This window comes from Coregonus clupeaformis, chromosome 20, assembly GCF_020615455.1.
Source record: "Coregonus clupeaformis isolate EN_2021a chromosome 20, ASM2061545v1, whole genome shotgun sequence".
Taxonomy (NCBI): domain Eukaryota; kingdom Metazoa; phylum Chordata; class Actinopteri; order Salmoniformes; family Salmonidae; genus Coregonus; species Coregonus clupeaformis.
Window position 1 is genome coordinate 40,651,403 of NC_059211.1, and position 229,094 is coordinate 40,880,496.

The window sequence follows — 229,094 nt, forward strand, 5'->3', positions numbered from 1 at the left end:
TCAGAGCAGTTGACGGATCCATGTGCACTCAGTGGCGTTCTCTCTCATCAGACCCCAACAGAATTATGTTTACATGTGAGTTGAGTCCAGCATTTGTACATTTCCACTTTTCAACATCCTTTTGAACAGTGATTGTTCCCAAAAAAAGAGCTTATATTATATCATGTGCCGTGTTGTAATTTGTTTTGTTGACATGTTTCTGAAATGTGAATAGGACGTATTTGGTCCAATGTTCTGCTGGCCTATATGGGCCCACTGCTCTGTGAAACATGATGAGTTTTATGTTGCTTCTGAATTTCTGGTATAGAAAAGCGTTCTGGTATATATGTAGTATATATAAATAAATACATGTCTAATTTAATGGACTGTTTATACCATATTTCAATCTAGATGCCTGTCTATGACTTTGACAAAAAACAATTTGCATATCTGTGTAAAGAACCATTAAAAAGGATGAATCCTCTTCAATTAAATTTCAACTAAGCTGTGGTAACAAATCGTCTTTTGAAAATCAATTTATGGCTTAATTTTTATGCTCAGCGAAAACGTTGAAGTATTCACACAGAATTTTGACTCCAGCGAAATGAGGAGAAGAGAGATTTATTTTTGAGCAGGTGTTTTGGTCTCATCTTTGATGATTACATTTTTAATTAAACCTATATCATGTATAAATCACACAGCTCACTGCTTTAGATGTAGCAGATATATTTATGATGATGTGGAGAGCTGTGTCTCTTCTCGCTTGGCTGCTTGGCTTTGTCTCGGTATGCTAAAGATAAACCACATGTGGTTTGATATGGGCGTGTATGTACCCACATAACTCAGGTGAGAGTGGTCCAGTGGAGCGGTAGACAGGCAGTGGCAGAGATCTCTACAGTGTGTGAGAGGAGAACACAGTCATGACAACGCTGATACAGTGAGTCATTGTGATTGTGTCCTCAGATCCTCCTCACTGGTCCCCCCTACCGGGATATGATGGGCACCAGAAGGGCACCTGGAGGGGTTGGCATGGCAGAGACCTTGCTGCTTCTCTGGGCAGGACTAAGTCTGTTTGGGGCTCTGGGAGAGGGAGCTTCTCAGGATGGTTCCTCACATGGGCTGTGCCCTGTCCAACCAGGACCAGGCAGGGGAGACCTAACACCAGCCCTGGCTAAAGGTGAGTAAGGCATCCCAGGATAAAAGGGATCTGGTCATGGCAGCAATATATTGTACGTATGTTTGGTGTATTTACAGTAATTGATATTGAAGGTACTGAGATCATTTTTGATACTGTGGTAATCCCAGAATTGTGATAATTTATTTAAGAAAATCTGTAACAAACATGTGTTTAGTAGGAAGGTGTTGTTTTGTGTAATGTGTTCCTTCTTCGTTACTATAACCATGCCAACTTCACCAAAGCCATATATCTTTATGGTTCTGGCTTTCGCCACACAGTGCTGTCATAGAGCCCCTTAAAATAGGCAGAGAGTTGGTCCATGTCAAACATGGGGGTTGCTCTCATGCTTGGGGGGATTCCACCCAGACATTCCATACTGGCAGCAGGTGAGGCTCCAGTCTTTGATCTCACAGAGAGGGCAGCCAAGTTCTCTCTTCTCTAGGTAGACACAGCAACCTGTTCCAATTATCAGCGGCTGGTATCTCACCTTGTCCTCACATTGGCTGGCCAAACAGATGTGGGAGAACATGATCACATCCAGCTTGTTTTTAAACTAACTGATGAACTCTTACTTACATCAAAGTCCTGCCCAGATCAGTTTGTTTCAATTCCATAGATTGAGGTGATGGCTGATGAATTCCTAACATTCATTTCAATCAAAGTTGGGTATTTCCACAGCTATCACATTATACCCTTCAGTCCCACAATCCTGTCTCTGAGATGCATGTTTTGTTCGCTTTTCTAGAAGTGGATCTGTTGGACCTCTTGGACATGCTTTCCCCAGACCACTACAATGTCTCTACAGCAGAGGATGACAGGGGCTGCTTGGCCTACGAGATCGGACAGTACGCCACTTTGTTCCTCCCCACACACACAGCGTTTGGCCCTCAGTAAGTCATATAGATAAACAGCTTGTGGAAATGATAACCAGCAAGCTGATGTAACGAGAAAATCAAATAATATTGAGTTTTTTTATTTAACCTTTATTTTGAAGAGTTTCAAAGCATTGACGAAATGCCTTAATTTATTGGGTAGATGAGGAAGTTCTCTTTCGATGAAGTGTCTTGCTCTCAAGGTTAACATTATGCTTTGGTGCTGAACCTGAAGTTGAATGTTGACATGTCAGGCACTAAAGCTGAATTAATTTGCCAGCGTTGTGGTAAACTTTGCATTGGCGTGTGAAACTGGTCTGGATGGACCCACTCGTCACAGTGCTTCTATGTGTTTAAAGGAACAGTATATCACTTACCCTGTCTGAAACATAACCTAAATTCAACTTCACTCCACTTGGAATGCAAAATAGCCTTATTTGGCTTGCTAATTTGCGTCAGTCATGATTGCATAGACAAGACTGTCAAGCGTGTGAGTGCTTGATGATGCAGTGGGAGCCTGACGTGTGAGACGTGTGTATGTGTCAGGTTTTCAGATGAGTTGAGCATCGTGATGAGGCTGAGGCTGGGGGGGCCGTGGATGGAGGAGAGGAGCCTGCTAGCGGTACTGTCAGAGGAAGGGGAGGAGTTGCTACAGCTGAGACTGGGACCTGGACTACTCACCTTCATCAGTACCTGGAGCCGCCACTACGAGTGAGACAGCACCAACATATACAGTACATGTGCCATGCACATATACACACATACACGCACACAGTCACCAAGTTATCTTTACTCATTGTGTATTTATTCCTCGTGTTATTATCTTTCTATTATTTTCTCTTTATCTCTCTGCATTGTTGGAAAGGGCCCGTAAGTAAGCATGTCACTGTTAGTCTACACCTGTTGTTTATGAAACTTGTGACAAATAAAATGTTATTTGATTTCAAATTTGATTTGATTATCCTCACCGCCACGGGCTATGGCTGATGATGTTGTAATGCATGGCATTAGAATGGTTGATGTACAATATACTGTATGTCTCCGATTACAATGTTATGAAAGACCTTTGAGCGTATCATTTATTTTGCCCTCAAGAAAAAGCTAAATGACTAATTCCACCTGACATAGACACTGTAGCACAGGGGTCAGCAACAGGCAGCCAAGTAATTTTTTGGGGGCCCCAAAGTTTTTAGTAAAATTGCAATGTACAAATTATTAGAATTATTTTCCAGCCCCCCGACCATTCGCTCCAACAAAACTCGGCCCGTGGGTGATTCCAGTTGCCTACTCCTGCTGTAGCTCATAGGCACAATGTCCTCTACAGTGGAGTGGCTCTATACCAATTGTCTATACTGATCCACCACACCTCTCCCTCTGTGTCCCCCTCCTCTGGGCAGGTTCCCAGCAGGCCTCCTGTGGGATGGAGAGTGGCACTGGCTGGCCCTGTCTGTCTCTCTGTCCAGACTGGAGGTGTATGCTGACTGCAGCCTGCTGGAGAGTATACCCTGGAGGAACTACCCCGGCTTGGAGGTCTCCACCCAGGGTCTCACTCTGCTGGGAGGGGCCACCCAGCCCTACCACACACCCTTTACCGTAAGCCCATTGCTTTTCTGACCCCCGTGCTACATTCCTCACATCGGCCCCAGTCCTCCTCCCACCCCAGGGGAAAAGAGGGGGATGCACCAGGGAGGAGGGTTGGCTCAATATGAAGTTCAATGGCACAAAAAAATGTTTGGCTTGATTGGACTAATCAGTACCCACTGGGCACACACTGGTTGAATCAATGTTGTTTCCACGTTATTTCAATGAAATTACGTTGAACCAATGTGGAATAGACGTTGAATTGACGTCTGTGCCCAGTGGGTAGACAGGTCAAATTGACCCGGTGATCTATGCTGATTAATCATATCTTCTGGTGGAGTTAGTTATGCTATTTTACTAATTAATTAACTTGTCTTATTTGAACTGATATTGCTCTTGATGATTAAACAGTTTTACGATGCATTCAATGCATAATTTGAATTTTGTCCATTTGAATCAAATGAATATTATTAACATTTGAAGCTGTTCAGAGCTTTGTTTTTGAGTTTCATATTGGCGCTTTGGGTAGTTCTACACAGTTAGAGCGCTGCCTGATAACATATTAAAATCAATGGAGAACCATCATCATATTGCATTTGGTGGTCCTGTATGGCTTGTCTAAGCCAACCAAGGTGTGTGTGGACACAGGCAGGCGTGTGGTGTGGATGGTCTCTGAGTCTAGCCATCTCAAGAGACATCCCTCATCCTGGTCCACGTCAGTGACAAGGTCTCCATGGATGACACTGCTGCTGCTGCCTCACTGATGCCCCGCCTGTATAAAACCTCACGTCTCCCCTCACTCTGTCCTTCCCTGCAGATGAACAAAGCAGGACTAACACATACCACACACACCAACAACTAGCACTCCCATCTGAAAATAAGTGACCAGTGCATATGGAATATACTGATGTTTACGCGTAAGAAGTTCCCTGGTGGATACTGATCTGACTGTCTGGAGCTACACACTGTACATAGGAAGTGGACCTGTCACCTTGTGAATTTGTGTGTGGCAATTGTCTGCTGTGGTTGAGGGCTATTTTCCTGGTCATTCTGTCACTGCTATGGCCTGTGTCTGTGTCTGTGGGAGCCAGCCTAGCACTGGCCCTTCTCCAGGGAGGGGTCTGTTCTAGCACTGTGCTGGGTGAAGTGTGTGTGTGAGTGAGACAGGGAGACCTGTTCTTACTGCAGTCAGAGGGATCAACCGTCTGTCAGCTCTGCAGCGATGCACGGCCCTGCTGTGGTTCTGCTGCTACTCAGCTATGTAAGTCCTCCTCTACTATCAGCTCTATGGGGTATATTCTGGGGTAAGGGAAGAGCAGGGGATTGTGTTGTATTGAAATGTAGTTGTTATGGATTCTGCTTGAATTCTGGTTCTTCTGTGCTCGATTTTTCATTGACAGTAGTACCTCACATGTAAAGTAAGCAACAAGTGCTGTAAGAATTACAATGCAAGACTTTAGAAGGATGATTGGACAAGATTGTTGTGTTTTGCTTTCTTTTGTTGTGTTAGGAAGATTGTTCCTGGTCACATGCAACATAGGATGAAGGCCCAATACTAACAATTTACTAAACCCTTTTGATTGAGTTATTTCATTTTTATCAGCCTTCTCCCAGTACAACATTGCTTGGTTCTTTTATGGTTTTCTGTAAATGCAACTGTTAGTAACTACTTGCCCCTGCATCTTCATGTGGTGGGTACGCAGTGTACAGCCTGTGACTGGAATATGCCCTGGATCTGTGGATCAAGCCTGAGGCCTTTTTACATGTGCATGCGAGCAGATGAGGGACAGAGAAGATTTTCACATTCGCAAGACAACTCTCATAAATCATTGGGTAAAAACTGGCCTCTTTGCAGTGGCAAACCCAAGACCACAGTAATATCTCAGTACTTTATGTAATAGTTGCGTATGCAACAAGTAATATTATACAGAATGAGTGTAATATTATGATGTCTGACCCTGTCTTTGGCCTTGGCCTTGACATTAAAGTGACAACAGGGAAAAACTGAGAGGCCTGAATATGATTGAGTACTTTGTTCAGTGAAAAGTGGTATCTCCAAGGCAACCTAATGCATTCGATAGTAGAAACTTCAGTTGTTTTGGAGGTTTTTTGCATGTATTTCCCCATTACTTATTTGCTCTATGATTTGAAGTTTCAATCACTGCTATAGCTGTTTGACATGTGAAGGCTCAGAGAGTGGTGTCCCTGACAAGGCCTCTCCTCCACATCAATGGGACTTGTTTTGTTTTCAGCCGTTCCCGTTGGAGACTCGGTTTACCTAAATCACTGCCCTGGTCTAATTATAGACCGTTTTAGGTTTGGGAGGGATGACATCATTCTGTTAACTCACCTTTTTAAAAACGTTGTCCCTAGTTTGACTGTGTTTAATCAGAGACTGACATATATGAGAACGGCCTGCGCTCTCAGAAAAAAGGGTACCATTAGGCTACAGTATTGATCCCTGGGGTACAAAAATATCAATATACACATAATGTACCTTCAGAGGGATACATATGATCTCACATGGTACAGTTCGTGTGCGGATAATCTAGTATAATGGTACATTTTTGTATAATTCTTTTTTTATATAAAGGTACAATCATCACACACTCACAAAGAAAGTGAAGGTACATTTCTGTTTCCCAGGTTGGAGGCGTGGATTAAAAGGGGTGTAGCTTTCAGTTAGTTATATTTGGCCACCCGTGAGTGGAAGTGTTGTACCAGTTCATGTGGTCTATGGTTATGTTAATTAAAGTTTGAGCATGTCTGCTGCCAGTTATGAAGTCTTTATAAACTCTTACATAAGAGCATGCGACAATAAAGAGCTGTAATTAATATGGTACAGTGGGGAAAAAAAGTATTTAGTCAGCCACCAATTGTGCAAGTTCTCCCACTTAAAAAGATGAGAGAGGCCTGTAATTTTCATCATAGGTACACGTCAACTATGACAGACAAAATGAGATTTTTTTTTCAGAAAATCACATTGTAGGATCTTTAATGAATTTATTTGCAAATTATGGTGGAAAATAAGTATTTGGTCAATAACAAAAGTTTCTCAATACTTTGTTATATACCCTTTGTTGGCAATGAAACAGGTCAAACGTTTTCTATAAGTCTTCACAAGGTTTTCACACACTGTTGCTGGTATTTTGGCCCATTCCTCCATGCAGATCTCCTCTAGAGCAGTGATGTTTTGGGGCTGTCGCTGGGCAACACGGACTTTCAACTCCCTCCAAAGATTTTCTATGGGGATGAGATCTGGAGACTGGCTAGGCCACTCCATGACCTTGAAATGCTTCTTACGAAGCCACTCCTTCGTTGCCCGGGCAGTGTGTTTGGGATCATTGTCATGCTGAAAGACCCAGCCACGTTTCATCTTCAATGCCCTTGGTGATGGAAGGAGGTTTTCACTCAAAATCTCACGATACATGGCCCCATTCATTCTTTCCTTTACACGGATCAGTCGTCCTGGTCCCTTTGCAGAAAAACAGCCCCAAAGCATGATGTTTCCACCCCCATGCTTCACAGTAGGTATGGTGTTCTTTGGATGCAACTCAGCATTCTTTGTCCTCCAAACACGACGAGTTGAGTTTTTACCAAAAAGTTCTATTTTGGTTTCATCTGACCATATGACATTCTCCCAATCCTCTTCTGGATCATCCAAATGCACTCTAGCAAACTTCAGACGGGCCTGGACATGTACTGGCTTAAGCAGGGGGACACGTCTGGCACTGCAGGATTTGAGTCCCTGGCGGCGTAGTGTGTTGCTGATGGTAGGCTTTGTTACTTTGGTCCCAGCTCTCTGCAGGTCATTCACTAGGTCCCCCTGTGTGGTTCTGGGATTTTTGCTCACCGTTCTTGTGATCATTTTGACCCCACGGGGTGAGATCTTGCGTGGAGCCCCAGATCGAGGGGAGATTATCAGTGGTCTTGTATGTCTTCCATTTCCTAATAATTGCTCCCACAGTTGATTTCTTCAAACCAAGCTGCTTACCTATTGCAGATTCAGTCTTCCCAGCCTGGTGCAGGTCTACAATTTTGTTTCTGGTGTCCTTTGACAGCTCTTTGGTCTTGGCCATAGTGGAGTTTGGAGTGTGACTGTTTGAGGTTGTGGACAGGTGTCTTTTATACTGATAACAAGTTCAAACAGGTGCCATTAATACAGGTAATGAGTGGAGGACAGAGGAGCCTCTTAAAGAAGAAGTTACAGGTCTGTGAGAGCCAGAAATCTTGCTTGTTTGTAGGTGACCAAATACTTATTTTCCACCATAATTTGCAAATAAATTCATTAAAAATCCTACAATGTGATTTTCTGGATTTTTTTTCCTCAATTTGTCTGTCATAGTTGACGTGTACCTATGATGAAAATTACAGGCCTCTCTCATCTTTTTAAGTGGGAGAACTTGCACAATTGGTGGCTGACTAAATACTTTTTTCCCCCACTGTAGCAACCTTAACACAACACTGAGCGGCCTTGTCTAGAGGTGCAGACCTCTTGGCGTAATGGTTAAGGTGTTGACAATCGCTGGACCCAGGTTCGAGTCCTGGTTGGGGCTACCCCTCCAATTCGCTACATTGTTATCAAAAGTGGGATGGCGGAGAGGTGTGTATACGTGAGGGACCTGATACAGAGAAGAGGTACATTTTTGCCACTTAAAAGGAACAAACGGCTTTGTCACTGTGGTGGTACCCTAAAAAGCCAAACGTGTACCTTTTCTGAAAGTACGGTTTTGTACCTGTGGTACACTATTGGCTCCTTTTAAGGTACAATCTGCAAGGGTACAACTATGTACCTATAAGTAATGGTACAATGGACGTACCTTACAGGGTACCACTACAGTGACAAGCATTTGTACCCCTTTAAGTACAATTCAGTGCCTTTTTTCTGAGTGTGGGATGGGATGGAGCCTGTCTGAGCAAGGCAAACATGTGACTAGTGAAAGCTGCCACAGTTTCATGGCGAGGCTCTACTTCCCAGCTGCCTGACAGTCGGCCTCTTACACAGGGTCACAGTGCCCAGGCATCGGGGTCAATGCTACTTGACCCTAGGTGGACCCATGGAATAACACTGTCATTGTATGACATCCTCAAACAAAGACCGCCAGTCTGACCGCAGTGTCAACACTGTCTGAGACCTGTCCTGTCCTCCCTGGCTAGGTCATTGATCCAAAAGTTCTCACTCAACTTTGTTTGAATACATGCCACGATGTGATTGATGAGGGAGTAAGGTTGTCTGTTATCTGCTCAGATAAAAAAGATAGGACAGCTAAAAGCTTCTTTTTTTTCAAATGAACACATAATTTAATAAGGTAGACTTAATTTATTGATCATATCAAATGTTTTATGTTTAATGATGCAAATATTATCATTCCCAAGTTATCTTGGTTCAGGAATTGAGCTGCTTGGATTGCTGTTTTTGCCTGTTATTTTTGTATTTTGGGTAATATTATTCATACCAATTGATTTCCCTTATTGAGAAGATTACATTTAGAAATTGACTTTTTATTGAGTAGCGATAGCTTCATGGGCCATAGATTTTGCCCAAAACTCTCATGCACTCCCTCTACTGTATAGATGATTTTCCATCTGTTGTTTTATAGCCAAGCATTTCCCATCCTCATCATTGTTTGTGTCACAAGGGACACCAATAGATCTCTACATTGGGATCAATAGACAATGTGAATACATTATTTTTGCAAAGACATGAATGACAGCTTTGAAATTATATGAAAAAATATTACACAGACAAAATGAGCTACAAAGTATTGCTCCAATGCTGATGATTTGAAAAAGGCATTGATAGCATGTTTTATTGTTTGGTTGATCCATGTCCAGGGCACCATACAACAGATGACCTTCATAATGGGTGATCCTACAGCAGCCAGACAGCACTGTCAAGGCTACAACACCTGCATCCCTCACACAGACAAACAGGTATGGTCCACAAAGGTCTATAGCAGGTGTAGGGCTTAAATTGACAACCAATAATGCTATATGTGACTGATAAAAATAAAGTTTTGTTTGTGTGGCACTAATGCTTGGAATTTTAACTGCGCCACAATTCCATGTCTGTCTGTTGGTTGGCTCCATCGGGTCATGAAAACAGTCTGCGTGAGAGTGCAAGGTTTATGAGAGAATAAAATCTGATTTGTTTTGGACCCAAACTAGACAATCTGGACCATAACTGTTCCTCCGCAGCTTGTGTGATCTCTCTGGGAAAAAATGTATTTTAGGGCGGTCTTCTTTTAAGTCCCTTTCAAATTGAAGCGTACTCCAAGCACACTCTTTTCTTTACAGGCATATAACAATCCTGATTAGATTCTTATTTTTAAGATGAATATGAGAATTAACATCTTATATTTGTTTTTATTTCAACTTATTTTCCAGGAGCAAGTGGTTTCAGCTGCTGAGAAGGTGCTTGCTCAAGTTGCGACCAGGGCATCATTCAGAGAAGAAGATTCCTCAGGGAGGGAGTCTCATGGACCCAGGCTGAGAGATCAGAGTGCAGAACAGGACACAGCCAAGAGCACTAACCTATCAGCACAGTCATTTCCATCAGTAAGAGCTCAGTCAGAGCCAGAGACACAGAGAAAGACAAGGATAACACCTGAAACAGACAAGTCAAAGATCACTCATAAGACAGGATGGCTGAATGAAACTTCCACACTGCAGGATGATAAAGTAGCAAAGATCACTAGAAATAGTACTATAGTAAAATATGTAGGGCTTGATACTGGCACAGTAGCAGAGTCCCCCCTCTCCGCTCCTGATAGGCCATCCGAGAGTGACAGATCCAGTGAACTGGCTGCCTCCTCTGAACCCATTTCATCTATCAAAATAAAGGAGCCACAGGGTCCAGGAGGCGTCAGAAACAGAACAGTATCTTCACAAACCTCTGGACCTCTTCATCGGCCAAACCAAACCAATACAGCCAGAGATGTCTCTGGGATGAAAGGTGTAGTAGTACCGTCTCAGACAGTGGAGACAGCCATTCTCAGTCCCACTGCATGGTCAGAAAACCCCACTGAACCAGCCCTGCTGATCCAGGAGTCAGACAGGGATGGAGAATCAATAGGCTCAGGGAGAAAAGCATCAGTTAGGTTAGATGATTTACAGATCCCACCTGAATCCAAACAGGCCTTTGGACCTACAAGACCAACAGGGTCCTTAGAACCCACCATACAACCCAACCTTGAATTCAAGAAAATAGATGCGGAGGAGCTACTGAGGCAGGCTGTGATTCCTCTACCTCCAGTGCTACCTCCAGAGAATAGCACTGTCACATGGAGAAAGACTGTCCCAGAGGCTCCTCTGCCTAACAGTGTGGCTACAGGAGCAGAGGTGCCCTTGGAGAAACCTGAGGGAGCAACACCTCAAAATACCACTGATATCACTTCCACATCAACAGGTGACAAAGCTTCAAACAAGAAACAAAAGGGCAGAAAGACTGTGACAAAGACTTTGACAGATGCTGGACAAGTCATGGAGAAGGGGGATAAAGTTTTATCCCAGGAGCCACCCGCAGAGGATCTAGAGACCAACACAAAAACAAAGACAGAGTCAGAGTCAGCAGAAGAGATGGACACAGAAACAGAAATGGAAGAAGTTGATGAGGACAATGATAAGAAATCAGAGACAGAGGAAACAGATGTAGGCGACAGCAAGTTGGCACACAACATCACTCAAGTCAACACAAGGCAGTTCAAAAAGAATGGGGGAGCCGTCAAAATTGATGTCCTAACTGAGCTCATGTCCCCGGAGCCGAGAGGATCAGAGTGGGAACTGCCCCCTACCCCTCTACCTCCTGCCAGTGTGCCAGGTAAAGTACACAGCATGTGTCCTTTGACACAGTACCCTCATAGCATGCACCCCTCAGACTCTCTGTGGCCCGAGTTTTACTTCTGTTTCCTCAGAGACACTGAGCAGAGAGGTCAAAGGGTCATCACCATGGCAGCAGGGGCGAGACCTCAACCTCTGACACAGGGTCTGTCTCTGAAAGCTCAGAGGATACTCTACGAGTCCAGGATGAACAACCTGTCCGTTCCTGTCATTTCAGCCAATCACCAACCAAGACACGCACTCAGAGAGCGAGGGACAGCCAATAAACCGGGTCTTCGAATGCAACAGGTATAAAGTTCCACTCATACTCACAGAGATGCACATTTTACATTTTACATTTTAGTCATTTAGCAGACGCTCTTATCCAGAGTGACTTACAGTTAGTGAGTGCATACATTTTTCATAATTTTTTTTCATTTTTCACATCACACTAAAGCAGAGGCATGAACACTTTAACTGGCTAAAGAAAATATTTGTGATGGTTTTTATAGCATATTTTGGGGGGGTATCGACACACATTTGAGCATTACTTTGGAGCACATTTGAGCATATTTTCCTGTATATCTCTTCTAATTCTGTTTGAATGAGCAGAGAAACATTTAACATGCACACATGTATCCTTGAACATACAAACACCATTATTTGCATATTGTTCAAGAACATCCTCCAAGCAATGAGACTATGGTGTTATGAAGGGACATGCATTCTCAGCGCTCTGGTCTACAGTCAGGCTGCATAGCTGTCTGAAGACCTTCAAACGAAATTGAGTTTGCATTGAGCTTATTGAATTAAGCCTAGGGTGGTGGAGGAATGGGGTCATTTAAGTGTACTAGCATGGCCCTACAGATCGGATTTGGTCCATTATGCGGCATATATATAGAAATTACCCATATTGAAAGAGGGTGGGGATGCTGTTGATCGATCAGTGTGGCCTGTGGGAGTCTTTTGCCAAAAAATGTAAGCTAGACACACATGCCTCCTCCAGTGGTAGGTTTTGGAATTGCAGCATCTAAGCACTTGTCAATACCAGTACATTAGCAGTGGGCATGCAGTCCTTGCAAACAACTTTAATAGTAATGGAATTAAATTATTCATTGTAATTGATTAACAAAAGCAGAACAATATTATATTATTTTATTTTAAAACCAAATAGTATTTTCTATGCAAACCCAAATAACAGTTTTACTTCTTGTATCAAGACGTCATACATGAAAACAGACACTAATGGAAATGGATTGTTTTATCTGTTTTCCCAGGGACTTCAGGGCCCACCTGGTTTGACAGGGCCACCTGGACCAAAAGGGGATAAAGTATATGTTAACTTTTTAACACAATATCTACTGAATCTAAACTATTCATAGTGACACATACAGTGAGGGAAAAAAGTATTTGATCCCCTGCTGATTTTGTACGTTTGCCCACTGACAAAGACATGATCAGTTTATAATTTTAATGGTAGGTTTATTTGAACAGTGAGAGACAGAATAACAACAACAAAAATCCAGAAAAACGCATGTAAAAAATGTTATAAATTGATTTCCATTTTAATGAGGGAAATAAGTATTTGACCCCTCTGCAAAACATGACTTAGTACTTGGTGGCAAAACCCTTGTTGGCAAGGGACGTTTCTTGTAGTTGGCCACCAGGTTGGCACACATCTCAGGATGGATTTTGTTCCACTCCTCTTTGCAGATCTTCTCCAAGTCATTAAGGTTTTGAGGCTGATGTTTGGCAACTCGAACCTTCAGCTCCCTCCACAGATTTTCTATGGGATTAAGGTCTGGAGACTGGCTAGGCCACTCCAGGACCTTAATGTGCCTCTTCTTGAGCCACTACTTTGTTGCCTTGGCCGTGTGTTTTGGGTAATTGTTATGCTGGAATACCCATCCACGACCCATTTTCAATGCCCTGGCTGAGGGAAGGAGGTTCTCACCCAAGATTTGACGGTACATGGCCCCGTCCATCGTCCCTTTGATGCGGTGAAGTTGTCCTGTCCCCTTAGCAGAAAAACACCCCCAAAGCATAATGTTTCCACCTCCATGTTTGACGGTGGAGATGGTGTTCTTGGGGTCATAGGCAGCATTCCTCCTCCTCCAAACACGGCGAGTTGAGTTGATGCCAAAGAGCTCGATTTTGGTCTCAACTGACCACAACACTTTCACCCAGTTCTCCTCTGAATCATTCGGATGTTAATTGGTAAACTTCAGACGGGCCTGTATATGTGCTTTCTTGAGCAGGGGACCTTGCGGGCGCTGCAGGATTTCAGTCCTTCACGGCGTAGTGTGTTACCAATTGTTTTCTTGGTGACTATGGTCCCAGCTGCCTTGAGATCATTGACAAGATCCTCCCGTGTAGTTCTGGGCTGATTCCTCACCGTTCTCATGATCATTGCAACTCCACGAGGTGAGATCTTGCATGGAGCCCCAGGCCGAGGGAGTTTGACAGTTATTTTGTGTTTCTTCCATTTGCGAACAATCGCACCAACTGTTGTCACCTTCTCACCAAGCTGCTTGGCGATGGTCTTGTAGCCCATTCCAGCCTTGTGTAGGTCTACAATCTTGTCCCTGACATCCTTGGAGAACTCTTTGGTCTTGGCCATGGTGGAGAGTTTGGAATCTGATTGATTGATTGCTTCTGTGGACAGGTGTCTTTTATACAGGTAACAAACTGAGATTAGGAGCACTCCCTTTAAGAGTGTGCTCCTAATCTCAGCTCATTACCTGTATAAAATACACCTGGGAGCCAGAAATCTTTCTGATTGAGAGTGGGTCAAATACTTATTTCCCACATTAAAATGCAAATCAATTTATAACATTTTTGACATGCGTTTTTCTGGATTTTGTTGTTGTTCTTCTGTCTCTCACTGTTCAAATAAACCTACCATTAAAATTATAGACTGATCATTTCTTTGTCAGTGGGCAAACGTACAAAATCAGCAGGGGATCAAATACTTTTTCCCCTCACTGTATGATAATTCTGTTGCCCAGTATTATTGGGTGCTCAGTATTATTTCTAGATTGTGCTCTGAGGATTCCTATTGACATGTAGGTGTGCATGCAGATGTTTCCATATTGTGGAAGTCCATAAAACACTTCAGTGTGTATTGTCTCCTGACAGGGCTATGCTGGCGGAATGGGCCGGACTGGACGCACAGGTTACCGAGGCCCCATTGGTCCACCAGGGATGCCCGCCATCGTAGTGTTCAAGAGCTCAGAGGAAGAGTGGGAGGCCTTCAAGGTGCTGTTATACTGTGTTTCATAGTACACGACAAAGGCTCTGTCAATGTGTTCTTGTTTGGTTGAGTGATTATAAATGTGATTATGTTTCAGCATAAAACCATTGATTATTGAACCATTGATACCCAGACCTTTGATTTCTTATTTCTTCTTTAAAAGTTGTGTGTACTGTTTTTATGCAGAAAAAGAAATTCTACAAAAAGCTTGTTGCAACTTGGCCGGTAGGTGATCTCAGCTCTATATCAGTAGTTTCTAGACAGAAACAACTAGAAGGATATGCCCTTTAGGCGGTAGTATAGTGGCCAAACCTTCTGTATACCATAGGAGTTTAAATCACAGTTTATTGTCAATGCAGGATATCAAGTAAACTGTATTCCATCATATCAAAAGGAATATCATTTTCTATTTTGAAATTATTGCACAGTCTATGTACTGTATGTCAATTAGAGCTTTGGTTGTTTATCCTCAGAGATTGAAGGGCCCTCCAGGGCCTCTTGGCCCCCCTGGGGATGCTGGACCTCCTGTGAGTAAACGTATAACTGTATACTGTATATCATTATCCCAACATTGCTCATTATTAGACTCTACTGATTGACACATCACACTCATAATGCTTGTTCACTGACAGCAGAGATTGTTTGTGTTCCAGGGACCCCCGGGAATTCCTGGAAAACAAGGACGAAAAGGAGATGGAGGGAAAATCGTAGGTATCTCTGTTTTATCTGAATTTGATCAGAATCTACACCGAGGCATAACTTGTTTTGCCTGTGAGTTGAAACTCAGTCGATGATATGTGGACCCATGAGTGGAAATCGATTTATATGCATGTGTGATCACCCAAATAAATTACTGATTCATTCCAATTGGCAGTTCCAACTGTGAGAACACAGGATAAGTATATGTTAAGCGTGTCCATACGGTATGCTGAATGTAGCTGTTAACTACAATTACTTAAACTCAGAGATCTAAAAACAGAGCAGTGAGGTGAAGCTAACCCATCTGCTGTTTCTATTCTCCCTCCTCTGCTATCACAGAATGTTAACAACCCTGAAATAGGATCACAGGATGCTGTTAGATGAGTCAGATGACTGCTTCCACACTCCACAGTATCATAGCAACACCCACTTCAGGCAACAGGTCAACGCTGTGCTCTCATTAGCATTCATTGGAGATCTGAGCCCAAAAGCTACATGCTGCTTTTGCTTTCAGCACTTCTGTTTGTGAAGCAGCAGCACTTTCATGGATATGAGAATTTCCAGTGAGTGCCCAGAGCGTCATTAATATAAGTGTTAACAGCACATTAGCGCTTGAGCTTTTTTTCAATGATCATGCATCTGAAATGCATCACCGCTAAGTGTTGCTCTTTTTGCCCTGGCACACTGCTACTGCGGTGATGCCCAGTAATGCAAGGCTGCCCCAGACAGACGGTGTCAATAGTGGCGCCACACAATTGCAGCAGACTGGGAAAGCTGTCCACATCTGATTGCCAGTGAACCCAGCTGACACACCGAAGGAACCACTTTCACCACAGTGTTACCTCAGCTATGACACAGAAAGCGCAGAAAGCTGTTGTTCTGATTGTACACAGCACCACTATTGGGGTTTTGATCATTATCTGCTAGTCTTGTGTAGCCAGACGAGACGCTGTACCCTCACATTTGTTCTGCATCCTGGCTAGAAGCTACTTGTCTGCTAACCAATGAGGAGAAGTTTTACATTTCCAAGGGCCAGCATTGTGGTGAATTGCCACACACTGAAGTCTATACTGGCCATTGATGGAATGAACTACTATACAATTTAATTTTAAAAATTGGGTGGGTCGCTTTCAGTCTTGAATTGGACCTCTCATGGCCCTTGGGCTGCATGTTGTCTGCCATTATCATTGGCTATAGGTTTGAGCACACTGAGAGCCTGAGACTGAATTCCCCATCTTATGCCATCCGTGTCTGTATTCCAGGGGGGTTCTGGACCACCAGGGATGCCCGGGCCTCCAGGAAGACCTGGGAGTGATGGGATTGATGGTATAAATTCTGATGATGGCCCTGCAGGACCACCTGGGGAACAGGTAGGACACATTGTACAAAGGCTGAAGAGTGTTCATGTGTTATACATCAATAGAGACTGTTCCAGTGTCAGTGTTGTTGACAGAGCTCTCTACTTGTACTAACAGGGTCTCCAGGGTTACAGAGGAGAGAAGGGCAGCAAAGGGGAGCTGGGTGAGTGGGTAAGAATGGCTAGGACTTCTAACGTTGTGTAGAATATATCTTAGTTTGACCAATATAAACACATTAGATATCAGTGGACAGATGACAGAAACTCATCAAAGTAAATGTTTTAAGCAGGGCAAACTTATTACTGTACTCTGACCATGAAGGTTTCATCGTGACTGGAAATTTCAGCAGTGCCAGCTGCAGTATATGCCGGAATGCTTTCCAACGATTGGTTGTGCAATAAATCCCTGCAAGGCCCAATGAAGAAATGTGATGTAGGCTAGACTTTCCAATAAGTCTTGCCACCGATTCTTTGTAACAGTAATTCTGTGTATTGTTAAGGGTTATGAAGGGGAACCAGGACCCCAGGGAAACAGAGGGCGGAAAGGAGACAAGGTCAGACTGAGTGTCTTGTTTTCATGGAACTAAATGTTCTCACACTTGAGTCTTTTATATCACTGGTTCCGGAGCTCTGCTGTGAATGCTAATTTTCATTCCAACTAATCCCAGATTGAAATGGGTTCAGTTTCAATTCAGTGAGCAACCCAATCACACATTGAGGGATTCATTTGAAGTTCATAATGGGTTTCAACATTAATCCTAACTTGTGTCTTTGCTGTTGTCAGGGGAATAAAGGAAACCGAGGCCTCATTGGGATCACTGGATATATAGTGAGTAATACCTACATTTGAATATTGCTATTTCATCAGATACGGTACATCAGTTGTTTGATACTGAACCCTCATGTTAAGTATGAACATGTTGAAGTATGTTGAGTGTTTAAGTGGTTCCTTTCATGCTGTGTAGGGAATACCTGGAGCCAGAGGACAACTGGGCTTCCCAGGAGCATCTGGACCTCCTGTGAGTCTCATGGCTCTCTGTGTATTAAAACAGTTACAACAGTTATTACCAACCTTTTCCCCAAACTGATTTACCTGTCTTCTGAAAAATGTCTGCACTGTCTTGAGAGAGTCTTTTCTGTTATTAAGGGAGACATTGGTGGCATTGGTTTTGTTGGATCGCCGGGCCCACCTGTAAGTTATTCTGCTTCACTCTCAATTGGATCATGCTCTGAAATGAAAGTCAACCAAGTCACCCAAGCTGCTTATATGAACCTATTAATCTCCTTTTCAGGGCAAAATGGGACCAAGAGGGCCAAAAGGGGTACCAGGAGTCAATGGACCACCAGTAAGGACACATTTGAGCATGATATTGTAGGTATTGAGCCACGTTTCAACAGCCCTGTCTAATCTCTCTGTCTGTCATTAGGGCCAACCGGGTGAGCTAGGCCTAAGGGGACCACTCAGGCCTCAGGTGAGAATTCATCTTCCTGAATTGAAAGCTGAATTGACCTGATATTTACATCCAGGTAAATGTACTTGTCCACAATTCATATTATTGTGTCTCATTCCAGGGAGAGCCAGGTCCTGATGGGATTGTTGGATTCCCTGGTGTTCGTGGACCTCAGGTAGAATCATATAGTTTTTTCGCACTCTCATTGATTTGATCATGCTACATTTACTCACAAGAGAATATGCACAATAAATACATCTGTGCCAGTGATCATAGACCATCTGAAAATCATTGTAGATTATCAAGTCACATTTATTAGCTGGATTTCCAATGAATGTAGAGGATCAATAGGTTTTGAATGTGTCCACAGGGCAAAACAGGTGCAGATGGGCCTACAGGTCCGAAAGGGGATCCTGTGAGTATCAATCAATCATGAATAATTTATTTTAAAAGCATTTATGATGAATATTTCCATTAATTTAACTTTTATTCTACAATCTTACGCAATCCTTCATGTTTTTAAACAGGGGGACGCAGGTGATGAGGGGGAAATAGGAGAACCAGGACTCCCTGGGATTAACGTAAGCACACATTAATGTACACGTAAGATGTGAATACTGATAGCAATGTATTTTATAAAAAACAATTATACTGTAAAAGTAATTCATAAACTTGGCCTCTGTTTTTTCCCTCTTATCAGGGAGCCAATGGCAAACCAGGAAAAACTGGACCCTCAGGTGACCCAGTAAGATTACTTAAAGCAATTTCTTTATTTTGTGTTGAGTTGATATCTAAGTCTTAAGTATTTAAAAGTAATTATGTTAACACTATAAGGACATGTACTTTTGTCCTACAAAGTAACAATTCCATGATACAGTACTTCATTAGTCGTTTCTTTCTGTCCCTGTACTTTTACTTACTCTGAAAAAGTTCTGTGCGGGTTTTCTTACTAATTCATATTCCCATTCATATCCAACCGTCTAGCTAACCATGTAGCTGTCTTTGTTTGTCTGTCTGTCCATGTTCACCTTCATCCTGTAGGGGATCAAAGCATCTAAGAGAGGTGAGAAGGGTGATCCAGGATTTAAAGGGGACCAGGTGAGTGGACATTATGCACATGGCTAACATTACTACATATACAGTGAGGGAAAAAAGAATTTGATCCCCTGCTGATTTTGTACGTTTGCCCACTGACAAAGACATGATCAGTCTATAATTTTAATGGTAGGTTTATTTGAACAGTGAGAGACAGAATAACAACAAAAAAATCCAGAAAATGCATGTCAAAAATGTTATAAATTGATTTGCATTTTAATGAGGGAAATAAATATTTGACCCCTCTGCAAAACATGACTTAGTACTTGGTGGCAAAACCCTTGTTGGCAATCACAGAGGTCAGATGTTTCTTGTAGTTGGCCACCAGGTTTGCACACATCTCAGGAGGGATTTTGTTCCACTCCTCTTTGCAGATCTTCTCCAAGTCATTAAGGTTTCGAGGCTGACGTTTGGCAACTCGAACCTTCAGCTCCCTCCACAGATTTTCTATGGGATTAAGGTCTGGAGACTGGCAAGGCCACTCCAGGACCTTAATGTGCTTCTTCTTGAGCCACTCCTTTGTTGCCTTGGCCGTGTGTTTTGGGTCATTGTCATGTTGGAATACCCATCCACGACCCATTTTCAATGCCCTGGCTGAGGGAAGGAGGTTCTCACCCAAGATTTGACGGTACATGGCCCCGTCCATCGTCCCTTTGATGCGGTGAAGTTGCCCTGTCCCCTTAGCAGAAAAACACCCCCAAAGCATAATGTTTCCACCTCCATGTTTGACGTGGGGATGATGTTCTTGGGGTCATAGGCAGCATTCCTACTCCTCCAAACACGGCGAGTTGGTTGATGCCAAAGAGCTCGATTTTGGTCTCATCTGACCACAACACTTTCACCCAGTTCTCCTCTGAATCATTCAGATGTTCATTGGCAAACTTCAGACGGCCCTGTATATGTGCTTTCTTGAGCAGGGGGACCTTGCGGGCGCTGCAGGATTTCAGTCCTTCACGGCGTAGTGTGTTACCAATTGTTTTCTTGGTGACTATGGTCCCAGCTGCCTTGAGATCATTGACAAGATCCTCCCATGGAGTTCTGGGCTGATTCCTCACTGTTCTCATGATCATTGCAACTCCACGAGGTGAGATCTTGCATGGAGCCCCAGGCCGAGGGAGATTGACAGTTATTTTGTGTTTCTTCCATTTGCGAATAATCGCACCAACTGTTGTCACCTTCTCACCAAGCTGCTTGGCGATGGTCTTGTAGCCCATTCCAGCCTTGTGTAGGTCTACAATCTTGTCCCTGAAATCCTTGGAGAGCTCTTTGGTCTTGGCCATGGTGGAGAGTTTGGAATCTGATTGATTGATTGCTTCTGTGGACAGGTGTCTTTTATACAGGTAACAAGCTGAGATTAGGAGCACTCCCTTTAAGAGTGTGCTCCTAATCTCAGCTCGTTACCTGTATAAAAGATACCTGGGAGCAAGAAATCTTTCAGATTGAGAGGAGGTCAAATACTTATTTCCCTCATTAAAATGCAAATCAATTTATAACATTTCTGACATGCGTTTTTCTGGATTTTTTAGTTGTTATTCTGTCTCTCACTGTTCAAATAAACCTACCATTAAAATTATAGACTGATCATTTCTTTGTCAGTAGGCAAACGTACACAATCAGCAGGGGATCAAATACTTTTTTCCCTCACTGTACAAGTTGCTTCAATTTATGTGACCCTACTCTTCTGTCAGACATGACAGTTCTGTTTATTTGCTTGCATCTGTTAGCAATTGACCTCCTTCCATCCCCTCACTGTGTATTCATTTACTTGTCCTCCCTGATGGGCAGGGTCGACCCGGGCCTCCAGGTAAAAGAGGCTTCAAAGGCAGAGGAGGATCATCAGGGCTGCTAGGTAATGTTGGACCAGTGGGGCCTCCTGGATTTCCTGGAACCACAGTAAGTAGAACCTCTTTAATCTGGTCACTGCACAGTACTGCAATGGGATGGAATATCATTACACCTGTTAAGATCCCTATATCCTGATGCAATGGTACTTTACCTATCTGTTTCTTCAGGGTTATGATGGAATCATTGGGGAGAATGGGAAGCAGGGAAAAGATGGGCCAAAGGTATGAGCAGTCTGGAGGTGGAGCTAGCATACCTTGTACAGTACTTATCCAGATTGACTATTGTATTTTAAACATCAGGCCATCTGTCTTTGCAGGGTGACAGAGGTCCTACCGGTGGGCCAGGCGTTGTTGGACCTAGAGGCGATAAGGTACTAGAAGAGCTTGCAATTTCTGTAGCTATCTGCCACTTATCATTCTTGTAACATTGTTTTGATCTCAATAATGCATACCAATCCAGTGGGAGATGTACTGATGCTGTTGTTTGTTGGTTTCTCAGGGGCGAGAAGGTCGAGTGGGATTTGCCGGTTTGCCAGGGCCTTTTGTAAGTGGAAATAGCATGTCTTCATTAACGAGACAATTCAGAATGATCAAGGTCAAGGAATTATTGACCTTCATCCATCATACAGTGGTGAAATACTATGTTTACCTTGTTTCAAGTAAACATGATCACAGATTTCTGATTTTAGATGTGACTACCAGTTTTACTGTGGCTCGATGTGTCTGTCCTGTCCACAGGGAGTGATGGGGAAGTCAGGAGAGAAAGGAGCTGAAGGAGAACCCGGTATTAAGGTTCCTATGTACCTACACTTCTTATTCTGTCTATACAGCTTCCTGCCATCGTTAGTAGAGAAAAATGCCCTCACACCAGAGATCTGTACACCAGACCATTGAAGAACAGATCTGATAATATAACATAGTATATATTGAGACCGTCAATATGTTTGAGGTCTTGTTTTCATCTGACACTTGGATTTGAATCACACAGGGGAGGATGGGAATTCCAGGAGTCACTGGACTGAAAGGGCTGAAGGTAAAACTACTATTTTGTGCCATTCTATTTCAGGATACAGTTATTTTCACTCCTTGCCACACCTGCACATGCACATATTACTACTAGGGGGCCAGAGTTCAGAAAAGTGTAAAGGAAGAGAACATGAAAACAGAACAACTGTCTTTCTCCACTCAGGGACTTCAAGGCTATCTAGGAGGTAGGGGACTGGATGGAACACATGGACCCCCGGTAAGATCCCATTGTACTGTATGTGTCCTGTTCCAGAGATGGTCCTGTGTCTAATACACTCAGAGGTTTGGTTTGACCATGATCCCTGTCCTCTAGGGACCCATCGGAGGAACTGCATCTGACGGGGATACTGGACCAACTGGACTAAGGGTAGGTATTCTACAACTTAAATGATTATTTTCTATTGTTGGCTTTTTGGTAATTTTTTGTCACTACTAGTTATTGCAGTTGTGATACAGTATATATACAAAAGTATGTGGACAGCCCTTCAGATTAGTGGATTCGGCTATTTCAGCCACACCCATTGCTGACAGATGTATAAAATCAAGCACACAGCCGTGCAATCTCCATAGACAAACACTGGCAGTAGAATGGCCTTACTGAAAAGCTCAGTGACTTTCAACGTGGCACCGTCATAGGATGCCACCTTTCCAACAAGTCAATTCGTCAAATTTCTGCCCTGCTAGAGCTACCCTGGTCAACTGTAAGTGCGGCTATTGTGAAGTGGAAACGTCTAGGAGGAACAACGGTTCAGCCGCGAAGTGGTAGGCCATACAAGCTCACAGAACGGGACCGCTTAGTGCTGAAGTTCGTAGCGCGTAAAAATCTGTCTCGGTTGCAACACTCACTACCGAGTTCCAAACTGCCTCTGGAAGCAACGTCAGCACAAGAACTGTTCGTCTGGAGCTTCATGAAATGGGTTTCCATGGCCGAGTAACCGCACACAAGCCTAAGATCACCATGCGCAATGCCAAGCATTGGCTGGATTGGTGTAAAGCTCGCCACCATTGGACTCTGGAGCAGTGGAAACACGTTCTCTGGAGTGATGCCACCTGCCCCAATGCATAGTGCCAACTGTAAAGTTTGGTGGAGGAGGAATAATGGTCTGAGGCTGTTTTTCATAGTTTGCGCTAGGCCCCTTAGTTCCAGTGAAGGGAAATCTTAATGCTACAGCATACAATGACATTGTAGACGATTCTGTGCTTTCAACTTTGTGGCAACAGTTTGGGGAAGGCCCTTTCCTGTTACCTCATGACAATGCCCCCTTGCACAAAGCGAGGTCCATACAGAAATGGTTTGTCGAGATCGGTGTGGAAGAACTTGACTGGCCTGCACAGAGCCCTGACCTCAACCCCATCGAACACCTTTGGGATGAATTGGAACGCCGACTGTAAGCCAGGCCTAATTGCCCAAAATCAGTGCCCGACCTCACTAATGCTGTTGTGGCTGAATGGAAGCATGCCCCTGCAGCAATGTTCCAACATCTAGTGGAAAGCCTTCCCAGAAGAGTGGAGGCTGTTATAGAAGCAAAGGGGGGACCAACTCCATATTAATGCCCATGATTTTGGAATGAGATGTTCGACGAGCAAGTGTCCACATACTTTTGGTCATGTAGTGTATATTTTTATACAGTTGAAGTCGGAAGTTTACATACACTTAGGTTGGAGTCTTTAAAATTTGTTTTTCAACCACTCCACAAATGTTTTGTTAACAAACTATAGTTTTGGCAAGTCGGTTAGGACATTGGAATGCTGCCTATGACCCCAAGACAATTTTTCCAACAATTGTTTACAGACAGATTATTTCACTTATAATTCACTGTATCACAATTCCAGTGGGTCAGAAGTTTACATACACTAAGTTGACTGTGCCTTTAAACAGCTTGGAAAATTCCAGAAAATGATGTCATGGCTTTAGAAGCTTCTGATAGGCTAATTGACATAATTTGAGTCAATTGGAGGTGTACCTGTGGATGTATTTCAAGACCTACCTTCAAACTCAGTGCCTCTTTGCTTGACATCATGGGAAAATCAAAAGAAATCAGCCAAGACCTCAGAAAAAAAATTGTAGACCTCCACCCACAAGTCTGGTTCATTCTTGGGAGCAATTTCCAAACGCCTGAAGGTACCACGTTCATCTGTACAAACAATAGTACGCAAGTATAAACACCATGGGACCACACAGCCGTCATACTGCTCAGGAAGGAGACGCGTTCTGTCTCCTAGAGATGAACGTACTTTGGTGCGAAAAGTGCAAATCAATCCCAGAACAACAGCAAAGGACCTTGTGAAGATGCTGGAGGAAACAGGTACAAAAGTATCTATATCCACAGTAAAACGAGTCCTATATCGACATAACCTGAAAGGCCGCTCAGCAAGGAAGAAGCCACTGCTCCAAAACCGCCATAAAAAAGCCAGACTACGGTTTGTAACTGCACATGGGGACAAAGATCGTACTTTTTGGAGAAATGTCCTCTGGTCTGATAAACAAAAATAGAACTGTTTAGCCATAATGATCATCGTTATGTTTGGAGGAAAAAGAGGATGGCTTGCAAGCCGAAGAACACCATCCCAACCGTGAAGCACGGGGATGGCAGCATCATGCTGTGGGGGTGCTTTGCTGCAGGAGGGTCTGGTGCACTTCACAAAATAGATGGCATCATGAGGAAGGAAAATTATGTGGATATATTGAAGCAACATCTCAAGACATCAGTCAGGAAGATAATGCTTGGTCGCAAATGGGTCTTCCAAATGGACAATGACCACAAGCATATTTCCAACATTTGTGGCAAAATGGCTTAAGGACAACAAAGTCAAGGTATTGGAGTGGCCATCACAAAACCCTGACCTCAATCCTATAGAAAATGTGTGGGCAGAACTGAAAAAGCATGTGGAGCAAGGAGGCCTACAAACCTGACTCAGTTACACCAGCTCTGTCAGGAGGAATGGACCAAAATTCACCCAACTTATTGTGGGAAGCTTGTGGAAGGCTACCCGAAATGTTTGACCCAAGTTAAACAATTTAAAGGCAATGCTACCAAATACTAATTGAGTGTATGTAAACTTCTGACCCACTGGGAATGTGATGAAAGAAATAAAAGCTGAAATAAATCATTCTCTCGACTATTATTCTGACATTTCACATTCTTAAAATGATGGTGATCCTAACTGACCTAAGACAGGGAATTTTACTAGGATTAAATGTCAGGAATTGTGAAAAACTGAGCTTAAATGTATTTGGCTAAGGTGTATGTAAACTTACGACTTCAACTGTATGATTTCATAGGGAATGGTGGGGAAGACTGGGGCACCAGGGATTCAAGGTCCAGTTGGGAAGAGTGTGAGTATTGTACTGTTCTTGGCTATACACACTAATTTACAACAGGCGATGATAAAATGATCATACTGACTAAGCATGGTGATATTATTTGTCAACAGGGGGATTCTGGTGGTAGAGGAATCACTGGAAAGTCAGGAAAGCCAGGAGTCAGGGTAAGTCCACGTTACGCCATAAACACTCTCTGACTCTTTTACTTAGCTATGTCTGACAAAGCAGTTGTGTTTGTCAGTGTATCAGCGGAATTTCGTTTGTCAGTTTGTTTTACCATCCTTTACATAGGGTGCCAAAGGTAAAGAGGGTTCGAACGGCCTTCCGGGAAATCCTGGCCTGAAGGTACTGAAATGGACTTCCTAAAATACAGAACCAACAATTATTTCCCATGAAGAAATAAAGGAGTTATAAACGGTTTAGTAATACTGTATTGTAATATGGACATAGCTTACTGATATGTTGATTTCTGAAGGGAAACAGAGGTCAAGAAGGTTCGAAGGGGAAATGCGGAAGTCCAGTAAGTGTCAAATGAGTTCTATTCTCAGAGCTTTGTAAAGTGTGTCTGACTGAATCTACATGGAGACTCATGGACATCTTCTCCCATTGTGTTTCAGGGCGTGCAGGGATTGACAGGGATACAGGGATACAGAGGAACTCCTGTAAGACTACGCCACATTTTAGTCATTTTAAAAGGGGCCATTTAAAAATATATATACCAATAATCGTGAACATATACTACACCACCTAAAGTCACCAAACACCCTGGTTTTAGCACTAGACTAGAGTATGTCGTGTTAAGTACTTTTGATGTTCTTAATGGTGTGTACTGATCTTATTTCTACAGGGCATAGCAGGCAATATAGGACCATGGGGTGAGGTGGGCCTCCAAGGGCCACCAGGGGACAAGGGGCCCCCAGGATCAGTTGGGCCCCGTGGAGTTGTAGGTTACCCAGTAAGTTACCTTGACGATTTTATTGATTGCTGTATTCTCAACGATTGTGGGGCGGTCTACATTTTCTTTCATTTTGATGTCTTCACATTGTGAATGTCCTTAAATTCTAGGGTAAAGATGGACCACCAGGAGGCATTGGGCCAGTGGCAGACAAAGGGGATAAGGTACAACTATACTCTATACTACTGTGAATTCTGTCATTATCCATGTCAATGGGGCATCAGCTGTATCCAGTCTCTTTTTATAATCCTCTGAAATATCCTGTTTGTGCAGGGGTCCAGAGGAGCTATCGGACAGAAGGGAGTTGCTGGTGTCGATGGTGAGGAGGTAGATTGATTATACTGTATTGATTATTTAGTCATTCTATTTATTCTAAATCTAGATAGATTTGGTTTCCAAAATACAGGCATAACATTTTTTACTAAAGAGTCTGATGTAAGTCCATTGATTCTCAATGGGTAAAGACAATGATTGCATAAGAAGGGACAAGTGTTGCTGTGCTTTAGGGCCCAACTGGATTGCGGGGGCCAATGGGGCCACCAGGACTGAAGGGGCTATCGGTGAGTATCTCAGGATTTATTAATCATGGTTGACAATAACTGTGATATTCAACCGACAAAAGGATCAATATGACATTTTAATATGTTAGGGTGAAAAGGGGAAGATGGGCGCTCGTGGGGAAAGAGGTGGAAAAGGGGTCCAGGGAGACAGAGGCAACCAAGGTCAACAAGGACCAAAGGGCCCTCTGGGGAAAGAAGTAGGTGGTGTGTTTATTCTAGAAATGTGATTGTGATGGCTCAGAATCAGTGTTCCTGTGAGTTTACAGTATATCTATGAAAAGGAGATAATACTGGTGTCCTCTGATTCACAGGGATACTTAGGGCCCTCAGGGGACAGAGGGAAAGAAGGAGCTTCAGGACTAAAGGTGAGTCACAAACCATCAAACAAGGGATGGCTTTTCAACCCCACATAAATCCATGAATTTCATTGAAATTAGATGAGATTCCTGTGTCTCCTGATGTGGATGTGTGTTGACAGGGCCAGCCGGGCATTAGAGGCCCATCAGGCCTCGCTGGACGCTACGGACCAGGGGGCAACACTGGAGGAGGCGGGGCCAAGGGAGAGAAAGGGCTCCCCGGAACCACAGTAAGTAGACTAAGGCTGTTATGGTACCACTATTTGTAAATATACAGTATGAAGCTGAAATGTTGCTGAGAGAGCTGTTCTGGGTTGTGAAGGAGTGTCTGACTGGTGTTTTCTCTCTGATGTAATAGGGGCCTCCTGGAAGGTTTGGGCCTACAGGCTTAGTAGGACCAAAAGGACCAACAGTAAGGATTGATTTCATGGCACACTATTTAGAGTTAATTTAACCTGAGAATACATAATAGGACACTTAATGTCCTGTCATTGCAGGGTTTACCAGGAAAAAGAGGAGTTGATGGAAAAAGTGGACTTCGTGGACTTAAGGTGTAATGCACCATTCAATCTGTTACATTTACATTACCATTTTAGTCATTTAGCAGATGCTCTTATCCAGATACCTTAAGGATGTTGAGTAATTTACATTGTTTAACCAGTTTATATGGATTTGAGGTACCATGATGCAATTTTAATGCAATTTGTGTTTGATCCCAGGGAGATTATGGGGAGAGGGGAAAGACTGGGACTGGTGGTGTCAAAGGAGATGTGGTATGTTTTGCTCTGCAACTTTTAAATAAATAAAAATTAAACGTTTTTCTCATCGTTTTAGCCTCCACATCTACTCTCCTTCCTATATGTTTTTCTCAGGGATTGCAAGGTCCAAGGGGGAAGAAAGGAGAGTCTGGAACAAGAGGCAAAATGGTGGGATATTTCATTTTGATTTAAAATACAGAGTTTTACTAGCTGTTGTTTGATTAAAGTTTGAATATGTTTTATGGATGTTTGTACACAGGGGACATTGGGAAAGAGGGGGTTCACCGGTTCTCCAGGAGGTAAAGGCAGACCTGGGCCTGCTGGTGCCCCTGGAGAGAAAGGTAGTAAAGGAATAGAAGGGCCAAAGGTGAGAGGTCATGTCATGCAGTACACAATCCCTCTTGAAATATCACACTCTATAAAGTGGTTGTGTCTGACCTGATTTTCTCATTTATCTTTGCTGAAGGGATTGCATGGCAGCCCAGGAAAGAGGGGAAGCAGGGGAGCTAGAGGCAAACCAGTGAGTTTAATCAGTTCTTTCTTTCAATGCTTGCTCTACACTCTACCAAACCCTTTCGCCACAATCAGGGTTGGGTAGGTTACTTTCTAAATGTAATCTGTTCCAGTTACTAGTTACCTGTCCAGAATTGTAATCAGTAATGGCGTTTGGATTACCCAAACTCAGTAACGTAATCATATTACTTTCAGTTACTTTTGGATTACTTTCCCCTTAAAAGGAATTAGAAGAAGACAAAAGGGATCCATCAAACACATTTGGTGTTTCATCATAGTAGTCTATGACTTATGGTCAGACTTGCTCAGTTGGAACAAACTTAAACTTGCCCCTTTTTTCAATGCTGAACTGAATGTCCTTGAGAAAACAGAAAGGTGTCATAATGTATATTTTTCTCGCAAACATCCTTTGTGAATTTAAAAGTAATCCAATAATTTATCATTTAGTTTTTGTATCTGTAATCTGATTACATTATTTTAGCTGGTAACGTAACTGATTACAGCTACAGTTTTTTGCAATCAGATTACATGTCACTGATTACATGTAATCCGTTACTCCCCAACCCTGCCCACAATGATTTCCCCCACAATGTACTGAAGCAAAGAGTCAATAGTTCAATTTGAACTTTTCTTCTGTGCCACATTTTCCTCCTCTTGCTTATAGGGAGAAGAAGGCCCATTGGGACCAGATGGATCAGTTGGAAGACCTGGAAAGCCAGCAAGTATCCCTATAGGGCATACTGACTGTGACACCCATCCACAGCTGCATGATCCTATCACAGAAAATACAATATACCGTGTTATAATGATGTTGATCCTATTGATGTGTTTGTTACATTGTCTTTTCTATCTCTTGTTTCGGTTGTTATCTCAGGGACTTGCTGGTTTGGATGGATTGCTGGGTGTTGAAGGAAATGAAGGAGATAATGTAAGCATTGTCTGGTGCCCAAGCATAATCTTTATGTATATACAGTGGGGGAAAAAAGTATTTAGTCAGCCACCAATTGTGCAAGTTCTCCCACTTAAAAAGATGAGAGAGGCCTGTAATTTTCATCATAGGTACACGTCAACTATGACAGACAAAATGAGGAAAAAAAATCAAGAAAATCACATTGTAGGATTTTTAATGAATTTATTTGCAAATTATGGTGGAAAATAAGTATTTGGTCAATAACAAAAGTTTCTCAATACTTTGTTATATACCCTTTGTTGGCAATGACACAGGTCAAACGTTTTCTGTAAGTCTTCACAAGGTTTTCACACACTGTTGCTGGTATTTTGGCCCATTCCTCCATGCAGATCTCCTCTAGAGCAGTGATGTTTTGGGTCTGTCGCTGGGCAACACAGACTTTCAACTCCCTCCAAAGATTTTCTATGGGGTTGAGATCTGGAGACTGGCTAGGCCACTCCAGGACCTTGAAATGCTTCTTACGAAGCCACTCCTTTTTTTGCCCGGGCGGTGTGTTTGGGATCATTGTCATGCTGAAAGACCCAGCCACGTTTCATCTTCAATGCCCTTGCTGATGGAAGGAGGTTTTCACTCAAAATCTCACGATACATGGCCCCATTCATTCTTTCCTTTACACGGATCAGTCGTCCTGGTCCCTTTGCAGAAAAACAGCCCCAAAGCATGATGTTTCCACCCCAATGCTTCACAGTAGGTATGGTGTTCTTTGGATGCAACTCAGCATTCTTTGTCCTCCAAACACGACAAGTTGAGTTTTTTACCAAAAAGTTCTATTTTGGTTTCATCTGACCATATGACATTCTCCCAATCCTCTTCTGGATCATCCAAATGCACTCTAGCAAACTTCAGACGGGCCTGGACATGTACTGGCTTAAGCAGGGGGACACGTCTGGCACTGCAGGATTTGAGTCCCTGGCGGCGTAGTGTGTTACTGATGGTAGGCTTTGTTACTTTGGTCCCAGCTCTCTGCAGGTCATTCACTAGGTCCCCCCGTGTGGTTCTGGGATTTTTGCTCACCGTTCTTGTGATCATTTTGACCCCACGGGTGAGATCTTGCGTGGAGCCCCAGATCGAGGGAAATGATCAGTGGTCTTGTATGTCTTCCATTTTCTAATAATTGCTCCCACAGTTGATTTCTTCAAACCAAGCTGCTTACTTATTGCAGATTCAGTCTTCCCAGCCTGGTGCAGGTCTACAATTTTGTTTCTGGTGTCCTTTGACAGCTCTTTGGTCTTGGCCATAGTGGAGTTTGGAGTGTGACTGTTTGAGGTTGTGGACAGGTGTCTTTTATACTGATAACAAGTTCAAACAGGTGCCATTAATACAGGTAACGAGTGGAGGACAGAGGAGCCTCTTAAAGAAGAAGTTACAGGTCTGTGAGAGCCAGAAATCTTGCTTGTTTGTAGGTGACCAAATACTTATTTTCCACCATAATTTGCAAATAAATTCATTAAAAATCCTACAATGTGATTTTCTGGATTTTTTTTCCTCAATTTGTCTGTCATAGTTGACGTGTACGTATGATGAAAATTACAGGCCTCTCTCATCTTTTTAAGTGGAAGAACTTGCACAATTGGTGGCTGACTAAATACTTTTTTTCCCCACTGTATTTATCAAGCAGTAGCCCCAGGACATATTGTCTAATAGATCTTCCTTTAATTCTATTCATCTCCAGGGTGATATTGGTTACAGAGGATCCCCTGGGAGGCCTGGTCTACCAGGGAAGATGGTGAGTGAAATACAGACCTAAGCATAGTGTTTTTAAGGCAGGATAAGTACACAGGATTTAGGAACTTGATGCATCCTTACTCTAATGATTAATGTTACAGGGTCAAAGTGGACAACCTGGATTGAGTGGTGGTCACGGAGCACCAGGGTCTAAGGTACGACCTGTGTTTGACTAATTGAGATATCCAACAGTGCATTTACATAGAAATACAACAAGAGCTATTTGGCCAAAAATCTTTATTTTGCCATGATTTACATTCAGAACCTTCCACCAATGTTTTGTCAAGGGTAATCTTGGATCAAAAGGAAAGCGAGGACCTGCAGGGCCAATGGGGCCAAGGGTAAACCAATACATGTGAAACCTTTACGTTCATGGTTGTAAATCCCTGTCTATATTCTCGGGCGTTTTTCTTATGCTTGATAACTAAGCACTCTGATATTGTTCTTCTGCATAGGGTATTCCGGGGTTTGGAGGAGCAAAGGGGAAGTTTGGCCAGCATGGATCAAAGGTGCTGTATATGTCTCAACACTCAATAACACCTACAGTATGTTATAGAGTAAAACAACAGTATTAGTTTTCTATGGTGTCACATCATTGCTCCTTTATATCTGTTCTCTCTCAGGGTCAGGCTGGCGGCAGAGGCCTACAGGGACATATTGGACCACGAGGAATTAAAGTAGGTCATTTGGAATGAATTTGGAAATCAATCAACCACACCTCACATTTAGAGAGCAGATGACTCTTGTCTTTTTTCTTTTAGGGGAATACAGGACTGCCGGGGAATAAAGGGCGGTTAGGTCCAAAAGGCATACAGGTTAGCTGGTGATATTTATTTTCCATATTAATTGTTTTAAAGGAATCATATCCTGATACATGTTGCACAACAGTATCAGCACAATATTTATTATTAGTTTATGTCAATGTTTTGCTAATTTATAGGGAGACATTGGTCCTCGTGGTCCACCTGGGAAAAAGGGCTTCCCTGGTCTACCTGTATGTATTTTGTCCATATTTCACAAACATTCTTAGAGTCTCTTCCAGTATAGGTTTGCTAAAATTATGACATTTTGTCTTGTTTGGTCAATTTAGTTTGTTTTATTTTGCAGGGTCTCTTTGGAAAGAGGGTAAGTAACCATTTAGCATTCTAATGTCTATTGTTGGGTATATTTCCATGGTTTCCATCTAAATCTATCATGCTCTTCGCAGGGAATGAAGGGGATACAAGGAATGCCTGGAGCTAAGGGACTGAGAGGTCCACGTGGACTACCAGTACGTAGGATTATTGTGCCTTATGATCCAAATTAGTAACAGTAACTGAATCTTCCAGAATGCAGAGTACAGAACATAATGGATCACATGTAAATACAAGCCCCCATTTATGTCACAGGGAAAACCAGGTCCTCCTGGCCGTCCAAGAAACAGGCGACCTGGAGCCCTTGGAAAAAGAAGAGGATCCAAAAAGGTTGGTACCCGATTTATTGTAATCTATACCTCTTTATTATACTGTAAGACTGAGGAATCATACTCCACAGTCCACACTAAATATTTCCTCAAAACAACTGCATAACCTGCACTCCTGCACATAACTTGTTCTGGGATTCATCCGATGGCATTAAGGAGTTTACCACATCAGTCACTGGCTTCATTAATAAGTGCATCGACGACGTCATCCCCACAGTGACCGTATGTACATATTCCAACCATGGGATTACGGGCAACATCCGCACTGAGCTAAAGCTGCCGCTTTCATGGAGCGGGACACTAATCCGGATGCTTATAAAAAATCCCGCTACGCCCTCCAACAAACCATCAAACAGGCAAAGTGTCAATACAGGACTAAGATCGACTGTGTGATCACACTCTCCATAGCTGATGTGTGTAAAACCTTTAAACATTCACAAGGCCGCAGGCACAGACAGATTACCAGGACGCGTACTTAGAGCATGCGCTGACCAGCTGGCAAGTGTCTTCACTGACATTTTCAACCTCTCCCTGACCCAGTCTTTAATGCTTACATGTTTCAAGCAGACCACCATAGTCCCTGTGCCCAAGAACGCCAAGGTAACCTGCCAAAATGTCTATCGCCCTGTAGCACTCACATCTGTAGCCATGAAATACTTTGAAAGGCTGGTCATGGCTCACATCAACACCATCATCCCAGACACCCTGGACCCACTCCAATTCACATACCGCCCCAACAGCTCCACAGATTACTCAATCTCTGTTGCACTCCACACTGCCCTTTCCCACCTGGACAAAAGGAACACCTATGTGAGAATGCTGTTCATTGACTACAGCTCAGCGTTCAATACCATAGTGCCCTCCAAGCTCATCACTAAGCTAAGGACCCTGGGACTGAACACCTCCCTCTGCAACTTGATTCTGGACTTCCTGACGGGCTGCCCCCAGGTGGTAAGGGTAGGCAACAACACATCCATCACGCTGACCCTCAACACGTGTGCGTGCTTGCTTAGTCCCCTCCTGTACTCCCTGTTCACTCACGACTGCGTGGCCGTGCACGACTCCAACACCATCATTAAGTTTGCAGACGACAAGACGGTGGTAGGCATGATCATCAACAATGATGAGACAGCCTATAGGGAGGACGTCAGAGACCTGGCAGTGTGGTGCCAGAAGAACAACCTTTCCCTCAACATCAGCAAGACAAAGGAGCTGATCGTGGACTACAAGAAACAGAGGGCAGAGCACGCCCCCATTCACATCGAAGGGGATGTAGTGGTTTGGGTCGAGAGCTTCAAGTTCCTCGGTGTCCGCATCACTAAGGATCTATCATGGTCCACACATACCAACACAGAGGCTGAAAATATTTGGCATGGGCCCTCAGATCCTGAAAAGGTTTTACAGCTGCACCATTGAGAGCATCTTGACTGGCTGCATCATCGCTTTGTATTGCAACTGCTTGGCATCTGACCGCAAGGCGCTACAGAGGCTAGTGCATACGGCCCAGTACATCACTGGGGCCGACCTCCTGGCCATCCATGACCTCTATACCAGGCGGTGTCAGAGGAAGGCCCTAAAAATTGTCAAAGACCCAAGTCATAGACTGTTTTCTATGCTACTGCATGGCAAGCGGTACCAATTCACCAAGTCTGGAACCAACAGGTCCCTGAACAGCTTCTACCCCCAAACCATAAGACTGCTAAATAGTTAATTAAATAGTTAACCAAATAGCTACCTGGACTATCTGCATTTACCCTTTTTGCACTAACTTTTTTTACTCATCACATATGCTGCTGCCACTGTTTTATTATCTGTCACTTTATTCCTAGTTATTACATTTACATTTATGTCATTTAGCAGACGCTCTTATCCAGAGCGACTTACATTATCATTTTTTTCATACCCCCTGTGGGAATCGAACCCACAACCCTGGCATTGCAAACACCATGCTCTCTATCAACTGAGCTACATCCCTGCCGGCCATTCCCTCCCCTACCCTGGACGACGCTGGGCCAATTGCCAATATGTACATATCTACCTCAATTACCTCGTACCCCTGTACATCGACTCGGTACTGGTACCCAGTGTATATAGCCAAGTTATCATTACTAATTTTGTGTTTATTATTACTTTTATTATTACGTATTTTACTTTTCTATTATTTCTCTATTTTCTTTCTCTTTGCATTGTTGGGAAGGGCGCGTAAGTAAGTATTTCACTGTTAGTCTACACCTGTTGTTTACGAAGCATGTGACAAAGATTTTTTTTTGGGATGATGTATCAGTATTTATTTGTAAAACCTCCTAATGTGAGTCTGTCTGTGGATGGCCCTGTTTTCCCAGCAAACTCGGGCCATGACCAGGAGAACGCTTGCCTCACTGCCTGACCAGAACTCAAGCAGCTCCATCAGCTGGCCTCAGGGCACCAAAAACAGCCCTGCAACCACTTGCCACGAGCTGGGGCTTATTCGCCCAAACCTCCAGGATGGTGAGTGGAGCTCAGCAGGTAGAAGTTAGACTGGCCACTGAGCTGTTGTATGCAACAGAGCTAGTGAAGCCAACCTCTCGTAATTTTTACAGCTAGAGTCATTTGTCCAATAATGTGTTCGTTAGTTTTACAAAGGTGTGATCTTTCCAGGACACTTCTACATGGACCCTAACCAGGGCTGCCCATTTGATGCCCTGCAAGTGTTCTGTAACTTCACTGCAGGAGGGATGACCTGTATACCTCCTGTCCAGTCACAGGTAAGTAGCTGGTCCTGACATCAGTCAAGATAGAGTGGGGCAAGTGGTTGCACAGAATATTTGAGAATTAATGATTTATCTACAACTTTGCCTCTCTCTTGAGCAGAATATTGAGGAAGGTTATCTAGTGAGCATCAATTATGGGTAACATAATTTCTCACATACATCACTTACACTTATTGTTTTCATTTTGAAAAGGCATGTTGTGATTTATCTTCCTATAGATAATAGGAAAATGGGAACCAGAAAAAAAGAAGTCCAAAAAGTATATCAAGTGGTTTAGCCAGCATGATGGTGGCTATAGGGTAAGACATTCAGCATGTTACATTTAGAATCCATCTACAACTGCATTACCGTAGCTGATCCAAATGATTTATGTCTCTCCTACTGTAGTCTGAGTATGCTGGTCTTGATGTGGTCCAGCTCCGGTTTCTACGGTTACACAGCCACTCTGCCTCTCAGCGCCTGACCATCGCCTGCCCATTTAACCACACTAGCAGAGAAATCAGGAAAAAGACAACAAACAGGGTTCTTCACTTTCTGGGAGACTCCGGTGGGGAGATTGGTTCAAGCTATATGACAGTATGGAGGAATGGTTGTGAAGTAAGACCCAAAGAACAATGTAAACCTTTATACACATGTAGTACATTTGCTGCTTTATGTCACCTACAACTCATGCTACACAACCATTGTAATTCATTGCCTGGCCACTTGATGTCAGTCAAGACCTATAAAAAGACTACATGTCTACTGTACAATGTGAGACCAATGTTGTGTACTGTAATGAGAGCCGGGTATTTTCAGCTTGTTCTCCCATGTCTGTCACTCAGGTGGAGGTGGAGGTTCGAGTAAGAGGGAGCACAGAGATCCACAGAGGGGACATGGAGCTACTACCCCTCAGGGATGTTAGTGTGGAGGGAAGTGGAGACCACTGGAACACAGACTTCAGAGCTGTCCTGGGACCGTTGTGCTTTTTGTAGCCTCAGCTTATCCAAAGAGAAGCAGCTGTTTCTCCCAGAGCCGTCAAGCTCTGCCCAATGTATGGGTCAAGAACATTTGGGTGCAATTCCTCTTCAGGACAAAAGAAAGAGATATCATCATGTTGTGTGATCTCTGTAGCATTTGTCTAATTGTGATAACAACTAGAGCTTTATAATAAAATATGTATTTTGGAGTTATTTGTTAATCTTGTTATAATATGTGTCTTTTATAAAGAAAAATATATAGCTGTTGTGTTCTTTGTATCTCCGGCATGTCGATTTTTTAAAATGATTAATTTTTCTTACTGATGTACTGTGTGTATATATACTTCATATTAGATTCATGTGGATGTTTTATTTAATTGTTAAGCTTTTGTAAGTATATCTTTGCTATTATTTGATGTCTTGTTTTTATTCCTGCAGACTAATACCTGAAGTCTTGATTAACACCAATATCTGGATGGTCTAAACTTCAAATTGAAACGTTTTAAATGTCACTTCAGCTTACTTTACAATAACTTGATCACACATTTTATGGTTTACACCTCTAATGCAGTAAACTGTAGTACACCCTGTTGTCACAAATGGAATTAACTGAAATATGTGCAATGAATTATTTAAATGGTTCTCCGTAAGATGATGGAAAACTGTTGTAGTAAGCTACTGTATTTATTACAGAACATGATTTGCAGGACAATAAACCCATGCTGGGTAGAACTGTTCCTAACTGCTGTTCATACAGAGCATGTGCAGTAGGTTACACTTTCATACATTGAGGACTAATCATGTGTAGGATTACATTTTCTCTTGTGTTGGCTCTTCCCCATTTGTCCATTACTCATCCTCTCCTGCTACCATGCCTTTAGACCAGGGGTACTCAACTACTATTTGAGAAGGTCCGGTCACACACATTTCCTAGGCTGCAGTTTTTCAACTAATTTCCTGCAATTCTACACATTTTGCCATGTCTCATGTGGTTTCATATGATACCTGAGTGAGTCAACAAAATCAATGTGGGCCCCCTGTGGTTCGAGGACCCCATGGGCACAATCTGGCCATGATAACTACAAGGTTTAAATAGCTGATTAGCCTAATTTACCTAACATGGGCTAGTAGTTGATCAACTGGAAATTTGACAGGTTATATACTGTAGTTTACAAGGACTGTTGTTTAACATTCTGTTATCAATGTTCTTTCTCACCATTCTCCATGGTCAACATAACTTTGGTGATATTTTGCCTAAAGCTATGGAGGACAGTGTCAGTGTGTCCTCTGACTGAGGTTTCTTACATGGACAGCTTGGCAAGGAAAATAAAATGTAATTTCCCAGATTGCTCGAAAACCATGTAGACTGATTGAATTCACCACACTATAACACATGATTATCATTGTACCAGCGTGGTCTCATAGATTAAACGTAACATAGTAAACGTAAATCAAGGAAACTAACATTAGTATTCTATGTTACGTCTGGTATGGTTACATAAGACAGAAGGTTACTTAAGACAAAAACGATATATAACGCAAACATCTAGCATCACAAAGGATGCGTGTTCGAATCTCATCATGGACAACTTTAGCATTTTAGCTAATTAGCTACTTTGCAACTACTTATCATGTTAACTAACCCTTCCCCTAATCCTAACCTAGCCACCCAGCTAACATTAGCCACAACAAATTGGAATTCATAACATATCATATGTTTTTCAAATTCGTAACATATTGTAGTAATTGCAATTCGTAACATATCATTTGAATTTGTAATTCACATCAGATCATACGAAATGGATGACGGACATCCACAAATTAATACACACCATTCGAAACGTAACATATTCGAAACGTAACATATCACACTAACTGAAGTGGCTCTGATTTACTTACAGAATAATGCGAAATGCTCTGAGACCAGGTTGCAGCCAGCATACTGGTCTGGAGAGCGAAACAAATAGGCCTAGTGACTATACATGATTAATTTGGGTGCCGACCACGCTCGTCATTTAGAGGCGGGGCGGTGGCTTAGAAAAGCAAGAGAGGCGTCATCGCATCACTCTTTTGCAACATTGAAGAGGTGAGAATGTGATGACAATTGAACAGGTAAATTAATTCGTAAGTAACAGATTAACACGGGGATTCATACCATACATTTTGAAGACACGGCTCAGTGACGGGTGAGTAGCATGAATCTAGCTTGCTAGCCAATTCCGTGTCTCGCTAACCAAAACAAACGCCGAACTTGACAGACAAGCTCTGCTAGGTAGCTCGCGCTTGACTGACATGTTTTCCAGCAATGGAACCACGGAATTTGAACTAACATAAGAACAAATATTTTTGTAACTTGATTAGCTCGATTGTAGCAAGTTTGTGATTTATGTCCAGCGCACTAGCTACATATCATAGCTTGTTGTTGAATACCTGGCAGACTGTGATCACTGGAGTAAGCTAGCAACTTATCCATGGTTCGATTATTATATTATTGGCTCTGGACAAATTTCTGACTGCTAGTAGGGCATGCTCAGCAAATCACAGCTGTCCACTGACCCTCAACTAACTTTTTGACAGTCCAGGTCTTTCAGTTATAATGAGGTCAGTTTAGCAAGCAAGTAAACAAAGAGATCATAGCTTGTCTTCCACTGTGTTCAAGCCCGTTGATGGTTAGGTAGACATTAATTCAAAATACATTCAATGGCCACTAATGTTTTCACATTTTGGCATTATCATGGTTCATAAGGCTATGAGTTTCCATTGGTTTAACTAGTGTGGAGCTCCATCTATCTTGTCAGGTGAATATGATTTGGATCTGGATTTGTCCACTGTAGTGTGTATACATCCAACAGGTTGTTTTTGTTTTCTTATAAGATGGAGAGTGGGGATGACGGTGTCCTGCGCTGCCGCAGAACTTTACCTAAGATGCCCACCATTTCAGACCTGGATGACATAGGTGGAGAGGGCAGCAATGGAGAGAACCCTTGCAATGGAGAGATCCACAGTAATGGTGTGAGAATGAAGCTTGATTAACAGGTGTCAGAGCTAAATGCAACACAGATGGTTGAATGGTTGGACAGTGTTTATGCTTATGAGTAAGAATGAACTATGTGGGGGGGACATTAACAGGATATAGATGGTGCAATTCTTAGGTCATGGGTTGAGCTCTAAAATTCCATAGAAAAGGCATTGTTTTATTTCCACATTGTCAATGGCCAAACCTCAGTCTAAATTCTTTGTGAAGATAACCTGGATTAACCCCAAGTACAGACATTCAGTCATGGGTGTGTTTGAAAGGTTATACAGTGGCACTTCCTTAAACCCCAGTAGCTGTTTGTCACTAGTCATTTCTTTATAGTGGTTACATTTGCTTTCTCAAGACCAGTCTTCATTGACTCACAAATGACTAAGTGCCTCATGGAACTTCCCTGACCTGTCCTGTTGCCCGGTTCGTTACAAAGTTTAAATTTCTTATCAGAATCCTTTGTCAACAGCAATCAACTGTCGGTTGTTATCTGTAGAACTATATCCGGTCTAAAGGCTACATGGTAGTGTACTACTTCAGCACATGTTCATTTGACCCTGTTTGAAGAGGAAGATGGATTTAACCACACCTCAGCTAGCTCTGTTCCTTGTCCTTAAATTCCCCTGAGACTGTGCTTATTATTTCCCATGGGGAATAATGGCCAATTGTCCACCCGCTATATTGATTCAGGCATTTATGTAAATATTGAACATGGTATTGTTTACTCATAGTATGCCTATATCCATCCTCCTCCTGGGTAACCTGGCAACTGTATTGGTCCTGAAGTCATTTGGGATTCATATTACTCACCGGCACTGGTAGACTTTGGAACTAAATGAATACGAAAGTCTGACCCATGATTTATTGCTTTGCGTTAATTACATTTTCTCCATTTATTTCAGGAAAAATGGAAGTGGAGCAACTCATCAGCAAGAAACTCCAACTGAAGAGGAAAGCAGAGGTGAGACTTAGAACAGAATGTGTTGTCAGCAGGTCAAATGTGTTCTATTTGTTCTGAGCCGGTGATTAGATGCTGAGTGCTGATGTCACATCCTCCTAACAATGTTGTCTGTTCTCACGAGTCACCCGTCATTGATTGAGTCCCCATGATTCAACAAAGTCCTCTTAGTTCTGTCACTGTTTGTGGATGTGCCTACTCGTTAGAAAAAAAGTGTTTTGTGCTTTGCTTCTGCACTGCCAAATCCCTACTGGACTGAGTCAATCTTCCTTAAGCCTATGTAAGCTGTAGTATTATCATTTCAAAATCTGGCAAGCTGCTTTGCCTTGACTGTTAGTTTTCAAATCCCGTCATTATTTGTGCATTCAAAAAAGAGCTAATAACTAATCTGCATCTCTCCCACTATTTACATGGCTGGAGAATGGGAAAGTACAGCAAGAGGCAGTTCTGCTTTTATGATCTGAGTCAGTGGATATTGCATAGGAAAGTACTGAAATGCATTGTAGGGGTCAACCTAGGTGACTGAGTGGCCAAACAAAAGTTTCACAATGAATTGAGAAGTGCAGACTGAAGAGAAAAAGCCACTTGAAACATGTATTGATGAATGGTGTAACTGGCTGAACTATGAAGTCTTATTCACATCTTAACGCATCATAATAGAGACAGGTGAAATTAACACGTCCTATCTTTACTGTACACAATACCCAAAGCAAAAACTCAAACCCAGAGAGCCCCCTTATTTGCACACAATGTAAGAGGAAGAGAGAATGTGTAAGAGGGTTATTGTATTCTTAAAGCGGTCTTCTTGAGGGCTGTTTGTTTCCTATAAAGGTCAACAAACCTCTACCCTCATCAGCTGTTACTGTGCAAACAGATAAAATAGACCGAACAATCACCACAGTCTTTCTGGACATGAGGTCATCATTCAAACATTTTTTTCTCTAGCTACAAATGGTTACCTTACAGTCTGAGTTAATGTTTGTCTCATATCATGTCCGATTTAATATTTGTCAATATGATTATGGATTGAAATAACTTTTTTTTTTACAACCATCCTTTCTATTTCACTGAAAACCGTATGCCTTGTTGATTGTGGATGTTTCTCTGGTGTGCAGCACTTGAAGTCTGACCTGATGAAGCAGTTTGACTCCCAGGTGTTGGAGTTCATGGACAGTCTGATAGAGGAGTCGACCAGCCTGGAGCCTGCACCTGTCCCTGCTGTCTTCTCCCCTCCTCTGTCCGATAAGGAGAGGAGTAAGCTCAGGTACTGAGCCCCTCACTGCCCCCTTTTACCTTCCACCCTTCTCCTTTCTGACCTGCTCTCTTACTATGTCAGAGGTCAACATCTATTTAATTATATTTTGTCAATGTTTTTATTTTATTCTATTAGGCATCTCCGAGGGTCATCCCAGGGCCTAGGCAAACAGTTTGTGGTCCGGAGGTCCTTGTTAGAGTAAGTGACGAGTTAATACTGGGCTGTGTGTGACTGCTTATGACAAAAAGCTCCCTCATCGAACACTACATACAGTGGGGAGAACAAGTATTTGATACACTGCCGATTTTGCAGGTTTTCCTACTTACAAAGCATGTAGAGGTCTGTAATTTTGATCATAGGTACACTTCAACTGTGAGAGACGGAATCTAAAACAAAAATCCAGAATGATATGATTTTTAAGTAATTAATTTGCATTTTATTGCATGACATAAGCATTTGATCACCTACCAACCAGTAAGAATTCCGGCTCTCACAGACCTGTTAGTTTTTCTTCAAGAAGCCCTCCTGTTCTCCACTCATTACCTGTATTAACTGCACCTGTTTGAACTCGTTACCTGTATAAAAGACACCTGTCCACACACTCAATCAAACAGACTCCAACCTCTCCACAATGGCCAAGACCAGAGAGCTGTGTAAGGACATCAGGGATAAAATTGTAGACCTGCACAAGGCTGGGATGGGCTACAGGACAATAGGCAAGCAGCTTGGTGAGAAGGCAACAACTGTTGGCGCAATTATTAGAAAATGGAAGAAGTTCAAGATGACGGTCAATCACCCTCGGTCTGGGGCTCCATGCAAGATCTCACCTCGTGGGGCATCAATGATCATGAGGAAGGTGAGGATCAGCCCAGAACTACACGGCAGGACCTGGTCAATGACCTGAAGAGAGCTGGGACCACAGTCTCAAAGAAAACCATTAGTAACACACTACGCCGTCATGGATTAAAATCCTGCAGCGCACGCAAGGTCCCCCTGCTCAAACCAGCGCATGTCCAGGCCCGTCTGAAGTTTGCCAATGACCATCTGGATGATCCAGAGGAGGAATGGGAGAAGGTCATGTGGTCTGATGAGACAAAAATAGAGCTTTTTGGTCTAAACTCCACTCGCCGTGTTTGGAGGAGGAAGAAGAAGGATGAGTACAACCCCAAGAACACCATCCCAACCGTGAAGCATGGAGGTGGAAACATCATTCTTTGGGGATGCTTTTCTGCAAAGGGGACAGGACGACTGCACCGTATTGAGGGGAGGATGGATGGGGCCATGTATCGCGAGATCTTGGCCAACAACCTCCTTCCCTCAGTAAGAGCATTGAAGATGGGTTGTGGCTGGGTCTTCCAGCATGACAACGACCCGAAACACACAGCCAGGGCAACTAAGGAGTGGCTCCGTAAGAAGCATCTCAAGGTCCTGGAGTGGCCTAGCCAGTCTCCAGACCTGAACCCAATAGAAAATCTTTGGAGGGAGCTGAAAGTCCGTATTGCCCATTGACAGCCCCGAAACCTGAAGGATCTGGAGAAGGTCTGTATGGAGGAGTGGGCCAAAATCCCTGCTGCAGTGTGTGCAAACCTGGTCATGACCTACAGGAAACGTATGATCTCTGTAATTGCAAACAAAGGTTTCTATACCAAATATTAAGTTTTGCTTTTCTGATGTATCAAATACTTATGTCATGCAATAAAATGCAAATTAATTACTTAAAAATCATACAATGTGATTTCTGGATTTTTGTTTTAGATTCCGTCTCTCACAGTTGAAGTGTACCTATGATAAAAATTACAGACCTCTACATGCTTTGTAAGTAGGAAAACCTGCAAAATTGGCAGTGTATCAAATACTTGTTCTCCCCACTGTACATTGTCCTTAAACTGAAATGTTGCTGGCTCAGTATTTTTGATGTTTATCAGCATGGTCTCTGTCTCTTGTTTCACAGTGAGCTGTTTGAAGTGGACCACATCCGGACCATCTACCACATGTTCATCGCCTTGCTCATCCTCTTCATCCTCAGCACCCTGGTGGTTGACTTCATTGATGAAGGCAGGTGAGGTGTAGCACTGATTCTTCACTGATCTCTCTTTAAATATAAACTGCCGCTTCTCTATTGCAGTGGCGATTTTAGCATGTAAATCAGGTGGGCAAAAAATAAACAGTGTGGTGCATGCCAGCAAAGCCACTACACTAAACAATACATTAATTGCATTATAACGGTGACAAACAAACTGTTAGGGCCTACATAAAGCTGTCCCAACAGCAGTCCTAACATGCTACACCTGGCTATCAGCGGAGCCTTGTCTGGCAGCGGAACAGTTCATTCGGCCTCATTTACTGCCTTTAAAAAAAAAACATTGCTGACTTGCATAAACAAATGTGGTTTCTAATGACAATTGAGATGTACAAACTATGGCATAAGGGGATGACAAGCTGATAAGGGGTCATCCGTAATTTCGATTAAGACATTAATGAGCGAGCTAGGACGGACGTAGTCAATATAACTATTTGTTCAGCACTTTTGAAATGTACAGCGACAGAATTCAGAACATGGGCGGGTCTTAGTGTTCTCCCTGTACACCAAGTCAGAACTGTAGGATAAATAAAGGGGGCATTTAAGCAGACAATGAAACCTCTTACAATATTCGATGATTACATTTCTCTAAAACAGGTCAAAGGCTACATGTGCACCACCAAGTCATAACAGTAGGTGAATTTAAGAGGGGTAAATAGACCAAACTATTAGGGTGAGGCACATGGGCTACTAACATCTTACTACACAACATACACTTAGTATTACTTTCTTAGCTACAGTATACATATCTCCCTGGCAGATTATATAATTTATGCGGCAGCATACAATACATTTTTGGACTCACCTTGTTGTGCTGAAGCTCACTTGAACAGGAAGGTGGCGCGGCGGTCCTTCGTGGGCAAATGTTGTCATCAAAGAAAGAGGCCGGATTTACAATTCCGAGTTGGATGACTGTTCAAAACGTATTTTCCCAGTCGGCACTCGTTTATTCCCGACTTCCCAGTTGCAATGCTTGCAGTTAGCCACTGTCACTGAGTTTTCTTCCAAACCACTCATTGTTGAATTTGCGATTTCCAACTTGTTGTTTATGTCCAATGGCCGATGAGCATTGATACGTTTTATCTATAATTTCTCTTCATTGTGTCTCTTCATATGACAAGGATTAAAAAGGATTTGCCAGTAGATTGTCGACTTGATTCATGATGACTGCTAGCTAAGATTTTGAAAGTAAGATGTTGACATGATCAGTCCAATCAAAGCTACTGTACATATAACGTGATTTGACGTCATTTTATCTGTGGCCAATGACCTTGAGCCTTCTTGGAAGGGCACTTCTAATGTAACGATGGCAGCAACCAATGGGCTTGAATTTTCGAAGTATACCCTTAGACTTGGCGTTGACTGAGTGACAGAACACTGAGCCAATCACGGTGCAACATTCTGTATTTTCTGCTGGCTTGCCCCACCACAACAGAAAGCGCTGAGCTAGGCTGAAACACCTGCATTTTGGAGCTGCCTTACTACTGTTTGTATGCAGCTTTATTAATTCAATGATTAAAAAAAAATGTTTTACATTGTTTGCAAACTGATACGTGACGTGTATTAATGCCAAAATAACATGCAAAACAGGCAGGCCCAAAAAAGAAATGTGGGGCTCAGAACAGGTGGGGCTCTGCCCTGAATGACAGATTGCCACTGGTGTATTTACTTTTCAACCCCCCTCTTGCCCAGACTGGTGCTTGACTTTGACCTACTGGTCTACGTATTTGGACAGTTCCCTCTGGTGGTGATTACCTGGATCTGCATGTTCCTGTCAGTGCTGGTGGTGCCCTATAGCTTGTTCCACACCTGGGCCTCTCACTACCGTGAGTCCAGGCATGGGACCATGTGGTCTCTTCTACTGGGCTCTCTCTTCCTGCTCTACCAGGGCCTGGGCCTGGGCTTCCTGCCCACCTTTGTGGTGGTGACGAACAGCTTTCCCCCTGCATCCTGCTTCATCATCATCCTGGAACAGGTACTCCAAATGCAGTTCATTATTTTCTTGATGTTCAGTCTAATCATGGACACGCATTGTGATTGGTTGACAACATGTGCTGTCCCCCTGCAGGTGCGCCTGATGATGAAGGCACACTCCTATATCAGGGAGAATGTCCCCAAAGTTCTGGCTTTGGCTAAAGACAAATCCAGTAAGCAACTACATGTTGTTTTTATGTACACTGTATCTTACATTCTGTTTTTGTCTGCAGATGTATTCAGTTCCCTCTTCTTTTTTTTTTTTTTTGTTTGTTCTCCAGGCTCCTCCCCAGTCATCCCACAGCCGAGTCACTATATCTACTTCCTCTTTGCTCCCACCCTTATTTACAGAGATAAATATCCCAGGTAAGCAGAGTGTAATGACATAAGACCTAGTTTAAATTGTGATCATACCTCTTGCATGTTACACTCGGCTGCAAGAGCGCTATTTACCTTTCTGTAAACACTCAAACTCTTGTTTCCCTCTGCAGGAATCCCATCATCAGGTGGAGCTATGTGGCCTCTAAGTTATTACAGGTATGATTTGAGAATCGAAATGACTGCCGAGTTGAAGACCTTGACCAGAAGATCAGTTCAGTTATATAGTTTCTCTCTGGTCTTTCAGGTTCTAGGCTGTCTCTTCTATGCCTACTATGTGTTTGTACGCCTCTGCATCCCACAGTTCCGCAGCATCAGCCAGCAACATTTTGACCTGCGGGCAATGGTCCTGTGTGTGTTCAACTCTATCCTGCCAGGTAACTCCAGTCAACACATCCTCACTCACAGCTTGTCTCATTGGCATCACAGTATTCCTCCTGCGTGTTCACTATATTGTCTTCTGGAGGATTCTGTTAACTACCTACAGCAATATTTTAATGAATGGAGGGAAATCATATCATCTCTGTGTGTCTCTCTCTTTCTCTAGGAGTTCTGGTTCTCTTCTTGGCCTTCTTTGCCTTCCTGCACTGCTGGCTCAATGCCTTTGCTGAGATGCTGCGGTTTGCTGACCGGATGTTTTACAAGGTACACCTTTCCTCTGTCATATTACTAATTTAGTCAATCACTGACTACATTTACGTCATTTAGCAGACGCTCTTATCCAGAGCGACTTTACAGTTAGTGAGTGCATACACTTTCATACTGGCCCCCCGTGGGAAACGAACCCACAACCCTGGTGTTGCAAGCGCCATGCTCTACCAACTGAGCTATAGGGGACTACACTGCCTCAATCAGCTCTTTGCTGTGTTCTTTAAAAAAATATATAATATATATTTATTTATTTTAAGAACACAGCAAAGAGCTATATTTTCATTTTGCTTCACAGGATTGGTGGAACTCAACATCCTTTGCCAATTACTACCGCACCTGGAACGTGGTGGTACATGACTGGCTGTATTACTATGTATACTGTGACTTCCTATGGGTGAGCGTTGCTTTATTGTTGCACTTGGCATTAATGTTAATCTCTCTGTTTTTACGATACTTATGAAGTATCCCTCCCATTGTTTTGTAACTCTAACCTTAAACAAGCAAGCCAGTTGAGCAACTTTCATCAAATTAAATGGATCAAATTTTGTCCATGCCAATCCTAACCCTCTGGTCTGTTGGCTGTTTTTTCCCTACTCCACTCCCTGACAGATGTCGAAGAAGAGATTTCGGGCGGCAGGCATGTTATTGGTCTTCACTGTGTCTGCAGTAGTGCATGAGTACATCTTGGCTATCTGCTTCGGCTTCTTCTACCCAGTCCTCTTCTGCCTCTTCATGTGCTTCGGAAGTAAGACCTTACCTTCATTACAATACAACAGACACAATATAAAAAAACAAGGTTTTTCTCATTTTTGTGTTGTATTTTAATTTTTTTCCTAAATCTTAACTGCTCTCATTTCCTTTACTGTGCTGTTCTCCCCTCTATCAACTTCTGTCAGTGATGTTCAACTTCATTCTTCATGACCGGAGAAAAGGCCCAATTTGGAACGTGATCATGTGGACCGCTCTGTTCCTCGGTCAGGGGGTAATCATCTGCCTCTACTCCCAGGAGTGGTATGCACAGCGCTACTGCCCCCTTCAGGAGGTAAACACCACTGCACATCTAGAAAACATTCATTTTTAGGCTCATATTTCATGTCTGTTCAGATAAAGGAAAAGAGACCAGGAGAGTAATTCACTTTTAAACTATTGAGATGCAGCCTTAGATCCAACCCAGTCTTTACATGCCATGTTTTTTTGTTTTGTTTAGCCCTCTTTCCTAGAGCTGCTGAAGCCACGTTCCTGGAGCTGTCACCTCCAGACCAACCCAGCAGTGGACTCTGAGGGGCTGTGAGTGACATCACATTGAACTACTGAACCGTCAACACTCGGCAATCTATTGAATGTGTTTAGGAAGAGCACAACCTCCAGTTTCTTTCAAGCCTTTTTACTTTTGTTTTACTTTGTTTTTTTTGTTGATAGACTTTGATTTGCGTTATTCATTTGAAAGGGCATGGAGTGGGTGTGAAATAATAAAATGGCTTCTGTGTGATGTCATTCACAAAGATGCCTTATTTATCCTTTTCGTTTTATGATGACAATCCCATTGGAAATCAGGTTAACATAGAGCACATTGAAATGTGAACAGTAACTTTTATTTTATTTATACTTTTATTTTCAGCCTGGATACAATTACCATACTTTCATTTGACATGCACTTTCAAGGCCAATATTGTGAAATGGCAGCTTTGCCCAAAAGTTTACCTCTTAGCAAACATACAGTAATATATTTAGTTAATAATTTACCTGAACAATGTTTTTGAATGTATTTTTTTTTCCATGAACCCAGATGTTTCAAATGTTCAGCTACTGTATTTTGACTCTACTAGTCTAGTCACCAGGGTGTTTTCAATCATGTTGATGGAGATAAGGGTTGGCCTCATTTCAGAACTTTGAAATTACCTCTCATTCAACTCATGAGTTGAAATTAGTTGAATTGGCTGCACCCCACAGGATGTAGAGTTTGCGTGACAGGAAGTAGAATGTAATTCAGTTCAATTCAAAGAAATTTCGCTCCGTCATACAACATGAGTTTCATTGAATCTATATTTTTACATTTACATTTTAGTCATTTAGCAGACGCTCTTATCCAGAGCGACTTACAGTTAGTGAGTGCATACATTCTTTTATTTTTTTATTATTTTTATTTTTTTATATATCTATATATTTTTTTTCATACTGCCCCCCTGTGGGAATCGAACCCACAACCCTGGCGTTGCAAACGCCATGCTCTACCAACTGAGCTACATCCCTGCCGGCCATTCCCTCCCCTACCCTGGACGACGCTGTGCCAATTGTGCGCCGCCCCATGTGTCTCCCGGTCGCGGCCGGCTACGACAGAGCCTGGATTCGAACCAGGATCTCTAGTGGCACAGCTAGCAGTGCCTTAGACCACTGCGCCACTCGGGAGATATCTCACTGGTTACAGTTCCAGACACCAAATAATGTATCACTTTTTTCTCTGGAAACAATGTTCATATACTCTTTTAACCCTGGTGCTTAGAATAGCCAATTATATTTCCACCAACCCTTTCATTTGTTTGGCTTCTTTTTGAAGTCCTCAGGGTCAACTTGAGGGTTACACTAATGCATTCTGGGAAATGTATGTTCCTCATTGAACAAAATTGAATCGATTTAATGAAATATAATAACTTAGAATATTCACATACAGGTTTTGTTTTCCTTGATCGTTAATTTTAAGAGTTTGTTCTGAAAATCAATTGTTTTGTTTTAACAGTATTTTATATGCATGTATATAATGACATGTTTCATGTATAAGATGCATCTTTGTATAGACTACACCTAATATAGAATAGAGGCATTTGAATTTCTCTTAATTCAATTATATTTCCTTTCATTGAAATTTTGAATTGCAATTTAAATTCAACAATTGAATTGGATTTTCAGGCATGCTCCATTCAATTCTGAATTGAGCCCAACCCTGATGGAGATGTTAGATTATTCAACAAAATTGAGATTTGTTTGTTATGTGATTACTGGTATGACGGTTTTGTCAGATGTGCAGCCTTACACACATCAACAGATTAATGCTAATTAAGAATACATATTTATTCAAAGTAAATATTGAAGGTGATTCTATACAAATCAGAAATTCCACACCTGAGCTTGAGTTGGTGGAAACTGCACTGCTGTTGCAGCTGGCTGCTCCAATGTTAACATTGTCTGTATGACTGATAAATGAAACATGTATTTACTTGATTAGTGCCAATGCCTAAATATATGTAGCTTTGGCAGGTTTCAGATTGAGGTGCTGCTGTACATTAGTGCATTATTTGCTTTTGTCAGAAATTACATAATTACACTAACTGTTGCCATTCATGGTGTAAATGAGGGATTGTTTGTCAGCTTCAATCCATGAGTCTGATAGTCTCGTCATTTTGTGATGTTTATCTCTCTGGAGCAGTTTTTGATGCTAGACTCAAACCATGTATGGTGCTAATCTGAACCACCAGATGGCGCTGTAATGTAAGATTTTTGAATTTCTACACTTCTTTCTCATGACAATCCATTGCTATTAATAATCCTAAATGATCCATACATTTCCATTTTAATTATCCAAGTAATTATTTAAGAAGGACCGCTTACAAAATATTGTGTTATATAGAGAAAAATGTGTGCGCGTATATATATCCTAGCAAGATATTTTGTTGCAAGACTACTTCAGCCTGTATTGGAATTGGGAGACTGTTCACTATTTGTGGTAGTATTTCTGTGGTTATTTCGAGCCCACTTGCAACCTTTGAGATTATTATGATGCTCTTTTCATCATTTAGAAAATGAGTGATACTTTTGTTCAGATATTTCTATTTTTGAACAGAGATTGACATTCCTCTATTTTTCTTGATACAGTTATGGAGTTATGGTGTTTAAAACAATTATTTGGTATTATACGAGATATGTTGGATATTATTTACCATTACAGTGCATTAGTTATTATATGTCAGGTTGAAAATAAAGCTATAAATCTTATAGTATATTTTTGGTCTTTTAACCAAATTCTGGGTTCGAATTGTGACTGCAGCATTTTTTACTTCAAAAGAACAGTTATGGTTTTTGATGTACCTTCCATATAGACTATTGTACATTTCACAATGTCAAGACAATTAAAATGTCAATGGATTTTGCCAAATGCTTTTTGTCATTAAGTTTATTGTTAAAACTATTTGCCTCATTTTATTGTTACTTTTTAAAAAACGTTAAGAGTGAAGAAAATATTTACTAAATAAACTATTTTCTTAAAACTGCATAGTTGGTTAAGTAAACATTTCACGGTAAGGTCTACAGCTGTTGTATTCGGCGCATGTGACAAATACAATTTGATTTGACTTAATATAAAATGTAGTCAGTTCAAATCACAGTTGTGGGATCCTATCCATGAAATCACACCAGTATGTGCAGTAGGAAAAGGGGGAGGAGGACATACTGAGGCATGAAACATTAGCTGTCATGTCAATGGTATGGATCCGATCTGTCGTTGCCAAAAGAAAACAGCCACAGGCTGTCTTTAAAGTGTTTTTATGGGAGAAATATCTTTCACACAAATAACATTAGGTCACTGTTATGACCGTATTTCAAGAGTGTATATTCTGACGTTGAACAATAGACATTTTGTTTTTCCAGAGGTCTAAATTCATACATAAAAGTTGTGAACAATACAAGCATGATGGTCTAGCGAATCGCGACAGAGGTTCTATGGTTGGTGCACGAGCTGTCCGCCTAGTGGCTCGGAGGTCCTAGTAATGTTGGGGACAGGAATGGAGTTTGGTGAAGGGTGAACCCCCTTTGCGAAATAGCAAGCTCTATTCTGCGGTAAAGATGGCGGCGGCAGAGGGGGCGCGCAGTGGCCGGAGCACGGCGAAACGACCCTGAAAGGCTCCGTATTTCATAGAAACTCGGACGTGGGGGACCGAACATTACTGTCTCGAGATCCCACGGACCGTTGGCAGAGAGTTGTTTTCAGTGATTTATCAGACTTTTGCTTTATTGTTTGAGGCAAGGTGGGTGGGTTTCACACGGAAATAGCTATCGAGCTAACGTTAAGCTAGCTAACAAGGAGACGGGTGGAGAAAAGGGGGTTGAGGAAGACTTCGGAACAGGCCGCTCCATAGTTGGGGGATGTGAACTGGGAGTGTGCAGGGTTGGATAGCTTCGTCCCGAACATCTTTACACCGAACTGCGGGGATGGGACAACAGGTAGGCCGCGTCGGTGAGGGGGCTTCGACAGGGCTCCAACCGCCATCGCCACAACAACAGCAGCAACACCCGGGGAAGGGGAACAGGGGAAGCGCCGGGAGGAGACCACGGGAAGTCAGTAACGTTAGCACTGGAACGCCGCCAGGCAGGGTTGCTGCGGTTAACGTGCCGGACCCAGCAATTAATATATTCACCCAGCATTCAGGTAGGAATAGGCACATGGTATTATAAAATAGTTTATTTTATCAACTGATTTGTCAAATAGTAGTCAAACTGTGATTTTTAATTGGCTAGCTAACCAGCCAATTTACTTCTAGTCAACTCTGTGCTCGTCAACGACGCGTTAGCAGAAATAAAACAAATTGCCATCAGTGCCAGCTCCAGTTGTACGGTTAGCCAGCATATGTTTGCTAGTTTTCTTGGTTTCTAATGTGTTCTCGTACATTATCAGACAATGAACTTGAAGAGCACAACTGTGAGGTGACAATGACAGCTTGAAATGTCCCACAAGTAGCCTAATGTTAACGGTTGTGTGTGTGTGTGTGTGTGTGTGTGTGTGTTTTTCATGCAGCTGTCTGGCATGGGCAGGTAACAGTGCAGTCAGTGCTACTAACGAGGATTGGGGTTGTTATTCTGATCCCAAACAGAGTGATGAAGAAAGAGCCGTTTCAGGACTACACAGCTGCAAGCAGCAAAGGGACTGTTCACTTCTCCGGCCACTGAGAGATGCTTGTTAAACAATTATCTCTGCCACCAGGGGATGCAGTGGCAATTCTACTCCATTAACTCACTATGACAGCCACAACAGTCTCACATTTCAGCCTGGAGTGGTTTTCACATGCTCGGTTACAACATACTCATTATGTTTGTGTAACTGACCATAATCCAACATATTCTTTGAGGATACTCTCATTTTCATAGACATTGTAAGGTACTAAAAGACTGTGGTCAACCTTGCGATCTAGTGCCCCAGTGACACACTCACAGTGGGCTCTGAGGGTCAAACTGGATAGATGCACACTCATTATGCAGCTATCTAGACCTGCTATGTGTCAGTGGCACTCAGGATTTGGTCAAGAGAAGGCAATCAGTAAGGATGTCCCGGTGGGGAAACCATTATTGCATTTGGTCAGCCTAGTCCTGTTCTGAGCTAGAAGTAATTGCTGTTGTGTATGTATGCTGTTGGGTTCCGTAAGACCATTAGGGAAGCATTATATTTTAGAAGTTGAGGGGGGTGTGATTATTCTCTGAATGACAAAGCTATAATATCCATCCACAATTGTAACAACTATCCAGTCTCTACTGCTTCCATTGAGCTTCCGCTTGCCCAAGGGAAGGTCAGTCAAAGTCTTGTATGGAATCAGATGTGATGGGAATCGCAAGATTGTACGGCTCGTCCAATAATTGTTTTTTCAGCTCTCCGCATAGGGGCAAGGAGAGACCTGTCACATCTTCACAATTAACCTCTTTAACTGGAAACGCAAACCTACAAAGTGCACATCTGTTTTTAAAAATGTAAAGTATGTCCTTTTTATAGCTGGATGCATAGCCAAGTTGTTGGAAGGCTGTTAACCTTGTAAACCCTCAAAATATAATGGAAGTATGAAAGCATTTGTCTGCAACTCTCTCCTTGACCTAGCAGAAGCTATTCTAATGTAAGCCAATGCTATATGATGCAGTTGTTATTACCTGGCAGTGCCACTGTTCGGTAATAGCAATGTGTTGTGAAATCATGGGGCCATGTGAGTAAATCAGCAGTATGTCAACATCTAACATGGTTTTTAACAGGATTTTAGCCCTGCACATCTGGCTAAGTTATGTCACCACTCATCAAGGCTGCTTTAAGGAAGATATTATTTTGCAACAAAGCACATTTCGTCCTTTCTTCGCTGAGCAAGATAATTTGAGGTCCTTATTCCTTTTAGCCATTTGTGATTGTCACTGTTGAGTAGTTGATCTTTTGTGTGGTTTGTCAGTGGTAAAAGGCCAAGGTGAACAGTACAGTTTTTACCAAATGAAAATGCAATGACTTCATGATCATGTTGTTTTGATACTGTGGCTATTTTAGATGGATGTCTCAGTCTGTGACCCTTTTGAGGTGTGTGTGGTACGTGTGTACTGGTGTATGGGTGTATGTCTGTGTACGTGTGTGTCTTTTTGACTGAAGGAAGTGATTCACTGCAGGGACAGACGCAAGTTTTCTGAATCAATGGCCTCTGCATGTCACTGTCCCCCAAGGTGACTCGGCACATCCCTGTTGGGTCACGATGCCATTTTGGTATTTCTTTATTATTTATTCATTGTGTCTGGCTCTTACAATACGTTTCTTTGCAGCGTTATGAAAACCAAAGCCTACATGACTCAGTGGTGTTTTGAAGCTGAAGGGAACTGTATCTTTGTGATACGCAATATGTAGACTCAGTGAAAGAAGGCTCACATTCCCCCTAACCACATCATGAGTTTAGAGTGCTCACCCAGTGTAATGCTCTTCCGATTAAGTGAACTTAGAATTCTTCAATCGTTTAATGGCTTGTGTGGAACTATGGTCTCGTTCATTTTGCTCTGCCTTGGGCTCTCTCTCATTTGTAGAATTCACAGAAGTGCTGATTTGGCTATTAAGCCCATAAACAGTTCAGCAGGTTGAGAGGTCGAGAGCAGGTTTTATATACTTGATTAGGAAATGGGCAATTTAACAACATCTCTGCTCTACATGTTCTCCCTCTGCCTGCCTTCATAAAATGGAATGAATTCCAGGGCAGCAGGACAGTGGGTGGGAAATCTGCCCATTATCCCTGGTACATAAACTCATTTGCATTAAGGATGAAATTGGATTAGACAAATACACATTTCTGTATGTGCAAAGGCCCCAACAACCAAAATAAGCCGCATAGTACTGACAATTGAGTTTCTGAGGCGGCCGTGAGATTTTAACTAATTTAAACATGGTGTGTTCAAGTAATAATGTCAATTGGTGGCTTATCTGGGTGACTGGATCCTCTCCCCCACCCAGCAGGTCACCCCGAGTTGCATCCTTCAGCCACTAGAAGGAGCTCCATCTCTTAATTTTCAGTCCTATAAATGCTGGGCAGTTGTGTTCATTTGCATGTTTACAAGGGTGTGTAGGGAAAGTGGGATACCTAGTCAGTTGTACAACTGAATGCATTCAACTGAAATATGTGTACTATGCTTATGCATGCCATGAAGCACATTGATTATGATGGTGGACTATGTTCTGGTAATATAGTACACCCTGTACTATTTCTTCATGAATTATTCATTCTTCCTCTCTCCTCTCTATTTACCTGACTGGTGAAAGCATGAGGCTGGAGACTAAAGACAGCACTTAATCCCGGTTCATTTTGACTGCATTAACCATACCCGGGCCCTCCCCTTCACAGTGGAACTCATTCTACTCTCGTTAAATTAACCAAAGGAAAGGAAATGGTTGGAGTCGAGACTCACATGGTGCTGCTGTTTTAGATGATGACAACTGTCCCACCTGAGCTTATATACTCACACACACACATATATACAGTGGGGGGAAAAAGTATTTAGTCAGCCACCAATTGTGCAAGTTCTCCCACTTAAAAAGATGAGAGGCCTGTAATTTTCATCATAGGTACACGTCAACTATGACAGACAAACTGAGGAAAAAAATCCAGAAAATCACATTGTAGGATTTGTTATGAATTTATTTGCAAATTATGGTGGAAAATAAGTATTTGGTCAATAACAAAAGTTTCTCAATACTTTGTTATATACCCTTTGTTGGCAATGACACAGGTCAAACGTTTTCTGTAAGTCTTCACAAGGTTTTCACACACTGTTGCTGGTATTTTGGCCCATTCCTCCATGCAGATCTCCTCTAGAGCAGTGATGTTTTGGGGCTGTCGCTGGGCAACACGGACTTTCAACTCCCTCCAAAGATTTTCTATGGGGTTGAGATCTGGAGACTGGCTAGGCCACTCCAGGACCTTTGAAATGCTTCTTACGAAGCCACTCCTTCGTTGCCCGGGCGGTGTGTTTGGGATCATTGTCATGCTGAAAGACCCAGCCACGTTTCATCTTCAATGCCCTTGCTGATGGAAGGAGGTTTTCACTCAATCTCACGATACATGGCCCCATTCATTCTTTCCTTTACACGGATCAGTCGTCCTGGTCCCTTTGCAGAAAAACAGCCCCAAAGCATGATGTTTCCACCCCAATGCTTCACAGTAGGTATGGTGTTCTTTGGATGCAACTCAGCATTCTTTGTCCTCCAAACACGACGAGTTGAGTTTTTACCAAAAGGTTCTATTTTGGTTTCATCTGACCATATGACATTCTCCCAATCCTCTTCTGGATCATCCAAATGCACTCTAGCAAACTTCAGACGGGCCTGGACATGTACTGGCTTAAGCAGGGGGACACGTCTGCCACTGCAGGATTTGAGTCCCTGGCGGCGTAGTGTGTTACTGATAATTGCTCCCACAGTTGATTTCTTCAAACCAAGCTGCTTACCTATTGCAGATTCAGTCTTCCCAGCCTGGTGCAGGTCCACAATTTTGTTTCTGGTGTCCTTTGACAGCTCTTTGGTCTTGGCCATAGTAGAGTTTGGAGTGTGACTGTTTGAGGTTGTGGACAGGTGTCTTTTATACTGATAACAAGTTCAAACAGGTGCCATTAATACAGGTAACGAGTGGAGGACAGAGGAGCCTCTTAAAGAAGAAGTTACAGGTCTGTGAGAGGCAGAAATCTTGCTTGTTCGTAGGTGACCAAATACTTATTTTCCACCATCATTTGCAAATAAATTCATTAAAAATCCTACAATGTGATTTTCTGGATTTTTTTTCTTCTCAATTGTCTGTCATAGTTGACGTGTACTTATGATGAAAATTACAGGCCTCATCTTTTTAAGTGGGAGAACTTGCACAATTGGTGGCTGACTAAATACTTTTTTTCCCCACTGTATAGATATATACACATACATACATTCAGTGGGGAGAACAAGTATTTGATACACTGCCGATTTTGCAGGTTTTCCTACTTACAAAGCATGTAGAGGTCTGTAATTTCTATCATAGGTACACTTCAACTGTGAGAGACGGAATCTAAAACAAAAATCCAGAAAATCACATTGTATGATTTTTAAGTAATTAATTTGCATTTGATTGCATGACATAAGTATTTGATCACCTACCAACCAGTAAGAATTCCGGCTCTCACAGACCTGTTAGTTTTTCTTTAAGAAGCCCTCCTGTTCTCCACTCATTACCTGTATTAACTGCACCTGTTTGAACTCGTTACCTGTATAAAAGACACCTGTCCACACACTCAATCAAACAGACTCCAACCTCTCCACAATGGCCAAGACCAGAGAGCTGTGTAAGGACATCAGGGATATAATTGTAGACCTGCACAAGGCTGGGATGGGCTACAGGACAATAGGCAAGCAGTTTGGTGAGAAGGCAACAACTGTTGGCGCAATTATTAGAAGATGGAAGAAGTTCAAGATGACGGTCAATCACCCTCGATCTGGGGCTCCATGCAAGATCTCACCTCGTGGGGCATCAATGATCATGAGGAAGGTGAGGGATCAGCCCAGAACTACACGGCAGGACCTGGTCAATGACCTGAAGAGAGCTGGGACCACAGTCTCAAAGAAAACCATTAGTAACACACTACGCCGTCATGGATTAAAATCCTGCAGCGCACGCAAGGTCCCCCTGCTCAAGCCAGCGCATGTCCAGGCCCGTTTGAAGTTTGCCAATGACCATCTGGATGATCCAGGGGAGGAATGGGAGAAGGTCATGTGGTCTGATGAGACAAAAATTGAGCTTTTTGGTCTAAACTCCACTCGCTGTGTTTGGAGGAAGAAGAAGGATGAGTACAACCCCAAGAACACCATCCCAACCGTGAAGTATGGAGGTGGAAACATCATTCTTTGGGGATGCTTTTCTGCAAAGGCGACAGGACGACTGCACCGTATTGAGGGGAGGATGGATGGGGCCATGTATTGCAAGATCTTGGCCAACAACCTCCTTCCCTCAGTAAGAGCATTGAAGATGGGTCGTGGCTGGGTCTTCCAGCATGACAACGACCCGAAACACACAGCCAGGGCAACTAAGGAGTGGCTCCGTAAGAAGCATCTCAAGGTCCTGGAGTGGCCTACCCAGTCTCCAGACCTGAACCCAATAGAACATCTTTGGAGGGAGCTGGAAGTCCGTATTGCCCAGCAACAGCCCCGAAACCTGAGGGATCTGGAGAAGGTCTGTATGGAGGAGTGGGCCAAAATCCCTGCTGCAGTGTGTGCAAACCTGGTCAAGACCTACAGGAAACGTATGATCTCTGTAATTGCAAACAAAGGTTTCTGTAACAAATATTAAGTTCTGCTTTTCTGATGTATCAAATACTTATGTCATGCAATAAAATGCAAATTATTACTTAAAAATCATACAATGTGATTTTTTTGATTTATTTTTTTTGATTCCGTCTCTCACAGTTGAAGTGTACCTATGATAGAAATTACAGACCTCTACATGCTTTGTAAGTAGGAAAACCTGCAAAATCGGCAGTGTATCAAATACTTGTTCTCCCCACTGTATATATGGATGGATGGTTTATATTTAGGATAATATTTTACAGCTTTTTCATTATATTTTTGTATTTTAAAATCTTATTAGATTTTTTGAAAATATATTTGACATGTGACAAGGCCACATGGTGGGCCAGAGATAATTACAGAATCCTGTGATAATCTGAAGTACCCAAAAAGGCCTATAGATGTCATCTGATAAAATTCCATGTATTCCTTTAACGTTACTAAAACTATATATACTACCGTTCAAAAGTTTGGGGTCACTTAGAAATGTCCTTGTTTTCGAAAGAAACGCAATTTTGTTGTCCATTAAAATAACATCAAATTGATCAGAAATACAGAGTAGACATTGTTAATGTTGTAAATGGCTATTGTAGCTGGAAACGGCAGATTTTTAATGGAATATCTACATAGGTGTACAGGGGCCCATTATCAGCAACCCCAAAAATTGCTTGTCGAAAAGGAAATTTCTAAGTTACCCCAAACCTTTGACCGGTATTGTATATGTATATATCATATTGGGACTTTGTTTACCCTACAGAAGGCCAAGTTGTTTACGGTCTCTCTTGTGAAACCTAGATCAGTGGTTCTCAACTGGTTTTGCTTCGGGACCCAAATTCAATCAGGTTGTCTCGGTCGCGAGCCAATATTCGCATTGTGAAAAAGTCGCCAAAATACAATCTGCAGAACTATTTTGAATGCTATATTGATAGTAAATGTATCAATTATGACAAGGTAACAACATCCCCACCTCTTTCATTGTCAATAATACAATGTTGCCCATATTCTTGATGAATAATGTAAAAAACTCACAGGCTAATAGCTCTATATTGAAAATACTGTGATTTGAATACTTTTTTTCAGAGATTCAATTATGAAAAAATTTAAGTCGTTTATGTTCAGACTGGAGTATTTTTTAAATAGAAAAAGTGTTTATTTAAATTTAAAAAAGATATATATATATACTCAAGACACCCGGAACCCACTCAACCTACCGTGTCCCAAATTTGGGTCGTGACTCACCTGTTGAGAATTGCTGACCGACATCATATTGGTTCAGATACAGTATGTCATGCTGCTGTATGAACATTATGATGCTACTGTTGGTTTTCCAAGTGGGGGACTGGTCTATTGGACTGCTTAAGTGAAGATGTCTGCTCTGAAATGCAAAACCGGTTCAGTGTTGATTGGGTGCCAGGACTTGGCCTGGGTTGTGTCTGACTGCTCTATCAGTGCTTATCCAGATATCCTGACTTGGACCCTTCTCCCTCAGCGGGACTGAGTCTCTGTCCACTATCACCCTCATCCCAGACTACTTGGTTCTCTCTGTGCCCAAAGCTCAGCTCAAATCCTTCATCTTCATTCCCTGTCTTCTCATCTGCCTCTCTCTAATTCTCTCTCTGTGTCATCTTAGTGGAGTTTAAATTGAGCACTGCTTGTACCCGCGATAATCCTCTCTGTCCTCCCTCTTCTTCCCCTCTGCTTTAATCACACGCCAGAGTCTGCCTTAATCTGGCCCTTCATGTGGCGCTGCCAGGGCCGCCTCCATGCTCTCTTGTGTTGAGCAGTGGGGGTGAGACCAAGGAGCTCAGCCACAGAGAGGGCCCATTTCTCTTTCAATGGACTGGGATCATTTGCCCCATTTCAGAGAGAATGGAGCGAATGACAGTGGCTAACCCGGGTGCTATCAAAAGCCTTTTTGATACTGTGCCTTGTGCAGTGCAGGGCTGTTTGGGTGGCCAAGCCCTGCATATGGAAGCAATGGGAAGGTAATCTCGGCGAGCTCAGTGTACTATCACAGGAATGTGACTAGGCCCACTGAAGTCAGTGTAATCCCCTTCAGCCAGGCCTGAATGTTCGTAGTAATTTCAGTGGTTCGGATAACCGGGTCGACCAAAAAAATTAATATAAAAAATATTTCTGTGCCCTTGAGCAAGGCATTTAACCCTAATTTGCTCCAGCGACGCTGTACTACTATGGCTGACACTGTAAAACAACACATTTCACTGCACCTATCTAGTGTATGTGACAGTGAAACATCTATGGAAAAATTTAACAAATGGCTAATTAAAGGCCAGCTGCTGCTGTCATGGGGTCTATTGAAATGAGATGTTATATTTTCTGCCTTAGGACTTTTGCTCCGAGTCCCGCTTGATCCTGTCAGGCTGATCCTATCATCTCACCTTGGCTGGACTGTGATGCAACGTATGTATACCATTTTGCTTCGTAACTGATGTAATCATCTCTAGGCTTACATCTCTACACCACACAGAAGGCACTCTATGGTCTCTCCACACAGTGCCAAGGTGAAAACCTCACCACACTGTTGTCAACTGTCCACCTTATTAAGGGTGTTTTCACACATAGTTTTGAGCTATAGTTAGAATCAGAGTTAGATTATTTGTTACATTGTATGTTTTTCATTTGGTCCAGTTGGTTTCACATTGCCAAATGTCAAACGAACTAAAACTCCTCAACAAAAACAGGTGTCCATGCAAGTAATTTGTTTATTGGACAAAAATGCTCATGTTAAATCGTCTATGATTAGCGCAATAGCCGCTATAACTGTGAAGTGAATAGCCTATATTCAGTAGCCTATATCCCCGGGATAGCCCCCGTCTCCCCTAGTCTGCATCGGATGCGCTCATAAATGCGCTGCTATACGGTTAAATCCATATGAATTCAATCACTTTTTGACAGCGCCCCTTTTGATTTGAACGAAACCTTCCATAAATATTTGTCCATTGTAGAAGTGCACAGAAAGTGACTTTTTGGACCTGAATGCCAAGACATTTTTAGAGATAATGTTTACCTATTTTGCAAACCATACCATGAAACATCTATGTCTTCATTACTGGAAAATATAAATGGTTGAGATTGATATCATTAAAAAACTTACAAACAGGGTTGTCAAACTATTTAATAATGTTTATAACAATTATAATATTTTAATCTTAAACGTCAATGATCTAAAAACGCATCAATGTCAATATTTTTCATATTTGCGTATGTTGTAGATTAGACCTTATTTTACATCCTGAGGTTTTTGTGTTGTGCCCGCCATCGGTTGAGAAACAACATGCTCTTGAATACAGGGTGGGTGTCATGTTTTGGCTGATAAATGTACTAAAATAAAACTGAAATTTAAACTTTCAAATGGTACCACAAAAAAGAGGATCATACATCAGGGTATGTTGAGTTGAATGGGAATACCTGTTTTGAATTAGACCAATCCTCCATAGGAAACCTATTGAAATCATAGAAATATAGGTAATAGAATAGACATGACCATTAAGTTGATATTCGACGGTGGGTGGACCAGCTTCCATCTTTGTGGTACTAATTATACTGAACAAAAATATAAACACAACATTCAACAATTTCACTGAGTTACAGTTCATATAAGGAAATCAGTCCATTGATATAAATTCATTAGGCCCAAATCTATGGATTTCACATGACTGGGCAGGGGCGCAGCCATGGGAGGAGTGACCTTTTATTGTCCCCAGCACAAGGTGCGCCTGTGTAATGATCATGCTGTTTAATCAGTTTCTTGATATGCCACACCTGTCAGGTGGATGGATTATCTTGGCAAAGGAGGAATATTCCCTAAAAGGGATGTAAAGAAATTTGTGCACACAATCTTAGAGAAATAAGCTTTTTGTGCGTATGGAAAAATTCGGAGATGTTTTATTTCAGCTCATGAAACATAGGACCAACACTTTACGTTTATATTTTTGTTCAGTATAGAAATAGAAATGTCAATTCAGTTTACCTTTCGATGGTGTACCAGCTAAGTTACTGTGGTCTGAAGTAATAGGTCCATTCTATGAATTCTATTTCTATGATTGAAATGAAGCCCACTCTGTATTCAAGAGCATGTTGTCTCAACCTATGGTAGGCACAACACAAAAAAAACTCAGATGTAAAGTAGGGTCTAAGCTACAACAATATTAAATAAATCCTGTTTATTCATCTTTTGATAATTGATGTTAAAGGTTAAACGTCATCATTTCTATTGATATATTTTTTTTCAAGATACACTACATGACCAAAGGTATGTGGAAACCTGCTCGTCGAACATCTCATTCCGAAATCATGGGCATTTACACTACCATTCAAAAGAAATGTCCTTGTTTTCGAAATAAAAGCAATTCTTCTGTCCATTAAAATAACATAACATTGATCAGAAATACAGTGTAGACATTGTTAATGTTGTAAATGGCTATTGTAGCTGGAAACGGCTGATTTTTAATGGAATATCTACATAGGCGTACAGGGGCCCATTTTCAGCAACCATCAGTCCTGTGTTCCAATGGCACGTTGTGTTTGCTAATCCAAGTTTATCATTTTAAAAGGCTAATTGAGCATTAGAAAAACATTTTGCAATTATGTTAGCACAGCTGAAATCTGTTGTGCTGATTTAAAGAAGCAATAAAACTGGCCTTATTGAGACTAGTTGAGTATCTGGAGCATCAGCAATTGTGGGTTCAATTACAGGCTCAAAATGGCCAGAAACAAATAACTTTCTTCTGAAACTCGTCAGTCTATTCTTGTTCTGAGAAATGAAGGCTATTCCATGCGAGAAATTGCCAAGAAACTGAAGATCTCGTACAACGCTGTGTACTACTCCCTTCACAGAACAGCGCAAACTGGCTCTAACCAGAATAGAAAGAGGAGGGGGAGGCCCCGGTGCACAACTGAGCAAGAGGACAAATACATTAGTGTCTAGTTTGAGAAACAGACGCCTCACAGGTCGTCAACTGGCAGCTTCATTAAATAGTACCCGCAAAACACCAGTCTCAACGTCAACAGTGAAGAGGCGACTCCGGGATGCTGACCTTCTAGGCAGCGTTGCAAAGAAAAAGCATATCTCAGACTGGCTAATAAAAAGAAAAGATTAAGATGGGCAAAAGAACACAGACACTGGCCAGTCAAGTTCTTCCACTCCGATCTCGACAAACCATTTCTGTATGGACCTCGCTTTGTGCACGGGGGCATTGTCATGCTGAAACAGGAAAGGGCCTTCCCCAAACTGTTGACACAAAGTTGGAAACACAGAATCGTCTAGAATGTCATTGTATGCTGTAGTGTTAAGATTTCTCTTCGCTGTAACTAAGGGGCCTAGCCCGAACCTTGAAAAACAGCCCCAGAGCATTATTCCTCCTCCACCAAACTTTACAATTGGCACTATGCATTGGGGCAGGTAGCGTTCCCCTGGCATCCTCCAAACCCAGATTCGTCCGTCGGACTGCCAGATGGTGAAGCGTGATTCATCACTCCAGAGAACGCGTTTCCACTGCTCCAGAGTCCAATGGCGGCGAGCTTTACACCACTCCAGCCGACGCTTGGCATTGCGCATGGTGATCTTAGACTTGTGTGCTATGTCTATGGGCTTGATTTTATACACCTGTCAGAAACGGGTGTGGCTGAAATAGCCAAATCCACTAATTTGAAGGGCTGTCCACATACTTTGTATATTGTATTCTCAAATAGCTTGACAACCCTGTTTGTAAGCTTTTTAAATGATATCAAACTCAACTGTTTTCTTTTCCAGTGATTTAAGACATGGATGTCACATGGTATGGTGGGGTATGGTAGTCCCCTGTAGCTCAGTTGGTAGAACATGGCGCTTGCAACGCCAGGGTTGTGGGTTCGTTTCCCACGGGGGGCCAGTATGAAAATATATGCACTCACTAACTGTAAGTCGCTCTGGATAAGAGCGTCTGCTAAATGACTCAAATGTAAATGTATGCAAAATGGGTCAACTTTAAGCAGTTTTATCTCCTTTATTTCTGACCACTTCTTCTGTTGGCAAACATTTATGGAAAGTTTTGTTTAAATCAAAAGGGATGCAGTCAAAAAGTGATTGAATTCAAATGGATTTACCCATACTGATGCTGCATTTCATCAAATGCTCGCAGTCAAACAACCAATAGACTGCGTTCTCACCTGCAGCGAACCGCACCATGGTACAAATTTTATCGGACTGAGACCACCCTTTCTGAGTGAACCACGGTGCGTTGTTTAGTGCTCTCCCGAGTGTGGATAGTGTTCACACCAGTCCAAACTAACCGAACTAAGGGGGTAAACGCACCGGAGTTCGGAAACACCGCTCCAAACCAATTCGGTGTGAAAGCCCCCTAAAACCAGAAAGCTCAGACTCATCTTATTAAACACTTACCACAGCTTGATTATGTGTCATCACCTGGATCCTGGCTAGGTTGGGTTAGCAAGAGTTACTCATCTTCTCTACAGGAATCTGGTAGTTTCATATTAATGTTCTATCAGTGGTCTTAGGTTTCTCCTGCATTCATACCCCATCACAATACCTTGTTGAGTATTTTACTCGTTTACTCTTGAAAGAGCCTGTGGCTAAGCATGCTATTGTGTTAGAAGGCAGGTGGGGACTCAGTGCCATAAGGGAGAAGGTAGGAGCATCTCTGGCTTTAAACCTGTCATTTGTTCTCTGAGATGAAGAGGAGGATCTAAAGTGAGCATCACTCATGGTGTTCTGTTCTGGCATTCCCTCAGGTCTTTGTTGTGTCAATGGGAGAGTCTGCCCTGGGCCCTGGTGGGGGAAACACTGACTGGGACAGGTTCTCTGAACCAGTGATTCACGGTGATCCAGTAAACACTGTGTCTGGGATAGATTCTCAGGGACAGTGACGTTTCCCCTGCAGTGATGCTGCTGAGTGGTGATTAGTTAGTTACAGGAGGAATATCACCCCATCCGATTGGGGAAGACCCTCCCCTCCCCAACCCTCTCCTTTCTGTCTGACTATCTGTCTGAGCTGAGCCTCTCTTGGGATCTGCTGGATCTTGTCCTTGTGGTGGATGATGGCAATCATACCCCTACCGTTCTGCTGCGTCACACAGCCCAACACAACGGTAGTCTACTGCCGGACCAGGAAGAGCAAATACTTCAGGTAGTACAAACTGAGTGAACCAATGAGCTGCACACCGGTTACAAAATAGAGGTTCTCTTGAAGTTTTTGTGGTAAACAGAACAAGAGCAGGCACATCTACGGAGGCATGCCAAATGCCATGACTTTCAAGTGACTTCAGGTTAATTTTCCACTCATCCCTTTTCATTGTTCCAGACAAACAATACTGTGTAACTTAGCATTTTGCAAGATGTAATGGAAACAATAATAGTGTGGTGTTGCATTTAGATTTAGCTCAGTATGGAATATTTTTCATAGTGAGGCTCACCCAACCATCAAAGTGCATCCTTAAGAGGAATATTTTTATTTTTAAAGGGAAGGCAGAATGTGAGGCATGGCGGATGGCCTTCCTGTAGTCCACTGCAGAGAGTTATATAGACCACCACTTACTGTGTTGTGAGTGAGCCTGGAGGGACGCACTTACTCCACATTAACCAATTAAAGGGCCATGGTGGGCAGGCTGTGGGCTAGAGCACCATTATTAGGGTGGCTGATTTTACATTGTCCAGTCTGTAATTGCTGCATGCCTAGTGGAGCACGGGCTAGATGAATGGTACATGACGTTTCCCCAACACCCCGAATGGTACATGACGTTTCCCAACACACCGCTGTCTCATTATTTGCTCACTGACATTTATGGGAATAGGATGTAGATGAGTAGGGTGGGAGGGCTGAGTGGAGGGGGGATCCTGCTCGTAAGGCTTATTAGCACAGCTAAGGTGCTGACCAGACCTAAAGGGCTCTGGTGCTGTCCTCTTCCATTATGGTTTGCACAACCACCACCACTACTAAAGCCCCGCAAAGCTGTCTGGATCAAACTTCAGCTGTTCATCTTAATCCCCCTGATTTATGAAACATTGGGATTCAATTATGGTGATCGTGAGTGTGTTCCCTAATTAAATAGTTGGGTGATCTGTGTTTAAGGAAGGTTTCATGATTTAGAATTGTCTCTCGTTTTTTGGGTTGTGTTTTTTGTTCTACATGTGTATCATGGCCCATGCTTTCCCCAGTAGTGCTGTTGAACAATGTGACTCAACTCTGGAATAATATTATTAGCCCCTGCTGTGTTGAAATCAGATTGCATCGAAGACTTGTCAAGTTGATACTAATGCTCACTTTGCCTGGAGGTAATCAATTAAGGATGACAATCCACTTTTCCTAATCGAACAAACACCTAGAGATCGACTCCCCACACTTGTGATTTGATGTGAATGGGGTCATTATGTGTCCTGTCCTCGTTAACAACAACAGATGGCTACTGCCAACTTTGCCATTCCTCGGCCACTCAGCCTCTCCACTAGACTGCTGCATGGGGATCTCTGTCTGTACAACTGCCCTCTACAGAGTTGAGTTGAAGTGGCAGTGTCCTCTGCAGTCCATGTCTGTTCAGCTAAAAGCATGTCTGTCTGTTCTGACACACTGTTCCTCCAGCTAAAGGTCTGTCTGTCTGTTCTGACCCACTGTTCCTCCAGCTAAAGGTCTGTCTCTCACTGTTCCTCCAGCTAAAGGTCTGTCTCTCACTGTTCCTCCAGCTAAAGGTCTGTCTCTCACTGTTCCTCCAGCTAAAGGCCTGTCTGTCTGTTCTGACCCACTGTTCCTCTAACCAAAGGTCTGTCTGTCTGTTCTGACCCACTGTTCCTCTAACCAAAGGTCTGTCTGTCTGTGTTCATCCCTCATTAATTCTCTGGCCAGCTGGCCCGGCATCTACAGGATTTGTCTTGTGTTGTGTGCCTCTCATCCGTGACATTGTCTCAGCTTATTGTTAACATTTCCTCCGGCTCTCTATCTGAAAGCTGTGATCATTCAGGAGGTATTTATGGCCATGATGTTGCTTTGTTTTGCACCGTGGCTAAAAATATTCCCAGGCCAGCGGACGGGAGTGCTGCATAATATTGCATGTGGTTTAGATGGTTTCAGTGGTGTCTCGTTGTAATACTCATAACTAGCTAATTGTATTACACTGACTGAGGCCTGGTCATGTGCTTGGTTAGGCTAGGTATTGTGACAGGGCACAGTGAAAGGATTCACAATGTGGTCCTGCACAGGGATTGGGAGGGTGCAGAGGTGGCTGGTTCAGCTGCCACTTGCCTGGACAGACCCTACCAACAGCTGCGGTAGAGGCTGGGGCGGGGTAGGGTGACCAGTGGGGTCAGTCTCTCTCAATATGCCCATTAAGCTGAAGCAGAACTGGAGGGGCACCACAGTCTCAGCTTTCTGGGGCTGGAACTGTGCCTGCCGCTCATACCCAAACACTGGCCATGGCCAACTCCCTGAGTCCCTGCCCCCAGTCCTCAGCACCTTCACAAAGGCACGCACACATGCGCACGTGTGAACACGCACCCACACAGGCACACTGACAGGCACACGACGTACCTCATGCATGACATACCAACTGGTGTGGGTCAATCTGAAGTTGTAAACAGCCTCACTGAGGAATAGTCAATAGTTGTAAAATGAGACATATGGCCGGAGTTATCGACCAGATAACAGATTTTTTTTTTAGGATGGTCAGGGGGCCGGAACATAATTACAAATAATTTGTAGAATATTTGACTAAAATATAACCATTTCAAACCTTGCTTACATTGGTATGCGATGACATATCTCTCTATTATGTGTGGAATGCTTGGAACAGAGTTGGTAGTTTTTTACAGTCTTATGTCCAACAAAATATATATAATTCTTATTTTCTCTGTTCAGAACTTGGGGGGCCAAATAAAATCACATTTGGCCCGCGGGCTGCCAGTTGGGGAACCCTGACATGGGGTATGCGCTTTGCCAAACAGTGGTTGTTGGTTAGTTATTAATATTTCAGGGATCAGCTATCTCTCTTTCAACATTGTTCTGTGAATAAGAGTTTGGATCAATCAATCCTTATCCTTCATTGATTTAGAAAATTGACTGATTGAATTAATACATTGACGTTAGTCGTTTTCTGACTGACTTCATGAGTTGAATTTCTCCAGCTCTCAGTAGGAAAGAGGCTTGAGGCTGACTGAATAAAAATGTTGCGCCGATGCTGTGCACTCTAGTCTTTGTAATAGTGTGATATGCTGGAGCAGTGTTCTTCTGACATTAGGAAATTCAGGCCCTGTAGCAGTTGTAGTGCCTCTTGTCCCTCCCACCCCCCTTATCAGTCTGTTTAGCCTCTCCCTGGAGGCTATGAGTGTGTCTCAGCAAGTGGCACTGGGGCCCTCTCCCATAGGACCACAAGAACATCCATCTGCTGTGGACCTCAAGACTGCACCTACCCCACGCTCTGCTCTGTTCCTCAAGAGACCTCCACCACAACTCACCTCCCCCAGTGAGCTCAGATTTCCTATGTCTCACACACACAGCGAGCCCCTCTCCCTCCCACAGTGGGCTTTCGCCACGGAGAACCATGATCATTGATTTACTTTCCTGTACCGGCCTTGGAAATTTTGACTTCTGAAAGCCACATCAAAAGCTGAGAGTGGAAGCCTCTGGGTTGAAAAGCAAACCCAGCCAGCGGGAACCTATTAGTAGTGCTTCAGACGCCTTAATTCACTCAGGGTGAATAAATAAAATGTGTGGGGGGTCTCAGTGACCCACTCCCTCTGTGGAGAAGTTTGGAGAGAGAGGGAACTCGTCAGATGTCTGTACTGGGATTGTCCTGGCTGACTGGGTCAGACGTCTGTACTGGGATTGTCCTGGCTGACTGGGTCAGACTTCTGTATTGGGATTGTCCTGGCTGACTGGGTCAGACGTCTGTACTGGGATTGTCCTGGCTGACTGGGAACAAAGTGGAAGATGTACTGGGAGCTGTGGCTGAGCCAGTTGACGGCGACAGACCTGCAGCATATGCTGGTGGGGAACAAAGGTAGGAGAGCATCAGGTCTTGACAGGGCATGGTCACACCTGACCTGTAGGCCAGTTTAAAGTCCTCAGGAGATGTCCTGACAGATTTACTATACTGCTGCCATGTGGTGTACTGTGTACTTTGCTTGCTGAATGGAGAACTACGAACTTTAGTAGTTCTGTTTGTTTAGAATGGAGCTCTATGTACTTTAATAGTTCTGTGCGTTTTAGAATGGAGCACTGTGTACTTTAATAGTTCAGTGTGTTTTAGAATGGAGCACTGCATACTTTAATAGTTCAGTGTGTTTTAGAATGGAGCACTGCGTACTTTAATAGTTCAGTGTGTTTTAGAATGGAGCACTGTGTACTTTAATAGTTCAGTGTGTTTTAGAATGGAGCACTGCGTACTTTAATAGTTCAGTGTGTTTTAGAATGGAGCACTGCGTACTTTAATAGTTCAGTGTGTTTTAGAATGGAGCACTGCGTACTTTAATAGTTCAGTGTGTTTTAGAATGGAGCACTGCGTACTTTAATAGTTCAGTGTGTTTTAGAATGGAGCACTGCATACTTTAATAGTTCAGTGTGTTTTAGAATGGAGCACTGCATACTTTAATAGTTCAGTGTGTTTTAGAATGGAGCACTGAGTACTTTAATAGTTCAGTGTGTTTTAGAATGGAGCACTGTGTACTTTAGTAGTTCAATGTGTTTCCTGTTTTACTCCCTATTTCACACATTCCTCTCATTAGGCTGGATTTGGAGATCTGGGCCATTTATCAACTATTTGGTTCGGATGCAGGACTTCATAGTTGAGGTTAAGCTTGAATTCAACTCAATCTTACACAGTGTATATCTTAAAGGGAAAGTTCACCAAAATGACATTGGTTTCCTTATCCTGTAAGCAGTCTATGGACAAAGTATGACAGCAATCAATTTTTTGGTTTAGTTTAACATTTTAGCATTTGTGACACAAATCCTGTTCAAGTCATGGGATCAATAATATATTTTTTTGCACATCATGTTCAAATCATCTATCAGTAACTTTGTTGAGCTTCACAATACATTTTAGATACTTTTGGACAAGATGCGTGAATAATGCTAATATTTGTCCTATGACTTGAATGGGATTTGTGCCACAAATGCTAAAATGTTAACATGTGGAAACCGTGCCAGAGAAACCAGACCAAAGCATGGATTGCTGTTGTACCTTGTCAATAGACTGCTTACAAGGTCAGGAAACCAATGTGTAATTTGGCTGAACTATCCCTTTAACTTCTCAGACACTATTGTTTTTGGGCAATTCCACTGTGTGACACTGAGACTCAGATTTTTCACTTTAAAATGTATGTCAAACAAAAAACAATGATTGCCATGAACAGTGCAGATGCAACATTTGGTAACAGAATGACGGTTTGTGCCATTTGTGTGTCATTCTGTTACCAAACTTTGCATCTGCATTGTTCTTCAAGTAAATGTTTATGTAACATTTTCAGTGGAAATTGTTAAAAGTAGTCCTTGTGCATAGAGTTGTATTGTTTGTTTAACTTTGCAAATATTGGTTTTTGTTGACGTACATTTTAAAGTAAATAATCTGAGTCTTGTCACTGTTATCGTGGAATTGCCCTTTTTATGTCTGTCTGTGTAGAACATCATAGTTACTAGGGTTGAGTCCATTCATGTCATTTCAGCAAGCCATGACACCCACCATATCAGATTGTTCTGAAATTGTTTCTGTAGGTAGAAAAAGGTGCGTTTGTCATTCCTGAAACATTATTTTGTTAATTTTATTTTATCTCTGAGTAATTCAGGTTATTGATTTTACCCAAATTGGCCATTTATAGAATTTAGATATTATTCAATAAATATAGTACCGACATCCAATTTAGAACAAACTGCATCCTACCAGTGAGTAAGACATTTGGATTCCCAAAAAAATTGCCAAAAGCCACCCACGGAAGAAATAGGTAGGAAGATGTTTGGTCCAAATCAGATGTTGGGTACTATATTTATAGAATGTTATCCGAATCCTATAAATTAAAATGGCCAATTTGGGTGCCATCAATTAGCTTAATTTCTCAGAGATCAAATTATATTTTAACACGTTTCAGGAATGTTAATCGTATCTGTTACTTACTACAGAAACAATTTCAGAACAATCTGGGTGTCAAAATCCTCTTCCTTGTGCTTTTTGAGTTGGAACGACCCAGGAAGTGATGATGCCTTTCAGAAATGATGTTTACCGTAACCATTAGCTACTGACCACCACAGACTGACGCTGATGGTGCCAGTCACTTACTTTACTGTAGATGTATAACTTAAACTTTGGTGTAGCCAGTCATTCCTTTGTTGTATAGGGGCAATTCCACAGTAACAGAGTGAAAGTAGTCTTTGTGCATACAGTTGTATGGTTTTTAAACTTTGCAATCATTGGCTTTTGTTCAACGTACATTTTATGCCAACTCTCGACTTTCTTTTCAGTGGCTATTTCCTCCCCTCTACCTCTCCTTCACTGTCTTTTTTTCACTTGTCTCCCTGGCAGTCGGTAAGTCCCACTCAGCAGCTGCCCAGACATGCTGTAGAGGTTGTTGGCAGCTGTTAAGCAGCCCTGTGAGTGATTGAGGCTCAGGCATGTTGTAGAGGTTGTTGGCAGCTGTTAAGCAGCCCTGTGAGTGATTGAGGCTCAGGCATGTTGTTGGCAGCTGTTAAGCAGCCCTGTGAGTGATTGAGGCTCAGGCATGTTGTAGAGGTTGTTGGCAGCTGTTAAGCAGCCCTGTGAGTGATTGAGGCTCAGGCATGTTGTAGAGGTTGTTGGCAGCTGTTAAGCAGCCCTGTGAGTGATTGAGGCTCAGGCATGTTGTTGGCAGCTGTTAAGCAGCCCTGTGAGTGATTGAGGCTCAGGCATGTTGTAGAGGTTGTTGGCAGCTGTTAAGCAGCCCTGTGAGTGATTGAGGCTCAGGCATGTTGTAGAGGTTGTTGGCAGCTGTTAAGCAGCCCTGTGAGTGATTGAGGCTCAGGCATGTTGTAGAGGTTGTTGGCAGCTGTTAAGCAGTCCTGTGAGTGATTGAGGCTCAGGCATGTTGTAGAGGTTGTTGGCAGCTGTTAAGCAGCCCTGTGAGTGAGAGGCTCAGGCATGCTGTAGAGGTTGTTGGCAGCTGTTAAGCAGCCCTGTGAGTGATTGAGGCTCAGGCATGTTGTAGAGGTTGTTGGCAGCTGTTAAGCAGCCCTGTGAGTGATTGAGGCTCAGGCATGTTGTAGAGGTTGTTGGCAGCTGTTAAGCAGCCCTGTGAGTGATTGAGGCTCAGGCATGTTGTAGAGGTTGTTGGCAGCTGTTAAGCAGCCCTGTGAGTGATTGAGGCTCAGGCATGTTGTAGAGGTTGTTGGCAGCTGTTAAGCAGCCCTGTGAGTGATTGAGGCTCAGGCATGTTGTAGAGGTTGTTGGCAGCTGTTAAGCAGTTGTAGAGGTTGTTGGCAGCTGTTAAGCAGCCCTGTGAGTGATTGAGGCTCAGGCATGTTGTAGAGGTTGTTGGCAGCTGTTAAGCAGCCCTGTGAGTGATTGAGGCTCAGGCATGTTGTAGAGGTTGTTGGCAGCTGTTAAGCAGCCCTGTGAGTGATTGAGGCTCAGGCATGTTGTAGAGGTTGTTGGCAGCTGTTAAGCAGCCCTGTGAGTGATTGAGGCTCAGGCATGTTGTGTGGGTGTGGTGACCCGCAGTATCTTTCCAACCACGCCGACAGAGCCCCTCCCCGCAGCTACTACACTCTTTATATACAGGCAGGGGAAAAAGAAAGCCAAGTAGTCCTCATCTCAGATGAGTGTGTGTGGAAAGTGAAGTGAGTCAATTTTGAGAGTGGACAAGCAGTATGTATTTGAGAACCATTCAACCCAGCAGCAGTTTTGAGGAAGAGTGGGTTAGGCTGACAGGCCGGCCCTACACAGGGGTAATGGATGTGGACGGGCCTAGACTCTCGGGTAGCTACAACTTGGCTCTTTCTTTCTGTCTATCTGAGTACACTCCAGCTGCCTATTCATTGGACAGCTATTGGTATTAGGCTAGCACTGGTAAATGGTAGTCTATTTCACAGTTGATTATAGTAGATTGTTAAAGGAACAGAAAAAAAAAAAGATTTGTGGGTGAAATAGAGAATTTTGGCAAAACATATGTGGGCCATTGGAAAGGGATGCATGTTTGTGGTCCCTAAAAGCAGACAACATTTGTTTTGTAAAATGATGTACGTGTTTTGTTAGGCATACCTGTGGCACTGTTTACTCATGTGGCTTATGTATGTTGGAGGTGAGATTTCCACAGATTTTATTTAGGCAGCTTGACTTTCACTGAACCATTCACCAACCACTTTCTTTCTCTATCTCTCCTTGTTCTCTCTCTCCCTCCCCCTCCCTCCCTCCCTCCCTCCAGAGGCCCTCCACCGGCCCTTCGGCCTGGACTCGGCAGCGTTGACGGAAGCGGTGCGCTGGAGCTCCAAGGAGAACCTGCTGGGTGCTGCCGAGAGCGATCCTAACCTCTTTGTTGCACTTTATGACTTTGTTGCCAGTGGCGACAACACGCTGAGCATTACGAAAGGTATGTATTCTGAAAGAGCTTTTTATCAATATGCTTTCCCAATAGATAACCTGGTTTCATTTCCGCACCCTGCATAATCACAAAACACTCCTTATCTAAAGATGACTCGCTTCCAGAGGTATGGGGTCCCTACCTTCTGCAGGGGAGGGCAGTTCTTCGAGAGATTTCCTCAAAATACAGTACCATGGTACCATCCAGTGAACTATGTGTGTTTGTTTATTCCGATCCCTTTTCATTTAATCTGTGTCCCTGTTTTCCCCAGCAGCAGTTTGCTGATCAAAGAGCTGTCTCCTGGGTAATGAGCTTAAAATCATAATATTTGGGAGAGTTACTTTTTTAATTAACTGATATAAAAGCATTAGCTAAAGATGGAGAAATATCTTAATAAGCCGATGCCTGCCTTCACCAGTCGCCCCATGGCTGCTGCCTGAGATGGAGCTAATGTTTAGACTGTGAGTCATTGCATGCCCAATGGAGAGGTAGGCAGGCCTGCCCTCCCACACCCTTGTTTGGCTCTAATGCACTTTTAATGTGGAATCCTTTCAACTGTAATAATAACAGGTGGATAAACCCAGCAGGGGGTGATCACAGAGAGGGACTTATCGGCCCTGCCGCCCTTAATCGCTGTCTCAGATCAATGCCATGCCTCAGACCAGTAATATCCGTTGCGGGCCGCCTGACATTGTGTTTCCACCCGGAGCCAACTCTCTGGCTCCCTACGGTGTGTCGCAGAGGAAACTGTCTAGTGTGACTGGTTAGGCCGGCCCAATGTTGTTTTTCTGCCTCCCCGGCTGTCCAGTGTCAATAGAGCCTGTAGCTATAACCTCTGTGGCACCAGAGGGTATTGAGTCTGCAGCATGTTCAGCTCAGCCCATGATGTACAGGGAGAGTGGCAGAAAGCTTGGCGGCGCTCCCTGTCCCCTCTCCAGGCCGTGTCTTGTCGCTGCCATAACAGCTCACTGGCATTATCCTCTCAATGGGAGCAGCTTCGAAGGGCTGCAGGGAGCTGCCGGACAGCCAGGGCGTGTTTCAGCTCCACAGTCACACAGCTCCTCTACAGTACTGCATTCTCTGTCTCTATTTAAGAGGCACTCCCTCCCGTCTCCACTGCTGACCTCATAGGAGGCAGACAAGGCAGCAGACCAAGTCACTACATGCGTAGGCCAGCCCTACCTTTTGGCACTGCATTAAATGAAGCATCAATGGGGGCTATTTAAATCCTATGAAGGAACCAAAAGCTTCAAGAGGTGCTAATGTCCTAAAGTGGCTCTAAATGTTTAAAGATGATGTCCTTTTACCTGACTCTGTCTCCCTGTCCCTCTCTTCCCAGGTGAGAAGCTGAGGGTGCTCGGCTACAATCAGAATGGGGAGTGGAGCGAGGTACGTTCGAAGAACGGCCAGGGCTGGGTACCAAGCAACTACATCACGCCCGTCAATAGCCTGGAGAAGCACAGCTGGTACCACGGGCCTGTTTCGCGCAGCGCCGCAGAGTACCTACTCAGCAGCCTCATCAACGGCAGCTTCCTGGTCCGGGAGAGCGAGAGCAGCCCAGGACAGCTGTCCATCTCCCTGCGCTACGAGGGACGCGTCTACCACTACCGCATCAACACCGCCTCAGATGGCAAGGTAGCTAGAGGTCTGGGACCTACAGATGGACTGTCTCTTCCTTTTCTTACTACTCTGCCCCTGCTAATGTTCCTGCTCTGTCTCTGTTGGCCGTCTCTGGTTCCTCCCCACGGTGCTGACCCGTGTGTTCGTCTGTCTTTCTGTCCCCAGGTGTACGTCACAGCAGAGAGCCGCTTCAGCACCCTGGCCGAACTGGTCCACCACCACTCCACAGTGGCCGATGGCCTGGTCACCACGCTCCACTACCCGGCGCCCAAGTGCAACAAGCCCACCGTCTACGGCGTGTCGCCCATCCACGACAAGTGGGAGATGGAGCGCACCGACATCACCATGAAGCACAAGCTGGGCGGGGGGCAGTACGGAGAGGTGTACGTGGGAGTCTGGAAGAAATACAACCTCACCGTCGCAGTCAAAACACTCAAGGTTGGTCTCTTCTATAAAGATTGGTGGTCGCCTGTAAAATCTCCATCTTTTGTCTCTATTTTGTGAAATCCTCTGGGATCATGTAATATGAATGAGGTGTGGTGTTTAGTGGTTTATGGTCACCACCTGCTGGTAGAATGTTGTATTACATCAACATGAAACTGAATGGGGCAACGACTACATTTTAGTCATTTAGCAGACGCTCTTATCCAGAGCGACTTACAGGAGCAATTAGGGTTAAGTGCCTTGCTCAAGGGCACGTCGACAGATTTTTCACCTAGTCGGTTCGGGGATTAGAACCAGCGACCTTTCGGTTACTGGCACAATGCTCTTAACCACTAAGCTACCTGCCGCTGTTGGAGATATGTTTAATCGCAGTTTAACTTGTTTTGTTCACCTTGGTATCCTGATACTAAGATATTGAATAAATCCAGTGAATATTGACCTTTCTGCTTGTTTGGCTTCCAGGAGGACACTATGGAGGTGGAGGAGTTCCTGAAAGAGGCAGCAGTCATGAAGGAGGTGAAACATCCCAACCTGGTGCAGCTGCTAGGTCAGTGCTGCACACAGTACAGCTCCACTTACTAACAGCACATGGCATTTCTACCGGCTGTTGGGTTTCTAGACTCTGAGGCGTAGTTCCGTCTGACCTCTGTTGGCTTGCCTTTGTCCAGGTGTGTGTACGTTGGAGCCTCCCTTCTACATCGTGACAGAGTACATGCCCCACGGCAACCTGCTGGACTACCTGAGGGAGTGTGACCGGGAGGAGGTGAACGCTGTGGTGCTGCTCTACATGGCCACGCAGATCTCCTCCGCCATGGAGTACCTGGAGAAGAAGAACTTCATCCACCGGGACCTGGCGGCCAGGAACTGTCTGGTGGGGGAGAACAGCGTGGTGAAGGTGGCAGACTTTGGGCTGAGCAGGCTGATGACGGGAGACACGTACACGGCCCACGCCGGAGCCAAGTTCCCCATCAAGTGGACCGCACCCGAGAGCCTGGCCTACAACACCTTCTCTATCAAATCTGATGTGTGGGGTGAGTCAGAACCAGCTTTTCAGTCTTAATCACATGTTCTAAATCAGTAAACATTAGTGTGAGCGTGTTTCTCATCCTATGATGGTCTCTTGTCCTTCAGCTTTCGGTGTGCTGCTGTGGGAGATAGCGACGTACGGTATGTCTCCTTACCCAGGTATCGACCTGTCTCAGGTATACGACCTGCTGGAGAAGGGCTACCGCATGGAGCAGCCAGAGGGGTGTCCACCCAAGGTCCACGAGCTGATGAGAGCCTGTGAGTATGGGCACCACACTCAGTACACACACAGTCCCTCCCACACACACACAGTCCCTCCCACACACACACAGTCCCTCCCACACACACACAGTCCCTCCCACACACACACAGTCCCTCCCACACACACAGTCCCTCCCACACACACAGTCCCTCCCACACACACAGTCCCTCCCACACACACAGTCCCTCCCACACACACAGTCCCTCCCACACACACAGTCCCTCCCACACACACAGTCCCTCCCACACACAGTCCCTTGCACTATCATCCATTCACATATGTCCTGCATATTAGCTCTATAACCTAAATTGTCCATGGAGTAAGAAATAACATGACCTTTGTTTTGGTGTGATATCAGGCTGGCAATGGAGCCCGTTGGACCGACCCTCGTTTGCCGAGACCCACCAGGCCTTTGAGACAATGTTCCACGATTCTAGCATCTCCGAAGGTACTTGTACTACATACAGTCACATTACTACCTTTAGGGCTTAACCGCGGTCGGATACACTTCCCTCTCTTGGAGGCATTTAGTTCTGCTGCCTGACTCCATTCAAGCCTGTCAGTTTACACTAAAGCGGATGTATTTGTGGACATTAGAGAGACAATGGCCATTAATGCTGCGTAAACATCTCTGTAGGGCCTTTTCAGAGTGGTACAGCATGCCTGGTGCCTCAGGGAGAGACGGGAGGATGATATGAGTGAGGATGAGGAAAGGGCAGGCTGAACTGAGGGGAGTACAGGGAGAACGCAGGGCTTTCAGAGAAGCACTATAAACTCAGCATTGATTTCTGCAGTTATTCCAGTGAATGCAGTCCTACTATTTCTAGCAAGGGATTCGATGTGTCAAACGGTCTAATGTAAATGTCCACTTAATTAATCATTCCTTTCCTTTCCCGTTGCCCCCCTCTCTCTCTCTCTCTCTAGAGGTAGCAGAGGAGCTGTGTAAGACTGCATCCTCTGGCCACGGCCCATCACCACACCCCTTCAGCCACGACATGCCCCTGCTGCCCTCCAAGTCGCGCACGCTCAAGAAGCATACGGAGAACAAGGAGAACATCGAGGGGGGTCTGGATGGCAGGCAGGAGACACACACAGGCAGCACGCACAGCCCCTCAGGTACCTGCCTTGCCCGCCGCCATGCCTGTAGGCTGAGGAGAAGAGCTGCTGTGTACCTGGAAAAGTGAACGTCACTGGATCACCTCACCCAAACGTCACCACTATCTAGCTCAGTGTCATTACGCAATCACAACACGCCTCCTTTAGCATCAATAATATGAGCTTTCCTCATAATTTATCAAGAGTTACTTTAAAGTCACGTATCCTAATAGATAATATGCAGTGGGGACTGTTGCCATGTCCAACCACATCACTTAAAGCATTGAACATTAAGCAGATACATAATTGGCCAAATACCAGAGAAAGGGTTTGGATTAAAGGCATTCTCAATCCTCTCCCATTATAGAATTCACCGTCTTCCTCCCGTACATGATTAGACAAGGCTGGGTAGATGTGCCTGTTTGTATGCGTCTGTATTCATGTTTGTCATCTTTCATTTTTATTAACCTGACAATTGAGGATGTTGAATTCTAATACTCTCATCTCTGTCTGTTGCATCCTCTCCACACACAACACACAACTCTAAAGATCATATGTACCAATACCTCAATTAAAAGCGGAGAGTATTTTGTATGGTTTTTGCCATGTTGTCGTTCATGTTTTATGTGCAATCAAGTGACAGTGTTTTATTGCATGTTGTTTTCTTGTGGAAAAACCAAAGGCGATCTATGTTCCTGTCAGTCCTTATACTATCACTCATTTCACACCATATAATCCTTTCCATGATACTTCTCCACTAGCAGTATGATTGATCACACTATAGCAAACACAGCGTAACAAGATACGTCGGGGATGATGAAGCCAGAGTGGTGGTGACTTAAGGGAGGTGGCTTCCTGCCATCCTGACTCAGGCTGGTGCCTGGCTCACTCTGGCGCTCATCTATTACACGTATAGAGCCGCTTCACATCCCTAGTACAAGGTGGCACCACAAAGTTCTTGAAACAGGAATGGCTCTGGAGAGGGAGGATATGCCTGTAGTCAAAGCAAAAATGCAAATTGGCAGCCAGCCTGTGAGATTCACTGGTTTTGGGCTATTCCAGATGTTGAATAAATGGTGTAATGAGTGTTGATAAGAGACTGCAGCCCTGGTACCTGTTTAACTCCATGCCATCTGTTCTCTGCAGGTCTGGCAGCCACTCTGCTGGCAGGGGATGGCCGGTCAGGCAGCTCTCCTGCTCTGCCTCGGAAACAGAGGGACAAATCCCCCAGCAGCCTCTTGGAGGACTCCCAGGAGACCACGTTCACTCGGGACCGCAAGGCTGGCTTCTTCAGTTCCTTCATGAAGAAGAAGTCTTCCTCCAACTCTCCCTCCTCCCAGCTGCAGCAGAGCCTGCCTACGCCGCCCAAGAGGAGCAGCTCGTTCAGGGAGATGGAGACGCAGCCGCACAAGAAGTATGAGCCCACGACTGGCTTGAGCGCCCCTCCTCCCCCCCTGCCTCAGGCAGACGGCCTGGGCTTTTCACCGTCCCACGGAGAGGGGAATCACATCCAGTCACGCTGCTGTGGAGCCACTTTTGGACAAAAGGCCTCTGCCAACCACACCTCTGGGGCCCCGCCCTCACAGGTGGGCAGTAGCAGCAGCTGGGCAGGCCTGGCAGGCTTCTTCACCCCCCGCCTCATCAAAAAGACTTTAGGGCTACGGACCGGCAAGTCCACTGGGACCGAAGAGGGGGGTGGGGGGACCAAGCCCTTCCCCAGGTCCAACTCCACCTCCTCCATGTCTGCAGGGCTGCCTGACCTGGAGAGGATGGCTCTGACTTTACCCAGGAACCGCAGTAAGCCTCCTCTAGAGCGCACTGCCTCCACCACCTCACAGCCTGAGAACGGGGCAGCACACACCTCTGAGACCCTGCTCCGTAAGATGGATGAGGGCACAGCTCAGATCAGGGACCGGCCAAAAGCCAAGCTGCTTCCCAGAGGGGTGGGAGGGAACTCTGGGGTGGTGAGGGCACCTGGGGTTGGGAGTGAGGCCGATTCATATTGTCACTCCGGGACCCTACGGGGTAGGGAGGGTCAGGAGGCAGGAGGACAGGACCGTCAGGGATGGTCGTCCCCCTCCAAAACAGTGGGATCAGGCCTATCAGCGGCTCCACACAACCACAAGGTTCCAGTGTTGATCTCGCCCACACTCAAGCATTGCCCGGCCGATGTGCACCTGGTGGGGATGGACTCTCAGGGGAACCGCTTCAAACTACTATCAGAGCACCAGGCGGACAAGGACCGGCCACGGCTGATCAAGCCTAAATGTGCCCCACCTCCCCCTCCCACTCTGCGCCTCCTTGGACACTCCTACAGTGGGGATGGAGAGGAGCAGGTCGGGGGGGCTGTGGAGGTCAATGGTGATGGGGTGAAAAGGCCGGGACGAGTAAGGGAAGTGGGAACAGGGAGACCATCAGTGCCGCCACCACAAGTGCCTCCACCTTCTTCAGCCTCCTCTTCCTCTGCCAACAACACTACCCCCACTAAGATGGCCAACGGTGCCACCAGCACTGGCTCTTCCACTGCCCCCTCTGGTGGATCTAAGCTTCTGCGTCGGACTCGGCAGCAGGCAGAGAGGGTACAACCAGAGAAGATCAGTAAGGAGGCTCTGCTGGAGTGTGCCGAGTGCCTGAGAGGTGCCCTCCACAGCAGCCCCGAGCCCTCCTCCAGCAGCCAGGTCCTAGACGCTGCCCACCAGCTGCTAGACTACTGCTCAGGCTACGTGGACTGCATCCCACAGATGCGGAACAAGTTTGCCTTCCGGGAGGCCGTGGGCAAGTTAGAGCTCAGTTTGCAGGAGCTGCGGGCATCGTCCTCCTCTGGAAGCGGAGGAGCATTCAGTGGCCCAGGGCCTAGCCCTGCTCTGGACAACTTGCACACCTGCATCAAGGAAATTTGTGATGTGGTTCAGAGGTAGCCACCAGACCCTTTCAAACATTTCCTTTGTATTCCCTTTTTTGGTTCTATTAACATTTTGGGGACAGAGAACAATCTCCGAAGTACCTCAGAAAATCACTACAAATTGTATCTCTTATTGTTTACAGTTGACTCTTTCTCAAAAATGCCAGTGGAGAACGCTGTTCTAATCTTTGTACATAAACATTGTTGATACCAAACTAGATGTGGTTCATTTCAATTGTTTTGCCCCAAATTTAAACGTTTCCACCAGGTTTTAAGGCATTTCTTTTAACTGAATGTGGAGTATATCAGCAACGTTTTCAGTCCCAGAGAGTTGGTAAAGAACAAAGTCAATTTGCATATGTGTCATTGAGTAACTTAGTCATAATTATTCTCCACTTTGTTTCTTGGCTATCTCTGGTTCATTCTCCTGGCAACAATGAAAAGAGTCCCTGTGACAGGATGTCACTGTTCAAAACTATTGTCACCTGGGACATAGATGAGTGTTCCACTTAATCAGGTCTACTTTCTCTGCCATTTGGTTTGATTATTTCAGTAATATTTCCATTCAATGTCATGACATCTGAATGGAAAATGTAAGCGTTTCAATATTTATTTCCAAATTCCCTTGCACATGAACTAGCTATATGTTTGGAGCTTATTAGAAGAGCGAAGAGAGCGCAAGGTAGCACATGAGCAGGTGGTTTGGGACAGTGTTTCTAAGTGTCCTTGGACAGTGCTGAATTCCCTGTGGTCCTGTCCCTCAGTGCCTATAGATTCTTAAATGATTGAAAATCTGCAAATACAGCTACTCCTTGACAAAATACTGATCTCATCACAAACTACAGTATGTCTCTAGCACATCAGTGATTTATTTGTACATTATTTGGTTTTAACTTTGGAATGGCTTTATGTATGAACTTGAATTTTAAATTATTGTTTTTTTATTATTAAAAGCACAGACATATTTTAAAAATGTTATGTAAATATTTGCTTAATTTCATATCCAGGAAAAATGTAAGGTCACATTTGCTTGGATAAGTGTTTGACTATAAAAAATAAATGGTAGTAGGACGTCTATCGCAGGACTGAGGCCCACCCACCCCCTCCCTCCACAACCCCATCTGAACATCTGCTAAATGAATGTATTATGAACATTTTGGAATGTCCCTTACTTTAAAGTTTTGTTATCTTTCTTTTTTGAGAAGATATGTTTAATTGTTCTCTGGTCATTTCAATACCAACATCATTCAATGCTGATGGTTAATTTACAAAACTGAATCTCAAAGCACGTTTTCTGTTTTGATATCCCTTTTAGATGTTTTTGATCATCTCTACACAAACATTTCCATATCAGATTGCTGGATGTAATTGAATCCTGTTTGTTCTCTTAATCCTGAAATCGTTTCTCAATAATAATTTGGCTAATGAATCAAGCAATCAAAACAATAAAAGCTTGCTTATAACGGAGTGCCCCTCAACTGTTTGAAAATTCCCCTAATGCCCACTTGAGATGTTGGAACCCTAAGTGTGTATCAAAAGGGGATCATCGCGCTCTCCCAGAAGCTTGGCTGGTGTGCAAAACCCACAAATTCAGACAAACAAAAGGTGTAATGAGTCCGCACTCAAAAAGATGTCGCATAAAGCCTACTTCGTTTTTTCGATCCCTTCACTCTTTTCACTGCATCAGGCACAGCGCACACAGATGCCTCGGCCCTGCAGCCCTCCTCAGTGTGCAAAACCCATTACACCTTTTGATTGTCGGAACCCTAGGTGTACACTGGATAAAGCCTATGACGTAGTAGACGTTGATTGGTATATTGCATTTCGTCTTAGTATAAACTCTAGTAGTGCCGAATATATTTTCACATTTCATTCCATTGTGGTACACCACCTATCTAATCCAGCAGATGAGCTTCAGTGTGCCTCTGGTCATTCAAAGGTCTTCTTGACTAATAGCATGAAAAACAATTTTCACTGGGAGGTTCAAATAAAAATAATGAGGTATTTTATTTTTTTGCCTACTGGATACAGCAATGTTTTTCCAATGGTTCTTGGTGCCTTTTGTGAAAGAGATTTTATGTATAGTGCACTACTAAGTCAAGAAATGGATATACAGCGATGTGTAATTGTAAATATCTTGTGATTTTGTTTTCAGATGACAGATTTTGCCATGAAATTGTGGCCAAGTATGAATATCACTACAACATGCATTTCTATTTCTGGGAGTAAACATTGTGTTTTTTAATTTAAAACTCACATTTAATAGTATATTACTGTGAAGTTCTCCCTATCAGTGTTCAACTTTATATAAATAAAATGTTGAACAATTCTAAGGTTCTTTTATCTTTTTGATTTGTAAAAATTCAAAAGATGTATCCAGAGAGCGAAGCTAGCAAGTTATTAATCGTATTAATACATCTCATTGACCTGTGGAATCAGAGACTGATAATGACCAATGCATTTACTACTCTTCAGGTCAGTATTTAAAGTACTTTACTGTAAATAGAATACAACTGATGGGAGGAAAATAATGATAGCCCATGTGATTCAAACCCTTTTCAATTTAGGGCACATCCTGAGCACTGGATTACATCATGTCTGTGCCTGGAACCGCCATCAAAAATGTCCTTTTGAAGAATAAATTGTTCAGAAAAAAATCTGCGCGGCCCTCAACTGAAATTCCGATGTGGCCCTCGGCCTCTAAAATGATTGCCCACCCCTGGTCTATGATATAGGCCTATAAGAAGCTACCTGGGTGGTGGTCACCAGGGATGTAGTGCTGCCGTAGTGGGGGGGAGCGGCGCTCCTTCACTTTTTTCAATTAGAGAATACATGGAGCTGGTAAAAATTATATTGAATTACTGAATTTCCATGAAAACGATAAAATGACAAACTAAAATATAGCTGCAAGTAGCAATTCCAGGGTTCAGCTGTGGGACCACTTTGCCACCATCAGGAAAAATGTGACACCGCCCTAGGATGAGCTACTAATGTACTGTTTACCACGCTTGCCAAATATCAGAACTCAAAAATATGTTTTAAACGCCAAAAATCCGGTGTTTCTATGTCAAACGGTTTTGTTATATTTCAGTCTTCTGTGATGTATATAAAGTGTAATATTGGGATGCAAACTCAATATCTGACATGGTACAGGTGTCTTCTTTTTTTCTTGTTGCCCATAACCATGTGTTTGACGTGCATACTTTTGTTTCAAAGTAGTTTAAGACTACCAAGAAACGCTTTGTTTGACACTGATTTAGCCCACTGCAGTAAAAGGTTAAACGTCATCTTCACCAGAACCGCTGGACTGATCGACACCAAATTTGGTATATAGCATTCATGGACGCACGTCTTCAAACGCAATATTTTCCAGGACTAGCTCAAATAATATAGCCGCTATGACCTTGCATGAATGTTTTTTTCTGTCCAACAACGCCACCATGCGGCCAAACTGAATCATACTTTATAGGTTAGCTAGACTCATCCCTGAGCATGTGCCAAATTTCATCACTGAGTCAAACAGATCAAGAGATAAACGTGTGGTCGATCTAAATGTGCTTGCGTATGTTGAGTGTTTGGACAGAGAGGAGGAGGCTAAGCGAGAGGGATAACTGGGCCCAAAAGTCTTCTCCATCAGGTGGTGTTTTTTTGTTTTTTTGCTCACTAAGCGAGGAGTTTTTGTATGAAGGTCAATGAGTGTCAAATTTGATTAACAAAAAATGGTATGGCTTATTTGCTCGAACAGAAATGTCATAATGATTAGGTTGTTACAACTGTACTGATATAAGTAGGACACGTGACATCCCGGCAACTTTAAGAAAAAACACTTAATCGGAATTGTGCCTGGCCATCACTAGTTATCACATCCACAAACTCATAAACCCCACCTATTTCTACAATTTCTCTTCAAAAAATATGATTTTAAACCTAACCTTAGACACACTGATAACCTTATGGCTAACCCTAACCTTAAATTAAGATGAAAAAGCACCTTTTTGTTTTCATTTTTACAAATAGCCAATTTTGACTGCGGTAATTAGTAGAAACCATTGTGCCTGTTGTTCACGCGCGTATCTGCCCTCTCATTGGCTAGAATGGTCCCACCTGATCTTGCCTCCTCCCAACTGCCTTCCATTTAGATTTTAATTGTAATTGTTAGAGCAGCCACTAGAGTATCTGGTCAATATAATGGATAATCTGTGGTTTGGAATGAGTACCAAGTTTTGTTACAATACGAATATCCGAGACTGATTTATATGAATTTATGTGACAGACCACGCCCATGTGAATGCTTAGTGGTCCATGTTGTTTTAGGTACTGGAAAATATTGCTTTGGGAGAACTTTGTACATAGATGCACATATCAAGTTCTATATCGTGGAGCTCCGCCCCATATATCCTCCCCTCAATCAGCCTCCCTTTATCTTCAGCGACTGGACTAGACTGAAGAAGCCAAGAAGAGACGAAGAGAAGAAGAGAAGACTCAGGACGAGAACGCCGTCGATTTTCCAGTCATCGGCGTCGTCCAGCAATGAGCACACCAGGAGATTTTCCACCCCCAAAAGCTATTTTCAGAGCTCAATGCAGATGCTCCTCCATGGCGGCTGGCGACTCCCACGACTTATGTTTCGTGTGTTTAGGGTCCCAGCATGCCAAAGAGGGCGTCTGCAGTCCCCCTAACTGCGCCTCCTGCGCCCTCCTTTCTACAAAGGAGAGGAAGCAGCGTTGGGCGTTTTTTAGGGAGGATATCCCCCTACAGGACGTTTTGTCGATACTAGCCTCTGCTTCAGAGGCATCATCTGACGGCGCAGACTCAGGGGATGATGGGGACTATGAGGAGGAGGCTGACATTCCTATGGAACAGTCAGACCCCGTCCCTCATACATTCAAGCCCCCCTTTCCTTTGGTTAGCGAGAGGGCTTGTAGTTCCTATGGTGATGACGACACGGGCTCTGAGAAATCAGAAGCCCTGTCCTTCGCCCACAGCGTCTCTGAGAACGGACTTTCCTGGTCTCATTGAGAGAGCTGCTAGACGGCTGGAAATACCGCTGCCCCCTATTCCCTCCGCACCGGAGGTTGACTTAATGAAGGGCGGCCCTTATTCCAGGCCAAGAAGAGCGGCAGAGCCACTAGCTCCTGCCATGCCTTCATTGGCAAAATACGTCGAGGGCTCATGGGAGGCACCTTTAGCGGCGCGTTCGCCGGCTAAATCATACCTCCCATTCACTAGAGTGGAGGGAAGGTTCCAGGGCCAAGCTAAGGGAATCCCCAGGTTAGAGAGCGCCATGGCGGCGTATCTCGTACCGGGTTCGAGTCCCTGGCCCTCTTCCAGGAAGGCCACATTGCCATCTCAGAATGACTGTCTCACAGCACAGCTGTTAGAGAAGTCCTTCAATTTGGGAGCCCAAGCTGTAGCAGCAGCTAATAACATTGCCCTCTTGGCAGCCGCTCTGTCCCGTTTAACCACGGGTAAGACAGCGCTGGAGCCAGAGGAGGTGGAGGAGGCGTCTAGGATTTCTGGCGCCATCCTACACCTAACACAGGCATCGGCCGTCTGCTCGGGGAGGTCCATGACCACCTCGGTGGTCGCGGAGCGACACCTCTGGTTGTCCCTGACAACCATGAAGGAAGCAGACAGGACGTCCCTTTTGAACGCCCCCCTCTCTGACGACGGGCTCTTTGGAGTCGCCGTCAAAGAGGCGACTGAGAGGTTTTCTAAGCTGGACGAGGAAAATAAGCAGCTGGCCAGACACCTGCCACTGGCAGGGAGGTTAGGCCCTTCACCGTCACATAGACCATCCACTTCCGCCCCCCAGAGTAGACAAGGATCTACAGCGAGGCGTGATGACGCAGTCGCTATTTGGGGATGGCGCACTATCACAGACTAAGGTCTCCGTTAGTGCGATTCAGACCCATGCTGCGTTCACGGAGGGCCCGATTACCACGGTCACGAAGGTGCCCAGTGTATCGGCGCCCCCACTTCTTTCTGAACGCGCCAATGCTCACCAGGTGCAGAGCTGAACGCACACAGGAGGTGAAAGGAGGAAAGATACCAAGACGCCGTCTTGGTTTATCTCAAAGAGACCTCACATTACAGACTCCAAGGAGTACTGTAGTGAGTGCTTCTCATAGCAGGCTGCAGTCTCAGTCAGGAGACATGATGACGCAGCCGCTATTTGGGGATGGCGCACTATCGCAGACTAAGGTCTCGGTTAGTGCGATTCAGACCCATGCTGCGTTCACGGAGGGCCGGATTACTAACGTTACGGGAATAACCAACGTATCGGCGCCCCCACCTCTCACAGAACGCGCTAATACTCACCACACTGAGCGTGACTCAACCCACCAGAGGTGCAGAGTTGAACACACACAGAAGGTGAAGGTTAAGAAGGTATCAAGGCGCCGCCTTGTGTTACCTCATAGAGACCTCATATTACAGACTCCTAGGAGTATTGTAGTGAGGGGCTCTAATAGCGAATTGCAGTCATCTACGATGACGCAATCGCTTGCTGGGGATGGTGCCCTGTCGCAGGCTGTGGCCTCGGTCAGTGCAATTCAGACCAGCGCTGCGTTCACGGAGGGCAGGAATACGACAGTTACAGGTTTAACTGACGTCTCTGCCCCTCCTTCTGGTTCAGAACGCACTAATGTTTCCTCTACCTTTCATGGGAGGCCCGCCTTGTGCTGTTCCACCACCTCAGTGTTGGGGAACAGCGGCGGCAAGGGCCATAGAGGAATACAGGTCCTTCCTACTGAATGTACCACAACTTCGCGCTCGGCCGCTTTCTCTGTATTGCTGGCAGTGGCAGCGAAGCTGCACCCTCTCACGCTGGCTAGAACAGACGTTGCAGAAGGGTTATGCTCTCCAATTCCATCGGACCCCACCCCCATTCAGGGGAGTGGTGGAGACGGTGAAGAAAACGCCCGAAAAAGTGGCCGCTCTGGTTTCAGAGATTACGGAACTTTTGGCGAAGGAGGCGGTCACAGTGGTTCCCCAGGAGCAAAGGAACAAGGGGCTATATTCGCCCTACTTCCTGGTGCCCAAAAAGACGGGGGGAATGAGGCCAATATTGGATTTACGCATTCTCAACGACAGCGTAACCAAACGGCCCTTTCGAATGCTAACGACAAAACGTCTGCTGGAATGTGTCCAGAAAGGAGACTTTTGTACGAGCATAGACCTAAATGACGCGTACTTTCATGTGCCGGTACAGCCGCGTCACAGGAAGTTTCTGCAATTCGCCTTTCAAGGGGTGGCGTACGAATACACGAGGATGCCATTTGGGTACGCCCTGGCACCTCGCACGTTTTCCAAGTGTGTGGAGGCGGCATTGGAACCGTTGCGTCGTCAGGGAATACGGCTACTAGCCTACCTAGACGACCTACTGGTTCTCGCCCCGTCAGCAGAGCTGGCGATCACTCACACAACACAGACAGTGATTCATCTCACACGTCTGGGGTTCGCTGTGAATTGGAAAAAGAGCGCGCCCTGGCCCAGTCATCAGATTGTCTACCTGGGGATACAGCTAGACACTGTAATGATGAGGGCTCAATTTTTCGGACCCCCGAAGGGTAGCCTTGTTGCTAGCCCTGAGGAAGTGTCGTCCGAATCACACGGTGACGGCGCTGTCGATCATGTCACTCTTGGGTCTCATGTCTTCAGCCCACTCTGTGGTTCCGCTGGGACTCCTGCACATGCGCAGGATGCAGCGATGGTTCGCACAACTAAGACTAGACCCATTGCGTCAACGTCATCGGTTGGTGGTGGTTCCCCTCTCGCTCAGTGCAGATCTGAACTATTGGAGAAACCCGCGCGTTCTCACGCACGGTGTCCCGATAGGCAAAGTGTCCTCTTACATCCCAGTGTTCACAGATGCGTCTCTGACGGGATGGGGAGGGACATGTCAGACCCAAGCGATAGGAGGTGTGTGGCCTCTTTCGAGTCGCCACATCAACCTCTTGGAGTTGGAAACGGTTCGACTGGTTTGACCCACTTCGCGTCTACCCTTCGGGGTCGCGATGTGCTGGTCTGGTCAGACAACCGGACCACAGTAGCCCACATAAATCGCCAGGGAGGAGTCAGGTCTCCTGCTCTCCATCGGGCGGCAGAGGAATTGTGGCTGTGGGCTCACGAGCACCTTCGCTCATTGAGAGCAGCACACATTCCGGGCTACTTGAACGTAGGAGCAGACCTCATGTCAAGAGGGGGTCCTCGAGACGACGAGTGGTGTCTGCATCCGGACATTGTTCTCCAAATTAGGGAACAGTTCGGGAGAGCCGAGGTGGATCTATTCGCGTCACGTGTGAACGCGCGATGTCCCCTATTGTTCTCTCTGAGGGAACAGGAAGAACCGCCACAAGGAAGAGACGCCTTTGCGCACTACCCGTGGCCGAGAGTTCTTCTGTATGCATTCCCTCCGCTGTCCTGCATTCTCCCACTGTTAGCCAGGGTGAGGTCAGGAGGGCTGTCAGTGATACTGGTAGCCCCCGATCGCCCAGGGGCTGCTTGGTTTGCGGAGATGAGTCAGATGTTGATTGCGCCACCTTGGCCAATTCCACATCGACGGGACGCGTTGTCTCAGGCGGGGGGCACGATAGGGCACTTGCCCATAATCGGCCAACCACTGAAGGCCTGGCTGCTGAGAGGGACAGGCTAGAGCGCCGTGGGTTATCTGATGCGGTGATCAGGACCATACAGGGTTCACGTGCCAGTTCCACTTCTAAGATGTATGCCAGTAGATGGAATGTGTTTTCACAACGGTGTGTCACACAAGGTGTAGACCCCATGAGCTGTCAGGTTGAGAGTATTCTCTCTTTCCTACAGCTTATGTTTGACAAGCAGCGATCGCCCGCCACCATTAAGGTGTTTGCAGCGGCGATTTCAGCTTGTCACGAGGGGTTTGGCAGAGACAATGTCTTTAGCCACCCTCTAGTGAAACGTTTCCTATTAGGAACGCGGCGGCTTAGGCCAACACCTAGAGCCACGCTTCCTCTGTGGGATTTGGCTTTGGTACTCGAAGCGCTATGTAAGTCGCCATTCGAGCCATTGAATCAAATACCCCTCAAGATGCTGTCTTTGAAGACAGCACTGTTGCTCGCTTTGACTACGGCTAAGCGTGTTAGTGATTTGTGTGCTCTTTCGACGAGACCCGACTGCCTGGCCATTAATGGCGATCTGAGCAGAGCGGTGTTACGTCCTAACCCGGCATTTGTGCCGAAGGTTATTAGGAGTTCATATAGATCACAGACCGTGGAGCTGTGGGCTTTTTCTCCTCCTCCTCATAGAGAGAGGAGTGAGGAAAGGCTCCATCGCCTGTGCCCAGTACGCGCCTTGGCGTGTTACGTCGAGCGCACAGCAGCGATTAGGTCATCGCCTCAGCTGTTTGTGTGTCATGGTGCTGCTGCACTAGGTAGACCACTTTCGAAACAGCGTCTGTCTCATTGGCTCTGTGAGGGCATTGAGACAGCTTATGTGGCAGCGGGCGACAATTGCCTCAGGGTATCAGAGCTCACTCCATTAGTGGAGTAGCAGCTTCTACTGCCCTTTTCAGAGGAACAGGGGTAGAGGATATATGTAGAGCGGCGTCATGGTCAACACCGTCTCCATTTATCCTTTCTATCTCTTGGATATGTCTTCTAACTCTTTGGCTCAGTCTGTACTCAGCGTGGCTGAAGGGAGACTTTGAGCTAGGAGGAGAGGAATGCAGGACTGTGGAGACAGGGTCTCTATCAGGTCCGCTTCTGATAGAAGGACATATTTTTTGCATGACTCCTGACTGACAGGTTCAGTACAGTAGAGGGCATGTATTGATCTGCCCACCAGTGATTCACTGGAGTGAGGCGGAATGATGGGGGATAATAGTAGTAACTTGGTTACGATACTATTAGACCGGTCATGACAATTTGACGGAATGTGACGTCATCTATCTGCTTGTTCAGATTAGTATGAATCATGTTCTGGGATCTGCCCACTAATCTCTGGGGTTCCATTGATTGAGTGAGGCGGCATACCGTGTACACAATGTAGAGTGACACTTTGTGTCATTTCATTAGTGGTCGGTAGTATTGTAACAGGATATTGAGGTACCATCTATCTGCTAGTACAGATTAGTATGGCCTGTATTCTGGTGATCTGCCCACTAGTCATTGGTGTTGCCATTGGACTAGGTGGGGCGGGTTTTTAACCGATGACGCAGTATATTGTGACACTTGTAGGGTGACAGTGGTTACAGTACTGCGGGAATTGGTTGCAGCCATTGCTAGGCCTGACCTTTTCATTTTGATGGGAAGTGTTGGGCTCGGCAGGGAGTACATTTTGGAGCGCTATGCTCCGCCTTAAACCAATAGGAGCAGAGCTCCCCTATGGGGCGGAGCTCCACGATATAGAACGATTAGTTACCAGAGTGTAACTCCAGTTCTATGAGTGGAGTGGAGCCCCATAGGACTTAAGGCCCTGCCGACCCTCTCTAGTCTCGCTGAAGATAAATATCTCGGGAGGCTGATTGAGGGGAGGCATCCCCTCTTATAGGGACACCTGTACTCCTATTGGCTGCAGGTGTGTGCATAATTTTGTCTCAGGCTGATGCTGCCTTAGGGCAGTGGGTAAACCAATAGGAGCAGAGCTCCCCTATAGGGCTCCGCTCCACTCATAGAACTGGAGTTACACTCCGGTAACTAATCATTTCGTGCAGATGGGTCATTCTGTGCCAGAGGAGTAGGGGTTTAAATGTTTTCTCAAAATTCAAAATGGCGGACCTTATGGGCCCTTGAGGCAGGCAAATGTGTTCCTTGTGAGGAGAGTGATCTATGTTCCGAATTGAATGACTAGGTCAAACGGGGTGAGGGGCGTGACCTTTTAGTTTGCATTTTCAATCGCTCGTTATAGCGCCACCATCTGGCCAACTGACATTGCATGATAGGGTGTGGCCCTTGGCCCTTTACCTTTATGCAAAGTTGCACCCTAAGAAGCCTTACCATCTCACAGGAATTTAAATGTGAATGTGTCATTATGGAAGAAGAGGAATAATAATCAAGGGCAACAAATACAACAGGGTTTCACCAGCGAGGTAGGTAAATGGTGGTTTCTTCCCTGTCTTCTCTCTTTGTGGCTGTGGCGCGAATGATGATTAACTGTAGGCGTGTGCAGAGGCCCGTTGGTCGGAGGCTTGACCACTTTGAGCGGGCAAATCCGACACTGACAGAAAACTCCAGGGGTTGCTTAAACGGCTGTCCTCAAAATAGTTTGTTATGGACATGGGGCTCATGTACGACGCACTTCAACTATACTGTGCGAGTGCTTATCTTACAGAAACGTAGGCCTAGTTTGTTATGGACATGGGGCTCATGTACGACGCACTTCAACTCTACTGTGCGAGTGCTTATCTTACAGAAACGTAGGCCACCTCTATTGCTTATGCAGACAAACTGATCCACCACATTAACCTTATCATCACACCTACGAGGTCTAGGATCCAAATTCACCGCGTCTGCCTTGATGTTCATAAAACTCCACGGACCCCTCTTGTGCAGTGGAACCCAGAACGATATGTGACCACTTGGTTACAGTGCTGTCCTATCAGCACCACGATTCGAAAGGCGTTCAAACCGCTTAAAATAACCCTCAGTCATCATTAAGATATGTTGCCTACGCCTACAGTCCTACTTATCACTTATTATTATTACTACAAATATAAGACTATCACTTATCACAATTGTGCTTGTTTAGTAAAGTTAGATCAAAGCTGAACTAATGTCTTGCAAGATCACATAATGATTAATTCGTATTTTACATAACAAAACTGTATATAAATGGCATATAGTGTAGCAAACAGCCTGGTCTCATAGACTAGACATAAATAGTCAATGTAAATCCGGGACACTCAAATTAGTATGATATGTTACGTTTGGTATGGTTACATAAAACAGAAGGTTACCTAAGGCAAAAACGAATGGAGGGTGGATGGGTGGGCGTATAATGCGAACGTCTAGCAACCCACAGGTTGCATGTTTGAATCTCATTATGGACAACTTTAGCATTTTAGCTAATTAGCAACTTTGCAATTACTTACTATGTTTCAGCTACTTGCAACTACTTGTTAGCCTGTTAGCTAACCCTCCCCCTAACCCTCACCTTAACCCTTTTAGCTAACCCTTCCCGTAACCTAACTCCTAACCCCTAACCCCTAGCCTAGCTAACATTAGCCAGCTAGCTAACGTTAGCTTTAGCCACCTAGCTAACGTTAGCCACAACAAATTGGAATTCGTAACATATCATACATTTTGCAAATTCATAACATATTGTACATTTTGCAAATTCTTAACATATTGTACGAATTCTAATTCGTAACATATCATACAAAATGGATGATGGACATCCACAAATGAATACATACCATACAAAATGTAACATATCATACTAAATGGAGTGTCTCGGATTTACTTACAGAATAATACAAAATTGCTCTATGACCAGGTTGTAGCATAGGTAGGCCTACACTGGGTGTACAAAACATTATGAATACCTTCCTAAAATTGAGTTGCACCCCCTTTTTCCCTCAGAACAGCCTCAATTCGTCGGGGCATGGACTGCAAGGTGTCGAAAGCATTCCACAGGGATGCTGGCCCATGTTGACTCCAATACTTCCCACAGTTGTCAAGTTGTCTGGATGTCCTTTGGGTGGTGGACCATTCTTGAAACACACAGGAAACAGTGTCACCAGCAAAGCACCCCCACACCATAACACCTCCTCCTCCATGCTTTACGGTGGGAACTACACATGCAGAGATCATCCTTTCACCCACACCGCGTCTCACAAAGACACGGCGGTTGGAACCAAAAATCTCCAATTTGGACACATTTCCACCGGTCTAATGTCCATTGCTTGTGTTTCTTGGCCCAAGCAGGTCTCTTCTTATTATTGGTGTCCTTTAGTAGTGGTTTCTTTGCAGCAATTCGACCATGAATGCCTGATTCACACAGTCCCCTCTGAACAGTTGATGTTGAGATGTGTCTGTTACTTGAACTCTTTGAAGCATTTATTTGGGCTGCAATTTCTGAGGTGCAGCTAACTCTAATGAACTTATCCTCTGCAGCAGAGGTAACTCTGGGTCTTCCTTTCCTATGGCGGTCCTCATGAAAGCCAGTTTCATCATAGCGCTTGATGGTTTTTGCGACTGCACTTGAAGAAACTTTCAAAGTTCTTGAAATGTTCCATATTGACTGACCTTCATGTCTTAAAGTAATGATTGACTGTCGTTTCTCTTTGCTTATTTGAGCTGTTCTTGCCATAATATGGACTTGGTCTTTTACCAAATAGGGCTATCTTCTGTATACCCCCCTACCTTGTCACAACACAACTGATTGGCTCAAACGCATTAAGAAGGAAAGAAATTCCACAAATTAACTTTTAAGAAGGCACAACTGTTAATTGAAATGCATTCCAGGTGACTACCTCATGAAGCTGGTTGAGAGAATGCCAAAATTGTGCAAAGCTGTCATCAAGGCAAAGGGTGGCTATTTGAAGAATCTCAAATATAAAATATATTTTCATTTGTTTAACACTTTTTTGGTAACTACATGATTCCATGTGTGTTATTTCATAGTTTTGATGTCTTCACTATTATTCTACAATGTAAAAATAAAGAAAAATCCTTGAATGAGTAGGTGTGTCCAAACTTTTGACTGGTAGTGTATGTCTGAAGCGGTTACAGCAGGGCTGTAGACCTGGGTGGACCCATTGGAGATTAATTTTTATGCTTTACTTGTCAGTGTTCTAAATGGGACATTATTTGTCTTTACTTGACTTGCACAGTACTTGATTTGGGCAGGAGCTCACGGAACTGAGTACCGTCACCTCAAATTTTCTTCTGCTTGAGTTCCTGCACCTCCTATAGAATATTAGCTCAAAGGTATTGAGGAGTTCCTGCACCTAAATATAAACTGTACCGGCACCCTAAATGAGTACCGGCACCTATTTCAGTCCAAGTCAAGCACTGGCCTAAACATGCATACACCATCAGATAGAATTCATTGCAAGCAGTAGGGAGGGGGTGGGAAAACTAAAGGGATATATAGTGAGCTCCAAAAGTATTGGGACAGTGACAATTTTGTTGTTGTTTTGGCTCTGTACTCCAGCACTTTGGATTTGAAATGATACAATGACTATGAGGTTAAAGTACAGACTGTCATATTTAATTTGAGGGTATTTGTTTTGGTTGTGTTTCAGATTATTTTGTGCCCAATAGAAATGAATGGCAAATAATATATAAGATTATAATATGTTTCTAAACACTTCTACAGTGGATGCTCCCATTATTATGGAGAGTCAAGACATGCTAACCTCTCACCATTACAATAACAGTGGAGGTTAGCTTTTTGGGGGGGATATTATATTATTTTCTCACTCATCATTAGTCAGGATTCATTCAGGATTATCCGTAATCATGGTAGCATCCACATTAATGTAGAAGTGTTTAGAAACATATTCTATTCTTATTTACTATAAAAGTAACTTTATGAAAGTCTTAGGTAACATTCAAATATGAAAGAAAATGTATTTCAAAGAACACAATAGCTTTTTCATTAGTTTATGTAACTGTAGGCTATATGTACAAAATAGTAAAACACGAAAACATCACAATTCATGTGTTAAAGCCATCCCAAAGATAATTAATTATTAATTTGTTAAGGGCAGGTCTTAAGGAATGAATTAATGAATTTAAGAAAATGCATTTCAAAAGAACAGAATGCATATTTTAGTTTAAATATATTACTGTGCTTTGAGTGTTGCGAGTACATGCGGGAGTGCATGTAATAGCAGTAAATCTTCCAAAATTAAGGTTATATTTTGAAATAGAGCTCAAGGGAGGAGCGAAAACCCGTAGAAAGTCGGCCCTCTGTGGAATGATTTTGACACGTGTATTACATGCACTAAATTACAGTGATTGTGTAGGACAGGGGTAAGCAACCCTGGTCCTGGAGTGCCACAGGCACTTCTTGTTTTTGATTTAACCAACCTGGAAGACCAGGTTTTGAAGTTAGGCAATCACTGAACTGATCAAATAGCTCAGTTGGTCAGGCGTGGTGCCCAGAACATTTATTTAGTGATTTGCATAGTGAATTATTTTGGACAGATATGAAAATACAGTGGGGAAAAAAAGTATTTAGTCAGCCACCAATTGTGCAAGTTCTCCCACTTAAAAAGATGAGAGAGGCCTGTAATTTTCACCATAGGTACACGTCAACTATGACAGGCAAAATGAGAAAAACATTTCCAGAAAATCACAATGTAGGATTTTTAATGAATTTATTTGCAAATTATGGTGGAAAATAAGTATTTGGTCAATAACAAAAGTTTCTCAATACTTTGTTATATACCCTTTGTTGGCAATGACACAGGTCAAACGTTTTCTGTAAGTCTTCACAAGGTTTTCACACACTGTTGCTGGTATTTTGGCCCATTCCTCCATGCAGATCTCCTCTAGAGCAGTGATGTTTTGGGGCTGTCGCTGGGCAACACGGACTTTCAACTCCCTCCAAAGATTTTCTATGGGGTTGAGATCTGGAGACTGGCTAGGCCACTCCAGGACCTTGAAATGCTTCTTACGAAGCCACTCCTTCGTTGCCCGGGCGGTGTGTTTGGGATCATTGTCATGCTGAAAGACCCAGCCACGTTTCATCTTCAATGCCCTTGCTGATGGAAGGAGGTTTTCACTCAAAATCTCACGATACATGGCCCCATTCATTCTTTCCTTTACACGGATCAGTCGTCCTGGTCCCTTTGCAGAAAAACAGCCCCAAAGCATGATGTTTCCACCCCCATGCTTCACAGTAGGTATGGTGTTCTTTGGATGCAACTCAGCATTCTTTGTCCTCCAAACACGACGAGTTGAGTTTTTACCAAGTAGTTCTATTTTGGTTTCATCTGACCATATGACATTCTCCCAATCCTCTTCTGGATCATCCAAATGCACTCTAGCAAACTTCAGACGGGCCTGGACATGTACTGGCTTAAGCAGGGGGACACGTCTGGCACTGCAGGATTTGAGTCCCTGGCGGCGTAGTGTGTTACTGATGGTAGGCTTTGTTACTTTGGTCCCAGCTCTCTGCAGGTCATTCACTAGGTCCCCCCGTGTGGTTCTGGGATTTTTGCTCACCGTTCTTGTGATCATTTTGACCCCACGGGGTGAGATCTTGCGTGGAGCCCCAGATCGAGGGAGATTATCAGTGGTCTTGTATGTCTTCCATTTCCTAATAATTGCTCCCACAGTTGATTTCTTCAAACCAAGCTGCTTACCTATTGCAGATTCAGTCTTCCCAGCCTGGTGCAGGTCTACAATTTTGTTTCTGGTGTCCTTTGACAGCTCTTTGGTCTTGGCCATAGTGGAGTTTGGAGTGTGACTGTTTGAGGTTGTGGACAGGTGTCTTTTATACTGATAACAAGTTCAAACAGGTGCCATTAATACAGGTAACGAGTGGAGGACAGAGGAGCCTCTTAAAGAAGAAGTTACAGGTCTGTGAGAGCCAGAAATCTTGCTTGTTTGTAGGTGACCAAATACTTATTTTCCACCATAATTTGCAAATAAATTCATTAAAAATCCTACAATGTGATTTTCTGGATTTTGTTTTCTCATTTTGTCTGTCATAGTTGACGTGTACTTTTTTCCCCCACTGTATATATTAGTGATATGATGGGTAAACCTGTAAGCATTACCAAGTGTTATATGCTATTTTACATACACGTAGTGACTGTCAATACATTGTGAATTTTTTCAATTTACTAGGAAAATTGTTAATCCATAAAATGAAGTTCATGGGTAGAAAATACCTTTTCAATATTTTTTTTATTGATTTAGAAAATTATATATAAACATCCCTGAAAGGTATAAATAGCACATTCTCAAAGAAGTGCCTACAGTATTTGTCAAAATGTATCTTGTCTATAGTGTAATATACTTTTGTGTCTCTGGTTTTAGTTATGATTATTTATTTGTTGGGCATTTGTTATGTGTGATATTTGTATATTGTTTTGTACAATGATTGTGTGATGCAATAAATCAATAAAACATTTTAAAATGGCAGAGTATAAAAATAGAAATAAACAGTTTTGAGTCAATTTGATGCTCTGGGCTCGCCTAGTGTTAAATAGTTACATTTGTGGCCGCCAAGCCTACTATCTCCTGGTAGCTGAACCAGTGAGAGGTTGGCAAGCCTATTGTGATTATTACTGTTGGATCAGGGCATTATGTTCTAGTCTCATAGTATTTTAATTATAGGCCTATGGTTTATTATGTGTAGGTCTATGTGAGTCGCATGTTAAATGCAAGATTCATGGATTTCCGTAGGCTATGCTTTTATGACAAATTTTGTCCCACTTACATTTTTGCTGGCCCTGCCATCAATGGATTTCTGCCTATGCCACTGGGTTACAGAATACGGTGGTTACATCAATTTAGATGGATATAAAGAGCATTGGGATTTACTTTTTCTAAGCAAAATTATAACTTTTGAAATGTTTGACAATCTGTCAAAAGTCTTGCCATCCTGTGACGTACGTAGTACGAGTCGTTTTTTCTCTCCATACAGACTCCTCCCCCAGAATCTTGGCCAAGTGTAAAGATGGCGTCCATCGTGGAGGGACCGCTGAGCAAATGGACTAATGTCATGAAAGGTTGGCAGTATCGCTGGTTTGTTTTGGACTACAATGCGGGTTTACTGTCATACTACACGGTGCGTATTGTCTTGTTGTTGATAATGAATAAGCCGATAAACTCCTGGGGTCCGGTAGTATTAGTTACCAATGCTTGTCAAAACCGAGCACTGGAGTGGGGACAGCGGCCTGTGTGCCAGGAGTTGGGATTGGGAATCTCAGCTGGTAGAAAAGGGCGGGGACTTTCCGCGAGAGATCCATTATTGACCAATCATATCCATGCTGGAGGACCAACTAACAAATTAAATGCCAGTATTTTCTTTACTTCCTGGAATTCCGAGAATGTAGCTAACAGTGCTAACTACGATGTGCTGTGTTATTTTCCCTGTTGCTAGTCTGCAACATTTATCATTCTATTTCTCATGTCCATGTTTTGCTGTCAGTTATGCTTCAACACTGTTGATTATTCGAAGCATTGAAAGCAACGTAGCAGGAGTAATTATAAGCATGTCAACAAAAGGAGACAAGGTTAGCTAACTAGTCAAGTGAAAGTGAACACCTTTTTTTTTTTGCCTGTTTGCTTGCTTAGCCTGATTGCCTGCGTAACAAAACAGGATTGTATAATTCACAATAATGGTCTAATGTCACCAGAGGCAAAGAGTTAGCAGACATTGCCTTACCATGCCATCCCTCTTGTTGAGTTTTAGTTAACAAGCTTTGTCGCAAAAGCCGAAGGCAGGTGTGTCATTGATTGCACCCGTCATAAAGCTACATAAGCTGCTACCGATATTTCGACAGCCCCCACACTCAGTTGACAACCTAAGCCACTTGATTCTACAATTTCAACAGCCTGACACTTTGGTGGGTAAACTGAGGGATGGGGCTGGACAAATGTAACTATTGACAGGTCTATGTATGAATTCAATATCTATGATATTTTAAAGCCGAAGAAAGGCAAATTAGCTACATCGTTTGTTTACAAACATTCAAATGACAGCAAAACGTGAACAATGCACAAATACAGCCTTAGATCTTTGGTTATAATAGGATAATACAGTTGCACAAACTACTAGTTAGTAACCTCTTATAGCTAAGTCAAGAATCATTGGGAAAACACTGTGGCCAGTTTATTAGGTACACCACCCAGTTCACGAAAATGGTTCCTCCTACAGACAGTGAGTCACGTGGCCGTGGCTTGCTATATAAGGCAGACAGACATCGAGGCATTCAGCTACTGTTCAATTGAACGTTAGAATGGGCAAAACGAGTGACCTAAGCGACTTTGAGCGTGGTATTATTGTCGGTGCCAGGCGCGCTGGATCCAGTATCTCTGAAACGTCCGGCCCTCTTGGGCTTTTCACGCACGACAATGTCTACAGTCATGGTCAAAAGTTTTGAGAATGACAAGTATTGGTCTTCACAAAGTTCGCTGCTTCAGTGTTATGAGATATTTTCAGATGTTACTATGGTATACTGAAGTATAATTACAAGCATTCCATAAGTGTCAAAGGCTTTTATTGACAATTACATTAAGTTTATGCAAAGAGTCAATATTTGCAGTGTTGACCCTTCTTTTTCAAGACCTCTGCAATCTGCCTTGGCATGCTGTCAATTAACTTCTGGGCCACATCCTGACTGATGGCAGCTCATTCTTGCATAATCAATGCTTGGAGTTTGTCCGAATTTGTGGGTTTTTGTTTGTCCACCCGCCTCTTGAGGATCAACCACAAGTTCTCAATGGGATTAAGGTCTGGGGAGTTTCCTGGCCATGGACCCAAAATGTCGATGTTTTGTTCCCGAGCCACTTAGTTATCACTTTTGCCTTATGGAATGGTGCTCCATCATGCTGGAAAAGGCATTGGTCGTCACCAAACTGTTCTTGGATGGTTGGGAGAAGTTGCTCTCGGAGGATGTGTTGGTACCGTTCTTTATTCATGGCTGTGTTCTTAGGCAAAATTGTGAGTGAGCCCACTCCCTTGGCTGAGAAGCAACCCCACACATGAATGGTCTCAGGATGCTTTACTGTTGGCATGACACAGGACTGATGGTAGCGCTCACCTTGTCTTCTCTGGACAAGGTGTTTTCCGGATGCAATCGGAAAGGGGGTTCATCAGAGAAAATGACTTTACCCCAGTCCTCAGCAGTCCATTCCCTGTACCTTTTGCAGAATATCAGTCTGTCCCTGATGTTTTTCCTGGAGAGAAGTGGCTTCTTTGCTGCCCTTCTTGTTACCAGGCCATCCTCCAAAAGTCTTTGCCTCACTGCGCGTGCAGATGCACTCACACCTGCCTGCTGCCATTCCTGAGCAAGCTCTGCACTGGTGGTGCCCCGATCCCGCAGCTGAATCAAGTTTAGGAGACGGTCCTGGCGCTTGCTGGACTTTCTTGGGAGCCCTGATGCCTTCTACACAACAACTGAACCTCTCTCCTTGAAGTTCTTGATGATCCGATAAATGGTTGATTTAGGTGCAATCTTACTAGCAGCAATATCCTTGCCTGTGAAGTCCTTTTTGTGCAAAGCAATGATGACGGCACGTGTTTCCTTACAGGTAACCATGGTTAAGAGGAAGAACGATGATTTCAAGCACCACCCTCCTTTTAAAGCTTCCAGTCTGTTATTCTAACTCAATTAGCATGACAGAGTGAACTCCAGCCTTGTCCTCATCAACACTCTCACCTGTGTTAACGAGAGAATCACTGACATGATGGCAGCTGGTCCTTTTGTGGCAGGGCTGAAATGCATTGCCATCATCAAAACTGAGGTAGCAGACTTTGTGAAAATTAGTATTTGTGTCATTCAAAACTTTTGACCACGACTGTAGGGTTTACCGTGAATGGTGCGACAAACAAAAAAATATCGAGTCAGCGGCAGTCCTGTGGGCGAAAACAGCTCGTTGATGAGCGGTTGAAGGAGAATGGCAAGAATCATGCAAGCTAACAGGCGGGCCACAAAGAGGCAAATAATGGTGCAGTACAACAGTGGTGTGCAGAACTGCATCTCGGAACGCACAACTCGTCGGTCCTTGTCACGGATGGGCTATTGCAGCTGACGACCACTCCTATCAGCCGGTGGGCACTCGATCACCAGCACTAGACAATTGAGAAATTGAAAAACATCGCCTGGTCCGACGAATCCTTGTTCCTCTTGCGTCATGCTCATGGCAGAGTCAGGATTTGGCATAAGCAGCGTGAGTCCATGGCCCCATCCTGTCTGGTGTCAACGGTCCCTTGATACCAATTGAGCAACGTTTCCATGCCCTGAAGAATTCTGGCTGTTCTGAAGGCAAAGGGGAGGGTCCAACCCAGTACTAGATGGGTGTACCTAATAAACTGGCCATTGAGTGTATATGACCATTGAACAGAAGGAACTTCATGAAAATAATATGCTCCACTGTGTCACATCAACAATCTATCTCACAGGTAACCATAAATATGCCTCTTTTACTGTCATTCACAAAGATGGAAGGTTTCACGAAACGGGTAGGCTAAACTCAATATCTCAATCAAACTATCTGCTGACGCTAAACAATGTGACTCTACAGTGAATGACAGTAATAGGGGCACTTTCGGTTACAGTGTATGTCATCTATAGCCTGAGTGCTATCATGTTAACTTCTTGTTACTCATTGTAATGCCAAACATTTGGCTTGACAATGACCAATGAAGTTGGCAAGAGCGCAAACAGATCTGGAACCATGCTATGTCATATATATATATATATATATATATATATATATATATATACATACACATACATTAGCTATGCATGTCATACTTGCAGATGAGATGCAAACCTAGGGCACTTACAATTCAGGCTTGCAGTGATTTTTATCAGACAATCTTGGCTTGCTGTATGTATTAAGTTCAAAGAACTTTCCACACGTAAACTTGATAATTAAAAACGTAAACTTGGAGTGGATGTGTGTGTGAACGGAGTAGGCAGATTATTTGTATTTTTTAAAAATAGTATTCGTGAAACCTAATTTGTTCTCCTCTTCATTTTCAGTCCAAGGACAAGATGATGCGTGGCTCTAGAAGAGGCTGTGTGCGGCTCAGGGTAAGGAACTGGTTTAGGTTGTCAAGCCTGTTGTTCATCGTCTGCTTGGAGGGAGAGTCTGCACCACTTGATTGAGTAGCTATTTTTCCTAACAAGCCTAATTATTTTCAGTGTTCTTTGTCTATGCAATACAACAGGGGTATTCAACCAGGGGTCCATGGCCGGTACTACAGGGGGTCCATGAAAATGTATTTATAATAAATGCATTTTGTATTATATACCTACAGTAGAAAAGAGGAGAATATCTTATTTCTCAACTCCTAATATTGAGTAAATTACACTCATTGGAGCCAATTATACTCACTGTATACTTATACTATCTGACACAATCCTGTCTCGTAGCTCTGCGGACAATTCCTTCGACCTCATGGCTTGGTTGTTGCTCTGACATGCACTGTCAACTGTGGGACCTTATATAGACAGGTGTGTGCCTTTCCAAATCATGTCCAATCAATTGAATTTACCACAGGTGGACTCCAATCAAGTTGTGGAAACATCTCAAAGATGATCAATGGAAACAGGATGCACCTGAGCTCAATTTCGAGTCTCCTAGCAAAGGGTCAAAATACTTGTTATTTGATTTTTTTTCAAAAATGGCTTACAACCTGTTTTCGCTTTGTCATTAAGGGGTATTGTGTGTAGATTGATGAGGATTTGTATTTATTTAATTCATTTTAGAATAAGGCTGTAACGGTACAAAATGTGGAAAAAGTCAAGGGGCCTGAATACTTTCTGATTTCACTGTATGTGGAGAGGTCAAAATAATGAAACCGTTTACCATATCTATTAATTTTAAAATGTTGATTAATTCTCCTTGCCATTATTTACATTTTAGTCATTTAGCAGACGCTCTTATCCAGAGCGACTTACAGTTAGTGCATACATTTTCATACTGGCCCCCCGTGGGAAACGAACCCACAACCCTGGCGTTGCAAGCGCCATGCTCTACCAACTGAGCTACAGGGGACCACAACCATTATCATTAACATGATGAGGCAAGACGTGAAAAATAAAAGTTTGCTAAGGTATGATGGGGGTCCCTGGGTCACCGGTTTGCCTGGGAAGGGGTCCCTAAGCAAGAAAAGGTTGAAGACCCCTGCAATACAAGGTTATTAAATATAAGCACTTACTATGGTTGTGTAAAAATATTGCCACTAGATGGCAGTATTTGATGTGTTACTTCTACTTGGACTACTAGACTGTTACAAAATAGGATTTTAATGCAGGGTTTCCTAAAGGATCCTAGCTGGCCCATTGTGTCTTGCCCCTTTCCCCCCCTTCTGTCCTCAAGGAATTAAGCATACTTAATTTAGTAGCAAATGGTTCTCAGATCTGTTTGACTTTGAGCCAAATCAGAAGTTTTACTTTTAAAGCTTGACAAATATAATGACATTTCTTGGGGGCAGACTTGTTTAACATATAGTGTTTATCAAGAGTAGGCCTATCACACTGCGTAGTTATCTTAGTTTAGTTTTTTAACCTTTTAGTTTTGGCAGTAATTCGTGAGGGATCTGACGCAAAACCCCATGTCAGAACCTGTTTCTTTTTGCCTAGACACAATAACAAGACCTTCAAAGACATCACACACACTCGGATATCTACATACAGAGTAGCTTTGAGAAAAAAACATTGGCTAGATTCTATTCGATCGTTGTAAGAGGTTTCATGCCAGCAACTAAATTGATAAGCTTATTTTTCTTGTTGGTCAGTCAGATGATAGATAATGGAATTAAGGAGACAACATTTCTCATGTGTTTCATCAGTTTTGTGTGCTGGTTTTAAAGGGAAATGAGCATGTTATCTCAGTACTATCATACTACTGTGCTATACATTTGACTACTTCCAGTAGTTAGTATTTACGATTCCCCTCCTTAGCTTTAGACTGTTGAGACAGTACTGTGGATTTTACTTATGACTTGTGGAATTTTCTCCTCAGACACACATGTAGGTTGAACGCACACTATGTGTATAAACACACATATATTAGTCTACATTATTTATAGTCTAATTCCACTCATGGTTAGTTGAACTCGCGTTCCTCATTTTGTACCAATGCCTTTGTCTGAATCTGTGTGAAGCCAGCAGCCAGGGCATTGTCTTTTAATGAGTCATCACATAGTGGTTCTAATATGATAATGGACACCTACACCTCATCAGCAGTACATGGGAAGTCTTAAAGTAACATTCCAGTGAAAATCTCACTTTTAAAAGTTCATATTCTGTTAACACATACCAAAATAATGTTGTTGATTCATCCTACGCTCGTATTTGTGGCCAAAGCGAGAAAGAACACTTCAAAGCCCCACCTCAAACTTGTATCTCAAACAGACCGTTTAAAAAATGCTTGCTATTTCCTCAGAGGATGATGTCATCCTTCTGAGGAGGATGAGCTGGCCAATCAGCGGTCTACTCGCATGAACATTTTCATTGACCGGTATACGCCCGCACCATTCTGTTGTTGGGGTACGCCCACACCATTCCAACACAGAAAAGCTGCTTTTTAACAACTTAATTACAATTTTTTGGAAGGAAATCTATTTCACTAATATTGTAAATAATTATAGGTGATATTTCATGGAAACACTGGACAGTTACTTTAATGCAGATTTGTGATTATCATACATTCTTGACTTAATTAAAAGATAAGCATATGCCATTTTCTTTTTTTCAGGTTGGTTTTGGCTGGCAGGCAGGTTTGAGATATACTGTTGCTAGGTGCCATGCCACAGCCATAGCTCTGCAGTGTTTTTCTTTCCTTCCTTCCTTGCTGCTGGTCCCTAATGTCTGTCTCTTCTACCCTTTCCTGCCTCTCTCACTCCACCCAGACACCCCCTCCTCTTTTCCTCCTTCTCCTTTGCCTTGGTAGGTGTGTGATAGAGAGTGAGCAAGAGAGAGGGATGGTGACGTCTCACTGCCTCCTCTTCCTTTTTGCTTTCCCAGGGAGCTGTAATAGGAATCGATGACGAGGACGACAGCACATTCACCATCACTGTGGACCAGAAGACTTTCCATTTTCAAGGTGAGTCTCTTGTTCTTTTCCTTCTCCTCTCCCTCACCTCCCACTGTGCTCACTTCCCTGTCGTTTGGTGTGAATCCATCAATGTTGCATACTGCCGGCTGCTCACATGTAGGCTCTCTTTGTAGCTTGTTCTCTCTCGCGCGCTCTCGCGCACTCTCGCTCTTTCCAGCCTTTTTTAAAAACATTTTTAAGGAGGATTATTCTGTCGGTGCTCCAACACAAGCAGACACACACGTCGAGCTCTAGGCATTTGAATGGCTCGTCGTATAGAGGCTAAAGCAAGATTTATTCCACACCAAGATTATTCTGTAATGGAAAGAAGCGAAGGAGGCAGATCTTTTTTTGGGGGGGAGATTGCTTGCATTTTCTACCGCCTCTGGGAATAAAGAAATACTGCTGAGCTGAGCTGCACTGCCGATCCACACCCTGAACACCGGCACTCTACAGAGACAGGACTGGTCCCCTTCCCTTCCCAGACCCTCCTCACCCCACCCCCTTCCTCCGGGCTGCACCGTCCATCTACCCAGCGGACCTCTCTCCTCCAGGTCTCTAACCTCCTTTACCCTGTCACCTCCATTGCTCCCCCCACACAGCCACCACTACCTCCACCGCCACCAACATTCTGTCCACGGTGGGCCCATTTCCACCTCCTCCATGCCCTCTCCCATTGCTATGTTCCGAAACTGTATGCTGTGGCTCTACAATAGGAAGGGTAAGGAGATGCATGATGTCTGCATGCTGGCCTCTGTTAGCAGGTCGAAGGGCATGGCTCGGTGAAGCAGTGGTAGTAACCTTTTCCTAGGCATTTGTGTTTGTTTTAGTAGCTTACTGCTTGGTTTGATTTACTGTTTATTTTTGTATTTTTTTATAGTGGTTTACCATGGAAGAAGTATCGTATGTTAAATGTATCTTTTAGAAAATATTTTTAGGATTGATGGTTTAAATAAACAATTTTTGAAAGATTGTTTCTATGAGGTGCATTGTGAGGTCACCTGTGTTTATTAAGATTATGATCATTGAGGTAGGCGAATTCTATAATATTATTATCAGTCTGATTCAATTTGAGATTCATTTCATATATCAAGTTGGTCGAGTCCTAATTCTATGGTCATAACCATGTTTTCATTTTGTCTTTTGGTCTACTTGCTCTATTATGCGTATCCAGTAAATGTCATCTGAGTTCACCCTTTAAATGATGCACCCATGAAAGACTTTTGGATTCCTATCTCTGGTGGTGAAAATGGCTGCTCCTCCAGATGATGCCTCCAAGTTATTATAAGATTACGTGGAAAAGATTAGCACTTCACAGCCATTTACCCATCTACTACCCAAGCCTATAATAATTATTTTTAATCACCTACATCACAACAAGGAACATACTAATTTGCACTTGAAAAGGATACCAAAGATGTGGGCTACTCTCCCAGATGTTGCCTGCTGGCGATGCACAACTCGGTTGTATACATCCTTGTAAAGGATCCAGCTGATGTTACACACATTTATTCTGGTGTGGTGCTGCGGCAGGCAAGCAGGGGGGCTGTATCGGAGGAGGGGGAGGAGGAGGAGGAATAGAGCAGAGCATGGGTGAGGTATGGGGCAGCTACAGATGAAGGCTGCAGAGGGAGCGAGAGTGAGAATCTGTATTTCTATTTAGAGGGGCATCCATAATTCATCAGGCTCTTTTCCTGGCGGAGCATCAGAGCTGCATGAGAGCCCGTCACCCCCCGCTTAGCCTGGGAAACTGCTGAATGCATTGGCCAAGCCCACAATGAACAGGTCGCCTGTTGTAGAGAGGGTGTCTAGTGGTTCTGGTAATGTATGACATACCCAGTCTTTGGAGTATACAGTGGGTCCTCATTTAGTAGTTGCGTAATACCGCGGCACAGCGTGCGGGATGCTGCGGTATGGTATGGCATGTTACAGTGCATGACGTCATAGTATTTACTGTTAGCCATTGTTGCCTTTTAATGCCTGTTCGAACCACCAGAAGGCATTTTTGAGGGCATCTTTATGAAGCTTGCTTGCTTCCTTTTCCAAATAATCCTTCAGAGGTCCATGCAAGCCAGATGTTTTGATTGCAATACCCTATCTGAAAGAGCATATTCCAAGGTTTTTAATGAACCAAGTTTTTCCAAACAACTCAAAAATATTGCCCAGATGGTCTCTGTTTCAAAATATGTTTTCCTAGAATAACCGCAGCTCCATGCGTATCCTGCTAGCAACAATCAGCAAATACCCATTTGGGGAAAATATCCTTTCTATTTTATTCTATTGTATTCCATATTCGTATTGTAAAATATACACTGAGTGTACAAAACATTAGGAACACCTGCTCTTTCCATGACAGACTGACCAGGTGAAAGCTATGATCCCTTATTGATGTCACCTGTTAAATCCACTTCAATCAGTGTAGATGAAGGGGAGGAGACGGTTAAATAAGGATTTTTATGCCTTAGGACAATTGAGACATGAATTGTATATGTGTGCCATTCAGAGGGTGAATGGGCAAGACAAAATATGTTTAAGTGCCTTTGAACAGGGTATGGTAGTAGGTGCCAGGTGCACCGGTTTGAGTGTGTCAAGAACTGCAACACTACTGGGTTTTTCACGCTCAACAGTTTCCCTTGTGTATCAACCACCACTCAAAGCATATCCAGCCAATGGCAGGCCAGTGGTCGAAAACAAGTCTTTGATAGGGCTGTGACGGTAATTGGATAACTGTGACATTGACGGTTTTGGGTAAAGACCATCATGAAAATAAAATAACTGTCAAAATCCTTAAACTAACTTTTATTTTTAAAATATAATTTATCAACTTTATTTTAATATAGATATACCTTACCCATAGCGGGAGTGTTAACTATTGATTATATGGTGTTGTTTTGCTAACTTAGTCTGTCTATTAAACTGTATACATCTCCTTCTCTTTCCAACTATCTTTTGATGCGCTGCAATCAGCAAATCTGCTATATGCACGGATAGGAGAGATTCTTTGAAGGTCAATTCAGTTCATTGAAGAGGGGAGGGGGTGGGGTAAAAAGCGGGGACCCAGGGCTAACTATAATACCTATAGATCCTATAGCCTACAGGGTGGGTGGGGTGGATGGGTAGCCTGTGCCCTTTTTCATTGTTACAGTAAATCGGAGGAGTGAGGTGAAAAAGATGGCTCTCGTAGCAAAAAATGTATAGCAGCGCTTCTTTGGGCACATTTTGGTTACAAACCTAAAGACGATGGAGAAACAGATGACTTGGACCAGTCTGTTTGCAGAACATGCGCAAAAACATACCTACTAAGAATTCCAGCACCACAAACGGGACACTGATAAATGACGAGCACTGGTAGACAGTGTAACTCGTTATGTAGTAATAGGAATGGTGCCCTTCAGAATGGTGGAGAAACCCACCTTCAAAGAAATGCTCTGTAAATTTGACAGACTATACGAGTTACCGGAGAGAAATTACAGTATTTCTCTCAAATAGCGGTCCCTACCTTGTTCAACAAGGTGGAGGTTCAGAAAGCTAAAGGATGTATTTTTTTTAATTGTTTTTATTAGATTTTATTTGCACTGACCACAGACATGTGGTCAAGTGTAAATATGACTGGACACATAAATCCCGCTGTTTGGAAACATGCCGGAATCCCACACAGACGGCAACCTGGCCGAAGCCCTGCGTTCGGGCTTGACTGGGCCCTTGTCGAAAATAAACTGTCCTGTATCGCCACAGACAACGGGGCCAACATTGTGGCAACTGAACTGGCCTTGGCTAAATTGCTTTGGCCACAATCTCCATCTCGCCGTCACCAACGGCCTGAACAGCGAGAGCACACGCACAGGCTGGGCTCTAGGCCTATGTAGAACTCTGGTGGGCACTTTTTCACAGAGCTGGTGAAAAGAGAGACCTAGTGAAGGCCCAAACGGAGCTGAACCTCACAAATCACAGCCTCATTCTAGTGAGAAATCAGCTATAATAACCATTTTATTTATAGCATATTCAATGTTAAAAGAATAAGCTATGCTATGTGAAATTATTGTTCATGTATAATTATGGTATTCAGATGCCCTAGGAAATAAACAAATAAAATAGGCACATTTCAGGAGCAGTTTCGCAGACACAGATTAAGCCTAATCCTAGACTAAATTGCACTTTTAAACTGGACCAACTGCAATTGCATTTCTCAGACATGGTTTAAAATAGTCTGATTTACCCTAGTCTAGATTTAAAGTCTGATTTCCAGAAGGACTATATAGAGTTCATCTAGATCTAAGTGAGGCAGGTTTAACTTCAGATTAATGGATGTTGGCCCCCAGGTTGACCTTGGCAATGGAGGATAATTGATTAACTGGACAATTTCAATGATGATCAAAGAGCACCACCAAGGCCAGACAGAAGGGCAGTTATAGACAGGAGCAACCCACTGAATGATTTTGATTAAATCAATTTCCGTAACCATTTTACGTATGTACAAAGAAAATGCAGCTGACATTTGTTTGCTTGAACCAAGCCTTTCATCTGACTCTCTTCGGGGAAGGCCCATCCCTCCTTCCCTGCAAGTACTGATCACCTTGAAGGTTATGGCATCTGGAACCTTTCATCGTGAAACAGGATATTTGTGTGGTGCAAGTGAACCGACTGTATGCAGAATAGTCCACAAAGTCTGCAATGTGAACTGAAAGACAATTACATCAAGTTCCCTGATGCTGCTGCCCAAGCCAACTACAAGGTAAAGTTGTATGAATATGGGAACTTCCATGGAGTAATTGGCTGTATAGATGGATGTCATATTCCCATCAAGTGTCCCTCTACAGCAGATGCCGAGGAGTACAGTAATCTTAAACTGGTTCTCAATAAATGTACAAAGTGTGTGCACTCCCAATTTGCAGTTCTCCAACATTGTTGCACGTTGGAAAGGGGCAACTCATGACTCAAGGATTTTCCAAAACTCCTCTTTGTATGCGCAGCTTGAAGGAGGACAACAAAGTGGAACCATACTTGGTGACAGTGGGTATGCACAGACCAACTTCTTGTTCATCCCCTATCTTCATGCAATACGAACTGAGCAACAACGATACAACCAAGTTCATATCTGCACCAGAGATGTAGTGGAGCGCATGTTTGGTGTATGAAGAGTCGTTTCCAGTGTCTCAGAAATACATTGCGCTTTCAACGAAGAAGATGCTGAATTGTCATAATTGCAACAGCAGTGCTTCATCATTACCTCAAACAGCATGGCTGCCCAGATACTCGCATTGAAGATTAGGATGACCCAGATGTTCCCATGGTTGAGGCAGACAATGACAGAAATGGACAAACCTTCAGAGATTATTTTGCTTTGCAGCATTTCTCTTAACAAAGATAGCTTAAGTGATTGAAGGAAACCATAGCAATGGATTGGTAACAGGTTTTTGATTCAGAAATGGAAATATTAGGACCCCGAACTGGTGCGAGAAGATTCAGAGCACATTGGTACTGCTGCTGCTTCCTGTTTCTCTCCTCCTGCTTCATAGCCAATTCAACATTAAAGATTTGCGTCTTCATATCATGCTCTTCTATTAAATACATTAGTTTGTATTCCATGGCCAGTTTCTCATGCATGCTCAGCCTCTTTGTCTTTGTCCTCCGGCTCAGGTTAGTGACACAATCTTCAGTCCTGGCTGCTGCAGATGTAGGGGGCTGACCTTCATCCTCTTAAGAGAAGTCCCCTCCAAACGATGGCGATCATCAGCCTCTAGAAAATGATTACATTGCTGCATTAGAGAACATTAGTTCTTCAAGAGTTGAGTTCATTACAGCATTTTTATTATGGGCGTGCAACAGATGACTGACAACATTACATATTCCCTGCAGTCCGGGGATGGCACATGTTGAATGAATGTGTCCTGCCAAATGAGGATTGGAACGGTCCCCCATCTAAACTGTCCAAATGGTCATCATCTGGGATACCTTCCTGGCTATCAATTATCCCGGTTAACGTCCCTCAGCTCATCAGTCTCTGGTCTTACCAGTCTTGAAACACTCCTTACGAGCAACAGCATTTGTCTTCTTTAAGTTGATTTCTGTTTTTCCACAGGACCGTAGAAAGATGAGACAATATAGAAATGATATTAGTAATTATGTATAATATTGTTTGTTACATTTCTGTCACACATACATTTAGGCCATACTGTGTTGTTACACAAGAAAACTAACATTTCAAAGTGACTGATTTGTAAAAGTGGGCCAACAATAAATACAGTATCTTACCTGAAGTTGTTGTAGCGTCCTTTTTGTTTACTTTTTCATTTGAATTCATTACAAATGATAGTCCAGGCATTCTTCTTGTTTTCTGTTGAATCATGCTGTTTGTTGTCAATAATTGGGTGGTTTGACACAATTCGCTTCAAGAGTTTTGCTGTGAAGAGAAGACAATGAAAAGTAATCTGTTTTTTAGTTATAAAAATTCTCAATTTACAGTAATTGAGCTAACAGTTAGTGGCACTTGCAGAGCATATCCCCGGTGAGTGTGCATATTCACTGTCTTTATCATTGGGTCAGTGTGACTTGAAAGTTGTATGAAAAAAATATTCTGTAGTAGAATTTTATAAAAGACCACATTTTCCCCATTCAAATAAAGGAAAATAAACATATCTGACCTAGCCTAGTCCTCCACGTGTTGTGAACAGTGATTTTAGTTATATTAGCCTAAATAATGAATATCCATTTTACTCACACATTAGAAATAGTCTGCTATCTTACATAATTCTGCAACTGTGATGATGCATGGAATGCTTTATATTTTTTAGAGTGAAAATTTGCTTCCCCAAACTTGAGACTCAAGCGCCGCCTGTGAGTTAGTTGTACAAATCTTTGGTAATAGGCTACAGTCCAGTTACAGCTTCTTCTGACAAAGTAGAAACAAAAAAAGACGTGTATTTTCCCGGGTGTGAGCTGTTGTGCATGCGGGACAGAGTAAGAGCAAGTCTTACACTATTCTAAATTCATTCATCCTCTTCTTCATCCTCATCATTCAGTTCATTCAAATTAAATCGTGAAGTCGTGCACAATTATCAGTTTCTATCTGGTTTCTATCGCCTATAGCGAGGAGAGAGAAAGTGCTAGGTACCAACTCTTTACATTGTACCCAAAAGCATTATCAGCGGACAAACTCCCCCTTGCGGTGGTCTAGCGCAATGACACAGGAATGCAATGTAACGTACTATACCACAACTTACCTCATCTCGAAACTTACTTCAACCCCCTCGCTCTCCTCCAATCAAGATACTACTTTATTGTGTTTACCAAAAACTGCTGTGCGTCACGCCATTATTGAAACTGCTGTGCGACACTCTCCTTATTACAGAACATTCCATTCATTTAGCCAAATGGTGGGAGGCAGAAGAGGTGAACAATAAATAATTCACATCCTTTGGAGGAAGGCTGCAGAGCAGTTTTGATTAGTGTGTTTTTAGGAATGTGATAATGAATAAGCAGAGAGGAAATGGAGTCATGTCATCTGCTGCTTGTTAGACACACTGCTAGTGCCTGTCTGAACACTGTCACCTTGCTGAAGGCTCTCGGGTCTTTCCACTGCCCATCTCCTCTGTATCTCTCTGAGCCTGGCTGTCAGTAATAAGACGTGCTCTGGAGAATGGCCTCTTTGTGGCCCAGGAGTTGCACTTTGCTTTCAGCCAGAGGAGCCACTCTACCTTTCTGGGGAGAAGGGAAGCATTAGGCCCTAATTGGGTTGTGAGAACGTGCCATGTCATGGCCTGTTTGGGCTCAGTGTTTAACACGTAGGCACTGCACAGGTTTCTGACCTGCCTGGGCCTCAAACCACCACAGTCATACTAAGAGTTCAGATTTTCCCAGTTCATATTATGTGAATGAGGGAAATTGTAACCATGAGGACTACCAAAACTGAAGTGTGTTTTTTTTCTGTACAAACAATAGTTTTATTGGTCTCCATGTTATGTAAGTGTTCAATATATTTGATTATTGTTAATGATTTGCTGTTGCTATCACTTCATCAGCAATGTCTGTAGCCTATATCACACTCAAGACTGACCCCAGTAATGATTGTTGGTGTTATGACAGACGGTGTATCCTCTCATGAGACTGCATCCCTCTGTGAGTAAGGAGTGGCCATGTTTGGGATGCACACAGGGATAGCACATTGCTTGGTTGCAGGTCACAGATAGGTGTGGAACTGACCAAACAGTGCATCCTCACTGTAACACAAAGAGCATAATTAGCTCTTTACATGCCATGCAACCAAGTAGTAACTACTACTGCTTTCACATAGGATTGATGGTAGTTTGCCTGTAACAAAAAATTGGTCAATGTTTATATGACCACCTTACAAACAAGCCCATTTTTGACTCATTCTTGCCTGCGTACACCTTTTGTACCTCCTGTGTGCATGCCGGCATGCTGGGGACCAGTGGTAGTAGTGGTGTGCAGATGTGGGTGAGCAAAGTTTTCCTGAATTATTTCTAACATATACAGTCGTGGTCAAAGTTTTGAGAATGACACAAGTATTGGTCTTCACAAAGTTCGCTGCTTCAGTGTTATGAGATATTTTTGTCAGATGTTACTATGGTATACTGAAGTATAATTACAAGCATTCCATAAGTGTCAAAGGCTTGTACATTAAGTTTATGCAAAGAGTCAATATTTGCAGTATTTTCTGGCTGTGTTCTTAGGCAAAATTGTGAGTGAGCCCACTCCCTTGGCTGAGAAGCAACCCCACACATGAATGGTCTCAGGATGCTTTACTGTTGGCATGACACAGGACTGATGGTAGCGCTCACCTTATCTTCTCCGGACAAGGGTGTTTTCCAGATGCCCAAACAATCGGAAAGGGGATTCAGAGAAAATGACTTTACCCCAGTCCTCAGAAGTCCAATCCCTGTACCTTTTGCAGAATATCAGTCTGTCCCTGATGTTTTTCCTGGAGAGAAGTGGCTTCTTTGCTGCCCTTCTTGACACCAGGCCATCCTCCCAAAAGTATTTGCCTCACTGTGCGTGCCGATGGACTCACACCTGCCTGCTGCCATTCCTGAGCAAGCTCTGCACTGGTGGTGCCCCGATCCCGCAGCTGAATCAAGTTTAGGAGACGGTCCTGGCGCTTGCTGGACTTTCTTGGGCGCCCTGATGCCTTCTACACAGCAATTGAACCTCTCTCCTTGAAGTTCTTGATGATCCGATAAATGGTTGATTTAGGTGCAATCTTACTAGCAGCAATATCCTTGCCTGTGAAGTCCTTTTTGTGCAAAGCAATGATGACAACACATGTTTCCTTGCAGGTAACCATGGTTAACAGAGGAAGAACAATGATTTCAAGCACCACCCTCCTTTTAAAGCTTCCAGTCTGTTATTCTAACTCAATCAGCATGACAGTGATCTCCAGCCTTGTCCTCGTCAAAACACTCTCGCCTGTGTTAACGAGAGAATCAGTGACATGATGGCAGCTGGTCCTTTTGTGGCAAGGCTGAAATGCAGTGGATATGTTTTTGGGGGATTACGTTCATTTTCATGGCAAAGAGGGACTTTGCAATTAATTGCAATTCATCTGATCACTCTTCATGACATTCTGGAGTATATGCAAATTGCCATCACCAAAACTGAGGCAGCAGACTTTGTGAAAATTAGTATTTGTGTCATTCTAAAAACTTTTGACCACGACTGTACAGACCTGATTTTCATAAGCAAAGTGGAAATAAAATGAAAGTGAATCTCTCATGAAGTTTTATGACTTGTACAAATATTTTATGAGATACAAATATTGTATAAAATACACTACCGGTTTGCCAAGAGTTTGCAAAGCTGTCATCAAGGTAAAGGGTGGCTATTTGAAGAATCTGAAATATAAAATACATTTGGATTTGTTTAACACTTTTTTTGGTTGTTACATGATTTCCTATGTGTTATTTCATCGTTTTGATGTCTTCACTATTATTTTACAATGTAGAAAATGGTAAAAATAAAGAAATACCCTTGTAGGTGTTCTAAAACTTTTGACCGGTAGTGTATGTGAACAGTCCGGACTGGGCTTAATTGGTACCAAATATACCCTTTAAGCCCATGGGGGATCCAAATAAGCTTAAATTCCGTTCCAAATGTTAATTTGCAAACTGACATTTCTTATATAAACTTAAGTTATAATAATCTCCCCTAAAGTTATTAAAATCAATTGATCATTACTATTCATCATGGAAGTAGCATTCATAACAGGGCGTGTCCAATCGTATCCGCAGAGATCAATTTGGGGCCAGGACTTTGCTTTGTTCTTACAACCAGTACACACCTGAATCAACTAATCATAGACTTGATTAGTTGAATCAGATGTGTTATTGCTCGGTTAGAACAAAAACCTGCACCGGCTCTGTGGATAAGATGCCATGCACAAAGACCATAACACAAACAACATTTAATGAATTATCTGAAAGATGGTTCACATTTGCTGTAGTCCTATTCTTGTTAATTAGTTCCACTTGTCGTCCTAAAGCATGTCTGAAGACCTGTTTCAAATCTCCCTCTCTACTGTTGTATTACAAAGGTACATGTGGTTAACCAAACAATTGAAACACCTGGATGAATGATGGACAACAATATGATGATGCCCCGACCCTAACTGCATGAGTAGTAATCTTCTTGTACCTCATTGGTTTAAAAAATGTTCACTACTTGTAGGTCTTACAGTGGGGGAAAAAAGTATTTAGTCAGCCACCAATTGTGCAAGTTCTCCCACTTAAAAAGATGAGAGAGGCCTGTAATTTTCATCATAGGTACACATCAACTATGACAGACAAAATGAGGGGGAAAAAATCCAGAAAATCACATTGTAGGATTATTAATGAATTTATTTGCAAATTATGGTGGAAAATAAGTATTTGGTCAATAACAAAAGTTTCTCAATACTTTGTTATATACCCTTTGTTGGCAATGACACAGGTCAAACGTTTTCTGTAAGTCTTCACAAGGTTTTCACACACTGTTGCTGGTATTTTGGCCCATTCCTCCATGCAGATCTCCTCTAGAGCAGTGATGTTTTGGGGCTGTCGCTGGGCAACATGGACTTTCAACTCCCTCCAAAGATTTTCTATGGGGTTGAGATCTGGAGACTGGCTAGGCCACTCCAGGACCTTGAAATGCTTCTTACGAAGCCACTCCTTCGTTGCCCGGGCGGTGTGTTTGGGATCATTGTCATGCTGAAAGACCCAGCCACGTTTCATCTTCAATGCCCTTGCTGATGGAAGGAGGTTTTCACTCAATCTCACGATACATGGCCCCATTCATTCTTTCCTTTACACGGATCAGTCGTCCTGGTCCCTTTGCAGAAAAACAGCCCCAAAGCATGATGTTTCCACCCCCATGCTTCACAGTAAGTATGGTGTTCTTTGGATGCAACTCAGCATTCTTTGTCCTCCAAACACGACGAGTTGAGTTTTTACCAAAAAGTTCTATTTTGGTTTCATCTGACCATATGACATTCTCCCAATCCTCTTCTGGATCATCCAAATGCACTGTAGCAAACTTCAGACGGGCCTGGACATGTACTGGCTTAAGCAGGGGGACACGTCTGGCACTGCAGGATTTGAGTCCCTGGCGGCGTAGTGTGTTACTGATGGCTTTGTTACTTTGGTCCCAGCTCTCTGCAGGTCATTCACTAGGTCCCCCCGTGTGGTTCTGGGATTTTTGCTCACCGTTCTTGTGATCATTTTGACCCCACGGGGTGAGATCTTGCGTGGAGCCCCAGATCGAGGGAGATTATCAGTGGTCTTGTATGTCTTCCATTTCCTAATAATTGCTCCCACAGTTGATTTCTTCAAACCAAGCTGCTTACCTATTGCAGATTCAGTCTTCCCAGCCTGGTGCAGGTCTACAATTTTGTTTCTGGTGTCCTTTGAGAGCTCTTTGGTCTTGGCCATAGTGGAGTTTGGAGTGTGACTGTTTGAGGTTGTGGACAGGTGTCTTTTATACTGATAACAAGTTCAAACAGGTGCCATTAATACAGGTAACGAGTGGAGGACAGAGGAGCCTCTTAAAGAAGAAGTTACAGGTCTGTGAGAGCCAGAAATCTTGCTTGTTTGTAGGTGACCAAATACTTATTTTCCACCATAATTTGCAAATAAATTCATAAAAAATTCTACAATGTGATTTTCTGGAATTTTTTTCCTCAATTTGTCTGTCATAGTTGACGTGTACCTATGATGAAAATTACAGGCCTCTCTCATCTTTTTAAGTGGGAGAACATGCACAATTGGTGGCTGACTAAATACTTTTTTCCCCCACTGTATATCCCTGATATCCTTCAACCCTGATCTTATTCTTCTCTCTCTGCATCAATGACTAACTGTCCACTCCAAACATCTTGGAGAGAGTAAAGTGGCTTTTAATTGTTTTTCATTGTTTTTAATCCTGGTAAGGGAACCATGGATAGATGCATAATATTCATAACTATAGTTTCAGTATTCTATTCAACTTAAATCTAAAGAATAAACATTTATGCTCAGGTTTACTGAATATTATGGATACCAACACACAATCCCAATGTGTTTCAATGCAAACTGAGCTTAATTTATATTTGTATTTATTATGGATCCCCATTACCTGCTGCCGAAGGCAGCAGCTACTCTTCCTGGGGTCTAGCAAAATTAAGGCAGTTATACGTTTAAAAAAACATTACAACACATAACAGATTTCACAGCACACTAAGTGTGTGCCCTCAGGCCCCTACTCCACTACTACATATCTACAACACAAAATCCATGTGTACGTGTGTGTATAGAGCGTATGTTATCGCGTGTGTGTGTATGCATGTGTCTGTGCCTATGTTTGTGTTGCTTCACAGTCCCCGCTGTTCCATAAGGTGTATTTTTATCTGTTTTTTAAATCTGATTCAGTTACCTGATGTGGAATAGAGTTCCATGTAGTCATGGCTCTATGTAGTACTGTGCGCCTTCCATAGTCTGTTCTGGACTTGGGGACTGTAAAGAGACCTCTGGTGGCATGTCTTGTGGGGTATGCATGGGTGTCTGCATTTAAGTACAACATGTCTAAAGATTACTTTTCAACATTGCCTGCCTCTTACCGTTCTCACTACTTAGAAAAACGTAATATTGTAGGGCTTCCCTCATGTGCCTTTTCATGATGGTGCTACATAGCAGCCACGTGAGTGCTAGCTAGCTAGCTACCGACTGGAACATTAAGCTACCGAAGACCAACAACACAAACGGACTATACAGCTACAAGTAGTGACTATACTAAACAAGCGGACTGTACTACAGGCAGACTATACTAAACAAGTACAATTTCTTGCCTGTGATGAAATGTTTTCCACACACATAGCTACTTGTAGCCTACTTGGAAACCGATTCCCCACAAGGACTCTTGTCGCATCCTCTATTTCCCTACGTGGGAGTGTTGCGAACCGTAGGTCTGGGTTTTTGACCTGGTTACATGTACATGTACATTGACACAGCAGCTTTTCGGCATGTTTTGTTATTTCTGTATAACAAAAGAATTGATGATGAAGTTGGCTCTTTTACAATGGGGATAAATTGGAAAGAATGTTTGTTTTCCCCAGTTTGTGGGCGTGGTCGAGGGGAATTCCTTATTACGTGAATATTGACTCAGATTATAGCAAAGAGCATGTTGTCTCAACCGATGGTGGGCTCAACCCAACTTTAGATGAAGTAAAATCGGGTCTAAGCTACAACATATGCGACTACGAAAGAAAACAATGTTTACGAGTTTTTAGATAATTGACGTTAAAGGTTCAATGTAATGTGTATAAAAAATAAAAAATAATAATAGTATGACAACCCTGTTTTAAGCTTTTAATTGATATCAAATACAACCATTTCTCTTTTCCAGTGATGATAACATGGATGTCTCATGGTAGAGTGGGGTATGCAAAATGGGTCAACTTTGAACACCTTTTATCTCCTGAATTTTTTGGCATTCAGGTCCAAAAAGTCTGTTTCTGACCACTTGTTCCATGGACAAACATGTATGGAAAGTTTTGTTTAAATCAAAAGGGATGCTGTCAAAAAGTGATGGAATTCAAATGGATTTACCCAACTTCACCTTCTCTCTGTCCCCTTCATCAAAATATAACACTTTATTTGTCACATCCTTCCGAACAATACAGAGAGAAAAAAAGAGAAATAATAGAAAAATAATAACACGAGGAATAAGAATTGATAACTTGACTATATACACAAGGTACCAGTACCGGGTCGATGTGCAGGGGTACAAGGTAATTGAGGTAGATATGTACAGTGCATTCAGAAAGTATTCAGACCCCTTGACCTTTTCCACATTTGTTACGTTACAGCCTTATTCTAAAATGGATTCAATTGTTTTTTTCCCCTCATCAATCTACACACAATACCCCATAATGAAAAAGCAAAAACAGTTTTTTTGCAAATGTATCAAAAAATCAAATACATTTTTGGCAAATTTATTTGATAAAAAACCCTGAAATATCACATTTACATAAGTATTCAGACCCTTTACTCAGTACTCTATTGAAGCACCTTTTGCAGCGATTACAGCCTCGAGTCTTCTTGGGTATGACACTACATGCTTGGCACACCTGTATTTGGGGAGTTTCTCCCATTTCTTCTCTGCAGATCCTATCAAGCTCTGTCAGGTTGGATGGGGAGCGTCGCTGCATTGCTATTTTCAGGTCTCTCCAGAGATGTTCGATCAGGTTCAAGTCCGGGCTCTGGCTAGGGCACTCAAGGACATTCAGAGACTTGTCCCGAAGCCACTCCTGCTTTGTTTTGGCTGTGTGCTTAGGGTGTTGGAAGGTAAACATTTAACATTTACATCATTTAGCAGACGCTCTTATCCAGTGCATACATTATTTTTTATTTTTTTCATACTGGCCCCCCGTGGGAATCAAACCCACAACCCTGGCGTTGCAAACGCCATGCTCTATCAACTGAGCTACATCCCTGCCGGCCATTCCCTCCCCTACCCTGGACGACGCTGAGCCAATTGTGCGCCGCCCCATGGGTCTGAGGTGAACCTTCGCCCCAGTCTGAGGTCCTGAGCGCTCTGGAGCAGGTTCTCATCAAGGATCTCTCTGTACTTTGCTCCGTTTATCTTTGCCTCGATCCTGACTAGTCTCCCAGTCCCTGCCGCTGAAAAACATCCCCACAGCATGATGCTGCCACCACCATGCTTCACCGTAGGGATGGTGCCAGGTTTCCTCCAGACCTGACGCTTGGCATTCAGGCCAAAGAGTTCAATCTTGGTTTCATCAGACCAGAGAATTTTGTTTCTCATGGTCCGAGAGTCCTTTAGGTGCCTTTTGGCAAACTCCAAGCAGGCTGTCATTCCTTTTACTGAGGAGTGGCTTCCGTCTGGCCACTCTACCATAAAGGCCTGATTGGTGGAGTGCTGCAGAGATGGTTGTCCTTCTGGAAGGTTCTCCCACCTCCACAGAGGAACTCTGGAACTCTGTCAGAGTGACCATCGGGTTCTTGGTCACCTCCCTGACCAATGCCCTTCTCCCCCGATTGTTCAGTTTGGCCGGGCGGCTAGCTCTTCTGACGCTTGGTATAGAGGTCCTGGATGGCAGGGAGCTCGTCCCCAGTGATGTACTGGGCTGTACGCACTACCCTCTGTAGTGCCTTGTGGTCGGATGCCAAGCAGTTTCCACACCAAGCGATGATGCAGCCAGTCAAGATGCTCTCAATGGTGCAGCTGTAGAACTTTTTGAGGATCTAAGGGCCCATGCCAAATCTTTTCAGCCTCCTGAGGGGGAAGAGGCGTTGTCGGGACCTCTCCACGACTGTGTTGGTGTGTGTGGACCATGATCATTCCTTAGTGATGTGGACACTGAGGAACTTGAAGCTCTCGACCTGCTCCAGTACAGCCCCATCGATGTGGATGGGGGCGTGCTCGGCCCTCCGTTTCCTGTAGTCCACGATCAGCTCCTTTGTCTTGCTGACGTTGAGGGAGAGGTTGTTGTCCTGGCACCACACTGCCAGGATTCTGACGACCTCCCTGTTGGCTGTCTCATCGTTGTCTGTGATCAGGACTACCACCGTCGTGTCGTCTGCAAACTTAATGATGGTGTTGGAGTCGTGCATGACCACGCAGTTGTGGGTGAACGGGGAGTACAGGAGGGGACTAAGCACGCCCCCCTGGGGGGCCCCCGTGTTGAGGGTCAGCGTGACGGATGTGTTGTTGCCTACCCTCACCACCTGGGGGCGGTCCGTCAGGAAGTCCAGGATCCAGTAACAAAGGGAGGTGTTTAATCCCAGGGTCCTTAGCTTAGTGATGAGCTTAGAGGGCACTATGGTGTTGAACGCTGAGGTGTAGTTAATGAACAGCGTTCTCATGTAGGTATTAATTTTGTCCAGGTGGGAAAGTGCAGTGTGGAGTGCAATAGAGATTGTGTGGATCTGTTGGGACGGTATACGAATTGGAGTGGGTCCAGGGTGTCTGGGATTATGGTGTTGATGTGAGCCATGACCAACCTTTCAAAGCATTTCATGGCTACAGATGTGCGTGCTACAGGGCAATAGTTATTTAGACAGGTTACCTTGGCGTTCTTGGGTACAGGGACTATGGTGGTCTGCTTGAAACATGTATACTGAACAAAAATATAAACGCAACATGCAACAATTTCAAAGATTTTACTGAGTTACAGTTCATATAAGGAAATAAATCAATTGAAATGAATTTATTAGGCGCTAATCTATGGATTTCACAGGGGCGCAGCCATGGGTGGGCCCGGGAGGCATAGGCCAACCCACTTGGGAGCCAGGTCCACCAACTGGGGAGCCAGGCCCAGCAAATACGTTTTTTCCTACAAAAAGGGCTTTATTACAGACAGAAATACTAATTAGTTTCATCAGCTGTTCGGGTGGCTAGTCTCAGACGATCCTGCAGGTGAAGAAGCCGGATGTGGAGATCCTGGGCTGGCGTGGTTACACGTGGTCTGCGGTTGTGAGGCTGGTTGGACTTATTGCCATATTCTCTAAAACGACGTTGGAGGCAGCTTATGGTAGAGAAATGAACATTCAATTTGCAGGCAACAGCTCTGGTGGACATTCCTGCGGTCAGCATGCCAATTGCACGCTCCCTCAACTTGAGATATCTGTGGCAATGTGTTGTGTGACAGAACTGCACGTTTTAGAGTGGCCTTTTATTGTCCCCAGCACAAGGTGCACCTGTGTAATGATCATGCTGTTTAACCAGCTTCTTGATATGCTGCACTTATCAGGTGGAGGGAATATCTTGGCAAAGGACAAATGCTCACTAACAGGGATGAAAGCAAATTTGTGCATAACATTTTTGAGAAATAAGCTTTTTGTACTTATGGAACATTTCAGGGATCTTTTATTTCAGCTCATAGAACATGGGACCAAGACTTTACATGTTGTGTTTTATATTTTTGTTCAGTATAGGTATTACAGACTGGGTCAGGGAGAGGTTGAAAATGTCAGTTAAGACACTTACAAGCTGGTCAGTGCATGCTCGGAGTATGCGTCCTGGTAATCCGTCTGGCCCTGTGGCCTTATGAATTTGAACCTGCTAAAAGGTCTTACTCACATCGGCTACGGAGATCGTGATCACAGTCGTCTGGAATGGCTGGTACTCTCATGCCTGGTTCAGTGTTACTCGCCTCGAAGCGAGCATAGAAGGTATTTAGCGCATCTTGTAGGCTCGCGTCACTAGGCAGCTCACGGCTGGGTTTCCCTTTATAATGATAGTTTGCAAGCCCTGCCACATCCGACAAGCGTCAGAGCCGGTGTAGTAGGATTCGATCTTGGTCCTGTATTGACGCTTTGCCTGTTTGATGGTTCGTCGGAGGGCGTAGTGGGATTTCTTATAAGCGTCCGGATTAGTGTCCCCCTCCTTGAAAGTGGCAGCTCTAGCCTTTAGCTCAGTGCGGATGTTGCCTGTAATCCATGGCTTCTGGTTGGAATATGTACGTACGGTCACTGTGGGGACAACGTTGTCGATGCGCTTATTAATGAAGCCCGTGACTGATGTGGTAAACTCCTTAATGCCATCGGATGAACCTTGGAACATATTCCAGTCTTTGCTAGAGAAACAGTCCTGTAGTTTAGCATTCGCTTCACTGAACCACTTCCTTATTGAGCGCGTCACTGGTACTTCCTGTTTGAGTATTTGCTTGTAAGCAGGAATCAGGAGGATAGAGTTATGGTCAGATTTGCCAAATGGAGGGCGAGGGAGAGCTTTGTATGCATCTCTGTGTGTGGAGTAAAGGTGATCTAGATTTTTTTCACACCTAGTTGCACAGGTGACATGCTGGTAGAAATTAGGTCAAACGGATTTCAGTTTTCCTGCATTAAAGTGACCAGCCATTAGGAGCGCCGCCTCTGGGTGAGCATTTTCTTGTTTACTTATGGCCGTATACAGCCTGTTGAGTGCGGTCTTAGTGCCAGCGTCGGTTTGTGGTGGTAAATAGACAGCTACGAAAAGTATAGATGAAAACTCTCTTGGTAAATAGTGTGGTCTACAGCTTATCATCTGTCAGTCAGTGTGGAAGGCCTCTCTGGTCTTGTCAGTGTAAATGTCAGAGGCTTTGTTTGCTCTGTGTCTTTGCTCTGAGTGTGCAGCCTGGCAACAGGAGACCTGCCTTGATAGTCTCTTGCCCAGCGATGCACCAGAAGGGTGGCAAGAACCCCCTTAGCAACTGCTAAGGCACAGCACAATGAGCACCTAGTTAACTAGTTGGGCAAGATGAGCACAGATGAGGTGCTCTAGTCCTTGTTGTAGCTACTAGGTTAATACTAGGTTATGCACTCTGTTGCTGTTGTAATAATTCCCATCTCGACTATGGCTCATCTACTGTGTTTTGTGTGTTTTTCTTCTCAGCTCGAGATGCAGACGAACGGGAGAAGTGGATCCATGCCTTAGAGGGGACTATTCTCCGTCACACCCTCCAACTGCAGGTAAGTCACTCACTCACTAGCTTCACTCTTGTAATACTGGGGGTACTAGTCCCAAGCCCTTGAGTTCGGCTAAAGAGGAGAAAGATTTTGCTCAACCTTTTTATTTGAGATAAGCTTTCTCATATGATTGGGATAACTCTTGCTGTTGTTGCATTGTCAAAAAAATTAATAATCCAAGTATGTGTTTTAACCTTTTAAAGAAGGAACATTATGTGAACATTATTTCTTCAATTTGTTATTTTGATTACCTAAGACCACAGGAAATAATAGAGGAACTGTTGAGAACATTGAGCAGTAGCAGTTTGTTTCACCTTTTGGAAGCATGTGTTGTCAAATTAAACTTTCATGCTATTTGTTGAGGTCTTTTGGATGCAGGAAATTGGCATATCTAATTAATATCATGCCTCTGTCAGCCTCATCCCAACTAGTAGCACTGGGACACTGCTGGCAGGCTAAAGTACTCTGGTCCTAATCAGTGCAAGGGTTAAGAAGTCCTCTGAGAATAGAAAGAAATTAGTCTAGACACAGTAAGAGTGTCCCTGTGTGGTTAGGAGCACAGGGAGCACGGTGTGGTTAGGAGCACAGGGAGCACGGTGTGGTTAGGAGCACAGGGAGCACGGTGTGGTTAGACTGTTGGCTGGCGATGGGTATCATGTTTATCTATGAAAGCCTGTTTGTAAAGAGTGCCTTGTATTAGTTGCTCTCTGAACTGCTAATTTCCGGCTCTTATTTTGATTTGTGCCCTTTGTGGCTAACAAATATAGGCCTACTTTCTCTCACCACCCTTCATTCTACCCTCCAGTTGTTTATGTACCTTCTGTTCTTCTTTCCTTCTCTAACCCACTCCTCCCCTCTGCTACCCCTCCCTCTGCCTCACTCTCTCCGATCCCCGCCCTCAGTGTAAAAAAAACACTGCTGACTGGCTGCCTGCTTACAAACACTGTGTAAGTGTGGAGTCATAGCGGCATCATGTGACCTGGACCGAATCGGAGCCCTGCTTACTCTATCAGCCAGACATCTGCCCCGCAGCTTTATCCAATCAGAGCAGCTGTTGTTGCTTGTCACATGGGCTTGTGCTGCCTTTTTTCTCTCTTTTTTTTAAAAAGAAAGTATTTGCTTCCTGTCAGAGAGGATCCTGGATTAACTTTGCCTGCGTATGCTGCTGCTCAGCTGATGTAGAACGTACTGTAGATGTACCAGACGATTCTGAAGTGTTGTTTCTGCTGGCAGTCTGTAGGAGTGGACAGTTGTTTGTTTGCGTAAGAGAGGAGCTTTAGGGTCAGCTTTGGCCTGTGCATTTTGACGAGGCATGTCCCTCAGGGCTCTGCGTTCTGTGAGTACCACACTGGGGGGAAATGGTTGGTTGGAGTACAAAGATGCAGTTCCTAACTGGGTCATGCTGTGTGGAAAGCCAAATGGGGAGGGGAGGGGGGTGGGGGTCTGAGTGAAGGGTGGGCTAGATTGGTGAGCTTTCAGGTTTCTTATTTCCAATGTCTGGTGGTTAGTGGGGGTGGGTGTGGAGGGATTGTCTGGTTAGAGGAAGCTCTATTTGGGAACAGATTGAGTGAACATGCCAAAGCTGCGGTCACTAGCCTACATGACCGTCCTCTGGGTGTATAAACTGCTCTAGTCCAGCAGAAAGATCCCCTCCATCATGGTGATATGGACTTGTGTTGACATAACAGAAATAGAGAGCAATATTGACTCTTTTTTTCCCTCTGTGTTTGTTTGTAATGTTAAAGGCTTTGTCCCTCTGCGATTATGAGGTTAGGGTCATATTGATAGCATTTTCTTTAACCGTTTGAACCTCAAATACAACAGGGACCCGCTCAACAGTTTTATATGTAAATAGTGTATGATAGAACTATGTGAAAATTGGGATGGAATGATTTTGATCACTGGGGTAAAGAAATTACTCTAAAAGTCTGACATGAATAGGGGGAAACTCAAGAAACTGTTTCATGTTCTATTTCATGTGTCTTTGGATGCAGGTGTTAAAACAATACAGCTTCTCATAGGTGTAAAAATCAGTCCATGTTGTGTGAGACCTTACCCTCACACCTAGCCAGCACTATTACTGTAGTCAACATAACCATAACCATGAGCATGCATTTCCCCGCAAGTGGGTTGAAGTCGCTTTCAAATTCAGAACCTACAGTTGTGGCCAGGATTTTTTTTTATTAAGTAGATTTGATTTCCTGGCTACCCATCCACATCGCTCCAGCCAAACGCCTCGCCCACTAACGTTTCTTCTGCACGATGAGTCTGGATTTGATCTCCTCCCCGGCATCTTCTCGAATGCGAACGCATTCAAATCGTTCTGATTGGTCCCAGAAATCAATTGGTTGGGCCAGAGCCTGAACACATGTGGGTAAAGCGGTGTTTCGGAAATAGTAATTGGCTTTTGATACTCTGATTGATTAGAGACGATCCAATTGCTAATGACTTGTTTTTACAAAGCCCCTTACTTTGATGTAAGCAGAAACGACTACGAAGGTAGTCTCAGACTGAATGTATGTAGTGATAGGGTAACATAATTAAATTCAGGCAGAGTCTTCAGGCAAGGATTTGATATCCGGCATTTGTATTTATTAGGTTTTCTCTTTTCTGCCTCTTCAAATTTCGTTGATAGAGGAAGAACAAGAGAGACATCAGACATGTCTGTTTCTTAGAAACAAACATGAAGCTGTGTGGATGTCTGCTTGCCCACACACACACACAAAAACACCCATGAGAATCCCAATGCCCTCACTGCTGTGACTGTGCCCACTTAAGGTTCTTAGAGAGGAGACCGATGTATTTTTTTGGTTGCCCCCCAAGCTCTAAAGAGCACTAATGCTAGCCTCATCTTCCCCACAAATTGAAAGAGGACTATTCTTAGCTAAGTGCCTGTTTTTTATTATTTGCTCAGGTACCTCTTTGGCCACCAACACTAAGCAACTTCCTTCTATATTGATAGCAAACTACCTTTGACCCTAAAGGAGTAAAAAAAAAAAAAAAAAAGGCCAGACTTTGGTCTCTATAAATAAAGCTTGCTAGGTTTTTACAGTTGACACTTTAGACAACGCTGGGGTTAATGTGTGTTGATGGCTTTTCTTCACATCCCTGTACGATACACTTCAGTTGAGAAACAGGTGTTGTCCATCTGTCGAACCATAGGACACGCTAAGACCAGAGCAGCACTGAGAGAGGGGAGTATATGATTTACTAACTGTCGAGCAAAGTGGTAATGGATATGTTTTAAGAGTTGTGGTATTGTAAGGTAAGACTGCTTTGGTTAAGCATTAGTTTTGAGGGTTTTTGAGGTTGTTGGGTATTTCATTTCTGTATTTTAGCCTAGTTAACTTCCAGGTAGTGAAGGGATTGTTCTTGATTTGTCATCAGCAGGCATGGTCAGGCAGGCTGGCAGGCAAAGCCTTTTATGTCGCCTTTAAACAATGCTAGTTGAACTATTCGTATCACTCTACTTACAGTACAATGCTGGAAGCTTCTCCCAAACAGTTGCTGTTTTGTGCTGCTACAACCTGCTTTTTCAAAGCCCCACCAGGAGAATTTTAAACTTTTTTTAATCTGCCAACAAACTTTCAGAATAGAGGCACTGGCAGAGGAAAATTCTTTGTCCAAAATAGGTTACCAAATGGTAGCAGAAAACTGTCAAACTGTGCTGTAAAGTTAGACTAAGAATGTTCTGCTGTTTTTTCTATTTTAGGAGGCAGAGACAGGATTTGTTCCAAGTGTCCAGGACTTTGATAAGAAACTTGCGGAGGCTGACGCATACCTACAAATTCTAATTGATCAGTTAAAGGTGAGGCTTTTCCACATCTGGGTGACTAAGTATGACAGTGACTCTAATAATAACGGTGACTGACTCGTCACTGCATCATCGATGAATGTGTTTTTATTCCGCTCCTGATTTGAGTGTATCCCCTTCAGCTCCTCATGCATCTCCTCTCTTCCAGCTCTTCGATGAGAAAATCAAGGATTGCAAAGAAGATGAGTCACGCAGAGTGAGTGACATCTCAAAGAGAATATTTTCTGTCAGTCTCTGTTTTAGTAGCTGTGATTCACTTCCTTATTGAGATCATGAGTTTTAGTTTTTGGTCAGTTTGGAACATTTAAACTCTGTTATTTAATATGGTGAAGACAATCACCTATTATGTTGTGATGAACATAGGACACAACTATAGTTGGAGTGAAATCATTGTTCGGCTGGTCTAATGCCATGATTGTGAAAGCGTTTGAACAAAGCATGTTTCTGCGTTGGTTTCACAGGTTTCACTGTGCCAATCTTTCTCAGTCAATGATTTACCTAACTTTGAGTCATGAAGTCTAGTTAGGTGTTAACATAAAGTCTGAAGGGAAACAGGCATTTTTAATCATGTTTTTCTCCTTTTAAGAAAATTGAAAATTTGAAGGAAACCACATGTGTAAGTGAAACCCATTTTTAAAAGTCCTTATTTTCAGAATCTCCTCCTGTCTGAATTTGAGTGCAGTGTTTCATTCTCTGTGCTGTTTCTCTTTTCAGAGTATGGTAGAGTCCATCAAGCACTGTATTGTATTGCTGCAGATTGCAAAGGTAAAAAGGACTCATTCATTTGACTGTGGTGGGGCTCTAATTGCATCACTGTCATGTCATTGTTGTGAGACCACATCATGGTGCACTGCTTGTTTTAGCCATGCCAGTAGTTCTCCACTTAGCTACAGCCTGGGTTGTTGTTTATTGTGGGCAGTTTGCTACATTCCATTAGGTTCCATTTTGAGGTTTTGGAGAGGTGATTCTCACATACACTCGATAATCTTAATGCTCATAATGCTTTTCTTGTGTTGGTGTTAGAATTACAAATGCTCTGACTTTCGAAATAACTTGATGGTTGCTTGAAAGAGAAGCTGTTAAGCTCATATCACCATTACATACAAAGAGTTGAACATTCCTCAAGTAATGTTTTCTTCTCAACATTTTAAGGATCAAAGTAACGAACAGCAACACGCAAACGGACTGATAGTAAGTTGCGACGTTCTCTGTCCATTAGAAATATTGGGATCAACCAAACCTCTATCCTTCTTTTCCGATTAATTCACGCTAAACTATAGAAAAAAAGACAAATCAGATATGTAAAAGTGCATGCCATTTGATTAGAAAAAAAGCTTTATCCGGTATATTGCTCTTTCCTTTGCCACGCCACTATCCCCTTTTTCAGCTGAATATCATTTGTTTTTCTGTTGCTGATAATAGTGAGGAACTTTCCTCTTTACCACTCCTTTTAGACACAGAACATCATTCTGCTTCTTTTATTATTTTTCTCGCCATCGATTTTTTTCCTTACTGTGCATGCCTATTGAACCATCAAGGACTAATAGATGTCAACCAATCAAAGGCTGTTTACTGGCTTTACTCTCTTCCCATTCATATTTTTAAGTCGGAATCCCATAGGATCAGCCCGCCAGGCAGGTCTTGTGACAGTAATCTCTCTGGCCATTAGCCTTACACATATAGACCCTCTTCTAACCATGCCTTAAGCACTCTCTAGCTCTAACCCCTTCCCTCAGCCTGCACTAGAGGCATCCTTTGCTGTTGATTTCATCTCTACCTAGCGAGGCCACACTGGTTCCACCACGATGGAGCAGCAACATTTCTGTAATTGGCTATAATTAGGAGTGGCTGCCTTACTATCCAGAAAGCATGTGGACAGCGGGAGGGGGGAGTTAAATCTCCCAAATCTCACACCGACCCCAGTTCTAAAGAGCAGAGAGAGGACTTACTGAACTTCACTGCATGCCTTAATTTCCTTGACTTGTTTCATATTTCCACTTTCCTGACTGTAAAGATCCTTAGTTGAAGTAGTGACTTCTGTCTGTTCAGTAGAGTAGTGTGAAATCTTCCATTCTGCACAGTGCCCACACTGATTTTCAGAGCACATTCTCCTTCATTCTCTCAGTCATACCTCAGCATGCTGCTCGTACCACACTGTTGTGTTCAGAGATTGTGGAGGACTTGATGATTTCTGACTTCTCCTCATGTTCTGCCTCTTGCTGTTGACAGAGTTACAGGCACAGGGTCAAAGGTATCACTGACCCATAAAGCTATGGCAGCAGTGTACTTTGTATAATGTGTGTACATCTTTTAAAGAGAAATCGAAAAGGTTAGACCACAGTTAAATATAACTAGGATTAAAATCTGTGGGTTTCAAATCACAGGATAACTTTAAAAGATAAGTTATGCCATCACATTCTATAGCTCGCTGGAATGGGTTTTGTCCTACATTTTGCAGGGCTGAAAATACGCTTGAGATAGTATTAGGTTTTACTGTGTTGTGATATACAGTGCCCTCTGTAATTATTGGGACAGTTAAACATTTTTGTGTTTTGGCTCTGTACTCCAGCACTCTGGATTTGAAATGATACAACGACTATGAGGTTAAAGTGCAGACTGTCAGCTTTAATTTGCAGATATTTTCATCCACATCGGGTGAACCGTTTATTACAGCACTTTTGCACATAGTCCCCCCATTTTAGGGGACCAGAAGTATTGGAACAAATTCACTTATGTGTATTAAAGTAGTCAAAAGTGTATTATTTGGTCCCATATTCCTAACATGCGATGATTACATAAAGCTTGTGACTCTACAAACTTGTTCGATGCATTTGCTGTTTGTTTTGGTTGTGTTTCAGATGATTTTGTACCCAATAGAAAATAATGGTAAATAATGTATTGTCATTTTGAAGTCTGTTTTATTGTAAATAATAATAGAATGTTTCTAAATACTTCTACATTAATGTGGATGCTACTAGGATTATGGATAGTCATACACTTTTGACTACTTTAATACACATATAAGTGAATTTGTCCCAATACCTTTGGTCCCCTAAAATGGGGGGACTATGTACAAAAAGTGCTGTAATTTCTGAACGGTTCACTCGATATGGATGAAAATACCCTCAAATTAAAGCTGACAGTCTGAACTTTAACCTCATATTAATTGTATAATTACAAATCTAAAGAGCTGGAGTACAGAGCCAAAACAACAACAACAAATTTAACTGTCCCAATAATTACGGATGGCACTGTATGTAGTTAGATATTGATTAGGTAGAACTAAATTATCCAATATTTACCGGAAGCATAGTGAAAGGTAATTGATCTTTCTAGTCATTGGCAGTGTGTATTTTATTTTGTCCTTGTAGTCTGCTCCGTTAAGTGCTACTGCCGGTGTAGAGCAATGTGTGTTGCAGATGTACAGTGAGGGAAAAAAGTATTTGATCCCCTGCTGATTTTGTACGTTTGCCCACTGACAAAGAAATGATCAGTCTATAATTTTAATGGTAGGTTTATTTGAACAGTGAGAGACAGAATAACAACAAAAAAATCCAGAAAAACTCATGTCAAAAATGTTAAATTGATTTGCATTTTAATGAGGGAAATAAGTATTTGACCCCCTCTCAATCAGAAAGATTTCTGGCTCCCAGGTGTCTTTTATACAGGTAACGAGCTGAGATTAGGAGCACACTCTTAAAGGGAGTGCTCCTAATCTCAGCTTGTTACCTGTATAAAAGACACCTGTCCACAGAAACAATCAATCAATCAGATTCCAAACTCTCCACCATGGCCAAGACCAAAGAGCTCTCCAAGGATGTCAGGGACAAGATTGTAGACCTACACAAGGCTGGAATGGACTACAAGACCATCACCAACAGTTGGTGCGATTATTCGCAAATGGAAGAAACACAAAATAACTGTCAATATCCCTCGGCCTGGGGCTCCATGCAAGATCTCACCTCATGGAGTTGCAATGATCATGAGAACGGTGAGGAATCAGCCCAGAACTACACGGGAGGATCTTGTCAATGATCTCAAGGCAGCTGGGACAATAGTCACCAAGAAAACAATTGGTAACACACTACGCCGTGAAGGACTGAAATCCTACAGCGCCCGCAAGGTCCCCCTGCTCAAGAAAGCACATATACATGCCGTCTGAAGTTTGCCAATGAACATCTGAATGATTCAGAGGAGAACTGGGTGAAAGTGTTGTGGTCAGATGAGACCAAAATGGAGCTCTTTGGCATCAACTCAACTCGCCGTGTTTGGAGGAGAAGGAATGCTGCCTATGACCCTAAGAACACCATCCCCACCGTCAAACATGGAGGTGGAAACATTATGCTTTGGGGGTGTTTTTCTGCTAAGGGGACAGGACAACTTCACCGCATCAAAGGGACGATGGACGAGGTCATGTACCGTCAAATCTTGGGTGAGAACCTCCTTCCCTCAGCCAGGGCATTGAAAATGGGTCGTGGATGGGTATTCCAGCATGACAATGACCCAAAACACACGGCCAAGGCAACAAAGGAGTGGCTCAAGAAGAAGCACATTAAGGTCCTGGAGTGGCCTAGCCAGTCTCCAGACCTTAATCCCATAGAAAATCTGTGGAGGCTGCCAAACGTCAGCCTCGAAACCTTAATGACTTGGAGAAGATCTGCAAAGAGGAGTGGGACAAAATCCCTCCTGAGATGTGTGCAAACCTGGTGGCCAACTACAAGAAACGTCTGACCTCTGTGATTGCCAACAAGGGTTTTGCCACCAAGTACTAAGTCATGTTTTGCAGAGGGGTCAAATACGTATTTCCCTCATTAAAATGCCAATCAATTTATAACATTTTTGACATGCGTTTTTCTGGATTTTGTTGTTGTTATTCTGTCTCTCACTGTTCAAATAAACCTACCATTAAAATTATAGACTGATCATGTCTTTGTCAGTGGGCAAACATACAAAATCAGCAGGGGATCAAATACTTTATTCCCTCACTGTACCTAGCTATGTATTATGTTTTAAGACTGGCACCATTTTGTCTTGCCCTGTACAGAGCACCATCAACCCAGTGGATGGGATATTTCAGCCTTTGGACACTTCTCTAGTCAACTTAGCCATGCCAACACAGACCACCCTCCCCACAGGTACAGTATACATAGAGCCATACACACAATCTAATCTACAGTCCTATCAGGAAGATTTGTCCCTCAGAATAAAAATATCCCTTTGAGTCCACATACTGATATTGCATACAAAACTGACAATTTGATTTCATGGACATAGATGAACATTGGATTTCATACTTTCAGATTTTTGTACCTGATAAATGTTTATTTCCTGAAACACACATCTATAGTGCCCCCCTATTTCTCAGCATGTGTACTTCCCAATGTAGGGCAATCTAAATTCAGCTTTCTCTGAAATTGGACACAAAAATCCAATCCCAAGGTCTAGACCCAGTGTCAGCAAAGTTTGGTGACATTAACATTTTCACAGTCACAGGTTTATATTAAACTCTGACTGCTTTGCTGTTAAAAAAAAAAAAAAAAAGCTTGCTCCCTCACAGGTCTGTAATAATGTTGAGTCTGTTGCATCATAAAGCAGTGTTGTTCTAATGACAGAGCTTTCTCCTTTTTCTTGTCTCCTTTCTGTAGATGGCTCCCAGATGTGTAAAGGAGAACAGCGGCCCTCCACTCTATCAGTGGGGCCTGTTGTCACGGTGATGGGCAGCCTGCAGACTCCGACCCCCAACAGCACAGGTCAGAAGTCATCTCACTCTAGTGGTCAGGTCACCAATACTTACAGTGCCTTCAGAAAGTATTCATGCTCCTTGACTTATTCCACATTTAGTTGTGTTACAGCCTGAATTCAAAATTGATTACATTACCCCATTTACTGAAAATAAAATACTGAAATATCTCATTTACATAAGTATTCACACCCCTAAGTCAATACATGTTAGAATCACCTTTGGCAGCGATTACAGCTGTGAGTCTTTCTAGTTAAGTTTCTAAGAGCTTTGCACACTTGGATTGTACAATATTTGCCCATTATTCTTAAAAAAATTATTCAAGCTCTGTCAAGTTAGTTGTTGGTCATTGCTAGACAGCCATTTTCAAGTCTTGCCATAGATTCTCAAGCAGATATAAGTCCAAACTGAACATTCATTCTTCTTGGTAAGCAACTCGAGTGTAGATTTGGCCTTGTGTTTTAGGTTATTGTCCTGCTGAAATGTTAATTCATATCCCAGTGTCTGGTGGAAAGCAGACTGAACCAGGTTTTTTCTCTAGGATTTTGCCTGTGCTTAGCTCCATTCAATTTATTTTTTATCCTGAAAATCTCCCCAGTCCTTAACGATTAGATTATAAGCATACCCATAACATGATTCAGCCACCACTATGCTTGAAAATATGGACAGTGGTACTCATTAATGTGTTGTATTGGATTTGCCCCAAACATAACACTTTGTATTCAGGACAAAAAGTGAATTGCTTTGTCACATTTTTTACAGTATTACTATGGTGCCTTGTTGCAAACAGGATGCATGTTTTGGAATATTTTTATTCTGTACTTCCTTCTTTTTACTCTGTCAATTAGGTTAGTATTGTGGAGTAACTACAATGTTGTTGATCCATCCTCAGTTTTCTCCTATCACTCTGTAACTGTTTTAGAGTCACCATTGTCCTCATGGTGAAATCCCTGAGCGGTTTCCTTCCTCTCAAAGGGATATTCAATGTCTGCCTTTAAAAAAAAAGAATGTATCCATCTGCCAATAGGTGCCCTTCTTTGCAAGGCATTGGAAAACCTCCCTGGTCTTTGTGGTTAAATCTGTGTTTGAAATTCACTGTTCGACTGAGGGATCTTACAGATAATTGTATGTGTGGGGTACAGAGATGAGGTAGTTATTAAAAAATCATGTTAAACACTATTATTGTACACAGAGTGAGTCCATGCAGCTTATTATGTGGCTTGTTAAGCAAATGTTTTACTCCTTTACTTATTTAAGCTTGCCATACCAAAGGGGTTGAATACTTATTGACGCAAGACATTTCAGCTTTTTTTAATTTTTAATAAATTTGTAAAAGTTTTGAAGTACATAATTTCACTTTGACATAGGCCAGTGACAAAAAAATCTATATTTAATCCATTTTAAATTCAGGCTGTAAGAAAACAAATTATGGACAAAGTCAAGGGGTGTGAATACTTTCTGAAGGCACTGTAACTAGCAGCTGTACTTGGATAAACATTTCACTCTGTCTCCTAGAACTTGCATTTAGGGCTTGAGTATCCACTCAGTGGGGATGTCACGTCATAATCACCACACAAATAAAACAGTATTTACTTTTTATTTATTTACTCATTGTATTTTTCAAAATGGGTTTTCATTAGGTATGTGTCCCTTGATAGAAACCGCTGTTAGCAACAGGAAGTTTTGTTTTACTGCTAGAATGTCTGGGGTATATCGGAAGCTAGGAGAGCACCTTATGTACTTTCTCCAAATGTCATTATTCCTCTGGCTTGGAGGGTCCTGCCTGTTTTCAATCCTGCTGATGCTGCTGAATAAATGCTGAGCTGTGCACTAAGGAAGAAGCCTGGGAGCACACATTGCACTGCAGGGGAGATTATGCAAGGAACAAACTCCTCATGGTTCCCTAACAATATGGGAACAATAAGAACAGACAAATGGTGTCCATGTGATCACTGAGAAGAAAGAGGCTGCATCCAATTTGTAAGTCGCTCTGGATAAGAGCGCCTGCTAAATGACGTAAATGTAAATGTAATAGAGCCTCTATGTATGATTTAGTTCAAAGCAGTTATAATTGTTTATTTACAAGAGTAAACTATTAAAAGCCATTGTTGCTATACATGGTTTAAGCCCGTCTCAGCTGGGATCCCCTGCTCACCCCCACCCCATTTTCTCTCTCTCTTTCTCTCTGTCTGTCTGTGTTTCAGGGAGTGGCCCCTCGGCGGCCAGCAGCAGCGTTGCCTCCCCCAGTCACATGACCATCACCTCCCACTCGGTCCCTGACTTCTCCTACTCCAGCAGTGAAGACGAGTTCTATGACGCTGACGAGTTCTCCCAGAACAGCACGTCTCCCAAGCACCTCCTAGAGTGAATATCTACTGTCTTTATCCATCCACACAGCAGTTTACTGGGGATTACAGGGACCTAGGACAGGGATGGAAAGGTCCACCTGACCACATCCTGGCACTCTCTTTATTTCATGATTTTATTGATCCTTTGTTGTCATTGTACATTTCTGAGTTGTACTTGTTACTTATGGCAATTTCCTGAAACTGGTCTGATTCAACCCCATGTTAAATACTTGATGGGTATGGGTAGGGCTGTGGCGGTCATTACATTTTGTCAGCCGGTTATTGTCATGCAAAATACTGCCGGTCTCACGTTAAATTACCTTTAATTAACATAAACACGTTTAGCATCTCCATGACTCCATGCGTACTTTACTAATCTTGTCTTTACTAATATGTACAATTTATTTAAATTTAAAATGGCCCATTATCAAATGGGCAGGAACGGGCACGGGCAAAAATACATGTAATCCGTATGCGCTCGAATAGGTGGTTCGTTTTTCAATCATGCTGGGTAGGCTACTCCGGTTATTTCACTCTACACATCAACCACTGTTTGAGGAGCATGCAGCCTCTTGCTGCGCGACAGGTGATATTCCACCCAAACTCTGTATGCGATGGGCTCTACAACCCTGTTCCTGCAGCTAGCCAGGGCCTAATTTGGGAAACCAAGTGAAATCTGTTCGGGAACATCGGTAGTAACATGTTTTCACAACTAAACATATTTCATAAAAAATAAATTAAAAAAAGCCCTATTACTAGGCTATTCAAAATCAAATACAAATTCACTATAGTTGTAGGCTAACTCTGTAAGCCGCCCTGCACAATCAATGAATCAACAGCATCGCTTAAGCCTACACGTTCTCTCCCAGACTCATGGATAGAAAGTTTGGAGCGTAGCATAAGGTAACCAGTCCATCCAGTATGCATAATAATGCAGTCCACAGTCAAAGGCGATTACAAAAAAATATTAAATTTTGGAGTATAGGCTAGACCAATTATGTACCAAAGACATCTTAAATACACTGCTCAAAAAAAAAAAGGGAACACTAAAATAACACATCCTAGATCTGAATGAATGAAATAATCTTATTAAATACTTTTTTCTTTACATAGTTGAATGTGCTGACAACAAAATCACACAAAAATGATCAATGGAAATCAAATTTATCAACCCATGGAGGTCTGGATTGGAGTCACCCTCAAAATTAAAGTGGAAAACCACACTACAGGCTGATCCAACATTGATGTAATGTCCTTAAAACAAGTCAAAATGAGGCTCAGTAGTGTGTGTGGCCTCCACGTGCCTGTATGACCTCCCTACAACGCCTGGGCATGCTCCTGATGAGGTGGCGGATGGTCTCCTGAGGGATCTCCTCCCAGACCTGGACTAAAGCATCCGCCAACTCCTGGACAGTCTGTGGTGCAACGTGGCGTTGGTGGATGGAGCGAGACATGATGTCCCAGATGTGCTCAATTGGATTCAGGTCTGGGGAACGAGCGGGCCAGTCCATAGCATCAATGCCTTCCTCTTGCAGGAACTGCTGACACACTCCAGCCACATGAGGTCTAGCATTGTCTTCCATTAGGAGGAACCCAGGACCAACCGCACCAGCATATTGTCTCACAAGGGGTCTGAGGATCTCATCTCGGTACCTAATGGCAGTCAGGCTACCTCTGGCGAGCACATGGAGGGCTGTGCGGCCCCCCAATGAAATGCCACCCCACACCATGACTGACCCACCGCCAAACCGGTCATGCTGGAGGATGTTGCAGGCAGCGGATGTTCTCCACGGCGTCTCCAGACTCTGTCACGTCTGTCACATGTGCTCAGTGTGAACCTGCTTTCATCTGTGAAGAGCACAGGGCGCCAGTGGCGAATTTGCCAATCTTGGTGTTCTCTGGCAAATGCCAAACGTCCTGCACGGTGTTGGGCTGTAAGCACAACCCCCACCTGTGGACGTCGGGCCCTCATACCACCCTCATGGAGTCTGTTTCTGACCGTTTGAGCAGACACATGCACATTTGTGGCCTGCTGGAGGTCATTTTGCAGGGCTCTGGCAGTGCTCCTCCTGCTCCTCCTTGCACAAAGGCGGAGGTAGCAGTCCTGCTGCTGGGTTGTTGCCCTCCTACGGCCTCCTCCACGTCTCCTGATGTACTGGCCTGTCTCCTGGTAGCGCCTCCATGCTCTGGACACTACGCTGACAGACACAGCAAATCTTCTTGCCACAGCTCGCATTGATGTGCCATCCTGGATGAGCTACACTACCTGAGCCACTTGTGTGGGTTGTAGACTCCGTCTCATGCTACCACTAGAGTGAAAGCACCGCCAGCATTCAAAAGTGACCAAAACATCAGCCAGGAAGCATAGGAACTGAGAAGTGATCTGTGGTCACCACCTGCAAAACCAGTCCTTTATTGGGGGTGTCTTGCTAATTGCCTATAATTTCCACCTGTTGTCTATTCCATTTGCACAACAGCATGTAAAATGTATTGTCAATCAGTGTTGCTTCCTAAGTGGACAGTTTGATTTCACAGAAGTGTGATTGACTTGGAGTTACATTGTGTTGTTTAAGTGTTCCCTTTATTTTTTTGAGCAGTGTATATTCTTACTTTTTTTTGCAGTGCGTAAAGTTATTATTTTAATTGTTATTTTTTCGGCCTTGAGGTCACATATAGGCCTATGCGTATACATAAGCTTTAATATGCGTATGGATGTTTTGAATGAATCATCACCTTAGAAAGCACTGTCCATTTTGTTGTGTTAGGCTTTGAAACAACATCCACAACGACCATGGTTTCAACCTGTTGTTGAACTTCTTCAAATGTTAAAAGCACATACTGTTTTGATTGTGTTTTGATGTGATTTTTGATTGCATTTGCATTGATGTCAGAGTGGTTAGAGGGACAATAGAGCCCTGAGTACCAGGCCATTAGTGACCTGTTGATCGTTAGGGAGTTGGGTACTACCAACACATATCTAGAGTGCATAAGAGGAGATTACCGTGACTCAACAGTCACGTGGAATTCTACTGCGGTCATAACTCATTACTTCCGGTGTGGCGGTAATACGGTCACCGCAACAACCCTAGGTATGGGAAAATGCAACTCATCATAAGCTGATTGTGTTTTTCTAGAGGTGTGTTTTAATCCTGTGCCTTTACGGCATATATTTCCTATTATGTAATCAGTTATTTCTTTCTCTGCATCCCTCCACCTTCATCTAAAGTGGCGCAGTGGTCTAAGGCACTGCATCGCAGTGCTAACTGTGCCACTAGAGATCCTGGTTCGAATCCAGGCTCTGTCGCAGCCGGCCGCGACCGGGAGACTCATGGGCGGCGCACAATTGGCCCAGCGTCGTCCAGGGTAGGGGAGGGAATGGCCGGCAGGGATGTAGCTCAGTTGATAGAGCATGGCGTTTGCAACGCCAGGGTTGTGGGTTCGATTCCCACGGGGGGCCAGTATAAAAAAAAATATATATATATATGTATTCACTAACTGTAAGTCGCTCTGGATAAGAGCGTCTGCTAAATGACTAAAATGTAAATGTAAATCTCTCCCTCCATTTTTTTCTCTGTCAGTCCCTCTAGGCCTTCTGCTGCTTTGCCTCACAGCGATGACGGAACAGTGCTGAAACGACCAGACACTAACGAGTCCCTCGACTCCTCCATGTCTAACGGCACCACTGATGCAGGTGATACACGCACAAACGCACATTGCCCTACTTATCCTCACACCTGTCTACCCCCAACAATAACCTACAGTGAGCTGCAAAAGTATTGGGACAGTGACACATGTTATTGTAATGGTGAGAGGTTAGCATATCGTCTGTAACTTTCGCACTCATCATTATTCACAATTCATTCAGGACTATCCGTTATTAATGGTAGCATCCACATTAATGTAGAAGTGTTTAGAAACCTATTCTAATCTTATTTACAATAAAAGTGACCCCAGAATGACACAATACATTATTTATCAATCATTTCTATTTGGCACAAAATAATCTGAAACACAACCAAAACAAACAGCAAATGCATCCAACCGATTTGTAGAGTCACAAGCTTGATGTAATCATTGCGTGCTAGGAATATGGGACCAAATACTAACTTTTGACTACTTTAATACACATACAGTGAGAGAAAAAAGTATTTGATCCCCTGCTGATTTTGTAAGTTTGCCCACTGACAAAGAAATGATCAGTTTATAATTTTAATGGTAGGTTTATTTGAACAGTGAGAGACAGAATAAAAACAAAAACATGATTTAGTACTTGGTGGCAAAACCCTTCTTGTAGTTGGCCACCAGGTTTGCACACATCTCAGGAGGGATTTTGTCCCACTCCTCTTTGCAGATCTTCTCCAAGTCATTAAGGTTTTGAGGCTGACGTTTGGCAACTCGAACCTTCAGCTCCCTCCACAGATTTTCTATGGGATTAAGGTCTGGAGACTGGCTAGGCCACTCCAGGACCTTAATGTGCTTCTTCTTGAGCCACTCCTTTATTGCCTTGGCCGTGTGCTTTGGGTCATTGTCATGCTGGAATACCCATCCACGACCCATTTTCAATGGTTATCACCCAAGATATGACGGTACATGGCCCCATCCATCGTCCCTTTGATGCGGTAAAGTTGTCCTGTCCCCTTAGCAGAAAAACACCCCCAAAGCATAGTGTTCTTGGGATCATAGGCAGCATTTCTCCTCCTCCAAACACGGCGAGTTGAGTTGATGCCAAAGAGCTCGATTTTGGTCTCATCTGACCACAACACTTTCACCCAGTTCTCCTCTGAATCATTCAGATGTTCATTGGCAAACTTCAGACGGGCATGTATATGTGCTTTCTTGATCAGGGGGACCTTGCGGGCGCTGCAGGATTTCAGTCCTTCACAGTGTAGTGTGTTACCAATTGTTTTCTTGGTGACTATGGTCCCAGCTGCCTTGAGATCATTGACAAGATCCTCCCGTGTAGTTCTGGGCTGATTCCTCACCGTTCTCATGATCATTGCAACTCCACAAGGTGAGATCTTGCATAGAGCCCCAGGCCGAGGGAGATTGACAGTTCTTTTGTGTTTCTTCCATTTGCGAATAATCGCACCAACTGCTGTCACCTTCTCACCAAGCTGCTTGGCGATGGTCTTGTAGCCCATTCCAGCCTTGTGTAGGTCTAAAATCTTGTCCCTGACATCCTTGGAGAGCTCTTTGGTCTTGGCCATGGTGGAGAGTTTGGAATCTGATTGATTGCTTCTGTGGACAGGTGTCTTTTATACAGGTAACAAGCTGAGATTAGAAGCACTCCCTTTAAGAGTGTGCTCCTAATCTCAGCTCGTTACCTGTATAAAAGACACCTGGGAGCCAGAAATCTTTCTGATTGAGAGGGGGTCAAATACTTATTTCCCTCATTAAAATGCAAATCAATTTATAACATTTTTGACATGCGTTTTTCTGGATTCTTGTGTTGTTATTCTGTCTCTCACTGTTCAAATAAACCTACCATTAAAATTATAGACTGATCATTTCTTTGTCAGTGGGCAAACGTAGAAAATCAGCAAGGGATCAAATACTTATTTCCCTCACTGTATAAGGGAATTTGTTCCAATACTTTTGGTCCCTTAAAATGGGGGGACTATGTACAAAAGTGCTGTAATTTGTAAACGGTTCACCCGATATGGATGAAAATACCCTCAAATTAAACTGACAGTCTGCACTTTAACCTCATAGTCATTGTATCATTTGAAATCAAAAGTGCTGGAGTACAGAGCCAAAACAACAACAAATGTGTCACTGTCCCAATACTTTTGGAGCTCAATGTATTTCTCTGTAACAACATCACACATTCTGTTCCTTTTTTGGCTGATGTTTTCTTTCGTAACAGAAAAGAGGATGTCAGGCTGTCCTGAATCAGTGGTGGCTGGTCTACTGTAGGTGTTTTTAACTCTCTGCTGTCTGCTCTGGTCAGATCAATTTGACAGCCATGATGATGAGGCGGAGGATCAGGGGGAGTCTGTGGAGGAGCACAAGAGTGTCATCATGCATCTGCTGTCCCAGGTGCGACTGGGCATGGACCTCACCAAGGTAAGAGCTCTGTGTGTCTGTCCGTCCTGTCACTCTCTCTTTCTCTCTTGCTAACTGTTTCTTTCTCTTTCCCTCTCTCTCTCTCCTCAGGTGGTCCTCCCCACATTTATCTTAGAGAGGAGGTCTTTGCTGGAGATGTATGCTGACTTCTTTGCACATCCGGATTTGTTTGTCAGGTACATCACTTCAAATTCTCTCCAAATGTACCCAAAAAGAAGGAAAACATTTTGTTTCAGAATCCCATCCATGGCATTATAACCTTTGATCCAGTGGTGTGACGACTGATGTTCTCATCCCCAGTATCGCGGATCAGCTAGAACCCAAAGAGCGCATGGTTCAGGTGGTAAAATGGTACATGTCAGCCTTCCACGCAGGGAGGAAAAGCTCAGTGGCCAAGAAGCCTTACAACCCCATCCTGGGAGAGGTCTTCTTCTGCCACTGGGACCTGCCTTCAGAGAGTGAGGAGCTCACTGCAGTGGTGAGCATTGACAGAGCAGCCTTGACCGAGCCCATTGTACCACAATAAAGACTGACAATTTATATTGATATGATTTGATTTTTAAACTAGTTTTATAATACTATAATCAGTGTAAAGTTTTGTGATACTGAGGCAAGTTTTTTAATTTGTTTCATCAATTCTTTACTGATAAATAAATGGTAACCACCGACCCCTCCTCCCACCCCTCAGGAGCCATCGTCAGAGGGTCCAGTGCCATGGTCTTCAGCCAACAGTGTGTCTTTTGTAGCAGAGCAGGTCTCTCATCACCCCCCTAGTGAGTCTCCCCACCCCGTCAACATTAGACAGCTGACACAGAACCAGAGCCATAGAGTTAAGTTAACTGCTATAACATGTTTACTGTACTGTTGCCTTTCCTCTTCCTTGTAGTTTCTGCATTCTACGCAGAGTGTCTCAGTAAAAAGATTCAGTTCAACGCCCACATTTGGACCAAGTCAAAGTTCTTAGGAATGTCAATTGGAGTCCACAATATTGGCCAGGGTAAGAAATCTCTTCAACCAATCTCTACCAACGGTAGATGGCTCACATCGTCCATAAACGTGTGTGCTCACACACTTACAAAAACCTTCTGGTCTTCTGTGTATTCTGAAGTGTGTGCTTCCCCATTTCTCCTGTAGGCTGTGTGTCCTGTCTGGAACATGACGAGCACTACATACTCACCTTCCCCAATGGCTATGGCAGGTAGGCTCATGCTTTTAAAAGTGAATAGCACACACACTCACACTCTCACGTTTGTGGTTCTGGAAATAAAAGCCCCAGTTCAATTAAAAATAAGTTAACTCCAGCACAGCGCACAAAATGTACTGTATGTAAAGTGAGTGTGTATAATTGGGTATAACATGTTATCAGTATTCCCTGACCTGACATGTAATGGGGTGTTCCTTCTCTCTTCAGGTCGATCCTGACCGTCCCATGGGTGGAGTTGGGTGGAGAATGTAACATCAACTGCTCCAAAACGGGCTACAGTGCCAGCATTGTGTTTCACACTAAGCCCTTCTATGGTGGCAAGAAGCACAGGATCACCGCTGAGATCTTGTAAGGAGGATTTTCTTATTTTTAATCATGCATGTAGTGTTAGCCTATTATTGCTTTATTTACTGTGCTCATAGCAGTATATGGAAATCAGTTTTTGTTGTGATGTTAAAGATGCGTTCTAAAGGTTTTGGATAATTTCAGCCAGTAGTTTTGAAAGTAGCACCCACAAGCCAAAACAGGTCCTCAAAAATGTTTATTATACAATGCATTTGGAAAGTATTCAGACCCCTTGACTTTTTCCACATTTTGTTACGTTACAACCTTGTTCTAAAATTGATTAAAATGTTGTGTTCCCCTATCTACACACAATACCCCATAATGACAAAGCAAAAACAGGTTATCAATTTTAGCAAATATGTAAATGTGATTTCTGTTTTTTAAATTTGATATAAGTATTCAGACCCTTTACTCAGTACTTTGTTGAAGCACCTTTGGCAGCGATTACAGCCTCGAGTCTTCTTGGGTATGACGCTACAAGCTTGACACACCTGTATTTGGAGAGTTTCTCTCATTCCTCTCTGCAGATCCTCTCAAGCTCTGTCAGGTTAGATGGGAAGCGTTGCTGCACAGCTATTTTCAGCTCTTTCCAGAGATGTTCGATCAGGTTCAAATCCGGGCTCTGGCTGGGCCACTCAAGGACATTCAGAGAATTGTCCCAAAGCCACTCCTGCATTGTCTTGGCTGTGTGCTTAGGGTCGTTGTCCTGTTGGAAGGTGAACGTTCACCCCAGTCTGAGGTCCTGAGCGCTCTGGAGTAGGTTTTTGTACTTTGCTCCGTTCAACTTTGCCTCGATCCTGACTAGTTTCCCAGTCCCTGCCGCTAAAAAACATCCCCACAGCATGATGCTGCCACCATGCTTCACCGTAGGGATGGTGCCAGGTTTCCTCCAGACCTGACGCTTGGCATTCAGGACAAAGAGTTCCATCTTGGTTTCATCAGACCAGAGAATCTTGTTTCTCATGTTCTGAGAGTCTTTAGGTGCCTTTTGACAAACTCCAAGCGGGCTGTCGTGCCTTTTACTGAGGAGTGGCTTCCGTCTGGCCACTACCATAAAGGCCTTATTTGGTGGAGTGCTGCAGAGATGGTTGTCCTTCTGGAAGATTCTCCCATCTCCACAGAGTAACTCTAGAGCTCTGTCAGAGTGACCATCGAGTTCTTGGTCACCTCCCTGTCCAAGGCCCTTCTCCCCCGATTACTCAGTTTGGCCGGGCGGCCAGCTCTAGGAAGAGTCTTGGTGGTTCCAAACTTCTTCCATTTAAGAATGATGGAGGCCACTGTGTTCTTGGGGACCTTCAATGCTGCAGAAATGTTTTGGTACCCTTCCCCAGATCTATGCCTTGACACAATCCTGTCTCGGCGCTCTACGGACAATTCCTTCGTCCTCATGGCTTGGTTTTTGCTCTGACATACACTGTCAACTGTGGGACCTTATATAGACAGGTGTGTGCCTTTCCAAATCATGTCCAATCAATTGAATTGACCGCAGGTGGACTCCAATCAAGTTGTAGAAACATCTCAAGGATGATCGATGGAAACCGGATGCACCTGAGCTCAATTTCGAGTCACATAGCAAAGGGTCTGAATACTTATGTAAATAAGGTATTTCTGTTTTTTGTAATACACTTGCAAAAATTTCTAAAAACCTGTTTTCGCTTTATCATTATGGGGTATTGTGTATAGATTGCTGAGGAAAATGTATTATTTAATCCATTTTAGAATAAGGCTGTAACGTAACAAAATGTGGAAAACGTCAAGGGGTCTGAATATTTTCCGAAGGCACTATATATTTCAAATGTGTTTGTTTGCAGTCCTCCCAATGACAAGAAGTCATTCTGCTCCATTGAAGGAGAGTGGAATGGAGTGATGCACGCTAAGTGGGCATCTGGGGTGAGTTCAGTTTGAAAATGTGATCTCTGCTCGATATCAATGAATTTTTGTTTTGTTTTTGTTTTTTACCTCAAACACTGAAGGTTGACCTCTTACATTAAAATCAAAATAGAAAGTGTTAATATTTTAATAGACACTTTCAACCCTAACTTACTATCTCTTGAATCCAGGAAAACTCCTTGTTCATTGACACAAAGAAAATGGGCTGTATCAAGAAGAAGGTGAGGAAGTTGGAGGACCAGCTGGAGTATGAGTCCCGCAGGTGAGAAGCCTCTCTCTTTGTATTTTCATGGCCACAGAAGTGCATTAATAAGTAGCTGTTTTTTATTTGTTCTGTCCAGTCCCCTTTCTGTTGATGTGGGGGTAGTAGCTCCTGTCATGGCATACAGTTTAATTGGGCTATCAATCCAACCAGGCATAAAATAATCTGATTTAACAATATATTTATTTTGTTTGGTCTGAAACCTCAAGTCCCTGTTTGTGTTTTACCCTCAGCCTGTGGAAGGATGTGACGGTCAGCCTGAAGTCGAGAGACATCGATGCAGCAACGGAAGCAAAGCACAGGCTGGAGGAGAAGCAGAGGGGGGAGGCCAGGGAGAGGAAGGAAAACGAAATGCAGTGGGAAACTAGGGTGAGTGTGCCTATTCTTATCACACATCTCCAGAGCCCTGACAGCAATATTAACGGCCACCAGTCCATATCAAGGTTAATAGTTCACAGTAATGATGATTGTACATAGTTTAATATGTAGATGGAAAGTATATGACTCATAGGGTGCCTCGCTTACTTGTCAAAATATTTGTGTTAATTGCAGATGCAAATGTTAACCTGTACCTTTCGATTTTTGAAAGAAGTATTGTAGTCCCCACTGATTAAGTCTCTGTTTACTCCCTGCAGTTGTTCCATGAGGATGGAGAGTGCTGGGTCTACGATGAGCCTCTACTGAAAAGAACTGGATCACAGAGGCACTGAGGCCACAGATACAGATCTCGGAGTCTTAATAAGAACTCTTTTTCGAACCACTTCTTATCCAAGCCTTGGAATGACTGATGATTGAACATGTACACAGCTTTGCATTTTCAAAGTTAAAATGGAATGAAATTAAGAAGAAACATCTAAGATGTAAAAAAGAATACTCCTTGTTTTCGCCAACCCCACCGCCTCCACCTCTCCATCCCCTAAACGACTAAAAGAAGCATAATAACAAAACCAGTACCGATGCCCTTCGGCTACACAAACAAGCCCTCACAATCTGGCAGGAGGATCCCACGAGGGTATGTCCTTTTCCCCGAGGGGGAGGGTGTTTTGATTGAACAATCCTTGAAAAACAGCGTTCTATATCTCAGGGAAACTGGTGACTGAGGAATGAAAGCTGTACCTCCGGGAGTTTGACAGCCTTATGGTGGAATCACAAGGGGGAGAACTTGGCTTGCCTACAACTAGCTACAGCTGTTTATATATAGATACATATGATGAATATATATATTCTTTTTTATTTCCTTTCTCTTTCCTTATGGCAATAGTAAATATTTGAGGATATGAACTCTATGGCAACACATCAGGAATCATTCCATTTCCCTTCTACATTTGTCCCCTCTCAAGTTCGTCGACATTGCCTTTCCCCATGTACTAACTCCACCATCTAGTGTGTGTTTATCTTCTCAAGAGGACCAGAAGAACCCAATAAGTATGCATTTGCAAGATAGACGGAAGGTGGAGTCGAGGAAGAGGACTTGTCTCCATGTTGATTATTTTCCCTTTTGGCATTTATGAACAAATGTATGTTTTTTTGTTTTGTTTTTCAGATGATTGGGTAACATGTTAAGGAGCTTTAATGAGAGTAGGTTTTATTGAGTGCTGCTAGAATGTCCAAATTTGGTTGAGGGTTCAAAATGTGCTTTCCAATTGTTGTTCAATAGGAAAGCATATAATGGTCTCATGTCTGCTTTAAAAATAAGGGTTCATTCCCCATTCAGTTCAACATCAGTTTAACCTCAGTAAGCTGATGTTTGGATAAGTACCTAAAATAAAATATAGATTTTTCACTTGAGCATATGAATCATTATATATGTTTCTGGATATTCTTCAGCGAACCCATTACGTACAATATTGTCAGCTAAAGTCATCTGTTCATGTTTCCCTCAGAAGACGTTTTATCAGTAAGCAAGGCCAGGTTATACAGTACATGAATTTCCATTTTGGTCAGTGGAAAGGAGTTGGATACAGCGACCGAAACCATATGTAGCAATATAGAGCACATTCCTGCTGAATACACGCATGCAATGATTGCCTGTGGTGAAAAACTCAAATTCAGGTGGATTTTCATCCTATTCTCTCTAAAGTAGGTAAATACTGTATATTCTAATAAAATAGAATTTACAGAGGTTACAAACTTAAAAGCCATTATTTTTTCATGTTATGTCTTTGTAAATTAATATTGAATTGAGGCCTTGCCATACATTTCCACATCACTCAGTATCGCTTCAAACGAGCAATCAAAACAAAATGTATTTTTTATTTCCTTCAAATCATAACCATTGATTGTATCACATTTTCATGTTTATTGATGCATATTATTAAATCTCCCTGAGTTTACCTCTGTTTAGTGTTTGACACCCTTCATTGAAAAATATTGTGGTTTAAAGGCGCTCCATTGTCAATCTGTCGTCTTCATTGGCTATGCAGCATTTACAGGTGATATGGCCTCTGCAGAAGTTATGGCTTCATGCTTCGCGGAGCAGCGTAGAGCTGTTGGAAGGAAATGAGTTTGTTTATACTGGACCTCCCGCCCCTACTTACCGTCAACCAATCATGTCAATGCGGAGCTATACAGAGACCTCCGCATTGTTACAAAATTTGTGCGGCGCACAGCGATGCGGTGTGAAGCTCAATTTGGCCTCTGCATGCCTCCAGAGGCTTCGCAATTGCGTCACACAACATTTTTCTGATCGCAATTGCGTCACACCACATTTTACGGATCTCGGATCAAGCATAAATTGGCTCTAAATTCTGCACTGCCAATGCAGAGAACAGATTGACCATGAAGTGTCTTTTAGTTCGTCACATTATCATTGGTTAATGGGTCGTACCCTGAGATTCTCCGAGCCAATCCAGAGAAACACAAAATCGTGTTTGGCCAATCATAGTAGACGATGCTGACTTTTCCCATAAATCAATGCGAATGCATTCCATTTATATTCAGCCTCCACGGTGCTATTGGTCTCCTTCGCCTCTCGGATCCTACAGAAAGGTAATAATTGTGGTTTGTATTGTATAAGCTGAGTTTGTATTTTGTAAAGCACATTCTTTCATTTATGTGCAAATGTTTGTTTGCCGTCTTCCTTGATTAGCTGTGTCTGTTAAACGTGTCAATCTTGCGTAAGGATCTAGTTGGTCGTTTTGCGCTCGCTAGCGAGAAGGCAAAATTCCACCACGTGTGTGTCACATGTCGAGAACAAGTATTTGTCTCCATTATCAAGCTATCACAATTGTCTTCTAATAGTAAACAAGTTAATAAGTAAACTAGTGCACGGTTTAATTTAAAAAGCCTAATTAACTACAACGCAGGAAAGTAGCCCGGAATGCTAAGCCTCCCATGCTCACATGATGAATTAAGTGTTGGTAGGGACATCTGAGTTACATTGAGGAAACGCCAACCGTTCTGACTGTATGGGATCAAATGTTATTGATTTGTATCAATGTTACTGCGCTTTGATAGTTAACTGCCATTGTCTCACACATAATATATCATAGGAATTGTCGCATGCAAATTAAATTATTCAAAAACATTGGGAATCTCACTGAAAAATAATGTTGTTTTTACTGATAGTGCAGTTTAATATACTTAAACTGTTCCTGAGCCCAAATGTAATGTCTTCTCTGCAGATGGCTTACATGGTGGGAGTGCAATTATCAGAACCTGTTATGGTAAGCTACTTTGTGCACTCAACCAACATGTGACTACTATATAATCTGATACAATGATGACTGCATAGTTCAGCAGATAAATGATGACGAGTACTAAGCATTGTCTTTCGCTCCTATCTGATGTGTTGGCTTGATTAGGTCTTTGACCCCTCACTGCACAGGGAAGTGTCTTAACTTTGTATTTTTTTCCCCAGAAGGCAATGGAAATGACACACTGGACAAGGTTAAAATGGTTTGCTTAAGGTAACATATTTGACACTGACTGTATTGTTCAGCTGATTCTCCATGACATTGTATTTTGCACCTGTCTGATGTAGCCTTTAAACTGACTAGTCATTTGTTGCTATACAACTTTAACAGTTTCTCTTTACAGGACTCTTTCAAGTGTCCTGATGACTAAATGGTATGACAGGATCCTAGTGGCTGAATGAGGTAAGCTACAAAGATACCATATGAACTGACAGTAAAAGGCAGTGCAATCTGAAAGGATGACATTGAATCAGGTCTCTGATCTTGTTGAGGACATATTGTTACACACTCTGATCATGATTGTGGTGCTTGCGTTTTGTGGTGTTGGAAACATTGAGCATTTTTATTAAACAGTTTATTTTCAGCCCCAGTAGATGCAGAACAATGATCTGGTGTGGCTAGAAGCATGATGCAATCTGAAAAGAAACCATTGAATCAGGTCTGATATTGTTGAAGAGATAATAGTGTTACACTGATCTGAGATTGTGGCCCTTGCCCATCGCTTTCTTGGTAGCCGTGGTCATTTTGATGATCCATATTTAATTTATTTGCAGAAGCGGTGGAAACAGGCATGATGGCTTGGAAGTTGTGGCGCTGTCCCTGTCAGGTTGGTATACATGCCTTTTGTGTAATACACAACAGGTTTCAGTGACGCTTATGTCTGAACTTTAATTTATGTTGACTTGATCATAACTGAGTAACCTGGACATGCATTGTATCATTACTGCCCCCTGATTAACTTAACTCTTCTCTAGGTGACTGGATGGTGAATTCACAACTAACTTGTAGTGTGGCTGTTCAGAACAAGGTAAGCATGATGCCGTTGCCCTTTATTTGCTTTATGTACCTGTGATGATGAGATTCTGCCAAATGATTTCTCTGATTATACCCCTACCGTTCCATTTATATCTGAGGTTGTACACAACAGTTGCTGAGTTTGTGGTTGTGCCTACATTTCGCTTAGTCGTTTTTCCTTTTCTCCTCAGAAATGGGAGGGCTATCGGAAGGTGCTGAAACACTACCATGGGAGGCAGCAGTCTGTTGGTTTTTCTCCTGATTGTTTTGGATGCATATGTGCACTAATTGTAGTCTCTGTTAGAATGTTTCACCTGTGCGACTTACTGCTCTTCCACTTTTAGGTACCCAATCAAAACCAGAAACTGGTGTTTTGGTCCTTATTTTAACTGTCAATTTGTGGATTTTTAATTAGTATTTTCTTAGGCAAATCTAGTGGACCTCTATTGCAGACTAGTGATTTTAATCTAGTAAGACCTTAAATGTTTTGGTTACAATTGTCAATAAAATGAATGAATGCATGTCTAACATGTCAATGTTAGAAATTAATTGATGGCAAATCGGGGTGTTTTCCATATGGATTAATTTGGATGTTCAGTGAATTCTTTGCTTAGTAAACCATTGCATTTGGCGGTCAATTAATGTGAATAAACATTTACGTTATTCTTACTTTACATCTCCCTTTACTTTGTTACAGAGCTTTTTTTTTTTTATATGTACAAACATTGGTCAGTGATGTGGCTTCTGCAAGGACATGAACTGAATGTTGCTAGTCGACGTTAGCTAATCAAGTAACTCTAGCCCAGACCTTAGTTGCGTTGCAGCTTCCGGTTTCATTTCCAAAATAAAATTAGTCGTTTTAGAACTGCATTCAATAGCGACGTTATATCAGTAGATGGCAACGTATAGGCTTGGGCCTTCAGTAAATGACTTGTGCGAATGATGGACACAGAGCCTTGTCTAGAATAACTACCTGAGCTGCAAAATAGAAAGTAAATATAATTTAGGGTAGGCATTTTACGATATCTAAATATGCCATGCTGTTGTGTTAATGGCCATATCATTGCGTTTGTATAGCCGTGTGGGGCTACTGTGGTGATCATGTAACCTAATCACTTTTATTTTAAGTATTTGGGCGCACGGACTGAAGGCCTTATTAGGCATTTAGACTGGAATTCACTAATACAATGTAGGCTTGTTATAGCCATTTGCATTGCACAGCCCCATCACGCAAGAATTGAGACAAAACAAAATATTGATGTCTTGGCTAAAACCTGTCCTGAGCGAAATAGCCAAGGGGTCTCAAATGGTCAAGAATATCTATAGCCTATTCTTATTGCCAGATCAGTTTTCCCTATCAGCCACTGCACGTGCTTTAACTATTTTGGCCTCTTAAGGGAAGCCCTATAAGCTATAAACTGTTATAAAATTATTCAGCGAGACACCAGTACCCAAAATTATATCCTCAATGGCAGCAAGTTGAAGGCTTTTTTTGGGGGGGATAGGTCTAAATTACAAATGTCATTGTTAAAGAACTTTGTAGAATTTAGATCATTTTGAATACACACATGGATCTCAATAAACAAATGGATAAGACTGTTCCATTCTCTTAATTTAGTTCCTATTGCAACTCAGACAAATTACTGACTGAACTGAAGGATGAATTAAATGTTGGAATGGCAGGTTGCACGCATCATGCCTACATTAGGGTATTATGGCTGCATGCCTCCAGAAGGGCATCTTCTGAGGCTGAGGAGTGCTTTTCCGAAGGCGCATGGAGATCAAGCTCTTCCAACTGGGCAGCAGTGTCGTGATGGAGGGAATAGCTTATACGGATAATACCTAAAACCACTGCAACAGAGTTATTGTGAAGTGTGGGAATAAGCTTATGCCAGATTTAGCGAATGCCAAGAGTGTGCAAAGCTGTCAAGGCAAAGGGTGGCTACTTTGAAGAATCTAAAATATATTTAGATGTAACACTTTTTTTTGGTTACTACACGATTCCATGTGTTATTTCATAGTTTTGATGTCTTCACTATTATTCTAAAATGTAGAAAATAGTAAAAAAATAAAGACCCTTGAATGAATAGGTGTGTCAACTTTTGACTGGTACTGTATGAAATGAGTAAAACCGTATGTACACATGACTAAAGTGACCATTGCATTATTGTGACCAGTGATTCCATGTCTATGTACATAGAGCAGCAGCCTCTAAGGTGCAGGGTTGAGTAACCGGGTGGTAGCCAGATAGTGACCGTGACCAAGTTCAGGGCAGGGTACTGGGTGGAGGCCGGCTAGTGATGGCTATTTAACAGTCTGATGGCCTTGACATAGAGCTGTTTTTCAGTCTCGGTCCCAGCTTTGATGTACCTGTACAGCTAGTGCTATCTAGACTTGCACTGGCAAGCAAATCCATTACATTAGCTACCTAAATGTGAAGTAAACTCAACTAAGGCGTAATATAGAATGGAGACTTTTAACTTGAAAACGTGCAGGTGACCTCTTTCCGGTTTCCCTTTTTTATACTGTGTTATGTTGGTTCGCGTAGCACTCCTCACAGGCCGTTTGGTGTACGTTTTTTTTGTTTGTTGGTGAGATGAAACTGCCAAAACTCTGAAAGGTATTATTGTACATCATAATTGCAACACAATATTTGTTCTAGCCTGAAATGTTAGCCCGTAATCGTAACATGGTGTTTGTATGTTCACGGATTAAATGTAACGTTTACGTTTCATGTTTCACGCATTTTCTTTTCTTACTATCCTAACAATTTACGTATGGATTTTCTAACGATACGTACGTTCAATCTTTTGGCAGATATCTCGTTACATAGTATGACAGGTTTGAATGGACAGATGATCGAAGATCGCCGCCATTGAGGACCCCTCTCTGATAATCGCAAATTTACGGCGTCACTGATGTTCCTCTACCCACTATTGCCCATATTTTGGGCTGTTTCTGCAAAGGCAGATTTATTTCAATTTGACAGTATTTCAAATGTATCTACGTATTATTTCAATTATATTTATTGTAATATATGGGAAGGGGAGTGTCAACCGACTCAAGATGATGCGACTCAGCAAGGTATGTTGTTTTTTATTTCCTGAAAATTTAAATTGTTTTATTATTCTGCAGAAATATCCAAATTGAGACCGTTTTCTCAACAGTCTTGGTGTAGTCAGATCGATTATGTCGGATCTATAACCAAAGAAACAGACGCACTGGAGCTTGTAGTTGTCCATAGGAACAATTTGTAAGGCATACATTCGTTTTTACACAGGACAAACTTATTTATATTACAATGTAGAAACTGTAAGCAACGATGATTAGCCAGTTTATTCAAACATAGAGGGAATATCTTATTTCATTTATGAACCAGTGATGATATGAAAAAGTGTTAGCCTTTTCCTTGCAAACTTGCCTTGAGATTAAATTATAGTGTTGTTTAATTGATTGCAACAGCTATGTCTTTAATACTGCATTAGATATTTACACTGTACATTTGTGTGCCCATTTCAGTACCTACTAGGGACCTGTGGGCAGCATTCCCTCAAGACTATATCAGTTTGCTGTCACGGTGGTATTGCAGCCTGGGACAGTGCTGTGAATCAGGGGATTGTCGGATAACAAATAATATTACAGGTATGATGAAGTCATATTGAGGCAATATTTATGTGCATGTATGTTCCACCAGCTATGTCATTTTTGTGCAGTCCTCATTTTGATGTTCTGTTTCAGGTCTGGCTAGTGATCTACAGCTAAAGCTTCATGGGCAGCACCTTGCCCAATCAGTGGTTCTGAAGGCTGTGCAAGGCTTCATCAGTAACCCTGAATCCAATAAGCCATTGACCCTCTCCTTCCATGGCTGCTCTGGCACGGGCAAGAACTTTGTGACCCGGATTGTAGCTGACAACTTGTACCGGGAAGGGGTGAAGAGCGAGTGTGTGCGTCTGTTCATCGCCCCATTCCACTTCCCCCATGCCAGACTGGTGGACACGTACAAGGTGAGCCTAGCTCTTGGTACAGACACGACTCCTCTCTGCCAGGAACATGTGCAGAACATAACTATGTTGGGTATATGGGATTATATAATACATATTTTGAGACCCTGTTTTATTGCCATGCATTAAGGACTAGCTAAATGTCTAGTTTAAAAAGAAAATGTAAATGTTGACATTTTCCAGGTCACCTCCTAAATAAAAGTTATTGGAACTCACACCAGCTAGGCAACCTTCCAACCAATTGCAAATTCAATGTTAAATAGCATAATACATACTATCACTATTTCAAAATGATAGTGAAGCAATTGATTAAATTACACAAATCGATCTCGACCAAAGCAGGAATTAAACAAATATACAGTATTATTTCCAAACTCAACAAATTATCACAAAGAGTGCCATTTTTAGTGGATAAAAACATGTAGAATAATACATGGAATGCATGTGCATATTTTAACCTGTCTTAAATGAGAGAGAGTGAGAGGGGATATTTTTGTGCTCACCATAGCTCTCTCTTTCCAGGGCCAGCTCAAAGAAGCTATCCGGGACATGGTGCTGCGTTGCCCACAGACACTTTTCATCTTTGATGAAGCTGAGAAACTGCACCCGGGCCTTATAGATGCCATCAAGCCCTATATGGACCATTATGACAATGTGGATGGGGTCAGCTATAGGAGGGCTGTCTTCTTATTCCTCAGGTTAGCCATATATACCCTTTCAATCCTTGCAATGTCTCTTCCACTAACTAATGTAAGGAAACTCAACTGTCTTAGTCATGGGTAAATGTCTCAGAGATTTTTCCTTCACCAAGATATGTTGTAATAATTATTTGTAGTAATATTGGTGGGACCACCATCAACGATGTGGCCTTGGACTTCTGGCACTCAGGGCAGAACAGAGAGGACATTGGGATGGAGGACTTGGAACACCGGCTACGTGCTGAAGCTATGGATTCTCAAGGTACCAACAGTGGCTTTACAATCATTCACACTCATTCTCAGCATTTACATATAGTGCATTCGGAAAGTATTCAGACCCCTTGACTTTTTCTACATTTTGTTACATTACAGCCTTATTCTAAAATTGATTAAATTGTTTTTTTCCCCCTCATCAATCTATACACACTACCCCATAATGACAAAGCAAAAACCATTTCCTCAGTACTTTGTTGAAGGATTACAGCCTCGAGTCTTCTTGGGTATGACGCTACAAGCTTGGCACACCTGTATTTGGGGAGTTTCTCCCATTCTTCTCTGCAGATCCTCTCAAGCTCTGTCAGGTTGGATGGGGAGCGTTGCTGCACAGCTATTTTCAGGTCTCTCCAGAGATGTTCGATCTGGTTCAAGTCCGGGCTCTGGCTGGGCCACTCAAGGACATTCAGAGACTTGTCCCAAATCCACTCCTGCGTTGTCTTGGCTGTGTGCTTAGGGTCGTTGTGCTGTTGGAAGGTGAACCTTCGCTCTCAAGCAGGTTTTCATTAAGGATCTCTAAGTACTTTGCTCCATTCATCTTTCCCTCAATCCCCACTAGTCTCCCAGTCCCTGCCACTGAAAAACATCCCAGTCCAAACATCGCTTTGTCATTCTGGGGTATTGTGTGTAGATTGATGAGGGTAAAAAATTATTTAATCAATTTTAGAATAAGGCTGTAACGTAACTGGAAAAAGACAAGGGGTCTTAACACTTTCCGAATGCACTGTAAATACATTTTCACAGAGCAAGATTGAAGATGCCTTTCTCATGAACACTACTACACTGTTAACACAACAACAAATAGTTTGCAAAAAGACAGAATACAGATTAGAAACAGATTAAAACATTTTGAATTCCATAACATTTCAGTGCAACATGTTTCGATGTAAATACCTTTCTGGAATTGTGGATTAACCCATTTGTCTGCTTTACAGGAGGCTTTGCACAGAGTGAACTGATGTCAGGTCACCTTATTGACTTCTTTGTGCCCTTCCTACCTCTGGAGTACCGTCATGTCAAGCGCTGTGCCCGTGATGCCTATGCAGCGCGGGGTCTGGAGCCAGACGAGGGAACGCTGGACGAAGTGGCAAAGGCCATGCTATATATACCCAAGGAGGAGAGGCTATTCTCTGCCCAAGGCTGCAAATCAATACCACAGAGGATCAATTTCTTCCTACCCTAAACAGACTAATGCAATCCAGAAAACACATGAACAGTGTTTTAGCAAAAAGGAAAAAGTATGTCCTGCCGACATATTGAACATTCTTGCAATGGCACATATCGATCAGAAATGTGGTATGCCCACTCCTCACCCTACACTACCAAGAAAGGAAGCATAGGGCATCTTGCTATAGTAACATTCAATCTGATAACAAAATAAGGGATTTTAGCGTGCATTATTCAACTTCCTCATTAGGCAATTTTTATACACTGATTTTAGGTCAAGCTCAGGTCAACTCGAGTATTAGTATTTGCATGTACACTACCAGTCAAAAGTTTGGACACACCTACTCATTGAATGGTTTTTCTTTATTTTTACTATTTTTTACATTGTAGAATAATAGTGAAGACATCAAAACTATGCCTTGAGAGAATGCCAAGAGTGTGCAAAGCTGGCATCAAGGCAAAGGGTGGCTATTTGAAGAATCTCAAATATAAAATATATTTTGATTTGTTTAACACTTTTTTGGTTACTGATTCCGTATTTGTTATTTCATAGTTTTGATGTCTTCACTATTATTCTACAATGTAGAAAATTAGTAAAAAATAAAGAAAAACCCTGGAATGAGTAGGTGTCCCAACTTTTGACTGGTACTGTATATCTTTTTATTTTGTTGGCACTGATGATATATTACAACTATCTGCTTAAGCAGTGGCAGGCACTTTCAGTGCAAAGGAGGAAATACTGTATATTACAGTAAACCTAGACTAAATATAATGTAACTTTCTAAAGGCATTTTAATGATTAATATATAATTGTATATAGATTACTTGTTTTACAGGTGGATTAAATATTCACAGTTTAACAGTGTGACATCACTTTAAATTCATTTCAGGTTTGAAGAAAGTAGGCTTGATGTGCAATAATACAGGCAACCGCTTATATTGTTGAAATGGTTACTGAACTACAGTGCATTCGGAAAGTATTCAGACCCCTTGACTTTTTCCACATTGTTACGTTACAGCCTTATTCTAAAATTTATTAAATTGCTTTTTTTCCCTCATCAATCTACACACAATACCCCATAATGATAAAGCAAAAAACGTTTATTTCTGCAGATCCTCTCAAGCTCTTTCAGGTTGGATGGGGAGCATCGCTGCACAGCTATTTTCAGGTCTCTCCAGAGATGTTCGATCTGGTTCAAGTCCGGGCTCAGGCTGTGCCACTCAAGGACATTCAGAGACTTGTCCCGAAGCCACTCCTGCGTTGTCTTGGCTGTGTGATTAGGGTCGTTGTCCTGTTGGAAGGTGAACCTTCACCCCAGTCTGAGGTCCTGAGTGCTCTGAAGCAGGTTTTTATCAAGGATCTCTCTGTTCTTTGCTCCGTTCATCTTTCTGTCGATCCTGACTAGTCTCCCAGTCCCTGCTGCTGAAAAACATCCCCACAGCATGATGCTGCCACCACCATGCTTCACCGTAGGGATGGTGCCAGGTTTCCTCCAGACGTGACGCTTCGCATTCAGGCCAAAGAGTTCCATCTTGGTTTCATCAGACCAGAGAATCTTGTTTCTCATGGTATGAGAGTCCTTTAGATGCCTTTTGGCAAATTCCAAGCGGGCTGTCATGTGCCTTTTACTGAGGAGTGGCTTCCGTCTGGCCACGCTACCATAAAGGCCTGATTGGTGGAGAGCTGTAGAGATGGTTGTTCTTCTGGAAGGTTCTCCCATCTCAATAGAGGAACACTGGAGCTCTGTCAGAGTGACCATCGGGTTCTTGGTCTCCTCCCTGACCAAGGCCCTTCTCCCCCGATTGCTCAGTTTGGCCGGGCAGTCAGCTCTAGGAAGAGTCTTGGTGGTTCCAAACTTCTTCCATTTAAGAATGATGGAGGCCACTGTGTTCTTGGGGACCTTCAGTGCTGCAGATATTTTTTGATAACCTTCCCCAGATCGGTGCTTCGACACAATCCTGTCTCTGAGCTCAACGGACAATTCCTTCGACCTCATGGCTTGGTTTTTGCTCTGACATGCACTGACAACTGTGGGACCTTAAATAGACAGGTGTGTGCCTTTCCAAATCATGTCCAATCAATTTAATTTACCACAGGTGGACTCCAATCATGTTGTAGAAACATCTCCAGGATGATCAGCTGGAAACAGGATGCACCTGAGCTCAATTTCGAGTCTCATAGCAAAGGCTCTGAATACTTATGTAAATAAGATATTTATGTTTTTAATAAATGTGCAAACTTTTCTAAAAACCTGTTTTCGCTTTGTCATTATGGGTTGTTGTGTGTGTACAGTGGGGGAAAAAAAGTATTTAGTCAGCCACCAATTGTGCAAGTTCTCCCACTTAAAAAGATGAGAGAGGCCTGTAATTTTCATCATAGGTACACATCAACTATAACAGACAAATTGAGGAGAAAAAAATCCAGAAAATCACATTGTAGGATTTTTAATGATTTTATTTGCAAATTATGGTGGAAAATAAGTATTTGGTCACCTACAAACAAGCAAGATTTCTGGCTCTCACAGACCTGTAACTTTTTCTTTAAGAGGCTCCTCTGTCCTCCACTCGTTACCTGTATTAATGGCACCTGTTTGAACTTGTTATCAGTATAAAAGACACCTGTCCACAACCTCAAACAGTCACTCTCCAAACTCCACTATGGCCAAAACCAAAGAGCTGTCAAAGGACACCAGAAACAAAATTGTAGACCTGCACCAGGCTGGGAAGACTGAATCTGCAATAGGTAAGCAGCTTGGTTTGAAGAAATCAACTGTGGGAGCAATTATTAGGAAATGGAAGACATAACAAGATCACTGATAATCTCCCTCGATCTGGGGCTCCACGCAAGATCTCACCCCGTGGGGTCAAAATGATCACAAGAACGGTGAGCAAAAATTCCAGAACCACACGGGGGGACCTAGTGAATGACCTGCAGAGAGCTGGGACCAAAGTAACAAAGCCTACCATCAGTAACACACTACGCTGCCAGGGACTCAAATCCTGCAGTGCCAGACGTGTCCCCCTGCTGAAGCCAGTACATGTCCAGGCCTGTCTGAATTTTGCTAGAGTGCATTTGGATGATCCAGAAGAGGATTGGGAGAATGTCATATGGTCAGATGAAACCAAAATAGAACTTTCTGGTAAAAACTCAACTCGTCGTGTTTGGAGGACAAAGAATGCTGAGTTGCATCCAAAGAACACCATACCTACTGTGAAGCATGGGGTGGAAACATCATGCTTTGGGGCTGTTTTTCTGCAAAGGGACCAGGACGACTGATCCGTGTAAAGGAAAGAATGAATGGGCCCATGTATCGTGAGATTTTGAGTGAAAACCTCCTTCCATCAGCAAGGGCATTGAAGATGAAACGTGGCTGGGTCTTTCAGCATGACAATGATCCCAAACACACCGCTCGGGCAACGAAGGAGTGGCTTCGTAAGAAGCATTTCAAGGTCCTGGAGTGGCCTAGCCAGTCTCCAGATCTCAACCCCATAGAAAATCTTTGGAGGGAGTTGAAAGTCCGTGTTGCCCAGCGACAGCCCCAAAACATCACTGCTCTAGAGGAGATCTGCATGGAGGAATGGGCCAAAATACCAGCAACAGTGTGTGAAAACCTTGTGAAGACTTACAGAAAACGTTTGACCTGTGTCATTGCCAACAAAGGGTATATAACAAAGTATTGAGAAACTTTTGTTATTGACCAAATACTTATTTTCCACCATAATTTGCAAATAAAATCATAAAAAATCCTACAATATGATTTTCTGGATTTTCTTTCCTAATTTTGTCTGTCATAGTTGATGTGTACCCATTATGAAAATTACAGGCCTCTCTCATCTTTTTAAGTGGGAGAACTTGCACAATTGGTGGCTGACTAAATACTTTTTTCCCCCACTGTATGTATATTGATCAGGATTTTTATTTATTTAATCAATTTTAGAATGGAAAAAGGGAAGGGGTCTGAATACTTTCCAAATGCACTGTAAATAGTCTTGAGTATTCCACAAATATGAACTACATTTGTAAGACGTTAGTATAATATTTGTGTCCACTACATTTATTTTGATCTTGAATTATTGACTGTTTCATTTACTTGATTTAAGTTATGTTATTCCAACAATGCTTTGATGCGTTTTTTTTGTCCAGTGGAATGTGTTACTTGCACAATATAGCCCATAGTGTAACTTATAATTAGCAAGTACATTCATATCAGCAAGTTTTTATAAATGTTCCAATGTCTGTACATGTGCTGTGACTGTTTTTTCATCAATATAAAAATGTGTTAGCGTATTGACTGCACAGCTTTGGTTTTGTAAGAAAATGTGAAATTGCATTATGAATAGGATATGACTTATAATTTTGTGCCCTCCTCCATAATTTCTGCTATTTAATGACCCCTGTCCATATCATTGTGTGTGTGTAAAAAAAAAAAATTGGTTAGTTGCCTAGTGTCACTCAGACCAGGCAAACAAAGTGGCTGCAAAAGAAAGGGCAAGTGTGCTGTCCCAGATGGACTTGAAGTTACTTTAGACTGATAAAGCATCCTTGATTAATTTGAGTCGATTTACTGTTGAATCTAAAACCTGCATTCATAATCAATTGTGGGCTGATTATTTCACCTCCGTTGGTTCGCATCAGCATGCTTCAGTTCGGCTGGCACCTAGCCGAAATCTATGGAGGTAAAGTAGTGACTTAATTATACAAGCATGTAAAATATGAGTTGCACCTCTATACTGAGTTTTGTAGTTGCAAAAAATATTTGCAAACATTGAACTTCTTTTGTGTATAAATACAACAACACTTGTAAACATATAAGTTGATATGTGAATAAATTAAATAAGATTTGCAAGCATGCAACAACATTTCAGAATGAATGCCATTAATTTACTAACCTTGCGACTGGTGAATCTTCTGTGAATCAAAACTACATTTGTCGAAGTTGAATCTGTGCACTCAGAGTTATGGCACAAATTGTGTGACTAACCTGTGCCAAAGGTTTTGCAGTTGTAAAAAAAAAAATTCTACAAGCAAGCAGCACAGAAAAACATGAGCTTTGGTGGACATGGCTTTTCTTCCGAACAATCAGGTGCGTTTACGTTTTACAGGGTTCCGGTCTGGAAGCACGCTTTCTACTGTGCTAAATATGGATCAAATTTGTTACAGTTACTAGATAGCTAGCTAAATGATATTCACAGAATTTGAAAGCTACAACAAGGCGTTGGTTATTTAAAGTTATAAAGTTATTTATGCAGAAGTTTGATCTAGTGGATATATGGAGAGAGAAGTTTCCTCTTGAGAGATCCTATACCTGGTGTAACAAAACATGTACTAGACGTTCATGTATTGACTATTGGATGGTTTCAGAGGGCTTAAGAAAGGATGCTTCTGTTCATATTCTTGACACGCCTCTAACAGACCAAAGAGCTATTTGCATACAAGCTTCAATATTTCTCTGTAATGATAGTCAATGCAAAGCTTCATACTGGAAACGAAATAGCTCCATATTAAAACATTAAATAGTCAAATTTGATATCATAGGTTGCATTATACATTTTTGGAATGAAGTCCAGAGTGAAAGTCTCTATAGGACAAACTGCGAACTTCAAAAGTTTGAAATTGCTAAATATTTAAGAAAATATAGCCGTGATCATGCAAAGATTCGCTCTTCCAGAGACGACCTAATAGTCTTTCGGATACGGAAAAAGCTGAGTTAATTAAGCAACAAAATTAACTGGGTGAAATTTACAAGGTTAAGGCAGAGGAACAAGTTGCTTGAAGAACTGCTTATTTTTTCAGACTGGAGAAATGTCACTCTAAAAGTAACTATTCAACAGTTAAAGGTGAACGATATGATCTCTGATGATCCTAGGACAATTGCCAACTACTGTGCCAATTTTTACAGGAACTTACTGTACAGTATATACCTCTAGGTACTGTGAGGTGTATGCAGCTCTGTTCTTTGATTCTCTTGGAAATGTTATCTCTATTGATTCTTCTGATCAAGAATTATGTGATAATCCCATCTTCTTAGAGGAAATTATAGAGGCTATTGATCACCTTTAAATTAACAAATCCCCTGGGGTTGAGTGTATTACTGCAGAATTCTACAAAGTTTTTCTGAAGAATTGGCTCCCTTTCTATTGGAAGTGTACTCTGAAAGTATAGTCAATTAAGCACTCCCTCCCATTCTAACGCAAGGTTTAATTACTCTAACTCCTAAACCTAAAAAATACTTGTTACTCATTGATAATCGGCGTCCAATTTGCCTTTTAAATAACGATTATAAGCTAATGGCATGTGTCCTTCCTAAATGATTAAGGGCTGTTTTGGATGCCATTATAGATGAGTCCCAGTCAGGGTTTATGAGAAATAGACACATCTAGAATAATGTCAGACTGATATTAGATATCATAGATTACTCAGATTTGGTCTCTGATGAGAGTTTTATACTCTTTTGGGATTTTTATTAAGCCTTTGATACAGTAGAACAACTTTATTTTTCATGCCCTTAAAAAATGTGACTTTGGAGATTTATTTTGTCAAACTATTAAAGCTCTGTATACAAATGGTAATAGCTCTATCAAATTGAAAGCAGGTACCTCTCAAAGGTTTGAATTTATGCAGGGTATCAGACAAGGGTGTCCAATTTCACCTTATCTCTTTCTATTAGCCACACAGCTTCTTACTTCTCAAATTAAGACAAGTGTTTTAAAGGGTATTTCTATTGCAGACAGGAAGATCATTATTAGTCAGTTAGCGGATGACACCACCCTCTTCTTAAAGGATTCCTCTCAGATTCCAACTGCGCTTAATAGGATTCATTAATTCTCTAAAGCATCTGGTCTGTTGCCAGTTAAAACTGTGATATGCCCTCAATCTCTGACATCCCAGTTAATATAGGATACGGGATACAGTCACTTATCTGGGAATTATGATAACTAAGAAACAAAAAGCTAGATGTTTACTGAACTTTAACCCTATCATAGAGAAAACTCAAAAGAAACGTAATCACTGGGTACAAACAGATTTATCTCTGAAGGCTAGAATATTGCTCACAAAGGCTGAGGGTATTTCCAGGCTCACTTACGTTGCCTTATCATTACATGTCGAAAATAAGATAAGCAAGAACATAGATAAGATCCTTTTTTATTTTGTATGGAAGAACAGGACACATTATATCAAGAAATCTGTCATTATGAATACTTATGAAGAGGGTGGTCTCAATTTGAATAACACTTTCAAGATTAATTGGATTAAGCAATTCCTGCAGAATCCTACCTCTATATGGAATTTTAGCTCTCAGTATGTTTTTTCTCATTTAGGTGGCCTCAAATTTATCCTACTGTGTAATTACAATATTGAAAAAATCCAGACTAATTTATTTAATTTCCATAAACAATCCCTTTTAGCATGGGCTTTGATCTACAAGCACAATTTTTCTCCACACAGATATTTTATCTGGAACAATAGAGAAATCTTATACAAAGGCAAGTCCTTGTTTTTTGAGAAAAAAAAATCAAAAACAATTATATATTGGTGAGTCAACTGTTCAATGGTAAATGTATTTTATTTAATTATGCTACTGATAATTTCAAAGGAATTTGCTGTAGTTTTTGATGCAATCCCCTCTGGAGTTATTGTACTTTTTAAGGATGTGGCCAAATCTATCCCCTCTTCTTTACATTCTCTTGATCCAGCTGACTCAACAGTAGGCAATATATGTTTCTCTCCTTCTGTTTCGAACAACAATAGGAAAAAACGTGCCTTATTTCAATGTGATGTTGTTTCAGTCCAATATGTCATGTCTTTCTAGAATGGCCTTTTAAGAAATGTTAATTAGAAAAATGTTTGGTCTCTTTCTCAGAAGTCTCTTTTAACTAATAAGATTAAAGAAGTTTATTATAAATTAATCCACAAGTGCTACCCTACTAAACATTATCTTGATAAATTGTAAAAAAAATACATTGATGTGTCTTGTACCTTCTGTAATGAACAACCGGAGACTGCTTTACATTTATTTTGGTATTGCTCTTATACCCGGAAGCTGTGGCAAGATATCTGTAGATTTGTTTTAGATCATGTACATGCAAATTTTTCCCTTCTACTTGAAAATTGGATATTTGGTTTTACAAAGTATTGTAAAGTAAATGTATATGCAAAGCCTTTCGAGAGATAAAGATCGCCTACTCATTCCGCTACTGAGGGGCGTGTGTGAAGCAAACGCGTGGTCAGCTGGCATTGGCTGAAACGATTTGTCCTATGCTTTTTTCAATTAATTCGATTGGTTAAAAGTTGTTACGCTCCCTCCTCGAGCTGCTATCCAATGAAAAGCATACATCTGTTCGGAAGCGAGAGGAGACCATCAGCAGCATTTAGGGCAGTACAGCATTTGAGGTCAGGATTTTAACGAATATAGCACATAACTAGCCATAGCTAGTTGTACTGCTTGATTCAGTGTATATAGAATTAATAGTATTTATTTACAAATAGCTAATTTACTTTTCTATTTTAGAGGGTGTCTATTTAGCAAGCTGAAATGACAACCCTGTCGATGCTTTTGATGGCCATATCGGTCGCATCAATATTTGCTGAGTCCTCCATTTATTTCCGAGAACAATTTGAAGATGGGGGTAAGTTATGAATACTGTTAAATAGCCTTCCAGACTGTTAAATAGCCATCACTATCACTTTATAGGCTGCTGCTGCCTATTGAAATCACTGGCCACTTTAAGAAATGGAACACTAGTCACTTTAATAATGTTTACATATCTTGCACTACTCATCTCATATGTATATACTGTATTCTATAATATTCTACTGTATCTTAGTCCATGCCGCTCTGTCATTGCTTGTCCATAAATGTGTATATATTTTTAAATTCCATTCCTTACTAGATTTGTGTGTATTAGGTATATGTTGTGAAATTGTTAGATATTACTGCACTGTCGGAGCTAGAAGCACAAGCATTTCACTACATCCGCAATAACATCTGCTGAACACGTGTATGTGACTAATACAATTTGATTTGATTTGAATATGTTGGATGAGGGTCGCAGAGACATAATTTAATAGCCTGCCCACTTCATGCAATATCAGCTTGACATGCTCAAAATGTCATTCACATTTTAGATTACATGTTCTGATTAGTGATTACTCATCCAAAACACCATCAATGGGTTGCATGCACTGCCTCAAAATCATTTCCCCAGATCAACCACACAGGTACTTAGCCCTTGCCAAGTGCCTCTGCCCCCATTGCTCAGGTGACTTAAACCTGATTTTGTATGAACATTTCGCAGATGCCTGGAAAAGCCGATGGGTAGAATCCAAACACAAGTCAGACTATGGAAAGTTTGTTCTCACTGCTGGGAAATTCTATGGAGATGTAGAGAAAGACAAAGGTGAGAAGAGATCAAAGATGCCTCTGTCATTTGTCCATTTAGCATCCAGCAATATAATCTAGTGCATCTAGCAGTTTCTCAATAGGTTGACACTTGATATGAGTTGCCCTTGGGTTGACCTGAGTATTTCTTGTACGTTTTAACCATTTCAGGCCTTCAAACCAGCCAGGATGCTCGCTTTTACTCTGCATCCTCCCGCTTTGAGTCTGTCAGCAACAAAGACCAGCCACTGGTAATCCAGTTTACTGTGAAACATGAACAGAACATTGACTGTGGTGGAGGCTATATCAAGCTTTTCCCAGCTGATCTCAACCAGGAGGAAATGCATGGAGATTCCACATACAACATCATGTTTGGTGAGTATCTACATTATCCTATTTGTAACTGAAAACATTGGAGAGTAGCATGCATATGTAATGGTGGGATGGACCACTTGTCACATTCCATTCTATTTTGAGAGTCCCCTAGGTATTATTCCCAGTGTTGGACTCACTGTCTCTGTCTACTTTACACCACATACTATTGGCTGTGTGAAGTTACATTCCTGTGGTTGTGTTTTGTCTGTCTTAGGTCCTGACATCTGTGGTCCAGGTACTAAGAAAGTTCATGTGATCTTCAACTACAGAGGCAAGAATCACTTGATCAACAAAGACATAAGATGCAAGGTGAGAAGCACTTTTGTACTTAAGCAATTCTGCTATATTTTCTGGTCAATGCTAACAGTTGTATTTGTCATCTATGAGCTTCACCATCTGTGTTATCTATAGTGAAATTTTTTGCTGTCCCACCTTTTTCTCAGTAATATGTTTTAATAGTATTGGACTTAAAGAAGATAAATTATTACTTTGTGTTTAAATGAATGCAGTAACTTGTTTTGTGTGTTCCCTAGGACGACGAATATACCCACCTGTACACACTGATAGTCAATCCGGATAACACCTACGAGGTGAAGCTCGACAACAAGAAAGTGGAGTCTGGAAGCCTAGAGGAGGACTGGGACTTCCTTCCCCCCAAGAAGATCAAGGACCCTGATGCTGAGAAGCCAGATGACTGGGATGAGAAGGAGAACATTGATGATCCTGAAGACATGAAACCAGAGGTATATTTAGAAGACACTCTAAAGAATGCATCAGAACACAATTTAGTTTTCTGTAGAAAATGCAGGTGGCTCCGTGCAAAGGATATTATTAAGCTGCTGTTTCCTTTAGGACTGGGATGTGGCTGAGAACATCCCTGACCCTGATGCCAAGAAGCCTGATGACTGGGACGATGAGATGGATGGTGAATGGGAGCCTCCCATGGTCACGAACCCTGACTATAAGGTAGGCCTCCATGGTCGTTTGTACTCATGGCCACAAGGATTAGGTGTAAATGTACTACACTAGGCGAGATGTGCTCTTGCCATTTTGACTAAATTGTTTCTATTTACTTGGATACATAGTGGGAAAAATTTTTTTTGCATTGGGAACTAACCACTTTCTGACCTTGTTGTTCCCAGGGGGAGTGGAAGCCCAAACAGATAGACAATCCTGCCTACAAGGGGAAATGGGTGCACCCTGAAATTGACAACCCTGACTACACTGCTGACCCTGAAATCTACCAATATGCCAGCATAGGGGTGATTGGATTAGATTTGTGGCAGGTAGAGTGACTGACTCTGATCCTTGATTAATGTTCGATGCTGTGTAATGGTTAACTTTTACTATTCTTTTGACTGTTTTGAGAATGAAAAGTGAATGTTTCTTTCCATTATTTAAATCTTAATCAATGACCTTTTCATTATTTTACAGGTGAAGTCAGGCACTATTTTTGACAATTTCCTCATCACCAATGACCCAAAGCTTGCAGAAGAAGTGGGAAACGAGACATGGGGTGCAACAAAGGTTAGTCGATGGTCTCTTTTTAGTGATTTACCACCAAAACTTTACCAGTTATGTTTAGATTGAGTTGCCATATAGATGCCCTCTCTAAAAGGTGATGTGTGCAGTGTCTCCTACCCTGTCAATAACTGGGCTTGTTTTCGGTCTACACAGGACCCTGAAAAGAAGATGAAGGACAGTCAGGAAGAGGAGGAGAGAAAGAAACGTGAGGCAGAAGAGACAAATAAAAAGGAGGCAAAGGAGGATGAAGATGAAGATGAAGAGGACGAGGAGGGAGAAGAGGAAGAAACAGACTCTAAACACAAAGATGAGTTATAAACTCAAACAGGAACTTCTGAAAAGGAACCGTGTCTACTATGAGCCATTGGAGCAAGGCTGAAGACTGGACTTTGTTTTGTTTACATGACAACTGAATGGGCAAAAACTAAGGACCGCAATTATTTCTTATGTTTCCATGTCCTATTGATAAACTATGGGAGTTCAGATTTGTCAAGGTTGGAGATTTATCTTTAGATTTGAGACAAGCATTTTTTAGCAGTGACATTATACCAGTAATTGTTTTTGAAAGTGAAGTTTCAGAATGTAATCTCATCTCTGAAAACAATGTTCTACTGCTAACCACATTGTTTCTTAACATTTCCTGACAATGTTTACCTCAAAATGCGTTTTGTTTGTCTGATTAATCTGACACATTTTTGTTGTCTGTGCTACCCGATGTCTGGTAGGTGCTTGTACCCCAAACATGTATATGGCAGGATGGAATATATCCCACCCCTTTTTGTGTTTTGGACATGGTGTGAAAGTCTAATGCTTTTTCTTTTCTGCAGATCATTTTCAGTACTTATGGTGTGCTTGACTTGGGTCACTGTGTACTGGGTAGGCAGAGTTTTCACAAACTACTCAAGCAAACTCAAGCTACCTTAAATCAAATGCACCTTTTTTCTAAATTGAAAATAACAAAGATAATCAGACTGCATACATACAGCTGTTAAGATATTCTTAAACACTAAGAAGGAGGGACTGATGGATGTCCATTTATATGGTCATCTTGGGGGCAATGTCATTATGTTGAGTGTTTATTTTGTTTTTGTTTTTCTGGGGGGTTTTCTCTGGTTTTTAATGCAAATGTTTCTGCACTGCTGTACCCTCAATACTTTTCCAATGCTGATTGGAAGTTTACTCTTTTGTGAAACATTTTATAGTATGTATGGGGAGGATGATTTTCATTTTATTGTGGAAGAAAGAAGTTCTGATACAGATTACTGTCCAATAATGAAACATAAAGGAAGTTACTCAATTATTGTTGGTTTCGCCTCATTCTTATTTATTGTAATGAAACAGGCAGGGAGCAACCTTCTAGCCCGAAGACCAGCGCGCCATCGATTGTGTCCCAAAACTATGCTCAGGCTGCAGAGTCGATATCCGCGCTTATAAACCCATGGTCGTTACACAACTCCCTCCTTCCAAAGTGCGCGTCCTCGCGCTAGCCTACAGCTCAACGTCTTACAGGAACGCGCTCACCGGCCAAGCACACGCACGTTCGTGGATGCAAGGTCTGATCACTTCTGACACCAAAATAATGAAACAGGCAGGGAGCAGGTCTCGAACCCCCAACCTTCTAGGGCGAAGTCCATCGCGGCATCGACTGTGCCCCAAAAGCATGCTCCCGTGGCAGAGTCGATATCCGCGCTTATAAACCCAGGGTCGTTACAATTTTCTATAACGCTCCCCGTGTGTGTTGCTTAATTTGAGCAGGGTAACTGATAATGTGAGATCATCTGGGCAATTTGACCCTACCGGTGGATAATTTTGCAGCGTTGTAGCCAGCCATTCATTACACTGGCATAAATTCGTTCACATTCACATCAGCGCACTACTGCGGGCGCCGCACCATCTGACGTAGCTGAGTGAACGACCCATTCCAGTACAAAAACTCCAGTGCCACGTTTTAAAGCTTCATCTAATATATCGCAACGCAGAATGAAGTAGTGGGAACAGAAAAACTATGGCTGCCAGTCTCTCCCTGACTCAGGTAAGTCTTTTATTTCAAAACGAATGGTGATTAGTGTGTAGGTGCCTTGTCCTTATTGGGCTAATTCATTGAAGGACTGTAAGTGGATTTGGACATATTAAAACTGGTGTGCCCCGCGGTCTCTTGAATTATTTGGAAGTTCTCCTTAAGCTATGACTGGGTAAAGTTTTTGCCTAACCTCTTTGGGGACTGCGTAAGGGCGTTGCTAGCTAGGCTAACATTAGCTGCCTGTTGTGTCAATTTTGGAATGGTAGGATAGCTACAGTAGCTAGCTATAACTTTTGCGTAGTTTGTTTCTTTTGATTGTATTCACTGTTCACTACATTACCTAGCTAACTTTGCATCTTGAAATAAAGGTGCTCTCAATAAGAAAACGTTCCTTTTGCATTTACTCGTGTGTTGTTCGAATGTCAACATTTATTTGCGATAGTAACGTTAACGTTAGCTAGCGAACTGTTTGCACTCCTGCTGTGTGAGCCAGTTAGCTTATCAAAGCTAGCTACCAAAATAGTTGGCTTGGTAACGTTAACTAGCTGCAATCCACTTTACTCGCTGGGTAAACTAATGTTATTATTGTAACGTATTAGGTAGGGGATATGAAGTCAGCTGTCCGAAATGACAGTTGTATTAATTCATTAAACTGCCAATACAAACTAACTTTAACTGGTAACGTTAGCTTGCTGTCATCATCAGCTAGTTAGCGAGAAGAGGAAGTAGCCGCATGTTGTCCTATATGCCAATGGCCAACTATGTTGCAGACGACCGCTATGCTTTATTTAGCACATTGATATTTAGCATTGGTTTTCTGGCTAATATTAAGTTGTGATAGTGGACATTATTCGCCAGTGTTCTACTGGCTAAGCTAGCTAGTAAGTTTAGCCAACATCCTGACTATACTCAAGGTTATATTGTTATTCTCAAAGCTACTATAACGTAGGTAACTACATATTTTGATTGAATAATGACTGCATTAGCTATATGTCACTAACTAGCTAGCTAAGTTAGTATGCATTGATTCACATCTTTGTCTTACGTTATGGGATATTACCATTCCTCAAAGCAGTGACATGTTTTTTTTACCTAGGCTGAGCTATACCTAGGCAAAAGACTGGGGTTGGTTACTACAGTTGGTGCAATTTCTTGGCAGCTGTGCTGTGTGGGAATAAGGGATTGGACAAGAAAATACTCCAAACAACAGCACAGTATAGCTAGTATCTGCTGCAGTTTTGTGAAGAGAATGATTGTGAGTGTTCACTGCTGTGCAATTAGTCACACAAAGACTCCGTGTTTAGGCAGCCAACAGTTCCAGGCACACAATTGTTTCCAATAGAAAATGGCGGTGGGGGGGCTGGGAAATATATAGTGAATAATGGTCAGATTATGAATTGACTATTGAAATAGCATGCAATGTCACTATAAGCATTTCAATGAGTAAGCTAGATCTAGATTTTTTATATAGCGTTTCGGAATCGTCTGACTCGTCTATAATATTGCAAGGTGGCAGTTTGTAGAAATGTTACATTTATTAGTCAGCTGTTCCTTGAAAATGTTGTTGTAAAAGTGCAACAGAGAAGAGCACAGCCAATATTGAGTCTGTTCACAGAGAAAGCTCTTACTGGTAGAAGACCCCCATGCACCATCCCATCTCATGGTTTTCTTTATTAGGTTACTTGAGAGGAGCCATTTGTATCATAACAGAAAACAAGATGGGATAGTGCTCTTCTATTTCATATGATCATTGGCAGATGACTGTCTTCTCATGATCTGATTTCATATGTAGGCTAGACCCTATTTGTTTGATTCATTGTGTAAAATATGTGCTAGTGCAGGCTACTTGTTCAAAAGGTTGGTTGACTCATGTTACTGAGGAATGTGATTATCATTAGGATTTCATTTGGTGGTACGATTGATTTAAAAAAATCTATGATGTTTATATGTAATTGTAATGTATGTGTGTTTACGTCTATAATTTGTTTGTCTATGTTTGTAAGTTGTTACGTCTGGAAACATTGTTCCGCTGCTGCTGTCTAGTTTGGATGAGGTCTCTCTTGAAGTAGATTTTTTTTTTTTATCTCAGTGAGACTACCTGGATAATTAAAGGTTAAATAAAAACTTTGTTTAGCCTGTTGCTTGGACTAGGCATTCCACTTTTCAAACAATTTGGTTTCAAGAGGCACACACAGTACTGAAGTACACATTGCCAGCCTATGGATGTATTAGCCTGAATGTCATTCAAACACTGACATGGTAGAGTAACTTGAAGAGACACACTGATTTAACTATTAAGATGAACATGATGCAAAATGCTCAGATTAAACATTGATTTCCTATAGAAATAGGCCTATTCCCATCTGTAATGTATTAGCCTTGCTTTTTGGAAGCTGCCAGGGCCATGTAATACAGGCTTGGCCAGAAATCAAACAACCACTTGTGGATCTCAGCTAATGGGTATGCTGTGAGTGTACTATGTTCTAGATGGTGGTCTGGTTATTTAACTAGCTAGTGCTTGCACATTGATATGTAGGCCTGGCTTTATTTAATGGATTATATTTTTCTACTCAGAAGTCCTATGCTGCTTAGCTTTTGCAGTTTGGTTGGTGTTGGCCAAAGGATTGATGATATGAAATGTTATGATTGGCTTGCTTGAAGGGTGTAGTCTGGCCCTTTTTATGATCATAAAATGTGTCTCATGGAGCATTTTATGTCTATCTCCACAGCTCTCAAGTGGAAATCCTCTCTATGACAAATACTATCAACAGGTAAGGCGTCATTTGAAGGTGTCTTTTTGTGAGTCCTTGGGCGAATTCCATGATGTACTAAAGTAGTAGTACCTAGGTTTATAAGCGGAGTAACAGAGAAGCTCTCATCTAGATGCTCTGTCAGGGCTGTTCAGATGAGAGAGCACCAGATAGAATGGGAAATGCTGTGCAGCATTAGCCAGCAACTGCAGAGCTGCGCTGAACATGTCTCCAGGCTTTTCTCCACTCTGTGATCTACTCTGTGCAAGAGGAGGCTTCTTTATGAATTAATGATAACTCTTTGCTAACCCTGTCATTGCAGAGGCTCAAAGAGGGCTAAGTGAAATGGTAGACACTACAATGGGGAAAATGTGATGGATTAAGGACTCCCATCAAAGTATTAGCCTATACTTAAGCATACCTGTTTATTACATAATCAATGGAATTTAGTCTTATTTTGTATTGCTAAGTCAGCACAAATTAGCTATAGATCTGGTGCTTTTGCTGGCTAATTCTTCTTTCTAGTGTTGACTTGTTTTGTCCTGTGTTGTAGGTCGACCCGTCTGGTAGTGGACGGGTGGCAGCTGCTGATGCAGCCTTGTTCCTGAAGAGATCAGGCCTGGCAGACCTCGTCCTGGGCAAGGTAAGATACTAGATGACACAGCTGATGGCCAGACACCAAGCTATGGCACTTACCCAGTATGGTTGTATGCGGGAATCCCTATATGACTGATGTAATTGAAGTGAATTAAAATGTCTTCTTAGATCTGGGATTTGGCAGATTCAGAACGCAAGGGGTGCCTTAACAAGCAGGTAGGCCAACTGTTACTTAGTAGATTTACAATGTCGTGTTAGAAGTATTCAAAGATTCCTTGTAGTAAGACAACCAGAATACACTTTTTGTGTCTGCACCCATCAGCAATTCTTCATTGCTCTCCGGTTGGTGGCCTGTGCTCAAAATGGACTGGAGGTGACACTCAAGAGTCTCAATTTGGCAGTTCCTCCCCCAAAGTTTGTGAGTACAATCATCACTGAAACCCAGTCTCTATTCAAGAAACAGACGTTTGATTTAATAGCATGTGAGCTTTAAAACAGCTAAAAAAAACGCACCTTTGTTGATGATGCAAACTCTTTTCCCTTTTTTTTTTATTCTCCTCAGCATGACACAAGCAGCCCACTTCTACCTGGGGGAGTGTCCATTGACGGCCCATGGGTGGTCAAGGTGAGGGGAAACCTATCACTATTTCTTAAAAGATGTAACCTGGTAATTTTGTCCTGGTCCGTAATAATGAAAGCAGAAACAAACCACGTGGATGACACATTTAAAAAAAAAACATCTACCTCTTATTCAAATCCGTTTTTCAAAGCTATTTCAGGGGGGTTCTGAGCCTTGCAAAATCCAATTAGATTACTTTTATCTAAAGTGTAAATTATGCTTGAATCATGCACCTATACCGTGTCCCTGTATGACTTTCCAGACGGAAGAGAAGCTGAAATTTGATGCCATATTCGACAGCCTCTCCCCCGTTGGTGGAATGCTCTCTGGGGAGAAGGTCAAACCAGTGTTGCTCAACTCCAAACTTCCAGTGGACGTACTGGGAAGGGTAAGCCTAACATACAGTATCTACAGGGCTCATAATGAATGAGTTTTGGTGGCCATTAAAGAGTAAATGCACGTGTGCCCACTGGGGGGTGGTCTTGTGTTAAACATTTCTGCTGCTTTTCCAAGCTTGACTGGGATGGTTATTTGTGACAACATTGATCAGCTTTTTAGTCCATGATTTGGTCTATTTTACTGACTTTATGCATATTTTTTTAACTTATTGTTTTATGTACTGAACGCCCCCCAAATGTTGCAGGTATGGGAACTGAGTGACCTAGACAGAGATGGTATGCTCGACCGAGATGAGTTTGCTGTGGTAAGAAATAGATGAATAATTCAAGTGTAATATAAATATTTAGTGTTCAAAGATGAAATGTGGACTATTCTGTAAGATTTAGTGTGTTGCTGTGTGCTTCTAGAATAGAATATGTAGTTTGTCAACATTGGACTTCCCTGATCTTATATTGAAACAGACATGATAGGCAGATTTATGTAAGTGAATCGTGTATTTATGAGTGTCTGTTCTCCTTCATTAGGTCATGTACCTGGTCTACAGAGCTCTGGAGGGGGAGCCCGTGCCCATGTCTCTGCCTGCTACCCTTGTGCCACCCTCCAAGAGGAAAAAGCCCCCGGTCTCTGTACCCCCTGTGATGCCCCTTTTACCCTCGCCTCCCTCTATCAAAGAGAGACGCTCCTCCCATTCCGGGTCCAAAACCCTGCCCTCCAAACCAGCAGCGACCCCAGTCACAGTGAGTACAATATTCATTCTAGTATGAAAGTGAGGCGGAAAGTAACATCTCTGTAACAATCCTGTCCCCTCTGTCTCTTTTCAGTGGGCTGTATCTCCTCCAGACATAGCCAAGTATGACGAGGTTTTTGCAAAGACCGATCTTGACATGGATGGTCTGGTGTCTGGGCCTGAAGTCCGAGATATCTTCTTAAAGACTGGCTTGCCCTCCGCCACACTAGCACGCATCTGGTAAGACCTATCAGGACATGTTTAGTCTTAATTCAGGCGACAGACTCTTAGAAAATATGGGGTGCCTGCACTTGCATTTACTAATTCAACCTGGACATTTTTCATACAGTGCTGGTTTCTGGACCCAGAGTAAATTCATGGACTGAAAAGCTAGTTCAATTAAGATTTTCTATTGAGCAGAACTAGGCTTAATATGGGTCTGTGAAACCAGCCTATAGTTTGTCAATATTATGCCCATTGCCGGAGGGGTAAATGGATCTTTCTGTTGTGAAATGTGGTCATCTGTGTTCCACAGGGAGCTCTGTGACATTGGGGACATAGGGAAGCTTACCAGGGAACAGTTTGCACTAGCGCTGCATCTAATTAACCAGAAACTGACCACGGGTGTGAACCCACCCCAGAACCTCTCTCCTGAAATGATCCCTCCCTCAGACAGACTGAGCCTAGCAGCCAAGCAGGTAAGACTCAGCTCTTTCATCCTGCATGTTGTAAACCGGTCTTAGACATCCAATAATCATAAAGGGTGAATATCTTATTTTTATCCGGTATATTTCTCTATGAAGAATGGCTAGGACTATTTTGATGAATAGGCTACTTAATTGTGATGCAGATTTGATAACTTCTATTTCCTGATGTTTTACTAATACTTTCCTTCCCTTCTCCTGTGGTGTGGGTTTTTGTGTTCTAGCTTGCTGCTGTGTCTCTGACCCTGTCTGTGTATGCTGTCTCTTTGCGTTCTTCCTCATGACTCATGCATTGTACACAAGGTGGGATCTCCCTCTAGCTGGGGACTCTCCTGAGTGTTGGCTTCACTGTCTCCCCCCCCCTTAGCCCCTGGCAGTGTCATCCGCCCATCTACCAACCTCATAATATTCCCTTTGCTTTCCTCCTAGTTCAAGTGGTAGTCATTTTAGTGCCCTCTACCATTTGTGTTTCCATGTAGATGTGCTTTCAGTGTTCTCCCCTGTTCAGTTTCTTGTATGGGTCATTTTGGGATTTTTAGCAAAATGGGTTTGATTTAACTGGTGAGATTGAATTAGTTGCCATTTTAGCTGGAGGCTCAAATTATTCCACATCATGTTTGTCATTCCATTAAGTTAATGTTTAGACATTGTTCATATGTTGCAGTGTATGTATGGTCAGTAAAGCCACACTGATGTAAATGTAAACAAATCGTTAGTTTGTTTTCTGCTTTCAATGGTCTCTCCCCACCAGAGCAACGCAGCAAATCTGGCAGCAGACTTTTCTGCCATCAAGGAACTGGACTCGCTCAGCAATGAGATTGTCGATCTACAAAAGTGAGTGGCCAGCAGAGTTGTATGCGTCCATGTAACTGTATTTGAGGGATGGGTTAGCTCCGGCTTTGTGTTTGACAAGAGTTTGTTGGAGCATGTAACTTCCCCGCTTTTAAGGTTGCCTCTGCTATGACAGCCAAGGAACTGGGCCTTGCTCTGTCTCACATTGGAATATTTCAGGGAATACATGGAATAGTTGTATGTTGTAAGGGGAGTCTTGAGAAAAGAGAGACACACACACAAGTTCTCCACTGAGTTATGTTTGCTGTCTGCAGAAAGAGCAGATGGAGGGGAGCTGGGAGGCTGACGAGCTGTCCAGGGACTCATAACATGAGTGAGGAAGGGAGCCTTCTAGCAGGGTCTCAAGAGGTTCTCTAGCTCTCTCTATCTCTCTCTCTCTTTGTTTGTGTGTGTGTGAGTGTGATGAGGGAGAACCACCGGCTGAAGGGGAAGGCAGGCAGAGGGGTTTGTTAAGGCAGCTCATTAACACTGGGATAGGCTTTTCCCCCTTCCTCTGTTTGAATGTTGAGAAAGTGCAGCATATTTTCTCACCTGCTAACAAATCCCATAGCTGCCCCACTACAGACATAACCGCAGCTAGATATGGTGGAAGTAAGTAATGGATCATAGATTTAAACTGACTGTCTGAAACCAGCATTCTGTTATTTTTGGCTGACAAATTGGAAGAGGTGCATGGGATGTTGTCTACAGATGTTCTTTCTGGATTGTTGCCTGGGCATCTAAATATACAGTCCGTTAAGTTAGTACTCCTGACGCACACGTCGCCTACCTCACTTTAGCTCATCTCTCAACTGGTCCTGCACTCTACATGTGTGGCTGTTTTGTATCTGGCTGCCTTTTTTGTTTCAACATTCTTCATGTTGAGCAAAACATTCTATTATTGATTATATTTAATTAATATGAACAATGGTAATATCTATTCTGTTGCACAGTTTTGCCTTTTGGCATCTTAGTGTTCTACCTTGCTAAATGAATGGCTTTATTATTGTCAGTTGATAAAGATCCAGGAGGATTTGGACTTGTTAGGGAGAGCAGATAACTGAAGAGGCCCCGCCTATTGTGCACATTTTCACATCCTCTGTTCCCTCCCTTTTTACCTTGTCATCTGACCGTGCAGGAAAGGGATGGGAGGGGTAGGTGGGAGGATGAACTGACAGGGAAAGGAACGATATTCATCCCTCCCTCTCTCCACTGAATCACTGAGACTTCCTCCAGGCAGCCATCTGCACACACAGTCCTGCCCCTCTCTCTTCTCCTCTGCTCTCCCATCTGCCAGAACAAACACAGACACACAGAGACCCTCTCTCGCTCAAGGCTGTTGCTGCAGGGGTTGGTTGGTCGGTCGGTGTGTGTGTGTGGTCTGCTACAGTAGGATCAGGATGGTGGTGCAGGGAGAGGAGCTGTCATCTGGGGAAGGTGGTGGTGTGGTAGCCTGGCTGGGGGTGCCCTCGGTCTCCACGGTGATTAAATACTCATGTCTTCTGTGCTGGTCTTCCAGGGAGAAGAGCTCTGTAGAACAGGACATTAAAGAGAACGAGGAGAGCATCAGAGAAAGGACCAGTGAAGTCCAGGTACAGTAAACCTGCTGCCTACATGCCCCTCAGCTCTCACTACCCTTAGATTGTTTCTTTTCATTTCATCCACTTGATGACTATTGTCTGTAAATTCATTTTATATATAGATATATATCTATATAGATTTTTTTTTTTGTTGTCAAATGTTACAAAGCTGTAACATTCTACTGTTTAGCTGCTCTTGTTGAATTTGTCAGCGGTAGTCTGCATGATTCTGTTAGGCTGTGAAGCTATGGCTGAGCAGAAGAGAACATACTCCCCCCTCGGTCTGTATGTGTGCGTTTGACTATGAGTCAGAGCCGCCTCCACTAGTTATATGATGCAAACATCAACACTGAGTGTACAAAACATTAGGAACACCTGCTCTTTCCATGACCATAGACTATCCAGGTGAAAGCTATGATCCCTTATTGATCACTAAATCCACTTTAGTCAGTATAGATGAAGGGGAGGAGACAGGTTAAAGATGGATTTTTAAGCCTTGAGGCAATTGAGACATGGATTGTGTATGTGTGCCATTCAGAGAGTGAATGGGCAAGACAAAATATTTAAGTGCCTTTGAACGGTGTATGGTAGTAGGTGCCAGGCGCACCGGTTTGAGTGTGTCAAGAACTGCAACGCTGCTGGGTTTTTGACGCTCAACAGTTTCCCATATGTATCAAGAATGGTCCACCGCCCAAAGGACATCCAGCCAACTTGACACAATTGTGGGAAGCATTTGAGTCAGCATGGGCCAGCATCCCTGTGGAAAGCTTTCGACACCTTGTAGAGTCCGTGCCCCAATGAATTGAGGCTGTTTTGATGGCAAAATATTAGGAAGGTGTTCTTAATGTTTTGTACACTATGTATAGTGCACCATATTGACATTGAGATTGATTGCACAAACTGAACTGATGTGATGTAGCCTCAATCAGTATAGATCCTGCTTCAGTAACCAGGTTTCTGTCCAAGGTTTTTACTTGGGTAAAGTACATGTCAGATAAAGGCCTGATGGAAAAAAAGTGTCCGTTTCCAAATTTCGACAAAACTAAATACGCTAGAAAAAGTGGGATCTTTTTGTGTTGGTAAAATGAATTATGCGAGAAATGCGCAAAAATTGATAACCATCATATCGAAGTAAACTTGGAGTCACAATTTATATGGTGTGTGGTCCTCCCACTATGAGTCTGGAAACCATGTAGTTTATTAGGCTACAGATTAAATAAATTATGATGAACTTCACAGGGTGGTGAAAGTGTACAGTGACCTTGATGCACCTTCACAATAAATATTGAGGGTCTAATTCTGGTGACATGATGATCAATGATTGACTGCTGATTGACAAATATTCTCATCTATAATCTCATGTAGACTAGCCTACCTGCACTGTATCTGTGAGCTGTTGGCACGTGCTAAGACCAGAGTAGGCACATTTACTATTTAACGCAACAGTTTTTGTGACAACTATCGGAAGAGTTGAAAATGTGATGGAAACGCATTGAATTTTAGATTTTTATTCGGTACATGAAAAAGTACATTTTGTGTGCACTACGTCATCACTCACTGATTTTTATCCGCAACAAGTCAGTTTGGTGGAAACACACCACTGGTGGGGAAATGTGCATGTTTTCTTTATGCAGATTTGAGAATAATTGCATGACAATCTGCCGCCAATTGGATGGAAACCTAGCTAGTGATAATATTCTTTGACTATTACCTCCAAGTTATTATCAAGGATATTAATTAATTAATTAATATAACCTATTTAGAGGAAGTATATTATATGATACTTTCATATCCTGTCGTCTGGGGTTGCCGATCTTATCATTTTATGCAAATAAATGCATTTTTAGGAAAACTTCAAGTGTTCTTGAATAAGCCAGTGCCATAGCAGAGGTGTATCACCTGTAAACCCTATGCCAGTGTGTGAATATCACCTTGTCTTTATTCTGTAGTCTCTATTTGATCATTAATGGATGTATGAATGTCAGGTTTAATTATCTCCTCTCAGGTCCTGTTCTCTATTGACCCCAGCACTCTCCCTGAGAGGACTTCATTAACATTTTAAACACCTAGAAAAGAGGTGTACATTACCACACTTGAACCCAGGTGATCAAACTCTATAGGCTATATTAACTTCCATTGATTATTAGTTATTTTCTGCTGTGTATTTGTGAAATACTGCTTTTTCTCTGGTACTGTAGGTGTTAGCCAATGGTGTGAAAAGCTGTCATTAGACAGACAGCACTGTTTCCTCACCCCAGGGTTCAGTCACTGCCAATTAGCCAGCATCAATGTATTCATGATGGGGCAACTAGTCGGTTTTACAAGAGCTATATCAGCAAATAAGGTATATGAGTAACTAAGATTGGAATTGTACAGTAAAATGTAAGGCCCAAAAAATATTTAACAGTTCCACAGGGATCATGGATTATTCTCTCTACAATACATGTTTAGTAAGTCATACTGTCATTTCTGAGTAATTAAGTATTCTAAACAAAGAGGGATCAATAAACTATTAGTGTGTTAATAGGCTAGCCTTAAATCCTGGCATGTGTAGCAGTCACTTCAAAATGATTAGGAGATGAGGGCAGGAGTGCCTTGCCTTGCCGCTGTGCTGGAGTTGGTCTGATAAATGGCTTCTATTTTGGGCTGCGACTGCCTGGCTACTTTGAACAGACATAGCTTAGAGTGCAGCTGCTCCCTAGAGGAAATGGACGAAGACGTTCATCCCTCTGAGCCTGGGCTGAGGAGCGGCTGATTAGTTTTATACCACCAACCACACCCTTCTACATTCACTTCCTCAAGAAACAACATGTAGGCATAAATACGAAGTCAAAGTGTGATGGCACTTTGGGGAAACTCACATCGATTTTGTTCTGCTGCAGTGGAGAACCTCGTCAAGGCTGAGCTATTTATATGTCACAATATTCTGGCAGTCATAATGGGTTGACTCTGACTCATCCTCTCTGCAGACTCTGCTCAGTCAGTCTCTGCTCCTATTCTCACTTATTGTTCTCTTTCTCTGGCTGTTATGTCACTCTGGTATCCCTTCCCTCCTCAGGACCTGCAGAATGAGGTGCAGAAGGAGAGCGGGGTGCTGCACCGGCTGCAGTCTCAGCGCCAGGAGGTCCAGGATGCTCTGGAGGAGCTGGACCAGCAGAAGACCACTCTGGAGGAGCAGCTTGGTCACATCCGCCAGCAGTGCAGCCATGAGAACCAGCGGGTGAGACTACAGGACCTATCAACCAACCACAACTTCACACAGCACCTGGAACACCTTCAGAGAGGAACCAGTCAATAGCAAGTGTATTTGTTGGTCCGATTGTCATCCATTTTGTTTGAACTCTTTTCTCTCATCTTGCTTCTCTTTCTGTGGTGTGTGTGTGTCTAGATCTCGTCACTAGAGGCGGAGCACGCGGAGCAGGAGCAGAGGATCGAGGAGTACGAGGAGCAGCTGGTGCAGGCCAGAGAGGAGCTGCTGCGGCTGCAGGAGGAGACCCAGCAGTTGGAGGAGAAGGTGCAGGCAGCGCGGGAGCAGCTCACCCCCCTGCGGGAGTCTGTCCGAGACTCCTTCTCTCAGGTCTCTCAGGTGAGTCTACTCAGACTCACCATCATTACTGCCATGGTGGTGGGATGGTGCAAAGATTTCATGGTGGCGGGACAGAGCAAAATCGACGATTTCATGGTGATAGGAGTAAATTTAAAGATTTCCCTTAATGTCTATTCCTGACATAGAAAAATGGACAAGAGAATATCAGGTAAAGGGTGAGTTAGTGAATGGCTCTCTCTCCCTTCTATCCCTCTGCTCTCTCTACCTCTGTCTGTACTGGGGGCAGGTGCAGCAAAAGCTGAGTGATCTACAGTTGGAGGAGAGGACGGTCACGGCCCAGCTCAGCTGGAAGATGGCCCTAGAGGAGGATCCAGTGCCAGTCCTGGTGAACGGCTCAGCGAATGAGCCGCACCCAGAGGACCAGGCTGAGGAGCTGAGAGTGGAGCCTCCAGCCATCCAGCCACAGATGGAGCCGGCTGAACCGATAGAAGAAGTGGAGGAGGACAGGCCTAAGGCCCCAGAGGAACCGGTGCCTAAGTCTGATGCCTTCAAAGACCTCTATAACAGCCTGTCTTCCACTGCCTGGCCAGTACCACGGGACAACCTTGTGAAGGCAATATATCATACTCTGAAATATCTGTCATTTTATAATTTGTTCATAAGTCTGTATGTGTTCTGTCATGCCATCATGGGGTCTGAAGTTGATGTTTTTCCTTCTCTTTCCTTAGGAGCACATTAGTCCTGTTGCTTTCACTCTTCAGGAGCAGAGAAGTCCTACTTCTGAAGTTGTAGAAGAACAGGAAGAGGAGTCGTTTAAAGCTAGCACTCCCAAGGTACAATATGGTCGCATCATCTTTAGCCATTGGATTCCTCCCTGGACTCATGCCTGACCACTGGACTGTACTGATCACCTGTATCTTCTCAGCAGGTGGAATCCCCAGAGCCAGAGAGGAGACCAGAGTCAACTGAGCCTCCCCAGGCAACCCCGCCTGCCCTGCCTCCACAGACCACTCCCCCTCCACTCCCTGCCCAGCCTACCTTATCCCCAACGACCAGCCCCCCTCCGCTCCCTGGCATGGACTTCTTCCAGTCAGACCCCTTCACTGACCGTGAGTTACCCCTCCTCCTCGCAAATAGTACAATTAACGAAAACTTATGTATTTAATGAAAGATTAATCCCAACTGATTCTATTGTCTGTCTTCTCTTCTGTCTGTGCAGATGATCCATTTAAAGATGATCCGTTTGGAAAGGCAGATGTTTCCTGTGAGTGAGTCTTGTTAACGCAATATGAGCTCAAACAATGCAGCTATGCATGCGAGACACCAAATAATATTTTAATATTAGCCTATATTTGGAATATTACAACCTATAACATAGCTGTTCTTCAACAGATCCGTTTGGAGGAGACCCGTTTAAGGGCACAGACCCCTTTGCTGCTGACTCCTTCTTCAAGCAGTCTTTGGCCGCCCCCTTCCCCTCTGCTGACCCCTTCACCCTCACTGACCCCTTCAGTGAAAGTGCCAGCCTAGCAGATCCCGATCTGTTTGCAGCTCCGCTCAACAACGCTGCAGGACTGGACCCCTTCAGCTCCAAACCCAATAACAAGGCAGCCAGGGACCCCTTCAGTGCCAAGGTCAACAACGTGGATGCGGATCAGTTTGGATCCAAAATGGACTCCCTGGCAGAGCCAGACCCGTTTGGCTCCCAGGGCACTGCAGGCCCGGATCCCTTCAGCTGCTCCCAGCCAGGCTCTGAGCTCCCCGCGGTGAGTGGTGCCACCATAGAGATCCTATTAAATTACTATAGTATTCTAATTCCTAATTCTATGAGTGCCACAGTGCTGAACTGATCATATGCCTTAGGAACACTCACTCAGGCAGCTACCCAGTTTCCCCCACCAACACTTTGTGTTAATTATGCTCGCAGAAAGACCCAGTCTGTGCATGGTAATGAAGGATGACTGTGCACTTACTCTTTCTGTCCTTAATTATTCTAGCTAGGTTGGCACTGTTTATAGGATTTTAGTCGTAAAACTGACATTGTATGTATTTCTCTCCCAGAAGGATCTCACTGCAGCACCTAATGACCCTTTTGCACCTGGAGGCACTGCAGTAAAGACTGGCTCTGACCCAGGTAAGACTCCAGGGATGGAGCCTCCCTCTGGGCAGTGGGTGGTAGGGCAGATGGTAGTACCCTGTCTGGCTAAACTGTGTGTTGTTGAGTAATATCTACACCTTGTGTGTGTCCTTCAGATCCATTTGCTGCCGTCTTCGGCAACGAGTCATTTGGACAGGGATTTGCAGACTTCAGCGCCCTGGCCAAGGTAAGATTGGGTTCTCTAGTTGTCCTTGGTGTGTGTCATCATGGCTGCCATGTGAGCAGAACTAGGGATCACTAGGGACTTCCGGTTTAACCTCAGTGTCTTTTTTTTAGATAAGGAGGAGTTTGATGTCTGTGGGTGTGAAATGTGAGCATGTCTGGAGAGGACTGCCTGTTTATACATTCACCTCCATTATTCATGCTGTTAAGGAGGAAGGTGGTGGTGTTGCTGTAAACATGAGAGAGGAGAGGAGTCAGTCATGCTCTTCTGGCCTTCTCTGGTTGTTTCCCAGTCTAACAGTTCTGACCCCTTCGCCTCATCCAACTCGTCCAACAACAGCCAGCCCAGCAGCCCTGATGTTCCCCCAGCTTTGCCCCCCAAGACGGGAACGCCCACCAGACCTCCCCCTCCACCCCCAGGTCAGTTCTCCTGCTGCTCCTGACTCTGGAAAGCAAATTTTCCTTCATGCTTTTTGTTGTCAGTGCTTTTCTGCTGCCAAGTACTAGTAGCAGAATGGCATTGGTATTCAAAACATGCAGGTTTAGTACCTAGTGGGGTTTTGTAGTCATTGTTGCACTTTTGTTAGGAGTTCTTCCCTGGGCGCCTCATTCCTTACTGAGCTGAGTGCTCTTGGGTGGTGTGTGTGTGAATGCAGGTAAGAGATCCTCAATCTCCAGATCAGAGTCGTCGGACTCGTTCCACAGAAGGGGACCCTTTCTTCCCCAGGGCTCAGGAGATCCCCCTTTCTCCCAACCTGCCAAGGACGCTGCCCAGGACCCCTTCGCCCCATCCTCACCCCGCCAGCCCGCACAGGACCCTGACCGATTTGCCAGCTTTGACAAAGTGAGCACCTCCCCTGCCCCCTCTCCCCCTCCTGACAGCGACTAGGTCGCCCTCCTCTGTTTCCTCGCTCACAAGCCACATCCACCAAACGGCACTCTCAGCCTCTCCTCCATTCATAGCCAAACTCTCTACCTACCTACCTGAGGAGCATTTTAAGGCCTTATAGAAATATATAGATGATGGATTTTACTTTTTTGATGATTTTAAATGCATTCCTTTGTTTTGCTAAAGAGGTCATCTCTATAATTTTGTATCCATTTTTTGTTTATTCCTGCTACCTTATGTATTCCATAGTTATTTTGTTACCAATGTTATGTTTCTTTATGTAAAGGTTTATTTATATCTGTAGTTACATTTCTGTTTATTTCTAAGTTGAACTGGAGTTTAGCCTTGTAATAATTGACGATGTTCCCTTGAATAACTTGCACTGCCTAACTTTACTCATTTAATAGTGTAGATGTAGATATACACAGTGTACAAAACATTAGGAACACCTGCTCTTTCCATGACATAGACTGACCAGGTGAAAGCTATGATCCCTTAATGATGTCACTTGTTAAATCCTCTTCAATCAGTGTAGATGAAGGGGAGGAGACAGATTAATTATGGATTTTTAAGCCTTGAGACAATTGAGACATGGATTGTGTATGTATGCCATTCAGGGGTGAATGGGCAAGACAAAATATTGAACGGAGTATGGTAGTAGGTGCCAGGCGCAACGGTTTGAGTGTGTGAAGAACTGCAACGCTGCTGGATTTTTTTCATGCTCAACAGTTTCCCGTGTTTATCAAGAATGGTCCACCACCCAAAGGACATCCAGCCAACTTGACACAATTGTGGGAAGCATTGGAGTCAACATGGGCCAGCATCCCTGTGGAACGCTTTCGACACCTTGTATAGTCCATGCCCCAACGAATTGAGGCTGTTTTTGAGGACAAAAGGGGGTGCAACTCAATATTAGGAAGGTGTTCCTAATATCTTGTCCACTGTGTATATTAATAAACATTCTAATATATTTAAAATGGATAATCTTTTCACTGAGTGACCTTAGTCACCACTAACTGGACTAAAAGCACACACAATCTTCCCCTTCATGACTCGTATTCCGCATAGCCCTCATGAGCCCCGGTTGGCTGTGGATGGAAAGGCTGCTTGCTTTGACTCTTGTGATTTTATTTATTTAGCACAACCACAGAAAGGATGAAAGGCTTGACCGAGCTCCTCCTCCCTCTGACTGCCCTCCACCCTGCATGACCTCCTGCACCCTGCCCTGCACACACTGTGTCCTTGTGTCTGATTGGCTGGTTCCCAATGACCCTCCACATATCCTCCTCTCACTCTGACTGGAATCACTCCTCATCCTGCATCCCTCCATTCGTCCTGCTATCACCACTCATGCCACCCATTAGCACTGACTGCACTGTGGAGGAGACTTCTGCTCTGAGTTTTTACTCTTCTGTTCCTCAGTCGAATAAGCTCAATAAAAAGTCTGAAGGGTACCATCTCCATCTCTGGGCTCCATGTGTATCCATATCCACCAGATTGATTTCCCACAGATTGCTGCTGTTTGTATAACGGAGTTAAGAACGTACCGTAAGCGCACTCCACAGCTAGCTCGAAATGTTGTAGATTGAGCCATCTAATTGGTACCTTCCGGGTGGCTCAACCCGTTGGAACATTGTCAAGGAGAGTAGTCTTGTGTGTTGGCAAAGCAGAGGTCCCAAGTTGGAGCCAGTTTATGAGCCGAAACGGGGGGAAGTGGTACTAGCTAAGAAAGCAGCGTGACGTCCGTAACATTTGCTCCTTTTTATGTTCTAATATGATGCGTTAATTCTGGTGTAATCAAATCCTGGATTCAATTATGACTTGAGCTGTAAAAAATAAACAATCGGTTTGCTCTGAATTCACAAAGCTAGTTTTACTGGCCTCTGATAAGCATTTATGGATGTTTGTTAAATTGAGTAGCCATTTTATGAATAGAATAGCAGAAGTAAAATGTTTCGGAGGGTTGAAAGGGCAAAGAGGACATCCCTCTTCAGATAAACACTAATGTGTGAATGACTCATGCATTTGGCAATTGTGGTGGTCAGACTACTTCGACTACAATTAACATGATTGAATTTGTGCATATATTTCTAATTACACTTACAATGGGTTGTTCACCTTTTTGCTTAACTCTCTCTTCAAAGTGCCTTTTTATTAATATTTATGTGACAAACACCAGGCAGTGAACAGGACTCACATGCTCATTATCTAGAGGGAAAGTAATAATGATCTTGTAAAAACTGTAACATCTCCCAGGTCTGACTGTTAACCTTTGTCATCCTTGCCGATGTGCAGCACTCTATAGAACTACTCCTTTCTCGCGCTACCACATCTCTCCTTTTGGTATCATTCACGTGCACTTTAGGTCTAAGAAATACCCATTCTCAATCTCTGAGCCAATAGTCAGCATATTGCAGTACAATACTGTTGTTAATTTGCATTCACATTGGTATAGCTGGGACACCAGCGACACGCATGCTTCTTATTATATTAGGTATGTACTCACTAAACACTAACCAAATTTTGCCATCCCACTCTTTAATATGTGCATGATGTGTCTGTGTTGCTGTTTGAAACAGATTTGTCAATTCTGTCACATGCGAGCATTGTTTTACAACCATGGCGGGGGTGGGGCTAATACATTTGTCATTTTGTTTTTAAACAGTGTGAGGAAATTGCAACGGTTTGCTTTTGGAACAAACAAAAAGTGATATTGTAATGTATAGAATGGAACAGCTTACCATGACCAATGCGTGTCAAGGGGATCAGTATGCTGTTGCTTTGGAGAGACATGGCTGTTTTAATACAGAGAATTACTGACATGCTGTGTCCTTGAAAATGTGTGTCCAAGATGGGGGAGGTTGAGTGCAGTGGATGTATTTGGGGGGAGCATAGTATATCTATTCTGGATCTCTGAGGTGTTCTGATGGGGCTTTGCTGTGTCTATGCGTGTGTTTTCTGTGTGTTTCTATGTGGTGTGACGCAGCAGTACCCTACCGAGGAGGACATGATTGAGTGGGCGAAGAGGGAGAGTGAGCGGGAGGAGAAGGCGCGCCTGGCCAGACAGGCACAACAGGAACAAGAGGATCTGGAGCTGGCCATTGCCCTGAGCAAGTCTGAGTTCTCCTGAAAGTCTCCGGTCACCCCTTGTGATCCAGCACTCACCAAAGGAGGGAGGGGTGGGAAAACTGAACTAAAGGGCCTACTATTCTGACCCAATGAAGAGATTTTGAGTATTGGCTCCACCCACCCACCCCACACATTTTCACCAACCCTCTTTGTTTCACTCATCATTGGCAATTTCAGTTTGTCTATGTAACAACAAATCCTCATGTTATTTTTGGTGTTTGGCTGAGTAGTGGGTATAGAGCTGTGATTGTCTGTTAGACTTCAAAAAGCCCTCCTGGTACAATAAGTAGACATGGAGATTGTGTAGTGTGTGTGTGTGTGTGTGTGTATATATATAGCTGTAATGTCCCTTCATTTCAACTACACAGACCACATTGCTAGTAACAAACTGCAAAAGTTCTGCCCCCGTCTGCATTGCTCTTGCCTGCTCCAACCCAGACCAGATAGTATTGAGCACTTTAAAAAATATATAAACTTTATATGATTAACTCTAACAAGATACGAAAAGAGTAATGTTCATCTGGGTGTAAACCAATGTCAAATTGTAATCCATATGTGATCATTAAGGGTTGCCTGGGGCAAGTGACCTGACCAGTCGTGCAAGTTGACTCTGCTCTGTGGTTGCCCCATTGATTCCTTTCAGACCTTAATGTCATTCATCTGGCTATACACCAGACATCTACAGTATGTGGTGAATTGGATTTCATGTCTGAGCTGACTTGAGGTCTTTCTAGTGCTTGTGTAAAAAAACAATGTTCTTAGATGACCTGACGTATGTCCTTACGTCAGGTTCTACCAAATTAAGTAGCCATTTTATGAATAGAGTAGAAGTCAAATGATCCAGAGGGTTAAAAGAGCAAAGAGGACATCCCTCTTCAGATAAACACTAATGTGTGAATGAATCCATGCATTTGGCAATTGTGGTGCTCCGTCTACTTCGACTACAGTTAACATGATTGAATTTGTGCATATAGTTTTAATGACACTACTTACTATCGGTTGTTCACCTTTTTGCTCAACTCTCTTTAAAGTGCCCTTTTATTAATATTTATGTGCTAAACACCAGGCAGTGAACAGGACTCACATGCTCATTATCTAGAGGGAAAGTAACAAAGATCTTGTAAAAACGGTATAACATCTCCCAGGTCTGACCGTTAACCTCTGTGTCATCCTCCTAATACTCTCCATTTAGTCTTAAAGGGGCAATCTGCAGTTGCTATATCCATTTTTACGACAATGTTTGTAAGCAAAGTAAATGTACACAAACACTGTATAGCCTCAAAACATGGTTAAAACTATAATTTTGATATAATGGATGGTCAGTTGCATCCATAGCTCCATCTATGAATGTAAGTGGCTACATTTCTCCTGCCCCATCCCTTAGCTTTTTATCAAAACAGTGGCAGGGACCTGCTTTGTTTCAACTGCGGCTGGCCCCTTTAAATGGGTATAGCAGTGCTGAGGGTTGTACAGGTGCTAAAAAGAACTAAACCAGTAAAACCACTTATGTCCAGACCTCTGCACGTAGGCCGCTTTTAATGATCTTGAAATATAATCTACCCCACCCAACACTACCCACCAATACAGTCAAAAGACGTAGTAATGTTGTGTGAACAAATATGAGATGTCAAGATTTTGGAAAGTAGGTTGGTTGTACAGGAAGATATTTGAAATGTATTAAGTTGAAAGATATATATATATATATATACAGTGAGGGGGAAAAAGTATTTGATCCCCTGCTGAATTTGTACGTTTGCCCACTGACAAAGACATGATCAGTCTATAATTTTAATGGTAGGTTTATTTGAACAGTGAGAGACAGAATAACAACAACAAAAAATCCAGAAAAACGCATGTCAAAAATGTTATAAATTGATTAGCATTTTAATGAGGGAAATAAGTATAGACCCCTCTGCAAAACATGACTTAGTACTTGGTGGCAAAACCCTTGTTGGCAATCACAGAGGTCAGACGTTTCTTGTAGTTGGCCACCAGGTTTGCACACATCTCAGGAGGGATTTTGTCCCACTCCTCTTTGCAGATCTTCTCCAAGTCATTAGGGTTTCGAGGCTGACGTTTGTCAACTCGAACCTTCAGCTCCCTCCACAGATTTTCTATGGGATTAAGGTCTGGAGACTGGCTAGGCCACTCCAGGACCTTAATGTGCTTCTTCTTGAGCCACTCCTTTTTTGCCTTGCCCGTGTGTTTTGGGTCATTGTCATGCTGGAATACCCACCCACGACCCATTTTCAATGCCGTGGCTGAGGAAGGAGGTTCTCACCCAAGATTTGACGGTACATGGCCCCGTCCATCGTCCCTTTGATGCGGTGAAGTTGTCCTGTCCCTTTAGCAAAAAAACACCCCCAAAGCATAATGTTTCCACCTCCATGTTTGACGGTGGGGATGGTGGTCTTGGGGTCATAGTAAGCATTCCTCCTCCTCCAAACACGGCGAGTTGAGTTGATGCCAAAGAGCTCGATTTTGGTCTCATCTGACCACAACACTTTCACCCAGTTCTCCTCTGAATCATTCAGATGTTCATTGGCAAACTTCAGACGGCCCTGTATATGTGCTTTCTTGAGCAGGGGGAACTTGCGGGCGCTGCAGGATTTCAGTCCTTCACGGCGTAGTGTGTTACCAATTGTTTTCTTGGTGACTATGGTCCCAGCTGCCTTGAGATCATTGACAAGATCCTCCCGTGTAGTTCTGAGCTGATTCCTCACCGTTCTCATGATCATTGCAACTCCACGAGGTGAGATCTTGCATGGAGCCCCAGGCCGAGGGAGATTGACAGTTATTTTGTGTTTCTTCCATTTGCGAATAATCGCACCAACTGTTGTCACCTTCTCACCAAGCTGCTTGGCAATGGTCTTGTAGCCCATTCCAGCCTTGTGTAGGTCTACAATCTTGGTCTACATCCTTAGAGCTCTTTGGTCTTGGCCATGGTGGAGAGTTTGGAATCTGATTGGTTGCTTCTGTGGACAGGTGTCTTTTATACAGGTAACAAACTGAGATTAGGAGCACTCCCTTTAAGAGTGTGCTCCTAATCTCAGCTCGTTACCTGTATAAAAGACACCTGGGAGCCAGAAATCTTTCTGATTGAGAGGGGGTCAAATACTTATTTCCCTCATTAAAATGCAAATCAATTTATAACATTTTTGACATGCGTTTTTCTGGATTATTTTGTTGTTATTCTGTCTCTCACAGAATAATTATAGACTGATCATTTCTTTGTCAGTGGGCAAACGTACAAAATCAGCAGGGGATCAAATACTTTTTTCCCTCACTGTATATAATGATTTAATTGTTAACTAGAAAATGAATACAGGCTGAGTGTAATACCTGTTGTGTGTGAAAATACTCCCTACTAGAATAGCTGGCTTTGCCCTCTTCTGTAATGTCTGATTCCAAATGTCACAAGAATCTACAATATGACACCTTGTCTCACCTCTTTAGAGATGCAATAGTTTAGTCGTATTCTGGATAAAGGAGTTTGTCTGTACACTTGCTCAGAAAAGCTCCTGGCCCCACTATGGCAAATTCTAATTTCTTTTTATATACACTGCATTTTTAACACGTCTAGCTTTAGTTGAATGCAGCCGTCAGTAGGGGGTTCTGTTGTAAAGCAAATGGCTGTCGCTGCTCATGTTAGCGTTGTAAAGCTAAGTATCTTATTTTTTTAAATGTTTTGTGTTTCAATGAGGTGATTCCACAGTGTTTGACTGCATTTCAAAGTCTTAACTGACTGAGGAAAGTATCCTTTGCCTTTTTGTACAAAGGCAGTTCTTCTGTCTGTGAACGTCAGTCACTTGGGGGTTTTTACTTACAAAGCCCTTTTGTGTTGTCAAGGAGAGGCAGAATTGGGAGGGAAATTAAAATTTTAAGACATGTTAACATCTCAAAGCATACCATATAAAAGTTTTTTGTTTGGTTATTTGTTTTCCAGGTGAAATGAGTTAGTATGTCACTAATCAAGAGGGCTAAACTGTGAAAGTACACTGTTGACAAGGGAATGGCAAGGCTCTGAGTGATGTGGGCTGACTGTTTTCTGACCAATGCACAACTTCTGCTTTTCATCCAGGTTGTTTAGGTTAATCAGTAGAGAGCATTCTGTAAATGAGCTTCGTGGTCAGTTATGACTTTCTAATGTTGTTAATTCAAGACATGGTTCTTCTGTTTTTGTAAATACAATGGAGTTGTCCATTCTCCGGTGAACAGCTGCTTCTTTTATACCCTCATCTAGTATTTAAAGGCTATCCGATACTATTGATCATGTCATTTGTATATTCAAATTACAAACCACTTGTGTTTTTAGGCCATCTACATATAGGCTTTTAAAAACTGGCTAATTGTAGGCCTATTTTAGTTTAATTTTTTAACATGTCAGTATTGGGAGTAATGGTCAGAATATGCTATGTGCAACATTTAATTAAACAGAATAATAAATATAAACCTCTCAAACACTGGACTGTTAAATGCTTTTCTGTGTGGGGATGGATATCAATGAAACCTGACAAGTGTATTACCAATATACTGTTTTTAATAAATGTGAAAGCCTACATGTATTTTATCATGGCGAAAAGCAACTTAATAGTTAACTTCCAATGACTTTTTGTAGACTAGCAGTAGTCTGAGAAATCCCAGACCTAGGGCAGCAACAAGCTGGAACATTGGTAGGTCTACATTGTTTGGAGGCAACACATCTGACTTGGGGTTCTCCAACCCTGCTCCTGGAGGGCTTCTCTCCTGTAGATTTTCACTCCAACCCCAGTTGTAACTAACCTGATTTCAGTTTATCAACCAGCTAATTATTAGAATCGGGTGCGCTAGATTAGGGTTGGAGCGAAGACCTACAGGACAGTAGCTATCCAGGAACAGGGTTGGAGAGCCCTGATGGAGGGACTAAAAGCGAATTTATGCTTGATCCGAAAATGTGGTCGGAGGCTCCGTATGGAGGATGTGAAGCAATTGCAGAGCCACATTTTTAAACACTGAAAGGCTCTGTATAGCTCCGCATTGACTTTAAAAGGCGCTGCATGGTCAATCCAACGTCTGCATTGGCCGTGCAGCATTTAGTGTGATACGGCCTCTGCAGAAGTCAGGGCATTCATACTTCTTGCGCTTCGCGGAGCAGCGCAGAGTTGTTGTCAAGGACGTGAGTTTGTGTTTATACAGGACCTCACGCCCTCGCCTTCCGTCAACCAATCATGTCAATGCGGAGCTATAAGGAGCCCTCCGCATTATTACGAAATTTGGAAGGCACATGGCAATGCGGTACAAAGCTCAATTTGACCTCTGCATGCCTCCGGAGGCTCCGCAATTGAATCACATTCTCCATACGGAGCCTCCAACTACGTTTTCAGATCAAGCATAAATTGGCCTTTAACCTAACGTAGCAGGCGTAAAAGAAAGGCCTGAGCAGAGAGCCCACATCCGGTTTTCAGTGGAAAATGAAGCTAGGCTGAAGATAGCTGTACAGTCGTGGTCAAAGGTTTAGAGAATGACACAAATACTAATTTTGTCAGTCTGCTGCCTCAGTTTTGATTATGGCAATTTGCATATACTCCAGAATGTCATGAAGAGTGATCAGATGAATTGCAATTAATTGCGAAGTCCCTCTTTGCCATGAAAATGAACTTAATCCCCCAAAAACATTTCCCTGCCACTAAAGGACCAGCTGCTATCATGTCAGTGATTCTCTCGTTAACACAGGTGAGTGTTTTGACGAGGACAAGGCTGGAGATCACTCTGTCATGCTGATTGAGTTAAAATAACAGACTGGAAGCTTTAAAAGGAGGGTGGTGCTTGAAATCATTGTTCTTCCTCTGTTAACCATGGTTACCTGCAAGGAAACACGTGCTATCATCATTGCTTTGCACAAAAAGGCCTTCACAGGCAAGGATATTGCTGCTAGTAAGACTGCACCTAAATCAACCATTTATCGGATCATCAAGAACTTCAAGGAGAGAGGTTCAATTGTTGTGAAGAAGGCGTCAGTGCGCCCAAGAAAGTCCAGCAAGCGCCAGGACCGTCTCCTAAAGTTGATTCAGCTGCGGGATCGTGGCACCACCAGTGCATGCTCAGGAATGGCAGCAGGCAGGTGTGAGTGCATCTGCACGCACAGTGAGGCGAAGACTTTTGGAGGATGGCCTGGTGTCAAGAAGGGCAGCAAAGAAGCCACTTCTCTCCAGGAAAAACATCAGGGACAGACTGATATTCTGCAAATGGTACAGGGATTGGACTGCTGAGGACTGGGGTAAAGTCACTTTCCAATTGTTTGGGGCATCCGTAAAACACCTTGTCCAGAGAAGACAAGGTGAGCGCTACCATCAGTCCTGTGTCATGCCAACAGTAAAGCATCCTGAGACCATTCGTGTGTAAATGTAAAATGGGTTGCTTCTCAGCCAAGGGAGTGGACGCACTCACAATTTTGCCTAAGAACACAGCCATGAATAAAGAACGGTACCAACACATCCTCCGAGAGCAACTTCTCCCAACCATCCAAGAACAGTTTGGTAACGACCAATGCCTTTTCCAGCATGATGGAGCACCTTGCCATAAGGCAAAAGTGATAACTAAGTGGCTCGGGGAACAAAACATCGACATTTTGGGTCCATGGCCAGGAAACTCCCCAGACCTTAATCCCATTGAGAACTTGTGGTCGATCCTCAAGAGGCAGGTGGACAAACAAAAACCCACAAATTCGGACAAACTCCAAGCATTGATTATTGAAGAATGGGCTGTCATCAGTCAGGATGTGGCCCAGAAGTTAATTGACAGCATGCCAGGGCGGATTGCAGAGGTCTTGGAAAAAGAAGGGTCAACACTGCAAATATTGACTCTTTGCATAAACTTAATGTAATTGTCAATAAAAGCCTTTGACACTTATGGAATGCTTGTAATTATACTTCAGTATACCATAGTAACATCTGACAAAAATATCTCATAACACTGAAACAGCGAACTCTGTGAAGACCAATACTTGTGTCATTCTCAACTTTTGACCACGACTGTACGTATCCCTGAAATCCGGTTGTTGGCAACTCTGCTAAGGGCGAGAGAGACAAGACTAGCAGTATACTGAGCAGCATCATCTAATTAAGAGGGGGTGTTCAATTCAGTTGAGCACCACCAGCCAACTCTCCCCTGGAATGGCGCTCGCCAGCTTGTAGTCCTAAAAAATGGAAATGAGTTGCCTCTGGTTCGTTCAGCCATTCCTATGGGGAAAATGAATTGGGTTTTGGGATAAATGCTGAAAATAGGGTCTGAGGTTGACACAGGCTTAAGAGATCTTCTAAGAGATATCAGTCAATTAACATGATCTTTATGAATTATGAACCCTTTGTGCTTTTTTTGATTACATAAATGCTTCAAAATTCACAAAGTGACTAGCTGATGAAGATTACCATAGAGCAAAACGTATAAGATCTCCTAAGCCGGTGTTTACCACAGACCTTATTTTCGGTGTTTATCCAAAAACCCTACAAAAACTCAATTTCCCCATAGGCTTTGTTCAACGAACAATGGCGGAGGTAGTGCCTTCAAAAATACATTACTATTGCGCTCTGTAGAGTACCACAGTATGAGTCATAATACCCATAACCTAGCGGTCAAACAGGGAAATGGTTCCAATCGTTATTCCACCATTCAATTTTCCCATAGGGGATTTTAGAAACACTTAAAATAAGGACTGTGTTTTGATAACCGTGTAAATCTCTCTAGGACAAGGTGATTTTATCAATGTATTCACCTGTATTTACCTCCCAAAAATGTAATGCTAATGTGGCTATCATAAAGAACTACAAATGCCATGATGATCTGGACGAGATTGCCGAATCGAGGCAAAGGTAAGAATCTCTGGATTAATGTTAACAAAATGTAGTAATTAATAAATTGACTAAATTTCTTTAAATGGACAATTATGTGAACTGTCTTGTGCAAGTTTTAAATTGACACTACCTGTTAGCAAAGGTGTCAGCTAGAGATGATGTGCAGGAGCTTGCACAGATTTGTAGTTTTGCATGTCTACTTTTATGCGAATTAGCATTTCTGAATCTGAGAGTAAATAGATCAGAATATATTGATAAAAGTCACCTTGCCGAGAGAGATTTACATGGTTATAAAAACGTCACTCCAGGGTAAGCCTACACAAAACACAGCCCTTATTTTACGTGTTTCTAAAGTCCCCTATGGGAAAAATGAATGGTGGAAAAACGATTGGAACCATTTCCCTGTTTGACCGTTTTATGGGTATTATGACACCGCCACCGTGGGGCGCTATTGGAGCGCTCTAAGACCTTGTAGCAGTACTACTGACCCACATTCCATTGCACTTTAAAAGGGACCTGATTATAATAGTGATGAGTACATCCACCTTTTTTTTTACTTGGTCAGGAAGGAGGAATATATAGTTATCACGAAGACACGTAGCCTACTGTACTACTTCCTCATACTTTCTCAAACACTCGCAAGAGACATTATCACCTGCGCACAGGTAAAAACCCTTTGTCAATTTAAGGATAATCAGGCGCCGCACTGTTGCTGGATATTCTGCACGTTTACAGTATTTCAGTGCAGTAGAATGAGTTTTATCACTGGTTGGAAACGCAGCGTGAAGAAAAATGGCAGCAAAGGGTGAGTAGCAAAATCCACCGACCTATACAGTAGGCTATTTGCAGTAGCCTAGACAACGTTTTTTCCGAAGAAACCCAGCAATATTTGTATTTACAATCTACAGTAGTCTAAGCATGTTCTATTTGTGGTCACAACAGTAGCTATGTTTCTATTAACTCGTCCATTGATTTTGTTAGTCGACATTTAGAAAGTTTGCATAGAAAACCGATGCAACAATTGCCTGCTAGGGTGCGTTCCCATTTTAATTATCTTGTGTCGATTAAAAACGTCTGGACGTAATGATGTCACACCAAAATCTACAGTGTCGAATAAAAATTAATTGGTTGAAGTGTTTCAATTACCAATTTAGGCAAATCGCGCATTAATAAATTGGCGACAGCCTGTATGCCCTCCCATCTATCTGTGTCATGTCTCAGGTAGCCCGCGAAAGCCAGCATTTTACTAATATTTGCCATATTCAAATAATTATCATGTACCAACGTATCGCCATGGTCCGTGCCATGGTGAAACGTGCACACCTGTAGATCTGAAATAATTGGATGGTGCAATTTGCCAGCAAACCAGAAAAGCATTTTTTTTTTGATTTGATAAACATTGAGTGGTTGTGTAACAGTTATGATTATGATACACGATACACACTTTTTTTATTTGACAGAAATTGGAATGTTATTGCCAGATGTTATATTAGCATTAAGATGGAGACAGCATGTAGTGAGAAATGTAATAGATTTCATTTTCTGCTAAGTAAATAAGAAAATGAAGCCACTTTAGATGACTTTTTCCACCTATCAAATCAGTTGAATTTAATTTATTTTCAAACTCAAAAATCTAGGAATAGCTTCTCTAAAGTATAATCTAGGATACGTTGCTATAAAGTATAATCTAGGGAAAGCACATTTGCAATCACTGTACCACCATGTTGCTCTTTAACATGACATGCCATCACCAGTGGTAACATCTGGAGATAAATGTTCAGTCAAGGAAGTCCAATTAAGATGGGGTGAAATTAGACTAACTATAAAGGAAAACTTTTGTAATAACATGTTAACACATATGTATTGGCAGTTACCGAATGCATACTACTGTTTATTTCAAAAATACAAAAGGGAAGAACTAAACTGCCCAGAACTGCATAGTAACATAGGCAACCTACTAACTAGCTTGTTACAAAGTAATTACACACATTGTTCTACTGATAGTTATTCTGGAGTAAGGCCTATGGAAAAGAAAGCAACAGCTACCAATCCCTCTCAAGTGACTTGCTTTGATAAGGAAAAAGACGCTGAAACCAATTAACTGAAATATAAATAGAAAGTAAACTATAATGGTAAATGGCAGCAAAGAATAACATCTACAATAGAGGCCTTAGATTAGCATTGGCGATCTCTGCACTGGTAAATGAGACACATCCCTAGTACTTACTGTTCTGTCTGTTATACTGTGACCCTAGGGACGCCCTGCAGGCGAAAGAAATCTCAGCCGACCCCAATGGCTCCCCAACACTGTAAGTTTACATGAAAAACATGAACAGTTTCTGTGAAATCTATATTTCTCCTCATTATGCCAAGGCATTGAATGGGATTTGATTCATATAAACATTTATAACAGCATGGTTTGCTTCTATGTTGTCCGTCATAAACAGTCCAGAACTTGACCCCATCCTCACAGATTTCAAGTAAGTTTTCCCAAATGTATTTCTTAGAAACAATGATCTTTCAACTTCGGTACCCTAGGCATGTTTGACAACAGAGTAACTGAATTCCATTTGTACTTTGTCTCTTTTTATGATACATATTCAATTTTGGTAAATCTGCCCCTGCACTGAAAATATTTTTCAGTGTCAGGATTTCTATGGGTTACAATATTATGTTACTCACACAATAGTACCTATTCAAATAGTTTCCATACTTTGTGCTCACATTTTTTTCTAAATGGCCTCAATTTTGCCCCCCTGTTTCAGGTTACAGTTACCAGACAACAAAGATGCACTCAACTCTACAGAACCATCAAACACGTAAGTCTGAGTCAATGGCTGAGTGATATACAGGATTGAGTAGTTTGTGGAAAGGGTATTGACAGTTCGCGGTCAGTGGGAAGGCAGTGACATCACTCCTTCCTGCTGGCAGTAATCTCAGCTCCGGTCCAGGCAGGGATTGACCAAGAGGAAGACCAGCCTATCTTCTCATCCATAGAGATATCATTTGATTTAAATGCCTCTCACCAATGCCTCTCACATGTGGGAAGAAGGCTGTTGTTATGACCACACCGTTTTATTGACATCACATGATTGGAGGTGGAGCTGTCCCTGAAATAAAATGCTTTCCCATGATCATGTATAACAGAAAGCAATTCCGGGCTCCCGCAGTGCTAGAGGCGTCACTACAGATCCTGGTTCGATCTCGGGCTGTATCACAACCGGCCGTGATCGGGAGTCCCATAGGGCGGCGCACAATTGGCCCAGCGTTGTCCGGGTTAGGGGAGGGTTTGGCCGGAGGGGCTTTACTTGGCTTATCGTGCTCTAGCAACTCCTTGTGGCGGGTTGGGCGCCTGCAGGCTGACCTCGGTCGTCAGGTGAACAGTGTTTCTTCCGACACATTGGTGCTTCTGGGTTAAGTGGGTGGGTGTTGTTTGGCGGGCCATGTTTCGGAGGACGCATGACTCGACCTTCGCCTCCCAAGCCCATTGTTGCAGCGATGGAACAAGAAAAGGGGGTATTTTTTTTAAACTAAAGAAAGAAAGAAAGCAATTCCACTGAAGCAAAAAGAGCAGGAGCCAAATAAAATGTTGGGACTAAATTGAACCCCTAGTTGCTTTCCTAGTGCTCATATATTAAAAAACTTAAACTGATTCAGCTTAACAGATGTCAGTGAGAAAGCTAATAGAACAGTGTGTGTGTGTGTGCACGTGCGTACGTGCGTGCGTGCGTGAGCTGACCTCTTTGCTTGTGTCTTGAGATTTACAGATTTACCATGTTGCAGATCACTTCTCCTCTATGACCTAATTTAGACAGCTGTCTGAGAGCTCATTCTGATAAGTGGCTGGCTCGTTCCATGGGTCATTCACTTTCAGAGCGATTGGCTGTAGTGCAATTGCTGGGTCTCAGTGGTACTCATCTCTCCTACACACTACACAGCATCCTACTGGCTCTGTCCTACTGGCTCTGTCCTACTGGCTCTGTCCTACTGTTATAGGGGGCAGTGTGTCTGTGCTGCTGCAGTAGTCAGCCTGAGTCCCTGCAGTAAAGGCTTCCTTCTTCGCAGGACTCTTCCTCTCACCGGCATGAGGTCACTGTACATCTCTGTACAGAATCTTACTGAGGGATTTTGAAATCTTCTATTCAATATTTTCAGAGATCTGAATTAGTACAGTTCATTTTTTTTCAGCGTCCGAGTGCAGTAGCCTGTCCTCTTCGGTTGTCCTGTGCGGCTAGGCCAGCCCTGCCACTGCCTCAGCCAATCAGTGAGGCGACTGCAGTGTGTAGCGTGAGTGGGATGATGGGAAGAGGTGGGATAGGAGAAGCATTTAGGGACTGTGTGTGTGAGAGCGTTTAGGGACTGTGCGTGTGAGAGCGATAGAGTGTGTATGCATGTGTGTTTGGAGGCGTATAGTTGGGGGGTGGAAGATGTTTAGTTTCCCTACGTGTGATAGTCATCCCAATCTTATTAAGGGCTGCGTTCTTCCTCCCCTCCCCTCTCCTGCCTGCTGCTGTTGCCAGAGGGAGAGACCGTCGGGCTGCGCTGCTGAAAAGGCCTGAGCCAGATAGTCAATTCTCTTCTGCGTTTGCTGTCTTTACTTCCCTCTAGTACTCTGTCTGCCAGATGAAAATGTCAGGAGAAGCAGAAACTCTACCAAACGGGTAAGAGTTATGTAGATACTGCTGCGTGGTGAAGTGATAGGTACTGACAATGTGTTGAAGTAAACAGAGAGATGCTGAGTTTGTGGTTTTGTGTGTGTGTGTGTCTTTGAATGTGATATACTGTCACAATTAATCATTTCTGATTTTGACTGTGATTGAGATAAGGGAGGATTCTTTAATTGAGCCATATCCGGTAAAACTTGACAGGTTTTTTAAAGATCCACCTCATCTCTTTTGTCTGATGATTTCATTGTGTTTAGGAGCAGCTTGTTTTACTGCAGTATTGCTTTGTTTGCCTTTGTTTTACTCAGTGTACAGTACTTTAATTCAATGGAAAATAACACTGGTGAAAGCAATCAGGAGGAATGCAGATAAAGCAATGTTTTGTCACTCTGTCTTTGTTTGTGTGTTTGTGTTCACCTGAGTGTGTGTGTGTGTGTGTGTGTGTGTGTGTGTGTGTGTGTGTGTGTGTGTTTGAGCGTCTCTCAGAGTAGTGATCTCTATTATGCAAGTTGCCCTCCAGAGAAATCATCATCGCAGAGTTGCTGACTTCAATTAATTAATTATCTGGATGTATACTATGCACAACCTTTCAGGAAACAATAGCCTCCATTGTGTGTACATTATCATGCCATTTCTCAGACCCACCTACAGCATGCCCCTATTGAGTTTATGGTTAACAGTCTTTATAAGTGTGCTATGTTCATTCAAATGGCCAGAGTAGCCAATACGCCATTGTTAAACTACATTGTCCTGCTTTAGCACTATCTCTTGAACAAGTCTTCTCGAGTTGTCCAATTTCCATCTGTACTCTCTGCTGGACAAGTTTGCTATCTTTGGTCTGATAAACAACATAACTAGCTCTCCAACATAACAGCCAAGTCACTTGACATTTTTGATGTGCGTCAGCAGGTTTTCTTTATTCAATAAGAAATATCACATTTTACTAAAGGTAGTGTGCTGATTGTAGCAACTGATTTGAAACTGGGCCTTATGGACCATTTAGATGGAAATACAGAAGCTACTAGAATGATTCCATCTTTATTTATCTTAATACTGCATTACTTTTCAGGTATTGCTTATACACTTCATTATAACTAAGGGAATTGAATACGTTCATGACTGTTCCTGCTCACCAACTGTGCAGGAAGTTACAGGCTGGTGCTGGTCATAGATTGGATGGATGGCATGGTCATCCCCATGTCATTAGCCTGTGAATGAGTGGAAATACAGGCTTGTTGTTCCATATGATCCCTAATGGACTCATTACAGTTTGAGCGATTTCAACCATGGTCTAGCACAGGGATGGGCAACTGGCGGCCCTCCCTTTTTTAGGCCCGTGAATCAATTTAGGAAATATAGAAACTCAGTCATGGGAACAGCAGTTTTTCTCTTGTTATGTCAGTCACTGACAGTCAATCAATTAGCCCATGTCAGCATTGTTTTTGTAGTAATCTAAACTTGTAGTAATCATGGTCGAATTACAGACCGGGGGGCCCCCATTGATTTAGTTAGTCACTCTCACTCAGATATCATATTAAAAACTGTAAACATTTCTCTCCATCCTATGGCAAAATGAGTTGAATTGCAGTAAATGAGCTGTAAAACGGCTAATCTTTCTCTCCGTCTCATGACAAAATGAGTAGAATTGCATGAAGTTAGTTATAAAATTGCAAAATCTTCTCTCCGCCGATGGCAAAATATGTAGAACTACAGCAAACTTGCTGTAAAACAGCAACATTTTCTCTACTCCCCGTGGCGAAATGTACAGAATTGCAGGAAATTTACTCTAAAACAAAAAAAATGTCTCCACTGTCAAGAGCAGGGCCGCTAAAATGTTTGGCATGCAAGGTGGGGCCCCATTTTGGTCCCCAAAAGGCTAAGGCCGGCTCTGACTGCATGTGTGGGTATGGATGTGGGTACACAGACCCTCGAGTCACTTCGGCCCCTCATGATGAATTCAGATTTTTTGTGGGCCCCACCCCATCAAAGTTGCCCTGGTCTAGCATAAAGAAGTCCTCTGTATCACTGATCTGCAGGAATGTAAAAGGATGTCAGTTAGCCATCCTCATAGTAGAGATTCTCCTCAGTTGTGTAGGCCAGACTCCATTGTTTGGTTCAATACATTGTGTATGAAAAAAGTATGAAAATGTATGCACTCACTAACTGTAAGTCGCTCTGGATAAGAGCGTCTGCTAAATGACTAAAATGTTTAAAAAATGGTGTCCATGAGCCCAATTTGCTGAGAAGACGACATGTCAACTTTGGGACTGTTAAGCTTGGGGTGTTTTAGGTATGGTACAGTTTGGCAAATAGTGTGACGAACCCCCACTTTGTTGTGAACTTCAGAGCCCTCAGCCAAATTGTTGCTGTGTCTTTTGGGGTATAACTTCGGACAGTTTTCTTGTAACCTTTTTATGAAATGTTACTGAGGGCACACAGTAGCTTCAGAGGTACCTACTGTACCAGTAAATATCTGTTGTACACAAACATCAAAAATGTTAATCAATGAAAGTGCATAGTGCTCTATTGTTTGGTGCTCTATTGTTTTTAATGGAGAGGAGCCTTGACATCACCAACAGAGATTTGTTTGTTTGGGATGAAGATTCTAGCTTTATATGAAAAGATGTGGTGAACCCCAACTTATTTGGATTAAATCACCCATTTGAAAGACCCATAATTTGATGCCGAGCGAATGAGAAAGCTGCTCACTGAAGAAACTGTGAAAATAATCCAATAATCTTGTCAGATAAGAAATTTAGCTTTAGGCTGATAGCAGTAAAATAACACTCAATAGTAGATAGAACAGCAGTGAAAACCATGTACACTGAACAAAAATATAAACGCAACATGCAACAATTTCAAAGATTTTACTGAGTTACAGTTCATATAAGGAAATCAGTCAATTGAGATAAATAAATTAGGCCCTAATCTATGGATTTCAGATGACTGGGAATACAGATATGCATCTGTTGGTCACAGATACCTTAAAAAATAAAAAGTATGGCCGTGGATCAGAAAACCAGTCAGTATCTGGTGTGACCACCATTTGCCTCATGCAGCGTGACCTCTCCTTCACATAGAGTTGATCAGGCTGTGGTACACGTCGATCCAGAGCATCCAAAACATGTTCAATGGTGACATGTCTGGTGAGTATGCAGGCCATGGACGAACGGGGACATTTTCAGCTTCCAGGAATTGTGTACAGATCCTTGCGACATGGAGCCATGCATTATCATGCTGAAACATGAGGTAATGGCTGCGGATGAATGGCACGACAATGGGCCTCAGGATCTGGTCACGGTATCTCTGTGCATTCAAATTGCCATCGATAAAATGCAATTGTGTTCGTTGTCCGTAGCTTATGCCTGCCCATACCATAACCCCACCGTCACCATGGGGCATTCTTCTTCACAACGTTGACATCAGCAAACCGCTCGTCCACACGACGTCATACACGTTGTCTATCATCTGCCCGGTACAGTTGAAACCGGGATTCATCTGTGAAGAGCACACATCTCCAGTATGCCAGTGGCCATCAAAGGTGAGCATTTGCCCACTGACGTTGGTTACGACGCAGAACTGCAGTCAGGTCAAGACCCTGGTGAGGACGACGACCACACAGATGAGCTTCCCTGAGACGGTTTCTGACAGTTTGTGCAGAAATTCTTCGGTTGTGCAAACCCACAATTTCATCAGCTGTCCGGGTGGCTGGTCTCAGACTATCCTGCAGGTGAAGATGCCGGATGCCGGAGGTCCTGGACAGGAGTGGTTACACGTGGGCTGCGGTTGTGAGGCCGGTTGGACGTACAAAATACTCTAAAACGATGTTGGAAGCTGCTTATGGTAGAGAAGTGAACATTCAATTCTCTGGCAACAGCTCTGGTGGACCTTCCTGCAGTTAGCATGCCAATTGCACACTCCCTCAAAACTTGAGACATCTGTGGCATTGTGTTGTTTGACAAAATTGAACATTTTAGAATAGCCATTATTGTCCCCAGCACAAGGTGCACCTGTGTAATGATCATGCTGTTTAATCAGCTTCTTGATATGCCACACCTGTCAGGTGGATGGATTATCTTGACAATGGATAAATGGTCACTAACAGGGATGTAAACAAATTTGTGCACAACATTTGAGAGAAAAAAGCTTTTTGTGCATATGGAACATTTCTGGGATCTTTTATTTCAGCTCATGAAACATGGGACCAACACTTTACATGTTGCATTTATATTTTTGTTCAGTATAAAAGCCTGCTCAGATCGGGTGGGAAAGTGGGACAATATCATGACCTGCGCTCTTCACAGAACGTTTGGAGGTTGTCCGTGTTCCTCTTGCCCCCCAATAAATACAGAACAGGGGCACTGCAGCAGAGCTGCCTGGGAGAGAAAATAAGTGACGTGGCTCTTTTTAAAGATATCTGTTACTGTAGATAGCCAGTGAAGTGGTCCTTTGTAGTTAAAGCTGTGTCATGCTACTTTACAGACTGCTACTCTACATAGAACTCAGACATTTCACCTAGTTGACATGAAAAAACAAATAGGTTTTGTCCTGGGGTTCATTCATAAAATAATAGAATACATTTAGGTCCACTGGGAAGTTGGCAGTAATCAGCTTCTTTCATTCAACAATGTAAACCTAATTTATCAGAGGTAAATTATTTACTTTTCTGAGGGGATGTCAAGAATATAATGTGTTATTCTAACATTTAGGTCCTGCACTGGGAACCAATGGGTAGGTACTTAATTGACCAACCCTTCATCTCTCTCTTTCCCCTTTCCCCCTTTTCTGTATCTCAGGTCCCTGAAGTCGGACCTGTCTTTGGCCCTGGAGGACTGCATGGCAGCAATGGACCTGTTCCTGAGGAATGACTTTGAGGAGGCCCTGTCCAGGCTTCGCTGCAGGTGAGAGACTTGTGCCCTGGTCATGTGTGTCCACACAGCTGGCTGGTGGAAATACACAATGTGAGTGGTGCTACAGTGTACACTCTGGGCTAGTTTAATAAACACCACCACCTCTCCTGTTTGACACCCCTTCAGCATTGTGTTCAAACACACCATCATCAGGTTTCTTACATTTCCCCTGTGAATTTTCCCCTCCATTATCATAACCTTCTCAACATTCAATATTTTCTCTTCTTTGGCCACTCCCGAGTCCCAGTTTCTCTCCAGCCCTCCCTAGTGTGTTTTCCATTTCTCATCCCTTCACTGTTTCACAACTCAATGGATGCCCTTTATCCCTTTCAGTTCCCATGCTGATATCCTTTCTTAGTTCTGAATACATGGTAGCCTAGTCTACGTATACAATTAAGGAAATATTTACCCCAGAGGATAATCTCTCCAAACCTCTGGCTCTTACCACCCAAGGCTTGGCATATTCTGTCAGCTGTCACCCTGGGGCGAGACAAGGGGAGTGATGGTAGACTGAGTTATGTAGGCAGAGCAAAGGTTTAGGTACTTAAACTCCCCCTATGGCTTCCTTTGTTTGCTATTCCAAGAAAACCTTTGTGAGAAAAGCCTCAAGAAGGCCTCCACGTCATCAGCATCCTAGTGTGTAATATTACCTTATGTGTTTGTTGAGCATAGGTTTACACAGCATTATGTGGTAGAACAGTGATTAGAGAAAATCTACGGAAGGAAAAAACCTGTAGAGAAAGCCTGCGGTGCTGAAATAGCAGTGACTCGCTCTCTCTATCTCTTCTCCCCCCCATATACTAAACACTTTTTTGGTTACTACATTATTCCATATGTGTTATTTCATAGTTTTGATGTCTTCACTATTATTCTACAATGTAGAAAATAGTAAAAATAAAGAAAAACCCTGGAATGATTAGGTGTGTCCAAACTTTTGACTGGTACTGTGTATGTGTGTGTGTATATATATATATATATATATATATATACACAGTGGGGGGAAAAAAGTATTTAGTCAGCCACCAAATGTGCAAGTTCTCCCACTTAAAAAGATGAGAGAGGCCTGTAATTTTCATCATAGGTACATGTCAACTATGACAGACAAATTGAGGAAAAAAAATCCAGAAAATCACATTGTAGGATTTTTAATGAATTTATTTGCAAATGATGGTGGAAAATAAGTATTTGGTCACCTACAAACAAGCAAGATTTCTGGCTCTCACAGACCTGTAACTTCTTTTAAGAGGCTTCTCTGTCCTCCAATCGTTACCTGTATTAATGGCACCTGTTTGAACTTGTTATCAGTATAAAAGACACCTGTCCACAACCTCAAACAGTCACACTCCAAACTCCACTATGGCCAAGACGAAAGAGCTGTCAAAGGACACCAGAAACTAAATTGTAGACCTGCACCAGGCTGGGAAGACTGAATCTGCAATAGGTAAGCAGCTTGGTTTGAAGAAATCAACTGTGGGAGCAATTATTAGGAAATGGAAGACATACAAGACCACTGATAATCTCCCCTCGATCTGGGGCTCCACGCAAGATCTCACCCCGTGGGGTCAAAATGATCACAAGAACGGTGAGCAAAAATCCCAGAACCACACGGGGGGACCTAGTGAATGACCTGCAGAGAGCTGGGACTAAAGTAACAAAGCCTACCATCAGTAACACACTACGCCGCCAGGGACTCAAATCATGCAGTGCCAGACGTGTTCCCCTGCTTAAGCCAGTACATGTCCAGGCCCGTCTGAAGTTTGCTAGAGTGCATTTGGATGATCCAAAAGAGGATTGGGAGAATGTCATATGGTCAGATGAAACCAAAATATAACTTTTTGGTAAAAACCCAACTCGTCGTGTTTGGAGGGCAAAGAATGCTGAGTTGCATCCAAAGAACACCATACCTACTGTGAAGCATGGGGGTGGAAACATCATGCTTTGGGACTGTTTTTCTGCAAAGGGACCAGGACGACTGATCCGTGTAAAGGAAAGAATGAATGGGGCCATGTATCGTGAGATTTTGAGTGAAAACCTCCTTCCATCAGCAAGGGCATTGAAGATGAAATGTGGCTGGGTCTTTCAGCATGACAATGATCCCAAACACACCGCCCGGGCAACGAAGGAGTGGCTTCGTAAGAAGCATTTCAAGGTCCTGGAGTGGCCTAGCCAGTCTCCAGATCTCAACCCCATAGAAAATCATTGGAGGGAGTTGAAAGTCCGTGTTGCCCAGCGACAGCCCCAAAACATCACTGCTCTAGAGGAGATCTGCATGGAGGAATGGGCCATAATACCAGCAACAGTGTGTGAAAACCTTGTGAAGACTTACAGAAAACGTTTGACCTGTGTCATTGCCAACAAAGGGTATATAACAAAGTATTGAGAAACTTTCGTTATTGACCAAATACTTATTTTCCACCATAATTTGCAAATAAATTCATAAAAAATCCTACAATGTGATTTTCTGGATTTTTTTTCCTCATTTTGTCTGTCATAGTTGACGTGTACTTATGATGAAAATTACAGGCCTCTCTCATCTTTTTAAGTGGGAGAACTTGCAGAATTGGTGGCTGACTAAATACTTTTTTTCCCCACTGTATATGGGTGGTTTATATTTAGGATAATATTGTACAGCTTTTTCATTCTATTTTTGTGTTTTAAAATCTTCTTATTAGATTTGGTTTTAAATATGTGACAAGGCCACACAGAGGGCCAGAGATAATTACAGAAACCTGTGATAATCTGAAGTACCCAAAAAGGCCTATAGATGTCATCTGATAAAATTCCATATATTCCTTTAACGTTACCAAAATTCTGATAGTTTACAGGTAAACTTTGAAAGTTTCCAGTAATATACCCTCCCTTTGCAACCCTACTCATGTTGGCACTTTCAACAAGTCATTAAACGTGAGGGCTGTCAGGTTATGTCATTCACACTGAAGCATGTGGAGAAAGAGCCACTTTTCTACTGCTGGCTGTATCTTTTGAAGGTAATGTTTTTTGCAGGACGTTAGATTAGATTTACCAGTGATGGTGATTAGGCTTCAGGAGATAGGAGTTCAGGCCTGTCACAGTCACACCACCGGCCCCTGTCCATCTCCACAACAGTCAACAACAGAAGGCAGGCAGGAGGCACAAACATCCCAATTCATGGCCTGTTTTTACCATTCTGCTCTCCTGACTAAATATCTCCTGATTTATGTCTCCCCTTTAAATAATGTGTATGGTTTTTTTATGTGACATACATTTGATGATAAAGTGTATATTTACACATTGTGAAAGTGAGTCACACAAAAAGAAAAACTTTATTTTCGATAGGTAAGGTACCCAGGACGACACTACTCATCTTGTGGCTGATAGACTAATGATTTTTTAAGTGCTGCTTCTTTTTGTACAGAAGTCTTCTCAGTTGTCGCATGAGTTGTTTTGTGGTCTATGGCAGTCAAATATCAGGCATGCAGACATGCGACATTCCAGTGAAGAGACCTTTGTCGCACCAGCATTGTCCCATAGTCACTGGGACTATGGCGGAACTTGCTGGGAACCAGTCAGACCAGCACTCTTGGGTGTGCATTGTCAGACCCGCAGTGTCACATTCAGGGACTTAACATGGGCCTGTTTCCAAGGGAACATATAACTTAGGGTATTTTCACATATAGTTATCTTTTTAAAAAATGATCTCAGTCCTCTTTAAAGTGAACTCTCGGGTAAAAAAAAGCAAAATAACTCTGTTCTCTTTGCATTCACACTGCCCTTGCCTTTGAATGAGGACTCAACTCTTTTGCCAGTTCACTTCACCTATTTTGTGGTCTGTCCTGTTTGCATTCACAATGCTATGTTTAGAAAGGAACCAAGATCTTTTTCCACCATTCACTCAATGCACTCTGGGTTTTTACAAAGTGCAGGACAAGCCATTCCATCAGAATGTGTTATCGGACAGCTAGATATACCTACTTCTAATAGATTGCATTTAGTTAAAAGATTACACATAATAATTGTAATCAGAAGATACTATTAACATGTAAATATTATTGGTAACAGAATAAATAGCAGAAGAATAACTGCAGATTAAATAATGCTGTAATTGAAAATTGTACACCCAATGTAGGCTACTGCCCCTTTTAAGAGCTAGAATGAATTTTATACCCTATGTTGCGATTCTCATGCTATTCAAACACTACAATCGAATAAACAGCTTATGAAGCTCTCTTAGCCTATAGATCACATATTGCAAACAAATAATCTGAACTAAAAACTCCACACGTGTTTTGGAATTTCTGTGCATCCTTGACAATCGCTAATCAATAGGCCTAACCAAAAACAGCACACGTTTTTTTCTGCGAATATGCACATCATCATCTTCTCTCTATTGTGGCTCCAATGTGAGAGGGTTTATGGCAGGGGAAACGGTGTTGCAATAGTCTAGTGTGTGGTGCGGGAATAATGACAAGCAAACCTGGGGAGCTTTTGTGTTCACGTTTCCCTAAAAAAGGGAACCGGACTGCGGAATTCAAGCGAACCGAAGTCAGACCACCTCTCGAGATGGTCTCAGTTCAGTTCGCTTCAGGGGCTCTTTTGAGGGGTCTGAGTTCCTTTGGTGTGTTCACACTGCACAAAAAATTAAGCGAACTGAGTTCAGAAAAAATTGGTTGAAAGGGACCAAGTGTGAAAACACCCTTAACTTCAAGTAGCTGGGCTTTTAAAGAGTATTTGGTCAGAAAATACATTAAATATACTACATATTGAATGTCAATGATTATATACTTATACTTTGACAGTAAGGACCATCGGGTTCTTGGTCACCTCCCTGACCAAGGCCCTTCTCCCCCGATTGCTGAGTTTGGCCGGGCGGCGAGCTTTAGGAAGAGTGGTTCCAAACTTCTTCCATTTAAGAATGATAGAGTCCACTGTGTTCTTGGGGACGTTCAATGCTGCAGAAATTTTTTGGTACCCTTCCACAGATCGGTGCCTCGACACAATCCTGTCTCGGAGTTATACGGACAATTCCTTCGGTTTGGTTTTTGCTCTGACATGCACTGTCAACTGTTGGACCTTATATAGACAGGTGTGTGCCTTTCCAAATCATGTCCAATAAATTGAATTTACCACAGATGGACTCAAAGTTGGAGAAACATCTCAAGGATGATCAATGGAAACAGGATGCACCTGAGCTCAATTTCGAGTCTCATAGCAAAGGGTCTGAATACTTATGTAATTAAGGTATTTCTGTTTTTTATTTTTAATACATTTGCAAAAATTTCGAAAAACCAGTTTTCATTTTGTCATTATGGGGTATTATGTGTAGATTGCTGAGAAAAAAATAATTGAATCCATTTTAGAATAAGGCTGTAATGTAATAAAATGTGGAAAAAGTCAAGGGGTCTGAATACTGAATACCATTTTTTGGGACGCAATGCGCGTCATGGGAAAAACCATTAAAAAACTATTAAAATAAAAACAGAAATATTTACTACACAACAAACATAATAGGATAAAAACAAAAGAATAGCAATAAAACTCAAAGACTCAAAAACACCTTAAGGTGTGACTTGTTAAGCAAATCTTTTCTCTCCAACTTATTTAGGCATGCCATATCAAAGGGGTTGAATACTTATTGACTCAAGACATTTTACATTATGGGGTATTGTGTGTAGGCCATTGACAAAAACAATTATTTTAAAATCAGGCTGTAACACAACAAAAGGTGGAAAAAGTCAATCGGCATGAATACTTTCTGAAGGCACTGTGTACTTGAGCTCCTCTTTTCACGACGTGCAAAGGAATCTTTTTTGTTGAGTTATCTGATTGCATTTAGAGAAGGCAACAATAGCTGCTAAAAATAGAGCTGAATATTTCTGTGCTGTCTTTTTTTTCCCCTTCCTAGAACCAAAGACAGCATGTACCATGCGCTCACATACGCCACCATACTGGAGATGCAGGCCATGATGACCTTTGACCCGGAGCACATCCTGGCAGCTGGCAACACCATGAAGGAGGCTCAGGCAGTGTGTCAGCGGTAAGGCTCATTTGTAAAGGGTCCACATTCTAAGAGCAGGAAAATGTCTCAGCACACACTTCCAGTTAGATGCACATTTCTGTAATTGTGGATGAGCTTTCTTCAGTCTACCTTCATCAGAGCATGTCTCCACAAACAATAGTGGGACAGATAAGGCCACACAGTGAGCCAGAGGTAATTACAGACACCTGTGGTAATCTAAAGTACCCAAAAGGGCCGCTAGATGTCATAATAGCAGATGGAAATACAGTACAAATACTAGATAGAACAGAACATATTATAGTATGTATTTCTACTAGAACAAAATGCATGTACAAATAAAACATTTGGTGTTAGTATAAGGAACCCATACTCTCAAAAAGTGAGCAATACAGCCGAAAAGGGGCAACAAAAAAATGGGTCCACATAAACATTATTTTTATTTAATGAATTCAAAAACAAAAGTTTAGACTCAGTGGTAAGGCTCCCTTATCATATCTATTCAATCATGAAGAGAGGAATCACATGCTCTGATCAGGTGTAACCACTTTGTGAATTGTGTAACACGTGTTTATAACCAAATAAGTCACATTTAACTCTCATATTATGAACAACAACAATATACAGAGGAAATCCATTTGGCTCTGGATAAACCCTGCCATTCCAGTGGGGAAAGCCTCTGGCTATTTTGGGAGATGTCCATCCTGGTATGTGGTGGCTGGTGAGCTCCATGTTCTGTGAGATAATCACAGAGCAGATATCACCCAGGTCCTATCAGATCTTGCTGGCTGGGGGAGTTTGAGTGGCCTGTAACAGTGAGCTCTGGAGTTGTGAAAATGTCCTGTACGGACACACCTTTCCAAAGGGTGGGACACACACACAAACTCCCGGACTGGGCCTGCCACACCTTCTGAGACCCTGAGGGGGCAGGGGAACCCCATGACACAACCAGCTGTCTGGCTACGAGGCCCAGGACCCTGTGTTCATCTGGGAGACGCTCTACATTTTATCAACATAAGCTATGGAATGTGGCTGGGCCACACTGATTTGCATGAATTGTAGATATTAAACCTCCTGTAAAAGTTGTACTTGCATAGATGTTTTCCCATAGATCACTAATCGACAGTGGTTACAGTAAACCACTCATTATATGTGTGTATCTACCTTAATCCATATTATTCATCTAATTCAGATACTGAAACCTGATTTTTGTTAGAAATACCTGTCAATGTCTCTCTGAATGTGGTTACTACATGTCACCGTTTTTCAATATCCAAGCACAGGAATGTGTTGAATTCCCAGATTCTTAGCTCACACATCCACAGACTGGTGTTGAGTTGTTGTGAACCAACTCTGCTATGTCTGTCTCATCAAACACTGTAATGTGGCATGTTGGATTTGGTGTGTAATGAAAATAAAGTGTATTCTCTCCCAGGTTCCGCAAGAAGTCAACCTTTAGCAACAGAAACTCCACAGAAGGTTAGTATGGTTGGAACATACTTATTACTTCAGTACATTCCACTTAGACATAGACATATTGTTTTACCACAGGCCTCTTATCTTATCACTCTTATCACTAGTGTAAATGTAACAATGTTTTTTATAGTTGTGTATTCCTAAGTAAATTAAACACAGCTACTGTGAAACTGGAGAATATACTCTGTTTTGAGAGATTTTAATTTATTACACCTTTACTTCAAGCCATCATGGTTGTTCACTAGTTGTTCACTAGTTGAGAATACAGTTTAAAATGTGTTTCTTGTCTGTGGGTTTATTGTGCAGCCCCCTGCTGATGTAGTGGTTTCAGGATGTCAGATGATAATAAGTGTGCTGTCATTTTCACCTCAGAGGAACTCCATGCTGAAGTGTGCTATGCAGAATGTCTCCTGCAGAGGGCAGCACTCACCTTCCTTCAGGTAACCCACTTCTACCGCAACATCAGCAACACACACCCACTGACACTCACTATCTCGCTGAAGCGAAGCACTGATACAGATTTAAAAAGTTAATTGTGCATTTATGATATTGTTCTTTGTATCCTTAAACATTTTCTTTCCCCCTGTTTTTGTAGGATGAAAACATGATCAGTTTCATCAAGGGAGGAATTAAAGTGAGGAATAGCTACCAGACATATAAGTAAGTACTCTTGATGTAGTGCATGGCCCTTATAGTGCATTCCCCTTATGTCTCAACTCATTCTATAGTAAAGAATGTATATCTGTATTTCAGAGAGCTTCATACGGTCCTCCAGTCCTCTAGCTACGTCCATGGTGACAATCATGGGCATTTTGAAGGCGGGGTCAAGCTTGGAGTGGGAGCCTTCAACCTGGTGAGGGAAATGCTTCATGTCAACAATGTTTGTGGTCCAGTTTGCTGGGCTGGTAGACTGTAAAGAAGGACCCTTTGGGGTGTTATGGTTATAGCTACTCTGTGTAACTCAAAGCATGGTCCTGATTGGTACAATATGTAATTGTATCTGGCTCATCTTCTCACTCTGTGTTCTTGGGTTGTGTACAGATGATCTCCATGCTGCCCACTCGTACCCTCAAGTTGCTGGAGTTTGTGGGTTTCTCTGGAAATAAGGTAGGTTTCCTACTGTTAGCCAGGTGGCCCTGAGATTACGTGTGAGATGCTGGACTGGGCTGGGCTAAGCTCCCTGTGTCCTGTGTTGTGTGTGTCTGTAGGAGTTTGGCTTGCAGCAGCTGATGGAGGGCTCAGCAGGGCAGACGTTCAGGTCCTTCCTATGTAATATGCTGCTGCTGTGCTACCACACCTTTATGAGCTTCATCCTGGGTGAGAGAAAGACTGATGTTACCACACATCAAATGTTACCACACTGACCTTTTCAACTGCCAAAACAAGCTCTATACTGTAGCCTAGCCACATTCTGGTTGGTGTTCACCTCTCCGGGAAAAAGGAAAACCCTGGTCATATCTTGCACGAATGTCCTAAACTAACATTAAATAACACCTCCTTACGGCTTGCAGGCACTGGGGAAGCGGATGTGGAGGATGCAGAGAAACTCCTTCAGCCTTATCTCAAACAGTATCCTAAGGTCAGTGAGGACATTGTAGCATGTACACTGAGTATACACCTGCTCTTTCCATGATGTAGACTGACCAGGTGAATCCATCTTATTGATGTCACTTGTTAAATCCACTTAAATTAGTGTAGATGAAGGGGAGGAGACAGGTTAAGAAGGATTGTTAAGCCTTGAGACAATTGAGACATGGATTGTGCCATTCAGAGGGTGAATGGGAAAAACAAAAGATTTAAGTGCTTTTGAATGGGGTATGGTCGTAGGTGCCAGGCACACCGGTTTGTGTCAAGAACTGCAACACTGCTAGGTTTTTCACACTCAACAGTTTCCTGTGTGTATCAACAATGTTCCTAATGTTTGGTATACTCAGTGTACAGTTAAATCATATTCCATTTGTATTGACTTTGTGAAACTACTGTGAATTATTTAGTGCATAGGCTTGTACACACACTCATTCCCATCAAAACAGTTCATAGTGTGTTGTTTTTAGGGATCCATCTTCTTGTTCTTCGCTGGTCGGATTGAGGTTATCAAAGGACACCTGGATGCTGTGAGTGTGGATCAATGATTCTGACTACTACCAAAATGATTGTGTTTAGACTACAAATCTGGCCAGCTGTCACATGTATTCATATGTGTGTGTTTGTAACAGGCTATAGAGCGCTTTGAGGAGTGCTGTGAAGCTCAGCAGCAGTGGAATCAGTTCCATCACATGTGCTACTGGGAGCTGATGTGGTGTTTCACATACAAGAGACATTGGAAGATGGCCTACTTCTACGCTGATCTGCTCAGCAAAGAGAATGCATGGTCCAAGGTGGGACATTCTGCAGTAATTGTATTTATGCATATCAGTTCTATATAGTGCAGTATGAAGGACATCTGTTTCAGTACACTAATGGTTGCATTATCTCGCTGGCAAATGCGACAGTCTTAACAGAATATAGATTTGTTTGTTTAACAGCTTTTAATGTATTCCACTTAGTCTCTAGAGGGACAAATCTATGTTGATGCTTACAGAGTTACAGTAGTAACACATGAACATTTCCCTCCAGGCAACATATGCGTATATGAAAGGTGCCTACCTCAGCATGCTGACCAGGGAGGAATGCCAACCATTCAGGGAGAGCGAGGTAGCGCTATTCAGGTAGGTCACTGCAACAAACAAACCCCTGTGTCACCAAACTGTTGGAAAAGATTGTTTGACCAAAGACCATGCTATTTCTCTGTAAACAAATGAACAACAGACTTTCAGCATGCTTATAGAGAAGGGCGCTCAACATGTACTGCACTGACACAAATGACTAATGATTGGTTGAAAGAAATGTATAATAAGAAGATTGTGGGAGCTGTACTGTTAGATTTCAGTGTTGCCTTTGATATTATTGACCATAACCTTTTGTTGAAAAATATTTATGTGTTATGGCTTTTCAACCGCTGCCATATCGTGGATTCAGAGCTATCTGTCAAATAGAACTCAGAGGGTTTTCTTTAATGGGAGCTTCTCCAATGTCAAACATGTAAAGTGTGGTGTACTGCAGGGCAGCTCTCTAGGCCCTCTACTCTTTTCTATTTTTACCAATGACCTGCCTCTGGCATTAAACGAAGCATGTGTGTCCATGTACAGAGCATTCGGAAAGTATTCAGACCCCTTGACTTTTTCCAAATTTTGTTATGTTACAGCCTTATTCTAAAATTGATTACATAATGTTTTCCCCTCATCAATCTACACACAATACCCCATGATGACAAAGCAAAAACTGTTTTTTTTTATAAATGTTGCAAAAAAACAGAAATACCTTATTTACATAAGTAAATTGATTGGACATGATTTGGAAAGGCACACCCCTGTCCCGAGACCCTTTGCTATGAGACTCAAAATTGAGCTCAGGTGCATCCTGTTCCCATTGATCATCCTTGAGATGTTTCTACAACTTAGCCTGTGGTATATTCAATTGACTGGACATGATTTGGAAAGGCACACACCTGTCTATATATGTCCCACAGTTGACAGTGCATGTCAGAGCAAAAATCAAGCCTTGGGGTCGAAGGAATTGTGCTTTGAGCTCCGAGACAGGATTGGGTCGAGGCACAGATCTGGGGAAGCGTACCAAAACATTTCTGCAGCATTGAAGGTCCCCAAGAACACAGTGGCCTCCATCATTCTTAAATGGAAGAAGTTAGGCGCCACCAAGACTATTCCTAGAGCTGGCCGCCCGGCCAAACTGAGCAATCGGGGAGAAGGGCCTTGGTCAGGGAGGTGACCAAGAACCCGATGGTCACTCTGACAGAGCTCCAGAGTTCCTCTGTGGAGATGGGAGAACCTTCCAGAAGGAAAACCATCTCTGCAGCACTCCATCAATCAGGCCTTTATGGTGGAGTGGCCAGACGGAAGCCACTCCTCAGTAAAAGGCACATGACAGCCCGCTTGGAGTTTTCTAAAAGGCACCTAAAGGACTCTCAGACCATGGGAAACAAGATTATCTGGTCTGATGAAACGAAGATTGAACTCTTTGGCCAGAATGCCAAGCGTCACGTCTGGAGGAAACCTGGCACCATCCCTACGGTGAAGCATGGTGGTGGCAGCATCATGCTGTGGGGATGTTTTTCAGTGGCAGGGACTGGGAGACTAGTTAGGATCGAGGGAAAGATGAACGGAGCAATGTACATAGAGATCCTTGATGAAAACCTGTCCAGAGCGCTCAGGACCTCAGACTGGGGAGAAGGTTCACCTTCCAACAGGACAACGACTCTAAGCACACAGCCAAGACAATGCAGGATTGGCTTCGGGACAAGTCTCTGAATGTCCTTGAGTGGCCCAGCCAGAGCCCAGACTTGACCCGATCAAACATCTCTGGAGAGACCTGAAAATAGCTGTGCAGCGCTCCCCATCCAACCAGACAGAGCTTGAGAGGATCTGCAGAGAAGAATGGGAGAAACTCCCCAAATACAGCTGTGCCAAGCTTGTAGCTTCATACCCAAGAAGACTCGAGGCTGTAATCGCTGCCACAGGTGCTTCAACAAAGTACTGAGTAAAGGGTCTGAATACTTATGGAAATGTGATATTTCAGGGGGGTGTTTTGTTAGTGTTTTTGCCAAAAAATAAATAAAAAGTGTATTTGCTTTGTCATTATGGTATATTGTGTGTAGATTGATGAGGGCAAAAAAAAACAATTTTATCAATTTTAGAATAAGGCTGTAACAAAATGTGGAAAAAGTCAAGGGGTCTGAATACTTTCTGAATGCACTGTATGCTGATGATTCAACCATATACGCATCAGCAGCCACAGCTAATGAAGTCACTGAAAACCTTAACAAAGAGTTGCAGTCAGTTTTGGAATGGGTGGCCAGTAATAAACTGATCCTGAACATTTGTAAAACTTATAGCATTGTATTTGGTACAAATCATTCCCTAAGTTCTAGACCTCAGCTGAGTCTGGTAATGAATGGTGTTGCTGTTGAACAAGTTGAGGAGACTAAATTACTTGGTGTTGCCTTAGATTGTAAACTGTCATGGTCAAAACATATAGATTCAGTGGTTGTAAAGATGGGGAGAGGTCTGTCCGTAATAAAGAAATGCTCTGCTTTTTTCACTCCACAAAGCAAGTCCTGCAGGCTCTAGTTTTATCTTATATTGATTATTGTCCAGTCATATGGTCAAGTGATGCAAAGAAAGACCTAGTTACGTTGCAGCTGGCCCAGAACAGAGCGGTACATCTTGCTCTTCATTGTAATCAGAGGACTAATGTAAATACTATACATGCCAGTCTCTCTTGGCTAGGAGTTGAGGAAAGACTGACTGCGTCACTTCTTGTTTTTATAAGAAACATTGATTTGTTGGAAATTCCTAATTGTTTGCACACAGACACAGCGCTGACACACACACTTACCCCACCAGACATGCCACCAGGGGTCTTTTCACAGTCCCCAGGTCCAGAACAAATTCAAGGAAACATACAGTATTATACAGAGCCATGAGTACATGGCTCTGTATTCCATCTTACAGTTGAAGTTGGAAGTTTACATACACCTTAGCCAAATACATTTAAACTCAGTTTTTCACATTTCCTGACATTTAATCCTAGTAAAAATGCCCTGTCTTAGGTCAGTTAGGATCACCACTTTATTTTAAGAATGTGAAATGTCAGACACTCAATTAGTATTTGGTAGCATTGCCTTTAAATTGTTTAACTTGGGTCAAACGTTTCGGGTAGCCTTCCACAAGCTTCCCACAATAAGTTGGGTGAATTTTGGCCCATTCCACATGACAGAGCTGGTGTAACTGAGCAAGTTTTGTAGGCCTCCTTGCTCGCACACGCTTTTTCAGTTCTGCCCACACATTTTCTATAGGATTGAGGTCGGGGCTTTGTGATGGCCACTCCAATACCTTGACTTTGTTGTCCTTAAGCCATTTTGGCACAACTTTGGAAGTATGCTTGGGGTCATTGTCCATTTGGAAGACCCATTTGCGACCAAGCTTGAACTTCCTGACTGATGTCTTGAGATGTTGCTTCAATATATCCACATAATTTTCCTTCCTCATGACGCCATCTATTTTGTGAAGTGCACCAGACCCTCCTGCAGCAAAGCACCCCAACAGCATGATGCTGCCACCCCGATGCTTCACGGTTGGGATGGTGTTCTTCGGCTTGCAAGCATCCCCCTTTTTCCTCCAAACATAACAATGGTCATTATGGCCAAACAGTTCTATTTTTGTTTCATCAGACCAGAGGACATTTCTCCAAAAAGTACGATCTTTGTCCCCATGTGCAGTTGCAAACCATAGTCTGGCTTTTCTATGGCGGTTTTGAAGCAGGGGCTTCTTCCTTGCTGAGCGGCCTTTCCGGTTATGTCGAAATAGGACTCATTTTACTGTGGATATAGATACTTTTGTACCTGTTTCCTCCAGCATCTTCACAAGGTCCTTTGCTGTTGTTCTGGGATTGATTTGCACTTTTCACACCATCTCTAGGATACAGAACGTGTCTCCTTCCTGAGCGGTATGGCGGCTGCGTGGTCCCATGGTGTTTATACTTGCGTACTATTGTTTGTACAGATGAACGTGGTACCTTCAGACGTTTGGAAATTGCTCCCAAGGATGAACCAGACTTGTGGAGGTCTACAAATGTTTTTCTGAATTCTTGGCTGATTTCTTTTCATTTTCCCATGATGTCAAGCAAAGAGGCACTGAGTTTGAAGGTAGGCCTTGAAATACATCCACAGGTACACCTCCAATTGACTCAAATGATGTCAATTAGCCTATCAGAAGCTTCTAAAGACATGACATCATTTTCTGGAATTTTCCAAGCTGTTTAAAGGCACAGTCAGCTTAGTGTATGTAAACTTCTGACCCACTGGAATTGTGATACAGTGAATTATAAGTTAAACAATCTGTCTGTAAACAATTGTTGGAAAAATTACTTGTGTCATGCACAAAGTAGATGTCCTAACCGACTTGCCAAAATTATAGTTTGTCAACAAGACATTTGTGGAGTGGTTGAAAAACTAGTTTTAATGACTCCAACCTAAGTGTATGTAAACTTCCGACTTCAACTGTATATAGCGCAAGTGAAGAGCAAATCTGGTTTCAAAAAAATTAATAAAGCAACACCTCATGGCACAACGTCTCTCCCCCATGTGACCTACTTGTTGTGTGTATGTAGTGACATGTATGTGTAACTGAAAGATGCACACACACACACACTACATGTTCATGTTTTTAAATGTATGTAAATTGTAAAGTTTTTTGTCTGTAATGCCTTTTTTCGTTATGTCACATCCCAGTAAGACTAGCTGTCGCCATTGTTAATGGGGATCCTAATAAATAAAAATACATTTAAAAAAACATAATGCTTTGTACTCTATTCATTTATTTTTACCCAGACATTTGAGATAATCAAGTTATTCTATCCAAATGAATCTATATCTTATATTTATCTATTGTCTATCCATTCCAGGCAGGTACATGGGCTTAAGCAGAAAATTGCTGGAAAGTCTTTGCCAACTGAGAAGTTTGCCATCCGAAAAGCCCGTCGCTACCTGACTGAGAACCCCGTAACACTACCTGCACCTCCTCTGGTCAGTACAAGTCTCTAAAACCCAACCCTAGGTGACTCTTTTGGCATAGAAGAACTGAGTCACTGCCAATGTCTCTACCTTATCCGCTTAAATAAAATCCAAAATGTAGCTAGCAAGGTTATTGTTAATGAGTGCATTTCGCAAGTGGGTAGTTTGCATCAACTACCTTCACTAAAACAACTGGAATGGTTTTGCCTGCAAACTTTGGTTTCAAATCGCAACGTTCTGGCATGTCTGCCTCGTGATTTGTTGGGAAAGTTGTCTGTCTGAAGAGGACCCATCACAGAATTTTTTTTCTCCATTATCGAAGTTGCCAAAAGAATCCGTCATTGAAACCAGACCCTAGTCACTGTTACCTAGGGTCGGGTTTTCAAGACTAGGTCAGTACTGCGTGGTCTGACCACATGCTCACTATTAAAGTGTAACTGTGACACCCTGTGGCCTTGTCTGTCCTCTGCAGGAGATGATGTACATCTGGAACGGCTACACAGTCATCGGGAAACACAAAGACCTGACAGAGGGCATGCTGAAAACACTGGATGAGGCACAGGCAAAACTCAAAAGTAGGCCAAGTAAGTAACACAAACTCATGTCCCCCTGGAGAGTTGATATTGCCTCTACACATTCATTTAGGAACAGCATTAATTCTTGGAGTCTAGTGTGTGAGAGTGATGGGGCCTGAGTGTTGTATGTTGTGTTCCTCAGGGACCGAGTTCACCATAGACGACCAGTGTCTGGTGAGCCTGCTTAGAGGTCTCTGTCTGAAGCACCTGGGACACCAGGAGGAGGCTGAGCACTACTTCACCCACGTCCTCTGCAAGTGAGCTCAACACACACCAATATTCAGCACACACTCACATTTTCACAATATGACAGTAGAAGATACCTACTCGATTACTATTCCTTACAAGTTTAGCAAATACCTCCTTTCTTGTTTAAATCCTGATCTCTGCTGTATTTTTACTCTTGTCAGTGAAACACAGATCAAGTTTGATCACTACTTGGTTCCCAATGCACTGCTGGAGCACGGGCTGCTATGTCTGGAACAAGGGAGGAAGGAGGAGGGAATCAAACTACTGGAGACAGCCAAGTGAGTGTCTTGGTTCTTACACAACATAATTATCTCTACCCATCCCAATACAGTAGTTCATTGGAATTCTTAAACATGACTTATTTGCAATAATTCTATAAGAAAAGACAGTTAAATCATCTGGTCAATCTTTTTAATTGTTCTGCTCTTTCCCCAATATTTACAGGCAAAATTACAAAAACTACTCCATGGAATCACGGACACATTTCAGAATCCAGGCTGCTTTGCACAAGGCCAAGGCCACAGGCGAGAATGGAATTCACACCATGCCCTCCAGCCCGTAGCTGGTGTGGTCAAAACAGGGCCAAAGTCCAGCCATCCCAAAGTGCACAGCCCAATGCAGCAGGGATGAGGCAGAGTACCAAACCACCCACTACCAGCAACAAGTGCTTGACTTGGCAGCCATCGAGCTTTCAGAAAGACACACAACACTACACAAGCATTCTGTACACTAAACAGTCAAAAGCATACAGACACTAGTATTTACTCAGACAAAGAAATTCTACGCAATATATAGAAAATACCTCACTGATGGATGGAGATGTACAGGGTCACATCCGTCTATTGCAAAAACCTATTAGTTACCAATGCCTGAATATTCTCCCTCTAGTATAAATACATACATTCACTGACAAACAGGTATTTTCACACCTGTCACAAGGGTTTCTGCAACATATAGTATTTGAGTGGTTAACGGTATTCTCCTTCCTGGGTTTTTCCCTCTGCTCGGAGCTAATGACTAAAATCACTGTGGCCAATCTTGGACAATGTCTGTCTTGGGTTGACCATGTTATATGGCAGATAACCTCCTGCCCTAATGCCTTGATCTCTGTGATTATTCTACTGGATTTATTCTTATTTCTTCATTTTCACCCTCCTTTCCCGACTCTGAACAGCTCAATGGAAGTTTTGGCACATTGGAAAATAGTGCCCACTGACTGCACAAAGTTAAATCATCCAGCCATGCAAACTCACATTGCAGGAATACACGTGATGGTAGGGGGTTATTTTGTCTGTGTTTATTTATTAACTTCAATGGCGACTTTTACAAAATTGTCCCGTTTTAAGTGGACAGATGAATGTGTCTTTTAGAAAGGCAGACTCCTTCCTTGTTATCTTCATGTGGACACAATCCAACAGTACTTGAGCACAAACAAACAAGTCTTTCAGATTGACACAGGAAAACCAGGCTGCCAATTCCATCTGTAGTGAGTGAAGCTTTGACAACCACTAGAGCCTTCCATATATAAATATACAGCTCCAACATCAACCTATACAAGAATGGCTTATAGGAAACTATTATATATTAAATAGTTCCTTTCCTGTGTAATAAATTAGCTAATAGACTGTGTATGACCAATGTTATTTGTAATTAGAAAAAGGGTTACCTTTTTTCATGTTCTATGACTATTTAAACTCTTATGTACAACAAGATGAGTATCCAAACCCAAGCTTCTAGAATGGTGTCTCAAGTTTAAATGTTGTAATCAGAACTGATTTATTGATACTTAGAATACGGTTTTAAGTGAAAGCAATTGACCAGGAGTCCATTTAGACTTTTCTAAAGGGGGGAGGAAATGTAGACATTGATTTATTTTAAATATAGAGATGATTGTAGTTTGGGATGTTCTAATGATTATGTTAGACATTTTCTTGTTTTGTTCCATGGTTTTATTTTAATTAACTGTCATTAGTACAAACAATCTTATTGGCACTGTGATGTTGAGGTCAGCATATTATATGGGTCATGGCTACTAAACAGATTGACATTCCTGGACCTGTACATGCTGAATGTTTGATTTGTAATTTAAGATTAAATGATCAAATAAGTAACTCAAATTTAGTCTGGTTATTTTTTTTACTTTTGTATGACCCCTTTGCTTTTGGATAACTTGATGAACTGCACTCTGAACACCAAGCTGCTGTCTGGATTTCAAATTGGTTATTGTTTGTGTATGTATTTCATATAACAGTCTAAAGTGACTAAGAACAGTCAAAACTGCCATATTGCTTTCACTTATAACAGATGCAGCGCTCCTAGTGGCCGGGGACTTTAATGCAGGGAAACTTAAATCCGCTCTACCTAATTTCTACCAGCATGTTAAATGTGCAACCAGAGGAAAAAAAACTCTAGACCACCTTTACTCCACACACAGAGACGCATACAAAGCTCTCCCTCGCCCTCCATTTGGCAAATCTGACCATAACTCTATCCTCCTGATTCCTGCTTATAAGCAAAAACTAAAGCAGGAAGCACCAGTGACTCAGATGCTAAGCTACAGGACTGTTTTGCTAGCACAGACTGGAACATGTTCCGGGATTCTTCAGACAGCATTGAGGAGTACACCACATCAGTCACTGGCTTCATCAATAAGTGCATCGATGATGTCGTCCCCACAGTGACCGTACGTACATACCCCAACCAGAAGCCATGGATTACAGGAAACATCCGCACTGAGCTAAAGGGTAGAGCTGCCGCTTTCAAGGAACGGGACTCTAACCCGGACGCTTATAAGAAATCCCGCTATGACCTCCGACGAACCATCAAACAGGCAAAGAGTCAATACAGGACTAAGATTGAATCGTACTACACTGGCTCTGACGCTCGTCGGATGTGGCAGGGCTTGAAAACTATTACAGACTACAAAGGGAAGCACAGCCGCGAGCTGCCCAGTGACACAAGCCTACCAGACGAGCTAAACCACTTCTATGCTCGCTTCGAGGCAAGCAACACTGAAGCATGCATGAGAGCACCAGCTGTTCCGGATGACTATGTGATCACGCTCTCCGTAGCCGATGTGAGTAAGACTTTTAAGCAGGTCAACATTCACAAGGCCGCAGGGCCAGACGGATTACCAGGACGTGTACTCCGAGCATGTGCTGACCAACTGGCAAGTGTCTTCACTGACATTTTCAACATGTCCCTGACTGAGTCTGTAATACCAACATGTTTCAAGCAGACCACCATAGTCCCCGTGCCCAAGGACTCTAAGATAACCTGCCTAAATGACTACCGACCCGTAGCACTGACGTCTGTAGCCATGAAGTGCTTTGAAAGGCTGGTCATGGCTCACATCAACAGCATTATCCCAGAAACCCTAGACCCACTCCAATTTGCATACCGCCCCAACAGATCCACAGATGATGCAATCTCTATTGCACTCCACACTGCCTTTTCCCACCTGGACAAGAGGAACACCTACGTGAGAATGCTATTCATTGACTACAGCTCAGCATTCAACACCATAGTGCCCTCTAAGCTCATCACTAAGCTAAGGATCCTGGGACTAAACACCTCCCTCTGCAACTGGATCCTGGACTTCCTGACGGGCCGCCCCCAGGTGGTAAGTGTCAGGTTCGAGCGTGGATGTGGTGTGGAATCAAGCGCAGGACAACAGAGGCTTCGTTCAACAGTCTTTAGTGAAGACACGAAAACAAGACACACGGCTAAATCCAAGCCGGAAGGCAAGCGAACTTTACGCACACTGAGTACAGTTCAAAATACAAAACAAAATGCGCACACTGTGCGGACACTCTCTCCAAACAAACACGAGAGAGAGAAGTACTAGCAGCCCTTGCTGACATAAGAAACAATTACACACAACACATGACAAAACCCAAGAGAACTTATAGGACACATAATTAACACTAACAATGAACAGGTGTACAAACAGACCAAACCAAACAAACATCAAAACATAGAACGGTGGCAGCTAGTACTCCGGAGACGACGACCGCCGAAGCCTGCCCGAACAAGGAGGAGGAGCAGCCTCGGCCGAAACCGTGACAGTAACCCCCCCTTGACGCGCGGCCCCAGCCGTGCGCCGACCGCGGCCTCGAGGACGACCAGGAGGACGACCAGGAGGACGCGGAGCAGGGCGCGTGGGATGACCACGATGGAACTCAGTCAGAAGAGACGGGTCTAAGATGTCCCTCCTCGGCACCCAGCACCGCTCCTCCGGGCCGTACCCCTCCCACTCCACGAGATATTGGAGACCCCCCCATCCGGCGTCTCGAATCCAGGATGGACCGAACAGTGTACGCCGGAGCCCCCTCGATGTCCAGCGGGGGCGGAGGAGTCTCTTCTATCTCATAGTCCTGGAGTGGACCAGCTACCACCGGCCTGAGGAGAGACACATGGAACGAGGGGTTAATATTCTTGTAATCAATAGGCAGTTGTAACCTGTAATACACCTCGTTCAACCTCCTCAGGACTTTAAAAGGCCCCACAAACCGCCGACCCAGCTTCCGGCAGGGCAGGCGGAGGGGCAGGTTTCTGGTCGAGAGCCAGACTCGATCTCCCGGTGCGTACACCGGCCCCTCACTGCGGTGGAGATCGGCGCTCGTCTTATGTCGACGGATGGCCCACTGCAGATGGACGTGTGCAGCGTTCCACGTCTCCTCCGAGTGCCGCACCCACTCATCCACCGCAGGGGCCTCGATCTGGCTCTGATGCCAAGGTGCCAGAGCCGGCTGGTACCCTAACACACACTGGAACGGAGTTAGTTTAGTGGAGGAGTGGCGGAGAGAGTTCTGTGCCATCTCGGCCCAGGGAACATACCTCGCCCACTCCTCCGGCCGGCCCTGGCAATACGATCTCAGAAACCTACCCACATCCTGGTTTACACGTTCGACCTGCCCATTGCTCTCCGGGTGGTACCCCGAGGTAAGGCTCACCGAAACCCCCAAGTGCTCCATGAACGCTCTCCAGACTCTGGAGGTAAACTGGGGGCCTCGATCAGACACTATATCCTCGGGTACCCCGTAATGCCGGAAGACGTGGGTGAATAGTGCCTCAGCGGTCTGTAGGGCAGTAGGGAGACCCGGCATGGGAAGGAGACGACAGGCCTTCAAGAACCGATCCACAACGACCAGGATGGTGGTATTCCCCTGTGAGGGGGGAAGGTCTGTAACAAAATCCACCGAGAGGTGAGACCAGGGTCGTTGTGGAATGGGCAGGGGTTGTAACTTTCCCCTGGGCAAGTGTCTGGGCGCCTTACACTGGGCACACACCGAGCAGGAGGAGACATAAACCCTTACATCCCTGGCTAACGTTGGCCACCAGTACTTCGTGCTAAGGCAGTGCACTGTCCGGCCAATACCTGGATGCCCAGAGGAGGGTGACGTGTGAGCCCAATAAATGAGTCGATCCCGAACCTCGAGCGGAACGTACGTCCGACCCACCGGACACTGTGGAGGGCTAGGGTTGGTACGTAACGCCCGCTCGATTTCAGCATCGACCTCCCACACCACCGGTGCCACCAGACAAGACTTCGGTAGTATGGGAGTGGGCTCAACGGACCTCTCCTCTGTGTCATACCGCCGAGACAGGGCGTCTGCCTTTCCGTTCTGGGACCCAGGGATGTAAGTGATCTTAAACACGAACCGGGCTAGAAACATAGTCCACCGAGCCTGGCGAGGATTTAGTCTCCTAGCTGCCCGAATGTATTCCAGGTTACGGTGGTCAGTCAAAATAAGAAAAGGGTGTTGAGCCCCCTCAAGCCAATGCCTCCACACCTTTAGGGCCTGTACCACGGTTAACAGCTCCCTGTCCCCTACGTCATAATTTCGCTCCGCCGGACTGAGCTTTTTCGAGTAAAAAGCACAGGGGCGGAGTTTAGGTGGCGTGCCGGACCGTTGCGAGAGAACGGCCCCGATACCGGCTTCTGACGCGTCCACCTCCACTTGGAATGGTAAAGCGGGATCCGGATGCGCCAGCACCGGAGCCGAAGTAAACAGGTCCTTCAGTCTCCCAAAAGCCCTGTCCGCCTCAGCTGACCACCGCAAGCGCACCGGACCCCCCTTCAGAAGGGACGTTATGGGAGCTGCCACCTGTCCAAAACCCCGGATAAACCTCCGGTAGTAATTCGCAAAGCCCAAGAACTGCTGCACCTCTTTAACCGTGGTTGGGGTTTGCCAATTACGCACGGCTGACACACGGTCAACCTCCATCTTCACCCCTGACGCGGACAACTGATAACCCAAAAAGGAGACCGACTCCTGGAAGAACAGACATTTCTCTGCCTTGACATACAGGTCGTGCTCCAACAGCCTCCTCAACACTCGGCGCACCAGGGCTACATGCTCGGCTCGGGTAGAACTGTACACCAGAATATCGTCTATGTACACGACCACTCCCTGCCCCTGCATGTCCCGGAAAATCTCATCCACAAAGGATTGGAAGACTGACGGAGCATTCATTAACCCGTATGGCATGACGAGATACTCGTAATGACCCGAGGTGGTACTAAATGCTGTCTTCCATTCATCGCCCTCCCTAATGCGCACCAAGTTGTAGGCACTCCTGAGGTCCAATTTTGTGAAGAACCGTGCCCCGTGTAATGACTCCGTCATAGTCGCAATCAGAGGGAGTGGATAACTGTATTTCACAGTAATCTGATTGAGACCGCGGTAATCAATACACGGGCGCAAACCTCCATCTTTTTTCTTCACAAAAAAGAAGCTCGAGGACGCAGGGGAAGTGGAGGGCCGTATGTATCGGCTATGTATGTCTCCATCGCCCTCTTCTCCTCTTGCGACAAAGGATACACATGGCTCCGCGGGAGCGCAGCTCCTGCCTGGAGGTCTATCGCACAATCCCCCTGTCTATGAGGTGGCAATCGCGCCGCCCTCGCCTTGCTAAACACGAGTGCTAAATCCTCATACT

At 43.0% G+C, this 229,094-nt stretch overlaps 8 protein-coding genes, 1 long non-coding RNA gene and 3 other non-coding genes across 25 annotated transcripts; all 12 read left to right on the forward strand.

Moving 5' to 3' along the window:
- Positions 1 to 4,435: 4,435 nt before the first annotated feature.
- si:dkey-21p1.3 (collagen alpha-1(I) chain) lies at positions 4,436 to 37,842 on the forward strand. 3 transcript variants are annotated; one of them, XM_041839304.2, is made up of 65 exons: positions 4,436 to 4,870; positions 9,445 to 9,543; positions 9,997 to 11,428; positions 11,666 to 11,736; positions 12,705 to 12,758; positions 14,566 to 14,685; positions 14,867 to 14,905; positions 15,154 to 15,207; positions 15,334 to 15,387; positions 16,642 to 16,749; positions 16,855 to 16,908; positions 17,237 to 17,290; positions 17,521 to 17,565; positions 17,702 to 17,755; positions 17,884 to 17,928; positions 18,029 to 18,082; positions 18,164 to 18,208; positions 18,309 to 18,362; positions 18,558 to 18,602; positions 18,715 to 18,768; positions 18,888 to 18,932; positions 19,229 to 19,285; positions 21,068 to 21,175; positions 21,295 to 21,348; positions 21,444 to 21,497; positions 21,626 to 21,670; positions 21,865 to 21,918; positions 22,115 to 22,159; positions 22,316 to 22,369; positions 22,466 to 22,519; positions 25,436 to 25,489; positions 25,588 to 25,641; positions 25,769 to 25,822; positions 25,953 to 25,997; positions 26,095 to 26,139; positions 26,325 to 26,432; positions 26,543 to 26,596; positions 26,706 to 26,759; positions 26,939 to 26,992; positions 27,082 to 27,189; positions 27,304 to 27,357; positions 27,471 to 27,578; positions 27,707 to 27,760; positions 27,846 to 27,899; positions 28,068 to 28,121; positions 28,221 to 28,274; positions 28,366 to 28,473; positions 28,573 to 28,626; positions 29,284 to 29,337; positions 29,494 to 29,547; positions 31,262 to 31,315; positions 31,416 to 31,469; positions 31,602 to 31,655; positions 31,770 to 31,823; positions 31,938 to 31,991; positions 32,076 to 32,129; positions 32,255 to 32,308; positions 32,422 to 32,439; positions 32,522 to 32,584; positions 32,703 to 32,777; positions 35,119 to 35,263; positions 35,414 to 35,520; positions 35,745 to 35,825; positions 35,914 to 36,123; positions 36,351 to 37,842. In XM_041839304.2, the coding sequence occupies exons 1-65, from the start codon at positions 4,832 to 4,834 to the stop codon at positions 36,498 to 36,500; spliced, it is 5,649 nt and encodes a 1,882-aa protein (XP_041695238.2). In that variant the 5' UTR covers positions 4,436 to 4,831; the 3' UTR covers positions 36,501 to 37,842. The 3 variants fall into 3 exon arrangements, with proteins under 3 accessions (XP_041695238.2, XP_041695236.2, XP_041695239.2); XM_041839302.2 differs by having other exon boundaries at positions 29,284 to 29,547; XM_041839305.2 differs by lacking the exons at positions 4,436 to 4,870; positions 9,445 to 9,543; positions 9,997 to 11,428; ... (3 more) ...; positions 14,867 to 14,905; positions 15,154 to 15,207 and having other exon boundaries at positions 15,352 to 15,391; positions 29,284 to 29,547.
- A 664-nt stretch (positions 37,843 to 38,506) lies between these two features.
- soat1 (sterol O-acyltransferase 1) lies at positions 38,507 to 48,506 on the forward strand. 3 transcript variants are annotated; one of them, XM_041839308.1, is made up of 16 exons: positions 38,507 to 38,571; positions 39,360 to 39,495; positions 40,413 to 40,471; positions 41,584 to 41,732; positions 41,859 to 41,921; positions 43,675 to 43,782; positions 45,496 to 45,778; positions 45,872 to 45,950; positions 46,059 to 46,143; positions 46,269 to 46,314; positions 46,403 to 46,532; positions 46,703 to 46,800; positions 47,102 to 47,200; positions 47,416 to 47,551; positions 47,703 to 47,848; positions 48,014 to 48,506. In XM_041839308.1, the coding sequence occupies exons 2-16, from the start codon at positions 39,360 to 39,362 to the stop codon at positions 48,095 to 48,097; spliced, it is 1,701 nt and encodes a 566-aa protein (XP_041695242.1). In that variant the 5' UTR covers positions 38,507 to 38,571; the 3' UTR covers positions 48,098 to 48,506. The 3 variants fall into 3 exon arrangements, with proteins under 3 accessions (XP_041695242.1, XP_041695241.1, XP_041695243.1); XM_041839307.2 differs by having other exon boundaries at positions 38,538 to 38,671; XM_041839309.2 differs by lacking the exon at positions 38,507 to 38,571 and having other exon boundaries at positions 39,446 to 39,521.
- A 3,075-nt stretch (positions 48,507 to 51,581) lies between these two features.
- LOC121533400 (tyrosine-protein kinase ABL2) lies at positions 51,582 to 83,603 on the forward strand. 2 transcript variants are annotated; one of them, XM_041839310.1, is made up of 11 exons: positions 51,582 to 52,222; positions 60,725 to 60,799; positions 73,770 to 73,934; positions 75,265 to 75,560; positions 75,711 to 75,983; positions 76,452 to 76,536; positions 76,658 to 77,020; positions 77,121 to 77,273; positions 77,636 to 77,725; positions 78,202 to 78,393; positions 79,519 to 83,603. In XM_041839310.1, exons 1-11 carry the CDS (start codon positions 52,006 to 52,008, stop codon positions 81,288 to 81,290), a joined length of 3,681 nt encoding a protein of 1,226 aa, XP_041695244.1. In that variant the 5' UTR covers positions 51,582 to 52,005; the 3' UTR covers positions 81,291 to 83,603. The 2 variants fall into 2 exon arrangements, with proteins under 2 accessions (XP_041695244.1, XP_041695245.1); XM_041839311.1 differs by lacking the exon at positions 60,725 to 60,799.
- A 15,280-nt stretch (positions 83,604 to 98,883) lies between these two features.
- LOC121533401 (oxysterol-binding protein-related protein 9) lies at positions 98,884 to 148,921 on the forward strand. Of its 4 annotated transcripts, XM_041839312.1 has the most exons (24): positions 98,884 to 99,001; positions 102,927 to 102,977; positions 105,918 to 105,996; positions 124,846 to 124,922; positions 128,632 to 128,727; positions 128,882 to 128,929; positions 129,320 to 129,349; positions 129,448 to 129,498; positions 129,886 to 129,924; positions 133,778 to 133,868; positions 134,379 to 134,483; positions 136,678 to 136,837; positions 140,400 to 140,512; positions 142,772 to 142,887; positions 142,978 to 143,063; positions 143,188 to 143,365; positions 143,576 to 143,660; positions 143,774 to 143,884; positions 144,022 to 144,085; positions 144,299 to 144,439; positions 146,248 to 146,326; positions 146,497 to 146,588; positions 146,822 to 146,957; positions 147,224 to 148,921. In XM_041839312.1, the coding sequence occupies exons 1-24, from the start codon at positions 98,891 to 98,893 to the stop codon at positions 147,296 to 147,298; spliced, it is 2,214 nt and encodes a 737-aa protein (XP_041695246.1). In that variant the 5' UTR covers positions 98,884 to 98,890; the 3' UTR covers positions 147,299 to 148,921. The 4 variants fall into 4 exon arrangements, with proteins under 4 accessions (XP_041695246.1, XP_041695247.1, XP_041695249.1 ...); XM_041839313.1 differs by lacking the exon at positions 129,886 to 129,924; XM_041839315.1 differs by lacking the exons at positions 98,884 to 99,001; positions 102,927 to 102,977; positions 105,918 to 105,996 and adding an exon at positions 106,523 to 106,541.
- Positions 148,922 to 149,494: 573 nt separating this feature from the next.
- On the forward strand, positions 149,495 to 151,966 carry LOC121532688. The gene is made up of 8 exons (XR_005994364.2): positions 149,495 to 149,576; positions 150,212 to 150,253; positions 150,448 to 150,496; positions 150,627 to 150,685; positions 150,868 to 150,941; positions 151,057 to 151,109; positions 151,258 to 151,310; positions 151,489 to 151,966. It is a non-coding gene; the product is annotated as an uncharacterized LOC121532688 (long non-coding RNA).
- Positions 149,919 to 150,000, forward strand: LOC121534380. Its single transcript, XR_005994611.1, has one exon. It is a non-coding gene; the product is annotated as a small nucleolar RNA SNORD74 (small nucleolar RNA).
- LOC121534381 lies at positions 150,299 to 150,382 on the forward strand. The gene has a single exon (XR_005994612.1). It is a non-coding gene; the product is annotated as a small nucleolar RNA snR60/Z15/Z230/Z193/J17 (small nucleolar RNA).
- LOC121534379 lies at positions 151,347 to 151,419 on the forward strand. The gene has a single exon (XR_005994610.1). It is a non-coding gene; the product is annotated as a small nucleolar RNA SNORD47 (small nucleolar RNA).
- A 1,854-nt stretch (positions 151,967 to 153,820) lies between the features above and the next one.
- Positions 153,821 to 157,813, forward strand: LOC121532689 (torsin-1A). Its single transcript, XM_041838472.1, has 7 exons — positions 153,821 to 153,917; positions 154,115 to 154,381; positions 154,817 to 154,939; positions 155,036 to 155,301; positions 155,821 to 155,996; positions 156,134 to 156,258; positions 157,205 to 157,813. Exons 2-7 carry the CDS (start codon positions 154,216 to 154,218, stop codon positions 157,450 to 157,452), a joined length of 1,104 nt encoding a protein of 367 aa, XP_041694406.1. The 5' UTR covers positions 153,821 to 153,917; positions 154,115 to 154,215; the 3' UTR covers positions 157,453 to 157,813.
- A 7,997-nt stretch (positions 157,814 to 165,810) lies between these two features.
- Positions 165,811 to 170,015, forward strand: LOC121533403 (calreticulin-like). The gene is made up of 10 exons (XM_041839316.2): positions 165,811 to 165,828; positions 165,947 to 166,064; positions 166,734 to 166,835; positions 166,988 to 167,191; positions 167,406 to 167,500; positions 167,725 to 167,934; positions 168,044 to 168,157; positions 168,334 to 168,477; positions 168,626 to 168,718; positions 168,869 to 170,015. Exons 2-10 carry the CDS (start codon positions 165,971 to 165,973, stop codon positions 169,031 to 169,033), a joined length of 1,221 nt encoding a protein of 406 aa, XP_041695250.1. The 5' UTR covers positions 165,811 to 165,828; positions 165,947 to 165,970; the 3' UTR covers positions 169,034 to 170,015.
- A 532-nt stretch (positions 170,016 to 170,547) lies between these two features.
- Positions 170,548 to 190,547, forward strand: eps15 (epidermal growth factor receptor pathway substrate 15). 5 transcript variants are annotated; one of them, XM_045205496.1, is made up of 25 exons: positions 170,548 to 170,747; positions 173,465 to 173,506; positions 174,039 to 174,128; positions 174,251 to 174,298; positions 174,405 to 174,500; positions 174,645 to 174,707; positions 174,964 to 175,089; positions 175,345 to 175,404; positions 175,625 to 175,837; positions 175,922 to 176,067; positions 176,363 to 176,525; positions 177,283 to 177,365; positions 178,882 to 178,954; positions 182,001 to 182,162; positions 182,331 to 182,528; positions 182,776 to 183,102; positions 183,218 to 183,322; positions 183,415 to 183,598; positions 183,709 to 183,753; positions 183,882 to 184,255; positions 184,551 to 184,623; positions 184,743 to 184,813; positions 185,103 to 185,229; positions 185,466 to 185,653; positions 188,685 to 190,547. In XM_045205496.1, the coding sequence occupies exons 1-25, from the start codon at positions 170,721 to 170,723 to the stop codon at positions 188,826 to 188,828; spliced, it is 3,228 nt and encodes a 1,075-aa protein (XP_045061431.1). In that variant the 5' UTR covers positions 170,548 to 170,720; the 3' UTR covers positions 188,829 to 190,547. The 5 variants fall into 5 exon arrangements, with proteins under 5 accessions (XP_045061431.1, XP_041695252.1, XP_045061430.1 ...); XM_041839318.2 differs by lacking the exon at positions 188,685 to 190,547 and adding an exon at positions 186,838 to 187,556 and having other exon boundaries at positions 170,550 to 170,747; positions 183,418 to 183,598; XM_045205495.1 differs by lacking the exon at positions 188,685 to 190,547 and adding an exon at positions 186,838 to 187,556 and having other exon boundaries at positions 170,550 to 170,747; positions 182,331 to 182,519.
- A 6,709-nt stretch (positions 190,548 to 197,256) lies between these two features.
- Positions 197,257 to 224,266, forward strand: LOC121533405 (tetratricopeptide repeat protein 39A). Of its 2 annotated transcripts, XM_041839319.2 has the most exons (21): positions 197,257 to 197,461; positions 198,912 to 198,965; positions 199,104 to 199,136; positions 199,422 to 199,475; positions 206,117 to 206,221; positions 212,112 to 212,243; positions 213,658 to 213,701; positions 214,071 to 214,138; positions 214,294 to 214,358; positions 214,452 to 214,551; positions 214,740 to 214,805; positions 214,907 to 215,015; positions 215,210 to 215,277; positions 215,753 to 215,812; positions 215,915 to 216,076; positions 216,315 to 216,406; positions 221,217 to 221,337; positions 221,798 to 221,909; positions 222,043 to 222,157; positions 222,311 to 222,427; positions 222,594 to 224,266. In XM_041839319.2, exons 1-21 carry the CDS (start codon positions 197,409 to 197,411, stop codon positions 222,709 to 222,711), a joined length of 1,848 nt encoding a protein of 615 aa, XP_041695253.1. In that variant the 5' UTR covers positions 197,257 to 197,408; the 3' UTR covers positions 222,712 to 224,266. The 2 variants fall into 2 exon arrangements, with proteins under 2 accessions (XP_041695253.1, XP_041695254.1); XM_041839320.2 differs by lacking the exons at positions 197,257 to 197,461; positions 198,912 to 198,965; positions 199,104 to 199,136; positions 199,422 to 199,475 and adding an exon at positions 201,098 to 201,317.
- Positions 224,267 to 229,094: the final 4,828 nt, after the last annotated feature.

What these genes read in the sequence shown, in the direction of transcription:
- soat1 (XM_041839308.1), top strand. Translation starts at nt 39,360, where the DNA reads ATGGAGAGTGGGGATGACGGTGTCCTGCGCTGCCGCAGAACTTTACCT. An exon ending in TACAGAGATAAATATCCCAG is followed by an intron (nt 46,144 to 46,268) that starts GTAAGCAGAGTG and finishes TTCCCTCTGCAG; the next exon opens with GAATCCCATCATCAGGTGGA. An exon ending in TATACTGTGACTTCCTATGG is followed by an intron (nt 47,201 to 47,415) that starts GTGAGCGTTGCT and finishes ACTCCCTGACAG; the next exon opens with ATGTCGAAGAAGAGATTTCG.
- LOC121532689 (XM_041838472.1), top strand. Translation starts at nt 154,216, where the DNA reads ATGTTCCTCTACCCACTATTGCCCATATTTTGGGCTGTTTCTGCAAAG. An exon ending in GATAACAAATAATATTACAG is followed by an intron (nt 154,940 to 155,035) that starts GTATGATGAAGT and finishes GTTCTGTTTCAG; the next exon opens with GTCTGGCTAGTGATCTACAG. An exon ending in GACTGGTGGACACGTACAAG is followed by an intron (nt 155,302 to 155,820) that starts GTGAGCCTAGCT and finishes CTCTCTTTCCAG; the next exon opens with GGCCAGCTCAAAGAAGCTAT.
- si:dkey-21p1.3 (XM_041839302.2), top strand. Translation starts at nt 4,832, where the DNA reads ATGCACGGCCCTGCTGTGGTTCTGCTGCTACTCAGCTAT. An exon ending in CAGGACCACCTGGGGAACAG is followed by an intron (nt 16,750 to 16,854) that starts GTAGGACACATT and finishes TTGTACTAACAG; the next exon opens with GGTCTCCAGGGTTACAGAGG. An exon ending in GTGGTGTCAAAGGAGATGTG is followed by an intron (nt 28,122 to 28,220) that starts GTATGTTTTGCT and finishes TGTTTTTCTCAG; the next exon opens with GGATTGCAAGGTCCAAGGGG.
- LOC121533400 (XM_041839310.1), top strand. Translation starts at nt 52,006, where the DNA reads ATGGGACAACAGGTAGGCCGCGTCGGTGAGGGGGCTTCGACAGGGCTC. An exon ending in TATATTCACCCAGCATTCAG is followed by an intron (nt 52,223 to 60,724) that starts GTAGGAATAGGC and finishes TTTCTGCCTTAG; the next exon opens with GACTTTTGCTCCGAGTCCCG. An exon ending in CCACGAGCTGATGAGAGCCT is followed by an intron (nt 77,274 to 77,635) that starts GTGAGTATGGGC and finishes GTGTGATATCAG; the next exon opens with GCTGGCAATGGAGCCCGTTG.
- LOC121533405 (XM_041839319.2), top strand. Translation starts at nt 197,409, where the DNA reads ATGAGTTTTATCACTGGTTGGAAACGCAGCGTGAAGAAAAATGGCAGC. An exon ending in AAGAAAAATGGCAGCAAAGG is followed by an intron (nt 197,462 to 198,911) that starts GTGAGTAGCAAA and finishes CTGTGACCCTAG; the next exon opens with GGACGCCCTGCAGGCGAAAG. An exon ending in ATCTCAAACAGTATCCTAAG is followed by an intron (nt 215,278 to 215,752) that starts GTCAGTGAGGAC and finishes TGTTGTTTTTAG; the next exon opens with GGATCCATCTTCTTGTTCTT.
- eps15 (XM_045205493.1), top strand. Translation starts at nt 170,721, where the DNA reads ATGGCTGCCAGTCTCTCCCTGACTCAG. An exon ending in CAGACCTCGTCCTGGGCAAG is followed by an intron (nt 174,129 to 174,250) that starts GTAAGATACTAG and finishes ATGTCTTCTTAG; the next exon opens with ATCTGGGATTTGGCAGATTC. An exon ending in AAAGACTGGCTCTGACCCAG is followed by an intron (nt 184,624 to 184,742) that starts GTAAGACTCCAG and finishes TGTGTCCTTCAG; the next exon opens with ATCCATTTGCTGCCGTCTTC.
- LOC121533403 (XM_041839316.2), top strand. Translation starts at nt 165,971, where the DNA reads ATGACAACCCTGTCGATGCTTTTGATGGCCATATCGGTCGCATCAATA. An exon ending in CACATACAACATCATGTTTG is followed by an intron (nt 167,192 to 167,405) that starts GTGAGTATCTAC and finishes TGTCTGTCTTAG; the next exon opens with GTCCTGACATCTGTGGTCCA. An exon ending in TCACGAACCCTGACTATAAG is followed by an intron (nt 168,158 to 168,333) that starts GTAGGCCTCCAT and finishes TGTTGTTCCCAG; the next exon opens with GGGGAGTGGAAGCCCAAACA.
- LOC121533401 (XM_041839312.1), top strand. Translation starts at nt 98,891, where the DNA reads ATGGCGTCCATCGTGGAGGGACCGCTGAGCAAATGGACTAATGTCATG. An exon ending in AACACGCAAACGGACTGATA is followed by an intron (nt 129,925 to 133,777) that starts GTAAGTTGCGAC and finishes TGCCCTGTACAG; the next exon opens with AGCACCATCAACCCAGTGGA. An exon ending in ACAGACCACCCTCCCCACAG is followed by an intron (nt 133,869 to 134,378) that starts GTACAGTATACA and finishes TCCTTTCTGTAG; the next exon opens with ATGGCTCCCAGATGTGTAAA.